The 228904-nt window shown below is 39.0% G+C and overlaps 1 protein-coding gene and 1 non-coding gene across 5 annotated transcripts; both read right to left on the bottom strand.

Moving 5' to 3' along the window:
• Positions 1-23942: 23942 nt before the first annotated feature.
• TMCC1 (transmembrane and coiled-coil domain family 1) lies at positions 23943-225547 on the bottom strand. Of its 4 annotated transcripts, none has more exons than XM_063113760.1 (4): positions 224889-225547; positions 41568-42502; positions 30393-30528; positions 23943-28184 (listed from the first exon to the last, which is right to left on the bottom strand). In XM_063113760.1, the coding sequence occupies exons 1-4, from the start codon at positions 225459-225461 to the stop codon at positions 27870-27872; spliced, it is 1959 nt and encodes a 652-aa protein (XP_062969830.1). In that variant the 5' UTR covers positions 225462-225547; the 3' UTR covers positions 23943-27869. The 4 variants fall into 4 exon arrangements, with proteins under 4 accessions (XP_062969830.1, XP_062969832.1, XP_062969833.1 ...); XM_063113762.1 differs by lacking the exon at positions 224889-225547 and adding an exon at positions 166113-166383; XM_063113763.1 differs by lacking the exon at positions 224889-225547 and adding an exon at positions 97772-97915.
• Positions 66092-66165, bottom strand: TRNAI-AAU (transfer RNA isoleucine (anticodon AAU)). Its single transcript has one exon. It is a non-coding gene; the product is annotated as a tRNA-Ile (tRNA).
• Positions 225548-228904: the final 3357 nt, after the last annotated feature.

The raw sequence follows: 228904 nt of genomic DNA on the forward strand, positions 1-228904 counted from the left end.
GGAGGACTCAGGGGCACTTTCGCCTCCTCGACTGGACCCGAGTTGCCCCTGCCCCTGCCCCTAAGCAGCAGGCACAGCTATAACAGCAGGGAAGTGTTGGCTGCTGCTAGGCGGACACTGGTCTCAGCGCCTCGCGCATGCTGGGGGACCCCGGGAACGACATACCCTGGTTAGTGTCCGTATCTGTGAGTTACCATCCGCAGTGCAAGGTTACTAACCAGACAGACGCGCATGTAGGTGTTAATCCAGGAGGTGACTCCCTCTGCCTCCTCTTCCCCATTCCAGCCCCTCTCCTCACCATTCCTCAAGGCCACTGAGGGGCCAGGGCCCTGGACCTCTGCACCACCCCATGCCCGGGCAGCACTGGGCCCCACATGACTGGGGAGGAGCCGAGAGGTTAAGTGAGGAGCCTCAGAAAAGACTCTTAAATGCAGCGACAGCGTGATTTACAGCAGGTTAGAGTCCCCCCTGCCCATAATTCACTTCCATTTGCATGACCCTGGGCCCCCACAGAGAGGAAGCTGGGAGAAGGCAGGAGGGGCATTCCTGCTATTTTTAGCACCAGTAGCTGAGTGGCGGGATATGATTTATAGGCCAGGGCTCTGCTCAGGCCTCCCTGGCCTGCACCCTCCCAACCAAGAGACCCCACCAACCCCAGCTCCAGCCCTTGCTAAGGTAGGGTGCCCCTAGGCCTTGGGCTGGGGCTGTTCCAGTTAGTTCTGCCAGGTGGTGCGGTTATCCCCATGTTACAGAGAAGGAAACTGAGGCTCAGAGAAGCGATCTCACTGCCAAGGTCACATAGAATCATCTGAGTCCAGCCCTTATGCTCTGTCCCATCGACACCCCCTCTGAGCCTGTGCCCTCCACCTAACCCGTGGCCTTCTCCCTAGCTGCCCCACCCCCTACCTCAGATCGAGGAGACAGTGAGGACTATGGACACCCTTTCCATGCTGGGCTCAGCTGGTGTCCACTGAGGGCCATCTTTAGGCCCAGTGCTGGGTGCAGTCTCATGCAGAGGAAAGGGCCATAAACCAATAAGGCCAGTGGAAGATGGAGTGTAGCTTTATGAGAGCAGGAAGATGTTGACACCAATTTAGCCTTCGTAGAGGGTGGTCAGGGAAGGCTTCCCAGAGGAAGTGATGTCTAATCTCAAAGAGGCACGGGAGCTGCCAGAGCGGGTGGGAATTCAGGTGGAGGAATAAGCACGTGCAGAGACCCGGAGGCAGCAAGGGACACATCTGGTCTTTCCCTACCGCCTGCCCTGCCTAGCCCACCCCACCCTCCCTGACCTCGGCCACCCACGCCCATCCTCTCCTTCCAGCTCCTCCAGCTCCTCTGCACAGACCGGAAGGCGAGGTGGGAGTCCAGCCCCACGGCTCTCAGATGAGGAGAAACTGCTCAGAAGGAAAAAAATAACATTAACTCATTGTCTCCGCGCCCAGATCCTGCCTGAAAAACAAAAACAAAATCAAACCGCAGCTGGGGAGGTTTTAGCTGGCAAAGCCTTCAGCTAGCGGGACTGAATGGGGGACGCCGGCCGGACCCGGGACGTGGCGGGGGGGGGGGGCGAGGCGGTCCCCTCGGCACCGGAGCGGGCACAGGCCCGGGTGACAGGGACGCAGTGTGCTGCTGCTCGTCCCTAACCACCTGTTAGTCTCCAACAGCCCCGAGACAGCGTCGCCTCCCCGTGCACCCTGCGGCGCTGGGGCCTGGCTGCGGTCCTCGCTGCTGCAGCAGAGCAGGGCTGTGACCCGCGGCGCTCAGAGCCACCGGCCTGCCCGGCCCGCGCCGCGGTGCACGGGGCTCCAGGAGCAGCTGGGAGGGGGGATCTCGGCAGGCCGGGCGGGTCCCCTCCAGCAGGTCCCACGACCTCTGCTCACACTTGCAGGGACGGGGCGCTCCCTCCCCGCAGCCAACCGACTTCACATACGAAGACTGAACTAAAAGACAACGTGAACGCTCCGTGAGCTTCTAGAAGACGCCCGGTCTCCACCACTGTTAGAAACGTCCCCTGCATTCCCACCCCCGGACGGGATCCGGCAGGACCGGGCGGTGTGGACGCGACACGCAGGCGACACCGCCGCCCCGCGACCCCCAGCGCCTTCCCACGACGCCCCCCGGCGCTGGCCAGGTTCGGGGTGGCCATCGCGAGCGTAACCCGCCGGTGTCCCCGGGTGTGCCCCCGCCCGTCCAGACCCGCACCCACGAAGGCGGCCCGGGTGCCGTGTGGGGACCGCAGGGGACCGTGAGGGCAGGGGGAGGGCGCGGGGCCCTCGGTCCCTCGGGGGTGCCCTGGGAGAGCCTGACCCCTCAAAGCCCCGCTCGGCCCCGGGCGCAGGGCCACCCTCCGGGGCGTTCCAGCTCCCCGCGGGCCTCTGCAGAGGGGACCCCGAGGCCGCGGGCGCCGCCTGCCGGCTCCTCCGAGCGTGACCTCGCAGCCCGGGCCGGGCTTTTCCCAGAGCCGAGGCCGGAAGGAAGCCGGGTCCCGGGTCCCGGGTGTTTGTTCAGGCCGGGCCGGCTCCGGGCAGGCGGGCGGAGGCGGCCGCGAGATGTTTGTGCAGCGGGGCGGGCTCCTGCCCCCGCGGACGAGGGTGACGCCGCGGCGCTCGGGGGATAAGGAGCGACGCTGGAAGCCATCACCTCTCTCAACGGGGGTCACGCCCCGACTCCAATCCCCCCGCAAACATAACAGAAGTCGACCCCTGTCCACACGCACCCACCACCCAGATCCCGCCATCAGCTTCCATCCAGCCTGTATCGCTGTCGCTTAATCCCTGGTCTCTCTGCCACCCGCACTCCCTGCAGCCTTTCCTTGTCCTGGCAGCCCCGAGGGACCTGTTAACACGCCCTCAGATCCAGGCCACCTCCCTAAGAGCAAAAGCAATCTGCTATGGCCTGAATCGTGTCCCACCCAATTAAATGCTGGAAGTCCTGACCCTCAGAATCGCAGAAGTGACTGTGTCTACAGATAGGGCCTTTCAAGAGGTCATTAAATTAAAATGAGGGGTTATGGGTGGGACTGAAGAAGAGATCTGCACACAGACATGTGAACAAACAGAGAGAAAACGGTGTGAGGACACAGTGAGCAGGTGGCCGTCTGCAAACCCAGGAGAGAGGCCTCGTAAGCCAACCCTGCCAACGCCTTGATCTTGGACTTCCAGCCCCTTGGAACTGAGGCAGGAAGTTTCCGCTGTTGGCTCCCCAGTCTGTGCTGCTGTGGGGTGGCAGCCCGAGCAGACTCGTGCACCATCTGGCCCTGTGACTTCCCAGCGTGGGCACCTCTATGCTCCACTGGGCTCTCTTGCTCTGAGCACGGTCCCTTCTCTGGGCCTTCACGTATGTTGTTCCCTCTGCCTGTTGTGCCCTTTCCCCAGCTCTCTCCAGGGCTGTTGCCTTCCCATCAGTCAGGGCTCTGTTCACTTGTCCCCCTTCAAAGACACCCTCCCTGACCAAAATGTTCATCTGGGTTATTGCCTATTTCTCCCACTGGATGGTGACCTTCACCATGGCAGAGGCTGTGTCCTCTGTGCCAGAACAGGGCCCAGCACACAGTGGATGCACAATATTTGTTGCAGGCAGGCAGGGCCCTCCTGGCACCACCTCCCTGTCTTCCAAAACTCAGGGTCCCAAAGGGCTCAGAGGCAGAACAGAGCCTCCATGTACCAAGTGGATTCAGGCGGTCCAGCCATGAGGCTCACCTGCCTGCCAGGTGCACAGGCCGCAGCCACCACACTCTCCACTTCCAAACACAGCACCTGTGCTCTCTCCCCTCGTCCCCATCTGTCTTGCGATGGTTCTTCCAGAGGCTTCTTGTTTGGGAAGGAGGCTGGATGGCTGAGCAGGTAGGACCTGTTGCAACCCAGCCTGGTCACTTCTGACTGGGGGACTCAATGGAATGCCTCCCCCTTGGGCTGGGCGTCTGGGGAGGACCCCCAGATAGGAAGGTTCACAGGAAGGTTCATGGATCTAAGTCCTAGGGCTGGCGGGTGGGCATTTGCGCTCCTTGGGTCTCCTGGAGGACTGGCCAGGCTGCCCAACTCAGTGTGGGCAGCAGGATGAGAAGGCCGGGAAACCACTGGGAGGGTGGGGTGGGGCTGGGAATGTTCTGTCTTGTTTGGAGAGTATAAACGTGTAAAAATTCATCAGACTTCATATCTGAGATCTGTTCATTTCCCCTCTGTGTGAATTATACCTCAGTGACAAAAAGGTTTTATTTTATTTTTTGGCACGGCTGGCCGGTGTGGGGATCCCAGCCCTTGACCTTGGTGTTATCAACACCACACTCTAAACAACTGAGCTAAGCGGCCCGCCCTGAAAAGTTTTTAAGACACAGCAGTCCCCTCACTAGTCAGCCTGTGCCAGACCTCGAGGTAGCAGCGCAGGGGACAGCGGGGGTGGGAGGCTCCAGGCTCTGTGCAGTGGCTCACTCTCCCCGGCCCCTCCTGTGCCGCCCACCAGCCTCTTGAGCAGGTGGAAACCAGCCGGGGCCATTGTCCATGCGGCCAACCCGAGGCCAGCCACACCCTGAGGTGGGAGACCCCCTGCCCAGCCAGGGTCCGGTGGGGTCGGGCCCACGTCCCCGGCTGGCTCCCAGTGGCCTGTGCGGGAGGGACTGGCCGGGGAGGGGGTGGAGTGGTGGGGGGGCCCTGGGGTGGCTTGGCCGAGGTCCCCCAGCCAGTACACATCCCTCCTGGCTTGGAAGGGGGAGGACAGCGCAGCAGGCCAAGCACAGGCTCTGAGCCCCGCTCACGTGGCCTGAGTCCTGGGCCTCGGCTTCCCCTGTTGTGAGGACACTACCAGCTCCCAGGTGGGGGATTCGGCCCAGTGCTCCTTTGTCGGGCTGTACATGACTCGTGCAGCACGCTGCCTCCAGAAGGCAGGGCCACCATTAGCCCCCCACTTCCCCACCCCCAATTCCCCCTTGGGAGGGGACACACCCTGATGGATGGTCACCTGGAAGCAAAGCTGGGAACTAAAGAAACCAGGCACAAGCATTCCCGCCCTTGCCAAAGCACCTGCTCTGTGCCAGCACTGGGGACACACAGGGAAACCAGATAGCCAGGGTCCTGTCTGCATGAGCCCCCACTCCAGTGGGGGAAGAGGGGTGGATAGCAACAAGTCAACGACAATAAATGTTCGATTGCACAGATGGGCGACTGCAGGGAGGGGGGTGGTCATGTCACTGGGTGGTCGTTGAAGGTTCTCTGTGGAGCTGATGCCCCGTAGAGTCCACAGGATGGAGAGGCAGCCCTATGGGGAGTCGGGCACAGCGACCCGGGTGGATGTGCGTGGTGGGTGTGAAGTTGGGGGGGTGGAGGGGCGTGGGGAGTGGGCGTGATGTCCGACAGCGCCTTCTGGGACCTGGTCGCCAGGAGAGTGGGAGTGGCCAGATAGAGAAGCAAATCCGAGAAGGAGACGGTGAGACTGGTACCAGCTGCTTACTGAGAAAAAAGGAAGTCAGGGAGGCTTTGGATCTAGTCATGCTCAGTCACTTCTGTCTCTGGGCCTCAGTTTCCCTAGTTGTATAAAGCATCAGGGTTGGAGGCTCTGAAATTCTGGCTCCTCTAAAATCAAGCTTCATATCACTTTGTGCATGAAATGGCCCCGCAGTGGCTCACAGAGGAAGACGGACATGAAGGGAATTACGGGGACACAGGCAGGGACGCCGGGCGCGGGGCGCTCGTCCTACAGGAGGCTGGACCGAGGGGCGTCGGGAGCAGCAACCGCCGGCGGGAAGTTTGAAGGTCTAGGACATGGAGGTGCGCTCCCCGAAGAAGCCGCCAGGGGGCGACAGAGACCAGACTTGCTTTTCGTTTTGTACTAATTTCAAAGTTACAGAAAAGTTGTGGCTATAGAGCCAAGAACTCCCGGATCCCTTCTTAACCCAGATTCACCGAGCTGTAAAATTTGCTTCCCACCCCTGAATATTCAAGCCGTCCTCCAAAAACTGGAGAGTGAGTTATACATCTGATGCCCCTTGAGCCCCACACCCTTCAGTTTATTTCTCAAGAGCAAGGACGTTCAACTACACGGCCACAACAGTTTTCAAAATCAGGCGACTCAGCCATAACACAGCACCATTATTTCATCTGCAAAACCTTACTCAAATATTGCCAATTGTCCCAAAGAGGGTTTTTATAGCATCTTCCTCCTCCCTGCTCCCCTCCGGGATCCACTCCAGGATCACATTTAGTTGTTCACCTTTCCTTTAATCGCAATTTTTTTCAGTAAGATTACTCGGGCTGAAGTAGTTTGAAAAACATGAATGTAAAGGTTCCTAATTGCATGACCCTGGGTAGGCCCCAGGCCCTCTCTGGTGAGAACTGCCAGGATCCCAGCAGGGCACATGGAAGAGGCTGGAGGGGCAGAGGATACACTTGAATTCTGAGACGGAGTTGTTCTTCCATCCTTCCTGGCCTGGCGCTTTCCCCAGGCCCTTGGCCAAGAGGTCCATCATAGTTTGCTCACCAGTCTTTGAATGGAGCCCCAAGGACTCCCCAAGGGCACCAATTCATCCAGAAAGCAGCTTCCTGCTTTGGGAAAGAGGGGCAGCACCCCACCCTGAGTCAGACCAAAGGCCAGTTGAGGGGGAAGGGCTCAAAGGGTTCCAAAGATTGGGAGATAAATCCTTTTGAGAGTCGGGTAATTTCCACTTTTTGCTTGCAACAAAATTGCAGGATGGCCCAATTAACTTATCAACTAATAGGGATTAAAAATAATTTCTTTAACTTTTACTATGGAAAATGTAAATATATGAAAAAGTGGCAGAACCAGGATTATAATGAACCCTCATTTACCCATATCCAGTTGCAACAAAAAACAATTCTTGATAATGGGTTACTACTGATGTTTAGCATAAAATGCAAAGGGAGCTAAAATAATTGAGTGTCATTGCTCTGATAGTCCTTCCTTCCTTTCCTGTGCTTGTTTATGTGACAAGACTTCTCAGTGCTCACAACTGTAAAAATGAGAGTAGCTAACCCTTGTCTCCTCATAGAAATAAGGAATATTTATCTACTGCACGCAAAATGGGGTGGGGTGAGACCCAATAGACTCATAAGAAATGCATTGTTAGTAAAATTTTAATAAGTATTTATCATCATTTGTAATAAATTTATATTGTTTTAAAGAATCGTATACTAATAATATTTGTAATGGTAATTTTCCAGAATAATTTTTTTAAACACTTCGTGACTATGGTCACAGGGAATTTAACATTTTTTGAAGTTCGGTTTACATCCACAGTTCACGATGGGGAAGTAGGATGGCACGATCAATGAGACTTTCAGGAATAAGACTGTACGAGAGCACTTCAAAAAGTTCGTGGAAAAGTTGAGTTAAAAGATAATACGGATCCTTCCATGAACTTTTTGAAGACCTCTGCTACTATATTAGGCTAAAACTTTGTGCTGACAGTGGAATCAAATACAAGTTTCTAAGAGAAACAAAATAAGGTAACACTTCAGTAATGAAGAAGAGTTCGTCCGTGCACGTCTTCTGTGGGTGCTGGTGGCCGTGCAGTCACTGTGGTCTCTGCCACCAGATGTATTACAAAAAGCAATGAAACTGTTAATTTTAAAATGTCAATATTTATAATATCCGTGAAAGTACACCCATTGCTTCTATTTAAATTTTACTACTGTGGATGTCGATTTTGAAATGTGTGAGAGGATACACAGTGTTTCCATATTCTTTGGGGGGCCCACTAGTGAAACAGCTTGTGTCGCCAGGTGGGTGGCACCTCGGAGCTGTGCACACTGGCCTCCCTCCAGACTCAACTTCCTCTGGGTACTTGTCCTATCACCAGGAGATTTCTAGCTCAATCATTGCTTCATGCTTGATATGTCCCCTCCAGAGCAGGAAGCATCCTGTCCCCACCTACCCATTTAGGACTGTGAGGTCCCTGAGGAGAGGAGCCCACCCTCCCTGACTTCCCTCACAGTGTGGCAGGGCGACAGACGTGTCAATGGACAGCCACAACTCACTGTGTGACTGTCACCTGGCTGGCACAGTAGGTGCTGGGGTGGGTGCACAGAGAGGGGAGTACGACTTCTCCTCGGGCCTGGCTGGTGCAGGGAGAAGGCGCGCTCTTCAAGGGAGGAATGGCGATTCCCTAAGCAGACAGAAAGACGGAGAGAGGGGCAGTGGGGATGGCACATGCGAAGGGATGGGGGTGGCAGTGATCACAGGGATGGCAACTTTCTGTCACGGCTGTAGCAAAGGACATGCGTGGGGGGTTGAAGTCACAGCAACACCAGTTTTCATTAACTGAGCACTTACTATGCGCCAGGTGAGGTTCTGGACCCTCTATCTGGGAAGCTCATGAGATCCTCACGGTAACTTCATGAGACCTACGTTATCTCCACTTTTCAGCGGAGTCCAAGAGGCGGCAGGAGGCAAGTGGGTCACCCAAGGGGCAGGTCTCCTGCCCTCTCCTCCATCGCCAGGTTCTGCGGGACAACCGGCCCTGTGGGAGCGACAGTGGGGGCCCTGGGCCGTGCAACAGCGCTGGGTGGGCGGGCTGGCCTGCCTCTCCCACGCGGAGCAGAGAGCAGGGACGGGGCTCCGCTTTGAGACCTTCCTCTGTCATCTCTTTTCTCCCATCCGCTCAGGCTGTCAAGAGAGCAAGGCTCACCCTCCCTGTCTTACCTTGGGCAAGACCCCATCTCTCTGGTTTCCTCAGCAAAAAATTTGCATGAGATTGGGCCACATGAAGTTGCTGTTTCTGTAGATCCCAAAACAGTTGAACACTGGAGAAGGCATAGGGTCCAGCCTGAGAGTGCCTGACAGGGACACTCGGGGTAAGTGCACCGTGAGTGACTTGGCACAGTCCCCCAAGCGCAAGTGCCTCCCAGAAAGCAGGGGCCACCTGGGTGCGCCTAAGGACACGGGAGCAACTTAAGAGAGGTTTGCGTCTTAAGGAGAGTGCAGTAGACACATGTATACACAGGTTGCAGAAACACAGCCCGAGTTAGATCAGGCCCTCAAGGGGCTTGGTTAGAGGTACACTGGCATCCCTTACACGGTCAAAAGACACAGCTCAGCCAAACCACGAGGAGGAGGTGTGTGCGGCCAGCCCTGGTGCTGTGGCCTGTGCTGCCTCTCACCTTCCCTGCCTGCCTAGGCCTTTCTTTGGTGACAGCTCTTCTGTGCCAGTGTCATAACACTCACTTGCTCCTAGGGCCCAAGAACTAGCAGGGGCTATCCGGTCCCAAGCTCCACAGCCCCAGACAGAATGTGGCGGCTCCCAGGCAGACAGTGTGGCTGAACTGAAGGAGGCCTGGTCCTGGAAGCAGGGCATTTTAGACAATACCTCAAGTATCCACCATGGCATGCGTCACCTGGCTGCAACTGACGAAACCCAACTCAAACTAGCTTCAGTCATAAAGGGAGTTGAGTGGCTCATGACAGCAGGAGGCTCAAGAGATGAAATGGCTTTGAGCACATCGGCCACCAGGAGCTGGACTGGGTGTGTCAGGAACCCGACTCTCTTCTCCTGTCCCAGCTTTGTGACTTCGTGCGTAGGCAGGCTGTGCTCCTGACAGCTCTGGGTACGTGGGGTCCTTGCAGGTAGTGAGTCAGGACTGATCTGATTGGCCTGACTTGGGTCACTTGCCCCCTCTTGAGCCAGGGGTCACATGCAATATGGGGAGTGAGAACAGGGGAGGGGATTACCAGAAGAAGGATCCTGCTATGGGTCAAATGTGTCCCCAAAAGTTCATGTATTAGAAACTTAATCCTCACTGTAACAGTGCTAAGAGGGTGGGAAATCCAGTCATAGTATTTTAAGAGGTGATTAGATTGTGAGGTCTGCGCCCTGGTGAATGGATTGACCCATTCATGGAGTAACGGACATGGTTCTGATGGCTTTGTAAGGAGGGCTAGTGAGGAGGTAGCTCTCTTGCTCAGCCCATTGCTCTTGCCATGTGCTGCCCTGGCCACCACAGGACTTTGTGTAGGGTTCTCACCAAGAAGAAGGCCCTCACCAGATGTGTTCCCTGGACCTGGGGCGTCGCAGTCTCCAAACTGTAAGAAATAAATTTCATTTCTTCAAAAATTACACATAAGGGCCGAGCCCGTGGCGCACTCGGTAGAGTGCTGCGCTGGGAGCACGGCGACGCTCCCACTGCGGGTTCGGATCCTATATAGGAATGACCGGTGCACTCACTGGCTGAATGCCGGTCACGGAAAAAAAAAAAAAAAAAAACGACAAAAAAAAAAAAAAAAAATTACACATAAACATCTGGTATTCTGTTGTAACAGAAGACAGACTAATACAGAAAACTGGTACCAAGAAGTGGGGTGCTGCTAATAACAAATACTTGAAAATGTGGAAGTGGCTTTGAAACTGGGTGATGGGCAGAGGCTGGAAGGATTTGCAGGAGCAGGCTAGAGAAAGCCTAGATTCTGGTGAGGGCTTAGAGGACAAGAAGACCAGGGAACATTTGGAAGGTCTTAGAGACTGGTTAAGTGGTGGTGACCAGAATGCTGATAGAAATATGGACAGTAAAGACCATTCTGAGGAGGTCTCAAATGGAAATGAGGAAGAGCTTTCAGAAACTGGAGCAGAAGACAGCCTTGTCATAGAGTTACAAGGAACTTGGCTATATTTTGTTCATACCCAAAAGTTTTAGGTACGGCAAGAAAAAAATTTTTATGGAATGTGAAACTTAAAAGTTCACATTGATGAACCAGGGCACATATATATATATAATTTTTTTTTTTTTTTTTTTTTAAAGATGACCAGTAAGGGGATCTTAACCCTTGACTTGGTGTTGGCAGCACCACGCTCTCCCAAGTGAGCTAACCGGCCATCCCTATATAGGGATCCGAACCCATGGCCTTGGTGTTATCAGCACCACACACTCCCAAGTGAGCCATGGGCCGGCCCAGGGCATATTTGATGGAAGAAATTTCTAAGCAGCAAATTATTCAGGTAGCTGTGTGGATACTTGCAACAGCTTACACTGAGTTATGGCAGAAAAGGCATGAAATAAAGCTGGAATTTATAATTAAAAGAGAAGCAGAGGGCAAATAACTGAAAAACTCTCAGCCTGGCCATGTAAAGAGTGAAAAAATGTGGATAGAAGAGAAAATTAAGGGTATAGTCCAGTGACCGTTTGCTAAGGAGGTCAGGACAGAAGGAGGGGATTATCACGAGAATGAAGACCCTGAGGCATTTCAGAGATTTTCCAGGTGTCCCCTCCCATCATAGGCCCAGAGGCTTAGGGAGACAGAATGGTCTTGGGGGAACAGGCCCAAAACTCCCTCCACAACTTGCTGCCCAGGGCCACCTCAGGATGCTGTTCCCCACACCCCGGCTGTTCCTGCTACTCCAGCTGTGGCTACATTGGCCCCAGGTGCTGCGGGGCCCACAGCCTTGGAAGACACAAGCCGGAAGCCTTGGTGTCCATGTGGTGTTAGGTCTGCAAGCTCACAGAATGTCAGAGTTGTGGAGGCACAGTAGCCCCCACCCTGATTTCAAAGGATGTATGGAAAAGGCTAGGGACCCAGGAAGAGATCTGTCACAGGGGCAGAGTCACTGCAGAGAGCCTTAACTAGAGCAATACCCAGCAGCAGTATGGGGTCGGAGGTGCAGCAGAGTATCCCCACAGGGCCATGCCTAGTGGAGCCGTGAGAGCAGGACTGCCATGGAGACCCAGAATCATAGAGCTACCAGTGAGTGTGCAGCACCAGCCTGGGAGAGCTAAGTAAGCATGGACTCAGCCCGGGAAAGCCACAGGGGCAGGGCTGCCCTAGGACTTGGAGGCCCAACCCCCGCACCAGTGTGCAGAGGACGTTGGACATGGATGCAAGGGAGGTTGTTCTCCAGCTCTGAGATCTGATGCCTGCCCTTCTGCGTATTGGACTTGTTGGGTACCTGTTACTCCTTCCTTTTGGCTCATTTCTCCATCCTGGAATAAAAATTTCTGTCTTACAGCCTGTCCCCTCATTGTATCTTGGCAGTAGATAACTTGTTTGATTTCACACATGAGATAAGATCATGTCATCTGCAAACAGAGACAGTATCACTTCCTTTCCAATTTGAATGCCTTTTATTTCTTTTTCTTGCCTAATTTCTCTGGCTAAGACTTCCAGTACTGTGTTGGACAGAAGTGGTAAGAAAGGGCATTCTTGTCTTGTTACTGATCTTAGAGGAAAAGCTTTCAGTTTTTAATCACTGAGTGTATTAGTCCGTTTTTGTTGCTTATAACAAAATATCTGAAACTGGGTAATTATTTATTTATTTATTTATTTATTTATTTATTTATTTTTTAAATTTTATTTTATTTTATTTTTTTCTTGTCTTTTTCGTGACCGGTACTCAGCCGGCCATTCCTAAATAGGATCCGAACCCGCGGCCGGAGCGTCGCCGCGCTCCCAGCGCTGCACTCTCCCGAGTGCGCCACGGGCTTGGCCCTGGGTAATTATTTATAAAGAAAAAATTTATTGCTTACAATTTCTGAGGCTGAGAAGTCCAAAGTCCATCTGGTGGTGGCAACAACGACACTGGGGTCTCACTGCAAGATGGTGGAAGCAGAGAGAAAGAGAGAGTGACAGACTCTCCCCTTCTTTTAAAGCCCTCAGAACCACACCCCTGACCACCATTTTTAATCCATTCACTACTGCATGGTCCTACAATCCAATCACCTCTTCAAGTCTCCACCTTTCAATTACCATTATAGGACTTCCCACCCTCTTAACAGTCACAGTGGGGACCAAGTTTCTAATACAGAAAACTTTGGGGGACACAATTCAAGCTTCAGGGAGTTTTGGGGGGACACAATTCAATCCACTACATTCTACCCCTGGCCCCCCAAAACTCATGTCTTTTCATATGCAAATACATTCGTTTCATCCCCAAAGTCTTAACTTATTTCAACTCAAGAGTCCAAAGTTAAATGTCCCATCTGTGAAATCAATACAAGTTTTCTACTTCCAAGATACAATGGTGGGACAAACATGGGGTACAAATTCCCATTCCAAAAGGGAGAAATAGGCCAAAAGAAAGGGGTAACGGGTCCCCAACAAGTCTGAAACCCAGCAGGACATGCACTGAATCTTAAAGCTGGTGAATCTTGTAACTTGACTCCATGTTCAACGTCCTCTGCACACTGGTGTGGGGGTTGGGTCCCCAAGTCATCAGGCAGCTCTGCTCCTATGGCTTTCCTGCTCTTGGCTGATGCTTTGCTCTCGCAGGCTAGCACTGCACCCTGGTAACTCCACAGGTCTGGGGTCTCCATGGCAGTCCTGCTCTCACAGCTCCACTAGACATGGCACTGATGGGGTTTCTCTGCAGTAACTCCAACCCCACATTTCCATTTGGCATTGCTCTAGTGAAGGCTGTCTGCGATGACTCCGCCTCTGTGACAGATCTCTTCTTGGGCCCCCAGATTTTTCCATACATCCTCTGAAATCAGGGTAGAGGCTCCCAAGTCTCCACAGCTCTGGCATTCTACAAGTCTGCAAACCTAACACCACATGAATGCCGCTAAGGTTTCCGTCTTGTATTTTTCAAAGCTGCGGGTCCAGCCACACCTGGGGTCAATTTAGCCACGGCTGGAGCAGCCAAAGCAGCTGGGGTGCTGGTACTGGAAACAGCTTCCTGAGGTGGTCAAGGGCAGTGAGCCCATAGAGGGCTCCTCAAGCCTGTTTCCCAAGACCATTCTGTCTCCCTAGGTCTTTGGGCCTGAAATCGAAGGATTGGCCCCAGTGGCTTCTGCAATGCCTTCCGGGCCTTTTTCTCTTTCTCTTGATAATCCCTTTCCTTTGTACTAATCTCCTTAGCACCACTGGATTTTTTTTTTTTTCTGAAAATGCTCTCTGCTTTTCTACCACATGGCCAGGCTTCAAATTTTCCAAGTCTTGATGCTCTGCTTCCCTTTTTTAATTCTGCCTTCGTTGTGCCTTTGCCACCATAACTCAGTGTAGGCTGTTACAAGTACCCATGCAGCTTCCTTAATGCTTTGCTGCCTAGAAATTTTTTTCCACCAAATACTCTGGTTCAGAACTCCTAAAGTCCAACTTCCACAAAGTCCTAGGGCATGGACAGAATGCAGCCAAATTCTTTACCAGTTCACAGCAAGGGTGGTCTGTGCCCCAGTTTCCAATAAACTCCTTATTTCTATCTGAGATCTCCTTAGAATGATCTTTACGGTCCATATTTCTATCAGCATTCTACTCACCACCATTTAACCAGTCTCTAAAAAGTTTCAAATCTTCCCTGGTTTTCTTGTCTTCTACACTTTTGCCAGCATCTAGGTTTTTTCTAGCCTGTTCCTCCAAATTCCTCCAGCCTCTCCTCAACACCCAGTTCCAAAGCTGCTTCCACATTTCCAAGTATCTGTTAAAAGCAACACCCCACTTCTCTGGTACCAATTTCCTGTATTAGTCCATTTTTGTTGCTTATAACAAAATACCTGAAACTGGGTAATTTATAAAGAAAAATGAAATTTATTGCTTACAGTTTCTGAGGCTGAGAAGTCCAAAGTCCATTTGGTGGTGGCGACAGTAGCCCAGGGGTCTCACACTGCAAGATGGTGAAAGGGGGGGAGGGAAGGGGGAAGGGAGGGTGGAAGAGGGAGAGGGAGAGACTCTCCTCTCCTTTTAAAGCCCTCAGAACCATGCCCTTAACCATCATTTTAATCCATTCACTACTGCACAGTCCTACAATCCAATCACCTCTTTAAGGCTCCACATTTCAATTACCATAATAGGATTTCCCACCCTCTTAACACTCACAGTTGGGGGACTAAGTTTCTAATACATAAAACTTGGGGGACACAATTCAAGCTTTGAGGAGTTTGCAGGGGACACAATTCAATCCACTACATTGAGTATGATGTTAGCTTCGGGCTTGTCATGTATGGCTTTTAGTGTATTGAGGTACATTCCTTCCATAGCTAATTTGCCATGAAAAGATGCTGAATTTTGTCAAATCCTTTTTCTGCATCTAATGAGATAATCATGTGACCTTTATTCTTCATTGTTATTGTGGCATATCATAATTATTGGTTTGGGGCCGGCCCGTGGCTCACTCGGGAGAGTGCGGTGCTGATAACACCAAGGCCCCGGGTTCGGATCCCATGTAGGGATGGCTGGTTGGCTCATTGCGTGAGCGTGGTGCTGACAACACAAAGTCAAGGGTTAAGATCCCCTTACCGGTCATCTTTAAAAAAAAAAAAATAATAATAATAATTATTATTGGTTTGCATATGTTGCACCATCTTTGCATCCCAGGGATAAATCCCACTTGATCATGGTGTATGATTTTTTAATGTGCTGTTGAACTTGATTTGCTAGTATTTTGTTAGGGATTTTTGCATCTGTGTTCATCACAGATATTGGCCAGTAATTTTCTTTTGTAGTGTACTTATCTGGCTTTGGCATCAGGGTAATGCTGAACTTATAAAATAAGTTTGAAAGTGTTCTCTTCCCTACAATTTTTTGGAAGAATTGGCATTGATTCTCCTTTAAATACTTGGTAGAATTCGCCCATGAAACCATCCGGTCCTACAGTTTTCTTTGTTGGGAGGTTTTTGATTACTGCTTCAGTCTCTTTACTCATTATTGGTCTGTTCAAATTTTCTGTTTCTTCATGATTTAGTCTTGGTATGTTTCTAATAATTTATCCATTTCTTCTAGATTTTCCAATTTGTTGATATATAGCTGTTCATAACAGTCTCTTTTGATCCCTTGTATTTCTGTGGTATCAGTTGTAATGTCTCCTCTTTCTTTTATAGCCTTATTTGAGTCCTCTCTCTTTTTTAACACACCCAACAAAAGCAAAAATAACCAAGTGGGACTATGTCAAATTAAAAAGCTTTTACACGGCAAAGGAAACGGTCAACACAGTGAAAGGACGACCTACACAGTGGGAGGAAACACTCGCAAACCATAAACCTGGGAAGGGGTTGTTATCCAAAATATGCAACTATATCGCACACAATAGCAAAAACCTGAATAATCTGATTTAAAAATGGGCAAAGAACCTGAGTATACATTTTTTTTTGCCAAAGAAGACATACAGATAGCAACAGGTATATGAAAAGGTGCTCAACATCACTAATCATCAGAGAAATGCAAATCAAAACCACAGTGAGATGTCACTTCAAACCTGTTAGAATGGCTGGTATCAAAAAGACAAGGGGGCAGTCCAGTGAGCTCAGCTGGGTAAAGCACAGTGTTATAAACACCAACATCAAGGGTTCGGATCCCCATACTGGCCAACTGCCAATAAGTAAGTAAGTAAGTAAGTAAGTAAGTAAGTAAGCAAGTAAATAAGTAAATAAATAAATAAATAAATCGCTCAGGCTGGCCAGTGAGCTTAGTTGGTTAGAGAGCAGCTTTATAACACCAAGGTCACAGGTTCGGATCCCCGCACCAGTCAACTGCCAAAAAATTAAAAAAATAAAAACGATAAGATAAATGTTAGTGAGGATGTAGAGAAAACGAAACCCTCCTACATTGTTGGTGGAAATATAAATTTGTACAACCATTATGGAAAACAGTACAGAGGTTCCTCAAAAAACTGAAAATAGAACTACCACATGATGCAGCAATCCCAATTTTAGATATATATGCAAAGGGACTGAAATCAGTTAAGGAGATGTCTGCCACCTCCATGTTCATTGCAGCACTATTCACAATAGCCTAAATATGGAAACAATCTAAGTGTCCATTGATGGATATATGGATAATAAAACGTGGTGTATGTGCGTGTGTGTGCATGTGTGTATTCCACACAATGGAATATTATTCAGCCACATAAAAGGAAATCCTGTAATTTGTGACAACATGACTGAACCTGGAGGACATTATGCTAAGTGAAATAAGCCAGACACAGAAAGACAAATACTGTCTAATCTCACTTATTTGTGGAATCTAAAAAAGTCAAACTCAATGAAGAAGAGAGTAGAGTGGTGATTGCTAGGCCTGGGGGGCTTTCAGTTAAAAGAGGAATAAGTTCTGGGGACTGATGTACAACGCAGTGACTACAGTTAACCGTGCTGTACTGATGCCTAAAACTTGCTGAGAGTAGATCTTCAGTGTTCTCACCACACACACATAAAAGTGTTAACTATATGAGGTCATGGATGTGTTGATTCACTTGACTGTGGTAACCATTTCACAACGTATATCAAAACATCACATTGTACAACTTAAATATATACAATCTTTATTCATCAATTATACCTCAGTGAAGATAGAGAAAAAGAAGAATGGACAGGAGTTTGCCAGGCAGACAGATGGGGGAGGGTGATGACAAGAAGAGGGAACAGCACACGGAGAGGTGCAGAAGAGCAAAGCCGTGCGAGGCATGACATGAGCAGAGGCGGGACACCTGCGTGAGGATGCCAGGCTGACCAGCAGAGCTGAAGACACTCGAAGATCATCTAGATCAAACCCGCCCCATCCGTGGAAATGGGGCCTCAGAGAAGTTGGGAAACCTTGTCCAAGGTCAGTCAGCTAGTGGGAGGCTGGGCTGGAGCCAGAGCCCAGGCCACACACCGGCTATGCCACACTGCACCGGTTCTTCTTTCCTTCTTTTTAAATACAAAATCTTGGATTTGAGCAGAAATCATCTCAAAGCTGCTACACAGGCTGTCACAAAATCCAAGTGCAGATCTTATTTATTTGTGGGGCTTCATTCAGAACCCATTTATTCTTACTTTGGACATAGTTCTGACAAGTTCAGTTATGTGGCATCTCAGCCCACAGTAGGTGAAAAGCAGTTCTTAGAGGAGAAATGAAGAACTTTTAGGCAGGCACATTGGCAATAATGAAATGTGACAGACATAGCCTGGGCTGGGAGGAAATAGGAAATCTTATGAAAAGAAGTATTAGAATAAAAAATACATAGTCATCAAGGAAATGCAAATCAAAACCACAATGAGATACCACTTCACACACACTAGGGCGAGTATAATTAAAAAGTCAGATGATACGGGCCAGCCCGTGGCTCATCAGGGAGAGCGTGGTGCTGACAACACCAAGTCAAGGTTAAGATCTCTTTACTGGTCATCTTAAAAAAAAAAAAAAAAAAGTCAGATGATAACAAGTGCTGGTAAGGATGTGGAGAAACTGAAACCCTCATACGGTGCTGGTGGAAATATTTTAACTGGTTCAACCACTTGAGAAACAGTCTGATAGTTTCTCAGAAGGTTATACAGAGTTACCATATGACCCAGCTATTCCACTTCTAGGTTTATACACAAGACAAACAACAACATATGTTTGTACAAAACCTTGTACATGAATGTTCACAGCAGCATTAATCATAACAGCTTAGAAGTGGGATCAACTCAAATGTCCTCCAGCTGAAAATGGATCAACAAAAAGTGTAATCTGTACCATGCAATATCATTCAGCAATAGAAAGGAATGAAGTACTGAGACATGCTACAACGTGGATGAACCTTGAGAACATTATATTCTATGAAAGAAGCCAGTCACCAAGGACCGTATATGATTCCATTTATATGAAATGTACAGAACAGGCAACTCTACAGAGACAGAAAGTAGACTGTGTTTGCTTGGGGCTAAGAGGAGATGCAGGGTTCCTTTTCGAGGTGGCGAAAATGTTCTGGAATGAGACACTGGTGATGGACGCATGACTCTGTGAATATACTAAAAACCCACAGAACACTTTAAATGGGTGAATTGTATGGTGTGTGACATATCTCAGTAAAGCTGCAGTGGTCTGGGTTGTCTAGTGTGGGGCAAACAGCATCACACTCCAATCATGAGTCAGCTGTCCTGTGCTGACAATCACAGTGACAGCCTCGTCAGGATGATTAAATGAATTTCAGCACAAAGTGGGCTATATATGTTTTGGAAGATTTCTATCGAAAATGACTAAAAGGAAAAATTGGTTCCAGGGCTTAAGGCGGTGAGGTTCAGGGTCTCGGTTAAAGGCGGCCCTGGAGGATGGCCCAGGCAGGCAGGATGGTGCTTCCCGGCCTCCGCCAGCAGCCCACAGTCCTAACACTTGTGAAGTCAAGTTTTTAACTTTCACAAACGACACACACTCTTTAGCTTAAACTAATTATCTAAGGAAAAAGTTCATTGAAAAACTCAAAATTTGTGTATAAATACTTTGGAAACCAAATTAATAAAGGGGTTTTAAAATTGTAGGGCATTTAAAATGGATAAAAACTTTGGGGCTTGATATTTAAAATTCTTACATGTTGTGCTTGAAAAAATGAACTATTAAAAATAATCCTTACATTTTGTTTATAAAGGACATGATTTGAGAGAAACTTTTAAGCTTTGCCACTATGTTCTTCTCTCAGATAACCCATTGTTTGGGCCTTTAATCATTACTGTAAATAAAAAACTAAACGGGACAGAACTGATACTATATTTTTCCTTTGAACATTAGTTTTTGAAGTACCGGAGATATCTTTTGTTTTGGTGGGGACGGGGATCCAAACATGAAGTACCAGAGATATCTTGATGTTCTTTGTAAGAATTCTAACTGGTTGACCGCAACTCACAGATTTCACAAAGAACGTAGATGGGAATTTGCCCAATTACTATTATTTTAATGCTCCCATTAATGTGCAAATAATGTCAATGTTATGATTCCTTATGTTTTGTTTTCTCTTTTACATCATGAAATATTTTATACAGTTAGAACAGAACCCCCTTACCCACTGTAATGCAGACATTTTGTTCATCTGCTTTGAATTCCTGTACACATAGTCCTATTATGGTCATGCCTAGATCTCAGCTACACGTTTCCACCTTGTCCTGTCCCCATGTTTAACCCTTTCAGTGGGGCCGGCCCGTGGCTCACTCGGGAGAGTGCGGTGCTGATAACACCAAGGCCCCGGGTTCGGATCCCATATATGGATGGCCGGTTCGCTCACTGGCTGAGCGTGGTGCTGCCAACACCAAGTCAAGGGTTAAGATCCCCTTACTGGTCATCTTTTAAAAAAAAAAAAAAAAAAAAAAGATAACCCTTTCAGTGGTCATAGCCTATGTCCCTAGGGAAATCGTGAACTGGGCACAGAAAAAGTAGGTGATTGGCCTTCTCAAGGTCACACACAGTCTGAAATCCACAAGCTTTGATTCCTTCCCCAGCAAAATGGAATAGCAGAAATAGCATGGGATTTAGAGTCAAACTCAGTCATGTTCAAAGCCTGACTTTGAGGGTCGCCCCGTGGCTCACTTGGTAGAGTGTGGTGCTAATAACACCAAGGCCACGGATTCAGATCCCTATATAGGGATGGCCGGTTAGCTCACTTAGGAGAGCGTGGTACTGACAACACCAAGTCAAGCGTTAAGATCCCCTTACTGGTCATCTCTGAGGAAAAAAAAAAAAAGCGTGACTTTGCTGTTTGCTAGGGAAACAACTTGTCCATAGGATAAAATCCAAACAACCTCCCCAAGTTTTTGTTTTCATCTGCAAAATGGAAATTATACCACATCCTCTTCAGAGCAGTTGTAAGAACTAGAAGTAAAACAAGCAGCATTGTGCCTGGCACAGAATAGGGATTCAATAAATAGAGATTTTTTAAGTTCTACCTTTTAATGAGCATCTATGAGGGTACTTCAAAGTTTGTGGAAAAACAGAATTAAAAGATAATATAAATCTTTCCCTGAAAGAAGTACCCTTGGATTATATGCCAGGAATCATTCCAAGTACTGAGGATATAGCCAAATATTACAGTGTCTCTGTCACTATGCTGGTTAAGCAATTACAAGTAAAATCTATTATAAGCCAATTATATGTGTATCCATTTGCAAGTTTTTGTTCTCTACAGCCCTGACGTTCTTTTGTTGTCTCTATTGCTAGGGCATTCTCTGACACATACTGACTTTTTGGTGTCCCAAACCAACTCTAGAGCCAGGGCTGGCCAGGACAGCCCAAATTCTAGCTACTGGGACCTTCGTTGGGTGCAAATGGGAGACAAGATATATTCTGAAGAGATTCAGGTGAGAGACACAGGTGCCAGTCCTCAAGGAATTCTCAGTCTATTAATAACGTTAATAATCAAGATCATTTGTAGCACTTACTCTTGCCAGGTGCTGAGCAAGGCACTGTACAATTATTTCATTTAATCCTCACAACCTTTTCTTTAAAGTACAGTGATTGTTATAATTCATTTTCAACACAGTTTGCCGCACCTTTTAATATGAGTCTCAATAGTTATTGAACTGAATTCTTCCAAAAGATAATTCTTATGCACAGTTCAAGCATTCAGTAAGGCACAAGCCTGAATAAATTTTGTCAAGTACTCTTGCTCTAGAATTTAAGGATTCTAATGCCAAAGGTAACCGATTTTTTTTTTAATTAAAGAATTGAACTGAGTTTCCTTCATACTCAGTTCCCAGTTATCAAAAAAGTTATGAAACTCCCCCACTTACAGGATCAGTAGACAAAAGACCAAATACCTTGGACAGCATTTCTCAATCACCCAACTGATTGGGATGACATGAAAATCAGGTTTCTGGTTCCCTTTGAAGGACTATAATTATCTTTGCACAGAAGACTGGATCACCTCTCAACACCTTTAGTCACCGGGTAACACTTTAGCATGGCATTCAAGATTTCTTGCAACTTGGCCCACCTAGGTTTTTGCCCTAGGTTCACACATTCTTCCAGGGGCCCAACCAGCCACTCGGGGTCCTATCCATTGCTGGAACCACCCACTTTGGCCTTTTTCACCTCTGCAGTTTCGTTAATACTGTGCCTCCTACTTGGAGCCCCTCCTCCCCTGCTTCTGCTCCTCACAAACCCACCTTCTCCCAGCCCAGACACCACTGCTGCCTCCACTGGGCTCTTCCCAGTTGCCCTGTCCAGACTGCTTCCTCCTCTTTGCTCCCGCACAGCTTCTGCCTCTATTGCATCATGTATCTAGTTCTACCAAGTTCCTTTTTCCTTGGCTTTTACCTCCACAGCCCAGTCTCATATAGATAGAGTGGCTCTCAAAGGCTGCTGCAGAAGGGCTGAACTAGACGGGCAGCCCAGCTGCTGTGATCACACCTCTGCACCTGCCCTTCCTCCTCAATCCTCCAGGCCTCTTGACCACCAAGCCAAGATTTCCAGGGCTAGAAGAAGGCTCAAGAGTTGCTCCAAACTTGGTCCAGAGCCATGGTCTAGCATAATCAGGTCTTAGGAACACTATCAATTCTTTTTTCACCTCTCCTCAATGGACATATTTTCTTTTTAAAAAGTTTAGATGTATTTAATTTAAAAAGTACACAATACATTCTCTTCAAAGGGATTCATATTTTACAGGAGCCAAACACGAAAGTCCTGCTTCACCACCATTCCTCCCTCTCCCCTTCCCAAAATAACTGCGATAGTTTAACGTGAAGTTTCTATACATCTCCATGCATATATTTACACAAATAAAAATATTTTCAACATGAATGGCAGACTACATTATTCACAACTGGCTTTTTTTCATTTAATGTGCTGATTTAAACAGCAGGCCAAACATTTTTCTGCAATGCTTCCTGGCTATTTGTTTCTTTTTCTGTGAACATCTGACTATTTTTCTGCTGAGCTGTCTTCTTACTGACTTGCATTCTTCCACTCACTTGTGGACAGCAATCTTTTGTCACATTTGTTTCACAGATCTATTTTCCATTGCATTAATTTACTAGTTCCTAATTAATTTGGGGCAACCCATTTAACCAAAGCTTCAGTTTCCTTTCCTAGATAACGAAGATGATACCTCCTGCATAAGACTGGGGGGAGAATTAATTGATGTAACTGCATGGTGCCAGGCACCAAGTACTCAATAAATGTTAGCTGCTCTTTACTGTGTAGACTTGGGGTTACAAGTTGGCTAGCTAGGTGTTTAGTTTGGACAAAAGAGTTTAAAAATAATATACTTGAATCCTTTAGGAGAGGCATGCATTTTCCAGTTGGACACACCCTCCCCTGCCTTCCCAATCTATTTTCTACACCACAGCTTCTCAGGTGTATATAACTAGCCTCTCATTCTCCAAAGTTCTTAATGGATGAAAATAAAACAGCCTTTTTCAAATTATATATCGCCCATTATCAGGGCTGCTCCATGCGCCCGTTATGCATGGCAGAACTCTAGGATGTGTTGTTCACAGTGTAACTCACTTATGAATCTCTTTGAGACTGGGCAATGAACCTGCACATACTGTACATGGCAGTCTGCCCCATATTTCAAGAAGCTTCATGGCACTCTCATGGCAACTTTTAAAGCTTTCACAAGAGACATCCCTTGCTCTCACAACACCCACTAGCAGAATCAAGTTGGGTGATGTGATATTGCTAATTTATAGATGGGGTAAGTGGCACAGAGCTAGTAAGCCACAAGTGGGGCCCAAATCTCTTGACATTCAGACTGGGGTGGTAAAGGACCAAGTCATCAGGTCCCTGCTTGGTACTCTGTCAAAGACAAGTTTAGAGCTTCTGGATTTCCAGAGGCCTCCCAGAGATCATGAGGAAAAAGTTCTAATGGAAATTACTACTTCTATAACAAAACCACAGATAGGATTAGGCTGGATAATAACTCTTTATGTAAGAGTATATATAGAATTTTAAATGTTAAATGTTTTACAAAGTATGTTTATACTCATCATAACGTTTATTTAGCAAAGCCTTGTATGGATGAACTGGGATTATTATGCCCATTTTGGGATCATTAGATACTGGATTTGGGGGATACTGCTTGTATACCCCTCCAAAGAACTAAAAGATGGTCTTATCCACCAGTTTAAAGGAACTTTAGGAAAATACCTATGTGAAATGATGTCTATAAAATTCAGGGAGATTATGACAGCTACCCAGCTGTCAGTTACAAGATACTGGCTAAATACACACACACACATTTTCTCAAAACAAACTAGTGGAAAGTTCTCATATTGACAGACTTGGCACTGGAAACTGAGTATGTAAAAATAAAGAGCAAAACAAATCTGAGTCTGACCACCAAGTTAATAGCTGAGGTCTTTATTTCAATTTGTATGTACAGTAAAAGTGCTGCTGAGAATCGGCAGCAACCAGACAGAACATAAATTTAATTCTCTCTCAATAATTAGCAGCTTAAGATCTATCAACTACAGTGTTAACGTTCACACGTTCACAAGTGTCATTTCTTTACTTTTCAATTCGTGCAAGTGAGTTTTTATTCTTACACACTTTGATAAAACACACAGTCTAGTAGTCAGTCCCTACTGAGGGTATCACCTAGCATACACAACACACAGACAGAAATGTTAACTCTCAGAGTCACATTCAAATTCCCAGGTTTCATTTGGTAGAGGAGGTGTGGGAACCATAATTCTGTGTGTTGGTTGATTATAACAATGTTTGGTTTTATTTTGGATGCATATTTTCCAAAGCTGGAAGGCAGCTCCTCATTGGACTCACTTGGAACTCAGCACTCAACTGACTGTACCTCAAAGGAATATGAAATCAGAAGCAAAACCAAATGCACTGAAGACCACATGAAAATATGCTTATTATTAGGAAATCACTGGCAAGGAAGGCTTGATCCAAGTGTTTTTCTTGGCATCAGATTTTTACTCCATTTGGAACAGGGGAGAGAGAAAATCCAGTTAGTGAAATATAAATAATTTACTTTTTTTGCGGCTGGCCCATATGGGGATCTGCATCCTAAGTATAAAGTTTAACCTACTTTCATTTCTTATGAATCCAGTGGAGTAGAAAGCCTTCCTTGCTAGGATGCATCGAGTATACCAAAGAATCAAAATTGGAGCCGACACAAGTGCCCTTCAATTAACATCAAAAATGTAAAATGATGGTCATTCTACTACCTGAACAGAGTCATCCAGGCCAACACACCCAGCCTCACTCAGCCAGGCGAGGCACCATCATGAACAAGTAACAGAGGAATGCTTCATTTCAAAGGGAATGCAGTCTTTTTTTTTTTTTTTTTAAAGAGCAGAAGCATTAAAGTGAGGCTAAGTTTCCACCCAGAACAATTGTTAAACCATTAGCGAGCAAGGTTACAGAAGAGCTTTGAACAGACAAGAGAACCCAAGAACAGCCACAATGCAAAGAAACTCAAAGGCAACAGGGATGGGCAGCAAAAAGTACAGGAAGGTGTGAAAACAGATCCAAGGTTACAAGTAGCGTTAAATGCAGACAACTGTTGGGCCTGATGAATAACCAAAGAGCTAGAAAGCCATTACTGTGCCTGATCTGGACTGAAGGTCCTTCCTAAGACAGTCTGAGAGAGGAAGATGCAAAGTCAGCATGGACCTGTTTGGCTGGAGTTCAGGGGGCTTTCCAGAGATGAAAACTTTCCCTTGAAGGAAACTGTCCCAAGGCAACTAGGAACAACTTCCATTCATCTACCACAGTGACTTCCAGTGCCCCCAAAATTTAGTAGCCTCCATGCAATTTAGGGAACTCAAAAATCCTACTTTAGAAAAACTGGTGGGTTGTGGCTAGAGCATCTTTTCAACAACTTTGTGGGCTTATCTTCTCTATTTTGAGCAATAAAGCCAAAGGAGAAACTGTGTTAGTTTGACAAGGTCATAGTGTCCTTTGGCATTCTTGCCTAAAGTCACTACAATCTTTTTTTTTTTTTTAAAGATGACCGGTAAGGGGATCTTAACCCTTGGCTTGGTGTTGTCAGCACCATGCTCAACCAGTGAGCTAACCAGTCATCCCTATATAGGATCCGAACCTGTGGCCTTGGTGTTATCAGCACCACACTCTCCCAAGTGAGCCACGGGCTGGACCTCACTACAATACTTTTTATGCAAAGTTAACATTAAGAGTATATAGGCTTGTGGACAATTTGTTTCTGGCATGAACATGAATTGTTTCTAATTATTTTCTTAAAAGAAAAATCACCCCTGTGGTCCTTGCTCTGGGTGTGAATTTTGAGGAGGCAACAGAGCTAACTGGTATACTGCAATAGTCTGGGTGAAGACTGGGGTACCTGAGTTAAAATGCCAAAGTGATTATGGAAACAACACACTGACTCTGAAAAGGCCAGCTTGCCAAAGCAAAAGGAGGCTGAGCTGTCATGTAAACCATCTTTTCAGACAGATAGGGCAATGCTAATCTAGTTCCAAAAGAATTTCCTGGTATGGGGAAAATAGGCAAAGCATACTTTGCTACTCTTTTTAGGGCATATTAAATGCCCCCACTCACCACTTAGATGCACAGAATGAGGCAAAGAGGGAACAGCATTTGTGACCCAAAACTACGAATAATATGTAAAGATTAACCAAGCTTTCTAGATAAGCTCTAAAAGTTCACGTTCCACCAGGATGATGGAACTGGCTATAGGATGGGGAAGAAGGCTCACACCATTTTTCTAAACTGTCTATAAAAGTCCACTGATCTGAGCCTAGTTAGGTTAATAAGTCATCTAGATTAATAAGAAGCTGGCAATATTGTACACCCAAAACATGGGCCCTTCTAACCTGACATTTCCTCTTCTGTTCTGTAGGAGAATCATTTTCAATTGATTCTCTTAGGCAGACAGAATAAAGCTTCGAAATTAAGGATGCTGGGGCCAAAATGCAGACAGAAGACTTCACATCACTTTGGTTTCAGTAATTACGGGGTATTAAAAAATAAATTAAGGAAACAAGGCATTATTTATGACTCTCATAACATAGTATCAATTTTTTCTAAAGACGACCCCAGCCCAAGGTCACTGGGTGAACATTTTCTTGGGGTAAAAAAAAGTCCTTCTCCTCCCACGCTGGTTTGTGGAAATAGCCTCCCCCTCTCCCTGCATACCCCTTTCCTCTCCAACCAAGCCAAGCCTGAAAGCAGTGGTGTGGGGGTGGCAGGACACCAGAAAGCAGCAGCAGCCAGAGAATGGAGTTTAAGCTGTATTTCAAAACAAGGGCGGCAGAGGGCAGCATTTATAGCAAGTCTTTCTTAAACTGTTTCAAGACAAGAGGGAGCAGCACACTTAAATATCCACACATTTCTTCATTTAAAAACATCACTTCTTTATTTCAAAGGAAAGATAAAAGACCCTCCCAACCCTTTCCAAAAAAACCCATAATAATAATAATAATAATAATAATAATAATAACAATAATAAAAAATCCTATTAGAAACCATAAGGAAGCACTGAGTTTGAGTATTACATTCTTCAAGTATGCTGTTCAGATTTTTTATTAAGTTGGTAACTATACACATATAAAAAAAAAAAACCTTAAAAGTGCGGCCAAGGGACTTTGCTTAAAATCACATATGTAGAGGGCTATGTCAAAATACTGTAATAGAACTGTGCAGTGATCCTGTGGGGCACGATGCTCTCACTTTTGTATCCTAGCAAGGTTAAGGGACCAGGCTCAAAAGTGACCATACTTCTAGGGTTAGTGTGAGTGGCCAGCTTGGGTGAGAAAGCCAGGGAGATCCATGTGTTCTTCCACGGACAAGGAAAATCCACCCTGAATCCAGAATTCAGACATGGAATGTGGTAGGATTTCACAGTAAAGTTATTCTGGGATGGGAAGAGGTGGTGAGCCCAGACAAGGCAAGGTGTTAGGTATAATTGGTTTGCCCTAATCAGGTTTTTTTTTTTATCTTTTTAGTGGGTTTTAGTGCAGTCCTTCAAGCCACAATTTAGAATGCCCTTCAGTGTGCTCCAGATTGTTGTTTCATGTTAAAGAACTGTTTAAGATTTGCATCCCGAGGAAAATCATGCTACATAAAAATGATCCAAGATTTTTGCCCAAAAAACTTCTTGGATAAAATCTAAAAAATACTATTGCAATTGCGTCTCTTGAAGAAAAAAACATTATCCTAAATGTAAACAGATTCACTCAACTCTTTTGTTGTTGTAGAAAACTTCAGAGTAGGTAAGTTGCTGTCTAACTCTCTGCTGCATGCACTCGCCAGAGGGGAGGGAGCACTGCATTCTTGTGCCAGCATCATCTGGGGGATGAAAAGAACCGTTCCACATAGCTGAAGAGGGCATCCCAGTGCTTCCAGAGAAAGGCAACGAAAACCACAAGGAATAAAGTGCTGAACGTCCTGTTGCGAGTCTTCATAAGGGGGACCACGCAGTTGGCTACTGTGGAGACAAAGACCAAAAGAACAGCCATGACAGCCAGGAGAATGTTGATGAGTTTGCCCAGAAGGTTCCGAGCGGTGGCATTCTCCAGCCCTTCCAGCTGCACCACTTGCTGCTGCTGCTGCTGCAGCTCCATCTTGGAGATGCGGGTCTGGCACGCCTCCAGGGCCTCCTGTGGGCCAGAACAGCGATAGTTAAGCTTTCTTAGTACTTCTATACGTCATGAATACTCTGAGTGGCTGACATGCCCCTTGGGCAAGCCAGATGCATCTTGAGCTATGCCAATGATTTTAAGTATGTTAGAGCTCTTTTGAGTGCAAAAGGCTAGACGTATAACTCACTATTCAAGTGACTATTATTTCCCTAAATTGCCCTCCATTGCATTCCTGTGGGATGGCTCACAGGAAGCAGTGGTCACACTTACATTTATTTGGTCTAGAAAATTTTAATGACAAGACCTCAAATATATGATGTTTCTTTTTTCATTTAAAAATGATTACTCTAAGTTGCACAGGACACACATACTTGTTCAACATAAAAATTTTCAAGGGCTGGCCCGTGGCTCACTTGGGACAGTGTGGTGCCGATAACACTAAGGCCACGGGTTCGGATCCCTATAAAGGGATGGCCGGTTAGCTCACTTGGGAGAGTGTGGTGCTAACAACACCAAGTCAAGGGTTAAGATCCCCTTTCCAGTCATCTTACAAAAAAAAAAAAATTTTTTTTTCAAATAGGACAGTGTCTCTCGACCTCTTCTTCTTCTTCTTTTTTTTTTTTTGTCTTTTTGTGACTGGCCGTACCACGCTCAGCCAGTGAGCGCACCGGCCATCCCTGTATAGGATCCGAACCCGCAGCAGGAGTACTGCGGCGCTCCCAGCGCCGCACTCTCCCAACTGCGCCACAGGGTCGGCTTGACCTCTTCTTTAATTCCAGTCCCTGTCCCTGAGGTGACAGGTTGGCGTGTGTCCACCCTTTTACCTGTGTTTAAGTGATGCATGTATATGCCTAGGGAAATGTATGAAATTATCATCTTTATTTCTTATCCCAACATGAACAGTGTACTATAAGAACTGTTCCACAACTCACTTTTTTCACTCGGCAATGGGTCTTGATGATCTCTCCATGTCAATATGTAGAGATCAATACGGTTTTTAGCAGCTACATAGCATTTTACAGTACGGTTATGTCACAGTTTATTCAGTCAGTTCCCTCTTGGAGATTTTTAGGTTGTTTCCAACTTGTCCACTATACCAATAATGCAGTGAATACCCTCTGAACATGTGCCCTTGTACATACTACCTGATATTTTCTAAATCAAGTCAATCCCCGACATCAGTGGAAAGGGATCTCTGACCCTGCTTCTTAAGAAGGACACACTCCCCTTTCAGGTGATCTCGGTAAAGAGGACACTATGCTCTCACACTAGACCAAACACTAAACGTGATCTGCTCCCCTCAAAGCCATGATCTTCACCCATGAGTTTACAAGAATTTCACCATAACATTCAGGGGACAGAACCTATTTCCCTAGCTATGGTCATACATCCTCCAAAGTTCAGCAGTGGTTGGAGCTCTGGATTTTTTGGGTCTTGGTTTCAACGGGTCCTGGTTTCCTGGGATTTGAGGTAAGGCTTGGGCAATTTCAGGCTGAAGTCAGCTAGAGAATGAACAGAAAATGAATGCTGCCTGGTTCAGAATGATCTTGGGAATAAAAAGACTAAAATATAAACAGAATTCCAGGGCCTAGAGAAGATGGCAGTTGGGCAAATGATCTAGACATCCCCTTGATTCCTTGAGGTTGCTGTAATACAAGTTTCCTGGACCACTTCCCTTCTCTGAGACTAGCTTCTTTCAAGACATTTTCATATGAAACCACCAGAAGCTGTTCCTTAGAAACGCCTCCCCATAGAAATAAGAAAAAATTAAATATTTGACTTCCCCATAGAATAAAATAGATGGACCATTAGTTTTAACATTATTGCCTCATGGGTTATTTTCACAAACTGCCTGGTAATGTGCCTGCATGAGATTTGAATTTGGAAGCTAGGACAAAAGCCTACTTCTCACAGCAGAAAAGACAGGCAAGATGGCTATAAGCCTTGTCAGAGCAGCATCTTGTAACCACCAGATGGAATGCATGTGGTTTTCTATATACTGATGCTACTGTGACCTTAAGAAACATTTCCCAAGAACCCAAGCATGTGTACCACCCTCAGTAGTATAGATTTTTGAGAAGCACACCTCAGTCATTTGAAAGTAGGTGAACTACAGCTGCTGTAAGTGTTTCCTGTTGTCCTACTCTCTCGTTTTTTTCCCTTTCTTTTCTTCTTTCTTTCTAGCCCTCTGGACTTTAGCTTCTACACCCTATCCTTCATGCTAACCTGGATGTCTCGGGCCCGTTCATAGGACTGATAGGCGATTTTCTCTTCCATGCTGGCCAATTCCTGCTTCAAGTTCAAGATTTCATTCTGGTGGAGCTCCGTTAGGTCATTTAGTTGTTCTTCTAATCGTTCACATCTAAGAAGGGGGGAAAGGTTAGAATTTTATGCATTATGTGAGCATTTTTCCTGGTATTACTTACATCTAATCCCCAAAACCCACTTTGCAAAGGAAGAAAATAAGAGCACAATGAAACTGAGTGGCCTGGGGTAACAGGGCATGCCAAGGGTACAGCTCTTAGTCCCTGGAAAGGACAGCTTGCCACAGGCCAAATCAAACAGCAACATGGCTTTTCTGCAGTCTTCTCAACAAACAGTATTTACAGCAAGGCCAGAAGCCCTGGCTAGATTTGAGCAATACCCATAATACTGAGGTAGTCCTTATTCTGCTCTGAGCAGCATATGGGAGAGGCAAAAACTACAGTACAAATAAGCGGACCTCATCAGAAGATAAATAGCACATAATAGGAAACTGACTTTCTATCAGTCACCAGTAGCTTATTCCAACACTGGACAGTCCACTCACCTGGATGTTCATAATTCAGAGCCCTCAAATGCCAGAGCCAGAGGGGAGTGACCACCACCCCCATGGCCATGCACAGTGTATGGGATGTTTCAGTCAACAAACATTTACCGAGAGCCTGCTGTGTGTAAGTCATGTTCAAAGTATTGGGAATACTGTGGTAAGCAAGACAAAGTTCTTGCCCTCAGGAGTTTACATTCTAAAGGCAGGGAAGGAGGGCAGAAAAACCAAGATGAATTCGGGTATAGATGAGTAATCAACAGGAGTAAATGGCAGAGTACCTAGAGGCTGGTGCAGCTGGAATGGTCAGGTAAGGCCTCTCCCTGTTCAACTCTCTTCAACAATGAGGGTTGAAACTTGAATGATACAAACAAAACCATGTGAAGATGGAGGTGGGGGGAGAACATCTTACGCAGAAGGAAGAGCAGGCATAAAGTTCTCAAGATGGGAACTAGCCTGGCATGTCTGAGGGACGGCAAGTAGGCCAGTGTGGCTGTAGCTGAGTAAAAACAGGAAGAATAGAGGGAGATAAGTTTCCTTAGGAGTAGGTATCTCTAACACTTAAGAACCATCAACAGAAGGTTTATTCTATATGAAGATGGAACCTGGGCAGGGCACTGAAGGACTGGCAGGATTAGAACAGTTTTAAAGGATGAGATCAGAGATTCCTGGTGGAAAGAGAACATGGGTAAAGGACTAGAGGTAGAAATGTATAGAAGAACTAGAATAGTGGATCTGTGTTGGAGAAAAAAGGGAAATCTAGCCTTAAAAGGTAGGCAGAGCATCTGGGATTCTGGAATGGACAGTAAATGGGCCCAGGAAGACTACTGAGTAGGGGAGTCACATGATGAACACAGTGTTTTAGGAAAATGAGTTATCTGGTAGTGGTAAAGAGGAATGACTGGGGTAGGTTGCTGTGGAGTCCCAGGAACCAACTAAAGAGCTAGGTAGGTAGAAGAAAGGTTGAAGACTACACATTAGAAAACACTAGAAACAGAAGGTAAAAGAAAGGGAAGAATAAACATGTCCGTAGCTTCTGGTAACTAGAATGGAAGCCTCTCTGTCAGACAGAGGGCAGCCAGGTGGGACTCATCCCAGACGGGAATATGCTATCACTTGGACAGCATACACAGGGGACTTCATATGAAAAAAATTAAAATGCCAGAACAAACTCACACATTTAAAACTAGCCCCCTATGGGCCGGCCCGTGGCTCACTCGGGAGAGTGCGGTGCTGATAACACCAAGGCCACGGGTTTGGATCCTATATAGGGATGGCCGGTTAGCTCACTGGCTGAGCATGGTGCTGACAACATCAAGCCAAGGGTTGAGATCCCCTTACCGGTCATCTTTTAAAAAAAATAAATAAATAAAATGAATGAATGAATGAATGAATGAATGAATGAATGAATGAATGAATGAATAAATAAATAAATAAATAAATAAATAAAATAAAATAAAAATAAAACTAGCCCCCTTTCATTCCTGTTGTTTTTAATCACATCAATAGTACACAAACTTTAAAGAAATTCAGAGAATTTCTGTTCAAGGTCCACAATGGACTGGTGATGAATATATATGAATCAGACAGTACTTGCAAAAGTCCTCGGCACTTGTTCCCAACATTCTAGAACCTTATTATAAGCCAGTGTTTATCATATAAAGGTCACTAATGTGTCAAAATTTCAAGAAGTCATTTTCAGACTGGATTTGGTTCACCCCATTTGCATCTAGAGGCGCTCCATCTTCACTCCTTCTAGTTTGCACCTACTTTGCACTTAGAAATGTTTTTATTATGCAGTTTATATAAGCTGATGTATCTGCTCAGTCCAGGTAATGGATTCAAATCCCAGCTCTGCAACTCATTAGCATGGGTGACCCTATTCATCGTAAAAAGGAACTCTACCTATTCCAAAGGGCAACTGTGAAGATTAGATTAGAAGACAGATGTCAAATGCCTTGCACAGAAGAGATATTCAATGAGATAGATATATCACAAGTACACATATCCTACCAGTTCTCCCGCAACAACCTCTACCAAGATAGTCAAAAAAGATTACTTGTCAACTGCCATGTGCTCTCATGTGCTCTGTGGCTCCAATGTTCACTGATCCCTATTTTTTTCTTTAAGCCTCCATTTCTTCCTCTCCACTTTCTCAATCTTATATATTTTGGAATTTTCTTTGCTTCCAGTATATTTATGGTGTTCTTCCTATGACATCAAATGGGTTTACTGGGCACATACTCTGTACTTCTCAACCCTAGGTGCAACAAGCCTCTCTTACTTCTTAGTTCATCAGGAGAATCAACACAAGCACACAGCACAACACAAAAATGGTTCCTGCCATTTCCCTGGCTCGAGATGTCCAGCTAATTCAACTAGTTCCATTCACTGGACTGCTCCAAACTTTACATTGATAAGACTGTCCTACCACCTTCTGTTCATGGCATGTTTTTTTGGATGTGTGTGAGGGAGGGTGTCTTAAGTACGTTTTATCTGATCTTTCAAAATCTCCAGAAATAGTTGAGTAGAAACTGCTAATCCTCACTATGCCCTTATAGAAAATAAAGTCCTTCCCGGCCTGTGGCTCACTCGGGAGAGTGTGGTGCTGATAACACCAAGACCATGGGTTCGGATCCCATATAGGGATGGCCGGTTCACTCACTGGCTGAGTGTGGTGCTGACAACACCAAGACAAGGGTTGCGATCCCCTTACCGGTCATCTTTAAAAAAAAAAAAAAAAAGAAAAAGAAAAGAAAGTCCTTCAGAGATTGAACAATTTACTCATAGTTATATAGGAAATTAACACGAAGATCTCCTCAAGCTGAGAATCTCCCCAAGTGAGAAAATATATCTTTTGTTCCCAGAGATACTACTTTATTAGCAGGTAGTTAAATAGCAAAGTAGTGGTTGGGTAAGTAGAATGAGTTCCATTTCCCAAGCAGATGAAACAGACAAACAGGTTAAAAGATTTGCCGAGGTGATACAGAGCTGCACAACTCAAGGGTGAAGCGAAACCCACAATTGGTCCAGTTGAAATGGCCCCATTAATCCATCAATTAATTACTAACAGCATTTGTTTCCCTTTTCAAGTCACAAGAATTACTTGGAGAATGACGACTTTCTGAAAGAATAGAAAAGTTGCAGCTATTATTGTGTAGCTGAAGTCCTATTATACTCATACAAACAGTGTGTTTGGGTTACCACAGTAAGCACCTCCAATCTGCAGGAAACATCAGGGAGGAAACCGAGAAAGCCATAAAACTTGAGGCTTTTGTAAAATCTGATGAACAAAGAAGTTGGCAAAATGCCCTTGGTGTCTGGAATGCAGATCTTCTGGGATGCCCTCAATATATTGAAAGAACTTCACAGGCATGTGATTATTAAAACACTTTCCCCTAATCTGTTCAGTCAGGCCCTGGAAGTTTGTTTCTCAATTCTTTTCACAACCTCACAACCCACAATATGAAAGCACAAATTTAATGATACTCGGTACTAACATTTTTTAAATGCCATCAGCCCTCAGTGTGACTTATATAACCTACATGTGAAATTTTGGCCTGAAAACAGGCTAACACAGAAAGCCCAGTAAAAATGACGTGGTGTTTTTTTGGGTGGAGGAGTGCATGTTGAGGAGGAATTTAGGGTTCAATCTAATCCACTTAATTATAAACATCAAAACACTAGCATCAATGATAACAAGAATAATGATAACTACCCCCCATGTCTGTTTATGCCTCCAAGGAACTCAGATTTATGAAGATATTTCTACATTCATCCTCATCTCCTTCCTCCCTAGGAGGTAGTTCAATTTTATAATTCAGAAATATGAAGCCCGGAAAGATGCAGTGACTCCCTGCTTAGTGAAGTGTACTAAGGATCTGAACCACCTGGTTCATGCCTCCTGTTTTTAGATTTGTTCTACTTATTTTTTTAACTTTTTTTTGTATTTTTAATAAAATGCAAAATATGAACAAAAGCAAGAAAACACCTATATTCTTTTTTTTTTTGTCCTTTTCGTGACCGGTACTCAGCCAGTGAGTGCACCAGCCATTCCTATATAGGATCCGAACCCGCGGCGGGAGCGTCGCCGCGCTCCCAGCGCCGCACTCTCCCGACTGCGCCACGGGCTCGGCCCGAAAACACCTATATTCTAACTCCTACTGACTTTCCATTACTAACACTGTTATCTCTGTTGCTTACTTTACTAGCTAGTGTTTACTTCCTATCTAAATTCTAAAGTGGAAAAACCAGGTACCTAGGAAATTCACAGAAAAAACGCTTCCATCTTCTCATTAAATATTAACACCAAACAAAAGAGTGGGGAGAAAAAAGGGAAGATAAATTGTGTACAGACTTTCATCTGTAATTTTTTTTTTTAAACCAAGAACTCCCATCTAAGGGATGTTTCCTCTTTACAGGATGCTAACTAGAGCTCTCTGGACACGAAGAGTGGGGTGGGTTCTTGACCTTACAAGTATGTGATTTTGGCTGGCACATGCTTTTCATGCAACTCCATCTGAAATACATCTGGAACAGCATGAGGTTAATGATCTCGTTTTGAGGATTTTTACTCAAGGGTCCTTCCTAAATCATTACAACCCAAAAGGAAGTTAGACACCTAAATATGGCTTGAGTTTGACTATTAGCAAACGGAAAGACTTAACACTGTAAGATTTTTTTTTTTTTAAAGGTTATACCAGATTTTGGCAGGTAAAATTCATCCCCCACTGGTAGTGAAACCTCCTCTATCCACAAAGTATCAAACACATCCAGGTTTTGTTGTAAGTGAACAATTCATAAGAATACTGATCTTGGAAAAGTGTTTCAGTCACTGGATTAGTCAACATAGTTACCTTCCTAGATCAGAGATAAGCCAGTGGCCCTTTTGAGTCAAATTCCTAATGAATGAGAGAAACTGTGTGAGTGCATAGGCTACAAATGCTGCAATCTGAAAGCATTACTCTTTGGGTGTGGCTCAAAAGTTTGACTCCATCTCTGACAGCCAATGGTGCTTCCTTAGTTGGGCAATAGGTCACTAGGGCAGGATGGCTAAAGAAACTTGTAGATCAGGTATTGAGAGCAACAGGAAGAACTAGGTCCCAGGTCTGACACTCATAGGCAACTACAGGAGCAGACTACTCTATTTCCCAAATGCATACCAAAGACCTGAGGTAGCTTCTGCCAGTGTTTAACCGGAATGGAGAGACATAGCTGGGGTAGGGAATATGACATGTGGTGGGAGTTTGAATAGATTCCTGGTTGAATTGGGAAGTGGATTTTTTTCTCCTTACCTTTTGTTAACTCATCTATGTTGAAGCCTGCAAACAGGGTAGGAATCACTGAACTAGCCTTTAGTTGAAAAGGCTTTGAAAAAGCACATCAGTCCCCCCAAAATTTCAAGGGTAGGCAGTGCATTATCTTAAAGACAAGAAAACAGCAGACACCTAAAGATGACAGGGAGTAAAGAAAACCTAGAGGGGCTTTCTGGGCAATTAGGAGTCTTGGTAATGCCATCTTTCTAACATCCTGGCACAACCCAGAAATGTATTCCTCTAGAAAAAGTGGGGAGGAAGGGAGGAGTTACCAAACTCCTACTCTAAGCCAAGTATCATACTAGGTGCTTCCATATATGCTATCACATTAAATAATCTCAACAACCCTGCACAATAAATATCATTACCACATTTTTATAGAGGGAAAAACTGAAGCTCAGATGAGTTATGTAATCTACTCAAAGCCACATAGCTTAAGTGGTGCCAGGACTGGCAAGCAAATTCAAGCTTGTCCAACCCCAGTGAATTAATGGGGATTAATTAATTTCTCCACCCTCCTTTCCTCCCCTACTCTTTAGTGGCTAAATTGGGAAGAGCTCTTCTGTAAATCTTTTTTGTGGAAGCTCTTACCCTTCATAAGAGCATTTCTTAATTGGGATTTTCTCTCATAAATAAAGGGCTGATTTCATCCAGTATTTGCAGTTTCTATTTCAAACTAGCAAACTACCTCCAAATCTAGCTTATATATATTCTGGAGACTCTGAGGTCAATTTTCAGCTTTCAGGTCTAACACCTGGAATAAAAGGACTAAAATAGCCACATCTGAACGTATCTATGGTCTTATGTTCGGTTACAGTAAAATAAAGTAAAACTATATTTAAACAAACCATTTGCTTAGTTAGAACTCCAACAGCCTGTGCCTAATTGGGTTAGACTAGTTACTAACCGTTCTACTGCATGTGATGATTGCCTCCTTCTGTATTTTTGCTCTTATGACTCAGTGCAACTTAAAATATCCCTGGGCTTAATACAAACATTCTCAGAAGCTGATTTCCAAAGGACAGTAATCCCCTTAAAATAGAAGCTTTCAAAATGGCATTAATGTGCATCAACACCAGGATGGTTTTTCACCTGCCCTACATGACACTGCTTTATACAAGTAGTAGCTGAGTAGGATTCCAGGCCAGGTCCCTTGAGGGAAAAACTACAAAAGGAACCAGTAAAACTCTCAATTAATGTTTTCCTAGCTCTTTCTTATTTTCAATGCATTTTGCCACAGCTGAACTTTCTCCTTTGGTAGCCCATCAATATATTACACCCACTATGGGAACAGGACTAGTATTCAGTTTTTAGCACCCAATTAAATATATGTGAAACCATTTTACTGTGTGACCTGGCAAAAGTCACTTTATCTTTCTGGGCTTTAGTCTACTTATCTGTAAATAAGATTAAACTATATATCTGTAGTAGATTGAATTATGTCCTCCCAAAACTCCCTGAAGCTTGATTTGTGTCTCCCAAGTTTTATGTATTAGAAACTTAGCCCGAGGGCCGGCCTGTGGCTCACTTGGGAGAGTGTGGTGCTGATAACACCAAGGCCACGGGTTTGGTGTTTCTCTTCTTTTAAAACCCTCAGAACAATGCCTGGCCACCATTTTTAATCCATTCACTACTGCACAGCCCTACAATCCAGTTACCTCTTCAAGGCTCCATCTTTCAATCACCATAATAGGATTTCCCACCCTCTTAAGAGTCAGTGGAGCTAAGTTTCTTTTTTTTTAAAAGATGACTAGCAAGGGGATCTTAACCCTTGACTTGATGTTGTCAGCACCACACTCTCCCAAATGAGCAAACCAGCCATCCCTATATAGGGATCCGAACCCATGGCCTTGGTGTTATCGGCACCACACTCTCCCAAGTGAGCCATGGACCAGCCCTACTCAAAAAAAAATTTCTAAACCTAATCACCTACCTCCCCTAAATATATATCTCACTTTTATCTGAGAGCCCAATACAAAGCTCAAAGACTAAACATCTAGTTACTAGTCAAAGATTGAGGTGGAGTAGTTCAGATCCAAACTCTGCTACAGTGGCTTCCTGGATTAAGTGCTCATGGGTGCTGAAGGAATACTGTGTCAGTCATGGCACAATTATGTGGGTGAAGAGAGAGAGACTATATTCCACAGGCTTCAGAATGCTTCTGATTATTTCAGAGTTAAGCAGATGGTCTTCGGCAGCTGTTTTGACCTGGCGCTACTCACTGGAAGCACATTAAGTGAGTGACATTATTGAGAAGGGACTCTGGAAAGGGGAAATAATGACTGGGGTGGGGTTTCCTTACGTACATTTCACCTATTACCTACACTATTGTACTAGCTTGGGAAAACTTTCCAGAGCTTACATATTCACAGAATTTTATCAAAATACATTAAAAACAGAGACTCAACTTTTAGTAAACACACACTTCTACATGAGAAAGGCCCAATACCCATTGCCAATGCAGTTCACGCTTCTTAGAGCTAGACCAGTCTTTCAACCATACAGATTTCAGGGTTGAGCTTGAAAAAAGCCAGTCCTGGTATGAAAAGAACACTGGATTTGAAGTCAGATAATACTGGGTTTGAATACTGGCTTTACTACTTACTAAGTGAGCTTTGGCGAAATTTAAAACCCCACTGTGCCTCAATTTCCTCATCTGTAAAATGGGGAAAATACATTACACCTGCAGGGCTAAAATGTGTATAAAGTATCTAGCATTATGCATATCATAGGAGTTTAGTAAATGCTTTTAGAAGTAGTGTATCATCATCACCTTCAAATAACAAGCAGCAACACTGCATGGCCTCCCTCTTGTCAACTCAGATATTAGTAAAATAAAGCACAGAAAAAAAAAAAAAAAATGCAACTAGAGCAGCCATGCACATATTAACGTGTTCTTGGTCACAGAAGAGTCCATGAGGTCCTTTCTTAGTCTACTTCCTTCCTAGACAAAAGCAAAGCCTACAACAGTAGAAATAGAATTAGTAAAGGACTGCTATAAGCAGCTCACTAACAGTGTTGAAGAGATATGGATACTCTCTTCCTCTCTCTCTCTTTTTTTTTTTGAGGCTGGTGAGTTTGGAGATCTGAACCCTTGACCTTGATGTTTGTTACAAGGCTGTGCTCTAACCAACTGAGCTAACCGCCAGCCCAGTTGAAGAGATATGGAAAGGAGAAAAAACAAATCATAGAAAAAGCAGACAAATGAATTTTTAAAAGCCTAGGACCATTTACTGTAGAAGCATGTAAATTTATAGTCTCACTAACCTGAAAGTAGCACTCTAAGCTAGAACACTCTCACTCTAAGCTATTTCCATTAAATTAGATTTGTTACTTTGTTAAAAAGAAGATAGAGAAATTCCTCCAAAACTCTTAAAATGTGAAAAGTTTTGGAGCTTAAAATAGGCTTCAAATTGTGGAAAAAATTCCACCTGTGTGAAATGTTCACATAACTAACAAAGTTAGATAAATATATTTATTGTTACATATGTAATGATGGGGAAATCTCTAATTGCTCTATACAGGGAATTATCAGTGCAAAAAAACTGGGTAAAACAGTTTTGACTTTTCCAATGTCTTTCTTGGGAAAAAAAAGGCTTTTCTTTCTTCAAGATAAGGCTGAAGTGGGATGAGAAAACAGGTCAGATTACACATTATATAATGTCTGTCCCCCTCTCCCCAAGTTTTACCTCTCTTTTTGAAAGTTCTAAAGTTTTATTTATTTCCTCCTCATTCCATAAAACTAGTCATTTACCTATTACAGAGAACCCAAAACGCAATGAAAAAAATGCACTGCTCATTCCCTCCTAAGTGGCTTGGACTTGATCCATCTGATGAGGTGATGATGAGTAGCTAAAGTCCTGTCCTCTTTCTGACTTATTTACTTTTTTTTTTTTTTTTTTTTTTTTTGGTGGCTGGCTGGGACAGGGCTCCAACCTTGGACCTTGGTGTTATCAGCACCATGCTCTAACCAACTGAGTTCACCAGCCAGCTCCTCTGACTTATTTTAAATGTATACAAAGGTGGGTTTGGGAGACCTGTTTTTTCTATCTGATTTTCTCACATTGGCCTACATCTGACTCAAAGATATAACAAGACTTATATGAATTTTAAGCTCTGGAGGAATTTAAAAACTGGAATATTTTGCTATCTACTCAAAATAAAGGAGTCCAACTAGGCAGTTTTGTTTGTTTTTTGAGCAATTAGCTGTGGACTGCCCAGGTCTTCACGTTCAGAGGGAGGTAACAGTTAACAGCAGCTGCTACCTAACATCAATCAAGCACTATGGGACGAGACACTGAGCTGTGTGCTTTACATAAAAATTATTTAAAGTAAATGTCACAATTCTGAGGATTTCCTCTAGTTAGTAACTGAGACAGGACCTGAACCCAGGTCCTTCAAGGCCTGACATAACCTGTGGCTCCCATAAGACTGGTTCTTAACCTGCATCATGAGGTGGCCTATCTATGGCTGACAAAGTTTGGATCTGAATGAGTACTCCATGGGGGATATTATTTCTCTCCGCATGTGAAGGAAACAAGGGGAAAGGACACACATTTGGAGAACTAACAGTGGTCTAATGTGAATATGTACTGTAATATGAAACACAAAAAAGAGACCAGCTTCTGCCTTTAGCACAGATTGACTCAAAGCATCTAACCCTTTGAGAATTTTCTAGCTACCGTAAAACCACTTCATGTTTAAGTCCACTCCCATTCAAATATCTGTCAATCCATAATAAAGGTAACAGACATGCTTATCTGGATTTATTTCCAGTCTAATCATTCTACATCAATTGCCAGCCAGATAAGTATGTTTAAGCCCAAATATCTATGAGGTTCATTCACTACATTTTGGCTGGGATACATCTTTGATTTCCACAGAGTTCTGAGAATTACAGATCTTTTGAATTCCATGTAGTACAGTTATAGGTTGCAATAATTTAGGGATTCCGTGATAATAAATAAATAGGTGAAATGCCTTAGAAAGCTTGGGCTTCATTTTAAAGTTCTAAACTGGAATGGAAGACTGGAGAGTCATAGTAATGGTTCATCCTGTAACTAAAATGCTTCATCACTGTGTGATCTTCGGAGTCATTTAACTCCTATCCCTCTATTTTGCTCTCTACGAAATAGGAATTTATATGGATGTCATATGACATATCTAAAGTGCTCTGGACACTCTAGAGAAAGACAAAGACCTTTTTAAGCCACTTCCCTATATCCAAAGGGAGGAGAACCTCAAACAAATAGTTTAGGATTTTAATTCCATATAACTTACCTATATCGCTCCTCCTGTAAGGTCTGCATTATTAAGGAATAGTCCCTTTGATAATGTTCCTTGAGGGTCTCAAAGGATTCCTCTAGTCTTGCCTGGGTTTCCCGAATCTCCTGGATCTCATGTAGTAATGCATCAAATCCTGAGCTCTGCATGTCCAGGGTGTTTGTTTTGGAGCTGGATGCTCCTATAGCGATACCCCCAGTGGTGCTGTTGGCTCCCACTGAGCCTGAAGTGGCACTAGAACAATCTTCCTCACTACCGTACTTTGGGCTTGACTGAAAGTTGGAAATCACCCCCAAAGCCTTCCCCCCATCATCCACTTGGCCTTCCTCTAAAGAGTCCTTCAGGTTAGGGATATTGTCTGCACTGCCAAATTTGTTCCGAATCAGTGAGGCAATCTCTCTGGGCTTTGAGACCACAGCCCCTGCTGCTGAATGGGTGGCTTGGGAGAAGCTGGAAAGTCCACCTTTGACACTATCCACCACACCTTCACTGAAGCCAGTCACCTTTGCTCCCACATCCTTCAGACCCTGGTGCATGTCCCTGAAGACATCTTTTGGCTGCCGGGGGATCCCATTCTGCTCCACCTCTCGGAGCTTCCTGTGGTAGTGCTCAAGCTTCTTTTGTAGCTGGAGGATGGTCTGGGCAGATTTCTGGTTCTTCTTCTCAAATACCTGCTTGATGCGGGCTGCCTGCTGCTTATCTGCACTGTTGGCAAGCTTCAAGTACTCAGCAACGTTGTCATCCCGGGCTGTCTGTGCAATCTTGATCTGTTCTGTGAGCTTCAGGATTTTCTGCTGCAGGTGAGCAATGGCAGCCTTTGTGCGCTGAGGGTCTGGTGTTCCATCCACGGAGTCTGTGTGGATGCTGCCATCAGTGCTGGAGGCCACTGCACTGGAAGTCTGGGCGAGGCTGCTTACTTCCAACCGCTCGATCTAACATAAAAAGCAAGAGGTGGATGTTAGAAAAAGCCAAGAGGACTACCTCTCTGGAGTCAAGGGGCCAAATGTATTGAAAATTTACCCACTCTCAAATCTCAGAACAGATAGCTGACCTATAATTCCTCCTGTTCTGTATAAGCCCTGTCTTCCTCTTGGATACTGTCCTCATACAAATATACTTTAAACAAAACAGATATATGAAAAGAGATTTGCAGAAGATGTAAACTGAGGGTATTTTTCCTTTGCTAAAGGATTTATCACAGTATTTCTTTAAATAACAAAGCTCCCTTAGTGGGTTAAAGCATGAATGAATTCATGTTCTTCACACACACTTTTGTTCAGAAAAACATCTATGTGCAACAAGGCACACCTGCATTTTAATTTAATTATAGGAAAACCATTTTGGTGTTGAGACATCACTATAGCTCTGATCCACACTTACAGATTATGGTCATCTAAAAATGTTGTCAAGAAAAGTTATGTTGTTTGCCAGATATAAAAATCTAATTTTTATCACAGTGTCTTTTTATCCAAATCATGCCATGCATGATGGGATGATTCTCTGTCTTTTTTTTTTTAAAAGATGACCGGTAAGGGGATCCTAACCCTTGACTTAGTGTTGTCAGCACCACGCTCACCCAGTGAGCTAACTGGCCATCCCTATATGGGATCCGAACCCGTGGCCTTGGTGTTATCAGCACCACACTCTCCCGAGTGAGCCACGGGCGGGCCCATGATTCTCTCTATTCTAATAAGGACAGTTAATAGGTAGCTGGAGACAGGTGGAGGTAAGAATGAGAAGGTACTGCTGAAAGTGGCAAGGGTGGGGCTGGCCCGTGGCTCACTCGGGAGAGTGTGGTGCTGATAACCAAGGCCCCGGGGTTCGAATCCCATATAGGGATGGCCGGTTTGCTCACTGGCTGAGCATGGTGCTGACAACACCAAGTCAAGAGTTAAGATCCCCTTACCGGTCATCTTTTAAAAAAAAAAAAAAAAAAAAATGAAAGTGGCAAGGGTGAATGTTATCAAATCACAAGTAACTGTGATTAACTTAAGCAAGATAAGGTGAACACTGAGGGACATGGATAGCAAGAGGTAAGTAATTAAACAAGTTAAGGACCAAGGTCAGGTCTTTTGAAGCCCAAATTTTGTGAGTTTTATCCAGTAAAAGGTTTTTGTTAGGCAAGGGACTCCAAATCATACACACTACCCTTTCGTATGACTGAGAACCATTCAAAGGAGTTGAAGAAAAAGACAAATTGCTCAGATTTGAAAATTTAAACTTTCATACTTGAAAGTAGTTAGCCAAAGCTAGACAGAGGTCAGGTTTCCCAAACTCAGGAGAAAGAAATCCTTCAAGAAGGAGCCACTGGGTTTGGCTTGTGATAGTGAATTAGAGTCGAGTCCAAAGAAAAATGCTTTAGAAACCGCTCTCTGTTGAGCAGTTAACAGAAAGGAATAATAAACCATTTTAGGCTAATAAAAATTCCCAGTATAAGTGTCAAATTGTAAATTAACCATCTTGGAGATTAAGATCATACCCCTTCTTCTTTGTTCCCAAGCCTAATCTGTCTCTAGCAGCAATCTGCTAGAAAAAATTATATATAGGTTATCCCCCTATATTTTCATAATAATAATACAACAAATCTGAAATATTCATGAAATGCCAATAATTTTAACTTGCCAGCCTAGAAATGCATCCTCTATTTCATTTTCAGCTGAAATGTACTGTCTCAGTTTGTCATCTGAGCAGCAAAGTATGCTAATCTCTGAGCTACAAAACACATTTAGTTCATTACTGGATTCAATATATTAATTACAATTGATATGAATAAAAACAATATTATTTTCTTTTTAGATGAATAAATGAGAAATATTGTGAATTTAAAAAAATACTGAAATTAATGACAAAATGACATTATGCTCTACTAGTTAATAAAAAAGAGTATCCAGAACAGTTAGAGACAAGCACAATAACTGTTTTGTGTCACTGCCTCCTTCTACTTGATTTATCTTGAGGTGTATGCATTGAATTGACCAGAGGCAGCAGAAGGGAAGAGGTGCCAGAGTTCCAGATAACCAAGCTGCCAAGAGCTGCAACAAGAGCTCCTGGAAACTCACTTTCTTCAGGGCCGAGCTTCTAAGTTGGACAAAATTCCCATTGTTTGGTTGTCTTTCTGAACGGGATTTTAGATCCTATAATTATAGTATATAATATGACCCTGATGAAGTACAAGTATTTACGTTTAATAATTGTAGTGGACTGAATTATGGCCCCCCAAAACTCACTGAAGCTTGAATTGTGTCCCCCAAGTTTTATGTATTAGAAACTTGGCCCCCACTGTGACTGCTAAGAGGGTGGGAAATCCTATTATGGTAATTGAAAGGTGTAGCCTTGAAGAGGTGATTGGATTGTAGAACCATGCAGTAGTGAATGCATTAAAAATGGTGGTCAGGGGTGTGGTTCTGAGGGCTTTAAAAGAAGAGGAGAGTCTGTCTCTCTTGTCTGTCTCTCTCTCTCTGCTTCCATCATCTTGCAATGTGAGACCCCTAAGTCACTGTCGCCACCACCAGATGGACTCTGGACTTCCTAGCCTCAGAAACTGTAAGCAATAAATTTTGTTTTCTTTATAAATCACCCAGTTCTGTGTATTCTGCTATAAGCAACATAAACGGACTAAAAGAATAATTAAGCTCAAAGTCTACCACAATATGAAGGAAAGCAAATACGATGAACACTACCAGATCTAAGACTCCAAGTCTACGCATGCTCTAGTTTTCTTTCCTAGGTTTTCTATTATTAATATGAATATCAACTTATATGCAATCTATTAACTAAAGAAGGATAGATATAAAAATCAAATTTAACTATTAATCTGGGAGGATCAATTTTTTTTTTTTTTTTTAAAGATGACCGGTAAGGGGATCTTAAACCTTGTCTTGGTGTTGTCAGCAACATGCTCAGCCAGGCGAACAGGCCATTCTTATACAGAATCCGAACCCATGGCCTTGGTGTTATCAGCACCGCACTCTCCCGAGTGAGCCACGGGCCGGCCCTTAGGAGGATCAAAATTGATAATACTAGTGAAAAGACAGCTTAGGGTCTAGAATCAACTTTGATTAAATCTCTTTATATAATTATTTACAAATGATCACATTTTAGAGGTGATTCTATTTCCCAGCATAATAACTAAGAAATAAACCAGACTGTCTTTAATCTGACTTCTGTCCTACCTGGGCTATTTGGAGCCACAGTGTGTCATCCCATGCATGGCTTCCACACAGAATCATCAACATGCCTGCAAGAGTACAGCTGACAGAACCCAAGGGCTTCAGCCTCCAAAGAAAACTAACCCGTACAGCTTTAGCAGGAAGGTAGTTTATTTAACACCTGAAACCATGAATCACTGGATTACTCTGTAACTCCTTCCAATTTTGGCAAGCACTATTCTTATAAAGGAGGGAGAAATTGGGAAATGAAGAGAGAGGAAGAGAGTAGAGAAAGGGAGAGAGGAAGGGAAGGAAGGAGAAGAGGAGAGGACTAAGAAGAGTAGGAAGGGAGAGGAGAAAAGAAAAGAAAAGAATCACAAGGTGGGTGGTGAACACTCCTGATATTTTTTGACCTATGACAAAGTCCTTGAAGGGTAAGTCAATGCTCCTAGGCATGAATACTCAGTACTGCAAAGGTCTGACTTGGCTGTGAGTTACAAATGCAACTGAAAAGTGGTTCTCTTTTTCCATAGCCTTCACTGGCATATTAGGCTGTCCACATATGACAACATAAATTTAGATTTCCTAACTCACTCCAAACAGACAACTAAATTCCAAATCTAAAAGGCAATAACTTAAAACCATTCAAAGACAGTATTGGAAAATAGAGAGGGATTTTCTTAAACAGAAAAAGGCACAAATCTGAAAAACAAGGTTATTGAATCTGGCTCCACTTAGTGTAGTAGTGAAGCATGAATTTCGATATAAACTGCTTGCGTTGAAATCTGGCTTTGCTACTAGCCATATGATCTTGGGCAAGTTAGTAACCTCTGTACCCATTTTGTCAACTATAAAAAGGGGATAATACTAATGCTCACTTTAGAAGACTGCTGTGAGGATGAAATGAGTCAATAAATATAAAAGTGCTACGAGCAGAACCCGGCACACAGGGAGCTGTAAGCACTGACTATTATTTGTGTACCATGTGAGTGATCCCTCTAAAAAATTCAAATGTTAAAAGAAAGTATGTTCTGGAATCTTTTAAGATCTTTCATATTTAGGCATAAACAAAGGATATGTAGAGAGTCTGAACCAAAGGAATATTGTAATTCAACACTATAGCAAAAGTAATATAGTCAGCAAAATGGTGCAGCCTCGATGGAAAATGGTATGGAGGTTCCTCAAACAATTTCAGATAGATCTGCCATATGACCCAGCTATCCCACTCCTGGGAATATACCCAGAGCAATGGAAATCATCAAGTCGAAGGTATACCTGTTCCCCAATGTTCACTGCAGCACTCTTTACAATAGCCAAGAGTTGGAACCAGCCCAAATGTCCATCATCGGATGAGTGGATACGGAAAATGTGGTACATCTACACAATGGAATACTACTCAGCTATAAAAACGAATGAAATACTGCCATTTGCAACAACATGGATGGACCTTGAGAGAATTATATGAAGTGAAACAAGTTAGGCACAGAAAGAGAAATACCACATGTTCTCACTTATTGGTGGGAGCTAAAAATAAATAAATAAATTCACACACACACACACACACACACACAAACGGGGGGGGGGGGGGAGAAGACATAACAACTACAATTCCTTGAAGTTGATACGACAAGCAAACAGAAAGGACATTGTAGGGAGGGAGGGGGGAGAGGGAGGAGGGAGGGAGGTATTGGTAATGGGCCACAATAATCAACCACATTGTATATCGATAAAATAAAAAAAAAACAAAAATAATATTTCCATTTCTTAAAAAAAAAAAAAAAAAAAAAAATGCTCTAAGCCCCATTTTCCTCATCTGTAAAACAGAGATAATAAAAATTTTTTCTTCCTTAAAAAAAAAAAAAAAAAGTTGGGCCGGCCCGTGGCTCACTCGGTAGAGTGCGGTGCTGATAACACCAAGGCCAGGGGTTCGGATCCTATATAGGGATGGCCGGTTTGCTCACTGGCTGAGCGTGGTGCTGACAACACCAAGCCAAGGGTTGAGATCCCCTTACCGGTCATCTTTTTTTAAAAAAAAAAAATAAATTAATTAAAAAAAAATTTTTTTTAAAGTAATATAGTCATCTTTCTAGATAGTTGGCCTTGTAGCTAGAAACCTGCCTAGCAAACTTTCCAATCCTCACAACACCCCTATAAAGTAGACACTGTTATCCCTAATTTACAAATGAACTGTCTCACACCACAAGTTATCACAAGGCACAATGACCAAGGCAGCAGTAATTCACCTACTCAATAGAGCATCTTTTCTGACCATACATATATATATCCTGAGGGGCTTTCATTTCTGGTCATGCTCTCCTGTGAGAGGCTACAGCATTACTGTAGCAAGTGCTGTCCACTCATGGCTGAGGTTAGAATTAATTTGTAATTAATCTGTATAGAAAAAGGCTAGGACCAAAAATCAGTTGGTCAGTTAAATATATTTTGATTACTAATTATGAGTGAGGCAATGTGCTGAAAAGCTAGGAATATGGTCAAAAGACACAGTTCTGATTTAACTTCTGCTGTAACAAGCTGACTATACTGCTTTGTCTGCACTTTTTCTCTTACTATTAAGAATTCATTTGCCACACTTAGATCATCTATTAACTGATCTGAATTAATTGATCAGAAAACAACTCAAGAGAAAATTTAAAGAGATACACTTCAAAACACATTAATCAGGGGCAGAATGGATCCATTTAGGGCAGAGTATTTGATAAAGCTTTGTAACTGTTTATACTTTTCATCTGCAAATATATTAAAGATCTCTGTACTTCCTCTAAATGGATGAAAGCGTCAGAACACAACAGCACCCGCCTTCGAAAACAATCACACGTGAAGGTAATATGGTAGAAACAGCACTGACAAGAGAAAAGGACCTGGATTCAAACCTGGCTTTGCCACCTTACTAACTGCGTGTCTTTGGGTGATCTACTTGTTCTCTTGGAGCTTAGCTAACTTTTCTCATCTTCTCATAAGATTTTTTAAAAAGATGTTAAATATGTGTTAAATCAGATGACTCCTGCTAAACATGGTAAGCACTTGAGAAGCTGCCTTCTTCTATCACTTCACCATGTCTATAGATTCATTATTCAAAATCCAAGTATATATTTGTACCTAGAAAAGATTAAGAAATTCCTAACTTGATATCACTGTCTTCAATGAAAGCCAACAGCCCTGTCCTTAGTGTGACAGAATCATCTTATCTATGCTTTATGGAGTATTGGCTCTCTTTCAGGAATCTCAAATTCTGCACACTAAATAATCCAATTCATTTTTGAGAAAATGAAGAAGACATTTCAGGGTAAAAGGAGGAGGTAGTAGAGAGTGGGGAAGTCTGTAATTAATCTGAAAACAAATAGATGCTTGATTATTTTGTTTTTCTGAAAGTGTTTCGTTTCCAAGGCTAATTTCATCGACTAGATTGTACAGTGGCCTGTGCAAACTGATGGAGGGCATCTGTAGACCAGGTTCCGTTGTTTTACCCAAATTTTCATCTCACAGATATATGAGCAGTGACCATTTTATCTCATAGTATATGTTTTCAAACTGAAATTGGAGTATGTGGTTCAATTCAAGTACACTTAAGCAGGGAGGACAATAGGACAGGAGACTGCTCCCCAAATCCAATCTACACATTGTAATCCCTAGAGATTCATAATCTCGGCTCCAAGAACCACACAAGAATCTATCATCCAATCAACAATAAACATACAGATATTTTGGTTGGTCTTACAAGCTGTTCTTTCTCTGCCATCAGATTGTGTTGAGGCAGTAAAACACAGAGGAGAGTCCTGCCTTAGAACTCAGACAACTCTGGTTTGAATTTTGTGGCATCATCTCTGATGGAGTTTGGATGCGTTTTCCCCTCCAATACTCGTGGAAATTTGATCTCCAATGTGGCAGTGTTGGAAACTGATGGAGTCATGGGGGCGGATCCCTCATGAATGGATTAATGCTCTCCCTGGGGGAGGGGGGATTAATGAGTGAGTTCTCACTCTATTAGTTCCCGCGAGAGCTTGTTGCTTAAAAAGACCCTGGCCCCTTCTCTCTCTCTCTTGCTTCTTCTCTCGCCATGTGATCTGCTTGTACCTGCCAGCTGCCTGCCACTTTTCCACCATGAGTAGAAACAGCCTGAGGCCCTTGTCAGATGCAGCTGTCCCAGAATCTTAAGCCAAATAAACCTCTCTTCTTTATAAATTACCCAGTTTCAGGTATTCTGTTATAGCAACACAAAACAGACTAAAACAATCTCCTCAAGGCTTGCCTTCACCAACAACTCCCCATACCTCATTCCTATCAGAGAAAGAAAGAAAGAAGGAACTCTAAGTCTAACAGACCTTTATGCAGAAAGTATATCTTCATCGTGACAATTCTTTCACCCATTTCCACTGACTGTAGAAATGGCACGTGCATATCGAACCACTGCACACATATCTCTGTTGAGCAGTTTCCTCATGTGCAATTCTGACTGGTGTTTAGTTTGTTGCACTGGCACTGCACTGTGGAATGGAGAGGTGATCTCAAGGGGATGGGCGATAGTAGAAAATAAAAATGAACTTCAATCCACTAGCCCACAGCCAGCAAACTTTTTCTCTACATATTTCATCTTTCTGTTTTGGAGCTAAAACGAAAATTCAGACTATAGTCCAAAAAGAGGTCCTTTTAGTTGTCACAATAATTTTCTCTCACTTGATAAATAATTCTTGTACAGTTGGAGTACTTCATAAAAATTCCAGGAATCACTTTTCCACATTTTTACACAGAACTCTGATTACACAAAACAGCCTTAGGTTGTATGAAGATGCGTCTGGACCACCACAGAGGGAAATAGTGGAGCCAAGAGAGCAGGGTTCCTGGAAACCCTACTTGCTTCTGTTTTCATCTATTTTACAAAGGTAGAGAAATTTTGCTTAGAAAAATAAAAGATAAACAAAGATGTTTTATTACTTAATTTTTGTGAAGTTTGAAAAATCATTGATACACAAATAATACTCATGACAATCCTGGTCACACTATAGTCTGTCTCAAACTTTCTTTATTTACTAAGAATCACTTAAGGCCCCTTTTTCTTTTCCACCACCAGTACTTTTTAGGTCCATCTTCCATAAAGAATAAAGTTTAAAATCATTTCGTGGGTGACACTACATATGTGAGGATGAGTAGAGGACATACTCCTTTAATGTGAATTCTGGGTAGGTTTGCTCACCAGCTATGTAGCTAACGATCCTACCAGGTGCCTCAGCAAGATGACAAAACAACTATATCATGGATCATTTGGGAAAAATGGAAACCTCAAATTTAAATCCATATAGGCTAAGGGTCACAGCTGCATGTGGTTCTTCTGACATGGCATGCTGTTTCTTTTTCTTTCTTTTTTTTTTTTTTAAAAGATGACCAGTAAGGGGATCTTAACCCTTGACTTGGTGTTGTCAGCACCACACTCAGCCAGTGAGTGAACCGGCCATCCGTATATGGGATCCGAACCCGGGGCCTTGGTGTTATCAGCACCGCACTCTACCGAGTGAGTCACAGGCCGGCCCATGGCATGCTGTTTCACACAGTTCCCTTGGCCAGGCCAGGGCATGCTGTCCTTTCTTTTTCTGGCTAACGCCTATTCAGACTTCAAGACTAAGTCCACGTGTAACCTCCTCTAGGAAATCTTTCCTGATAGCCTCCCTCTCTCAGCTGAATTAGTGCTTCTTCCCTTACAGCAGTATTCCCATATATCCTATACATGCTTCTCTATCACTATATCACATTACATTGAAATGATTGTTTGGGTGTCTTGCCTCCATTGACTTAAGTTCCTAAGGGCAGAGATCATGTAACATTCATCTTTGTACCCCAAGAAGCTAGCACAATGTCTTGTACAAAGAAGATAACTGGTAAATGTTTGTTTACTATTTGTTTGCTATAAATGCTCACCAGCATCTCCTTCACATGATCCTTCTGGGTCTCACATGTCATGCAGTGCTTGAGCCTATGTTACTACAAATAGAACAAACTCCAAAATTTTTGTAAAAATAGTTTCCAAAAATGTTACTCTTCTTTCCAAGGCTGCTGAGGAAAAACTACTGACTGGGTTTATATTATTATTTATATTATTACCATCAGTTTATATTATTACCATCCTATCCAGCTCACCCTGTTCCAATCCAACTACAAAATACTCAAAGGATCGAGGGTTACTGCTCCAAATTGTTTTGTCACAGGAGGACTGATTTCCCAGCTTATATGAAACAAACATCATCAAGAATTAGCACTGCCAGGTATACTTCAGGGTCTGATGTGTGGACTTCATGGATCCATATGAGCCTGGTTGGATGATATATTCTCATTATAAAAAAACTTTACAGAATACCCGCTATGTACAGGGCCTATGCTAGGCATCGGAGGTACAAAAAAATATGATGCTCCGAAGGAGCCTGCAATCCTAGTTGTGATAATATAAGTAGACAACAACATGCTGCTTTGTTATGGGTTTTATTTTTATAAGCACAGATTCTTTGAGCTAGGAAGAAACCTAAGAGGTCATCAAGTTAAAATTTATTTTATAGATGAGTAACAGATTTTAAGGGAAAGATCACTCCCTGACAACTAAAAGATAAATGACATATACTGAAGAAAAGGAGATACACTGTTCAACTTCACTGGGGGTTTTCAAATTATCAGTTCACATGTGCCAGTACAAGTATCCAAGCAGACTTCATACCTGCATGTTAAGAATGTCATAGGAGGACATGCTAACGAACAATTGGAACAGATGATCCAAGTTTCCTAACTGTTGAAAATTGTTTTCTATTCTCTGAGCATGTACTAATCAGGAGAAAGAGAAGGTGACACAGAAACATACTTTCACTGCTGAGAATTTTAAAACACATAAAATTTATGTGCAGATAAGCCAATTTGACTGTAAAACTGCCAGTAAGTTCCCCTTTATAAGTTAATTCCTGCTACAAATACTTTTATGACACAAGTCTCATTAAAACGAAAGATTTCTCAGCCTTAGCTTAATCCTATTTATTTCAAGCAATTTTGATAAAACAAAATTCTAAATAATAAAAAAATCTGAAAAGCTTAATGAGGGATGTGATAATCTGGCTGTCCCTGAACTGGTTATCATGACTTGTTAGGTAGCTTGTGAGAAGTAGAGGCTCCAAGGAGGGGCTGTCTTCTTGCTCTTAAAAATCATTTATTTGTCAATGAATTCTAAATGTATAGACCTCCAGCCCATACACCTGTTAATTCTAGACTCATATATTCAACTACCTACTCAGTATCCTACTTGGGTGTCTAAAACTTTCATATTTATCATGCTCCTGATATCCCCCAAACAGGCTTCTCCTGCAGTCTTCCCTATCTCAGTTCATGGTGAGTTTGTTGATCCACTTGCTCACATCCAGGGCTTGGGTGTCATCATGACTCCTTTTTCTCTCAAATATCCTAACCAATTAACAACAAAATTAATAATCATAGCTGCGAATACATATAGTATATTACTTACTATGTGCTAAGCACTATTCTAAATCTTTTGTATGTTTAGTAAATTGTTTAATTCTTATAACCACACGACAAGATGGGTATTACTACTTATCCTCTTATATTTTATTTTTTTGGTGGCTGACTGGTATAGGGATCTGAACCCTTGACCTTGTTATAACACCACACTATAACCAACTGAGTTAACTGGCCAGCCTTATCCCTATTTTATAGCTAAGAAAACCAAAGCATATAGAATTTAAGCTGTCCAAGATAACAAAGTAAAAAGTAGCAGAACCAGTGTTTGAACCCAGATAGCTCGGCTGCAAGGTCTGTGCTGTTACCCACTATGTATGTTACACTGCCCTAGAAAATGCTTCGGGATCTACTTGTGAAAGAGATGCAGATCTGAGATGCACTTCCCACTAAAATTCCGCTGCTGCTGCTCTGGTCTAAGCCACTATTAGCTGTGGCCTGGGTCATTTCAACAGTCTTCTAACTATTACTGAAGTGATACTTTTATAATCAATTCTATGGAGAGCATCCAGAGTGGTTCTTTCAAAACGCAAGTCAGACAGCAACACTCTTTTACACCTAAAACTTTCCAGTGGCTCCCTATTTCAGTCAAAATAAAAGCCAACATCCTTAAAATAGCTGGAACAGCCACAACCTCACACCTGTACCACATCCCATTACTTCGCTGACTTCACCTGCTACTATTCACCCTCTTATTCCACTGCTGCCAGCTACAGTGGCCTCCCAGCTGCTCATGGGATGCATGTGCCAGTGCACCTCCGTTCCAGGCCTTTTGCTCAGGGCTCCTTCTGCCCAGAATGCTCTTTCCTCGGACACCCTCATGGCTTGCTCATCATTTCCTTCAATCTTTGCTTCAGTGTCACCTTAGCAGTGAGGATTTCACTGACTGCCCAATTTAAAACTGCGAACTCCACTTCCATTATGAACCCCTGTTCCCTTTCCTGACTTCCCTTTTCTACACAGAACTTTTTACCTTCTGACATATTATGTAGTTTTATATTTATCATCAAAAGCCAGAATGTAAGGTCCACAAAAGTAGGGATTTTCATGTTTTGTCCACTTTTGTTTCTCTAACAACTAAAACTGTGCATGACACTCAATAGCTGTTCATATTTGCTGAACGAATGAAAATATTTCCTATTTGCTGACTTATTCAGAGTATATTTTGGGTGTGGCTATTTTCTACTCTTCCATTAAAACTTGAAATGGTTCTGTTTATTGTATTACCAAGGGATCTTAACAAGGTTATTTGTAACTTTTTATTTGTGTCATAACAGGATCTTATTAAATCACAGACTGACTTCTAAATCTTCCTGAAGTAACTTTTCTTCATACATCAAAAATACTTGCCTCCAAAATCAGATATTCCATTTTTTAAAAAAAGCCTAGCATTGGTTTATACTTTTGCATTAATTACACTAATATAAATTAGTCCCCCCTCTTGTTTTATTCAAAACAGGGGTTAAATGCCCAACATTATTCTTTTCCTATGTGAACTATAAGAATATTTCCAGGATTATCTCACTAGGCTTACTCCTACAGTAGACATCTTCTGAGAATATGAAAGCTCAGGGTTCCATCTGGTTTATAAGTAAATCTGATGATTATGATAGTAGCATAAGTAGTAGTAGCAGTAACTGAGTGCTTACTATGTACCTATGTTAAACAAGAGTACAGGAGGCCATTATTTTGGACAGAACTCCTGACCTAGTCCCAAGCAGATCAGACCAAACCAAAATGGAGTCACTTATGTTAAGTACCACATAATAAAACTAAAACTTTAAGAAAGCAGATCTCAAAACAGACCAGTTTTCTTTTTCTCCTGAAAACAAGAGATTCCAGCCTAATAATGAAGTCCCCTCTGCTCTAACACTTATGAAAAAGTAACGTGATGCTAATCAGTTTTTTTTCTATTGTTCTGTTTCCTTAATCCCACATTATCAAACCTACTATTCAGCTATATCCCAGTGGAATCTAACACCATATAAATCCATTTATAGTGGTAACATAGAGTGATGGTGTACCTATAAAGTTTTGGTCAATTTCTCAAAATTGAGAGGTTGACCAAAAGGGGAAATTGTTAAATTAAGTTTGGCCTAAAGCTTTCTTCAGACATGGTGAACTGTAACCTAACTTTATGTGCAAACAGACAGTGATCTACTCTTGTAATGAGTAACTCAGTCTCAGCCAATTACAGGCAGCCAACCATTCAAACTGTATTCAAGTAAGACAAACGCCCAGCCGTAACCAATCCAGCTGTTTCTGTACCTCACTTCTGTTTTCTGTATGGCACTTTCCTTTTCCTGTCTATAAATCTTAGCCAACCATACAGCAGCCTCAGAGTCACTCTGAACCTATTCTGGTTCTGGTGGCTGCCGATTCGCAAATTATTCTTTGCTCAATTAAACTCCATTAATTAATCTAAAGGTTTTCTTTTAACATCTGGTACAAATCTAAATGCTTTGCTTATAATGATTTAGCTAATCCTCAAACAACCCTAGGAGTAATCCCCATTTTACAGCTGAGGAAATTGAGTCAGGGGAAGTTAAGTGACTTTCTCAAGTTCACACAACCAGTGAGCAGCAGAGTTAGGATGTGCACCCAGAGTTGGACTTCAGAGTCTTTGCTCTTCATTACAATGCTTCTCATAATGGCCATGATCATCACCACTTGGAGGAACAGAAAAAAATGGCACTGATGATTTCTACAAAGTTAGACTGTGAAAGGGAATACCATATATAGGATTATATCCTTCTTTCTAAAGTTTATTAACTATACACATGCAAAGCATGAAGTGAGGTGCTATGGGAGACGTAACAGAGGTAGTGATATGGCACTGTCCAAGGGCAGCTTATATGATGGAAAGTGGGGAGGAAAGGTTGTGTTAGTTTATTTACTGTCACTTATAAAAGAATACCTGAAAATGGGTAATTTACAAAGAAATGGAACCTATTTCTTACAGTTTTGGAGCTGAGAAGTCCGAGGTCAAGGGATCATATCTGGTGATGCCCATCTTCCTGGTAGGAACTCTGCAGAGTCCCAAGGCAACGCAGGGCATCACATGGCAAGGGGGCAAGAGCGGGTTAACATGCTCACTTGCTCTCCTTATAAAGCTACCAGTGCCACTCCATGATAACCCATTTATCCATTAACACATTAATCTATGAGTGAGCTAATCCACTCATGAGGGGACAGCCCTCATGATCTGATCACCTCCCAAAGGATCCCATGTTCCAAACAGCGGAGTCGAATTTCCCACCCTCTTAACACTGTTACAATGGGACCAAGCTTCGATATGAGTTTTGGGGGAATATTCAAACTATAGCAAAGGTCAAATAATTTATTTTAATATGTAAAATACATATATTTTAAGATTTATGATAGTTTTGAAACATCTTTGGGGATTCAGAAAAGGGAAATCTGGTTTGAGATGGGAAGACTAAGACTTATAAAGTAGATGGCGTTTTTGCTGTGCCTCAAAATAGTAGGATTCTGACAGATTTATAGGGAGGGTCATTTTGGTAAAAATAAATGGCAAGAGGACAGAAAATTTCTAGATATTTTGTAAAACAGTAAATAATGTAGTTTGGTTGATATTTGGGGAAAGTATAGGAATACTCATGGCTTGGATTTATTTTCATTCAAATAATCTTTTTTACCACCTAACGTGCTAGGAGATAAAGATTGTCTGAAGACTGGTCAAAGTTTTTTCATTAATGGACTGACATTAACAGAGCTATGTACTTAGAATCTTTCTCTGATATCCATGAATAGATAAAATGGAGTATGGAGGGCCAGCCCGTGGCTCACTTGGGAGAGTGTGGTGATGATAACACCAAGGCCATGGGTTCGGATCCCTGTATAGGGATGGCCGGTTAGCTGCTCACTTGGGAGAGTGTGGTGCTGACAACACAAAGTCAAAGGTTAAGATCCCCTTACCGGTCATCTTGAAAAAAAAAGGAGTATGGAGAGGCTGGTGGTCAGGAGACCAGGTAGGAAGCTATAATAGTAATGATAATTCACTAGCACACAGTTTGAACAGAAACAAGAAAGAGGGAGGGATGAAAAGGCCCTACGCATTCCTACTATTGGAGCTTCTACCCACATATAAAACACATTAAATACACCCATATGCTAACCATACAAGATCTCTTACATTAATGTCAGAGTATTATCCCAACAGTATACTTTTTTCCAGTCTACCTTGTACACCACAGTTCGGTAAGTATCCCAAGGATAGATTTCTTATCTTTTTCTAACTTGGTTTCCCTGGGGTCTAATAGACAGATGTTAAATAAACATCTGCTGAATGAATAATTGGATTCACATTACATTTCCTCAAACACTGCTGTATTTTTCCAGTTCCATCTCTGCTTTTATGAGACTATCAATAACTTTCTAGTGCCTTTCATGTTAACATTCCATTATTTTCCTTAAAAGGCAAACTAAGAGATAATTTTAGGAAAATGACAACAGAGGTAAATGACAATATCAGCAGTAGTAATTTTAGAGAAGCAGGGCAATGGACTGGAAAGAGTGTGAATATTAGAGTCAAGCACAGCTGGAATCTGAAGCCATGTTACAAAACTGACTTACCTGGACTATTTAACTTCTGAGTCCATTTTCTCATTTTTTTTATAGGGAGAACAGCACCTCCCTTGCAGGATTAAATCAACAAAATACACATAAATTGCTTGATACCTTAAGATCCCCAAAGTAGATACTAACATCAAGTTGTAGAATACTGTTCAGGTTTTTCCATAAATACTTCCTCCAAAAATTTTTGTATTAGGTCATAGCTTTAAGAAAAGACCAAAACAAAGTTGCCTTAAGTATTCTGAGACATATTCTGAGACTTATGTGAACACCAAACCTCTACCTAGCAAAACAAAACAGGAAAAATAGGAAACATTCCCCAAAATTGGGAAAAATGACCAATGACTAGAACACTGTAATTAGCAACTCCAGTAGAAGAAAAAACAGTACTATCCTCGTCTTTGAGGATTTAAATTGCTTCCCAATGCTGAAGATGACATTTCCCCCCTAAATTACTTGTTATCTGTTGCTGAAAAAAGCACAAACTTAATTTGATTATAAAAAAAAAAAAAAAAAAAAAAAAAAGAATAGCAACCTTCCAGTTCTAGAAGATAGGTCAAATTCACAAAAATCCGGGCGATCCAAGCAGTTTCAAACGGCTTGGAAAAGGCCCCTCGGTTCTGACCCGGCAGAGAAGGTGTTGGTAGAATTCAGGTCTTTCCAGCGCTGAAGGTTTGGGGGACCAACACAATCGCCGACAGTGGAGGTTAAGCAGGCCTTGCTACTTTAAGAAGCAGTTTGGGACGTCCAGTCAAGATGGCGGAATAGACGGTCCCTAGCATCACTCTCTCCCACAAATCAACCGATTTAAACTATAAAAACATAACATCAAGTGCATATGGAATACGGGTAGACGTCCAGAAGAGAAGGCAGAAGCTCCACGGAGACCACATGCCCTGCGGGGCTGCCATCGCACCATCCGGCAGATAGGCTACGCCGCCGCCACCAGCTCCATTCCCAGCCAAACCCAGTGCGCACAGAGTGGAGAGACATCCGGCAGGGGAGGTGGAGGCGGAGGCTCCGCAGTAACCACACACCCTGTGGGGCCGCCACTGCATGATCCAGCAGGTAGGCTTCACCGCAGGCACCCGGCTCCACACCCAGGCTGGCCTAGTGCGCTCGAAGCAGGGAGATGTCTGGCAGGGGAGGCAAGAACTCCAAGGGGACCACACTGCTGCCGCGCGATCCAGCAGCCTGGCCCAATGGGTACGGAGCACAGAGACGTCCAGCAGGGGAGATAGAAACTCCATAGAGTCCACACACCCTGTGGGGGGGCCGCCGCAGCACAATCCAGCAGCAGGTAAGCTTCACCACCACCACCCGGCTCCATCCCAAGCCCAGCCTAGTGCGCACAGAGCAGGGAGACATCCTGCAGGGGAAGGGGAAGCTCTGCAGAGACCACACACTCTGCAGTGCCTTGGCACATCCTAGCAGCCTGGGCCAGAGCACACGGAACAGGAAGAAGTCTGGCACGGGAGGTGGAAGCTCAGGAGAGACCACAAACCCTGCGGTACCACCCGGTGATCCAGCAGCCCGGCAGAGTCCAACTTGACCAGAGAGGTGGCTCCCCGGAGAGGCCCAAGACCCGAGGCAACCACACACGCAAGGCACTAGTGGCTAACTGAGCAGTCAATGAGGTAGCCATACCAAACTGGCAACCACAGCAACATCTTAGTCAGTCAATAGTGTCAAACCTGTGGAATGTGAAACCTCCTGCCACAATGAATAAAAATCAAAGAAAAGATACCAGAAATACGAAAAATAAAGAAAAGTACACCACCGAAGGATAATAACTCAAGCTCCAGATCCTATAGAACAAGAAGTCCTTGAAATGACTGATAAGGAATTTCGAGTGATAATTCTAAGGAAATTGAATGAGATACAAGAAAACTCAGCTGGACATCATGATGAAACGAGGAAAAGTATACAGGACCTGAAAGAAGAAATGTACAAGGAAATCAATGCCCAGAAAAAAAATGTAGCAGAACTTGACAAACTAAAGAAGTTATTCAGCGAAATAAAAAACACAATGGAGAGTTTAACCAGCAGGCCTGCGGAAATTGAAGAGAGAACCTCTGAACTTGAAGATGGGTTGTTTGAAATAACACAAGCAGACAAAAAAAAGAAAAAGAAAAAGAAAAGAAAAGAAAAAAGAATCAAAGGCATTGAAGAAAATCTGAGAGAGATATCAGACAACATTAAGCGCTCAAATATCTGAGTCATGGGTATTCCAGAAGGGGAGGAAAAAGGAGATTGCATTGAAAACATATTCAACAAAATAGTGGCAGAAAACTTCCCAGGTATAGGAAAAATCACAGATCTTCAGATCCAGGAAGCTCAATGATCTCCAAACACATTCAACCCAAAAAGGTCTTCTCCAAGACATGTTATAGTCAAATTGGCAAAACTCAAAGACAAAGAGAGAATCTTAAAAGGTGCAAGAGAAAAGCGGCAAATCACCTATAAGGGAGCCCCAATCAGGCTAACATCAGACTTTTCAACACAAACCCTAAAAGCCAGAAAGGAATGGGATGATATATTCAAAATACTAAAAGACAGAGATTGCCAGCCAAGAATAGAATACTCTACCCTGGAAGGCTATCCTTCCGAAATGAAGGGCAAACAGTATATTTCTCAGACAAACAAAAACTGCGGGAGTTCACCACCACATGACCACCCTTACAAGAAATTCTCAAGGGAGTACTGGGTTTGGTTCCTGAAAAATAACTACCACTGCCAGAAAAACCCAAGAAAAATCTAAACCCACTAGTATAACAAAAATGGCATTCATGAAGAGAATACAAACAAACAAAAAGGCTATCTACAACCTAAGGAACCAACAAACACAGAAAACAAACAGTAAATCAGAAAGCAAGGAACAAAAGACACCTAAGAAAACCAAACAACAATCAACAAAATGCTAGGAATAAATCAATACTATTCAATAACAACTCTTAATGTAAAAGGCTTAAATTCCCCAATCAAAAGACACAGACTGGCTGACTGGATTAAAAAGGAGGACCCAACTATATGCTGCCTTCAAGAGACCCACCTCACCCATAAAGACTCACATAGACTAAGACTGAAAGGATGGAAAAAGATTTACCATGCAAACAGAAAAGAAAAACGAGCTGGAGTAGCTATTCTTATATCTGACAAAGTAGACTTTAAACTAAAAACGATAAAAAGAGACAATGAGGGACACTACGTAATGATAAAAGGACTGATCCATCAAGAAGACATAACAATCATAAATATGTACGCACCCAATGTTGGAACAGCCAGATTTATAAAACAAACTCTATTAGACCTAAAGAAGGAAATAGACACTAATACCATAATAGCAGGGGATCTGAACACCCCACTGTCAATATTGGACAGATCATCTAGGAGAAGAATCAGCAGAGAAACACAAGATCTAAACAATACTCTAAGCCCATTGGACTTGGCAGATATTTACAGAACATTCCATCCAACAACCTCAGAATATTCATTCTTCTCATCAGCACATGGATCATTCTCCAGGATAGATCACATATTAGGTCACAAATCAAGTCTCAACAAATTCAAAAAAATTGGAATTATCCCATGTATTTTCTCAGACCACATGGATTAAAATTAGAAATCAATAACAAACGAAATTCTGGAAACTATACAAACACTTGGAAATTAAACAGCATTCTACTTAATGACATATGGGTCCAAGAAGAAATCAAGCAGGAAATCCAAAAATTTATTGAAACTAATAGAAATAATGATACATCATACCAAAACCTATGGGATACTGCAAAGGCAGTATTAAGGGGGAAATTTGTTACATTAAATGCTCACCTCAGAAGAATGGAAACATGGCAAGTGAACAACCTAACACTTCACCTTAAAGATCTAGAAAAACAAGAACAATCCAAACATAAACTTAGCAGACGGAAAGAAATCATAAAGATCAGAGCAGAACTTAATGAAATTGAAACCCAAAAAACAATACAAAAGATCAATGAATCACAAAGTTGGTTTTTTGAAAAGATAAATAAAATTGACAAAACATTAGCATGGCTAACATAAAAAAGAAGAGAGAAGATTCAAACAACAAAAATTAGAAATGAAAAAGGCGATATTACAATTGATTCATCTGAAATACAAGGAATCATTTGAAACTACTATAAACAACTATACACCAACAAATTTGAAAATCTGGAGGAAATGGATAAATTTCTGGACACACACAAGCTCCCAAAACTGAACCGTGAAGACGTAGAAAATCTGAACAGACCAATAACAATAAAGGAGATTGAAGCTGTTATCAGAAGGCTCCCAACAAAGAAAAGCCCAGGACCAGACGGATTCACAGCAGAATTTTACCAAACATTCAAACAGGAATTGACACCGATTCTTTACAAACTATTCCAAAAGATTGAAACAGACGCAAATCTCCCGAACTCATTCTATGAAGCAAACATCATCCTGATACCAAAACCAGGTAAAGATATAATCAAAAAAGAAAACTACAGGCCGATATCCTTGATGAACATAGATGCAAAAATCCTCACTAAAATACTAGCAAACAGAATACAGCAACACACACGTAAAATTATTCACCACAATCAAGTGGGATTCATCCCAGGGATGCAAGGTTGGTTCAATATACGCAAATCAATAAATGTGATACACCATATTAATAAAGTCAAACACAAGGACCATATGATCATCTCTATAGATGCTGAAAAAGCATTTGATAAAATTCAACACTCATTCATGACAAAGACCCTCTATAAGTTAGGTATAGATGGAAAGTATCTCAACATAATTAAAGCCATATATGATAAACCCACTGCCAATATCATCCTGAATGGGGAAAAGCTGAAAGCTTTTCCTTTAAGAACAGGAACTAGACAGGATGTCCACTTTCACCATTCAACATAGTGTTGGAAGTACTAGCCAGAGCAATCAGAGAAGAGAAGGAAATAAAGGGCATCCAGATTGGAAAAGAGGAAGTCAAACTGTCCCTGTTTGCAGATGATCCTATATACCAAACAGCCTAAACCCTCTACAAAAAAACTGTTGGAATTGATAAATGATTTCAGCACAGTAGCAGGATACAAAATCAACACACAAAAATCAGTAGCATTTCTATTCTCCAGTAGTGAACATGCAGAAAGAGAAATCAAGAAAGCCTGCCCATTTACAATAGCCACCAAAAAAATAAAATACTTAGGAATTGAGTTAACCAAGGATGTGAAAAATCTCTATCATGAGAACTACAAACCACTGCTGAGAGAAATTAGAGAGGATACAAGAAGATGGAAAGATATCCCATGCTCTTGGATTGGAAGAATCAACATAATGAAAACATCCATACTACCCAAAGTGATATACAAATTCAATGCAATCCCCATCAAAATTCCAATGACATTTTTCTCAGAAATGGAAAGAACTATCCAGACATTTATATGGAATAACAAAAGACCACGCATAGCCAAAGCAACGCTGAGCAAAAAACATAAAGCTGGAGGCATAACACTACCTGACTTTAAACTATACCACAAAGCTATAATAACCAAAACAGTATGGTACTGGCATAAAAACAGACACAGTGATCAATGGAATAGAATAGAGAATCCAGAAATCAACCCACAGCCATCTGATCTTTGACAAAGGCACCAAGCCTATACACTGGGGAAGAGACTGCCTCTTTAGCAAATGGTGCTGGGAGAATTGGATATCAATATGCAGGAGAATGAAACTAGACCCATACCTTTCACCATACACTAAAGTCAACTCAAAGTGGATCAAAGAATTAAATATACACCCTGAAACAATAAAACTTCTTAAAGAAAACATAGGAGAGACACTTCAGGAAGTAGGACTGGACACAGACTTCATGAATACGACCCCAAAAGCACAGGCAACCAAAGGAAAAATAAACAAATGGGATTATATCAAACTAAAGAGCTTCTGCACAGCAAAAGAAACAATTAACAGAGTTAAAAGACAACCAACAGAGTGGGAGAAAATATTTGCAAAATATACATCTGACAAAGGATTAATATCCAGAATATATAAGGAACTCAAACAACTTTACAAGAAGAAAACAAGCAACCCAATTAAAAAATGGGCAAAAGAGCTAAGTAGGCATTTCTCTAAGGAAGATATACAAATGGCCAACAGACATATGAAAAAATGCTCAACATCACTCAGCATCCGGGAAATGCAAATCAAAACTACACTGAGATACCATCTCACCCCAGTGAGGATGGCTAAAATCAAAAGACTGAACGATAAATGCTGGCGAGGTTGCAGAGGAAAAGGAACTCTCATACATTGTTGGTGGGACTGCAAAATGGTGCAGCCCCTATGGAAAATGGTATGGAGGTTCCTCAAACAATTGCAGATAGATCTACAATATGACTCAGCTATCCCACTGCTGGGAATATACCCAGAGGAATGGAAATCATCAAGTCGAAGGTATACCTGTTCCCCAGTATTCATCGCAGCACTCTTTACAATAGCCAAGAGTTGGAACCAGCCCAAACGTCCATCATCGGATGAGTGGATACGAAAAATGTGGTACATCTACACAATGGAATACTACTCAGCTATAAAAAAGAATGAAATACTGCCATTTGCAACAACATGGATGGACCTCGAGAGAATTATATGAAGTGAAACAAGTCAGGCACAGAAAGAGAAATACCACATGTTCTCACTTATTGGTGGGAGCTAAAAATAAATCAATAAATTCACACATATGCCAAAAAAAACGGGGGGGGGGAGGGGGGCAGGGAGAAGAGATAAGAACTATAATTCCTTGATGTTGATATGACAAGGAAACAGAAAGGACATTGTTGCGTGGATGGGGGGAGAGGGAGGAGGGTGGGAGGTTTCAGTAATGGGCCACAACAATCAACCACATTGTATATAGACAAAATAAAATTAAAAAAAAAAAAAAAATCAAAAATCCATTAATCCCACTGAATTTAAGATTTTTTAAAGATGATGACCTTTCCTCTTTGGAAGGAAAGTAAATACATTAGATTGTCATTTATATGATTTGACCATGTGAGAATTCTTTTAAATGTCACTTTTTGGATGGATAATTATGGCAAATCTTGGTAGAATTCCTTACTGCTTTGCAAAAACAGGAAAAAACAAAATACCCTATGGCTAGCTTTGCCTCCCAACCCTGGAGAAGCAAACTTCTGTTAGTCTTCTCACCAGGAGTCATGTTACTGGTGTGCCCCACAAGTGGGCTCAATCCTTTGAATGTACGCTGCACTTCTCCCATCTCCCAGAAGACAAGACAAGATCAAGAGCTGCTGGTCATTGTGAGTTTGGTTCTTTCTTTCCCATCTCGTCTGCGTAAGAGATCAGCTGTTTGTCCAACCTGAAAATGACAACCTAAAGAATGGCCCCATGACTTGTGAGTCACCCACAGTGGAACAGAAAGGAACTAAGAGGCAAGGTGCATTTGCTATGTGCTTGGCACCTACACATTATCTCATTAATCCAGAGAGGCTGGCACTACTGTGCTCATTTTCTATGTGAAAAACCTGATGTCTCTATAATAAAGCCTTTAATTCCAGATCTTGAGCTTTCTATTCTATAGCACATCCATGCCTGATATTTTAGAACTGTAGTTCTAGCACGACTTGGTTACCTGCAACTGAATAATATTTTCGGAGAAATTTGTTTAAACAGAGGGGAAAGATCATTCTTGCACTCTTGATAAAATCTTCTAACATTAAGTTTCTGTCCATTAAAAAATATAAAACCTTTGGCAAGGGATACTCCAGGGTATTATCTTTCTTAGAATCTGTACTTAATTTTGAGAACATAATTGCTTTTTTGTACAACAGAATAAAGCAGATACTCCTATAAAGTTGGTGTAAATGCCTGCTGTGTATTCTGCCTCCAATACCTTGAGTCATCACTTTTTAAGGATCCTGGAAATGCTAAATTACCTTTTGCTTGTACCTTATTCTTCTGCAATATAATGTTCAGATTTGCTTAGATTTTTCTTAATCAAGATCTATAATGACAAAGTACAATATATAAACCAACTTTCTCAAATGGAACACAGAGTATATAATCTAGCTTATATTTTCAAGTTATAATGGGAAGATTTTAATTTATGACTAAAAAAAGGACTAAATAAAGCATACCTATGAAGAATTAGCATAAATATGTAAATGGTATGGACTTTAGAGAACAGCCTAATTGTTTCTCAGGTTTTTGTTTTCTTTTCTTTTTTTTTTTGGCATTTAGCCTGTACAGGAATTGAACCTTAGACCTTGGTGTTATTAGCACCATGCTCTAACCAACTGAGCTAACCGGCCAGCCTATTTCTTGTGTTTTTAAATAGAGATATCTATCCTTCGTAAAAGGGGTAAGAAATCACTAAAATTCAGACCCCTAAAAACTGGGAATCAATGCATACCAATGTTAACTGAGATAACAAGAAGGAAATTCAACAACTACTTTAAGATTTCTGAAAAGGCAAATTGAATGCTCAAGTCTCTGTAAAGGAATTAAATGGGAAGGACCAAACCTTCAAAACTTGTTTACATATTCTCTCCCTCCTTCCTTCCTTCCTGGGCTAGTCAACTGAAGCAGTGGGAGTGGAAAAGGAACAAAGAAATCTGTAACTGGTTGTGATCAATTATTTGTAAACGCCACTGCACTGGACCAGCCTGTTTTCTACATTTCTATACTCTGTCAGCATACGGCTAGAAGAGATGGGATAGACAGAGCAGTAACATCCCCCCAGGGGGGCATTAAGAAACACGTGGCGGCATTTTTCCTGCAATGCAGTCTTACCCGGTCTTAAATGCCAATAACGACCTCCCTGAAAAAATACTGCATGGACGGATGCTGGAATTACTCCAGAGAATGGGAATAGAGGAGACAGAGAACAAGACCAGTTGTAGATACTGGTCCTTTTCTGTCCTGGTCAGTTCTTTCACATGTGATGAGGAATGGCAAGATTTCAGTTTTTCTGATAAATTACAAATAAAGTAAAAGTAGGAAGGAATCTGAAGAAAGGAACAGATTCAAGGACTTTGCATACGAAAAGAAAAACATTTCTGACTATGTATGTATCTAGGTAGCTACACGGTAAAAAGATAGAACAGCCTAGAGAAAATTGTGAGTAGATACATGGGGGAAGCACCTTATGGTGCTATGACATGGATACCAGGCTGTAAAAAAAAGACTGAAGTTTCTACTATTTTGCAATTATCCTTTGTTTTCTTTGTAAAGCATTGAATAAAAGTGGAATCCCTACTCTCAAGGAATATACTTGATCTAGTTTAGTGAAACATGAAACTGAAATACGGGCCCAGTGAAGTAAATGACATAATAGATATGAAGGCAAAGTACTCCTTGAACACAGGAATGAGCCATGTATTCAAAAGGGAAAGGAATCAGAGGAGGCTTCTCGGAGGAGGACAAGTGAAATGAGCCTTGCAGGAAGAAGTTTTTGATAAAAAGAGGAGTAAGACGAGGCGTTTCAGGTTGATAGTCCAAAATGAGCAGAGGTCCAGAGAAGGAAATGTAATAGTACCTTCAAAAGATAACCGGTGGTTCATGAGGCTATAAAAGTATGGCATAGGGCTGTGGTGGAAGATCAGCTACCAAAATAGGTCTAAACAACTGTTCTAGACTTTATTCCACGACATCACTGAAGGTTTCCCAATGATAAAAGTTAGTGTAATCTCTTTTGGGACCTAGACTTATAGATTCAAAAGGCTACTTGACTATATCAAAATTTACATGTCCAAAACCAGATACCTCCTCCTAAACCTAGTATTCCATATCTCAGGAAAAGCATCATTATCCATCAAGTTACACAAGCCAAAACCAAATCAAACAAAATTGAAGCCAGGAAGCCATTCTTGATGTCCTGTCTTCTACAACACTAAGTCCTATCAATTTTACTTTCCAAATTTCCATCATCTATCTCTATCATCACCACCACCTTAGGACAGACCATCATTTCTCTCCTGGACCACTAATTCTGACTGATCTACTTACACTCACTTAGGTTAAATTCTTTTACTAGCTCCCTACAACTTTTAAAATAAAGAACATGGTTTATGAAGCCCTATATGGTTAGGCCCTGAATCTACTTCTCTAGAGCCTCATCTCATGGTACATTCCCTCTTCCTCCACTCTGTTCACACTGGCCTTTTTCAGCCCCTGGTGCTCATCCTGTTTCTTCTCACCACATTGCATATGCAATACTGCCTATTTATCCTTCAACTCTCAGTCAGCCACTTTGCTAGGTGCTGGGTATATACTTGTTTTAGTCTGTTTTGTGTTGCTATAACAGAATACCTGAAACTGGGTAATTTATAAAGAAGAAAGGTTTATTTGGCTTACGATTCTGGGACAGCTGCATCTGGCACGGGCCTCACGCTGTTTCTACTCATGATGGAAAGTGGCAGGCAGCCAGTCGGTACAAGGAGATCACATGGCGAGAGGAAGCAAGAGAGAGGAAGCAAAAGAGAGAGAAGGTGCCAGGGTCTTTTTAAGCAACGAGTTCTCGTGGGAACTAACAGAGCGAGAACTCACTCATTAATCCCCCCCACCCCAGGGAGAGCATTAATCCATTCATGAGGGATCCGCCCCCATGACTCAGTCAGTTTCCAACACTGCCACATTGGAGATCAAATTTCCACATGAGTTTTGGAGGGAACAACACATCCAAACTCCATCAATACTGATGAACAAAACAAAGTCTCTGCCTTCATAAGGCTTATGGCTGAGTGGGGGAAAGTGGTAGAGACAGAAAAGCTAGTAACTGAACAATGTAAATTGTGAAAAGTGCTATGAAGAGAAAGAACAGAGTACTGGCAGAGAAAGAATAATGTAGGGAGGGAAACCTGCTTTAGACTGGGAAGTCACAGAAAGCTTCCTTCCTCTGACAGACACATTTGAACTGAACCCTCAGAGATAGAAAAGGAAGTCGTTACTTTAAGCAGGCCATAAATGAGGAAAAGCATTATTACTTTAGGTTTCATGTGCCAGGAGAATAGAGAATTGTGAATTCTATCATAACCAAGATGAATATAGGGTTAAAGAATGCAGCAATTCAAAGAGAATAAGAAAAAGGATTTATTTATTCACTGCTTCTTAGAATTTACTTGGTGAAAGGTTAAGACTGTGTTACCGAAAAGGCTTAAGGAAGGAGCAGAAAGATCCTGAGAGGAAAAGGTCAGTAAATGGGGGCGTGGGGTGGGGGAAGAAACTGTCTAGTAACCTAATAGAGTATGTGGACGGCTGTATTTATAAGGCTTACATAACCAATGAGTCAGCAAAAAGTCAGGTGTCAATGGATGTCTTCTGTGCCCACTCTATGCAGCTGGGAAACTTGGCTCTCCCTACTGGTGAGAAGAGGGGCCCGAGAACCAGATCTGAGGTAGGCTAATAAAACACAGTCACACACCTTCCAGCAACACCTGCCTAAGTTAAAGAAAAGTAAACCTTCATGCTTAGAAAAACATAAGAAATAGGATCCAACTTAAAGCAGATTAGAGCAAGGTGATTCTGGTAGGATTTCACAGACCTAATGCGACCCATTTCTTTAATTTGTAATAAAACACATTAAAAATTCCAAAATCAAGACTCCAAAATCTGCTAAAAGCAAAATCTAGATTTTAAAGAGAAAATATTCTTGTCTTTCTTGGGGTCCATAAATATTTTAGGGCTATCTTCTATAACATCTTTTCTATAATAAAGGCTAATATGTATTAACGGTAACAGAAAAAGGCTTCAAAATGACAGAACTGGGTTGGGCAAGGAAAAATGCACAAAATAGAACATAAAGAAATTCAATCAAGGTAGAGGCAAAGAGATTTAACACTAACAACCACTTGATATCAAACAGCAATGGTAATGAACCCAAGACAAACACCCACCAACGCACGGTTATGGAAATAGCGGACTCTATATCCTGCTTTCCTCCACCTCCACACTTATGTTCTCAGCCTATTACTGTTCCAGTGGTAACAACTCAGTAAGAGGAGGAAGCCTTTATTTCTTCTCCACTTCAGGCCATAGGGAAAGCTGGGAAAAAAGGGTAATTATGACTACTCAAAGAAGGAAAAAAGATCTCATTGTTAGTCAGCATTCTTTGCTCTGGAAATTCCTGGCTTCTGCCTGTTCATGGACATCTGAGAAAACTTGATGATTATCTCTGTAGGTTACAACTGAATGACCAGAAATAACGTTTTCCTTTCTGGCTCCCTTGGTCATCCTTTTTCATCAAATGTGATTCTGCAAAATGTTTTAGTTACTACTAAGAGGCAATTCTATAGTAGCTGATATAGAAAAGCAAAAAAATAAGGAAAAAAAAAATTACAAGCAACACATGTATCTTACCAACACCCCCTGTCAGGCAGTCTGCTGATTTTGCTTGCCACAAAGCTCATCCTTCATTTGTGCACTGCCAGAGCAAGCTTGGATCGTGCAAACAAATCACAACCTCTCTTGGCTATAAGCTCTTTCCATTTGTTCCAGCTTCCAAACTGCAGAGGAGCTGTGGCATAGTCTGTCACTGCCGCACATACTTGGTTTCCGAGAATAATGCTGTAAATGAGGACAGCCACCACTGGGAATGCATTCCCCCACCAAAGAGCCAGCAGCTGCAATGAAGCTTCTGGTGTATCCTTGGGCTTCTCACCTTCACAGCCTCAGAAAAGTGCCTTTCACAGAACAGGCAAGTACAGATGCACCACATAAACACCACCGCATAGCCAGTCCTCCACAGTGCCCACCTCAGCCTACGTACAGTTTCGGTTCTGTCTCCTACATCAACTCTTGGAGCTTTCTACATCTGGGAGCCTGGGAGGACTGTGCTGAATAAACAGAAAGCTTCTGCCAAACAAGCATCCGTGTGTATGCGCGCGCACGCAGTTTGCTAGAGCTGCTAATGCAAATGAATAGTTTGACTCTGAGAATGGAGATCACACACAGTATCTGATTCTCTCCTCCAGCTGTGAGCATCTTTTATAAAACACAAGAATGTCAAACTGGCTGGATTTAAAGCTACAGGGCATTAATTCAACATTCATATTTGTCTTGTTTAAATCAAATAAAGTTGAGAGAATAGCTTACAGAAGATTGAAAAATTCTAAATAACACTGTTTAGGTAGCCTGGTTAGAATTAAATAGAAATAGCTTTGTTTCAGTAAAGGACCAGAAGATTGCCAGAACAGATTTCCATGCTTTCCTAATGTTTCTTCTCTTATTTCTCATTTTAGGTTAGTAAAATCGTTTACATGAAAATTGAACAAGAATAAGAAAACTGAATAAGAAAAATAAAATTAAGCATGAGACTTTAAAATCTCATTCATTATGGACAAAGGAAAAAATGCTTCTGAAGTAAAAGCACTGGAACTCTCTGAAATCTAAGGAACAGATTAAAAGCACCACAATCACAAACCCAGGCTCAGCCCCTGTATAATCACATACTATTTACTGAATGACCACAATACTGCATGAAAGAACTGAACATCTTAAAGGATTGTTCCAGCCCTAAAAAAAGTCACTTTGGGATTTAGGCAAGCTATCAGATTTGAATTTTATTTCTTCATTTGTAAAAGCAGTTGTGGGGAATGGACACAGGAGGAATTTTAGTGGTATAAAATATAGTGTATCATGTATAAGGTACAATATCTAATAATATTTCTTTTTTGTCTTTTTTGTGACCGGTCACACCACGCTCGGCCATCCCTACATAGGATCCGAACCCGCGGCGGGAGCGCTATTGTGCTCCCAGTGCCGCACTCTCCCAAGTGCGCCACGGGATCGGGCCTCTAATAATATTTCTGAAATTAATATGCAGAAAGGAATCAGACATAAAGACAATTTAATGCAGTACAGTACAGTCCTTTCTATGAGCCTGGAGCTGTGAAAATTTAAGAAAATGCTGGGTTGAAACCATGACTCTAGAAATACCTCTTGTATTTCTAGAGCACAGAACTCTGAATTTGACATTCCACAAATTAATTTTGCTTAAAAATTAGGTTGTAAGGTTTCAAATGAGTAAATATTTGTTTCTACAAAAACACCAACAAAAAACCCAATACAGTACTGCTAGCATCAATCAACGCTGCTGCTGTGTGCTTAATTCTGTTTATTAGCATTTTCAGTATCTTCTTTTAAGACAGTAATAATGTTCACTGCAGAAAACTTTGAAAGTGCAAGTGGGCATAAGAGAAAGCAAAAATTATTTGTAACCTCACTGCTCAAGAAGACCAAACAAACCACCGCTAGCTACCACTGTGATTTCTTCAGTTTTAAATATGCGTAAGTATCTTATGTTATTTAAAAATCAGCACTTCTTGTGATTTTAATATGAAGGATTCTATAAGAGAAGACATATTTTTTCCTTCCCTCTCTCAAAAATCGCTTAATGCATTCCTGTACTAAATAAATTTCATGTGGGCTTTTCAATATGTGCTGAGCTATTAGGTTGTTTTCAGTCTAACATAAAGTCTAGTGGGTTACTATTTTCTTCACAATTACACAGCTGAATGTTGGGGACTGTCTTCTTCCCTGGGCAGGCACAGTATTTAATCTTTTGTTGGACTGTTTGTTACAATTCTATAATTCTAAGTACAGATGGTCCAAGATTTACAGTGGCTTGACTTGCAATTTTTCGACTTTATGAGTGTGTGAAAGCAATATGCAGTCAGTAGGAACTGTGCTTTGAATTTTGACTCAAAATTCCTTATAATAACCTTATTATAAAACAGGCTTTGGCTAGATCATTCTGTGCAACTGTAGGCTAATGTAAGTACCTGAGCATGAGATCATTCTGCCCAACTGACGCCTAATGTAAATATCTGAGCATGTTTAAGGTAGGCTATGCTAAGCTATGATAAGGTTCGATAGGTTAGGTGTATTAAGTGCATTTTTCAACTTAACAATAGGGTTACTGAGACATAACCCCATCATAAGTTGAGGAGCACCTGTACAATTGCTAGCACTCACAGATATTCCAGTGCTTCTTCCCTTCCGGGACACATATGGATGACTATATCTCCCAGTCCCCTCTGCAGATAGACAGGGCCATGTGACTAGTGTTGACCAATGGGTTGTGAAAGAAAGGAAGTGAGTGTGTCATCTAGGTGTCAAAGAATTTAATTGCGAATGTGAAGCTCTTTTATCCTCTCTTTCCCTACCACTGAGATCACTGAAGCATTTGTTGAGACAAAGTGCCAGTGATCAAAACTGCCTTGACTGGATGAGCCACCATATAGAGGACAGTTGCCCTGGAGAGTTGCTTGGACCTAAAGCAGACCTTGTGTGTGAGACGCGCCAATGGATTTATCTGACAGAACTAAGTAAACTGAGTTGCCAGAGAAGTGCACCTTACTCGTTGCTTTATTGCCTGGGTGCATCTCTTCTTGGCTCCCAAAGTAAATCCTGAGTGGCAACAGTACTTCAGTTTTGCTGACTTCCTAGTTCTCTCAATTTTTTTTTCCTCTTGCTGATTTTGTTTGTTTCCAGTTCATGCACAGTCTGTAAATTACTCCTCATTGATGGCAACACTGACTGAGAATTTGGTTTTATGGTTTGACCATTTGGTGATCTCTGCAGAAGAGTGATAGATATCTATTTTCTGTTGGATGAGAAACCAAAAGGGAATCCAGGGGACTGGCCAGTTAGCTCAGCTGTGTAGAGCATGATGTTGGTAATACCAAGGTCAAGGGTTTGTATCCCCTTACTGGCCATCCACACACAAAAAACCAAAAAACAAAAACAAATGAAAGAGAATCCAGTTTGTTAGACTTCTTTTTGTCTATGTTGAGTGCAATTCAATTAAGAATTTTTATACTTATTGTGAAGGAGAACAGCTCTTTGAAATTTTGTGATTCTATATTTACTTTTGACCCATGGCTGAAAAGTTGTAGAACTGAAGACAGATCTCTGTGTGTCTGTGTCCGTAATTCAGAAAGATTTTCACCTTTCATTGTGAAAGTATGAAACGTTTTCCCACCTTTAGAGGGTATTAATAAATTAGACTATAATATCTCTTATATTAAAGGAGCTCTGTTCTCATTGGTTTTATAGAGCTAAGCAAGCACTTATTATCAAATATTTCTAAAATTCCAAGAAAATAAAAATGTGAACATCTAATACTTTAAATATAATAGACAAAGAAAAAGAAACACTTCTTACAGAAACTACTAGTTCAGAAATATTTTAAGAATCCATATATCATATACTACTGTAAATATTTGGCAAATCAAGACTAGTGTTGTCAGAGTTAAATATAATACTGCATACATTTTATTTTATTTGGGTTTGTTTTCTCACATAGAAAAAGTTAATCTAAACTTCCTAAACTCACTTATACAGGTTTACTAGACAAATAAATTAATATTACTCTTCCTACATAATGTTTAATACATTAAAAAATGAAATACATAATGTTTAAGATTTTTTAAAATGAAAGTTTATGTTCATCTAAATTGACTCACAATGCTGACAAACTTTTATATCAATAGCAATGATGTGTCAGCTTAAATATCTCCAAAATCTTATGGTAATTTAAAACCATAGATTAATGTTAAACAGAGATAATTGGTAAATAATCTTGGCTGCCCAGATAATTTCTAAGTAAAATAGAATATTAAAACATTGACTACTAAACATAGTTTCAAGTTTATATACTTTTGCTTCTTATTTGTGTATGTTGTTAGCAAAATTTATGACGAAAATGGCAAAAGATTTTAGGTGTCTTTTCAAGGGAATGCTGGTGTTATCTATTGGACCCTTTGGAATTACCTTATTGTATAAAGGTCTGCATCTTTGTCTTTGGCTCGGTTATTTTGCAACTCTGTAAATATGGAAATTACTTCATGGACAGTGCTCTGTGTTGCAATGTAAATGAATTTTGTCTGGGAGAGAATATAAATCTCCCGGAATATAATTCTCATTTGGACTGACTTTAATATCTTATCAGTTCCCTCATTAATAAGTAAGTTGAAGAAAACCTTTGACATGCACTCAATTTGTATGAGTCAATTTTATTTTTAAAAAATAACCTTTAACATTTAGATCCTTGCTTTTTATTTTTTAAAGCATCTAATTAAAAAGCAATTGTTTAGTTAGAGTAAGCAAGCTATAGCCTTGTGCCTGTTTTCGTAAGGCTCTTACAAAAATGCTAAAAACTATTTTTACATTTTTAAGAGCTTGTAAAAAAAACAACAAAAAAACCCGAAGAATATGTGATGAAGAGCATAGGAGACCTCAAAGCCTGAAATATCCATTATTCAGCCCTTCACCAAAAAAGTTGTTTGCCAATCCTTACTTTAGATCAAAGTTACAGTATCTCAATTGGCATGGGTATTTTGATATGAGTGATCAACTAGGCAATATAGAAGAGACCGAAGATTAAGCCAACATTTTAGCATCAAAGTCAAGTTAGGGCCCAGACTGAGAAAACTGTCTCCTTAACTAAAATACAATCCAGAGACATATCAGGGATCTTTTATTTGATGACACAAAAAATTTCCTTAAAAAAAATAAAAAAAACTTTTAAGTGTTACTTTATAAAGAAACTGTTCATTATTATTTTTTCAGAGTACTTTTCAGAGTTAAATATTCCAGTTTCACTGGAATCTAATTTATGAAATAAATTTGCACACTGCTGAACGAACACAACATAATCTGGGTAGCAATAAACAGACAAAAAATAACCTACTAAATTCAGAATGATCTCTGACAAGAAAATTTTTTTTCCTCAGTAACACAAATCTACTAATAGTCATCTTTATTGTGTTCAACACTGTTGAGTGTTGGGGGATGTTGAAAATTTCATAGGGGAATAGATTTTACCCTTCCAAAATTCCCAGGGAAAAGATGTCTTTTAAAAAGTCTCTTATGGGCCGGCCCGTGGCTCACTCGGGAGAGTGTGGTGCTGATAACACCAAGGCCACGGGTTCGGATCCCATATAGGGATGGCCGGTTGCTCACTGGGTGAGCGTGGTGCTGACAACACCAAGTCAAGGGTTAAGATCCCCTTACCGGTCATCTTTAAAAAAAAAAAAAAAAAAAAAAAAGTCTCTTATGCAACATTTCAAACATAAAAAAGTGAGGCAGGACTCGATAGGGACATGCCCCAGGGAGGCTGCTCATGAATATTCAGACCAGATTGGCATTAACCACCTCCTTGTTGTGCAGCTAATGAAGCCATAATGAGCTCAACAATTTGACTACTCTATTAATCAGCATGCTACACCTGGAACTTTGCAGTTTTTGAACAAAAACCTAAAACCAAAAAAACCACAGCGCCTGTGCATTAGAAGAAACATTCCACTGAGCATGTCCAAAAAACCTCAGAAGCTCAGGGATGCATGACAGGAAGATGAGGCAACCTTGTATCAGCCTGTTAGGCCTTAACTACCCTAGATCCTCCCCCATGGCTGAATATTCCTCCTCTTAGTTAGGATAGAACACCTCTGTCCCAGAACAACATATAAACCCTCCCCTGAAGAATCTGTGTTGTGTTCCTCACTTGCAAGGACTCCCATGCAACCTTCTGCATGTACTTTCACTTTGCAATAAAGCCCTATTGTCTGAATGTTTCCTTTGTCTTTTTCTCTTCCTTTCCTTTCGCTATACAGTTGCTCGCCACCAGGCAGGATCCTCTTGGTCCTGTGAAAGATTTTTCTTCACGGTTTGACCAAAGATTTTTCTTCTTGGTTTGCTGTCTGGTATCAAAAGCAGCTTCAATTATTAACTCATGGCCACACACACACACCCCCTTATTTGGAAGCAAACGCCAGATAAAATGTGTTCTTTATAAAAGCCAAGGCTAGCTCCAGAGGCTTTCCTGTACTATTAAAGCCTACCTCAGCTGTCAGAATTCATGAATACTACTTTATGTTTTGGGGAAAATGCCATATGTTCCTTCCTTCTCTTTCCACCTTTTACCATATTTTATTCATGAAGGATCCACTGGGGAAAACTGTCCAAAGGCCACAGAACTTGTTCAGTTCCCCTATACTGACTTTCTTGACATTGATGCCTGATAACTGACTGAATAGGTTTTTCCCAAAGTGGCAAAAGATGGGAAAAGAAAAGTTGAGTCAAGGAAAAAAGTAGTAAATCTAATAAATTCAATTACTATGTGTAGTCACAGACAGCAGAGAATAGATTTGCAAGGAAAGCATTAATGATGAAATGTGGCAGATAACTTGGCTGTGCATTACTCAAGGAGTCTCTTCTGCCCTCCCCCACCTGACAACCAGTTCAGCTAGAAAGTCCCTAATTGCATTATCCTCCCACTGGGCTTCAATAAGAAGTAGGTTTTGTTTGACTTCAGTAGCTCTCTTTATGCAAAATCAAACCCCCATAATCAGTGGGGGTGGGGGGACAGAAAAATGACAAAGCAAGGAACTGGAAAGGGGTTTAAAATCTGAGATTGCTATGGTCATACGAACATCTAAATAAGGCAGGTACTTTCTTTTACTGCTTAGAACCAATTAGTTCAGAAAGGAGGGCAACAGAGGCTTTTGCTTAGTGGAAGAATTATGAAGTTTCAGGAAAGAATACACTCACTGAACTTTAGACAGTAGCTAAATTATCTTTTGCTATCTGAGACACTTAACTGAAGAAGTACAATAAGCAATGAAGATTGCTTATTTAGGCTCTGCCTGCCTCAAAGGAATCATGTACCACAATGTCATCTACCACTTAAGGGACTCAAAGGTCCTGAAGGGAGCTGTTTCATATATGATTCAAGGCATCATATAGTCCTGATGGTAATACCACCCCCTTACTCAAGGATAGGCCAGGTGACTCCCAAGTACCACTTGCAAAGCAACTGCAGAGGCATACAAAATTTTAGTTCATAAAAAGAAATGGTATAATAAAATAGCATTTCTGGTGTCATGAGACATCGTATAGAATAGTGATCTCCAAATGTGAGGCACACAAAGGGTCAGTTGTTTTCAGGATTTCCAGAGATCCAATGGAAAGTGTATATTCACCCTTAATAAAGTTGTATGGCAGATTAAAATGATAAATATTTAATTTTGTCTGGAATTATAACTACTCCAAGTGGTATCACTGTACCAGTGCTGTTCAGAAATGCTGACTGGTTGTTAGTCCCTGTTTACCTTTTTTTAGAAGGGAAAATAATAAATGTTGTTGTAAACAAATGTCAAAATAGTAGGCTCATGAGGAAGAAAAAACAAAAAATCTTTGGTGGGACCAGGCTAAGTTTCATTTTCCAAGTGAGTCCACATGTTCAAGGTTAAAAAAGCAAAACACTCAGAAATTTCAAATGTATAAAAGAAAGTCATTAGAACATGCTCAAGCATCAGAATTCCGTGTTTGTGCTGCTCGAAAACTACCATCTGAAAGCAACATGTAGGTAAGTTATGTTGTTTTAAAAATGCTATTCACTAAAGTAAAAAGTTGTTTTCATGCTGTATTCCATGAATGTCAGAGGTACATTAACCATGTCTTGAGAATTCTTACTTGATAGCTATTTTATCATTTCCAAATCCCAGGTGAACAAAATACCAAGTATGTTGTCTCAGGTATGAAAAATAAACATTCTCTACATTCTCAGAAAATATGAAAATTACTAAAATAAAGAAAGATAGCATTTGATACCCATCAAATTCAAGTCCATGTGAGAACAAGGATTAATCTCAATTTGTTCTTTCCTAAATATTACTAGCCATAGATAGCCTGGGGGTGGGGAGCAGATACAAAACTATGACATTGTTTAAACAACTTGGCTTCATTATTCCCTGTTACTTAATTTTCCATTAAAGTACACAAAGCCCCAGTGGTTCCTAAAACTTGGTTCTGAGTATTAAGAATAGCCATTTGACTCAAAATAAAGAGATACAACCAAGAAAGAAGAGGAAATAAGGTGAAGACAGATACAATAGATATTAACTGGCTACTTATGAAAACATAAGTCTTTCCAAACCTTTTTAAAGTTTGTTATTAAAAAGCAACCAACTGGCCAATTTCTCATTTTTTCACCCTTTCTCTTGAGATACAATCACTTTACAGTATCTGTTGTTTGCCATCATTAAGCTTAGACAACAGGCCTTATATTATTAAGATGGGGTTGGAAAAGTGCTAGTCTACAAATGAAGCAGAACTGAGTCTTTGCTTGACCACTTAACTGTGGGATTTGTGTGATTTATGGGACTTAGAACGAATCAAGGTTTAGTACCTTTAGAAACAGGAGTGGGGCTTGCGAGGTTGAGGCTAGAGATAAAAAACTAGAGAAAGCATAAATAGGATACTTGAAGAGAAAAGAGGAATTGATAAAGGATAGTGAAAAGATAAGTATAATACTTAGGTATTATTACTAGAACAGAGCATATACTTAAAATATTGGGTTTTTTTGTTTTGTTTTTTTGGCTGGTAAGGGGATTGCAACCCTTGGCACAGTGTGGTCCGCACCACACACAGCCAGTGAGCGCACTGGCCATCCCTATATAGGATCCGAGCCCATGGCCTCGGTGCTACCAGTGCTGCACTCTCCCGAGTGAGCCATGGGGCCGGCCCTAAAATATTGTTTAATGAATGAATAAATGAGTAAGTGAATCTTTGGGATTACTTGAAGTTTAGGAGAAAAGATAAAGAAACGTTTTACTCCACTGCAGATTATATCGTATCAGCTTGCCTCTCATTTCAATCCTGAGACATTATGTTTTAAAGCATTCTGCCTTCTACTTTGGTAGTGTTAACCTGAGGCGTCAGAGGCTTGAAGACAGGTGAGACTAGAGGGAAGGTTACTAAAACATGACAGGGATGGAGCAGAGTAGTGGCAGAAGAAATACAAAAGAAAAGGCCTGGTGATTCCTCTGAAGGAGGAATGGTAGGATTTGTGGACTATACTTAGAGATGAAGAAGAAGAAGAAATGGAAGACAAGGCCCACATTTCAACCTAAGAGCATGTTGATACAATTCAAACAGGAAAGATGAAAAGCAGGGTTAGTTTTGGGAAAGAAAATTATTATTTCAAATTTAGATACTTTGAATTTCAGTAAGAGAAAAACAGTCACTCAGAAATGGTCAGAAAGAAAGTGAAGCTGAAATTTTGACCCAAAGAAAAGGATCTCCTAGAAATATTTCTATAACTAGTGTCAATAATGAATATGTCATCTAAAATGCAAAACCATATATTCACAAGCTCTTTGGCCCAGAATTTGTTTACATTAAATAGGAAGAATGTGTATAAGGGAACAACCCAGCTGAGGTCAAAGCAACTAACTTTTCTGAATCCCAAATTAGAGTTGCAAAGGACCATAAAAGATAGTGTACCCCATGATTAAGTGAAATTTATTAGAAATGTCTGAGGGAAAAAAAAAAATCGCTCAAAATTAAAATTAGGAGGCAAATTATTCACATAAGACTAAGAAAAGCAGTAAATGAGGAAGACCTCTGTTTTCAGGCCATTATTTAGAATATCAATATGGAATTGTCTCTAGCTTGTTCCTAACTTTGGCAGCCACTCAAGAAATAAATATTTTCCATCTTTCCATAAATATATTCCAATAAAATTACTTTTACCTCCTTATAATTTTATTGAATTTAATTTATAAAACATTTTAAAGTTAAAAGTGAGATGACTTGTTCAGGCTTTAGAGGGTACTACAAAATTTGTATATCACTAATCTAGAGAGTTAGAAAGGAAAAGTCCTAATTAAAATTCCTAGTAACTTGCTGTCTCGCACATTGAAAGGAAAACTTTAACAACACAAATTTGTCCACGATCAATAACAAATGTTCTTCTGTGTCTCTATCAGCAAAATTGAGATGGAGATTGGGGATATTGTTAGGAATTTCATTTATTCACTTCAATGATTAGGAACTTTGTTTCCTCTCAGGGTGTTTTATGTTGTTAATATATTAACAACAATGTTTCTGATATAATATTCTAAATATTAAGGTAATATTAATAACTCTTCCTTCCTCAAAATTTTTTCCCTCCTCCCAGCCCCCCCTTCCTTGAAATTTAACTTAAAAGAATAACTGTCTAGGACATCCTAATTCTTAAAATATATTGCAATGTAAGAGCTTTGTCTTATTTAGATGAATTAAGATTCCAATAGGCATAGACTCTCTTTTTATATCTAAATTAGAGATTTGCTAGTCAGTATACTTACTTTACTTCCTCTGTCTGCTTTCACTTTAACTGAAAATGGTGTTAAGAATAGTTGCCCTTTCCATAAATCGCATAAATGTAGTGCAGCTAAATCACATAATGTAATGACCTTTGCTTATCAGTTGAGAATACCACTGGTTTCCAATTCTGTTGATAAAAAAGAATTTTTTTTTTTTTGGCAGCTGGCCTATAATGGGAATCTGAACCCTTAACTGTGGTGTTATAACACCATCCTCTGACCAACTGAGCTAACCAGCCAGACCCTGCTGGCCAAAATTTTAATTATTATTTTCAGCTGCTTAACATCTTAAACTTTTATTAAGCATGTCATAGCCAAGGAATTAATGCAGAGGTTGAACAGGACCAGAAGGTATCCTGAAGCAAATCATCAGAGACCTTGATCCAGGATGACATTTATCCAAATTAGTCCTCTCTTCACTCATTCATTCACTCACTCAATTATGAATAATCAGTTATTATTTCCACCCATAATACCATGAAAGACAATTTTCATGATATTTAATGCACTTTCCTGATATTTCATGTACTGCTGAATTCAAGTTATCCTATGTTTTCAGAGTACCTCTGATTTACTAGTGTAGTAATTCTATGAAAAAAGAGTGAATTTAGTTTGGAATAACTGAAATCTGGAAAATCTGTTTAATACTCAAGTAATTAGAGCTTCCCTTATAAAATACTTATTTATGCACTCCTAACCTCTGGTCTGTAATGGTAATAATTAAGTGCTACGGAGATTGAAAATTTGTCTATTTTTCAAATAATTAACAGTACCTGGAAATTACCTTTGTACACCTAATTTTAACATTTATAAAACTGAATTTAAGCATTACAGTTTACTGTAAAACTCCTAGTGTTTAAGAAATTTTAGATCACCAAGGCTTTAATATCATTTATTTCTTCAGTTATTCCATGGTTCAGAGGCTCACATTTTTGCTTTGCTACACAACAAAAATTTATTTTATAACATAAATTTATACTATTCATGTAAAATAAAAAACCTAGAAATGAACATCTCTTTAGATTCCACTTGAAGTTTTCTAATATTGACCTTTATAAACTCTACTCAGAAATGTCAACAAATATGTACTGAGTTCCACTTATATTTTGGGGCTTCAGACCTTTTAACCTCAGAATACTGACACTCTTAAGTGGGAGGACAAAATAAAGTAACAACAGTAATGCATATTGCTAAGGACAGAGCAAGTCAAAGTTGAGGACAAAGTTCTATCTAGGGATAAGGTTTTCATATGGACTGTACTAATTATTAATGACTGAATGGGATTCTAGTAATGTGCCACTGTCTTTTGAGTTGTATATCCTTTTGATGTAAGGGATCCATGTTTGAAGACAAGTGAGTAGACTGTGATATTGTTCCCTGACACCCCCCAACCCCGACAGCTTTTCTGTTGAAACACAATTGATTATACATATTCGTGGGGCACAGATTTGAATATCAATACCTGTGTACAATATGTAGTGATCAAATCAGGATAATTAGTATACTTATGTTTATAAAACATAATCAAATCTCTGTGACCCTTAACCAATCTCTTGCTAACCCCTCGCCCCACCCTTTCCTACCTTTAATAACCAGTTCTCTTTTTTGTGAAAGTTCAACATATTATTGTGATTCTTTCTTTCTTTCCTTTCTATTTATTTACTTATTTGCTCCCACTTATGAGTGAGGACATGTGGTATTTCTTTTTCTACGCCTGGCTTATTTCACATATAATTTTCTCTAAGCTCTCCCATGTTGCTGCAAATGGCAGAATTTCATTCTTTTTTATGGCAGAGCAGTATTCCATTGAGTACATATACCACCTTTTCCTATTCCAGTCGTCTGATGGACATTTAAGTTGGTTCCAACTCTTGGCTATAGTAAATAGTGCTTCAATAAACACAGGAATGCAGGTATCCCTTCGACGTGATGATTTCCATTCCTTTGGGTATATACCCAGCAGTGGAATTGCTGGATTATATGGTAGGTCTATCTGTAGGTGTCTGAAGAACTTCCATACTGTTTTCCATAATGGCTGCACCAATTTACAGTCCCACCAACAGTGTAGGAGGGTTCTCCTTTCTCCATATCCTAGCCAGTGTTTGTTATTCTCTTTTTGATAATAGCCAGTCTAACTGTGGTGAGATAATATCTCAAGTTGGTTTTGATTTGCATTTCCTTGATGCTAACTGACGTTGAGCATTTTTTCATGCCTGTTGGTCGTTTGTATATCTTCCTTTTAGAAATGCCTATTCAGCTCCTTTGTCCATTTTTTAACCAGGTTACTTGTTTTCTTACTGTTAAGTGTTTGAGTTCTTTGTATATCCCGGATATTAATTACAAGTCAAATGCATAGTTTGCACATATTTTCTCCCATTGTGTAGGTTGCCTTTTTGCTCTGTTGCTTCTTTTGCTGTATAGAAGCTTTTTAGTTTGATATAATCCCATTTATTTTTTCTTTCTTCTTTTTTTTTTCTTCCTGTGCTTTGGGGTCTTATTCATAAAGTCTTTGCCCAGTCCTACATCCAGAAGTATTTCCCCTGTTTTCTTTCAGGAATTTAATAGTTTCAGGTCTTATATTTAAGACTTTACTCCATTTTGAGTTGATTTTGGTATATGGTGAGGTATGGATGGACTGTGATATTGTGAAAATATGTATTTGGTCTTCATCCCTGTCTCCTGATATACAACTCCTAAAATCCTTAGAATCTCTAAAGCGATAAGTCTTTTTGTATGCTAATGATGGCTGGTAGCCCCTAGGTAGCTTCAGGATGAGGGGTGGTCACAGGAAAGACCAAGGCAGGACTTTCAGTCCTACCCCCCAACCTACAGGGAGGGGAGAGGGGCTGAAGGTTAAGTTGATCACCAGTAGCTATGATTTAATCAATCATGTCTATGTAATGAAGCCTCCATAAAAGTTCAAGAGGCCTGGGTTCAGACAGCTTCTGGATAGCTGAACACGTGGAGATTCCTGGAGGGCGGAGTGGCCCTTCCCCCATACCCTGCCCGATACATCTCTTCATCTGTATTCTCTGTAATATTCTTTATAATAAACTAGCAAATGTTAAAATAATAATAATAATAAATTGCTTGAGTACTAAAAATATCTGCTTTCAGGTTAGAACCCTCTGCTTTTGGACTCTTGTGAGGTTTGCAAGGCAGCCATTGTATTCATGAGGAACCTGAAGCTCATGAGAAGTTGGAATTCTTTAAAGACTGAGGACTAGTAAGAAATTAAGGTAAATCTGGAGCTTAGATATTATAAACACAAGTCTACTGTTTTTATGACTGAATCATGTCTTCTCCCATGGGCAATCCTAAGTGGTTAGTCAACAACAACAAACACAACAAACTCTTATCCTGCTCACCCTAAATGCACAACACACAACTCTACTTGAAGGTAACAGGCTTTACATTACAGAGGTACCGATTACACATAGGTCAGCAATTACTGATAAAAGAAGATATTGAATCTAATGAGAAACTCTCTGTAAAGGACAGGATATTTGTAGCCCAAGTCTTTTTCATACTGATATTTCAAGAAATCTGTATTTTCAGTTGTCGAGCTCTTTCACCTGCCCGTAATCCTACCAACTGGGCCAATTGTCAAGCTCTTTTACCTACCCATAATCCTGCTGACTGGGCCAATTGTCAAGCTAGGGCTGGGTCTGGAGCTCACAGATCCCTCAAGCCCGTTGTCCAGACTGGGTCACAAACCCTTCACATGCCAGGCTGGGTCACCAGACCCCTCACACGCAGGTCTATGAGCTAGGTCCTTGGAAGCCGTAGGCTGGAGAGCATGGTGCGAGCAGCAGACGCTGGAGGCCGCCAGGTCACAGCGCTGCACATGTGCACTAACTCCACCCACACACAACTTATTTACAAATAATGCATCGCACCACCCCCAACCAGACCTAAGGCGAAGGGGCCTGATTAAATTATTCTATTTTCCCAACAATCCACCCCTTCGGGGTCCCTCGCTGTACAATCTACGCATGTTCAGAATCTTCTGCGATGTTCTCTTAGCAAGGATAAATGACTCTTACATTTACATAACATATTGTCTGTTCAGTATGCCTTAAGGCTTGTAGTTCTGTCCTTTTAACTATTAGCCACATATGTCCGGTTAGTAGTCACCATTGCTGTGATCGTCCAAGGGAATCCTGCAGTCATACTGATTGATGGGCAGTTCAACGCACGTTCAGTAGGCTAACACACCAATCACATGACTCTGGTGCAGTGCCTGCAGCCAGAACACTATGGGCAAAAATACAGAAGGGTTATTGGGACCAACAGATTATCTGAATTGCTTCTGGGATGATCCTTGTCTTACTCGACCAGACCACGCCCAGGAATTTGACTGACAGCCCAGATCATTGCACTTTGGCTGTGTTCATGGCCCACCCACATAGTTCCAAATGACTTAGCAGCATTGGAGCTGCCTGGTTAAATCTGCAAGAGAATCAGAGGTTAGTAACACATCATCAATGTAGTGAAACACTGTAATCGTGCTGGACCTAGTCCACTTGGCTAGGTCCCCAGCCACCAAACCATGACAGGTGATTGGGCTATGCAGATAATCTTGGGGCAATACTTGAAAGGTCCACTGCCTCCTTTCCCAGTTGAAGGCAAACTGATCTTGGCTATCAGCTGAGATTGGAATAGAGAAAAAAGCATTTGCAAGGTCCAATACATAATGCTAAATCGTCAGCTGATCCATCAAGTCATGAACTGAAGGCACAGCTGCATGCAAAGGAGGCACTATTTTGTTCAGTTCTCGATAATCTACAGTCATTCTCCAGGTACCATCAGGCTTTTTCACTGGCCATACCGGAGCATTAAATGGGCTATGAGCCAGACAAATAATGCCAACTTTCTCTAATTACAATATAGTGACACTTATCTCTGCAGGTCCTCCTGGTAGACGATATTGCTTTACATTAACTACACGTCTTGGCTTGGGTAACACCTGTGGGTCATGTTTAGCATATCCTCGTAACACAGGCTTTACTGTTCATATTCACAGCCGAAACTCTCTTAACTGTTGCTTGCATGTACAAACCATAAAGTACATCCATACCCAAGATGTATTCAGCTACAGGGGATATATATTCAGTATATACATGAGGCAGTAATCTTCCTATGTCCAATGGCAGTGACACAGCTTTGACCTCAATAGTATGTCCTCCATAGCCATTTATACGAACTGTGACCCCTGGAAATTTATCTGGATTGCCATATATCAGGCTACATTCTGCACCTGTATCCACCAATGCCAAAACACGCTGCTCATTTGTCCTCGACCAATATATTGCCAGTTCAACATGAGGCCTCCGGTCCTTGCCTGTCCCTAAAAGATGAGCACCTTGGCCTCCTCCCTAATCAAAATGAAACAGTTCACCTGCCTCCTCGGGAGCAACCAAAAAGTCCTTTAAATCTACTGAGCGTAGCTACCTGTTTCCAGATGTTTGGAAAACACTGTTCAGGACGCAATTGCTGCCACAAAGCAAACAAGACTGTGTTTGGCTGCCAGTCAATTTTCTTTTTATCAACCCCTGCTGCAAGCAAGTCAAGCCACATCTGCTTACGGCTAGTCTTGCTTGGTCCCCTCAGGATAAGATCCTGAGCATTTCTTGGGGGTTTGGTCTTAGCCACCTTTCAGACCCCTTTTGCTAGTCTGCTATCCTCTACTTCACCCAAGCTGGCTTCATGGTCATTACCTCATGTATAGGACGACCAATATATGGGGCCAGTATAGCCATCAGTGACCCAAAGGACGATGATGGGGCATTTTGCAGCACTAGGTCTCTCATGCTGCCTGTAAAATCTTCATTGTCCGGGCCATGGGTGTTCACATTAAACAAGGACTGCTGTATTCCCAGCTCCCAAATGATTTGGACCAACTCAGCACACATTTGCCATTTACTAACAATCTTGAGCAGTTCTCCAGCATTTGCTCACACAGTTCAGGCAGCTGCATTCACCCATTCCATCAAGGAGTGATTACCTCGCCCTTGTGCATTATCTGCTATTCTGCAGCCACTGCCTCAGGGACAGGTGTACAGTAATGGAGGCCAATTTCTCCACCTCCTCACCAGAGCACATCACACTATCCACCCCTAGGTCCCACAACCACAACAGCCAAGCAGTCAGGGTCTCCCCATGTTTCTGCCTGAACTGTCTTCCCAATTCAACCAGTTCAACCTGGGTATACAGGACATAGGTGGTGAACCGGGTCACCTGTGGATCGCTCGCTGGTTGTCTGTCCTGTCCCATAGGTTGCTCGTGTTTCAACTTCTCGTGCACAACAGGTCGTGCCTGGAGATGCACAGTCTCCCCCAACTCACCCCTGGGTTGTTCGTCTTCCCTGGTGTGAGAAGCAGCAGTGGCCAATTGCTGCACGTCATCCTCCAGGATAATCATCTTTGCTTCCAACAACTCTGCTTTCTGCTGCAAATTTCCATCAGTTTGCAGTATAGTTAACAGCAGCCAGGCTCCGGTCAGCAGAAAAGTGGCCACCGGGCACCACATGCTCAAGGATAGCCACATTTCCTCCCCTTCCCAAGGGGTTTTCCATTGTAATGCTTGGTCTATGCTGCCTTGCAGTACAGTGTGCAATGACCAGATCCCAGTCAACAGGAAGGTGGCCATAGGGCAGAGCATATTCAAAAGTAGCCAAATTTCCTCCTCCTTCCAAGGGCTTTTGGCTCCTGTACCTGCTCAGAATCCTGTGGCAGACTACAATTGTCAAGCTCTTTTGCCTGCCCATAATCCTGCTGCGACTGGGCCAACTGTTGAGCTCTTTTCCCTGTCTGTAATCCTGCTGACTGGGCCAATTGTCGAGCTAGGGCTGGGTCTGGAGCTCACAGACCCCTCAAGCCCGTTGTCCAGACTGGGTCACAAACCCTTCACACGCCAGGCTGGGTCACCAGACCCCTCACATGCAGGTCTATGAGCTAGGTAACTGGAAAACAGGTCCTTGGAAGCCGTAGGTTGGAGAGCATGGTTGTGCACGGCAGACGCCCAAGGCAGTCAATGCCAGCCTGGTCACAGTGCTGTGCATGCACACTAACTCCACCCACACACAACTTATTTACAAAGAATGTGCTGCACCACCCCCAACCAAACCAAAGGCGGGAGGGCCTGATTAAATTATTCTATTTTTCCAACATCGGTCATGTTCCATTTTATACCTATGCCTAGTTCCAGGCACAGAGACTGAAGCACTTAAGAATCACATGAAGGTCTACTCCCCCAACCCCAAGAAAAGAATCATATGAGGGTACCTCAAAAAGTTCATGAAAAAGTAGAATTACAAATATAAACCTTTCCACAAACTTTTTTAAGATCCCTTATGCTACTTATAATAACCATGCAGCCTATGTCCAAATTTTATTTAATTCTCACACATTTGTAAGAAATTAATCAATTTTGACAAATACAATGTACATGAACTTCATCATTTTAAAGTACACATATACATCTATGGTAACACCCATTTCACTGTATGTTTTTACTAATTTCAAATAACAATTTATTAATTGGTAGGACTAGAGATTAATCTCATATAATAAATGAAGATATGCTACTCCCACTTAAGAGAGTTCATGTTTCTGTAAAATAATATACAAATTAAAGATTTACATATGCTATAATATTTATTACATTGAACTTTAAAATGGCTATTTAAATGAATCCTAGGTTGAAGGCTTTTAAAAGCAAATAATCACCCTACCCCAATTTATAAGGCTTTTGTTTAAATCCAGATTTTCCTATACACTAGTTGTTCTCCTTTAAGTAAAATCTCTCATTTACCTTCTATAAGTAGTTTGTAACTCAATAATAATAATCAGATAAGAGATTACTTTTTAAATAAAAGACAGAGTATAAGCAAAGTTTGAGATCTAAATCTCTATTTAAGAGCCATAGGAAAACGTATTATTTTATATTAAAAACCAATCTATACATGTCTGTACATGTACAAGGGTACTTCAAAAAGTTCATGGAAAGATTTGTGTTATTTTAAATTCTACTCTTCCAGGAACTTTTTGAAGTACCCTTGTATATTCATATACACGACATCCATCTGAACATCCTAAAATCTAAAGATGTTGAGAGGTTATCTGGTGAAACAGCCTTACTTTACAAATGAGAAACAAAAGCATGTTAACTGAATTCCCCAAGTCACTATCTAGTTGTGGTAGGACTGGGACTAGAAGCCAGGTGGCTCGAGCCTCATCTCTGGCCAATATTACTCCTTATTTTAGAGACAACTTAGGTCCTAGTGACAATGCAATCCAGAGCTCTTGCCTCCAAGGTGAAAATGTTCATTCTGAACCACAACCCCCTGGGTCAGTGAAAACCAGTATTTTTGCCTTACTCTAATCCTGCTTTCATGCCTGAAACAAAGTAATTGAGTATATTTCTTTAGACTTTCTCATTGTTTGAGGTACCAACAGCTGTCACCTGGATGTCCTGTACTCTGTCTGTTTTATGCTCTCTTCCCTCATCCAGCTCCAAAACTCAGAGGTAATCTGGCATATAATTAATTCAGTGGAGAATAACAGTGAATCAAACGATGCAAGCAATTAATCACAGCGCGCACAAGGGAAACATAAGATAAACAGGCAAAAACTGGATTTTTTCATTAAATAATGTATGATACTTGATATGTATGATAAAATGTTTGCATGATAAATGCAAATGCAATGGTGTAAAATGTAAAGGCAGCATTAGTTTAGGAAATATGTAATAAAAGTTCTGTCTTCCTCTGCTTTCTCAAATTTTGTGACCTAGTTCTGTTTTTCAAAAATGAAAATGGAGCTTTTAGAAATTAACAGAATCATCTGAAGATGCAGTTATAGTGAAATTCCTCTAGACCACCTACTTCCCCATTTCATTCTCATATACTAATCCTTGAAGTCTTTACTTCTTAAAGATTTGTTGGTTTTTTTTTTTTTATTTGTCGTGACCGGCACTCAGCCAGTGAGTGCACCGGTCATTCCTATATAGGATCCGAACCCGCGGCGGGAGCGTTGCCGCGCTCCCAGCGCAGCACTCTACCGAGTGCGCCACGGGCTCGGCCCAAAGATTTGTTTTTTAATCAACAGCTTTCTACTATTGCCCATTCTCTTCCTAACAGCTCTTGTGTGAGAAGCATCTCAGAGCATTCCATCCTTCATACTGAACACCCCTATCTCCAATGACAGCTATTAATGGAATAAACAAAAAGCCTTTATTTCTAGGAAAAAATTTTTTAAAGGATTTCCTGTGAACCCACCTAATACTTGTAAAATAGAACAAAAAGGCACAGTTCCTCAATAACGGAGAAGGCAGAACCACCTTTGGGAGGAGAGGGATTTGGGAATGTCACACATGTTCGTCACTGAATTTCAACTGAGTATCAAAAGAAAATCTTCCCATTTAAAATTACAAACAATTCTATAATTTATTTGCATTTATCTTGGTGAACTTCTGTGAGTATATCGATAATGTAAATTCCTGGCAGTGTATCAGAGAGTATATACATTTTGCACTTTGATAAAGATTGTCAAGTTACTCCTCCAAAAGATTACAGCAATTTACACGACCAGCAATGTAGGGGCACAACTATGCCAGCTCTAGTTATCAAATGTTTTTGATAGTCTGAGTCTATTTTGATTAGCCTGATCATTAAAATGAGATCTTGTTCTCACTTGTCATGTGCATTCCTTTAATTATGGGTAAACTTGACCATCTTTGATATGTAATCCAACCATACCTATTTCCTTTTCTGTCAGCATCTTTTGACCCCCTGAAGTTGCAATCAGGACATAATTAAAAGGTGCCTAGATTTTTCAAACAGGTAATTTGCATGAGGAACTAAGGGTGGGGGTGTGTGTGTCAACTTTAATTAGGCTTCTATACTCCCCAGAAATGATTCCCTACAAAATTTTCCTCAGAAGTTTCTTTTCTTTTCTTTCTTTCTTTCTTTTTCTTTTTTTTAAAGATGACTGGTAAGTTATAGTCAAATTGGTAAAACTCAAAGACAAAGAGAGAATCTTAAAAGCTGCAAGAGAGAAGCGTCAAATCACCTATAAGGGAGCCCCAATCAGGCTAACATCAGACTTTTCAACACAAACCCTAAAAGCCAGAAAGGAATGGGATGATATATTCAAAATACTAAAAGACAGAGATTGCCAGCCAAGAATACTCTACCCTGGAAGGCTATCCTTCCGAAATGAAGGGCAAACAGTATATTTCTCAGACAAACAAAAACTGCGGGAGTTCACCACCACATGACCACCCTTACAAGAAATTCTCAAGGGAGTACTGGGTTTGGTTCCTGAAAAATAACTACCACTGCCAGAAAAACCCAAGAAAAATCTAAACCCACTAGTATAATAAAAATGGCATTCATGAAGAGAAAACAAACAAACAAAAACGCTATCTACAACCTAAGGAACCAACAAACACAGAAAACAAACAGTAAATCAGAAAGCAAGGAACAAAAGACACCTAAGAAAACCAAACAACAATCAACAAAATGCTAGGAATAAATCAATACTATTCAATAACAACTCTTAATGTAAACGGCTTAAATTCCCCAATCAAAAGACACAGACTGGCTGACTGGATTAAAAGGGAGGACCCAACTATATGCTGCCTTCAAGAGACCCACCTCACCCATAAAGACTCACATAGACTAAGACTGAAAGGATGGAAAAAGATTTACCATGCAAACAGAAAAGAAAAACGAGCTGGAGTAGCTATTCTTATATCTGACAAAGTAGACTTTAAACTAAAAACGATAAAAAGAGACAATGAGGGACACTACGTAATGATAAAAGGACTGATCCATCAAGAAGACATAACAATCATAAATATGTACGCACCCAATGTTGGAACAGCCAGATTTATAAAACAAACTCTATTAGACCTAAAGAAGGAAATAGACACTAATACCATAATAGCAGGGGATCTGAACACCACACTGTCAATATTGGACAGATCATCTAGTTCTCTATAATGAGAACTACAAACCACTGCTGAGAGAAATCAGAGAGGATACAAGAAGATGGAAAGATATCCCATGCTCTTGGATTGGAAGAATCAACATAGTGAAAATGTCCATACTACGCAAAGTGATATACAAATTTAATGCAATCCCCATCTAAATTCCAATGACATTTTTCTCAGAAATGGAAAGAACTATCCAGACATTTATATGGAATAACAAAAGACCACGCATAGCCAAAGCAACACTGAACAAAAAACATAAAGCTGGAGGCATAACACTACCTGACTTTAAACTATACTACAAAGTTATAATAACCAAAACAGTATGGTACTGGCATAAAAACAGACACACTGATCAATGGAATAGAATAGAGAACCCAGAAATCAACCCACACACCTACAGCCATCTGATCTTTGACAAAGGCACCAAGCCTATACACTGGGGAAGAGACTGCCTCTTTAGCAAATGGTGCTGGGAGAACTGGATATCCATATGCAGGAGAATGAAACTAGACCCATACCTTTCACCATACACTAAAGTCAACTCAAAGTGGATTAAAGAATTAAATATACACCCTGAAACAATAAAACTTCTTAAAGAAAACATAGGAGAGACACTTCAGGAAACAGGACTGGACACAGACTTCATGAATACGACCCCAAAAAGCACAGGCAACCAAAGGAAAAATAAACAAATGGGATTATATCAAACTAAAGAGCTTCTGCACAGCAAAAGAAACAATTAACAGAGTTAAAAGACAACCAACAGAGTGGGAGAAAATATTTGCAAAATATACATCTGACAAAGGATTAATATCCAGAATATACAAGGAACTCAAACAACTTTACAAGAAAAATACAAGCAACCCAATTAAAAAATGGGCAAAAGAGCTAAGTAGGCATTTCTCTAAGGAAGATATACAAATGGCCAACAGACATATGAAAAAATGCTCAACATCACTCAGCATCCGGGAAATGCAAATCAAAACCACACTGAGATACCATCTCACCCCAGTGAGGATGGCTAAAACCCAAAAGAGTCTGAACAATAAATGCTGGCGAGGTTGCAGAGAAAAAGGAACTCTCATACATTGTTGGTGGGACTGCAAAATGGTGCAGCCTCTATGGAAAATGGTATGGAGGTTCCTCAAACAATTGCAGATAGATCTACCATACGACCCAGCTATCCCACTGCTGGGAATATACCCAGAGGAATGGAAATCATCAAGTCGAAGGTATACCTGTTCCCCAATGTTCATCGCAGCACTCTTTACAATAGCCAAGAGTTGGAACCAGCCCAAATGTCCATCATCGGATGAGTGGATATGGAAAATGTGGTATATCTACACAATGGAATACTACTCAGCTATAAAAACGAATGAAATACTGCCATTTGCAACAACACGGATGGACCTTGAGAGAATTATATTAAGTGAAACAAGTCAGGCACAGAAAGAGAAATACCACATGTTCTCACTTATTGGTGGGAGCTAAAAATAAATAAATAAATTCACACACACACACACACACACACACACACACACAAAACCAGGGTGTGGGGGAAGAAGACATAACAACCACAATTACTTGAAGTTGATACGAGAAGCAAACAGAAAGGACATTGTCGGGAGGGAGGGGGGAGAGGGAGGAGGGAGGGAGGTATCGGTAATGGGCCACAATAATCAACCACATTGTATATCGATAAAATAAAATTAAGAAAAAATAAATTAATTAATTAAAAAACAATAAATGAAAAAGATTAGGGCAATAGATACCCAATCAGAAAATAAATAAATAAATAAATAAAAATAAAATAGAAATAAAAAATAAAGATGACCGGTATGGGGATCTTAACCCTTGACTTGGTGTTGTCAGCACCACGCTCTCCCAAGTGAGCTATCCGGCCATCCCTATATAGGGATCCAAACTTGTGGCCTTGGTGTTATCAGCACCACACACTCCCAAGTCAGCCACGGGCCGGCCCTCCCTCACAAGTTTCTACTGAACATAAAATATTTTCTTCCACCCAAGGATCGACCTAAGTAATCTCTGTTGTCTACTTATCCTCAGACTTCAACCAACCACTACACTTTTCATTAAGAGCAAATGAAAATTAAAGAACACATTTTAATCATATTTCCTGGGTTTATACAACTCAAATTGTCCTACTTATTTAACTGAAAATTAATACCAGATGGTTCAGCAAACCGATTTTAAAGTCAAAGTTAGGCTCCTAAGTATATCTGATCAAGAGAGGACTCACAGTACTCTTAAGTACTGAAGATTCACAAGCAGTTTACACATACACACCACCCATGTACTTCTTGCCCACTCTTTCTTCCTTCTTCCTCGCCCTCTCTCCTTCCCGCCAAATAGCTGACTCATAGACTTTTGAGCAAATAAACAGTTGTTTTAAGGCATTAAATTTTGGGATGGTTGGTTACAAGGCAATAGATAACTAAGAGGCTCTATTACATCTTTAACATCCCAATTCCTACCACTCTACCCTCCCTTATTCTTCATGTTCTAGTCATACTAAACACTTTCCTATTCCTTGTTCTAGCTGTATTCTCTGCTTCAAACGTTCATTCTTCAGCCAAATGGCTAACCTGCTCACTCTTCCAAATCTTTCTTCAAATGTCTTTTTTATTTTATGTTTTAAGTTTTAAAATTTTTTATTCTTTTGGCAACTGTCCAGTATGGGGATCTGAACCCTTGGTTTGGTGTTATCAACACTGCGCTTTAACCAACTGGCTAGCCCAAATGTCTCTTTTTAAATGAGGTTCACACTTACTTTCCTATTAAAACCGGCAGTCTACCCCTAACCCCCAGCACTTCCAATCCCCGTTACCCTGCTTTATTGCTTTTATAGCCCCCTCACTTTCTAACACACTCCATAAATACTTATTAGCTTTATATTTGTTGTCATCTTTCCCAACTAGAATGTAAGCTACAGGAAAGCAGAGGATTTGTCTGTTTTGTTCACCAATATATCCCAAGTCCATCCCAAACCTTAAACCCTGGCACATAGCACATACTCAGTAACTGTTGAATGAACAAATAATTGTTTTATAACACTCTCCATTTCAGATAGGAGAAGTTCTACACAGAACTGACATATAATAATTTCTCATATGGATTAAAACAATCTATGACAAATGTTTTTAAGTCAGAGTTCCTGACCTTTTTTCCCCTCCAGCAGTCTTAAGGGACATAATACATTCTCATCAGCTCACTTATTTTATTTTATTTTATTATTATTATTTTTTAAAAGACAACCGGTAAGGGGATCTTAACCCTTGACTTGGTGTTGTCAGCACCACGCCCTCCCAAGTGAGCCACGGGCCAGCCCTAGTTCACTAATTTTAAACAGGAGAAGGAAGGCATTTTGACCACTGAGAATAGAGAAACACTGCAACTTTAAACAGTCCCCTCCTCTCCCAGTTTTGTATACTTTCCATCCACCATTCAAATCACTACTCTAGCGATTTCTTTTGAGCAGTATTCAATTAAAAAGAAATTCTACTGTTACAAAATAATGTGGGCAGATCACTCACTGCCTTGTTCTTATGGGATCTGATCTTTATGTGGCACTAAGAGACCTATGGAAAGATGAGATTTCGGTCAAGTAGCAGTTTGAAAGTTTAGATGTGAGGGGAGTTTTATTATATCTTTCAAAAGTTTACTGTTAATACAGTGACGGTGCAATGTAGACAATGCCCATTTAAAAGACACAGCACCCATATACGACCATGGAATTCCACATAAATGTTCTAATTTGCCACTGTAAATTCTGGGCATTTATATAGAAAACCCAGGCAATATCAACATTGTCAAGGAACTGTCTGGAATGTTTACATTACAAGAATGACTTTAACAAAAACATACAGACGTGTGGCATTGCAGGGTTACTGAGAAAGAAAATGGGAAATTATTCATCTTTAGAACTAGTCAACACCTGGAAATATTATCATTTTATATATTAAAATATAGATATGAATTCAACAAATGTAGAGTAGGTTCTTTAGTGTCCCACTTTTCTAAAGCTTTCCATTTATTTCCTAGAGTCAGCTACATCTTCCTCTCTCGAGTCTTCCTTCAAAAGGTAATTCTGTAAGTTAGAATGAACTCTTCATAAAGCACGCTGCCATCTCATGCAAAGAGGTCATATATGAACCCCAATCTATAGCAGTTTAATGTACCCAGACAGTGATGTTAAAAATTTCAGATGCTGTGGTCAAGTACATCATTTCTGAACATTTTAATCATGGTTTCAATGAGACTATTTTAGTTTACCAGAGTCAATGAAGAGTTCAAATAAGAGAGAGAACATGAGTAGGTAAGCAAAGAAACAGTTTAATCTACAATCATTCATTCAGGTACTTTTTTTTTTTTTAAAGCAAATTTTCTTTACTGTTATGAGTTAATGCAATCACTGGGTAAAATTAAGTTGACTAAAGATGTTTATATTTTATGTTTCCCTTTCCCTTCCCCCCCACCTGACAGTCAATAATGGAGAAAAAGGAGTTAACTTTGGTTTCACTATTAGTCTTTGCTCCCTACCCTTTTAGGGATCTCCTAGTGAATTCTTTCCGTCTGACCACCCAATTTACTCTGGGCTAGCATCCTTAATAAAACATAGATTATTAAACTGACCTTTTATAACCTCAGAACAAACAGAGATGTGGCAAGGTTTTTAAATCCAAGATACAGAACAAACAACAGGAAAAGAAGGTACAGACTAGAGGCACAAATCTGTTAACAAAGCTGGCATTTAAATTATCAACTATACAGCATAAGAGTAATTCAATATCAAATTTCAGAGTGAAAAATCTGTTTGGATCTTATAAATCCACCTGCTCAACAGCAAACAATATTAATGCACACTAATTTTAGAATCAGGCAAAAGTATAAAGAATCATCTTTCCTTTAGCACGTATCTCTTAGAAAATATTTATGTATTATTTATAAAACCAAACTCAAAAAAATCATGGTTCAAATCAAGCTATAGGCTAAGTTTTCTACTCAAGACTATGGATGAAATGTGAAAATGGTGGTTGTGTTGCATAAAGCTGGATCATCTTCCCATCCAGTTGTATTTCAGGGATTTGTTCTGCTGATCTGGAGACACAAATTAGCACTGAGATGTGTGTGTACTCCTTTACAATTCAGAACATCATCAAGTCCCTGGGAAAAATACTTTGAAAACACATAGCTGAGTAATAAGCTTTTTTTCTTAATGTGAGAAATATTTCAAATGGCTCTAACCCAAATTCCTATTTGTTATAAATGCCTGGCATCTTCAAATTTAACCCAAGCTTTTCCCAAGCTGCCAAAGGCAAACAAACATTGTTGTTCACTAAAAGAAACGTTTATTTTCCGGTAACCATTTAGCCTGTGAAAGTGAGGATGACATTACTCTGTGCTGAAGCAGCCCATCACACAGGGGGTCGGGACACTCCAGGATGGTCTGAGCATGCCTACACAGCCACCAGAGTACTCTCTGCATTCTGCCCAAATAGCTATAAGTAAAATGAACAACTAGGAAACACATTAACATGCTTCTCCATTATTGCAACCTCACGTGAGTCAATCCTAAAATAGAAAATGTCCCTGGCTGAGATCTATTACTGAAAAATGCTAAGTTTCAGCAGCTCAGGCCATTTCCTGTGTCTGTCTATTCAACCAGCCCCCACTTAAAGCTGTAGAACTATACAGGATTGAGGAGAAGATTTTTAAAAAGACAGATACACACACATATACAACATACGGTTTCCGAGGAGAGTGAGGGTTCCATGCTTGTGAGGGAGGAGGAGGAGGAATATGCCGAATAACCCTCAGGTTTCTCCCAGATTTGAACATGCTGTACTGTGGCATGAGGTCAGCGGAGACTGACTCCAGCCCTGTGAGGCTGAATTCTACCCTGACAAAGCAGTATCACTGTAATATGAAGCAAGAGGATTCAGGGCATGTTGGCAGCTGTACAGAATGGCTGTTCTAGAAAGTAATGACAATTCCAAAACAAGAGATCTATGCTGTCACATGAGATAATCTTCAGCCCAGTTAAGCAATGAGAACCAAAAATACTCTGAATCCCAAACACAGGCAGCTCAAAATATTAAAAGGTAGGAAAGAAATTTTCTCCTTGAACTTATTTTGTGTCTGAAAAAAATGAACAGGAAGTGGGAAATTTGAAGAACCACTGATTAATTTGATTTGTATCACAAATAATATACTGATTTTGATCTGAGATGAGGTAGTCTTCTGCTCCAGAACACTGTGACCTAGCTGAGAAACTCCAAGCCCTCTCTGTCACTTTACCTTTACTATGGAGCAGGGAGAATATTCTAAAAATATTTCTTTTTGGTAATGGATATATGCCAGAACTGAAGGTATGAAAGTATGGTAAATAATCTCATTTTTTCACACGTACCCAAAAGGCAAACCTAGTGTATATCATTTCTTTTTAGTTCACCAAGAATACATACAAGTGTACCCTTAGAAATTCTTCCCTCAAATAGAAGGAACATTAAAAAAGGTGTTAAATAGGAAAGGGAGCCAGAATATTGAATTTCTATTAAAAGAAACAGGGCAGTATAGATATTCCTTTACATTTTACAGTCTCTTTCACATTATGAAAATTCTTTTCTAGAGCAAAGGTGGCCCAGTAGCTTTTTAACAAAGATCTAGCCGGAAAACAGGAGTAAAGACAGGACAATGAAGATGAAACAAAAACTGCACGACAGCACCAACAAGAAGGTAAATCTGTAAGAACTTCCTCCAAAGTTCAGTATTAGCAAAGATTGGATGACATTATAATTTCAAATAAATCGAAGATTTATCCTATGTCATGCTGTTTGAAAACAAAAGTCTTCAGAAGTTTTCTTGTCACATACAAAAATTCCAAACACCCAAATATGTCCCACGAGGATCTTGATGCCAGGTCCCTGCCTACTTTTCCCATTTTTCCATCTCCTCTACATGAACACGAGGATCTTGATGCCAGGTCCCTGCCTACTTTTCCCATTTTTCCATCTCCTCTACATGAACACCGTGTTTCAGTCACTGAACCACCCAATATTACCATCCAGGCAGGGAAATGGAATAACAGAGGTTACTAACTTGCCCAGAGTCAACTGGCTGAGTGGCAGGGCTGGGATTTAAAGCCACATGGTAAAGTTTTGACTTCACACTCTTACCTACTACATAGTTAGACTTATGGTAAGAACTCTGTCTTTAAGGAATCACTGGAGACAACACAAGTGCCTCTGACAGAGGTCAGAAAAAGAGGAATTTGTATCACTATGGGTTGGCAGGAAAGCTTCAAGAGAAGAGGTAGAACTTGAGCTGAGCTGTTCATTCAAATATTTGAGGCACTCTTCTGGGCTCTGGAACAGCAGAGAACAAATAAAATGCCTACATTCTAGCTGGGGAAGACAGCCAATAAATATTATATATATAAAATATACCCATTGGTGATAAATGCTATGAAGAAAAATAAAGCAGAATAAAGGGGACAGAGAATGGTGTGCCTCTCTGCTAAAATAACATCTGACTGAAACCTGAATGAAAGGATCAAGCAAACCATGTGGGTATCTGGAGGAGGTGCTCCCGGGAAAGAGATCAAGTACAAGGGCTCTGAGACAAGAACGGGTTTGGTGTTTATGAGGAACACCAAGGAAGTTGAGTGAGCAAGGGAGGGAAAGAAAAAATAAAGACAGAGAGGCTTAGCAGAGGAAAGCAGGGTCAGATTATACAGAGCATTGAAGGCGACTGTGAGGAAGTCACTGGAAGTTTTGAGCAGAGTAGAGATAGGATCTGATTTAGGGTTTTGTTTTGTTCTGTTCTTTTGGTTGCAAAAAATGCTTTACTTCCATTTTGTCCAAGGCTTGGGAGAGGCCTCCAGGGTGGTTAAAAAGCTGCCTAGTGGCTGGAGGGTGAGGCTCAGGCAGAAGCCCTGATTCCAGATGCAGAGGGGCCCATCAAAGACCTCTGGAGGCTCCTACTCATACTTGAGGGTGAGCCCTTTAAAGACATACTCACCCAGCATGGCCTGGGGGTCAATCAGCCTGCAGGGGTTAGTCAGGTAGTCGCCACCTTCTTGATAAGTTTCACCTCCTCATCTAGAAGTGGCTCTTCAGGAAGTCACAGTTGGGGGTCTGTGCAGGCAGAACCCAGGGCATGAAGATCCAAAAGGGCCCAGGTTCAGTTCTTCTCCAGGGCCATGGCAGCTTCCCTGGCCTCCAGGACTCACCCACTCATACTAGCAGGGAGCTGTGGCGGTGCTGGTTTTCCACTTGAGGAGATGCTCAGCACCTTCACACTTCTCCTCAGCCAGCTCACAGAGAGGTGGCCCGCGCCCTCCAGAGCCATATCCTTGCAGTCAAAATAGAAGCCCAGAGAGAGGCAAGTGTAGGAGGCCTGCAGATGCAAATCCACCAGGGTTGTTGATGGTGGCCTCCAACTCAGTGGAATAATTTTTTTTTTTTTTTTTTTTTTTAAAAGATGACCAGTAAGGGGATCTTAACCCTTGACTTGGTGTTGTCAGCACCACGCTCAGCCAGTGAGCGAACCGGCCATCCGTATATGGGATCCGAACCCGGGGCCTTGGTGTTATCAGCACCGCACTCTCCCGAGTGAGCCACGGGCCGGCCCCTCAGTGGAATAATTTTGATGAATCTGGGAGCTCATGGTTGGTCGGCAATGAGGAGCTAACTACAAAACGATGCTGGCTGGCTCCTGAAGCAGGAGGTAGCTGAGAAGATGGTCCCAGAGGCTGTGACTGGAGAGGAGGTTGGAGGGTGGTCGGTGGTCGGAGGTTGGGAGAGAGGAAGTCCCTCGGTTTCTTTTGTCCAAACACTGCTGAAGCAAGAGACAGATCCACGGGGCTGCTGGGCATAATGCTGATTTAGGTTTTAGCAGGATCACTCTGAGTAAAGAACAGACTACACTGTGATGAAGTGAGGAACAGGGTAGATATATGAACAGTGGTTAGGAGGTTATCCTAGTAGTCCATGTAAGACAGCTGTAGACAAGTGCCTAGTACACGTTATCTGATATATGGAGGGACCAAAAAACAGGTCTGTTAATACATAATGGAAGTGGGATGGGGAAGGGAAAGAAAGAAAAGAGAGAAGGGAAGGGGAAGGAAGGGAAGGGAGAAAGAAAAAAATAAAAGAAAGACTTCCTTTACAACATACACTAGCTTTCCTTTTATAAATATTAGTTTACCAATATTGGGTTTTAAAAGGAGATATACATCATTTGATTATTTACGGATTTCCAAATTTCTGATCAAGTTTTTTGGGAATCCGCATTTGTACCCAAATACCTCATACATAATCTTACAATTTCTCTAATACAATTTCCCCACTCTTTAATAATCTATCAATAAAGACATAATATATCATCGTATTATTTCTTTTTATGTCTGAGAAAAATATCACCAAGTAAAAAAATTGATACTAAGTAGTTTCAAAACAGGTAATTTTGAAATACTGGATATGCAGTTACCCATATGAATACATTTTGCTTTAGGTCATTTTATAGGGACCTGTGAAAAAGTAATCTACTTTAAACATAAATTTTTGCATTACATCTAGACTATCAAAGGAAATTTTGATTCTTCAAAATTTAAGGATACATGGGAAACAGTGCCCAGAGAGGGGGTAAATTATCAATTAAAAAGGAACAACTGTATTATATTTCTGAGTTCTGGGCTTCTTTCCTAGTAACATCTTAACACAAAGCCAACAGAAGATAAGTCTGTGAAGACAGTAAAACATTTCCTTGGTGTATGGGTTTTAGCTCACTGCCAGAGGTAGGAAACATGAACTAATGTTTTTGTTTCCTTCTATGAAAAGAGGTGCATCTAATAAATTATATAAATATGTGCAGGTAGATAAGGTAAGCACTATATAGCTACAGACTTTAGGCCAAAAGTGAACAGGCATTAATAAGGGGAAAAAAGTGAGTCATACCTCATCTGCAGAGTAAAGGTATGACTAACAAAGGGATGAAACTTTTACAGCTCTAAATTACTTTCCTGAAAGTTCAGGACAAAATTTTCTAAGTGAAGGAGCCCTTTATTAATTTAGTCAATAAGTATTACTATGCATGAGGCACTGCTGTGGGCATTTACAGTTACAAAAATGATTAAGATAAACAGGTTTCTTACTCTCCACTGACTTTACAGATTATCTGCATTCTCAGACCACTATTCCTCAACATTTTCGTAGTCCACGTATTCTCACCAGTCTGGAATATTTTATTGTGCTTTACTTTCTGTAGTTTGTATTTTGAAAACATGAATTATACTGACTTTACTTTTTCAAATTATTCATCTCTATCAGAGATTCTGATACCTAGAGTGTCCTAGAGATGATAAGAACCATCATTCAAACCAAATATCTAACTTTGTAGTGTAAAACCCAAGGCAAGGAAAGAAGAAGTGAAGGGTGCAGCTGTGGCCCCATCAGATCTAGAATCCATGTTTACTGAATCTCCACTTGTCTTCTTTCTACTACACCATGCTGTCGCCTCCTACAATCTTGTTCCTACTTCATGCATTTGACCGTGTCATACCAATCTGGTTTCTTACGTTGTTATTGCTGAGGAATGAACGAAAACAAGGAACAAAGAAATTAACGAAAACCAAAAACTCCTCAATTTCTGCAATGTACTCACTTTGCAGGTATGTTTCTGGTTTGGTATTCTTGCCTTACAGCTTCATCGTATAAATTCTCTGTGGAGGATTTTTTTGGACAAATGGCTCTTTGGATGCTGTTTGACTGCATGATTAATAAGGTTCCTTTCCTGCCCCAGAATTAATTCTGAGACTGTCTGCAGTGCTATGTGACCTCTTTTGGAACCCCTTTCCCTGTACTGAGGATCAATAAATGGTAGAAGGAATTACGGGGGAAACTGATCAGGTACACAAAGAACGAATTCAGTGGGGGTTTCATTTTTCAAAATACAGATTTTAAATCTTTATAAATATGTGGGTCTGTAATCATCACGCTTACAGTAAAAGAATACATCTTCAACAGTTAAAATAATCACGTTTACATATTTTTAAATAACAGCCAATCTTCTTCAAATACTCCCTCTTAGATACTGGAGTCTCTTAACGTTTTTGCTGAAGGAATACAGATAGTCCTGAAAGATCTGAAGTAAAGTTATGTTACAAAAATAAATAAGTAATAAATAAAACAAAAGCACTCACCATCTATGATAGACAGTAATTTGGAGGAGTGAGCCAACACTCCTGGTATTTTTGCCCTGTGGAGTCATCTGCCCACACTGGCTCTGGGGCTTGGTCATGTGACAAGCTATTGCAAATGGGGCATTATCAAGAATGATGCAAACAGAGACTTGGTAAGTGCTTTAAAATTGGGGATTGTTCTTTTTTTTTTTTTTTTTTTTTAAAAGATGACCGGTAACGGGATCTTAACCCTTGACTTGGTGTTGTCAGCACCACACTCTCCGAAGTGAGCTAACCGGCCATCCCTATATGGGATCCGAACCCATGGCCTCGATGTTATCAGCACCACACTCTCCCGAGTGAGCCACGAGCTGGCCTTTTTTTTTTTTTTTTTTTTTAAAACACACCTTGGAACACAGTTGTCATGTGGCAAAAAAGGCCCAACTAGCCGTGTAGAGAATACTAAGAGTAGGAGGACTGAGGTCCCAGGTCAAGAGCCACAGCTGAACTCTGAGTCAGCAGCTAATATAAAAGACGAGCATGTGAGTGAGACCACACTTGGACCTTCTGGTCATTCTAATATCCCAGCCAACATGATGTAAGCCAGGAGAAGAACCTGGTTAACCCATAGAATTAAGACAAATAATAAATTTTACTTTAAGCAACTAAGTTTTTGAAAAATTTCTGAAATTAAAACCACGAAACTGATGTTCCTCAATTTACAATGGGTTTACCTCCTGATAAGCTCACTGATAAGTTGAACATACTAAGTTGAAAATGCATTTAAGGGCTGGCCTTCGGCTCACTTGGGAGAGAGTGGTGCTGATAACACCAAGGCCACAGGTTCGGATCTCTATATAGGGATGGGAAAAAAATGCATTTAATACACCTAATGTACCGAACATCATAGCTTCATCTAGTTTACCTTAAATGTGCTCAGAACACTCACATTACACTACAATTGGGCAAAATCATCTAACACAAAGCCTATTTTATAACCGAGTCTTCGATATCTCATGTAATTTACTGAATACTGCACTGAAAGTAAAAAAAAAAAAAAATGGTTGCACGGGTATTGAAAGTATGGTTTTTATTGAATGCAATCATTTTTGCACCATTGTAAAGTCTAAAACTCGTAAGTTGGGGACCATCTGTATTCTTAATATAACTCCTATGTCAGATGTGTAATTTGCATATTTTTCTCCTGAACTGTTGCACGCCTTTGCATTCTCTTAATAGCTTGTTTCATTGACACAGATTTTCCATGTGTTGTTATACATGTTTCTTAGCTTTATGTTTTACAAATAGGTTTATGATTTACTTTGTGTTGTTTCTATATAAGGTGTGAGAGGTTCACTTTTTTTGTATATGGATTCCCAACTTTTCCAACCCTCTTTTTTTGAAAACACTGTCCTTTCTCCATTGAACTACCTTTGTACTTTCATCAAACAGGAGTTGGCAATATTTATGAGGGTCTATTTCTGGACTTTCTATTCTCTTCCATTAATCTATGTACCTGTTCTTTTGCCAAGATAATGCCCTCTTGATTACTGTAGATCTACAGTAAATCTGAAAACTGGGTAGAATAATTCACTTTTTGTTTTTCTTTTCCAGTATTGGTTTGGCTATTCTAGTTCCTTGGCCTTCTATATACTTTTGAGTTAATAAGCTTGTCTTCAGCTGCGAAAAATCTTGCTGAGATTTCTGACTGGCATTAAATTGGTGTTAAATCTATGGATCAGTTGGGGAGAAATGACATCTTTACTATGCTGAGTCTTCCAGTCCCTGAATACAATATATCACTCAACTTGTTTAGGTCTTCTTTAATTTCTCTCATCAGTGTTCTACAGTTTTCAGCACACAGAACCTGCACATGATTTTTAGATTTACACCTAAGTATTTTTCTCTTGCTGCTTTTATAAATTATACTTTTCTTGAGGATGGGGAGATTCTAATTGTGCACTGCAAGTACAGAATATAGAAACTTAATCGATTTGTGTGGGTTGTATTGTACCTTGAAACCTTGATAAACTCACTTATCAGTTCTAGGAATTTTTTTTGTGGATTCCTTGGTTTTCTACACAGACAGTCACGTAGCCTGTGAATGGGGCAGTTTTATTTCTTCCTTTCTAATCTGTACGTCTTTTATTTTTCTTGCTTTACTGGCAAGGTCTTTTACTGGTGATGTTAAATAGCAGTGGTCAGGTAGGAAATCCTCACCTTATTCCCAATCTTAGAATGAAAAGATTCGGTCCTATGCCATTAAGCATAAAGTTAGCTGCAGCTTAAAAATGTTTTCTTAAATGCCCTTTAACGAGTTGAGGAAGTTCCCTTCTATTCTAGTTTGTTCAGAGTTTTTAATAATAAACACACATTGAATTTTTTCAAATGCTTTTTCTATATCAATTGATACAGAAAATCATATGATTTTGCTTCTTTGGACTGTTAATATTGTCATTTACATTACTTGATTTTTGAATACTGAACTGGCATTGCAATTTTGATATAAACCCCACTTGGACATGTCATATTATTCTTTTGGCGGGGGCAGCTGGCTGGCACGGGCATCTGAACCATTGACCTTGGTGTTATTAGCACCGTGCTCTAACCAACTGAGCTAACTGGCCAGTCCCCTATTCTTTATACACACAGCTAGGTCTGGTCTGCTAGTATGAGGGATATTGGTCTTGTGTTGCTTTTTTGTACAGCTCTTGTATGGGTTCAATATCAGGGTAATACTGGCTTCTTAAAATGAGTTCCCTCTCTTCTGTTTTCTGGAAATACATGGTAGAATTTGCCAGTGAAACCATGCGGATATTTCTTTTTCAGAATATCTTTAACAACAAATTTCCCTTCTTTAATAGTTATAGAACTATTGAGGTTATCTATTTCATCTCAGGTGAGTCTGGAAGTTTGTTGTTAGAGAATTCAGTCCACTTCATTGAAGCTGTTGATTTATGTGCACAGAGTTTTTCGTGGTAGTTCCTTATCCTTCTGATGTCTATGGGGTCTGTGGTGATATCCTCTCTTTCATTCTGGATATTAGTAATTTGTGTCTTCTCTCTTTGTTATCATTTTAATCTTTGCCCATTTTAATCTTTTTTAAGAACCAGCTTTTGTTTTCATTGATTTTTCAAAAAATTTCATCAACTTCTGCTTGTTATTTCCTCCCTTCTGTTTGCTTTGGGTTTGTTTTTTTCTAGTTTGTTAAGGTTGATGCTTAGATTACTGATTTTAGACACTTCTAATATAAGCACTTAATGTTATAAATTTCCCTCCAAGTACTACTTTAGCTGTATCCCACAAATTTTTCAGCTCAGAATATTTTCTAATTTCCTTTGAGACTTTCTCATTAACTCATGGATTATATATGTAAGTATGTTGTTTAATTTCTAAATGTTGGGACATTTTCCTGTTGTCTATATATTATTATTTCCTAGTATAACTTTCCTGGGTCAGAGAATATTCTTCAGATGATTGAAATTCTTTTATATTTATTTCAAGTTAGTTTTATGATATGTGATATGGTCTATCTTTATGAATGTTTCCTAGACACTTGAAAAAATATCTATTCTGCTGTTATTTAAAGTATTTCATAATCCAGTTGGTGGAAGGTGTTACTTAGTTCTTCTACATCCTTGATGATTTTCTGCCTACTGGGTTCTACAAATCAATGAGGAGTGTTAAAAGTCTCCAACTGTAATTGTGAATTTATTTCTCTTTTCACTTCTGTCAGTTTTTCTTCAAGTGTTCTGAAGCTCTGTTCTTAGGAGAGCCTTTAGTGGTATATGTGAATACAGTTTTAGAACTTTTAAGTGTTCTTGGTGAATTGGCCCCTTCGCCCTTATGTAATATCTTTATCCCTGGTAATTTTCTTTGCTCTGAAATCTACTTTATCTGATTTTAATAGAAGACATTCCAGTATTCCTTTGATTAGTGTTTTCATGGTATATCTTTTTCCATCCTTTTACTTGTAACATATTTATATCATTATAGCTGTAGTGAGTTTTTTTCATACAAGAATATAATCAGATTTTTTTAAAAAATCCAGTCTGACAATGTCATTTAATTGTGTCATTTAATTTATATTTAATGGAAATTATTTATCTGTTTGGATTAAAGTCTCCCATCTTATTGTTTTCTGTTTTTCATTCCATTATTTTCTCCTTTCCTGTTGACTTTTTTGTTACTTGAACATTTTTTAGTATTTCACTTTATCTATTGTATTTTGAGTAAAATTTTTATAAAGTTTTTTTTAAGTGGTTGCTCTAGGTATCACAATATACACGTGTAACTTCTCACAGTCTATTTAAAAACAATATTTTACCACTTCAAGTGTATAAATTTTACCACCACGATTCTTTTATCGTCCCCCTTTATGTATTACATCTATCATCATACAATGTTATAATTTTTTGAGGGAAGAACTCTAGAGGAATATTAAAAATTTACCCAGATATTAACTATTTCTGTTGCTCTCCCTTGAGGAGATGCTCCAAGTTTCATTCTGTCCTAAGAACTTCCTGTTAGTTTTCCTTCATCTGAGAATGGCTACTTCAACTCATTGCTGAAGGGTATTTTTCCTGGATAAAAAATCCTGAGTTGACAGTTTTTTCTCCCAGTACATTATGCATGTAATTCCACTTCCTTCTGGCCTCCAAGATTTATACAAGAAATCTACAGTCATTTGAATAGTTGTTCCTCTATAAGTACTGCATCATTTTTCTCTGACTGCTTTCAAATTTTTTCTTTGACTTAATGTTATGATAGTTTTAGTTATGATGTGTCTGGATGTGGGTTTGTCTTTATCCTGTTTAGGGTTTTCCTGAGCTTCTTGAACCTATAGGTTTATATCTTTTTGCCAAATATTGGAAGTTTCTAGGCATTATTTCTTCAAATCAATTTTCTATACCACTCCTTCTCCTCTCCTTCTGGAACTCTGATGACATGAATATTAGAGCTTTGGCCAGTGTCCAACAATTAGACCTTCCATCACTGTCCACAAGTTTCTCTTCATTTTGTTTTTTTCCAGTTGGGATAATTTTTACTTATCTCTCCTCATGTTCACTGATTCTTTTCTCTGTCACCTTCATTCTATTGATTCCATTCAGTGAATTCTTTTTCAGTTATTGTATTTTTCAGTTCTTTTTTTCCCTAAATAGTGAAATAAAACATATTTCTTATAGTTTTGGAGGCTGGAAAGTCCAAAGTCTAGGGAAGACATCTGGGGAGGGCCTTCTTCAATGCAGGGTGTCACATGACGAGAATGGGTAGCTTCTGGGCAGTTCCTTTCTTCAGTCGGCTGCAAATGCTTGCTCCTTTGGCAGTCACAGGGAAGTCCTGCCAGTGGTCTTTATGGACTGTGGGCTGGTATGGTGTACTCCAAAGCCTTCCTCTCTCCTGCAGACTCCAAGCAGGTTTATGCAAAGGGTGCCACTAAGGCTTCGATCCACGTACAGTAACCACTCCCTGCCCCCTACCAAGGTGGCTCAGAAGTGAACAGAGTAGCTCAGAAGTAGCCAGAGATCAGAACAGGCACCTCCCTACACTCTCTTGCACCTTCACGAACTCTGTGGCTCTCTCCTCCTGTTCCCCCAGTTCCAGAGGTCCCAGGTTGGCAGTTAGTTTGTTTGTTTGTTTGTTTATTATTTATTTATTTATTTATTTATTTGGCTATCAACACCACACTCTAACCAACTGAGATAAGTCTTTGCTTTTTAATAGCTGTAAATTGGTTACTTGTGGGGAGAAGCAATGCTGGGCAATTGTCTATTCTGCCATTTTGATGAATGTATTTTTCAGACCTAAAATTCCCATTTGGTTCTTCTTTAGATCTTTTATTTCCCCCCTGAGACCTTCTATTTTTCTGTTCATTTCAAGAGTTTTTGCTCTTGCTTGCTGGAACATTTTTATAACAGCTACTCCAGTGTCTCTGTCAGATAATGCTGTCTATCTTGCCACCTGCATCTTTCGGCTGACTTTTTTCATGTGATTGAGTTTTCTGTTTTCATATGCCAAATAATTTTTTTACTGTATCCTGAACATTTTTTTTTTTTTGGACGGGTAAGGGGAGCGCAACCCTTGGCTTAGTGTCGCCCGCACCGCGCTCAGCCAGTGAGTGCACTGGTCATCCCTGTATAGGATCCGAACCCACAGCAGGGGCGCCGCTGCACTCCCAGCGCCGCACTCTCCCGAGTGAGCCACGGGGCCGGCCCGTATCCTGAACATTTTGAACATTATTATGAGATTCTAGGTCATCTTAATTCCTATGGAGAATGCTGATATTTTTCTCAGTACAAAAGCAGCCCAGTGGCCCTTAGGCCATAATTTCTGACGAGCCTTCTGTGGATTGTGGTTCCAATGTCAGTTAAGTTTTCAAAGTCTTTGCAGTGCTACTTGTATCTGTCCCATGTGTGCATCACCCTGTTGCCAGTCTGGGACCTGGTAATAGTCTAACCCATACTTCATTTCTCAAAGTCTAGGTATGCTATTTGTGGTCAAATTTCTATATGCACAGCACATGGGTAAGCCCAGGAGTTCATAATAAAATTTAAAGAGTTTATTTCCCAAACCTCTCTCTCACCATCTTCCCAGTACTTTCTAAGTCAATGGGGTTCCCATTTTCCCATTATCTAGTCAGAAAGCTAAGACTTTATGTTGCTCTGCCATACAATTTCCATAATAGTGCTAATATCTGTGTATCTTGCCACTGGGATCCTTTGACTGTTTTCGTGTGAGTTGATTCTCCAGTTTTTTTTTATATACCAAGTAGTTTTTTAAAACTATATCTTGGAGTCAGGCACAGAAAGAGAAATACCACATGTTCTCACTTATTGGTGGGAGCTAAAAATTAATATATAAATTCACACACACAAAAAAAAAAACTGGGGGGGGGAGAAGATATAACAACCACAATTAAGTGAAATTGATACGACAAGCAAACAGAGGGGACATTGGTGGCGGGGAGGGAGGAGAGGGAGGAGGGAGGGAGGTTTTGGTGATGGGCAACAATAATCAGCCACAATGTATATCAACAAAATAAAATTTTTTAAAAAATAAAAAAGAAAAAAAGAAAACTATATCTTGGACATTTTGAACACTGTTATATTTAGAGGTAAGCAGCTGACAGAGAGAGGAAAAAAAGCAATCAGGGTTCATTCCACACTCCTGGGACAGCTCCACTCCTGCCCTTAGAGTTTTAGGCTCCTTCTAGACCCAAATCTGCTGTCACCACAGGATTGCTTGAAGTTTATCATGCAAGAGAACAGAAAAAAGAAAAACTAAAAAGAAACATAAAGACAACCAATATGTTTCTGTACTTTCTTTTTCTTAAAAGATGACCGGTAAGAGTATCTTAACCTTTGACTTGGTGTTGTTAGCACCACACTCACCCAGTGAGCTAGCTGGTCATCTCTATATGGGATCTGAACCCGTGGCCTTGGTGTTAACAGCACCACACTCTTCCGAGTGAGCCACGGGCCGTCCCAATGTTTCTGTACTTTCACTGAGTATTATTATAATATTCCTTTCCTGTTCTTTGAACCAGAACTGAGGGCTTCTCTTAAGAGTTCTCTCTATCCATGTTAATTCCCACTTCTATGGGTTTTAGACTGTGTAGGGTTTAGGCCCAGAGTGGGGGAAATGATAAATTCAGCCCTGTTTCAGTAGTATTTCAAAATCTGTTATTCTTTTCCAATCCCCTTTTACAATGTACCTTTCAGAGTCCTCAAATACCTGCTCCATGCCTGGTGTCATAGATGAATTCAGTGGGAGAAACAGGGTTAAGTGTGTGTGTTCCCATAACCAGAATCTTAAGCCACTAAATTCTGAGGTTGTTTGTTACAGAGTAATAGATAACTGGAATATAATACAACTCAAGAAGCAATCACTTAAGAACAGTATACATGAAATAACACATCCTTTATACCTTTTCTCTAGAAAGGTCACCAGATAACTATTACGTAGCTGCTACTGGTTCAGTGGTAGACTATTCTCTGCTTTCTTACCTTGGCTCCTAAGAAAGACTCAGTTTCATTATTGCAGTAATGAAAATGATAGCAATGAAAACTATGGAAGCCTCTTACTTTAGTAAGTGTGTGTTTATTCTGCTGTCAAACATAATTTGTCAGTAAGAGTTCTGACATCTCATTTTTTCATGCCCTGACTGATCATCAGTCAGAAGAGCTAAGAAAATCATGGGAGGACATTGGAATGACAAGGATAAATTTGGAAACTGAAAATGCCTTACGGGAAAAAATTCTCCCCCGTTATTCTTGTATAGAATTCCTAAAGAAGGTTTTCTAAATGCTGTTGAAAACAGAATATTTCACCAAAAAACAGCATTTCATTCAGAATAGCCTACCAACCTGTTGGCATAATTAAGCTCTGATTTTTCCTGAGGGAAAAATCTAGGATGTCAATCAGTTCCACTGGCTTTCAAAAGCTTTGCCCAGCATAAGTAAATCGCTATGTAGAAGGAGACTATGTTGATATCATTTCACACCTACAGACGGGCAAAAATTTGAAGTGCTTGTAAAGATGTGGGTCAATGGGAACTTTCAGACACTACTGACGGGAGTTTAAATTGGTACAATCACTCTGAATAATAATGAAGATGAATATACCATATAATTCAGTAACTCCATTCTTAGGTATACTAGAGAAATTCTCATATATTTGCAAAAGGAGACATGTTCAAAAGTATTCATTGTAGCACTGTTTATGAAACAATGAAATACTGGAAACAATCTATATATCCATTAATAGGAAAACCAATCTACAAATTGTGGTATATTCATAAAACAGAATATTGCATAGCAATTAAAATAAATAGATCAGAACTATGTGTATCAATATGAATAAGTTTCAAAAGCATGAGCTGAGTGAAAAAAGTTAAAGAAATTTTCTGTATACTAGTGGTCTTCAAAAAGTTCATGGGAAGGTTTGTATTATATATATTTTTTTCTTTTTTTTTTAAAAGATGACCGGTAAGGGGATCTTAACCCTTAACTTGGTGTTGTCAGCACCATGCTCACCCAGTGAACTAACCGGCCATCCCTATATGGGATCCGAACCCGTGGCCTTGGTGTTATCAGCACCACACTCTCCTGAGTGAGCCACGGGCTGGCCCAGTGTATTATATTTTAATTTTACTTTTTCCACAAACTTTATGAAGCACCCGTGTGTTTGTGTGTGTGTGTGTGTTTAGAGAGAGGGAGAAAGAATTACATAAAATGTAAAAGAGTCACTTAGCACCATGTAAAATAATACTGTATTTATAGATACACGTATATGCAACACAAATATATGAACATACTCGTATATGATAATGAAAAACACTAAATTCAGGATAGTAGCTGTCTCTGGAGAAGAGTACACAAAAAATAAACTACCTGAAGCAAATACAGCAAAATACTAAGTTTAAAAAAGCTTGATAATGGTCCTTGGGTGTTTGTTATGTTTGAGATATTTTTCAATTTAAGAAAAAAATTGAAAAATCCTATTTTTCTGTTTGAGATATTTTATAACACAAATCAAAAAGAAAAAATTATGAGTACATATGAGGGTACTTCAAAAAGTTGAGCCTGAGGGGCCAGCCGTGGCTCACTTGGGAGAGTGTGGTGCTGATAACACCAAGGCCATGGGTTCAGATCCCTATGTAGGGATGGCCGGTTGGCTCACTTGGGAGAGAATGGTGCTGGCAACACCAAGTTAAGGGTTAGGATCCCCTTACTGGTCACTTAAAAAAAAAAAAAAAAAAAAAAGTTGAGGCTATGGATCTCTTGCAGGCAACTGTAAGCAGGTGACATGCTCCAGAATCACCATGTTCAGCTGGGATCTACTCGCACAAATGCCAAACTATCAATTCTACTGACTTCTCTGTATCTACAGGACATGTCTATATCCCCTACGGAGCCTGCCAGAACGCTATACTTTCGAGTCATTCAGGATCATGAAGACTGTAGCAGTAATTTTATCACACAATTTTCTAATACTTTAGTTACTTAACCTTTTATGCTAGTAGTATAACGTTAGGCAAAAAACATGTCTAGTCAGTTCAATCATTATAATGAAATCTCTTCTCCACTAAAAAATGAAGGTTGGACTAGCAGTGATAACTATTCTTTTCAAGTATGAGCACCTCATCTCTCTCTTTTTTACTTTTTATTATAAAAATTTTCAAATATACAGAAGAAATGGGGAAAAATGTTACAATGAACACTCATTTACCTACCACCTAGGTTCAATAACTGATAACCTTCTGCCATATTGCTTCACCTTCACACACACACACACACACACACACACACACACACACACACACACACACACACACACAGCTAAACCACTTAAAGTAAATTAAAGTACACATGATACTGCACACTGCTATGGTCTGTATGTTGGTGTCCCCCCAAAATTCATATGCTGTAACCTAATACCCAGTGAGATAGTATTAGAAGGTGTGGCCTCTGGGAAGTGGTTAAGTCACCAGGGCTCACCTTCATGAATGGGATTAGTGTCCTTATATAAAAGGCTTGAGGGAGTTTCTCTTGTGCCTTCCACCATGTGAGAGCACAGTAAGAAGGTACCATCAACAAGAAATGGGCCCTCACCAGATACAGAATCTGAATTCCCAGCCTCCAGAACTGTGAGAAATAAATTTCTGTTGTTTATAGATTACCACATAAGGTATTTCATTATAGTAGCCCTATGAACTAAGATACACACCAAAATACTTCAGCACATATCTCCAAAATTTAAAGTCATTCTCCCAAATAACTACAATACCATTGTCACACCTACTAAATTTACCATAATTTCCTAATATCATCTAATATCCAGTGACATTGAAAGTTTAAATATATACAAACTTACAGATGATAGAGATTATAGTTTTAATAAACACTGACTGAAAAATACTTGTGGGACATATGGACTTAGTTCCACTGTCCCCAAAGGCTACTTGTCTATGATTTATATGTTTTAGAACAGGAAAAGCTACATAAACTCCAGAATGGTATTTTGTTCTTAAAAGAAAGAGAGCTTTCATTTTTCACATTTTGTTCCTCAGCTCTAATGCTGTACATTTCAGAAGGCACATCTCTGCTCAGGTGTTACATTAATTAGGAATATTGAGGCTTGGAATGGATCTTCATATATTATTACACAATTCTATTGCAATACCAATTACTAATTCATAATCTACCTTATTTCCAAAAAGAAATTTGAGATAACTTGTAAAGTTTAGATGTAAATTTCTATGTCAATAAAGGCTGCAATTAAAGAACAAAAGCTATATTGGGGGATAGGAAGACAGAGAATTAAGCTAGTAACATAGACTAAGGCTAGTTACTGCAAATGAACACTTTTAAGTTTTCTGTCAACCAATGCAAAAATGGAGATATAATAGTTTCACTGTATTTTTTCATTAGCTGTTCATAAAAAGTGCTTAAGAATTTATCAGCACACTTAAGTGGAGGAGAATTCTGCATGTGGACTTTTATATAAGAAAAATTGACTAACAATTAAAATCTTTAACAATGATTTTATAAAATATGGAAAAACATCCTTTGCAGATGATTCTTATATCCATCTATAACAGAAACTAAGGGCTTATTATAAAATCATAGTTCGGTGAGTGAATTTCTACATGAGCTAAAGGAACATAGTTTAGGTCTGCAGATTTCTGGTAACATGACTTGATACTGAAAGAGGAAGTCTAAGCAAAAGATAGGTAGCACGTTCCACAGCTTAATATTGCTAAATATCAGAGATCTAATCTGGGTTTTTTGACAAAGGTTGATCAGCACATAATACAAGGTTGAGCTCATTGGTGCGTGGTCTGACAATCAGTTTACAACCTCCACGTAGTAACAGCCTAAGAATTTTTTTCCCCAATTTTACTTTCCCTTCACATCAAACAGGTTCAATGTCCTGTTGCATAAGGTAATGAAAGCAGGAAAGATTCTGGAAACATAGGTGGTCTAATTTCAGATTCACTGATCTTAAACACTACATAGGGGTAAAGTAGATTTAAGAATCAAACTTTTAGTTCTACTCCCCATCATTTATTAAGTGCACATGCAAAATGAGCACATTGCATTAGGTTTCTTTCAAATAATGTTTCTCTACTCAACCATTCTTTCTTCTGAATCCCAGTCCTTTCATTTCTGAGAAGCAGAGCAGTGTAAATGAAAACAGCTCAGGACTTTGTGATTGCTGAGACTTTTTTTTTTTTTTTTAACTTCATCTTCAAGTGCTTCAGACTGCCTTGCACAGAGGGGATACACACACACACACACACACACACAAGTTACCTTTCCTATTCCATACTTCCATCTCATACTATTCTAGACACCAATCACCACAGATTTCTATGCAGAAATAGAAAGTCGGCCAATCAGAATTAGAATTCAAAGTTCTTTGCTTCCCATGTGCCAGCTGACGACATCTCCAACAGCCAAACTTCCATCTGAGAGAAGCATGCCCACTGCTTGACAACTTAGCAGCAGCAGTTGCAGCAGCAGGATAACAAGTAAAGCTTGCACTTTGTATTTGTCTAAAAGTCAATGGCACAGGATAAATCAACGAATAAATTGTTCTGTTCTTTTCTTGTACTTTTTTTTTTTTTTTTTGGTATGACTATTAGGCTTATATTCCCAAATAATGTTTCCTAACTCGTGGGAGTTCTTAACACAATAATGGGAAGGATAAGAAGTATGCAAGGGGCCCAGAAACCAGAGCTATGAAGCATTTAAGAGATGCTTAGTTCCATGTATATTTGTATATTAACCACAGGCCTTTTATTGGTGGGTGAGAAGAGTCTTCAAAGACTATGAATATGAGAATTAATTCTAAGAAATTACCTCCTCATAGTTCAAAGCAAATTCTACCCATTTCCATAAGCTACAGTCTATTTTGGCCCCTTGTACTTCTGCTCCCCACTGTGGTTTCATTACCTCACTGGTCTTCTGTCTTTCCTTTGACTCCTGAACAAAAATCTCAGAGATCCCAGCACACACAGATAAACTATTACATGGCCGTGCTTCATAATATCCAGCTCTTCTAGGACTTATAAGTTAATCAAATGAGATATATCTTTGATCTTATTAACATACGGCACTGTTCCACCACACCTCTGAATCTCAGGACTCATCACCCCTTAGGACTTACATCTTAAGCTTTCATATGTCTAATCATTTTAATCTCATTGCTAATACCCTGTTCCCTCTCCGTCTCCCATCCACCTGGATCTACTATCTTTCAAGCCAAAGCCATGATGGTATAAAGAAATCAGGCAGAACTGGTTTAGAATCACAGCTCTATTGATTACTGACTGCACAACTTTGATAACCACTGAACATGGGTTTCTTCTTCATCAAAACAAGGATATAGCATCCCTTGCAGAACTGTTTTGAGTAGAGACACAGTAGGTCAGCCGCTATACTACTTCTACTCTGAATAATTTCCAAATTTCAAACATAATAATCCCTTCTATCCAGGACCATACTTGGAGCCCCGCAGGGGTGGTGAGGTAGGAGGACATGGATTGATGCTGGGTAGACGGAATGACAGACAGGCAGCAGCTGTGCCAGTGACCCAGGTGGGCGAAGTTCTGTATAGAGCTAAACCAGCCAATCCTGCCCAACATGTGCAAATGGAAGTGGCCCCGGGGATGCTGGAAGACCCTTGTTGCTGAGAAGCCCTCTAGTCAGCTCCAGAAGGGGGCCGGGTACTCGGGATTCTTGTGGGATGCAGTAGCCAGCATGAGCTGAGAGACACTGCCTCGCAGGAGAGCTTGCCCAGCAACGGGCATGAGAAGCCCACAGGCCCCAGCTCGCATCTCGGAAAGCTCAAGGTGGGAAGTAATGACTTCACCCTTGTCAACAATTACCTGGCAGCCCTGACCCTCCCAGGGGGCGAGAATCCAAGCAAGAATTACAGCGATGGCCACTGGATGGCGAGCTTTGCCCAGACCCTGAAGGAAACCCTGAAAGCCATTGTTTCTGAAGCATACTCACATCAAGGAAAAAAGATTTGCTGGTGTCTTGGATGCATTATGATTTCACATATAAACTGCTTTCCTTAAAGCCTCCCTTGCACGGTGTGATAGAAATGCTGCTCTCTGTGGTAACATGGATTCCCTGAAGTGAACTTGTGACAAGGAGGGTCAGGCACAGGCCGTGGGAATCCTATGGAGCCTAGCTGGGGCCCATTGTTCTTTCAGAACTTCTCCTCACTTTGGAAAATACTTACTTCATAACTATCCCACTTTCCCTAGGGCAAACAGACTGTGGGAGAAAAGTCAAGAGAAAACCTTTCACTTTGACCCTGAATTTACTCTGTGGTTCTTACTTACACACACAAATAGTTCACTTCTGCTGGTGTCTCTCTGGCAGCCTCTTGTTAATCTGGCTCAGGAAACCTGAAGGGAACTGAGCTACATGTGAGGTGGCCCATGCCAGGCACTTAAGGTACTGCCTCTAATCCTGACAACACCCAGGAGGAAACAATCTGTTCTCACCTAGAAGTCTTGCCCACGTCACTGAGCTGGGAAGGGGCAAAGCTCGAATTTTTTGCTCAAAGTCACCCAGCTGTTTTCCTTTAGAAGTATGTCCAAGAACCACTGTTTTCAAACATTCTGCTTTGTAGGGTTTTGTGTTGTTTGTGGTAAATCCCTGTGACTACTCTTCCTCCCAGTTAAAAAGAATTGGGGGAAAAGGAGACAAAATTATCACTGCCTTTAGAGAATATGACTGTCAGTTTGTTACACTTAAAGTCAAAAGAAAAAAAAAATTACTCCCAGTAAGAGAATTAAGAAAACCGGCTAGTTACAAAATAAAAATACAAGTATTAGCACCTTTTGATATACATAGCCAGTTTGAAAATATAATGGGAGAAAACTAAAAGATCCCATTCATAATAAAAATCAAAAATATGAAATACTTAGAAATTTGGTAGTAAAACGAAGAAGACTATAAAACTTTACTGAAGAACATAAAGAAAAAAAGACGTGAATAAACGGATAAACACAGTATATTGTTCTTGGGGGAGAAGACTCAACAGTTCAGGGTACTGTTGAGTCTTCCCACGTCCCATCCTTCCCACGTCCATGTGTAGGTTTGCTACACATGGTCTCAGCTGAGCTTTTTAACACCCTGCGTGTGGTTCCCAAGCCCATCTGCCCCCAAGAGCTTTAGGAAATGCTGAGGATCAGACCACCAGGCACACTAAATCAGAATCTTTGAGTGGAACCCCAACTTCTGGGAGTGAGGTTCAAGCATTAATATTTTTGAAGCCCTCGTTAACCCAAGCGATTTTTAGAGTAGAGTGCCCCCCTCTTACTTCAATCAGATCAGCTCTACTCTTACCCATTCTACTTTTGAGGCTTCTTATCAGATTTCATTTATGAAAAGGAATCCCTCATTTGAAAAAGAAAAGATGTTTGAAGATTGCTGATTTGAAGCAGATTCATCTCTAGTATATTGATAAGTAAAAAAAATAATAAGGTAGGAACTCATAGGTAAAGTTGCTATCATCTGTGTGAAAATAAATATACCTGTCTGCTCATATATGTGTAATATCCAGGAGACCCAAGGAACAGGGAATGGCCTCCTCTGGCCAGCCAAGGATGGGAATGTTAAATAAAATTAATGTTATTTTATTTATTTATTTTTAAAAATCCCTTCTATGTGTCTGGCTCTTTACAAAAGTTTCCAAAATAACTGATTTGACATTGTCTCCATTTTACAAAACAGGAGGTTGAAGCTTACACAATGTAAAGGTTAATTCTAGATGTCAACTTGGTTAGATGAAGGAATGCTGGGAAACCTGGTAAAGCAATCTTTTCAGGTGTGTCCATGAGGGTGTTTCCAGCAGAGATTAGTATGAGAGTCTGAGTGGCCTGGCTGTGAAAGACCCACCCTCAATGTGGGTGGGAACCATCCAATCCACTGGGGGTCCAGAGAGAACAAAAGACAGAGGAAAGAGGTGAAGCTCTCTCTCGATCCGCTGGAGCTGGGATACACTCTTCTCTCCTGTCCGTGGACATCAGAGCTCAAGACTCTTCAGCTTTTGGGTTCCAGAACTTACACCAAGGACACCATCATCTTCTCTGGTTTTGGGCCTTTGGACTCGGACTGAGCCACGCTACTGGCATCCAGTTTATAGATGGCCTATCGTGGGACTTTTCTTCATAGTCATGTGAACTAATTCCCCTAATAAATCCCTCTCATAAAATTATAACATATCCTGTTGATTCTGTCTCTTTGGAACTTCTTCTCTGGAGAACCCTGACTAATACACACGAGGTCCTACATATGAAGGCCTCAGTAAATGTCAGCTACCATTCTGAAGGTTAAGTCAAGGTCATATATCTAACGTATATTAAAATTAAAACAAAGGCCTTCTGAATCTTTATTAACATTCTTTCTACTACTTTGCCATTCAGTTAATTACTTTTAATTTTGTGCTTCTGTGTTAATTTGGAGGAAATAAAATTATAAATTATATTCCTTTTGCTCTGTCTTTGCCTTAACCACTTTTATTTTTTTCTATATTAGCTTTCCTTATCTTATAAATTTAGAGCAGCTCTCACATACTTAAACTTCTCTCAAAGTTCCTCTACACACTCATCCTAATAACTGAAGATTCCATAACTGGGTTCAACAGAAGTTGGGACCATCAGTCATTTCTTGACAGTCTTCTACCACTACAACTTCACTCTAATTCCATATTTTAACTCTTCCTCAGCAGATGCCTCCTGTATTACTTATAGTTTCCAGCCATCAGCCACAGGCAAATGGCTCTACTTCTAAATATCTTATCTTGACCTCACTTTCTTCACATAATTTACCTATAAGCCAGACCAGAATGATCTCATTTGTGCTATTTACATCTCTTCTTTGAAAACAATGCTTAAGAATCAGTTTCTCTGTCAAGACAACTCATGAGGAAAAGAATTACAGTCTTTTCAACAAAAGATGCTTGAACAACTGACTAGCAATACGCAAAAGAGTGAAGTTGTGGTTATTCTGTCTAACCACAAAAATTTCTTGAACTATTTAAGTCAAGTGAACAGATATGATGGGGAGGTGGGGGGTGGAGAGGAACAGGTAAAGGGGCATGAAAATCAACTACAATGTACATTGAGAAGTAAAATTTTTAAAAAAAGAAAAAAAAGTGAAGTTGGACCTCTCCTCACAACACATACAAAAATTAACTCAAAGTGGATCAAAGATCTAAATGTAAGAGCTAAAACTCTAAGGAGAAAATATAAATGTAAATCTTTGTGACCTTAGGCAATTGTTTCTTAGATATGACACCAAAGCTGAAAGCAAAAGAAAAAATAAAGTGGACATGATCAAAATTTTTAAATGTTGTGCTTCAAAGGACATCCTTAAGAAAGCAAAAAGGAAACCAACAGAATGGGGAAAAACCTTGCAAATCATGTCTGATAAGGGATTTGTATACAGAATATGTAAAGAATTTAATTCAATATTAAAAAGACAACCCAATTTAAAAAGGGACAAAATGCTATGAATAACGTTTCTCCAAAGAAGATACAAAAATGGCCAATAAGCACATGAAAAGATGCTCAACATCACTAGCCATCGAGGAAATGTAAATCAAAATCACAATGTGATACTATTTCACACCCACTAGCATGGCTATAAATAAAAAAAGGTAATAATAAGAGTTGGTGAGAATGTGGAGAAATCAGAACCCTCATACACTGCTGGTGGGAATGTAAAATGGTGCAGACTTTTTAGAAAATAGTCTGGCAGGTTCTCAAGTGATTAAACAAGAGTTACTACATAACCCAGCAATTCTACTCCTACATGTATAACCAAGAGAAATGAAAACATGTGCCCACACAAAAACTTGTATAGATATTCAAAGCAGCATTATTCATAAGATCCAAAAAGTAGAAACAACTTAAATGTCCACCAACTAGTAAATGGATAAAATGTGATATATTCATACAATGAAATATGATTTGGCAATAAGAACGAAAGAAATATACTATAACATGGATGAATCTTGAAAACAGTGTGCTAAATGAAAGAAGCCAGTCACAAAGGACCACATATTATACGACTCCATGTACATAAAATGTCCACACCAGGCAAATCTAGAGAAACAGAAACTAGATTAGTAGTTGCCTAGGGCTGGGGGGATTGGGGAGACTGAGCACTGATGGCTGAGGGGTGTTGGGTTTCTTTTTGGGATAATAAAAGCATTCTAAAATTGATCGTGGTGATGGTTGTACAACTCTGTGAGTATACTAAAAGTCACGAATTGTACACTTACGATGCGTTAATTGTATGGAATGTGAATTATAGTTCAAAAAGCTGTTAAAATAAAAAAGTCACTCCTCCATTTCCTAACAGGACATGTTCTCTCTTCAGCCACCCCAACTCTTAAGATCAATACAGGTTTAATGCATAACTGTACTCATTTAGGGGTAGAATAGCATAATTTAAAAAAAGAGTCCTAGGCTAGGAGAGAAGAAAATAGATCGCATACCAGTTCTGGCACCAATGACCTGTGTAGACAAGTCTCACTAAGCCCCAGTTTCCTCATCTTTGAAGCTTCTTATGAAAAAAATTCTCGGCTGAACGAAGTTTCTTAGAAAGATCTTCTTGTGATTAGTACAAATTTGAACTTAATGATCAGTTGAGAATTCTAGCAGGACTCTGATAAGGGAATTAAGGGATTGGGAAGACAATTAAACACTCTTATGATAGACTAATATAGAAAAGTATCATCTGTACTCGATGGTATCTGTTACGGTAAATCAGTAGAATAAGCAGATACTCCTGTATATGTCTATGTAAAGTATTCAGAGCAAAAAAGTTAAATCATAAAGTGAGAAGATACAGTTGTAATCACAATACACAAATGGCACTGTGGAGTATGGGCGGTTGATACCAGAATCACAGTGCACCATGCATGAATTCTTTTGGATAAAGAAGGCTCTCTTCTCCCTAAAAAATTTATTTATATTTTCAATACAATAAGTAGCATCAAAACTACTGAAAGAAAGTGACCATTTATGTGCCAGGCTCTTCACACACTTCATTTACTTCCCCAAATACTATACAACCTAGTTATTTTTGGCTTCATTTTTACAGATGAGAAAATTAAGGCTCAGAAAAGGCAAGTCACTTGCTCACCTTTTTAACATGCTATTCAACTGATCTTTGATGTTCTCATAGTTTGGCCTACCTCAAATAACAAACCAAATCTCAAGGGAGATGATTCATTTTATTCTACATATCCTAAAGGAAGGTAGGTACCTTGCTAGTTTCAGTTTTGTTCCAATGTCTTTAGAACCAATTGCGAAAACAGCTCAACACAAGTGGATGGTTTGTAAACCACTGTAGAACATTTACATGGTACCAACTCTGGGGCTTGGCTCCCATAGCTCTCCCACCCTGTAATTCACTTCTACCTCTCTCTATACATCCAAGACCACCCGGACCTTGTAGGCCCAATTGCCACTGACTCTGGGAAGCTTTCTCTTGGTTTCCTTTGTGAAAATTCTCCTCTTCCCAACTCCCATAGCATTTCATGAGTAAATAATGAAAGACGTACTCTGAGCCAGACACTCTAATGGACACTGTGTTATTTGTGAAGATTTACTCTTTCACTATATGTTGCAGACCGAGGAGATTAATTGTATGCATGTTCCAGTCAGTGTATGAAAACTGGAAAATGGGCAAACCTGTCTGCAAAATGCCCTTCCCAGCTAAAGAAAAAAATCTTAACTCATAGCTTCAATAATGAAATTAACTGAGAGGCATTCTTGAGTACAGTTTATAAACTCTAAGAAAAACTTAAAATTCATAACCTGCTTGCTACTTATTTAGTTTATTTTCCAAATCAGGTTTTAAAAAATACCTTCATTGTTTCATAAAATCCAGTTCAAAGCTTTTCTGTGCATTTTGGTAGCTTTCATTTGCCAAACTGCACTTGTTTTAAAGAACAATTACAGTCATAATAGTATCTAATGAAGCTGTCCACAGTGAAAAAAGCCTCTTTATTTCCACTGACACCAAAGAATATGATTTTTTTTTTTTTTTTTTTTTTTAAAGATGACCGGTAAGGGGATCTTAACCCTTGACTTGGTGTTGTCAGCACCACACTCACCCAATGAGCAACCGGCCATCCCTATGTGGGATCCGAACCCGTGGTCTTGGTGTTATCAGCACCACACTCTCCCGAGTGAGCCACAGGCTGGCCCCAAAGAATATGATTTTAAAAGTTCCTTTGAAACTGATTTTCTACAATAGTAAATTTTGACTGATACTGTGTTCCATATACCAAGTTAGATGCAAAAATGGTTGCTTCCATTACTGATAAAATAGTTGAACCTTACAATTCACCTTGTAACTTTAACACTGGTACTAAGTAGGTGTCTAATGGTTAAAAAGCTCTGATAGCAAATTCAGGGGATAAATACAGATCCTTCCTTATCACCATTAAGGTTTCCAATCACACATATTTAACATATAATCTTAGTATAATACTATATATAAAGAGTTTTACATATATTAGATATAATCCTCATAACAGTCCTATGAGGTAATTATTACTACCACCCTCAACTCAAAGATGGAACAGAGGATAAAAAACTTGTTCAAGGTAACAGAGCTGATAGGTATTAAAGAAAGTGTTTGAACCTAGGTTTTTCAGTCTATAAAGCCTATCTGTACTTTTAGCTACTGCAATAATTTTTGTTAATCATTTTATATGCATCATGAATGTTCATTATTACTCTACAGAAGGGAAAATTCACAGCTCAGAAAGTTCAAGAGACTTCTCCATTTTCACACAATAATGAGAGAATAAAGTTTCTTAGAAAACATGCAGCACTGTCATGTGCTAAATGAAATTAAACTAGATTTCAAGGTACTAGTTACTGTTGCTGGAGGCACACAATCTAGTAGGAAGATTCTTTTATTTAGGAGTACAAAAAACAAAGAGAAAAAAATCTCCCTATGGTTTTAATAATGCATTCACACTTTTTGAAACTCACCCTTCTCTTAGGCTTGTATGATGAGATTATAAAACATTTTGTTGTAATGTCCTGCACAAAATCTACACCTTCTCTTGTGAGCTCACAGTCAAAATAACACAAACAGGTTCTCAGACACAGAGTTAAAGCTGAGCACTTCATTCAGCAGCTCAACCTCTGCCAAGAGCAGTTTCACATTTCTCCAAGCCTAGTTGTTTCCACAAGAATCCTCTCCTTCAGAGCAAATGCCCTGATAGGAAATGCTGTATGTCTACAGTTGGGATGTATAGCCTCTAGGGCAACGCTGGTAAACATTCTGGATCCTAAGGGTTTTAGCTTCTCTCTTTTTCTCCATTTCAGCAGTAAAAAGTGTGTCCTTGCTACCAAAGGAGAGAGGCAAAAATTTTTAAGTAAGCACGGCTGAAACTTTTCATGTATTTTTTTTAAATCCCTAAAAGGGAGGAAAAGAAATTAAGTATACTTAGAGAAGACTTAATAAACACAAACACAGCTTTAAAAATTGTTTTAATTTTTAAAAACAGGCAGACTGATGACTACTGTGTAATATCAAGCATTGCAAACCCTTGTTCGAAATTTGATCCTGCTAGTGGATTCAATGATGATGAGCCAAATCATATTTACACTCTGCCTCAGTTATGCATTTGTACAATGTGTTTTTCTATAAGCATATTGGGAGGCTTATGGAAATCCAATAAAGCACTGCTAGCATTCTTTAAAAAAAGGGACCCATATAAGGAATATCTAAAATAATTACATACTCCATAATTTCAAAATTAGAGGAAGTCATACTAGTTTCATAATTCTTTACACTTGATTCCCTCACCTTTTCAAGGTAGCGGGCAACATTCCGTTGTGTTCAATATTACATTACCAGCACGCCATGCAATGCCCAGAACACAGCAAGCACTCTGTTGGAGATAAGTGTATGGAAGAGCAGAAAAAAACCTGCTTCCTTACCTGGCCTGTTGTTAGCACTGTAACTTTGGGCAAGCTTTTTAATCTGAGTCTCAGTTTCCTCATTACTACAACAGGAATAGTATTTACTGTGGATCACTGTTATGAGAATGAAATAAATCAATCTATGAGGGCATCTTCTCTTCTAGGCATATAAAAGGCATTCAATAAAATGTTAATTCCCCACATATATCCGAAGATAATCTAAAACCTATATTTAATTCTGCAACACATGCCTCATTAATGTAGACTGCGGAGGGATTCCTAAAAATGAGAGTTCCCTCAGTTTTTTAAAAATATAATGGTTCACAGCTCAGTTGGTTAGAGCACTGCTTTATAACACTAAGGTCAAGGGTTTGGATCCCTATACCAGCCAGCTGCCCCCAAAATAAAAAATATAACGGTTCAAACATTTTTTGGATCACATACCCCTCTGAGAATTTGATGAAAATTATACATTTTTTCTCCAGAAAAAAAATGCACACACACACAAATTTACATATAATCCTAGGAAATCCATGGACCCAAGGTTAAAAGTGTCATTATATAACTTTTTGCTTGGATACCAAAAAGCTCAACGCCATCAAACCAAAGCCAGATTCCAGGCATCCTGACTCTCAAAACTGTAACTGAAATAAATGGTCTCATGCAGCTTCTCTGGTGTTCTAATGTTTAGTTCTTGCCATTGACACAGGTAAATACATGAGATGTACTTTTAAAAAAAAAAAGTGCCAATGAGGAAGTAAATTAACTTTTAGGTACAATTTCATACAATGTTTCATAAATCATTATAGCAGCTACCGCTTACTGAATATCTACTTGTGTACCCAAGATCTTGTGCTTGGTATACTTATTTAATTTGTATTTCCACAACAACCAATGAGTTCTTTGTCAACAAGAAAAATACTTATCAAAAATTACACTTTAAAAAAAACCCAAAACAAAAAACTTACCCTGGCTTTTCAAAACATACCAGTAAGAAATCTGGGTAATAAGAAAATCCTACAAATCTAGCAAACCGTTGGAGAATAAAAGACCTATGGGATGAGGTTCTCAAATACCAATTATGAATAATTTAAGCTCTGGTGCTATATAAAAAACTCCCAAAGAACCACTCCACTACTTATAGTTAATGGTGTTAATAAGATGAGAATAACGGAGTGCAGTCACACATATATATTAAACATACATATTAAACGTATTAAACTTACATTATCCTTATAACCAAATATGAAAAGAGGAAGCGTAACAGAAAGAAGATATTTGAGATTCTGGGCAGCTTAAGATAGGTGTGAGGTGTTTAACCTTGTTTTGATATCTTAAAAGAAAAAAAAAAAAATCCAAGGGTTCTTCATTGTTTCAGAAAAGCAAGATAAAGATGTCTTAATATGAAAGGTAAGCTAATTTGATTTTGGGGTTTTTTTTTTTTTTTGGTGGCTGGCTGGCTGGCTGTTACAGGGATCCGAACTATTGACCTTGGTGTTATAACAGCACACTCTAACCAACTGAACTAACTGGCTGGCCCTTGATTTGTTTTTGATCTCAGCTCATAAAGAATTTAGATTAACCCTGAATTTGGTTTGCCAAGACTAAGTCTGAACTAAGAGTTCTATTCTGGAGTGATAAAACAGAATAATATGGAAAAAGAAATATTTAATATATTGCATGAACTAGGTAATTTTTTAATACATAGCACAAATACTTTATCTTGTGGTAAATGAATGTTCTAGAAACACACACACACACACACACACACACACACACACACACACACACACACACACACACACACACACACAGAAATCCAAGTGTGGGGACAGGAATTGTCTCAGTTTTCTAATGTGATGATTCCATGATTCAATATTCTGAGTACCTATGGGGTTCCTGTTTTGAATCTTGTAGACCTCTAAATGTTAGGTTTCTCTCTGTCAACTTAATCCTTCAGCAGGACACACATATGTAATTATGATGAACTTTTTTAGAATATACACTCTATTCCAAGTTAGTTTCTTTGCTGTAATAGGTATAGTTTCCTGGATATGTCATCAATGACAAAGAAGATTGTTATCGCTTGGTTAAAAGGACATTTCACTTGCCTCAAAATATTTATAAATATTCATATTCTTTGAATCAGAATGTCCATGCCATAGAAATACATCTAAATATTTTTAAATGCTATCTAAAAATTATTTTTAAAACTCCAAAACATTGTAATATTTTTTCTACCACCAACATTCATGTGGGATTCTCTGTAGGACTTCAAACTGTCTGTCTTCTCTTCACACCTAGGATGGTGAAGCCTTAGCATCCCTTGTTCCTGGAACCTAATTGTTTTTATGTTTGAGACGGGTTAGAAGATATTTATTTAATTTACGCATAATCTAAAAATTTGCACAAATTTAGATAGAAGTGAATGCTTACACCATGAAAGGACCACCTAAATCCTGACTTCTCAACAAAGCAATCCTCTATTACCCAACTGTCAGTAGTAAATCTATGCCAGTTCTCTAGGTACCATTCCGGAAACAGAAATGATCACAATCAGCAGAAAGCTTTCTGACATTCTCTGAGTGAGCTATGTGACCCTATCTCTTCCTCTCATACTTGGATCTAGGTTAAACCCATCACTCATGATATTAATATCCCTATATTTACTGGCACAGAATTGTTGGTGATTCATTACATATATCCCTACACAGAATTTTTAAAAACTTAAAAAACCAGTCATTCTTTACCAGAATCAGCATCAGAACTGTGACCTCTTTGGGAGGTCATTCTTTAAAGCTTCCATTCTGTATTAAATGTATCCTAATTCCTCAGCCTCTTGAAAATAATTAGCAAATGACTAAAAGGTACATTAAAGAAGCTAATTTAACCTATTAAAATAGTAAGTCCCAAATGTCTAAATGTGAAAAAAATCCATTTAAAAGAATAAAGCCCGGGCCGGCCCATGGCTCACTCGGGAGAGTGTGGTGTTGATAACACCAAGGCCAAGGGTTCAGATCCCATATAGGGATGGCTGGTTGGTTGCTCACTGGGTGAGCGTGGTGCTGACAACACCAAGTCAAGGGTTAAGATCCCCTTACTGGTCATCTTTAAAAAAAAAAAGAATAAAGCCCCTAAAACATACATATACATAAGTAGCTAAATACTACCTCTTAAATGAGAGGATAGTCTCACTTTTTTCCAAATGATTACCTAAACACAATAAAGGTCATATGTGACAAACCCACAGTGAACACAATGGGGAAAAGTTGAAAGCTTTTTCTCTAAGAACAGGAACAAAACAAGATGCCCACTTTCACCACTCTTACTCAACACAGTACTGGAAGTCCTAGCCAGAGCAATTAGGAAAGAGAAAGAAATAATTGGAAAAGGGAAAGTCAAATTGTCTCTGTTTGCAGATGACATGATCTTATATAGAGAATAAACCTAAAGATTCCACCAAAAAATTCTTAAAACTGACAAATGAATTGAGTACAGTTGCAGAATACAAAATCAACATACAAAAATCAGTAGTATTTTTATACATCAACAATGAACCAGCTGAAAAAGAAATCAAGAAAGCAATCCCATTTACAATAGCTACAAAAAACAAAACAAAACTGGAAATAAAATTAACCAAGGAGATAAAAGATTTCTACAATGAAAACTACAAAACACTGATAAAAGAAATTGAACAGGACACAAAAAAATGGAAAGACATCTCATGTTCATGAATTGGAAGAATTAGTATCGTAAAACTGACCATATTACCAAACATGATCTACAGATTCAATGCAAACCCTATCAAAATACCAATGACATTATTCACAGAAATAAAAAAACACAATCCTAAAACTCATCTGAAACCACAAAAGACCCTGAATAGCCAAAGCAATCCTGAGCAAAAAACAAAGCTGGAGGCATCACACTAGCTAACTTCAAAATGTACTACAAAGTTATAATAACCAAAACAGCACAGTGCTGGCATAAAAACAGACACATGGATCAATGGAACAGAGTAAGGAACACAGTATGATACTATCTACAGCCAAATGATTTTTAACAAATGCTCCAAGAACATAAAGTGGGGAAAGGACAGTCTCTTCCACAAATGGTGCTGGGTAAACTGGTTATCCATAACCAGAAGGATGAAACTAGACCACTATCTTTCACCATATACAAAAATCAACTCAAAGTGAATAAAAGACTTAAATGTAAGACCTGAAACTATAAAACTACTAGAAGAAAACATAGGAGAAATGCTTCAAAATATTGTTCTGGGCAAAAATTCTATGGAGAAGACTTCTAAAGCACAGACAACAAAAGCAAAAATCGACAAATGGGACTACATCAAACTAAAAAGCTTCTGCAGAGCAATGGAAACAACAGAGTGAAGAGGCAACCTGCAAAATGGGAGAAAATATTTGCAAACTATGCATTTGACAAGAGATTAATATCCAAAATATACAAGGAACTCAAACACCTCAATAGCAAAAAAACCCAATCTGATAAAAAAATCAGCAAATGAGCTGAACAGACATTTCTGAAAAGAAGACATACAAATGGCTAACAGGTATATGAAAACAAGCTCAACATCATGCAGATCAAAACCACAATGAGATATCATCTCATTCCAGTTAGAAAAACAGACAAAAACCAACAAACGCTGTTGACGGTACAGAGAAAAGAGAACTTATATACTGTTTTTGGGAATGGGAATTAGTACATACCACTATGGAGGTTCCTCAAAAAACTAAAAACAGAACTACCATGTGATCCAGCAATCCCACTACTGGGTATTTTATCCAAAGGAAAGGAAATCAGTATACCAAGAGATACCTCTACCCCCACATTTATTGCAGCACTAGTTACAACAGTCAGATATGGAATCAACCTAAGTTTCAAAAAACTTATCAACCTAAGTATCTATCAACAGACGAAAAGATAAAGGAAATGTGGTATACAGATATACAATAGAATACTACTCAGCCATACAAAAGAATGAAATCATGTCACTCACGGAAACATGGATGAGCCCAGAAGACATTATGTTAAGTGAAATAAGTCAGGCACAGAAAGATAAATACCACATGTTCTCACTCATACATGGGAGCTAAAAAAAAGTGAGCTCATAGAAGTAGAGAGTAGGGCCGGCCCGTGGCTCACTTGGGAGAGTGTGGTGCTGATAACACCAAGGCCACGGGTTCGGATCCCTACATAGGAATGGCTGGTTAGCTCACGTGGAGAGTGTGGTGCTGACAACACCAAGTCAAGGGTTAAGATCCCCTTACCGGTTATCTTAAAAAAGAAGAAGAAGAAGAAGAAGAAGTAGAGAGTAGAATTGAGGTTACTAAAGCCTGGTAAGAGTAGGGGAAGAGGGTTAGGGAGAGGTAAGTTAATGGATACAGAATTACAGCTAGATAGGAAGAATAAGTTCTAGTATTCTATAGTAATGTTAGGTGTCCATAAATAACAATAATTTACTGTATATTTTCAAATGGCTAGAAGAGAGGAGTTCAAATGTCCTCATCACAAAGAAATAGTAAATGTGTGCAGCGATGGATATGTTAATTAGCCTGATTTGATCATCACATGGTATATACACGTATCAAAATATGAAGGTAAGTCAGGCCGGCCCCATGGTTCACTCAGGAGAGTGCAGTGCTGATAACACCAAGGTCACGGGTTCAGATCCTATAGAGGGATGGCTGGTTGGCTCACTGGTTGAGCGTGATGGTGACAACACCAAGCCAAGGGTTGTGATCCCCTTACAGATCAAAAAAAAAAAAAAAAATATGAAGGTAAGTCAAAAGTTTGCAGAAAAATAGAATTAAAAGATAAGATAAATCTTTTCATGAGCTTTTTGAAGTATCCTCCTATTATTCTATATCTCATAAATATATATAATTATCACATCAATTAAAAAATAAAATTTAAAAAAATGATTACCTAAAAATGCACAATTTTCCAAATGACTCAGATTTTTATCTGAAGTCCTAACTACTTATAACCAATCTTCCAAATTATAAAATGTGGCGTAAAAAGTGAATTTTAGGAAGGCAATAACAAGAAATCAAGATTTCTGGGGCAGATGTTTTTCATAATCACATCGAAATGAGATATTTTGCAAGTCAATTTTTACTTTTTTTTTTCAATTCCTGTTTTTAAAAAGCAGCACATAATGCAAAAAGTCCTTAGCAAATCAAACCTAGCAATATATTAAAAAGATAATTAATACATTATAACCAAGTGAGATTCAACCCAGGAATGTTAGGCTAGTTCAAGATGTGAAAATCGATGAATACATTTCATGATATCAAAAGGCTAAATAAGAAAACCCAGATGTTATATCAATAGATGCAGAAAAAGGTTTTGTTGGAATTAAACATCATTCATGATAAAAATTCTCTGCAAACTAAGAATAGAAAGGAACTTTCTTAAACCAATAAAAGGTATCTATGAAAAACCTATAGATGACATCATACTTAATGGTAAGAGAATGAATGCTCTCTCTACCTTAAGATCTGGAACAAAGTAAGGATGTCTTTTTTCGTAACACCTACTTAATAGTGTGAAGTCCTTAACTAGAAAGTACTAGCTAGTGCAGTTGGGCATGAAAAAGAAACAAAAGGCATGCAGGTTGCAAAGGAAGAAATAAAACTCTCTATTCATAAGTAATATGACTGTGTATTTAGAAAATCCCAAAGAATGTACAAAACAAACAAAAACCCACAAACAAAAAAAACCCCACAACCTTCTTGAACTAAAAAGTTAGTTTAGTAAGTTCACGAAATACATGGTCAATATGCAAAAATCAGTTATATTTCTATGCACCAGCAATGAGCAATTGGAATCCCCAATTAAAAAACAGTACCATTTTCAACAGCACCAAAGGAAGAACTTAAGTGTAAATCGAACAAAATGTGTACAGAATTGTAAATACTGTTTTTTTCTATACATACATAGATAGCTATGATAAAGTTAAATTTATAAATTAGGCAAGTAAGAGATTAACAACAATAACCAATAATAAAATAGAACAATTATAACAAGATAGTGTAATAAAAGTTATGTGAACGTGGTCTCTCTCTCTCAAAATCTTATCACACTGTATTCACCCTCCTTCCTTGTGATTTGTTGATCTGGTAACCGAGACAGCTAAGTGTCTTAACAGGTGGGTAGCATATACAAGTGTGGATTTGATGGACCAAGATATAAATCACATCCAGGGCAGGATGCGGCAGGACAGCGGGAGATTTCATCACACTACTCAGAATGATGTGCAACTTAAAATTTATGAATTGTTTATTTCCAGAATTTTTCATTTAATGTTTTTGGACCATGGTTAATCTCAGGTAACCGAAACTACAGAAAGCAAAACTATGGATGAGGAGGACTACACTATTGTAGTTGCTGTCCCGGCATCCATCTTTAGCCCTAAGTTAAGTTGTTTGAAACCCAGTGGTTCTCTGTCACCTATAGCATAGTTAACACTTCCCCTCCCTGTGTGGCAGTTTGCCATATTGCCTGCTTGTTCCTCACTTCACTGAGCCAAAACCCAGCACATCTCACAACTAATGATCACAATAAAACCTAACAGTCAACACCAGAGTCATACAAGTAAGTTCCCCCTGCTTTGCTTATGTTCTCTCTTTCTTTCTTTTTAAAGAAAATGAAATTTTATTAATATTATTTTTTACACTCTAGGATGTTGTTGGAGAGCAGTTGGGAGGGAGGGGAAGGGAGAAAGGGGAAGGAAATGGGATGGAATAAGGAGGGGGAGGAGGAGTAGGATTGAGGCCTGTGGGACCCCCCCCCTCATTCTCATAGGGGAGCTGCCAGTGGTGGCTTGGTTATTGCTGGGCTGGGTGCAGATATCATGGGAATGTGGAAAAGCCCTCACCACCCACCATCCCAGCTCGGGAACCTGGAGCCCTTCCTGCTGCACGGTGGTTGTCGCTGGGCTGGTTGCATGTGTCATGTTTTCTTTAAACTAGGCAATCCACAGCTCTCTAGAGAAAGTCTAAGGGATAATGCCCATAAGACTTAATAAGGGCATAGTCCCCCAGGTCCTCTCTCTCTCTCCTGCCCCCACCCCCACCTGCTAGTTGAGCTCCCTGCCATCTCCAGACTTCCCGTCAGCCCCCTTAACCTTTCTGGTATCTAGAAGTAAATAAATTTCTTTTGTCTCATGCATTTTAGCTTCATCTCCTCATTGTGTTTCACCTGACTGACACACCTGAACCTACCCGCCACCCCACCCCCCACCCTGCCCCAACCACCAGGGTAATGGCTATCTTGGCTAATGGCCACTCTCAAGAGAGAGACCAAGACCAAGTTAAAACAAACAAAACCATAACAATAAAAATTACAACACAACTCTGCATTCATCTGTCAAAAGCCACAGAACTGTACGTCGCAAAGAGTAAACCTTAATATATATATAAACTTAAGAAAAGGAAAAAGAAAAAAACAATCAACCAGGCTATGGGGATCTCAGAATGGAATAAAGATTGTGAAGAATGAATCAAACTTTATTACAGATATATGACATAACCTCACTGAAGGGGGTGAGGAGGAGAAAGAAAAAAAAAAAAGCCAACCAAAGTAACACTGGAAAGGAGTGTTTTGGCTAGAAACTTGTAAGGCTGAAGACAGAAGGAGCTATACATAAATACTGTACTCTAGTTGGTAAATTTGTTTCTCCCGGAGTCACAATTTAGAAACTACTTTACATGTATACCATGAATAAACAAAAAGTAATTGAATGGTGGATGGCTGGAATCAGATGCCTTACTGTGGGTGGGAGAAGTTACAGATAAGAAAAAAGGAAAGGCAAGAATGAACCCTGTGGTCCTGGATTAGAGTTGGAGACATCTAATGGATGTATAATAGAATTCAAGTTTGCTTACTAATTGTACAGATGGATACAGAAATAATTATAGATATGTGTGTACATGGGTTAATATACATACAAATATTTTCTAGCTCTGTTAGCTGAAAGACGCAATGACACTCCAGCAGCAATGAACACACCTAGCATCCCAATCTTAATTGGTAAATCCAATAAAAGGAACCAGGACTTCGAGAAATGGCTGATTTCAGGGCTGGGGCAGGGAAAATACAAGATGAACCTGGAGTATCTTTCTTATGGTATAAGGAAGTAAGGAAGTCCTCAAAAAAACAAAAGGATGTGAGGCATGTCAAAAGGACACAAGCCAATTTGAAAGCGCTCTCAATGGTCAAATCTGGAACTATCTGAACAACAAAATAAATAATGATAGTACCGGATTATAAACCGAAGTATAAAATGAATATACATAAATAAATGACTGAATAAACAAGGGAGAAGAGACAAATATTTCTTATAGAAAAATCCCAAATAATATATGTAGGTAGTCCCCCTCCAGCAGATATAGCTGAAACTCACTTCTTCCAAGTGGACTAGACTTGGTGACTCACTTTCAAAGTGAAAATAGTAACTTTATAACAGAGAAGCCTGACAAACCCTACCTTAATTAAGTAATCAAGGCTTAAGATCACCAGTGATATCACGTACCCTCTGATACAACCTTCACCTCTGTGGTATTTTTTCTAAAAACCCATCCACCATAGTCTGACAACCATGAGAAAAACAGACAAACTCAAAATGAGGGACATTCTATAAAACACCTTATGAGCACTCCACAAAACAGTCATAGTTATGAAAAACAAGGAAAGACTGAGAAACTGTCATAGACCAGAAGAGGCTAAGGAGATAACATAACTAAATGCAATGTGGTATCCTGAATTGGACCCTGGGGGAAAAAACAGGACATTTATGGAAAAACTGATGAAATCTGACTAAAGTCTGGGCTTTAGATAATAGTAATATATTATTGTAAGTTTCTTAGTTCTGAAAATGTACCACAGAAACATAAGATAATAATGTTAGGGGAAACTTAAGCAGGAAGAGGGAAATATGAGAACTCTGTACTATTTTTGCAGTTTTTTTGTAAATCTAAAATTATTCCAAAATTAAAAGTTTATCTTTAAAAAAGGCAAACTCTTAAGTCTGACATAAAACATTTCTGTGACACAAATCAAAGGCCCAAATTGCAGGCAACTGTAGAAGTTAATGCCTTCTAATATCCACGATGTCAGCTTAGTCAGTCATTCATTCACTCAATAAACACTCACTGCTAACTACATGACAGGCTCTGTGACAGGTAGTTGGGATAGAAAAATGAAAACTATGTCTGAGTGTAGAAGTGGTAGGATTAATAGGGCACTTTTTACTGAGAAAGACACTAATGGCAAGGATCCTCTCAGATTAGCAAGGCCTTAACAAATCAGAGGACGAAGTATGGATATTATAAGTTATGATAAATGCAAGGATGAAGACAATACTACTTTAACCAAGGCACTTAACCTCTTTCCTTCAGTTGTCTCATATATAAAATGAAATTAGCAAGAGCTAATTCCCAGACCTAGATACCATGTCATATCATGCTCATTTAGGTTTTTGAGCAACTCTGATGGCCCCTCAAAGTGTACAATATTGATATTTCTTGTACGTATCTCAAATCTAATATTTTGTTTCTGTTTCTAAAGTCACCATTTTAGAGCTACCAAGACAACTGTAACAGCTTCCTAACTGGTCTCTCTGCTTCCAGTTCCTTTCTTCCTGTAATCCATCCTGTGCACAGCCACTAAAAATGATCTTTCTAGAGCATATATCATTCTATTGCTCAAAAACCTAAATGAGCTTAATATGACCTGGTATCTAGGTCTGGGTCCCAGACCTACTTAACTAGTTATGTGATGATGGACAATCACTTAACATCTCTGAGCTTTAGGTTCCTGAACTGTAAAGAAGGGGTGTTTTCTTTCTTTTCTTTTCTTTTTTTTTTTTTAAGATGACCGGTAAGGGGATCTCAACCCTTGGCTTGGTGTTGTCAGCACCATGCTCTCCCAAGTGAGCTAACCGGCCATCCCTATATAGGATCCAAACCCGGGGCCTTGGTGTTCTCAGCACCACACTCTCCCGACTGAGCCATGGATGGGCCGGCCCAGGGATGTTTTCCTCACACGGTTCTGAGTCTCCAACAGGGTAATGAAAATAATAGTATTCTGTAAATGTTAGTTGATAATTATTTTTAATCTCTCAGGCCTACCAAATCAAACCTTAATATTTTATCCCAGTATTTAAACATTACTTAGCTGCACCTCACTTATTTATATATGTCTCTCACTCCTCACCATCCAAGTATGTATAACTAACTCCTTCTCTCCATCTAAATCCTATCCATCTTTCAAGAACCATTGCAAAAGATTTCCCCAGATTGCTCCAGCTCGTGGTGTTCTCTCGTATGAATTCTATCTCTCTAATTCTTCCTTCTTACTGACCCCTAGTAAACTTCCTCAAACATTATTTTCATAATTCACCCTCCCCTAAAAACCTACAATAGTTTCCTAGCACCTTCAGCATAGAATTATAGCTGTAAATTAGATTGGCTAAAAATATGATGGCTTTGTTTGGTTATTTTAGTGAACCTCTTTTAAATGTAATTAAAGAAGTAGTTTTACAGTTTATTCCATTGTTTTTCCTTTTAAATTTAACTGAGTTTTCAAATGATTTCACTTTATCCCTTCCCAAATGAACAGGTTTGCGTGGGGGGTTTTTCAGTTCTTTTTAATTGTGGTAAAAAACACTTAACATAAAATTTACTCTTTTAACCATTTCTATGTATACAGTTCAGTAGTGTCAAATATATTCACACCGTTGTGGAACACAGCTCCAGAATTTTTTCATCTTGCAAAACTGAAACTTTATACCCATTAAACAACTCCCCACTTCCCTCTCTTCCCAGACCCTGGTAACCATCATTTTACTTTCTGTGTCTATGAATTTGACTATTCATATAAGTAGAATCATATACCATTTGTCTTTTTTGACTGGCTACCTCACTTGGCATAATGTCCTCAAGGTCCATCCATGTGGTAGCATGTGTCAGTATTTCCTTCCTTTTTAATGCTGAATTAATACAGTCCGTTGTATGTATATACCACACTTTATTTATCCATTCATCTATCCATGGACATCTGATTTGCTTCTACCTTTTGGCTACTGTGAATAGTGTTGGTGTGAACATGGAAGGTTTGTGTGTTTTAAGTGGTTCAAAGAAGAAAAATAATTAAATAAATGTACTTCTCCAAAATACTGGGTACCTCAATGCTTGCTGCCCCATTATTCTTCCAGAACTTCCTCTAAGCTCCAAGTGACTTGACACATCAACCACTAAAATCACCACCTTAATTCTTTCATTTGTGTAATTTATGACCACTTTTGAGATTTGTTTCTTTAATTAGTATATTTTCCCAACAATCACAGATGTCATAACTTCTCACCTTTAGGGTCAGCCCTAATGTATCTTGAAGATTTCAGAGATAACGTTCCTGTGCCTCCTACTTAATTTCATTACTTGATTCTAAGGTGAATAAGACACTCCAAGAACAGGCAAGACTACTGGTAGAACGAGATTAGATTCTTAAACTTGACCTGGAAAAGTATTTGGTTTCCTATTTTATCAGAACTTTTCAATTGTTAAAATACCACGTACAGCTCAAAAAACTAAGTGAAAAACAGAGAAAACACATTATTCGGGCAATCTGATCCCCACAATACTTTGAATAAACTATGATGGCCTCCTGCTCTTTGCCCAGGGCTTTATATTTATAAGGATTATCTCATTCAACAACCCAATGAAGTAAATTCTATCATTAACTCCATAATAAAGGTAAGCAAAATAAAATTTAAAGATACTAACGAATTCCCCCAAATCACAGTCACTAAGTGAAAAGAGCTAAAATTTTAACTTAGAGATTAACTCCAGATCTTCCCTTCTTAACCATTATCCACAACACACAGCCTCTCCATCTGCCTATTTTGTTCACTCATCTTCTACCCCTGTCTTCTCTATAATCTCCAGATTAGTGCTGGTAGTACAGTAGCTCAAAGAAGGTACGTTAAAGTCTTTCGGCTAATGAGGGTTTGGGGAGGAGAGGGAAATGCCAAAGTCTAAGAAAAAAAGCATTTGGATTTGTTTTTTTGTTTGTGTTTTTAAAGGTTGGAAGGAACTTCACTAAACTTAAGAGCAGGTTAAGGCTATGAGATATCTTTCATTTTAGGGAGCTTTGAATTCCTAAATTAATCTGAACTAAAACATTTTGTAGTTTAGCCAAAGAATATAGATGTTTATTCTTTTTAATACAAATCCAGTACTTGTCTAGTCTATAGACAAACATTTTTATGCTACTGCCAAGCCCATGAATTCTGTAGCTGACCAGACAGATAGCTTTTTGTTACTCTCACCCCTCCTCTCACTTTTTCTCTGACAGTAAATATCTAGAATTTCTAAATACCAAGAAATATAAAAAATATTTTGTTAAAGAGCATAATATCCATGTTCTGAGTGGTTTCAAGTGCCCCACCATAAAACACTGACAAACATGTTTACAAAAATGCCATTACGCTTATCTTGATTATTTAATAATGTTTAATAAATTATATTCAGAACAGAATATAAGCCAGACACTGTGGTACGTACTAGTCACACATTTAATTTACTCTTCATAACCATCCCTGGAGTTAGTCCATTTTAGAGTTGGCTATCTCTACATAATGTATTATTCTCTTCATTCATGTATACCTGGGTCAAACTTTTTCTGTAAAGGCCAGGCAATAAATATTTCAGCTTTGTGAGCCATATAATCTCTGTTCCAACTATCCAACTCTGTCTACTCAATGCTATGGGAATGCAGCCATAGGCAGTACATACAGGAATAGGCATGAAAGCAGCTCCACACATAAAAGGTAAAGGAATGGCCATGGCTGTGTTCCAATAAAATAGGCAATGGGCCATCCACAGGACACTGACCCCTGAACTTTAGAATTTTGAGCTCTACAATTCAGAGATACAACCACATTGACTCATTTAGTTTAGTTGTCCTGTCCCTCTGTCATCAGCAGCAGCTTCAGAGAATGTGCTCAAGATTCAGAGTACTGAAAATGACTATGAAACATTCACACTTTAAAACAGCTACTAAGCATCTCTACAATATGAAGGGCACTATGCCAGGAAAAAAGCACCATCCTTGGCCTCAAAGAGTTTATAGTTTAATAGCAGAGACAGACATTACAATATAAAGTCTGATTCAGATAAACACAAATGCTACAGGATTACAGAGGAGGGAAAACACAGTTGAGATAAGAAAGGAGAGGTGAGTCAAAGAAGGCAGTCTCCAGAAGCAGGAAAGCAAACAGAAATATTAAGTCCAGTGAAGTTTTAAAATTATAAACCACTAATGGGTGTAACAACTAAGCTAATCAGCCATTGATATTTTAGACTGACTAAAATATACAGAGATTTGCTTAGGAGTCAATTTACACCTTATAAAGATCTTAATAAAACACTAGCCTTGTTTATTACTTAATTTTATCCAGCCTACTTCTAAAAAAAATTTTTTTAATTAAAAAAAAGAAAAAAAAAAGATGACCAGTAAGTGGATCTTAACCCTTGATTTGGTGTTGTCAGCACCATGCTCTCCCAAGTGAGCTAATTGGCCATCCCTATGTAGGGATGCGAACCTGTGGCCTTGGTGTTATCAGCACCACACTCTCCCAAGTGAGCCACGGGCTGGCCCTAAAAATATTTTTAAAAGATGGTTTACAGTAAGACAAAAACAAGACCATGAAAACAAGGATAAGAAATTATGTACCACAGTAAAATTAAGTAGAGAAACAGTTTATAAACTTAGACTACAGATATTATAGTACTTACTAAAATTAGACCTAAAGTTCCAGTCAAAATCTTCCTGGCAGACAAAACTAAAAGTGAAATATGATGAGCTACTTGTCTCATCTCACAAATAAAAACTAATATGAATTATCTTAAAGCTGGAATGCTTTGTTTTCTTCTGTAATATTTACCATCTCTGCTGTGTTGCCATACCTAGAAGGTTAGTATCATTACTTAGCTTCCACTGCTGACGAGTAGAAAGCAAGAAGACTTAATGATCTGCTAGGCCTCAGAATAAAAATTACAAAACAGGCTCTCTTCAGACTTTAAACATGACCAACTGTCATAGTAAATTAAATGGAACCAAAGTTTCCCTTTATACACTCACTAACATTCCATACAAAGACAACAATTTCCCCACTGCTATCATACAGTTAAGTGCTTCCTTTCAGTTTGGTTATGATAACAATGGCAGAACTTCTCACTTCCCAATAATAATAATAATAAAATAATAATAATAATTACTTTAGACAGTGTAAGGAAAGGAGGCAAATACAGTTTCTGTCAAGCAGAATTGTAATTGATATGGTGGGGGTGAAAACTTTTTTATTTCCAATGAAATTATAAAGTAGCAATCCATCAACAAAGAAAATCACTCTTTTCAGATACTCTCTATAGAGGATTGAATTATGTCCCTCCCAAACTCCCTGAAGCTTGAATAGTGTTCCTCAAGTTTTATGTATTAGAAACTTAGCCTCCACTGTGACTGTTAAGAGGATGGGAAATCCTATTATGGTAATCAAAAAGTGGAGCCTTGAAGAGGTGATTAGATTGTAGGACCATGCAGTAGTGAATGGATTAAAAATGGTGGTCAGAGGCGTGGTTCTCAGGGCTTTAAAAGAAGAGGAGAGTCTGTCTGTCTGTCTGTCTCTCTCTCTGCTTCCACCATCTTGCAATGTGAGACCCCTGGGTTGCTGTCGCCACCACCACCAAGACCCTCACCAAATGTGTTCCCTGGACTTTGAACTTCCCAGCCTCAGAAACTGTAAGCAATAAATTTCATTTTCATTATAAATCACCCAGTTCAGTGTATTCTGTTACAGCAACACAAAACGCATTAAAACAATCTCAAATGTTAAATTATCTCTGGTTGGCTTTGTCCATTTTAAGTGAAAGGTGGATTTAATAAGATGCAGTCTGCAATATTGTATTATTGATTCTATTCCTAAGTTTCAAATACTCAAAAAACAAAAAACCTAAAACACCCTGCACCTCTACTTTAAAATGAAGGAATTTTAAGAGGAAAAATAATATATATAATATTGAGGATTATTAAAATTAAGGATTCCATTAATTAGTAATGAGAAATCGGGCACAAATCTTGTAACAGGTGAGGAAATGGCTATGAGCCTGTTATAAAAAATAGCTATGTCTTTAAAACCCTAAGAAATGGAGGAAAGGAAAAGAATGGGTAAAAAAATGCTTTTAATATATATTTTTCAGCATAAGAGCCATTATTTATCGGCAAATAACTTATACTCATAAAAAATAATAATCAGGGAGAGAGAGCAGTTTTATAGTCATAGGCATAGTTTCCAAGATTTTTAGAATTCTAGAAAAGGAAGTTTATTCGATTCTAATCCCTTTTATAAATCACATTTAAAAGACTGACAAGTTTCGATTAACTATGAGTGATCAACAGGACTGTAATTTCTTATAATTCAGTAATTAGTAATGGAGAAGTGAGAGAGGCGTCTTCCAGCTGATCCAGAATTAGAAGGAAAATAAATGGTCTCAATGGTAGAGGAATCTCTACCACAGGCCTAGAGGTCACAGGATTCCAGGGGGCTCTGGTTTGTAGAGCTGAACTATATTCTTCATGACTTTAGTCAGCATCCAGCCAATTATCTTAATTCAATTGTCTAAGAAGAAATTAAACCTTCACTGAGTTTGAAGATCTCTTATTTCCAGGAAGGAAGCAAGGGACGGAGGGAGGGAAGGAGAAAGGGTGGGTCATCTATGTAGATTTGGGGAGGAATTTTCTTCGACTCTGAGTCAGGCATACTGAAAGCCAAATTTGTTTGGGTTAGTGTGTTCTCTTTCGAAGATCTACAGAAAGATTTAACAGCCACTACCAAGAGTAAATGTAAAGATTGAAAGCTAAAGATGGATTGTGCTGAAATAAGGAGCAAAGGAAAAGGGGGCAGTGCATAATGTCCTACTCTTTCCATGCTTCTGTGGAAAAGGCAAAACCAAGTCAGAATAATTCTTCCACTGATCGCTGTATGAGGTAGACTTGCTTAGTCTTCTGAGAGTAGACTGATAAAAAGATAAGGAAACAGCAAAGCTCTGATGTTGGGATGCCATGCTAGGATGTCTGTTTCAGAGCACTGAATTCATTCATTCTTGTATTTATATACAGTCATTCATTCAAATATTTTGACTTTACTGCCTTTGTAAAGTTGTGTTCCTTACATGCATAGAGAATACAAAGATGACTGCATTCCTGAAAAGTTATATGTAAACTACACTCTAATGTAAGAAAATGCAAGCTTTAAAATATTGAGAACAATGCCTGGCAAATAATAAGCAATTAACAACTGTTAGCTATTATTAAAAATTAAATGGTTACTTAGATAATGCAGATTGAATGCCCCTCCGTAAAGTCATTAAAGCTTAATCCCCATTATAACTGTCGAAGGTGGGAAATCCTATTATGGTAACTGAAACGTGGGGCCTTGAAGCGGTGGTTAGATTCTGAGGACCATGCCATAATGAATGGATTAATAATGATGGTTGTGGGCATAGTTCCAAAGGCTTTAAAAGGAGAGTGTGTCAGAGTCTCTCTCTTTGCTTCTGCCATCTCACAATGTGATACCCTGTGTCACTGAAGCCACCACCAAGGAAGACCTTCACTGGATGTGTTCCCTGGACTTTGGACTTATCCCAGCCTCAGAAACTGTAAGCAATAAATTTTGCTTTCCTATAAATTATCCAGTTCCGGGTATTTTGTTATAAGCAACAGAAACAGACTGATACAGATAGTATAACAATATTCACTATTTAAACAAATCTTATGATAAATGTTTTTATTTAAACAGCTCTATTAAGATATAATTCACACACCACACAATTCATCCACTTAAAGTGCATAACTCAATGGTTTTCAGCATATTCACAGAAGTGTGTGACCATCATCCCAGTCTTTTATTCCCTAAAAAGAAACTGTCTAACCCTTAGCTATCACTTTATTATGCCCCCAGGACTCCTGGCCTGAAACAGTAACTAATCTACTTTCTGTCTCTATAGATTCGCTTATTCTGGATATTTCATAAAAATGGAAACATACCACATGTGACCTTCTGTGCCTGGTTTCCTTCACTTAACATGCTTGTAAGGTTTATCCTTGTTATAGCATGTATCAACACTTCACTTGAATGCTTTATTAAAGTGAAGCATTCTTTTGTAAAGCAAATAATCACTGTGACGTAAAAATAAAATTTAAAAAGTACCCCAATCCAAATAACTTCTGGAAATCATTTTTTAAAATGTTGACATATTTAGAAATAAAGACCTTAATGTATCCATAAGTTTATTATACAACTAAAACAAGTTTAGTGAGAAGTGCCTAGTGAGAAATATGTAAGCATCTAGATCCAGATATTTTGTTTTCATTTATTGTAAATCCCGAATTAGATCTGTTTCCTTTTCCTATTTTCCTCCGCCCTGAGAAACTTAAACCATCCATTCTTTTTCTAATTCAAGAATACGGTTTTTAGGGCTAAATTGCAAAGAAAAACATGGATGTGGTTTTAGACTGTACAGCATGGTCCCCAATGAAATTAATATATTCCACAAGAGAAAGTAAGGATCAAATATAACATTGCTATTTATTTAGTTCAAAGTATTTCTATTTTCATGTTTAGAAGAGCCAGTCATCTGTAAAATACAGGGCTGGATCACATAATTTTTAAGGTCTCGTCTATCTCCACGAGACTATGATTTTCTCTGCAATCCTTTTGAAAACAGGCATAAAGAGTTGTAGTATGACTTGACTGCGGCTAAATAGAAGCTTGTCGGCATGGCTAGTACTAGACTCCTGATTCATTCTTGCATTCACTGGAGACAGAAGTACACATCCCTGAATTCACTGGAGATACACAGGTGAGTCAGCCCTAGCTCTGACTATGCAGAGCTTGCAATCTAGTAGGGGAGGAAAGTTAAGTGAGGGGTAAAAGACACGACAGAGTGTTTTGGACACACAGCTAGGAGAAGATAAGGGAGTAAGGGTTAGGAACATTGTACTTTCTTCTTTCAAGCTTTCACATATCTCTGCCAAATCTGATCATACAAAGCAATTCAACTTAGACCTCATCCACTTATGTTCTTACACTAATACCTGGAAATCACGTAAAACTTTACTGTTTTACATTTCTACTCGTGGCCAGGGATAAAAATGAACCAGGAATAATTAAACCACACTTTTCTTCTTATGACACATAAGCTATACTGCTTTAAAGAGAGGGAAAAAAAGACAAAAATATTTTTTAGATGATCTTTATTATTAATCACAAGCCCTTCCTGGATCAAAAGCAATGAACAGTATTTTGTCTACCTTTTCCTTTAACAATTTAAGATGTTTTTATAAAATGATAATTATCAAAGGAATGTTTCAGTCAACGTACTCTTAACATTCTCATTTTATCATGTCTTAAATTCAAATGGCCTACCTTGCACTGAATTTTTGGTGCAAAATGGAACTTTTATTTCCCTTACATTATTAAAGGGGAACATACTGTTGTCTGAGGTTGATAACTATTTGGGGCTCTAAGGGATTCTGTAATTATGTCAGGTCCAATTAAATACAAGAACAAAAAATTCAAATTGTAGATGTATTTATTGAGGCATGATGGAGTTTGGATGTATTGTCCTCCCAGAACTCATATGGAAATTTGATCCCCAGTGTGGCAGTTTGAGTTATGGGGGCAGATGCCTCATGAATGGATTAATGCTCTCCCTGGGGGAGAGGGGCCTGAGTGAGATCTCGCTCTGTTAGTTCCCAGAAGAGCTGGTTGTTTAAAAGACCCTGGCACCTCCCCTCTCTGCTCTCTCTGCTTCTACCATCTTGCAATGTGAGACCCTTGGGTCACTGTCACCACCACCGGATGGACTTTCGACTTCCCAGCCTCAGAAACTGTAAGGCATAAATTTTGCTTTTCTTTATAAATCATCCAGTTTCAGGCATTCTGTTATAAGCAACATAAACAGACTAATACAAGGCATTAAGAAAAGAGGTTTGATATAATACTTGAAACACTATCAAAACACTCCTAAGCTACAGATTTTAATTCTAAAACCTCATCCACTTAGAGAATCTGGAGAAAGTAAAAATTTCCTCACTCCCATAGGAGGCACAATCTGAATTTGGGTCCAGAGACACTGCACAGCCTTGAATTTAATTTGTACTCTTGAAGAAAAAGACTGAGTACACTTAGTTTTAAACTAAAATTTCTGATCTCCTAAATAGTCATAATTATCAATTTAATAAAAATTGAAGAGTTGTGGACATCAAAAATATCACTGGCACTGCCCTTGGCAGATTAGTCGAATCAATTAAGAAAATGTCTGTGCTATTACTTAAATTTTCTGTCAATATGATACTACCAGAATGCAATTAAGTGTCAAAATCTCTGGTCACCTCTTCAATATTTCCTCACTTCTAATGGTCTACAACTAGAATACTAGCTCAGAAATCAACATTACTCTAGACAGAACTGTGGGAATAGTAGAGGAGAGGTATTACAAGAGGTTAGCATCTGACCTTGGCTTAAAGAAAGGGTAAAGTTTGGATAAGGAGATTGGGGGGGTGTTAAAAAGGAAAAAGGAGGATAAAGTGATCCAGCCCAAGAGAAAAATAAAGTGAATGAATAGGGAGCACTAGGAAATAATGAACAATTTGGTTTGGCTGAATATTAGGCTCACAGATGAAAAATACCATGGCACAGTTGGGCTAACTGGTGCTAAATTATGAAGGGGCTTGAACAATAAGCTGATGAATATGATTTCAATGTTAGTATGGAGGGAGCCACTGAAGGCTGTATGATGGGAGAAAGACTATCAGAGACATAGATTGGAAAGATTTATGTGGCACATGGGCAAAACAGATTTGAGAAAAGCAAAATTGGAAATGGGAGGCACTAGTTGAAAAGCTACTGTATGTACCAGCCATTTGTCCCCTCCCCCTCAAAAAAAGCTACTGTCTTTTTAATTGTCTTGTAAGAAGTGATGCTGGCCTAAAACTAGGTTGGTGGCAATAGGAACAGGTAACAAAGTACAGATACACAAGACATTTTAGTTACAGAAGTAAAGTAACTCCTCAAGGGTGGAGGACAAGGAAGACAAAAAAAAGAGATGCAAAAAATAATTGCAATTTACTCACAAGAGAAAAGGTTACTGTCCTTTCCATATAAAGGAAAAGATCCATAACTTTGCAGAAAGTCAAACAACTGATTCACAGAAAAAGAAATATGAAAGGCCTTTGAACACATGAAAAGATATTCAATATTACAATAAAACAGATATGAATTAAAATTATACCAAGATACCATCAGACTATCTCACCCATCAGACTGACAAAAACTGGAAAGTTACAATCCATTCTGTTGGTGAGACAGTAAGAAAACAGGCACCCTCAGAAACTGTTGGTGGAAATGCAAACTAGTTCAACCCCTTTGGATAGAAATATCACAGAATACAGCAAAGTCACTCTCACTTTCAGCAACTGAACCAAAGACACACTGGCAAAGAATATGAAAAGATACAAACAAGCAGGTTGGCCTGTTAGCTCAGTTGGTTAGAGTATGACATTGATAACACCAAAGTCAAGAGTTTGGATTTCCATACTGGCCAGCCACAAAACAAACAAACAAACAAACAAACAAAAAACAAGTTTATTCACTGCAGCACTATTTGACCTTGGTGTTATCAGCACCATGCTCTCCCAAGGGAGCCACTGGTCAGCCCTACAGCAATAGCCTGGAAACAACTCAAATGTCCAAAAAAGAGAGGTCTAGTTGAATAAACTATGATCCAATCCCACTGGACTACCATGCAGCTTTAAAAGGAAATGAGGGTTACTTTTTTATATTTCTATAGTGAGAGCTCTAGAATATATTGTTTAAAAAGAAAGAAGTATACTAGAACAGTATGGTGCTATTTTTCTCTAAGGAATGTGGGGGGGTGTTTGTATGGGAAGGCAAGGGGGAAGAGAGGATAAATATATTTACACAATTTCTTTATACTTCTAAAATAATGAAAGCAAAGCCAGAAAAAAGAGAAGAGATAAGTGGAAGGGACAAAGAAAGAAGCCAGACTTCTGTGAATGTATCCTGTTTTGTAGATTTGACTTTAGAATCATGTAAATGGTTCTGTGTAATTATAAAGCCAAATTGAATAATAATAATTTTAAAAATCCTAAATGGAAAAAGTAAAATGAAACAAATAAGCCCAACAATACCAAGTTGGTAAATTAACAACACAGTATTTCAAGTAACTTTAAAAAATATTTTTACTATATACATTGTAACTTAAGGACAAAAAGAAGGATAAAAAAAATTAAACGCTTTTCAGTTGTCATGTTGGCACAAGACAGTAGCAATAAGCATACTTAGTACTCTAAATATTATTTCCCACTAAAAGGAACCAGGGCTCCTTGGAGGAACACAGCTCATTCAAAGTCTGGAGAAGGAAAAATATAGCTGAAACATCTTAGTTTCTTTACTTTAGCAATTACATAAACACTGCTGGGGTCACGTAGAAAACATTTATGGGTCATTTCCGAGAATAACATTATTTAGAGCACTGACCAGTTTATTATTTAGTGCAGAGGTATCAGTTTATTTATGAACTATACATATTGAATATTCTTTCTATAAAATGTCAGTATGCTGATAAATCATATCTAAAAATGGTATTAATGTTCTATTAATATACTACCTTTCTTCCCACAGATCATGCTCAACAAATGTATATTAAGAATCTAGATGTTGAAACTACAATGGTGAATACAGTAGATACTGTCCCTGTCCTCATGAAGCTTTCAGTCTAGTGGAAAACAGGCAATTCAAAATAATGAAACAGTGCCATGTAGGAGGTAATACAGGGTGCTAAGGGAACACAAAAGGGCAACTAACCTAGAGCTGGAGGGTCAGAAAATTTCTGGAAAAATGACACCCAAGCTGAGACCAAAAGCACATTAGGAGTTTTTGTATGTTTGCTTATTTCTTGGGAATGGAAGGTGAGAATGGGGCAGTATCAAGGAGACTAGGCAAAGGGAACAAGTGCAAAACAGAGCATGACTCACCGAAGAAAACATTAATTTTGTGTGGCTGGTGGGTAGCAAGGGTAGCAAGGGTAGCAAGGATGGGAAGGGTGAAAGATGAGGCAGAAGCCAGGTCATAAAGAATCACTACAGATCATCTCAGGCAGTGTCAACTTTATACTGAGGGAGCCAATTAAGAATTTTCAGCAGGGAAATACCATAATTAAATCTGTCTGCAGCATCCAGAATGAATTAGATAGGGAGAATGATATAGGAGACCAGGTAGAAGACTGCTGTAGGAATCCAAGGTGCAACACTGGGGATAGAAACATGTGTATTCACTTAAGCAGTACTACCTATTTGAGAGAAATTTATACTTTTAAAGAATCAATGACTTTTATTGGTTGTGGGGAGTATGCAGGGGATAAGATAAGAAATTGAAGATAATGGTTAAGCTTCTGTCTTAAGCAACTAGGTACACATAGTGGTGTGTTAGTTTTCTGTTGCATATAAAAGAATACTTGAAACTGGGTGATTTATAAAGAAAAGAAATTTATTTATTACAGTTTTGGATGCTGGGAAGTCCAAGGTCAAGGGAGCACATCTGGTAGGGGCTTTCTTCTTGGTGGGAACTCTCTACAGAGTCTCAAGGTGGGCAGGGTATCACATAGTGAGGAGAGCTGAGCACGTTGAAGTGCTCACTTGCTCTCCTTATAAAGCCACCAGTGCCATTCCCATGATAACCCACTTATCCATTAACCTGTTCATCGATAAATGGATGAGTCTATTCATGAGGGCAGAGCCCTCACGATCCAATCACCTCCCAAGGGCCCCTCTTCTCAATACTGCCACATTAGGGATTAAGTTTCAATATGAGTTTTAGGGGACATTCAAACTATAGCAGTGAGTAACAATAAGAAAAGAAAAACTGGAAAAGAAGCGGGTTTGGGAAAAGAAAGAGGAGGGGAAGATGAAGTTTTGACCAATGTAAACACTGAGCAATAGTAAAATATCTCAGAAGAGATGTCAAGTAAGCTACTGGTTCTTTCCTCATTTCCCACATTCAATCCATTACTAAATCCTGTCAAGTCTGCCTCCAAAATATAGCACAATCTCTCCACCTCTCTTCTTCTCTACTGTTACCACCCTATTGCAAAGCATCATTATCTCCCTCCATGGTCTCCATAATGTAGCCAGAACGGTCTTTTAAAAATATAAATCAAGGGCCGACCCCATGGCGCACTCGGGAGGGTGCGGCGCTGGGAGCACAGCAGCGCTCCCGCAGCGGGCTCGGATCCTATATAGGGATGGCCGGTGCACTCACTGGCTGAGCGCGGTGCGGCCGGTCAAAAAAAAAAAAAAAATATATATATATATATAAATCAAATCATGTTACTCCCTATTTAAACCTTTAAAAGCCTTCCTATTGAATTGTAGAATGAAATCAAACTCTTACCATAAGCCCAAAAAACCCCTACATGATAGGTCCCCTTCTTCATCGCTGTGATCGCTCTCACTTATTAAGCCTCATCTACATTAGTCAAGTTCTCCCTGCTTTGGAGGCCTTTGCACTAGAGAATTCGCCCACTTCCCTTTACCACCCCTCTCCCCTAAAACACATAGTCTTGCTCTTTGCCTTCAGATCTCATCCCAAATATCCCCTCATTAAAGTCCTTCTCTAATCACTTTCTATCACATTACCTTGATTTACTATTTTTGCAGCACTTACCAATCTGTAATCTTATTCATTTGTTTATTCCCTATAATATAAGCTCCATGAGAATAGAGACCTTGTTTATCTTTTTTACTGCTACACTTGTGAAGATGGTATGGAGTTGACCTTCAACAAATGTTTGCTGAATGAATTAAATAAATATATGAATAAAATATATAAAACTGAAGCTCAGCTCAGAAAGAAGATCCTGGCTGGAGTTACTGATGTGGGCATCTTCCACATGTGAATAACAAATGATGCCAAGGAAAATAAATATTACCCATGGGAAATAGAGAGAGAGAGAATAAAAGATGGCCTAAAACAGAGCCCTGAGGAACGTGAACGCTTAAAGAATGAGCAGAAGAAGGGCACCCAAAAAAGAAGGGTCAAAGAAAAAGGAGGAAAACCAAAAAACTTCTCCGAAGTGCTGGAAGCTGTAGAAAAGTATTCCTTATTAGAAAGGCAGCTTGGCATTAAGAAAAAGTATGTACAGCAGTTAACAGAGTCAGATATAGGGCCAGCCCGTGGCTCACTCGGGAGAGTGTGGTGCTGATAACACCAAGGCCGCGGGTTCAGATCCTATATAGGGATGGCTGGTTAGCTCACTGGCTGATTGTGGTGCTGACAACGCCAAGTCAAGGGTTAAGATCCCCTTACCGGTCATCTTTTAAGAAAAAAAAAAAAAAAAAACAGAGTCAGATATATATTCAACAAACATATTTATTAAGTGACTGCCATGTGCCAGGAACTATGCTAGGAGTTGGGATATAAAATTAAACAAGAAAATGGGCCATAGACTTTATCATGACTGTTCAAAGACTGGTACAATCTTCTCTCAGTACAACTTGGAGCAAGTCTCAATCTGAATCTTAATTATCATAACTGCTGGGAAGATTAAACCAGATCTTATTCATAAAGTTCTGAGTATAATATCTGCAACACAACAAGCACCCAATAAATCACAACTACTACCATAAAAGCAACCTTCCTTTCACTTATGAAAAAAAGTACAAAAAATGCCAACATATTAGAGCAATTTACAGTAATATTCCTAGGGGAATAATCTGATTTGAAAATCCGTGTCTACTCTGAGAATACTAAAATAAAGGGATGAGATTCTTTATGGGGAAACTGCTAAGAAGTACCATCTCAAGTGCTCTTCTAAGATTCCAGTTTGGTTTCAGAAAAGTCACAAAAGCAGTTAAGTGACTTAAAAATAGGTCACCAGACTAACTTCAGAACAAGGCAATTTAGCTCTCGACCCCCAGGCATGGCTCAGAGGAAGACCACACACCTGCCTTTCCCTTCGAAATACAAGATCCTTGGGCTTATCTTATTCTAAAACAAGATCTCTTGACTTTTCTAAAACTAGACGGGTTAGAAGGAAAAGTACAGTATCAGCCCAATCAGCTCTCATTTTTTTGTGTTTTTATTTTGTTAGATTATATCTTTTAGTTATCCCCATCAGATTCAAGAGGTTTGCCTATTTTTAAATAAAGAACAAAAGCAAACTGAAATGAAAAAATATAGATTCCTCAAAGATACTAAATAAGAGAAAAATGCCAGAATATTTCTCACTTAAATTCCAATTGGGAACATGAGGGTGAAATATCACTGACCAATGAGAACCCTTATCTTGCATGCCATGCAATCCATCCCCCAACTAAAATGCCTTCTTCCTACCACACACTACTTTCTATTGATTTCCCTCTGCTTTGGTTGTTGTGTGAATGCTAGTGATCAAGGCTCCAGTGATATCTTGAGGCCAAAGGAAAATTATTTTCCCTGCTTCTCTTTTGTTCCTCTCTAACAGACTGCTAGTTCTTCTGTTCAGACCACGTGGGCAGCAGGGTTAAAGGCCTTCTCCCAGTCATACATGCTTAGTAAGCAAAAAGTAAACAAGACACATTCTTCTAAGTTGAAATGTTCTAAAAGCAAACTACATAATTTAGGATTCTGAATATGTCTCAGGTAGTCTATTTACTACAGTATATTAATGGACTGGGGTCTGTAATAAAAACTAACCAATTCAACAGAGAGCAAAATCATTAAGGCCAAATGAGCATAAAATTGGAAGGAAGGAGACAAGGATCTTAATTATGATTTTATCACTATACAACTGTGCTTGTGCCTCCTCATTGATGAAGTAAAGATAATGATATTTTTCCCTTTTCTGCCTTTAGTATAGATTGAATTTCATAATTTCTGTAGTACAGTGTAACAGCAAGAAGCATACTATTTTTCAAGGTTATATACCCCCTTCAAAGAAATTATTAAAACAGCTTAACTCAGTCAATACGGTTTTTACTTTGGAGTTTGTTTTTTGTGGGTGTTTTTTCCTTCTGAGCATCTGGCATCAAACAACTGTTATCTTAATTTGGCAATTCACTCAGAAGTCAGTGACTTACAGTACTAGCACAACATTCTTCATCATAATATACAGACAGTTCCTAGCAGCAGCAAATCAACTAAGAGTAGGTATGTGCTCTCAGAAATGAGCTGGTGGCAGAAACTGAACACAAAGATGTAATTTCTAGCTTAAATACCCTTGGTAAATTTTACTTCTAAGACATCTAGATATTATTGCAAAATTAAAAGATTTCTTACATGTTAACAGTTAATTTTCCACACAGGTTAAAGATGAGGTAATCTCTTAGGATTAATTTTTCTAATAAAATATATAAAACAATCTTGTGGGTCCTTAACAATCTTAAATTCTCTTTCTCCAGGTTGCATTCTTATCACCTGTATTCACTGTGTCACTCAAAGTTCTCTTTCCAATATGATATATTTAAAGATGTAAAATAAGTATCATTTGTGGTACATTTAACTTACATGGTAGTTGGTCCTTTAATATCATGGTAAATATCCTCAAAATGGTAATTAGGTTAATAAAAGTTATAAAAAGAACATACTCAAAGTCTTCATTGTAAAGATATGCCTCTTTGAATTCTTTTTAGACCTTAGCAGAGCAAGTGGCCTAAAGAACAGAAAGTTTTACGAAGTCATATCTTTCCAAGTAGAATGCCAATCATACCAACGATCTACACCTTAAACTAAAACAGAACAAAGCGCAGTAAAGCACTCCTCTTTTTCTGTATACACACAATCTGGTTTGGCCAATAAATAGTTTCAGTAGAACTAAAGACTAATTCTGGCTTCGCTTTTGATATATGCTACAATCTTGAGTCAATCTTCCTAGGTAGCAGTAAGAGGCAGATAACACAACCTTGTCACTTTTATATCTTGTTGCCATGCCAGAAAAGTTTATTCAATGATATTTCTGGTAGTGAAAAACACTGATTGGATTTTACTGCCTCTTCTCATCGCAGTCCATTTCAATACCCTTTTTTTCATTGCCAGACTTCTCAAAGAAACTGCCAGCACTTACTAATCCATTTCCCCACCCCATATATCACGATTCTTATCACTGTTACCTAGTGACCACCCTACTGTACTGAAATCATATTTCTCACTATGACTTTATTGCTTTGCCACTATAATGGAAAAAGCAGCAAGTTGAAGGCGTCAGCAAAGAATTTAGGTGCAAGCCCTCAATTTGACCATTATAAGATGTGTATATTCAAGCATTATTTCACATCTTTGGGAATCACTTTCCTCATTTATAAAATGAACAAACTAGATCATGATCTCTAGGGTCTCTTTCTCTACTGAACCTATAGCTGTATGACTAAATTCAATAAGTTTTCATTTCTAATATCTCTTTGGCATTTGACATTAATCATCACCTTCACCCCTTTATTATTTGCTCAAAGCCCTTCCATTCATGAGCTCGACTATTATCTCTAAGCTAATATCACCATTACCTAACCCCAAATTGTCTATTTCCAAATACAAAATCTCTCTACTTAGCCATTCTACCTTCACAAAAGTCATAATACACCCAAACTTGAAATTACACCCAAACCAACTAATCACCCCTCAGCTTGCCTGCATCTCCTGTTTCCTTAACAATTAGATTCCTCATTACCCAGAGGCTTGTCTTAAAATACAAATCTTCTTGGGCCGAGCCCGTGGCGCACTCGGGAGAGTGCGGCGCTGGGAGCGCGGCGATGCTCCCGCCGCGGGTTCGGATCCTATATAGGAATGGCCGGTGCACTCACTGGCTGAGTGCAGGTCACGAAAAAGACAAAAAAAAAAAAAAAAAATACAAATCTTCTTTGAGTCTTCCTTCTTTCCTACATTTTACTTTCATTAAGTTCTGCTGACATTTCCTTCTAAATAACTGATATCTTCTCTTTTTAAATTGCATCATTCATGAATGGATTACTCTAAAAGCATACTACTACTACTTGTTCTCTCAACCCTAGTCTGTTCACTCGCCAAAACATCCAATATTCTCTAGCACAATATGCTAGCCACTAACTACAGGTGGCTATTTAATTTTTACTTAAAATTAAAATTAAAAATTCAGTTCTTCTGTCACACTAGCTGCATTTCAAGTGCTCAATAGTCGCACACAGGCTAGTGGCTACTGCACTGGGCAGCACAGACACAGATACATTCTCATCCTCACAGCAAGTTCTACTGGAAGGCTCTACAATTTTAGACAAAAACTATTAGCACACTACTTACACCATAGGTTTTCTTCTACTCAAGAACATGGGCAGGTTTTTTAATACTTCTCTAAACCAATGAGAAATCTTTACCTTGGCATCCAAACTCTCCAGATTTGGCTCCACCAAACATCTTCATCCATTTTCTTTGCCAACACATACTCTGTTGGTCAAGCTGTCTTCACTGATGACTAAGTAAGGCACTATGCTTTCATTACTACACTAATTCATTCATTCAATAAATAAACTATGTAGGAGACACTTCAAGATTCTAGGGATACTGCAGAGAATAAAACAGACAATAACGTTTGGACTGATAAAGTTTTAATTTTTTGTTTCCTCTCCTATCACTGGTCTTTGCCCATCTACCTTTTAACACCTGCCTCCTTCAAGTTCTAGCTTACCTTCCCCTCTTTGACCTCTCAGAGCACTTTGTATATATCCCACATTTGAACACAATTAAATAGAACTTAATTTTGTCTTCTTTCATGGTTTGTCTTCCCAACTAGAATTTAAGCTACTTAAGGAATTTGGCAAGGAACAGCAAGCAGCCAGGGGAAAAATAGAGTAAGATGTCAGAGAGTTAATGGAAAGACAGACTGTGTAGGACCTTAAAGACCATGTAAGAGTGAGTGAGAAAGGAAGACACTGGAGGGTTATGATCACAGGAATAACATCATTTGGCTTAAGTTTTTTTCGTATCACTCTGGCTCCTGTGTTAAGGATAAACTATACTGGGGCAAGAATGGATGCTGGGAGACTATTTAGGAGGTTAGTGCAATTACAAGTGAAAGAAAATGGTAGCAGGAACTAGATCACAGGAGTGAAGGTGGTTAAGAAATAGCCAAATTTTAGACGTATTTAAAAGTGGAGCCAAGAGGATTTGCTGGTGTACTGGAAATAAGAAAGAAACATCATACATGACTCAAAGATTTTGGGCCTGAAGGACATAGGTGCCATTAACTGAGAGGAATGAGGAAGACCAAGAGAACTAGGGAGAACACAGGATATCTGAAGCTTAGTTTTGCACATGTGAAGTTTATAATGTCTATTAGACATTCTAATAGAGATGTCAAATAGGCACCTGAACATACAAGTCTAGAGTTCAAGGGAATGATCAAAGCTGAAAACATATATTTGAAAATTGTCAACAATTTGTATTTAACGTGTATTTACGGTGTATTTAACACCATAAGACTGGATGCAATTACTAAGAACGTAGTAAGCTGGACTGAGCCTAAGTTATAACAATATTAATTAAAAGGCCAGGATGATGATGAGGAACCATAAAGGAGACTGAGAAAGTGACTAGTGAGTTGTGGGGAAAAACAGGAGTATAGTATCCTGAAAGCCAAGAGAAGGCATGTTTCATTGAGGAGGGAGTGATCAATCTGTCAAATGTGGCTGAAAATTAAGATGAGGACTAAAAATTGATCATTGGATTTAGAAACACTGAAATATCATAGATCTTGGCAAAAGCATATTTGGGGGAATGGCACAGGTGAAATTACCAACAAAAACAAAGCCAAAGTAATGTGGTACTTTATAAATATGATAGTCTCCCTCACTGCTTACTCCTCTTGTGACTCCTATGGGAAACTATTTTTACTGGAGTAGAAGAGCTGGAGGAAAGGGGGAGAGAATGTGTGCCATCATCTTTTCTATGACTTTTCAGGTGGTTGCTGAGTACCATTTGATTATCATATAAGCTGTGTTATGATATTTCCTTTTTTGTTTTATTTGGGGATAGACACAGGAAATATTTGAAAGCTAGAGGTAGAAAGATCTTCCATTCATCAGCAAAAGTATTATTCTTGACAAGTTTAATGGTAGAAGATGAAAAGTTGTTTAAACACTCAGTTATTTTAAAACCAGAACGGGGACTTCCATGTAGACTGCACCCTTTAAGATAAGCTATTTTATAGGAGCCTTTTGCCTTAATTTGAAAAACAAGCACAGTGGCTCTTGAAGCTGCTAAATATAAATTCAGAACTTTACAGAGGTAAACACAGATGTGTTTCTGTTATTAACATAACAGCTGGGTAAGGTCTGTCAGACCCAATAACACTCAAGAATTGTGTCACTACCGTCTTCAGACGAATGAAGTATGATTCCTTTTTCCTGATTTAGCTAAATTCAAAGACGTCAAATCCCTATTAGTCTCTATATTATCTAAATATCTAAGTGTACTTTCCTCACTGCAAAGCAGAAAAAGTACATTTCATTAGGATGTTTCTAAATAGTGATATTTATGAAGGAGCCTAAATGACAAAAATCCACAGATACAATTTCCTAAATCTCAAGGTCTAAGAGAAAAATCCAGTCACAGCACACAAAACTTTCCAATAGTGAGAACAGCTCTAGTGTTTACTTCATAATCAGTTTTTGCACAATTTTTCCCTTATTAAAGGTGGTAGATTATCACCCATGACATAGAGCTTTATTCATAAAGTGGGAGAGCTCTATTTTCCAACAAGCACCGAAACAAAAAGGACTGAAAGTTGCTTTAAGTGACCTGTTTAAAAGTATTTGATAGTTACAAAATGTGGTCTGAAATATTACTTTATATTTAAGAGTTTTAAATATCATTCCAACCATATTCACATCCACGGTTTCATTTGCTTCCATGAGGTAGTAAGTGTAAATATCATTTTAAGATCCAGAGACTGAAGCACAGAAAAATTAAGGATTTGTCTAACGTAGAATAGAAGAACTCTGGACTTCTACTTTGGGGTGCTTTCATCACATCAAAAAGATGAGTTTAGAAATGCAGATACCTATTATTCAAGGTCCAGGTTGATAACTTATTGCCACTTCTGATACTCAGACTTGTGTGATATCTGGGAAAGAAAATAGTATTAGCAGAGACTATGGTATTTGCATTTCACGAAGATTCAACAAATATTTACTTGGGGTTTACAATGTGTTGAGCTATCAGACATGATATCACTCAGCAGCAGAATGAAAGCTGGATTAGAAGTAGCCTGAGGTAGAGATGGTAGTGGTAGTACGAGAAGAGATGGGAGAAAGAAGACAAAAGGATTAGCCACTTTTTGATAACTCTTTATGTTCAAATTCATTCATAAAACAAATATTTTTTTAGCACCTACCAGGTACCAGACACTATTCTGTGTTTGTGGATGTTTAAGTGAATAAAATAGACAAAAGTCCTCATCATAATGTTTACACTGGGGGAGGGAGAGGGGTGCAGACAAATAAGAAAAATATGTAGTATGTCAGATAATGATAAACACATCCCAGGGCGATGATGGGAGAGGTTTTGCTTTTTTTTCTTTTTTTTAAACCATTCTTTATGTATTTATTCACATATTTGATTAAAAAGTCAGGAGTGAAATTCTTACAATGACCTAATAAGTAACTGTACAGTCCCCAAGTGCAGAATCAAAGTTGTGTATTTTAAAGAGAACAGTCAGTCAAATTCTCTGGAAAAGATGACATTTGAGCTGAGACCTCAAGGAAGTAGGAGAGCAATCCACGCAGAAATTTGGAGCAGAAGCTTTCCAGGTGGAGGAAAGAACAAGCACAAAGGACCTGAGGCAGAAGTGTGGTACATCTGAAAAACAGCAAGGAATGGAGTGTAGCTAGAGTGGTAAGAGTAAAGAAGAGTAGCAAAACCAAAGTAAATGCACATATGAGTGTACTTCAAAAAGTTTACAGAAAATTGAATTAAAAGATAATACGAATCTTTCCATGAGCTTCTTGAAGACCCCTCATATATAACTCACTACCCCCAATTACCACATTTCAAGTTCTCTCCAAGTTAGGATGCGCACAGAATTTATATCATGTGCTTTCAAATTTCTTGAGGTCCCAATGTTTGAGTGTTATCTAAATATGGTGGTCAATAACCACTGTATTATTAGTCAACACCAATAATCATTTCATAAGACTCAAACTCAACCTTTCACCACCGGATACTGAATGGACTGGGTCAGATTTCCAACTGTGTCCAAAGAGAATTTGTTAATTGAGACCAACCTTTGTCTACACACACACACACACAACAGAGTACCAAAAAGAGAATGGGTAGTTATACTCAGGTGTTGTTTGAACTATTTCAAAGTATGATTGTCAAATAATTACAAGACAGGGACAGAACGTTACACAACTATATCAAGGCTTTCCGATTACAGTTCCATATACTTAGTAGTAATATTAAGTGACCTACATATTACCTAGGAGTTTTCTAGATTTACCTCTCCGTTCTCTCCACAGAAGTTAAGACATTGAGGCTGGCAACACCATCACCTTAAATATCCCATAGGACATATAAACTTGCTCTTATAAAGATTAGATTTTGAAAGAATGCTCATGTTAGAACTTCTTAAAAAGAACAAATTAACATCACATGCCTCTCTCTCTCAACAAAATCATATCTGGTGATCTTGCCACCTTCCTGGAATATATCCCTCCTGTTCTTCCTCTTTATCACTGTTTGGCAAGGGAAGAGATTCCTTTAGGAGTATGCATCAGACCAGTGAGAGGCTTTTTGAAAAACCTCCCAAATGACCACTCTTGAGCCTAAATCACATTATGAGGTATGCTGGGGTGACAAGGGAAGGGAAAGTTGAGAATCACTGACCCAAATCTTCTAGGTCCACCTTTTCAATCCAACCTCAGGTCCAAAGGAAGAGCTCATTCCCTCCTCCAAATGTATATTATTTATCATTAATTTCACAAAAATAAAGAGCTTCTTTGTTATCTCTCCAGTTATCATGAACTTTTCTTTAAGAATCAAAGCAGCATGCTTTGTCTAAGAAAAGGTATTGAGTTCCAGTTTACCATCATATAAAGAAAAATCTGTTTTGCATGAGATAAATTTCCATTGCAAGAAATGTCTGTTTTCATAAGGAATTTTCTAATTTCATCTGTATAAAATTAGATTTCTCCTGTTATAAAACTGGGTGTTTTCCTGGGTGTTTGTTATCAAAGGTCATCTTTCTTAGGAATATAGCCTGGCTAGCATACAACAGATCATCACATAATTTTACATTACTAAGTGATCCTAGATAATACTTTTCAAATGAGAAGAAACATTCAGAGAGGTCAAATGACTTGTCGAAAGTCACATAGCCAGCCATGATTTACTTAATTTCAGTGACAAAAACCTTTGGGATAAATTTTACTAAGTAAAAAGGAAAGCTATGAAATGCTTTCTATACATGCTACCTTTGGATTTCATACACTGCTGGCTTTGAGATGAATTCTTCTCAAACATTAAATTTCTAGTAAAGAAAGGCAAGCAAAATGATCTGTTTCTTATAAGACATATGATAGAACAGACTGAAATTTAATGGAGATTTCCTGTGCTACCACAAGGCAAGTCCCATTGCATTGTTTTCTTCTTATGCAACATGTTTTGCAGTAGGATTCTATTACAGTTCCTTGTGTAACACAGAGGTTAAGTCCTAACTGACTGCAACGTGGCCAAGACAGCAAATCTTTTCATTTTCTCATGTAAGTCAAAATGATTAAGGGAAGAAAATCAGAATATTTCATACTATTAAGTATTACATTCTGCTTCTGTATACAGATATAAGTAAAATATGTTCTTGCCTTTATCCACCATTCCCATAATGTGCTTTTAGAATAGTACAGTTAATTTACTCAAAAAAGATCCATTTAAACAAATTTTTAAAAATTATTAGAGATTAGAGTTAGTAATTCTATACTACAAACTTATGTGTTGCACACAAAAGTTATCTTCAATCTGTGATTAACATGGATGGTTGGGAGAAAGTTCCATGCCCAGAAGGGTATCATCTTTCAACCATTACCTTTAAGTAAACTACTGGCAATGGTTTTCACTGAAGAATGAGTCTGAAATTTAAGTCTACATTTTGAACTTCTAATGCATTTGACCAGGGCCATTACTTAAGGAAATGCATGTACCTGGTAAAAAGTTTTAAAAGGCAAATCTCCCTCCCACCCTTGACCCAAGTCTCTCAGGTCTTCTCCACAGAGACAATCACTATTACCTATCCAAATATAAAAAAACACAGAAAGACAAGAAAAACAGGGAAGGAAGGAAGGGAGGGAGGGAGGGAGGGAGGGAGGAAGGGAGGTATGCATGTGTGTTCTAAAGTAGTTTTTAAAAACTCACATCTTTTTATTCTTAAATAAATATACTCCTTATTAGTTTTCAAAGTACTTTCAAGTATGTCAGCTCACTGACCTTCAAAACTAACAATCCTTGGTAAATATATTCCAACTTCAAAAAAATCATCTAATAATGGAATCATTTAACATACCCATCTCTCCCAGGAAAATAACACTCAAACCAACCCAAATTATAATTGTGTACTCAAAAAACAAAAAACTAGCACACTTCCAGGAGATCTAACTATCTTCTCCAGGTAGCATATTCTCCTCTCTCAGATCTACATGGTCAATAATTATTATTGTTATTCTTTTAGAAATTTAAACTGGCATCACTATCACAAAGCATTTCAGAGTTATAATAAACACATGTCTATTTAACTATCTTCTCCAGGTAGCATATTCTCCTCTCTCAGATCTACATGGTCAATAATTATTATTGTTATTCTTTTAGAAATTTAAACTGGCATCACTATCACAAAGCATTTCAGAGTTATAATAAACACATGTCTATTTAGTTTCTCTACTGTAGCCTGTTATTTCCCAGTGTATTTGGAGAGGAAGGCCATTCTCTATTCCTCACCTATCCCAACCATATCTATAATATATGGAATTGATTTTATTTTATTCTTCTGTTCATGTCATGTAACAGAAGAACACCATCAGTCTTCCTATTTTTGATTAATAATATAGCGAATGATCCTATAACGCTGATGACACTTGAATATTCAAGTTCTAAAAAGCAGATTGACATATGCATAGTAGCCAATTAGAACACTACCTGATTTAAGCCTCCTAAAAGAGGGTTAATGATTAACACAGAGATGTATCGTTTAACTGTTAATAAAATATAAATGCAAAACATTACATATTTCCAAGTATGAAGCTAGTTAATGTCTAGAGTAACTTAGAGAAAATTAAATAAAAAGAGCATAAAAAGAGATACTATATGATTTTTTGTAATTTAAAAGCATCCATCCAATATCAACTCCTACCTATGTATTTGGGGTTGTTAATCACAAATAATACTATACTTCTTCACTGTATCCATTTAGTGCTTATCATTAAGAGGACACATTAGACTTTTTTTATAATTGTGGTGAAACACACATAACATAAAATTTACCATTTTATCCATCAAAATACTTTTCAAACAACCGTAATTAATCTACTCAAGATGGAAATTAGATCCCTATTTCCTTTTTACTGATAAAAATACAGTCGAAGAAAGATTAAGTCAGTCATGTATATTATCACAGGTCATAAACCCAAAAGAAATGAGGTAGAAACTCAAAAGAAACTGCTTTTGAAAAAATAATAGATTTTATTAAAATTCAAATTATTTCTCTAATTCTTATTTCTTTTGCTGATACCAAACTGATACCAAATAACAGAACTATTAAATGCAGAAAAGGCAAGGATAACATTTTTAGACTAAAATATTTTTAAGTGCTTTACAAGTCTAGACTAAATGATTTCAACAAGTCAGTAACAGAACTGGGAAATGATCCCACAAGGCCTACTTCTTAGCCATTAATCTTTTCACAAGCCAACACAGTATATATTGGTATGATTTTTATCTTCTATGTTTTTTCACCACAAGAAAATTTTAAATACAGTAAAAGAAGGCTCTCAAATGGAATGAGAAGAAATGTGGTAGAACTGAAAACGAATCAAGTCATCACTGATTTGCTGTTATTTTAATAATCTTTGATATAGAAAGTGGACTCTGTGAAGCTATATCTACCATAAAGAAAGACTGACATGAAAACATGAAAGTAAATGTGAACCACAAAAGTGAGCTAACTATTCAGATCCATATCTGAAAAATTAAAGTTCAAGCTATTATCTTACAACAGACTGTATAGCATTTACCTTTCATGTTAGAAAGATCAGAAAGTAGATGGTCACATTTGCTTACGAATGCATAAACAGTGGAAGGATAAGTAAGAAACTAGATATCTATGGAGGCAGGAGTGTGAACAATATGAAAAGACATGGCTGAAAGCAACATTTCGGTGTTACGTAATTTAAAATTTTTTACTATGGAAATAATTACCATTTGAAAGTAAAATAAAAGGGTACAAAATTTTACTAAAATAATCAATTTTTTAAAGTTTTGTCAAAGCCTCCTCTACTTTATGATACCTTCTAAGAAATTGAAGTTCCTGGAAAAGAAGAAAAAACCTGTTTTACTATTACCCATAAAACATTTGGGGAGAAAATTTCCTTTGATGAGAAAGAGCCAGGGTAAGTTAGGAAGGACTTTCTGAATGTCTAATCCATTGTATTTTATCCCTTAAACATTATTATAAAAATTCAAGAATAAGTTTTCCTCCTTAATAGATGGTTCATTAAAGGGCAGTATAGTATAGTATAAAGTTTCATATAAGTGCAGGCAGTTAAGCTTCAACTTACACTTAATTACTTCACATTTAATATACTTTTATTAAATCAACTATCTTACTCTTCTCTGGCCAAAGAAAACAACTTTAATTATGGGAAACACTTTATCAGATCAAGTTTGACTGGTAAGTTCAAACCCTGTGGGATACTTATATCAGCTCTATAGGAAAGGGCTGTTCTAAGGAAGTTCCCCAAGTCATCATACAGTTTTCTATAAGCTTGGATAAATAGACCATGACAGTGAGAATGATTAGTACACCAGAAATTTAGGGAGGCAGCTGGTGTAGGGAAACAAGAATGGGTTTGGAGTTAGACCTAAGTTTGAACCTGACTCTACCTCCTGTTGATCTTGGCAAATGACTTAACTTCTCTGGAAGTTTTTAATGATAAAATGATGCTGATACACCTAACTTAAAGACCATTAAAAGAATCAAATGAAATGTCCACACTGGCAGGTTCCAGACTATTTTGGCTGGCTCATGCAGGAGACATGCAGCCAGAATAAAAAAAACTTTCGGTACTGAATATTTTTGAAGTCACGTGAGAAAACTACTATAATGGAAAAAAATAATCAAAAATGGCAAGGCAAACAAAAACTTTTCTGTGAGTCAGGTAATTGGGATATAGTCAAAGAGAAGAGGTGAGCATCTTTATTAAAAATTGAAGATTTTTACTTCATCTATATGTTACTTTACTTACTTTTTTCTTAGTTCAGATCTGAACATCCATTAGCCTGGGGAAATCACTTGAATATTCTAGGAAAAACGTCCAGTGTAAGTAAGCACGGCTATCAAACTTTAAAAGAATCTAAAGTGGATACTAGGTTTAAAATCACTAGAAACTTCTATAAATATTTTCATTCAGAAAATTTCCAACAGAATTTGAAGATGATCACATCAGTACTTCTTATAAAAAAGAAAAAAAGAAATTGCTTTTAAAACTCTGAGATCATCTTAAGACAACTCTATTCTTGTGGAAGATTATTTCTTATTAGCAAAAATACTTAAGAAAGAGGCAGCCATCTGAAATTGCAGCTATTCAACTGTTTTTAACTTATGAAAAAACAATTTCATTTTGAGTGTTTAATGTGTGCCAGAAATATCATCCACTGGGGTATGGCAGGTCCTCTGCTTTCAGGTAACCTAGAAGTCTGGCTGAAAAGACAGAATAGAGACACAGTGCATTTGCTGAGATTTAAGGAAAAACACTAATAAACAATTCGTTGACATACTATTCAGTTTCTCCTTCATTTTTAAGTGCCTTACAGACTGAAACAATAAAAAATATGTTTTCAGTTCATTACTGAACATACACTATGTCAAGGGCACATGATAAAAAACAAATTTCCTTTGATTTGGTCCTGACCATTCATTATAAAGCCCATACACAACATTAAAATGGAGGAGAGGGTTGTTAGAAAAAGGAATTAAAAGAGGTTACTTCTTTGAGTGTTTTTATATAATGTACCTTTATTTCCTCATATTAGAGAGAGGATATGCTCTTATTCCCCTAAAGGTGTCCTTTTTGTAAATCACAGTCAAACATATAGCACAGAGTGAAAGGAGTAAAGTTCAAAAAATAATTGGGAGAGGTATCAGTAGCAAAAGACGTAGAATGCAGTTATTTTCTAATTAGAAAACCTGGCTCTCAACCATCAGACACTCTTATACAGGAAGTTAACTTTCCTGAGTATCTACATATCTTCTGCTTTTTAAATGTACTACGTATTTGAAAACACATGTATTAGTCATTGAAAGAGCAACAAAAATGATTTAAATGATTCTTTTTATTGTTTAGGAGAAATTTGGGGACTTCCTAGCCACTTCCCCCCCCCACACACACACACCTGGAGTAGGGGGGAAGGGAAGCAAGGGGAATATATTTTGATACTCCTAAAAATCCCTGTTAGGCTTGGAGTCCAAGAAAAGACATGCAATTTGACACAGGGATGGAGGCAAGCGCTTTGCTCATTTCTGCTCCAATGCACACAATCTATACTGGGGTTACCTGTGAGGAAATGGAGGTTTTTCCCTTAAGATCAAAACACATTTCGGGATTCAACAATTCTGACTAACAGCCAAGGAAGTGAAGAATGCCTACTGATCTACTATTTGTTGAGGCTTCTTTCTACAAAGAATGAACTGTGACACAATTTAGCCACCAACTGCTACATTTTTTAAATGGAGCTTTTAGAGAACACAACTGGTTTTGAAATAAAGCTCAACTGTTACCACACCTCATTCCACACTAGTTTCTGCACTAGCTAACAAGAGAGCTCAAGAACTGGATCAAGGCGTGCCGGCAAGGGCCAGAGCTGATTCAGAAAATCACATACCCTTATACAGGTGCTTTGCCTTTTTATTTTTTTAAGTTCGGATTTTCTTACATTAGAAAGAACTTTTCCCCAAAAGCTGCACACATGGAAGCTGCTTTTCAATCAGAATTCTAAACACTGCTCGTGAGCCTCGTGCTTTTTCACACGCTTCTTCATTCAGTGTAGGAGCTTCTTAACACAGCACTCATTTTAACATGTTTCACGCGGGTCTTGCTCACTGAACCGTCTTATGGTAGTTTCCCCAATCTAGCAGTGAAATTTGTACGAAAGCACGGATTCCACAGACCAGCGGGGATTTCTCCCCTGGACCACAGCTGCTAGGTTAACTGCTAATCAAATACAAAATACACGATTCTCTCTCCCCGACACACCCTCCGGAATCCCATGAGGATCAAACCACAGCTCGGCCCACGTTCGCTGACGAGGCTGAGCTCTCGGGACCCATGTCTGGGAACCCACCGCGCAGTCAGCCGCAGCTCCGAGTCCGCCCGGCCAGGAGAGAGAACAAAGGCAGCGCCCGCCCTCCTGGGTGCTGAGGCGGCGGCCCGGAGAAGGAGGAGGAGGACGAGGACGAGGACGAGGAGAATGAGGAGGAGGGCGAGGGGGACGAGGGGGAAGAAGCCAAAACCGCCGGCCGGCGCGCTCGCCCGTGGACCCAGCCAGCCCCGACCCACCTTGGACAGCTGCCTCCTGAGGCTGAAGCGCTGAACCATGGCCGGCCGCCCCGGGCTCTTCAGACAAAGCGATCACCGAAGGAGGGATGGGCTTTTAAAACACGGCTTCTTGGGAAAGTCGGTGGCAGGACATTTTTGGAGGCTGTCACACTCGGAAGCGCTCCACGGCCGTGCGGGAGGCGCCGCCAGCCAGCACCGGCGAGCGCGAGCGAGCGCCGGGGCCGAGCCTCCCCCACTTCCTGTGAGTCAGCCGCGAGGGTCCGGCCCAGGACCACCCCTTCCCTTTCCAGCAGACCACGAGGCGACGCCGCTACGGTGGTGCCGCCTGAGACTCCAGGGGCCAGACCTGGTGAGCCGGTCTGCGTGGGAGGAGGGGTGGCGCCGGGCTCAAGCAGAGGCCCCAGCGACGCCCGCCCCCGCCCTGCCCCCAGGTGGCTCGCCAGGAGCAGCCCGGAGAGGAGGAGGTGCGCGGCTCTGTCTGACCAAACTGGCCATACCTTCCCTCTTACTCACGGGGAGGGGTCCTGCTTCCCCTCCCCGGGAAGGAATGTCAGGTGCGGAGAGACACACTCCGATGGTGACTTCGGATTCGTGCCCAAGTTAAACAGGAACGTGGCCTCCTCAGGTGAGTGCCCTCTCTTGTTGGAACAAAGTAATTTTTAAAAGTCCACACACAAAACAAACAAAAGGAACAGCTCGGAGTGAATCAGTGCAGGTAAAGACGTATCAACGACGACAATCGTGAGGGCAGATCCAAAGATACAAAATACTTTGCCATCGGTTGCCACTCTTCCTCTATTTGAGTCTGCTTCCAGACAACCCACTGCAAGGAGAAAGTTTCATCTTATGAAACTTTCCAGTCTACCTGCTCCTCTCCCAACAGCTCATAACCTAATAAGTTAGGGCAGAATTTGTTGGCATGTGTTATTTTTTCCCTTCTCCAGTGCCTCTCAATTTCCTGAGCACAATTATATCTTATGCTACATTTATGGCCTTTGTTGGAATGAACCTACTATATGCAGTCATCACTGCATTAGGCATTTCACATCTATTATACCATTGATTTCTCAAAATAACCTTGTGAAATTCTTCAAATAAGTAAAGCAGTAACCCTCTCTCTAAAACCTCAATATTATTGAGGAAACCATAAAGTGTATTAATGCCTTTCTTCAGGCAAGAAAATTGAAAAATAAATTTGAAAAGAAGAGATAGGTCTGTGCAATGGTTATTCTCAACTATATCCATATTACATACTACCAATTTCCAATCATCAAACATGATGTATAATTTTTTAAAATTCACACATATTTCATAATATCTTAGGATGAGCAGAGAAGATGCACCAAATTCAAACAAATAACAGGATGCCAAGGCTCCAAAAAATTACTCTAAACAAAATGTATATATAAAACTCCTACTCTAAAAACTTTAAACAGAAAAGGATTGAACATATTTAAACTGTACCTTTTGTAACCTTCCAAAGCTGAAAAACTTTTAGATCAACAACTGTGACTGAAAGTAAAGACTCCTTCATATCTAAGGTTCAGAGTATGCAATGTAACCTAATATTTAAACTAACTGATTGAAATTTAAGGCCAAGTGGAAAGTAGGTTGACAGAGAACCTGGTTTTTTGTTTGTTTGTTTGTTTTTTGTTTTGGGTGGTTTGTTTTTATGGTGAGAGCACCAGTACCTCCATTTTTCTCCCACAGAGAATGAAAGAGAGTACTCTGAAATCTTCTCCTGGGAATGCATGAAGGATTAATGAGATGCTGATTTGCAAATAATAAAGAGCCTTACAGAAAGACATATTGTCTCAAACACAAGGTATTTCTGATAAAAGCGACTAGAATCCCAGATCACTGCTATAAGATTCTATCACAAAAAAAAGAAAAAAGGCATTAGAATAACACGTCAAAACGACTGACTATAGGTCCAGATATATATCAAATATCAGTCATGAACTGAAAGGGATATAAATCCTTAAAGTTCCAGATACACAGAAAGGACTTATGGATTAAAAGTATGGTGTCTCCATTCTAATAGGAACTTACTCATTTTGTGCCTATTAAGATAAACACAAAAAGTCTAAGTGTTTAAGATACAAGAAATCCTGTTAAAAGTTATTTGAGTGCATGACTGAAATCTAGTCTTTGATAAAAAGATGAAAAACTGAAAACAGAGAAGTTTCTCAATAAATAGGACTATTAGGAAGAAGATTAGAATTTCTAAATTTGGTTTATTTTGCAGACTGTGGCAGCTTTGGGGATGAACAAAGTAGACTAAGAGCAAAGGTTACAAAATAATAGCAGGAAAGATAGAAATGTATAACCTAAAGAAAAGTCAACAGCTCTGCCATCATTCTCTTCACTACTTGAGGACCAAAATAATGTCATTTTTAATAGTCTGTAACTGAAAATCCATATGATCTGATACTCTGTGTGGAAGTAGACAAAACTGTCTATGGAGTTCTTAGTCTTTTTTGGATCATACAGCCTCTGTGAATAAATTAAAAGCTATGGACTCAATACCCGGAGTACACACATGCAATGCATAAATGAATAGTACACACACATTTTGGATACAATTCCAAATGGTTCATAGATCCCCTACAGCTTGTCCATACACTCCAGGTTAAGAACTTTTGTTCAGGCCATTATTAAAGAAGAGCTGAACATCAATCATTTAATGGCCTTGTCTTCCACTTTCCACCATAGATAACAGTTCTTAGTAAAACCGAGAACAGGAGTTTGTCTTTGACATTTTGCCCCATCCCCAATACGTTTCCCTTATTTGTTTGTCAAATAATAATCTACTTCCAAAGTGGCAAGTGATCTTTATGTATATTTTGAATTTGTTTTAAAAATCTTCTAGGTTTTTCTTTATTATCATTGTAGGAAAAAAATAGTATTTTATCCTCCTTATTTTAACCATTATATATAACCCCACATTAGAGATAACATTAATATTTATCTTCCTAGATGTTTTTCTACACATGTATAAATGTATACTTTTTTAAAAAACAAAACTAAGACTATACTGTTTTGTAATTTGCTTTTTCACTAAAATATGTATATTTTAAATATATCTATCTTATAGCTATATTCATTAAAATCTATATTTAATATATGATATATATTTATATACATAATGAATACTTTGGATGAATATTTATGAAGTTCAAATAATCATTCCAATTTAGCTGATTTCTATATTAAAAACACTTGTCTCTCCCTTTGCAACAGCTTCATTCTTAAAATCCTGTATACATACTTTTTAAATAAATCAAAGTTTTATACTATTGAAATATCAAGTAATATAAACTACACTTTTACAGAGAAGGAAACTAAAGTTCAAACAGATTTTCAAACTTGTCCCAAATAACAAGAATTGGTACTACCGTTGGGACTAGAACTCAAAATAGTTAATTTTCACTACAGTGCTTTTTCCCATTACATCATACTTCCTCCTATTGTTAATAATTTTAGATTCATTAAGAAAGAACACTACTTAAGACATTCATGTAGTAAACTTTTTTTGTAAATTGAATAATTATTCCAAATAATTATTCCATCTTTAAAACTTGAACTTTTATACTTTAAGTTATGAGTGAGTTTACCTAAAGCCCAGCACACCTGAAATTCCTTCACTTATTTTTCTGGTATCCAATTTGACAACAAAGTTACATTAAATAAATCTTGTTGTTCAAACATCACTGTGGGTTTTAACCAGCTTCCTGTGTTAACTTAGTAGAAATAACTGCACAGTGCCAGCTACCAGTCAGTCAATAAAACTATAAGGTTTTTATTATGCAACAGGACATCATTTCAGAAAGCCCCCTTTCATTCATACAGTCAACAAGCAATTATGACACCAAACACTGGCAGGTATGGAATGAAACATTCTCTTTCCTTAAGAAGGTCACAATCTAGTAAGGGAATAGAAAACCTAAGACACAATTGTCACACAATGTGGTAAGTTGCAGCAATAAATAGGGGCAGTGGTGGCATAAAGGATGCAGTGATAAACTTTGATTGTGTAGAAATGGAAAAGTCTTACAGTTGGAGTGTTTAAGGTTGGGTAGGAATTTTGCAAATGGACAAAAAAGGGAAGGGCATTCCATAAATGGAAAGAACACAATTAAGGACAGGTGTGAAACAAGCAGTAAGTAAAACTTAGTTTTTCCATGATGACAAGGCAACGTGTTATTAACCTGGAGGGTTCAGAATGTTTTTTGCTTATAGAATAGGAATGTAAATAGTAACAAAATTCAGTTATTTCTCCTTTCTAAATTATACACATTTGACAACTATTTTTCTAACTGCCCAAATGGAAACAGCACATCATTAACAAATAATAATGTGCTGGAGTCTCTCAGAAATTATGATTCTTTTAGTTACTCCTTAGAGCAAGGAGGGAGGAAATCTATTTTCAAAAAGCTTAGTCAATAATGCTGCCAGTTTTGGGGTTCCCTGTGGCAATTCAGGCCCCTTAAATGACATATCTGTTTTCATAAAAACTGATTTATTTTGGCAATCTCACAATAGACAACATTACAGAAACTACATCTTAGCTAACTGAAGAACAGATTAAGTAACTTATGCAGTTATTTACAGAAGTCCAAGCAACTATCAATATAAATAACCCTGAAAGTAGTGCAATTTATTTAGAAGAAGCTAAAAGATATTGATGATCAAAAAACTTGAGTACCTAACCATGTACCATTCCATAACTAACTAATTGTGATGAGTGATTTAAAGAGCGGCCAACCTTGTTTTTTTTTTTTTTAAAGATGACCAATAAGGGGATCTTAACCCTTGACTTAGTGTTGACCATGCTCTCCCAAGTGAGCCATGGGCAAGCCCCTCAACCTTGTTAAATAAGGTCTTTATCTTGGTGACCTAGACATGGCTCTTTCAAATGTGCTAAATTAAGTCTGCTTCCTTTTATATAAGCAATGTTTTGGGCTCTGTATTTATTTCTCTGAAAAAACTCATGCCATGCATCACCTGCAGTAAATGCGTGAAAAGAAGACAGGCAGGGGTGGAGGGAAGGTTAGAAGGTAATTTCAGGAGGCTATTTGGCCCACTTCCTTGTATCCAGACAACCAGCCCATCAAACAGGGTTGCGTAAGCTATAATGGTAATATTCAGAGATGGCATTTCTACATCCTCCTCTATCATCTCTAATGGAGTGGTCAAGATAGCACTTTTCCTAAATAGGTCTTCACTTTAAGCCCATTTTCTCTTATTGGATTCTCTTTGAAGGTGGCTTCTTGGAATTACTGAAGCACAAATGTTAAGTGGACAGCAATGAATTTACGTGTTTGTGTGTGTGTATACATATGTAGATACTCACAAATTCATTGCTCACACATACACACAGCCATACATATAAACATATGAAGACACAGAAGATGTGTCCATATCAAGATATAGACTATTTCCAGCCCCAGGAGATTCCTAATCTCCTCACTGTTTTCCCCTCCCCCAGAATTAACCATAACTCTGACTTCTATCACCATAAATTAACTTTGCCTGTTCTTGAATTTCATATAAAAGGAATCTTTTGTGTCTGGCTTCTTTCACTAATCATATCTTTGCAATTCATCCATGTAGTTGTGTGTGTTCTTTTGTATTGCTCTATCATATTCCATTGTATGAATATGCCACAATTTATCCATTCTACTTATGGATATGGGCTATATCTAATTTTACTTATTACAAATCTGCTATAAAATTCTCACACATTCTTTTGCCCTTCATACATTCACATTTCTCTTGGGTATATATAACCTAGAAATGGAAATCCTGAAGCACACAGGGTATGAATTATTTAAGCTTTAACAGAGATTACTAAACAGTTTTCACCGTGGTTGTACCAATTTACACTCTTACAGTAACATATGGAAGTTCCAGTTGCTGTACATCCTTGCCAACCCTTGGGGGTTTTTATTGTCTTTTAAATCTTGCCATTCTGGTGGGCGTTTCAGGGCATCTCATTGTGGTCTTGTAAATCTTTTAAAGAAGCTACTTAGAACTTTAGTTTTTCATCTTTAGATAAAGCTATTTTTACAATCTATTTAAATTACTTCTGTTGCCTTTCTCGTTTTCTCTATATCCCTCTGTGAGTATTTATCTAACGCTATTCTCTTTGACGATTAACATTGTTTTCCAAGTAGACTTCATACATTGCTAACCTTTCACCATTACTAACTATACTGCCATTCATTCCATTAGTGTTTCTTATATGCCCACCAAGTGCCACACAACTAACATGATTATTATTCACTATGTTGCAAAAAATGCCCAGCAAGATTATATAAAGGAAATAATTAACCCCTATAAAATCAAATCCTTAAAATAGTTTACAAGGTGTGTCATATGCTAGTGCCTGCTTTATCTCTCTAGACTCCTTACTTTCCTTATTCCCTACTTCGACTACTTCAAATCTCAACTTCAGATCTCAGCTTAGAATTCTGTTTCTTCAGGAAAGCATTCTCTTATCAACCCTCACCAACCCCTTCCCCACCTTAGCAATTGATTACTCCTTACTACACTGTATCATAATTTGCTTGCCTGCATTTCTCTCATCAAAACATAAGTTCCTTAGGGGCAGGGTTCCCATCATGTTCATAGTAGTATTTGTTAAGTGAATGGCATAAAAATATAAGGCAGTGCTTGATGGCTCTATAAAACTTTAAAATTTCTATGACGCCCTGGATTTCTTTCTCTCTCCCTCATCCATCTCTCCTATCCTCAAACTCCCTGATCTCTCCACCTAATTAAATTCTACCCATTTTTCTTTTCTTTTTAGTGAGAATTTTATTAGCTATTTCTTATCTTCCATTTATAAATGGCCCTTTATGATTTAACATTTTCCAATAAAATACATTCCCTGTAAAAATTTAGAAAACCAAGCAAATATAATGAATAAGATAAAAATTTATTCATAATGTCACCATGCAGAAATAAGCACTACTAGTGTTTTGCTAAATTTCCATCTGGGCTTTAACTATATAAGTACCTTATGAATGCTTAATTGTTATAAAACACTGTTATCGGTATATCCATCCTTTACTATGATTTACGTGCTATGTAAAAAAGCATACAGCATTATCTGTAGGTTACTTAGGGGTTTTTTTTGTTTTTGGGGTTTTTTTAGTGGCTGGCCAGTAAAGGGATCTGAACCCATGACCTTGGTGGGATAAGGCTGTGTTCTAACTGGCCAGCCCTGAGGGGTTTTTTTAATCCAACTAATATACTATGCACATTATCTGCAACCTCCTTCCTTTTTTTTTTTTTTTTTTTTTGTTTGTTTGTTTGTTTGTTTGTTTGTCGTTTTTTCGTGACCGGCACCCAGCCAGTAAGTGAACCGGTCAGTCCTATATAGGATCCGAACCCGCGGCGGGAGCGTCGCCGCGCTCCCAGCGCAGCACTCTACCAAGTGCGCCACGGGCTCGGCCCCTCCTTCCTTTTTAATTCAACTATTTACTCGGAAATTTTTGTCAGAACATATGGTCTACACTATTTGTTTTAAATGCAGCACAGTATTCCACATTATGTACAGGACAACTTATTTAGCCATTCCCTTCATGACCATTTAGATTATTTCCACATTTCTCCTAGTACAAACAAAAACAGGCATGAATATGCACTACTGTATGTGTGAATTTTTCTCCAGGGTATATACTAACACATGATCCTACACTCAAGGTGTAGCCCAAATTCATTTTCTCTAGAAGTAAGCCCTGCCCACTTCACTTCACTGTCATTTCTGCTGCTTCTTAACTCACAGCAGTCTCTGGACAACTGATCATGTGCAGTGATAGTTCTTGTAGTTTAATATTTGCTACTTAACTCCTGTACCATTATTTAGTTTTACATGTATTAAGGCTTTCATCCAATCAAAAATGAGCAGTTTGAAGGACTGCATCTTATACTTTCTGCATCTCAGCAGTTGCACACTGCCTTACACACAGTAGCATCTGTGGATGCTGAGAAAACTGTGAAAGGATATATAGTCTTGTCTGATGGGATTAATATGTAACCGTTCTGTTACTTTATTTCTGAAGTCCAATATAAAAGATTACATAAACTCTTAAATTGGGATATCAATGCTTAGATTTTGTTTTGTTTGTACGCCTGAACCTCACAAAGGAAAAAACCAAATGCTTTACTCAAGTCCAAAATATTACATCTATGATTCTCTTTTACTTACACATCTTATAAACAGAAATAAACTATCTAGCAAAATTTATACTCCAAAAAATAACACTAGAGAGAGTGACAGCAAAATGGTAGACTAAGAAGCTACAGGCTCTGCTTCCCCCACAGAGATACTGAGTTTAAAATAATATACAAACTACACTACCACTGTAATAGAGACCAGTTGATAAGCTACAGCACCCAGGCCATTGTAAAAATAAAACAGTATTCCAGTGAAAAAGGTAGAAAAATTTGTGGCATTTGGCACATCTGTTCATGTCCCTCCCCCTACAAGGAACAGCATGAACCAACCAGAAGGAAACTCCCTAATGGGATTCAGGACACACTACCCTAAAATATGTCACCTCAGTGTATAAGAAAACAGAAGCAGGAAGGTCTCTCTAACCTGTCTTAATCTGTTTTCTGTTGCTTTAACAGATTATCATAAACTTGGTAATTTATAAAGAAAAGAAATTAATTTCTTATACTTCTGGAGGCTGGGAAGTCCAAGGTCAAGAGGTTTGTATCTGGTCAGGGCTTTCTTGCTTCATCCCACAGATGAAGGCAGAAGGGCAAAAGGGCGTGCACACACGAGAGAAAGGGGACTGAACTAATTCTTTTATCAGAAACCCACTCCCACAATAACACCATAAATCACCTCTTAAAGGTCCCACCTCTCAACACTAGGGGTTAAGCTTCCAACACATTAACTTTCAAACCATAGCACCTTTTCTCACCCTTCTCCTCTGAAATAGGTCATAAAACCTAGGGAAGATTTTCTGACCTTCCCCTGAAGCAGGTTATAAGATGCTCAAGTGACAGGTGCCTTCCCTTCCTTATCTTTGAAGATAAAGGGTCACACATCTGAACAAACAGGCCTTGCTAAATTTACCTAAGTTTATTACCATCAGATCATATTCTTTGTCTAATCCAATTTCTCTACAATTATCCACTTCTTCATCAACCTAGCATAAAAATATACAAGTATAAACATTTCTTCTGGCCTTCATTTCCTTATGAAGGCTCTTGTGTCACATAAAACTTATATTAAATAAATTTATATGCTTTTCTCTTGTGTTGTTATAGGGGCCTCAGCCATGAGCCAAGCATAGTCAGTAAAAAAACGACATTTTTCCTCCCCTCTATCCTTGGGATGCAAACAAAAGAGTGGACCATGTGTCCAGCATTCTGGCTTGTCTGGGGGCTGCATGAGGGACTGGTTTCGGTCTCACCTGGCTCAGACCACTGACAGGATAGACACCTGAGATTGGAAGCAACTGAAAAAAAAGGCAAGCACAACAGGTTAGAGCTGCAGTTCTGGACGCAGACACCAGGGGGAGCAAGAGGTCAGAAAAGGTTTGACGATCCTAGAGCCTCCAGCTAGGCTGATGGGTGAAGGTCATCCACTGCACAAAGAGACAGTATGCAGACTGGGAGAGGTGGTTGGTTTTTTCAAATGCCTAAATCCCAGCAAACAAACAAACAAAGTAAATAAATAAACAAAGAAGGCATACAAAGAAACAGGGAAACATGACCAAATTAAAGGAACAAATCAAAACACCAGAAACCAACCCAAAAGAAGTGCAAATCTATGAACTGCCTGACAAAAACGTAAAAACTGTCAAAAAGAAATGCTCAATGAACTCTTGCTGAGGCCACTTTCTTGCCATGTGATACCCTGGTCACCATGGGACCCTTTAAAGAGTTCCCACCCAGAAGAAGGCCCTCACCAGATGCACCCCCTGGACCATGGACTTCCTAACCTCTAAAGCAGCAGGGAAACATTCTCCCTATGTGGAAAAGGAAAGTGAGAGGACCCCAGCAGCCCTCATCACATCAGTCCTTGGAAACCTACTGTCCTCATCACTGGGATCCCTAGCAGTCCTCACAGTTGTTCCCCATCCTCTGTGGCTTGTGTGGCTACTGAGCCATCTTGGAACTGGAACTGCTGCTGGAGGATGTCTTACTCTAGGAGTGGGTGATACCCTTTCATCTCAGAGACTAAGCCACCCAAAGCCAAGTTGAGAGCAGCTCTTATACCCTACCCTGAGTGGTGGTGGAACTGCTCCACCCATCCTTCCCACTTGCAACAGTGTCCCTCCAATGGCATCTTTACCCCTCAAAATCATGGCTGTGCCCCACCCCCCAGGACTGAGCTGAAGAGACACACCACCCCATGGGGAAACGCTGTTTTGGCTGAGAAGCTGTTTGGCCAGGCTGAGCAGCTGTGTATCCCAGGGCTGAGCCACCACAGTACCTCACATCCCAGGGAAACAGAACAGTGGCTGAGCTGAAAAATCCTGCCCTAGGAGCTAAACAACTCTACTACTCTGCTTCCCTTGAACTGGACTATTCCTCTAGAGATTGAGCTGCTGAGACACTCCTTCCCCCAGGCAGTGAAGTCAGCACTGTGCTGCTCCCTGCCACCGAAGGCCCAAACAATGGCTGCACCCTGCCATTCTGGGTTCTTGCTGCTGCTACACCTGGCCTCACAGAAACTGAGACACTTCTCAGTCCCACCTCTCCAGGGGCTAGAGGCCCAATACAAAGTAACTAACCCCCTGGGAATTGAGTGACAACTGAGCCCCATTTGCTCTGGGTTCCCAAATTACAGCCATACTGTGCTCCCCAGGCCCAAACTCCAGAGCACCCTTTCTCCACCAGAATTGGGCCAGTGCTGTACTCAGCCCCCCAAAGTTAGAGTCACAGCTATAACTCAGTCCCTAGAGCCCAAACTGCCAGAGGCCTTAGAGCCACAGACCCTGGTACTGTGGGCAATCAACATCCACCCCTGCCACAGTGAGTGAATCTGCACCCCAAGACCTAGGTGCCATAACAGGTTAATGAGATACTGAGCCTGGGATCCCAGTTCCACAGCCACTCCAAGTACCTGCACCTGGAATGCAGCACCACTGCAGACCCAATGCCAAGAGGAATCACCTTGACAAACATGCCCCAATATGGAGAAAATGAGAATAGGATGACCACAAAAGCCCTTGCTACCAAATACCTTAACAACCTTTGCCACTACCGCTGCAACAAACTTCTACAGCCTAGAGCACTGAGACACCACCAGTTAGTGGCAACAGTGACTGAAGCTGTAGAATCTGCCCAGAGATTAAACTACTGCATCTACATGGAAACAGAACCACCACACCCTTTTCAATTGATACACTAAGACCCAACTGTGGGTGAAGAAGCCTATGAAATCCACTCTGCAAAGTTTGGAAGAAGCAATTGTTTCACCACTACAGAGACACAAGAAACATGAAAAAGCAAGGAAATATGACACTACCAACATGCCAATGACAGACCCCAAAGAAAAAGAAATCAATGAACTGCCAGAAAAGGAATTTAAAATAATGATATTAAGAAGACTCAATGAAAAAAGAATACATATAGATAATTCAATGAAATCAGGGAAAAGTTCATCATATGATACAAGAAAATTGACAAAAAAATAGACATCATAAAAAAGAACCAAACAGAAACCCTGCAGATTAAGATGTCAATGAATAAACAAATACAACAGGAAAGTTCAACATCGGACTAGAGCAAGGAGAAGAAAGAAGCTCTGAACTCAAAGACAGGTCATCTGATATTACCCAACCAGATTTTTTTAAAAGAAGTAGGAATTTTTACAAATGAAGAAAGCCTACAGGAACTATGGGAACCGTTAGGTGAACAAATATTCAAATTATGGGTGTTCAGAAGAAGAAGAGAAGGGAAAAGGCATCCAAAATCTATTTACTGAAACAGTAACTGAAAATTTTCCAGTGCTTGGGAGAGATATGGACATATATTCAGGAACCTCAGAGTTTCCCAAATAGACTCAATCCCAAAAGGTCCTCTCCAAGGAACATTATAGTCAAAATGTCAAAAGTCAAAAACAAAGAGAATTCTAAAAACAGCAAAAGAATAGTGTCAAGTTACATATAAGGGAATCCCAATTAGACTAACAGCTGATTTCTTAGCAGAAATCCTACAGGCCAGGAGACAATGGGATGATATATTCAAGGTGCTGGAAAAAAAAAACCCTGCCAGCCAAGAACAGTATATCCAGCAAAGCTATTGCAGTTAATTGAATGTCCCTCCAAACTCCATGAAGCTTAATCCCCACTGAAACTACTGAGAGTGGGAAAACTTATTAGGGTAAATGAAAGGTGGGGCTTTGAGGAGTTGAACAGATTGTGAGGACCACGCCCAAGTAAATGGATTAATCCACTGATGGTTTAATGGTGGTCACAGGCATGGTACTGAGGGCTTTAAAAGGAGAAGGAGTGAGGAGTTAGCCCTCTCTCTTGCTCCAGTCTTTCTCACAATGTGACACCCTGCATCACTGAAGTCACTACCAAAGAAGACCCTCACCCGATGTGTTCCCTGGACTTTTTTGACTTTCCAGCCTCTGAAACTGTAAGCAATAAATACTGTTTCTTTACAGATTACCAAGTTTCAGATATTTCTGCTACAAGCAACAGAAATGAACTAACAGAGGAATGAAGGAGTAATAAAGTCTTTCACAGATAAGCAAAAACAGGAAATTCATCACCACTAGACCTGCCTTCCAAGAAATGCTCAAAGGAGTCTTTCATTTGGAAGCAAAAGATATAACCACCATTGAAAAAACATGTGGAAGGATAAAATTCACTGGTAGAGCAGGTACTCAAATGGGAAAGGGAAAGGAATTAAACCTTATCACTACAGGAAAATAATCAAATTGCAATGATAAACAATAAGAGAGGAAGAAAGGAACAAAAACTATACAAAAACAACCAGAAAACTATCAACAAAATAGTAGAAGTCCTCATCTATCAATAGTAACCTTGAATGTAAATGGACTAAATTCCCTGATTAAAAGATACAAACTGGCTGAATGGATAAAAAAAGATCCAACTCTATGATGCCTTCAAGAAACTCACTTCTTTAAAGACATACACAGACTGAAAGGGAAGGGATGGAAAAACATTTTCCATGTGAACAGAAACCAAAAGCAAGCAGGAGTAGCTGTACTTACATCAGATAGAACACATTAAGTCAAAAGCTGTAAAATGAGACAAAGAAAGTCATTATATAATCTTAAAGGGGTCAATCAGCAAGAGGATATAACAACTGTTAATATTTATGCAACTGTTAATATCTATGCTCCAAACTTGGAGCACGAAGATATATAAAGCATATTATTATTAGATCTAAAGGGAGAGAGAGATAGACCCCAATACAATAATAGTTGGGGACTTCAACACCACACTCCCAGCACTGGACAGATCACCTAGACAGAAAGTCAACACAGAAATATTAGATTTAACTGCACTATAGGCCTAAAATGAACCCTAAATGAACCCTAAAATATTTACAGAACATTTCATCCAACAGTTGCAGAAAACACATTCTTCTCATCACCACACAGAATGTTCTCCAGGACTGACCATAAGTTAGGCCACAAAACAAGTCTCAACAAATTTTAAAAACGTGAAATCATATCAAGTATCTTCTCTGACCACAATGGAATAAGACTAGAATTCAACAGCAAGAGAAACTCTTGAAACTATACAAATACATATAGACTAGACAACATGCTCCTGAATGACCAATGGGTCAAAGAAGAAATTAAGAAGGAAATTAAAAAATTTCTTGAAACAAATGAAAACAGAAACACAACATACCAAAACCTAGGGGATACAGACAAAGCTGTATGAGGAAGGGACAATTTCTTCAAGAAATGGTGCTGGGAAAACTGGATATCCATATGCAGAAGATTGAAACTAGATCCCCATCTCTCACCATACACAAAAATAAACTCAAAGTGGATTAAAGAACTAAATTTAAGAGCTGAAACTAAAAAAGTACTAGAAGAAAACACAGGGAAAATGCTACATGAAATGGGAGTGGGCAGTGCTTTTTTGAACAAGACTACAAAGGCACAGACAACTATAGCAAAAATAGGGAAATGGGACTACAGCAAATTAAAAAGCTTATGCACAGCAAAGGACACATTCAATAAATTGAAAAGACAACCTACAGAATGGGAGAAAGTGTTTGCAAATTACACATCTGACAAGGGGCTAATATCCAGAATATATAAGGAACTCAAACAACTCAACAGCAAAACAAACAATACACAAATAACCAAATTAAAAAATGGGAAAAGGAACTGCACAGACATTTCTCAAAAGGAGACATATAAATGGCCAACAAGCACATGAAAAAATGCTCAACATCACTTATCATCAGGGAAATGCATATTAAAACCATAATGAGATAACGCCTTACTCCAGTTAGAATGGCCAAATATCAAAAAGAGAAAAAATAACAAATGCTGGTAGGGATGCAGAGAAGAGGGAATCTTCTACACTGCTGGTGGGAATGTAAATTGGCACAGCCATTGTGGAAAACGGTATGGTGGTTCTTCAGAGAACTAAAAATTAAACTACCATGTGACCCAGCAATCCCACTACTGGCTATATACCCAAAGAAAGTGAAGTCAATATACTGAAGAGACACCTGCACTACCATGTTCATTGCAATACTATTTACAATAGCCAAGAGATGGAATCAACCTAAATGCCCATCAATAGATGAACAGGTAATGAAAAAAAAAAAAAAAAACTGTGGTATATATACACAGTGGAATACTATTCAGCTATTAAAAATAAATTGAAATACTGTCATTTGCAGCAACATGGATGGAACTGGAGACCATCACGTTAACTGAAGTAAGCCAGGCACAGAGAGACAAATACCCATGATCTCATCCATATGTGGAAGCTTAAAGAAACAAACAAAAAAGTGGTTCTCATAGACGTAGGGAGAACAATAATGGTTACCACAGGTTGGCGGTGGGGGAAGTGGTGGATTAACAGGTACAAAGCTATGCTATTTACCCTAAATGAATCAATGTACAGAATATGCACATATTGAAACAATACACTGTACCCCACAAATATGTACAAATAAATACTAAAACTTTTAAAAGGCAAAAAGTAAAATAAAATAAATGCTCAACGAGCTAAAAGAGAACACAGACAACTAAACAAAACCAGGAAAATGCATGAACATAATGAGAATATCAACAAAAAGACAGAAAATACTTTAAAAAGAAAAATTCTGGACCTGAAAAATATATAACTGAACTAAAAAAATTCATTGAAAGAGTTCAACAGCAGACTATATCAGGCAGAAGAAAGAATCAGTGAACTTGAACACAGGTCACTTGAAATCAAGTTAGAGGAGGCAAGGGAAAAAAGAATGAAGAACTATGAAGACAGCCAAAGGGACTTATGAGATCACATCAAGCAGACCAATATGTGCATTACAGAAATTAAAGAAGAGAGAGAAAGGGACAGAGACCTTATGTGAAGAAATAATGGATGAAAACTTTCAAAATCTGAGCAAAGAAATGGACATACACGTTTAATAAGCTAAAAGCACTCTGATTATGATAAATCCAAAGAGAAGTATACTGAGACACATTATAATCAAAGTGACTAAAAGCCAAAGACTATGAGAAAATCTTGAAAGCAGAAAGAGAAAAGCTATTTGTCATATGCAGGGGAGCTTCCATAAGATTATCAGTAAATTTTTCAGCAGAAACTTTACAAGCCAGAAAGGAGTAGGGTGATATATTCAATGTGCCAAAAGAAAAAAACCTGTCAGTCAAAAATACTTTACCCAGCAAAAGTATCCTTAAGAAATGAAGGAGAAATTAAGACTTTTCCAAATAAATGAAAGTTAAGGAGGAGAGGGGTTTCATTATTACTAGACCTGCTCTACAAGAAATGCTAAAGGAAGTCCTTAAAGTTGAAATGAAAGAACAGTAGACAAAAAGATGAAGATGTATTAAATACAAGGTTCTCCAGTAAAGATAAAGGACAAATATAGTAACCAAAAAAATATGTAAAAGAAAAAAGAAAAAGGGAATAGTAAGTGTTGGAGCAGATATTGAGAAACTAGAACCCTTATGTGCTGTTGGTGGAACTGTAAAACGGTGTGACTGCTATGAAAATAGGATGGAGGTTCCTCAAAAAATTAAAGGTAGAATTTGATCGAGAAATCCCCCTTCTGGGTGTATATCTAAAAGAACTGAAAGTAAGGTCTCAGATATTTGGACACCCATGTTCATAGCAGCAATATTCAGAAGAGCTAAGGGCTGGCCCTGTGGCTCACTCAGGAGAGTGCAGTGCTGGTAGTGCCAAGGCCGCAGGTTTGGATCCTATATAGGGATGGCCGGTGCACTCACTGGCTGAGCGTGGTGCAGACCACACCATGCCGAGGGTTGTGATCCCCTTACCGGTCAAAAAAAAAAAAAAAAGAAGAGCTAAGAGGTAGATGTAATCCAAATGTCCATTGACAGATGAACAGATAAACAAAATCTGGTGTGTATACAAATGTATATGTGTGTGTGTATTTATACAACTGAATATCATTCAGCTTTAAAAAGAAAGTTCTGTCACATGCTACAACATCAATGAACCCTGAAGACATTATGCTAAGTGAAATAAACCAATTACAAGAAAATACTACTGTATGATTCCACTCATGCAAGGTTTCTAAAATAGTCAAATTCATAGAAATATAAAGTAGAATGGTGGTTACCAGGGTCTGGGGCTCCCCATGGGAAAAAGGGAGCTACTGTTTAATCGGTTTAGAGTTTCAGAATAGCAAGATGAAAAAGTTCCAGAGATCTGTTTCACAACAATGTGAATACACTTAACACTACAGCACTGTACACTTAAATATGGTTAAGATGGTAAATTTTATGTTACATGTTTTTTATCACAATTTTTAAAAAGTGATACTAATTGCACTTCTGCCTATTTCCAGGTCTGCCTCTCGATTTGGCACTTTTAATTTTGTTTCCTTAAACTTCTCTTTCCTTTTCTTGCAGTTGGGCATGGAGTTCAACAATGGATGTCTTTTTCCAGAAAAAGTGAGATCTTCTCCCAGTAAAAGGACATTCTCTCCACATAGAAGAGTTTTGACAATGACACATCCATGCAGAGTTTTAAAAACTCAGAAACAAACAAAAAGACTTATTCCCAAGAATCCTTATAAACAAACAAACATCTACTCCTTTCTGATTTGTTCTTTATAACACCATATTACTTATAATCACACAATGTTAAAAAATAATTCTTTAAAAAATAATTCACTTATTAGTCCTCACCTAAATTCCATTTCTCATACTTGATATTTGAAAAAGGACAATAATTACTTAAAAATATCTGTAACATTAAAATAAACAATTATATGTCTGAAGTTCTGTTCTCTCAAATGGTACCCCCTGTAATTCTTTGCAAAACCCAAAGCATGTTAAACATGAGCATTACCATAGTCAGAGACACAATTCTTCCCTCACTGACTACAGAAACATCTCTAGCAGTGAAAAATGAGAACACTGGCCAAAAGAAAAGCCCCAAAGACCACATATGAATGGTTAGCAAACCAAGCAACAAGGGAGAATTGTTTAGAACTGTTACGTCTTCCTATTGAAAAAAATTTTAGTATTATAAAATGTCACTCTTTAGTAATGCTCCTTGACTAATCTGATATTCACATAGCTATATCATCTTTCCTTTGGTTAGTGTTTGCATGGTATTATATTTTCCCATCTTTTTACTTCCATTTTGCTATTAGTTCTATATTTGAATCATCTGTTCTTTACTCCTTTATTCTTTTCTATTAAGTAGTTTTTATTATTCCATTTTATCTCCTCTATTAGTCTGTTAGACATTTTTGTGTTATTCTTTGAGCGTTACCCTGCAAATTATAATATACATTCTTAATTTACAATTTACCATAACCACCTCCTAAACAATACAAGACATTTAAAACAATTTAACTCCATCAACCTTCCTCTCACCCTTTTTTGCTATTGTTTTATATTTTATTTCCACAATGTTTTAAATCTCACAAGTCATATTACCGTTTTAAAGCTCAAGTACTAACCTAAGGAAACACACATGAAAAATGTATACAAAGTAACCAAAATAAAGTAATACTACTGGGGCTGAATTGATATTTGCTAAAATTCTATATAGGTCCCTAGCTTGGCAGCTAGGAGTGTGTGGTAGTGTCCAAATTTATCAGCATTGTGTATCTAACGGGCACCCCAAGGAATTTATAGCCTCCAGCATCAGTACTGTGGAGGGAGTGGAGCATCATTAGGACTTAGTGGTTCTACTCAATGGGGACCTCAACTCTACCCCTTACTTAGCATGAAGAATCCCAATTTGATCTCATCCTTTCCCCTTACCAGAATGTTTCCAAGAGTGCTAGAGAATGAATTCCTATATTGGACAGAAGACTCTGTTACCTAAGCCATTAAGGTGCTTTAATTCTATTATGTTGAATCATATAAAATTACAATTTTTATAAGTCAAAACTGCTCATATATTGGCAATTTCATATGGTTCAAAGTAATACTTAAATATAAGACCTACTAAAAACCAGGCCTTAGTTATACAATTAATGCAGACTTCCTTCACCCAAATTAAGATTTGGAAGACTAAGTCTTAATATCTAAAATCAAATTTTAAACAATTATTCCATCTATGACACTCCAAGCCAAGCAAAAGAGAAAGAAGCTCATATTTATTCAGTAAAGAGAATTTGAGACAGAAGGTAACTACGAAAGTGATTTTGCTATAGAAACATTTTTCTTTTAGTTGTTACAGGAAGAAATAAATGTATTCTAGTCTTTGTCTTCTCTATTTCACAATAGTGGCTCCTTATTAAATCAGAATAAATGAAATTTTCTGTGAGTATTTACTTTGGATACAAAATTCTATTATGTTAAAAGCCTCCTTAGAGGGGAAGTAATGGATTAAACGTGGAGATTGAACAGACTTATTTTGGCTCTCTACTAAAACTGAATAATAAGAGGCATAAGCCCACAAAGGCAAAGAGAACTAGAGAGTGGGCAGCAGTAACTAAGAGATATCAATAAAATATTGAAAGGTGAAAAACAGATGGCCTAGTAATAAATGACTTAGCTTTCAAGGGGCCTGGATAGCTCAGTCAGTAGAGCATCACACTTTTAATAAATTTCTTAGCTTTCAGCTTTTCTCCTGCCAGTTAAGTGCTTGACAGGGTAGCAGGTGTTGTAGAAAATTAATAAAATACACACCAGTTTATACCAATACTACAGAATGGTCAGGACTTAGATATATCAGGGGCTATCTAAAATCAAAGGCCTAGGGTGGGCTTGAAAATAGGAGGGTTGATTAAAAGTGTTTATAATGAGCAGTTAGATCAGCAGGTCATCCTTCTAACACACATTAAGGTGAGCAGTCCAAAGGTTTTACTATCTGATGAGACTGAAACAATGAACCAGAAGGATTCTAGACTGAGAGACTCTACACATAGCTGAGGGCTGGACTGAGGTATCATTTTGAGGACAGAAAGATTAAACCAAGAGATGAGAATTTCAGTCCTTTTCCCCCTAGTCTTCCAGAACACGCTCAGCCAGGCTTATTACTACCACCATCATCCATCCACCTCTAAAGGCAAAGATTATAAAAATTTCTCTGTAAATACTGACTGAAGAAAAGACCTATAGATACAACTGGGGGGCAGGGGGCAGATAGGAGGGAATGGGGCTGCAGTAAACTGGGTCTCTGCCCGATTACTCTACAGTAGAACCTATCAACTTACAAGTTTTCACAAAGAGAGTTTCCCACACCATTTTAATGCCTCTCTCAAATACAAGGAGAAAGCCCTAGCTGACTAGACACTTAAGAAAAACAATGAAGACAGCAACTATAACACCCAAGGGAGAAACTCAGAAGAAACAGCCACATTATAGGAAGTAATAGAAAATATCCCCAGAGACAAGAAAAAAACAAGTCTATAATATATAAAAAAGAAGCCTTCATAGATATAGAAAAAGCACTCAGAAATTAAAAATATGATAAGAGAAGTAAAACATTTGGTAGAAGAATTGGAAAATAAATTGTAAGGAAATCTTCCAGAAATTAGAACAAAACACATACAGACAGAAAATAAGAAAGAAAAAGAAAAGGAAAAGAAAACAAAACACTAAAGGTTAAGTCAGAGGGTCTAACCTCTGACTAACAAAAAGAGAACAGAAATATAGATGGGGAGGAAATTAAACCAATAATGCAAAGAACTACAGCTATATACAATACCGTGGGTCAATCTGAGAAATGTATTTTTACATAAAAACCAAGTCCTAGAAGACAACATAAGCTATGGTACCATTTTATAAAGACCCTAAACAGGCACTAAATAATAGTTTGCTTACTGTCATAAACATATGTAATTAACTATTTTTGAAAAAGTCAAGGGAATGAAATATAAAATTTAGGAAAGTGGGAGAATTGCAAATTCAGTAGGTACAAAAGCATGGCGATGGTAACGTTCCCATTCTTAATCTGTGTGGTAGGTTCAAAGGTAGTTTAATACTGTGTGTCATAGCTTATACATAAATTTACTTTTACAGGAATAAAATTTTACATAATAAAAATTTTAAGTACGGAAAATAAAACCAATATTATAAGGAAGTTTTTTAAAACTAATGTTTCCAAATCCAGTCTTTCAGTTTACCAGACTGAAGGACTCAGAAATATCCACCAATACCCACCCAACAAATGCCAAGACAACCCACACCAAGGCACATCACTATAAAACTTCAGCACAAAAGAGAGAACTTACTTTTTAAAATTCCAAAGAGAAAAATAGGTGAATACCCAGAGGATCAAGAATCAGAATGCCATCAGATTTTTTAACAGTAATACTAGAAGCTAGAAGATAACAACACAAGTGTTCTACACAATCCAAGGGGAGATTATTTCCAACCTAAAATTTAACACCAAGCCAAACTACCAATGAAGCACTAGGGTAAGACAAAGAAATTTTGAAATGGGCATAATTTCTGAAAAATTATCTCCTGTGTACCCTTTTTCCATAAGGCTCCTGGAGAATGTTTCATGAAAAGAAAGGAATAAACCAATAGAGAGGATATGAAATCAAGGAAACAAAGAATCTGCTATTTATTAACAGATTAAGGAGTCCCAAGACAAAAGGTGTACAACAGTCTTGGAGAGCAATCTATTCAGACTAGAAGAGAAGTGAGAGCTTCTAGAAATAAATCTCCAAGATGAAACTGAGAGGAGTATCTATGTTTTGAAAATATTGAGAGATTTACAGTTCTTTCAGAATTTGAAAATAACCCAATGATAGTTACAAACAACAAAAATTAAAACAATTAACTCAAGACTACAAAAATTGTACAAAAAGGAAAATGTAGTCATACTACAGTGTACTATAAGGCTCCAGTTGTAAATATATTTACACCAGCATGAGGTAAATAGTGTACTGAAATATAACTAAGATTTTAGTAAGATATGGACAGTAGCGAGAGCAAAAAATAAGGGTTAAATCATCTTCACTGTAGGAAATCAAAAGATACTACGTAAAAAAGAAAAAAATAGCAGCATAAGCATGTTATTTAGAAAATATTTATATAAAATCCAGAACAAAAAGTTAAAAGATCAAAAAGTAGGGCTGGCCGGTTAGCTCAGTTGGTTAGAGTGCGGTGTTAAAGCACCAAGGTCAAGGGTTTGGATCCCCTTACCTGCCAGCCACCAAAGGGAAAAAAAAAAAAAAAAAAAATCAAGAAGTGGTTGCCTGAGGAAAGCAGGAAATCGGATAGAGAATTCCTGTTTTTAGAACCTTGTGGTGCCTTTTTTATATATGTTAATTTTTAAAATGTTTAGCACATAGTATAAAACATTAAAACACTATAAAGTATGTGATAAACTAAAAAATTAAAATAAATTTACTTGTGTTAGATATGCTGAGAAAAATATTTATTTGTGAGAGCTCTGTAAACCTGAAGATTGTAGTATACAAGTCTAAGGAAACTCCTTCACAAAAAATAAAATTTAGAACAGTAGATGCACATGAACTAGAATGTTTTATACTGCCAGTGTTGGAAAGCAAAAGGATGACATTTAAATTCTTAGTTTCATAATGATGGATATGCTAATTAACCTGATCTGATCATAATACATTGTATACATGTACTGATATTTAACTCTGTAACCCACAAATATGTATAATCAATATGTTTTAATAAAAAAAAAAGAAACATTAGTTAAAAGACAAATTTTTTTTACTAAAAAGAAATTCCTAGTTTCAAAAAGAGCATATCTGAAATAATATTAATTTCTTAACTTCATGTGTTCCTGTAGCTTATTGTTGGCCTAAGGTCACAATTTAGTATTTCTTTGTCAGAATGCTTTTCAGAGCTTCCAGCTGTGATTTCAAAAATGGTACTAGGACAATACAGAATTGTGAAGCCAGAGACAGTAAATGATTAGAGATACAAACTGACAGGAAAGGAAAAAAAATCACCAGGGTACAAATCTTTAAGGTCAGAGAGAGAGAAAGACAGTATTTATAGAAAACTATATACATAAGACATTCAAATTATACAAAAAGAATGTCTTTTGATATCTTCTACACTGAGGAGAAAGACAGTATTTATAGAAAAATATATACTTAAGACATTCAAATTATACAAAAAGAATGTCTTTTGATATCTTCCACACCGAACATCAACATGTTTTGCAAAGACTTTTGCCAGTTTTAATGCTAGCTAATTCTTTTTACCTCATTTTTAGGCAAATTCCACTAAAATAGTAAAAATTAACTCCACCCAGTAAAGTTAGTCAAGATGTGACAAAGTGAGTTACTCATCTAAATGAGAAAACTGATTTTGTTTTATTGATTTTAGAACACTAGAGCTATAAATCCTCATAATGATAAATACAAGACATAAAAGTTAAACTTCACTTGGATTTCTGTACCAATCTACAAATCTCTGCACCTTCACGCAACAAAAGATACTGACATAGAACTAAAAGCTAAAAACAAAAGACACATATCACAACTAGTACATATTCTTTATACTATGGCCTAAATTCTCCTGAGCTATCGGATCATAAAACCTTAATTCCCATTCTCACAAGCTAAACTTCTGACAACAGAAAACAGCCTGCATTCCATCTTTATGTGAAGAAACTTAAGCAAGTTCAAGGTATGCTTTAGGGCCCTCTGGATGAACATTCCTAAGAATATATTAATCTCACAAGTATTTATCTGCTTAAACTGAAATTGATTCTACATTTGGTAAAACTCATCACAAACTATATAAAGACAATATGACACCAAAGGAATGTGGGAAATGGAAGGAAGTTTATCAAAGAAACATTTCAAGTCATAAACTATTACATTTACAATAACAAAATTGGGAAAATTGTTTTCTTCAGCTTTTTTGCATCCTTATAGAAGACAACAGTTCCAAGGAGAAGAAAACCTGGATACTATTCTTTGGCCTAGAAGAATGTATAGTTGTATCCTGAACATCCATAATTATTGAAAACAAGTTTAATGTTGAAAAGCCTCTGGTGAGCTTAAGGGAGAAAACATGTTTAAGGTATTCCAGTCCTACAATATGGTAAGGTGGTTATTTAAATGTGCATTTGCGGGCCAAGCCCGTGGCGCACTTGGTAGAGTGCTGCGCTGGGAGCGCGGCAACACTCCCGCCGCGGGTTCGGATCCCATATAGGAATGGCCAGTGCGCTCACTGGCTGAGTACTGATCACGAAAAAGACAAAAAAAATAAATAAATAAATAAATAAATAAATAAAATTGTTTAAAAAAAAAAAAAAATAAATGTGCATTTGCACAGCTGCTTATCACAAGATTTTTATTAATAAACCAAGAGTATGCTCCCTAAGACTGTATATGTTCTAACAAGCTTCCATTTCACTAAAGTTCTAGAAAACATTTTCCTCAGAGCAGCCATATGGGGGAGGTTATTACTCTGATACACTACTCCATTGTTAAGCTTATAAGGAAATGCTTAGAAACCGATCAGAATCAGGACACTTCTTTCACTCTTATGTCCATTCATTTTGCATACTATAATGTTTAAAAGAAAAGTGCTGCTGAGATAGAAATCTTAATGAATCTTTTTCAATAAATGTGGGACTATCCACTGAAAAAAAATCTCTTATTTTGCTGATTCCTAGTATTCAATACTCTTAGAGTCATTGGTGCAGAAGGGCTTTTGCCTCTGTGTTAACAATGAGAAAGAACAGGTTATTACTTAAACAAAGAAAGAAGAAAATCACCACCACAACAGAGAGACTTAAGCTGGTACTCTGTAGCACACTGCAATCACATCCACAGTACTCAAATCAATTCTCTTACAGTGCTGGGATTTTTCTTCTAATAACCCCATTTCAAGATATTTACACAGAAGAAGCTATAATTTTATTGCTGGTTTATCTTGGATTGCTGGACTGGATTTCACAAAATGACCAACACCACCACTCCCCCCCCCAAAAAAGGAAGGGGGGGTGCTAAGGTTTTTCGTTTGTTTGTTTGTTTTTAAATGGTGATCCAAATTTGAGCTTAAAAAGATGAAGCTGTTCAATTTCTACTGCAGATTCTTTTTTTTTGGGGGGGGGGGGGTCACTGACCAGTAAGGGGATTCAAACCTGTGACCTTTTGTTATAAGGCTGCACTCTAACCAACTAAGCTAACCGGCCAGCCCTTCAAAATAGATTATTCTTAATGAAATAGTACTTACATATGTTACAGGGAATTTAACAAACTGAATATGTATTTACTAATCATCTGTGATACTAAAATATTTAATATCTGTGATATTTAAAATAATTGTTCATCCATTCTAAACTTGCTTTTAAGTTCTCTTTCTTTTGGGAATTAATTATTATTTATATATTTACTCTCCCAAAAGAGTTGGGCTATAGGCTTGCAAGAGGCCTTAAAGCTTTTTCCTATAGCAGACAGCAGGAGGGGTTCTGAGCACGAGGCTGAGAATGAAGAAGCTGAACAATTTGCCAGTGTACTTCTGAGCCAGATCATCACTCACAGTCTAACTTTCCAGCCGTGTTTTAATTTTAAGTACTCATCCTGTGAATTCCTATCTGTAGTCACAGAATCTCAGAAGGAATCAGAGGTTGTTCAATCCAGCTATCTATTGGAATTGTGGATATTCCCTACAAGCATGTTGAGTGGTTCTCCAGCCTTTGTCTCGTGATCTCCAGGGTAGGAAATCAACCCAAGGCAGCCTAACTCAAAGCTAGACAGTTTTGTTGTAAAATTTATTCTTGTATTGTGATAGTGTCACATCTTAAGTCAAATATAAATGATTTTCATATCTTCCAAAAATTCCTTAAGGGGGAATTATTCTAACTTTTAATCTTGGTCTAAATATAGGGTAATGCACCCCAGTGTGTATGCAAGACAATCCAATGTCTTGTGGAAAGAAAACATTATTACAACTTTCATTTATATTTTTTATTTCATCCTTTTTATTTCTATTTTTGTATTATATGATGTACATAACATATAGAAACAATTATACATGTGTAATTTATAACTAAACATAAAAATATTAGAGACATGCTTAAAGATATGGGTGAGCAAAATAACTTGTAGGCCACTAATCTAGATAGTTAACGCCTTTTCCTTTATTTTTTTTTAACTTTAGGCCATAGGGATCTATCTATATGATTATGGATCTTCAACAGATATTAAATGCACTTGGCTCTCCATATCCATGGATTCTACATCTATAAATTCAACAAACTGCAGATGAAAAATATTCAGGGAAAAAATGCATCTGTACTGAACATGTAGTACAGAGTTCTTTTTCTTACCATTTTCCCCTAAATTATACAGTTAACAACTGTTTAGAAAGCATTTACATTATAGTAAGTATTGTAAGTAATTTAAAGATGATGTGAAGTATATGGTAGGATATACATAAGTTATATGCAAATTCATCACCATTTTATATCAGGGACTTGAATATCCGTGGATTTTGGCATCCACAGGAGTTCTTGAAACCAATCCCCATGGAGGGATGACTGTATTCATAATCATCAGTGTACCACCAACCATGTATAAATAAATGCTTAACATGAGAACTTAACACCCAAGTAATCTTTCAAAATACCAAAATAATAAATAAAGCTATTTTCTTGGTAAAAGAGTTTAGAGCTAGTTACAAAGAAATGGATTATCGTCCTCTCTCTCAAGCTTACACAATGCATGAGGCTTTTAGTAATGCACAATCATGTGCACACAAACACATCCAGAGGGGGCTAAAAACTTATGAGGAGACTATTCATTACTTCTCCAGCCTAAACTGAAAAACTAAACCTGATTTGACTGAGTTTATCACATTTAAAGGTCTAAGCTGGATTCCTCAGAATATTAACACTGGAAATGACCCCAAGAAGAGAGAGTCCATTTCAATTAATATTTTTAAAAATATATATATATATAATATTCTTGCTGTCCAGTGGGCTCAGTTGGTTAGAGCGCAGCCTTGTAACACCAAGGCCAGTGGTTCGGATCCCCGTACTGGCCAGCCACCACTAAATATATATATAATATTCTTACTCTGAAATTAGCTTCCAAGTATATTACTGTTTAAAGCATACTAAAACTTCTATCAAAATGTATTAACATAGTCAGATATAGGAAATTCTTTAAGTTTTTTAAGAAGGTGTACATGTTATCATAAGTAATATTCTACAAATAAGGGAAGAGAATGAAGAAAAAGGCTTTGGAAAGAAAGCTGCCATATCTAGGATCTTTTAAAAGGCAAACACATTTAAATCAGGTCTCCAAGGCACCCTGTCAACTTTCTGTTATTTACAAGTGAAACAACCTTATTGACCAAAGTAAAATCCTCAAGTTACTTACTAACTGTTAGAGTCTCCCCAAAGTTCAGAATTTAGGTCAACATTTGTTAAGAACTGTTTGCACCAGCCGTCTGCCAGAAAATAAAAAACTTAGAATTGGTTCCATATCTTGGCTGGTAATTAAAAATAAGACTCTGGAATTGTATTAGGATTAACCAAGAAAGTTGCTCTGAAAAATACACTGTGGGCAAAAAGAATCGTTAATACAATGCATAACAATCAGTGATTTCATCAAAGAACACTGACAGCAGTACCAAAAGGTATCTGCAGAGAGCCTCTAGAAGTCATGGTTACCACAGTTTCCTAATAACTTCTTTCGCAAGTAAGCCAGGGAATTAATTAACTCCCTGGCACTGATATTCGCTAAAAAGGAGGTTTAAGTTCAAATTAAACTGTCAACATCTAATTAAGACTCTAGCTCAAAAATCAAATATGGGTATTTCTCTATAACAAAAAAATTCACTCCCAAAACAAAAAACCAATATTCAAATGTCAAATAATGCTTTTGAGATTACAACTTTGTACTATAGAATCAAATTTTTCTAACTCTTCAAAGGAAGTGCCAGCTCTTCTAAATATTATTTTAAAAATCTGTGTAAACTTTAAGATCATGAAATCACCAGCTCAAAATATTATGGAGAGCAACATTTACTATCTTACTATCCTAAAGGAAATAAGTTGCTAATAAGAATTTCTTCCTCCTAGGCCCCTAGAGACCATCCCATATCATCACATTCTGGTTTTCTGAGAGGCTGAACTTTCTAAGACTAGGAATCACTACCTTGGAGAAGGCACTATTCAGGAGAGACACACTGTGAAGGCAAGTCATGCCTGCAGATGCATTACATATTCTGATTGGTCCTAACTGAAGAAACACAGGGAATCAGATTCAGCTTACTATGTTATATTTGTCTAACCAAGGCACAAGTAAATTGGACTGCTTTGGGAGATTGAAAGGCCAGAGAAAGTGACAGAGCTGAATGAGATGACTATAGAAATCCCTCCCAATCTAAGACTGCGTTAATGAAAGGCTCAAAAGGAGAAGTGGAACTTTCTCAGGACAATGCTCCAGCACTCTTGTCTTACCCTTCCAGATGATTATACTGGTTGAATCCTTTATCTCAAATGCTTGGGACCAGAAGGATTTCGGACTTCGGATTTTTTCAGATTTTGGAATATTTGCGGAATACATACCAGTTGAGTATCCCTCATCCTCAAATCCGAAATACTACAATGAGCATTTCCTTTGAGCATCACGTCAATGTTCAAAAAGTTTCAGATTTCGGAACATTTTGGATTTTCAGATTAGGAATGCTAAACCTGTGGCAACTTTGCAGAATAAAATAAAAAACAATTAAAAATAATCACTGCAACTAACTACCAGATTACACAACAGTAAGATTATGTGGAAGCAAAGTCAGCAAATTACCTCACTTCTGACTTTTAAGCACTGTTTGGAGGTAAGACAGGGGTGACTTCTACCAATTTCACTGTGGACTTTTGACAGTAGATAGGAAAAGCAATGGTAAATTTAGTTTTTTCCTTTTATCTAAGTATCTACTTTGAGTTAATTATCAGGCCCCAAATCTTGTTTTGATTAATTAAGAACAATTGTTTAAATTTTTTTTTGTATATGTTTTATAAAAATTAGTTGTGAGGTTACCAAATTTTTGGCAATTCAGTTCCTTCTAAGACATTACCCACTCTTCGCCTAAGTACATGATAAAAACAATGTGGAGGCATCTGTGCTGTAGAAGAATGAGCAAAAGACTTAGATTTGGCCATGTTTCAGCTCTCTAGTCTTATGCAAGTTTAAAATTTCCCCTAAGCCCTAATTACATCATTTTTTTAAAAAAGGATATCAGACCTGCCTCAAAAAGCTGACATGCAAACTAAATTACATAATACATATAAAAGAGCTCATATATGTTACTCACTCAAATATTTGTTAACTATGGTCCCATATAACAATATACTAATAAATTCACTTCAGCAAAACTTTCTTGCAAAGAATATTACAAACTACATGGAAAAGATTCCTAATTCTTAAATGGTTCATTAAAATTCAGTATTCTCAGGGCAGGTTTCTTGGTGTCTTAAGGCAATAAGAGAACTGCAGGATGATTCTCACTTCCATCACCATTTCTTAACTATAATTCTACAACATTACACATGGTTAATGTGAGACTTTAATTATTGGCTCTCTTTTCCACCCCACCCTCAACCTCACAATGCAGAAATATCTCCATGAAGACTGTTTATTTAACTGGCCATCTCACTAAATATGAGACCTTATTTCTTAGGCATTCTAAATAATTAATAACTTTTTCATTATTATTTTGTTTAGACATCTGAGAATCCAGAATGCCATTGGCCATATTTTAACGATGAACAGTGTTAAAATAACTGTAGGGAATAGTCACAGTATTTTATTTCCATTGCTTCTGTATTAGTCCGTTTTGTGTTGCTATAACAAAATACTTGGAACTGGGTGATTTATTAAGAAAATGAAATTTATTTGCTTACAGTTTCTGAGGCTGGGGAGTCCAAAGTCCATCTGGGGGTGGTGACAGTGACCCAGGGGTTTCACATGGCAAGATGGTGGAAGCAGAGAGAGCAGAGAGAGCAAGACAGACTCTCCCCTTCTTTTAAAGCCCTCAGAACCACGCCCCTGAACACCATTTTGAATCCATTCATTACTGCATAGTCCCTACAACCAATCACCTCTTCAAGGCCTCATCTTACAATTACTGTAACAGGAGTTCCCGCCCTGTTAACAATCACAGTGGGGCTAAGTTTCTAATACATAAAACTTGTGGTATACAATTCAAGCTTCATAGAGTTTTGGGGGGACATAGTTCAATCCATTACAGCTACCCATTTGAAAAAGATGACAGGAGCTGTTTAAAAGTAACAACATAAGAAACCACACAGGGGCAGTGATGAAATCAGTCTTTCTCACTGCTCTTAGATTTCTGCCTTCATTCAAACAAGCTGATCTAGCAACCAATATTTGAAAGAGGAAAAACTTTCTTTATTCCTTCTCTTGTCCCTTGCTTGACACAACTGGTGTTCAATTCTCTGACACAGTCAACAGGGTAAAGAGGCAAAAATGCTGAACACAGAGTCAGAGGGAACCCAGGGATCTGGTCCTGGCATCACTCATAATTAGCTATATAATATTGGGCAGGTTTTAACATCTCTAAACCTGTAAAATGAGGAGCTTGATTACAATTATCTCTAAGGGTCGGTTGGTCCTGGAGCGGTGCAGCCGGAGCGGGGCCGTAAGGAGAATAAAGGCAGCTCCGCTGATGACTGAAAATGACAAAGCATCCACCTAACAGACGAGGAATCAGCTTTGAAGTGGGAGCCCAGTTGGAAGCCCGGGACCATTTAAAAAACTGGTTTTTTGCCCACTTTTAAATTGGGTTGTTCGCTGGATCCTAAGAAGTCAGTGGCTGCGGCGGTTGGCGCAGAGTAGCTGAGGTGGAAAAGGCGGCCACTGGGCCTTAGGCAGCCGGGAAACTTGTGGACCTTCCTCTCGCCGTCTCTTAAGGGAGGACCGCTGCTGGTGGCCGGTCGTGGGGGCTGACCGCCACTTTGCCCTTGGCAGGAGAGGCTGCCTCGTTTACAGGCAACAGCTTTGAAGTATGGAGCAGGAAAAGAACTGTTTCTTAGCTGCAAAAGCGAGTCTCTCAACAGGGAACACGGCGCCGGGGCTGCTGTTGATGCAGCCAGGATCCCGGTGGCCGGGGCCGCGCTGAAGGTGGCCAGCTGCCCTATTCAGGATTCGAGGTTTCAGGCCGGCATAAAAGAAGATTCCTGGGAGCGCGGCACCGCGGGACCGACTGAGCAGCCCGAGGCAGTGGCGGCCGAGAACGGGGACTGCGACAAAGCAGAGGCAGAGAGGGAGCCGCCCGACCCGGCACAGCCCTGTGAGTGAACCCCGGCTCGGCCCTGCTCGGAGGGCAGATGCCCGCCCGGCTTCCGCCTGCCCCACGGGGCCACTCACCACCCCCGGGGCTGCCTCCATTTACTAAAGTGGTGGCAGCTCCGGCCTGGCTCGGCCAAGCCTGTCCTCCTCGCCCGGCTCGGCTCTTCACTGAGCCTTCCCACTTGCTTGCCCGGCGCGGAGCTTCCGGGGGCCTGCGGGCCGGCCTCCCATCCCACTCCCTCCGTGGTTCTCTGGCAGGGCTGGTGGCGTGGGGCGTCCCCGGCCAGCGTCGGGAGGGCAAGGAAGTACGGGCTGGGCCGACTGTCACTCCACCGCACCCTGGGCTCCGGCCCCCGGTTAACTTCCTGTTACTGGGAGGCAGATACCATCTCTGTGGCCACCAGTTCGGAAAAATGCCTAACTGATTTCTGGTTAGGAATAGTGTGGCTGGAGAGTTCCCAAGTTCACTTGAACCTGCCGGAGAGCTGACTACGGGCGGGCACCGGACTCGATCCGCGCCGGGGGGATACAAAGATAAACCGTGTGCTGTGGGCTCCTCCCCCAAGGAACTCACGCTCTGGTGTGGGAGATAAGACAAGTGCACAAATAACCGCGATACCAGGAGGAAGGGGATAAGTCCCGAGAAAGATCTACAGAGTGCTACAAAGGTACCCAGAGCGACCGGTCATCTGTGCCTAGCAGAAACCTGGCAGACTTCCTGGGCGAGGCGGTGCCAAGCAGGGTCTTGAAGGCCCAGTGGATAGACGAGGGTTGCAGAGGACACGTCCCAGCCCAGCCCAGTGCACACAGAGCGGGGAGACGTCCGGCTAGGGAGGAGGAGACTCGACAGAAACCACACACCCTGTGGGGTTGCCACTGCACGATCCAACAGCCCGGGTCAGAGCGTGCGGAACAGGGAGAAGTCCTGCACGGGAAGTGAAAGCTCAGCAGAGATCACACACCCTGCGGTTCCGCCCCGTGATCCTGCAGCCCAGCAGAGTCCAAGCTGACCAGAGAGGTGGCTCCCTGGAGAGGCCCAAGACCCGAGGCAAACATACACACAAGGCACTAGAGGCCAACTGAGCAGTCACGGAGGTAGCCATACCAAATTGGCAACCACAGCAACATCTTAGTTAGTCAAGAGTCTCAAACCGGTGGACTGTGAAACACCCTGCCACAATGAATAAACATCAAATAAAAATACAAAAAATCAAGAAAGTACACCACCAAAAGTTAATAAATCTCAAACTCTAGATCCTATAGAACAAGAAGCCCTTGAAATGACTGACAAGGAATTTCGAGTGATAATTCTAAGGAAACTGAATGAGATACAAGAAAACTCAGCTAGACATCATGATGAAATGAGGAAAGGTATACAGGACCTGAAAGAGGAAATATACAAGGAAATCAATGTCCTGAAAAAAATGTACCAGAACTTGCTGAACTGAAGAAGTTATTCAGCGAAATAAAAAACACAACAGAGAGTATAACCAGCAGGCTTGTCGAAGTTCACGAGAGAACCTCTGAACTTGAAGATGGGCTGTTTCAAATAACACAAGCAGGCAAAAAGAAAGAAAAAAGAATCAAACACATTGAAGAAAATCTGAGAGAGATATCAGACAACCTTAGGCGCTCAAATATCCGAGTCATGGGTATTCCAGAAGGGGAGGAAAACGGAGATTGCGTTGAAAACATATTCAACAAAATAGTGGCAGAAAACTTCCCAGGTATAGGAAAAATCACAGATCTTCAGATCCAGGAAGCTCAACGAACTCCAAACGTATTCAACCCAAAAAGGCCTTCTCCAAGACATGTTATAGTCAAATTGGCAAAACTCAGAGACAAAGAGAGAATCTTAAAAGCTGCAAGAGAGAAGCATCAAATCACCTATAAAGGAACCCCAATCAGGCTAACATCAGGCTTTTCATCAGAAACCCTAAAGCTATAAAAGAATGGGATGATATATTCAAAATACTAAAAGACAAAGATTGCCAGCCAAGAATACTCCACCCTGCAAGGCTATCCTTCCAAAATGAAGGGCAAATAGTATATTTCTCAGACAAACAAAAACTGCGGGAGTTCACTACCACACAACCACCCTTACAAGAAATCCTCAAGGGAGTACTGGGTTTGGTTCCTGAAAAATAACTACCACTGCCAGAAAAACCCAAGAAAAATCTAAACCCACTAGTATAATAAAAATGGCATTCATGAAAAGAAAACAAACAAACAAAAACACTATCTACAACCTAAGGAACCAACAACCACAGAAAACAAACAGTAAATCAGAAAGCAAGGAACAAAAGACACCTAAGACAACCAAACAACCAATAAAAGCCTAGGAATAAATCAACACCTTTCAATAACAACTCTTAATGTAAAAGGCTTAAATTCCCCAATCAAAAGACACAGACTGGCTGACTGGATTAAAAAGGAGGACCCAACTATATGCTGCCTTCAAGAGACCCACCTCACCCATAAAGATTCACATAGACTAAGAGTGAAAGGATGGAAAAAGATTTACCATGCAAACAGAAAAGGAAAACAAGCTGGAGTAGCTATTCTTATATCTGACAAGATAGACTTTAAACTAAAAACCATAAAAAGAGACAATGAGGGACACTACGTAATGATAAAAGGACTGATCCATCAAGAAGACATAACAATCACAAATTTGTATGCACCCAATGTTGGAGCAGCCAGATTTATAAAACAAACTCTATTAGACCTAAAGAAGGAAATAGACACTAATACCATAATAGCAGGGGACCTGAACACCCCACTGTCAATATTAGACAGATCATCTAGGCAAAGAATCAGTAGAGAAACACAAGATCTAAACAATACTCTGGACCAATTGGAATTGGCAGATATCTACAGAAAATTCCATCCAACAACCTAAGAATATTCATTCTTCTCATCAGCACATGGATCATTCTCCAGGATAGATCACATATTAGGTCACAAATCAAGTTACAACAAATTCAAAACAATTGGAATTATCCCATGTATTTTCTCAGACCACAATGGATTAAAACTAGAAATTAATAACAAACGAAACTCTGGAAACTATACAAACACATGGAAATTAAACAGCATTCAACTTAATGACATATGGGTCCAAGAAGAAATCAAGCAGGAAATCAAAAAATTTATCGAAACTAATGGAAATAATGATACATCATACCAAAACCTGTGGGATACTGCAAAAGCAGTATTAAAGGGGAAATTTGTTGCATTAAATGCTCACCTCAGATGAATGGAAAGATGGCAAGTGAACACCTAACACTTCACCTTAAAGAACTAGAAAAACAAGAACAATCGAAACCTAAAGTTAGCAGACAGAAAGAAATCATTAAGATCTGAGCAGAACTGAATGAAATTGAAACCCAAAAAACAATACAAAAGATCAATGAATCAAAAAGTTGGTTTTCTGAAAAGATAAATACAAATTGACAAACCATTAGCATGGCTAAGAAAAAAAAAGAAGAAAGAAGATTCAAATAACAAAAATTAGAAATGAAAAAGGTGATATTACAACTGATTCATCTGAAATACAAGGAATCATTCGAGACTACTATAAACAACTATACGCCAACAAGTCTGAAAATCTGGAGGAAATGGATAAATTTCTGGACTCACATAAGCTCCCAAAACTGAACCATGAAGACGTAGAAAATTTGAACAGACCAATAACAATAAAGGAGATTGAAGCTGTTATCAGAAGGCTCCCAACAAAGAAAAGCCCAGGACCAGATGGATTCACAGCAGAATTTTACCAAACATTCAAACAGGAATTGACACCGATTCTTTACAAACTATTCCAAAAGATTGAAACGGACGCAAATCTCCCAAACTCATTCTATGAAGCAAACATCATCCTGATTCCAAAACCAGGTAAAGGTATAACCAAAAAAGAAAACTACAGGCCGATATCCTTGATGAATATAGATGCAAAAATCCTCACTAAAATACTAGCAAACAGAATACAGCAACACATACGTAAAATTATTCACCACGATCAAGTGGGATTCATCCCAGGGATGCAAGGTTGGTTCAATATACACAAATCAATAAATGTGATACACCATATTAATAAACTCAAACACAAGGACCATATGATCATCTCTATAGATGCTGAAAAAGCATTTGATAAAGTTCAGCACTCATTCATGACAAAGACCCTCTATAAGTTAGGTATAGACGGAAAGTATCTCAACATAATTGGAGCCACACATGACAAACCCACTGCCAATATCATCCTGAATGGGGAAAAGCTGAAAGCTTTTCCTTTAAGAACAGGAACTAGACAAGGATGCCCACTCTCACCCCTCCTATTCAACATAGTGTTGGAAGTACTAGCCAGAGCAATCAGAGAAGAGAAGGAAATAAAGGGCATCCAGATTGGAAAAGAGGAAGTCAAACTGTCCCTGTTTGCAGATGACATGATCCTATATATCGAACAGCCTAAAACCTCTACAAAAAAACTCTTGGAGTTGATAAATGATTTCAGCACAGTAGCAGGATACAAAATCAACACACAAAAATCAGTAGCATTTCTTTTCTCCAATAGTGAACATGCAGAACGAGAAATCAAGAAAGCCTGCCCATTTACAATAGCCACCAAAAAAATAAAATACTTAGGAATTGAGTTAACCAAGGATATGAAAAATCTCTTTAATGAGAACTACAAGCCACTGCTGAGAGAAATTAGAGACGATACAAGAAGATGGAAAGATATCCCATGCTCTTGGATTGGAAGAATCAACATAGTGAAAATGTCCATACTACCCAAAGTGATATACAAATTCAATGCAATCCCCATCAAAACTCCAATGACATTTTTCTCAGAAATGGAAAGAACTATCCAGACATTTATATGGAATAACAAAAGACCATGCATAGCCAAAGCAACGCTGAGCAAAAAAAATAAATAAAGCTGGAGGCATAACACTACCTGACTTTAAGCTATACTACAAAGCTACAATAACCAAAACAGTATGATACTGGCATAAAAACAGATACACTGATCAATGGAATAGAATAGAGAATCCAGAAATCAACCCACACACTTACTGCCATCTGATCTTTGACAAAGGCACCAAGCCTATTCACTGGGGAAGGGACTGCCTCTTCAGCAAATGGTGCTGGGAGAACTGGATATCCATATGCAGGAGAATGAAACTAGATCCATACCTCTCCCCATATACTGAAATCAACTCAAAATGGATTAAGGATTTAAATATACACCCTGAAACAATAAAACTTCTTAAAGAAAACATAGGAGAAACACTTCAGGAAATAGGACTGGACACAGACTTCATGAATACGACCCCGAAAGCATGGGCAACCAAAGGAAAAATAATCAAATGGGATTATATCAAACTAAAAAGCTTCTGCACAGCAAAAGAAACAATTAACAGAGTTAAAAGACAACCAACAGAGTGGGAGAAAATATTTGCAAAATATACATCTGACAAAGGATTAATATCCAGAATATATAAGGAACTCAAACAACTTTACAAGAAAAATACAAGCAACCCAATTTAAAAAATGGGCAAAAGAGCTAAGTAGGCATTTCTCTAAGGAAGATATACAAATGGCCAACAGACATATGAAAAAATGCTCAACATCACTCAGCATCCGGGAAATGCAAATCAAAACCACACTGAGATACCATCTCACCCCAGTGAGGATGGCTAAAATCCAAAAGACCCTGAACGATAAATGCTGGCAAGGTTGCGGAGAAAAAGGAACTCTCATACATTGCTGGTGGGACTGCAAAATGGTGCAGCCTCTATGGAAAATGGTATGGAGGTTCCTCAAACAATTGCAGATAGATCTACCATATGACCCAGCTATCCCACTGCTGGGAATATACCCAGAGGAATGGAAATCATCAAGTCGAAGGTATACCTGTTCCCCAATGTTCATCGCAGCACTCTTTACAATAGCCAAGAGTTGGAACCAGCCCAAATGTCCATCATCAGATGAGTGGATATGGAAAATGTGGTATATCTACACAATGGAATACTACTCAGCTATAAAAACGAATGAAATACTGCCATTTGCAACAACATGGATGGACCTCGAGAGAATTATATGAAGTGAAACAAGTCAGGCACAGAAAGAGAAATATCACATGTTCTCACTTATTGGTGGGAGCTAAAAATTAATATATAAATTCACACACACACACACGCACACGCGCACACACACACACACACAAACCGGGGGGGGGAGAAGATATAACAACCACAATTACTTGAAGTTGATACGACAAGCAAACAGAGGGGACATTGGTCGGGGGGGAAGGAGGAGGGAGGGTGGTTTTGGTGATGGGCAACAATAATCAGCCACAATGTATATCGACAAAATAAAATTTAAAAATAAATAAATAAATAAATAATAAAGAATGCTTAGTGAATCAGACCAAGAAACACATTTTGGCAAATACTAACTTAAGGAAAAAGCAAGCTCGAAATAAATCACATGTTTTATAAATATGCAACAAACAAACAAAAAAAATTGGGTTGTTCATTTAAAAAAAAAAAAAAGAATTATCTCTTAGGCTTAACAATCTGCTAGTCACTTGGCAATAGCCAGTGATCTATTAGCTAAAAATCATGTGTTGCAAGGGACTCATTTTGCAACTCAAGGTTTTTGAGTTCTTAACTTCCTCATTATTATAATTTTAAAATCAGAGTCAGGGCTTCTTATCTCAGCAATATGTTACCATGATAAAACGAAATATTATCAGTCAATTCTTAAAAAATATTTGACTTGATCTTTGGGTGGAATATGAATATTTTATAGTATATAAGCCAATAAATCCTTGCTAACTCTTTTCACGGATTTCCCATGAGATTAACTTTTAAAATCAAATGTATTTTATTTTAAATGATTCTATTTAGTACAAAGATATTTTCAAAGTCTATCTATCTACAAATGAGAGACACAAAGTAATATATCATATATATTAATTATGACCCTGAAGTGTGAAAGTTCAAAAGTGAAATCTAGTCTGCTCACATTGACCAACAGGATCACAGGTCATGATGATATAACATCAAAATAAGTCAATTTTTAACAAATGCTAAGTTCAACATTGTGCTAGCTTGTCAAAGTTGCCTATCTTTCTTGATAAAAAAAATGCTGTACTGTGATCCCTGAGGAAAAACTAATCAGTTCTACCAACTACACTATATAATACGTGGTCGTGGTCGTGGTCTGTCTATCTATCTGAGTCTTTGGAATCAAGACCTTGTATCAGTGTTTTGGATAAACAAAAGAGTAGTGGCCTTTGAATGTCAAAATTCTCCTCTTCCACAACCAAGATTCAAAACTACTGATAAAGTACCCAAATCTCTTGTAAATAAAAGGGGAAAGCAGAATTTAGGCCTCATACTATATTCCTTTAGAGGTCTGAGTACTCTAAAGCCCGTCATTACTTTGTAGTGTAAAAGAAAAGGATGTTAAATTTAATTTAAAGGGCTAACCCGTGGCTCACTCGGGAGAGTGTGGTGTTGATAACACCAAGGCCATGGGTTCGAATCCCTGTATAGGGATGGTCAACCAGTAAGGGGATTTTAACCCTTGACCTGGTGTTGTCACCACGCTCTCCGAAGTGAGCCAAATGGCCATCCCTATACAGGGATTCAAACCCGTGGCCTTGGTATTATCAGCACCACACTCCCCCGAGTGAGCCACGGGCCGACCCATCCGGTCATTTCTTTTAATTTAAAGAGTGAACTCTACTTTTTATTATGTCCAGTCTTCATCATAAAAGCTGCTTCTGAATAGAAGTAATGTAACTCAGATTTAAAAATAAAAATAAAAACTTAAAGACGCATCCCTAATGATGTTAAAGTTTGCATAACAAGTTTACCGAAGTTAAGAACACCTTATCTAACACTTTCATTCTTAGAACAACCATGTTCAATGTCAACATAAGTTTATCAGGGCTAATGAAAATATCTTTGGAGCCACTACATACACATTTACACTATATTAAAGGAAACTGGGCAGGAGGGAGAGGATGTAGCCATACACATTCTGTCCCTCAGAGCTCGGTCAATAAACGTAAAAGCTACTTGCTTTGGCGATCAAGTTTTGCTTTGCAAAGTACCATTAATGGAAAACAACTAACTTTTCCAATCCTGCATTATTAATAGCCTATAAGACATTCCCTTGACAATGTTGGTCACCCAACTGACACTAACTAGATGGAAAACAGAGATCTCTATAGGTTTTCCTCAAAAAATACAATTTTTCAACTGTTTAGTGGGCAAATGAACACTATTTTCTTGCTGGTTCCCACGAGCAAATCTTTGCATTTAAAATTTTTTTACCTTTAATTTTTTTATTCTAACATTGTCATCAAATCCTAACTACACTTCTATTATCTATTCCATTTCCATAATTATCAATTCAATTCAATATTTACAACAGCACCAATTATTACTACTTCATAGTCACGGTACTCAACCCAGTCCATATGCTAATGACCTCCAGTACTAGTTACTTCTCATATTATCATCCTCGACTGATTACTATCCTACGAGTAGGAGAGTCATCCCCTCACTTCCACCTATGGATCCTGGCCTAGGGCACCACCTGGTGGTCAGCAACAGGAATTATCCTTTCCCCTGCTTCATTTCTTCCTCCTCGGGAGAAGAGCATATCTGGCTTACTGTTTTTGCTCATAGCTCAACTAATTCAATCCTAGAAATCTTTTTATTTGAACACATACATCTCCCTCAAACCCCTTCCTCTCTTACCTGTCTTCCAGTTATATCCAGGTATTTAAAAAATTATCTTTATCTGTGCCCATACTGTAAGTGATCCAAAAAACTTCCCTAATTGCAGCCTAATAAAAATGTACTGCTTTTCCTAAATTTGCCTTTAAACAGGAAAATGATACAGTAATTTGAAGTAATATTAGCTTTAATAGAGAACCAGAATCAGTTCACTGTTTTATAAAGTAAGTTATTTAAATAGCATTGATTTTATTTCACTAATAGTGTGCGATATTTCAACTAGATATTGGAGAAATGGACATTTTGGGCTAGACTGGGAATCTACAAACCATTTCTGACAACCAAATTCAAAATGACTTCTCCCACAGATAGAAACAATTGAATGTTGTTTTACAAGTTGGTGGATGCCTCTACTACATGACAGTAACTTAACTGTGTTACCTGATACCTTGCAGAGGGCCGGGGGGGGGGGGGGGGGGTATTTTCCTATTTTATTCAAGTTTGAACATAACTACTCAAAAAAATCTAAAACAATATTTCCAACATGTAATCTCCTATTTCAAAAATCTAAGGGGCTCCCTATTTCCAATCATATCAACAAAATTATTCAGTTTCACATTCATATTGTTAAATCAAAGACCTTTCCCCTAAACCGAAATTTTAAAAATCAGCTCTATATGATCATACACTTTTCCAATCTTACTACTTCCCATAAAGCTCTTCCTAGCCTTCATACTAGTTAGAACCTAAGGTTCTATGTGGGATATAAAAATATCTAACTAAGGGCCGAGCCCGTGGCGCACTTGGTAGAGTGCTGCGCTGGGAGCGCGGCGACGCTCCCGCCGCGGGTTCGGATCCTATATAGGACTGACCGGTGCACTCACTGGCTGAGTGCTGGTCACGAAAAAACGACAAAAAAAAAAAAAAAAAAAAAATCTAACTAAAATGCATGGTCCTAGCCCTCCAGAGTCTCACAAGTGGGGATTTTTTTCTCCTTTTTTTAAAGCACATCTCAACTATTCTGAAACCTGATCTTCTGCATAGATTATGTTGTCTTATGATGAAAAAGATCTATATTGTCTGGGCCTCATACTCCTAAATCAGACATCCTGCAAGGAGCATATTCTCTATAAAGCCCTTGTAACTTGACCCCATAGTTAGCTCTTCCTTCTCTGAACTTCTACTGCCCATACTTTCAATAATATCTGATTATATTTTGTTCTCTATCAAAGTTTTTTAACTGCTGAGTATGGATTATAAGTCTGCTGTACACATCGATCACCTCAACCCTCCAGATGGTCTGGCAGGGCCTACGGTGACTAGATCAACTGCCTCAGCTGTGAACAACTCATTAGTTTACCCTGCTGTGCTGTATAGATGTTTCAGTTTTGTGTGCCATGAAAAAGACTAGGAAACCCAGCAAGTTTAATTTATGGCATTTTGATTAGAAGTAATGTTAAATATTATTCAATACAATGACCTCATCTTGAAATTGAAGGAAATGAAACCTAGAGAGCTTGATCTGTTTAAGGTCATACTGATATTTAGTCACAAAAACAAAACTAGAATTTAAAACCACAGGCTCCTGATTTCTGCGCTTGGTTATATTACATCATACTGTTTTCTGAATTGCTACTTATGTAAATCTTATTTCTCCATCAAGACTGTAAGGTCTTTGAGAATAAGGCTGTAACATGACGTGTATCTTTTATAACTCTCAAAGTGTTAATCGCCAACTTAGGGGTAATTAAAGAGATAGTTATTTGGTGGAATAAAAAGTCTTTGTTATGAAGAAATGACCCATTTAATGAAAGACAATTCAAATTTACATATTTTAGAAATCTGTCTGAATAGTATAAATATTTATATGTATTCATATGTGCACACAGAATGTAAGAAAGAGAACAAATACACTTTGGGAGGGAGGGTGACTTGAAACTACAACTCACAATAGATAGCAACATGACTATTTTAAAAGCTACAGATAAGCATATGAGGTAAAAACTATTAACACTTAAGCCATGAAACAGAAGTTCAAATGATACCTATAGATCAAATTCTCATTAGTAAGAACTGTTCCCAGTGTTGCTCCTCATCCATCTGGCACACATGAACAAAAGGCTATGACTTATGCCCTCGATGTGCATCATCACCCTCTCCCCTTAATGCTAAGAAAAAACAATTTCAGCAAAATTTCTCCATAGTACAGGCCTTTGGGACATGTCCATTTGCTCTTCCTTCTGCCTGGCATGCTCCTTCCCCATATATCTGAGTGGTTTGGTTTGCTCCCTCACATTCTTCCAGTCTTTTCTATCACACTGTCAATGAGGTCTTTCCTGACTACTTCAAACTTCCTGCCCCAGAACTCTGTATCTTTCTTTGCAACTGTTATATATATTACTTATATGTTTGTTTATCTCTCCTTACTACCTAGTAAACTACATGACGGCAAAGATTTTTATCTGGTTTATTCACTCATATATGCTTAGCACCTAAAACAGGGGTGGGTCCAGCTAGTACCCACCACTGCCAAACCCAGGCATGCCCATTCATTTACATACTATTGATGGCTGCTTTCATGCTACAATACAGAGTGGAGTAGTTGCAAAGAGATACCATATGGCCTGCAAAACTGGAAATATTTACTATTACTGTTTACGGAAAAAGTCTGCAGGAGCTCGGAGGTTGCGCGTGGCTGAGGAGGAACTGAAGCAACGGGCCCCAGTGCTCCTCCACACCCAGGTTGAGCTTTGAGAAAGAAAAATGAGAAGGCGACAAACCAGAGGCAGAGAGTGAGCGCCCGGCCGGGCACAGCCCTCTGAATGACCTCTGGCCCAGCCCTGCTGGGGGGGGGGGGATATGACGTCCACCCACCTTCCGCCTGCATCACAGGGTCACTCACCGCCCCGGGGCTGCCTCCATTTTCCCAGGCGCTGGCAGCTCCAGCCCGGCTCCGCTTGGCTCCTCACTGAGCCTTCCCACTTGCTTGCCCCGGCGCGGGGCTTCCCGGGGCCTGTGGGCCAGCCTCCCCTCCCACTCCCTCTGAGGTTCTCTGGCAGGGCTGGTGGCGTGGGGCGTCCCCGGCCAGTGTTGGGAGGGCAAGGAAGTACGGGCGGGGCGACTGTCACTCTACCACACCCTGTACTCCGGCCCCGGTAAACTTCCTGTTACTGGGAGGCAGATACCATCTCTGCGGCCACCATACGGAAAAACACCTAACCAATTTCTGGTTGGGAATAGTGTGGTAGGAGAGTTCCCAAGTCCGCTTGAACCTACTGGAGAGCTGGCTGCAGGCGGGTGCTAGACTCGGTCCATGCCGGGGGGGATACAAAGGTGAACAAGTCCCGAGAAAGATCTACACAGTGCTACAAAGGCACCCAGTGTGACCGGTCGTCTGTGCCTACCAGAAACCTGGTAGACTTCCTGGGCGAGGCGGTGCCGAGCAGGGTCTTGAAGGCCCAGCTGGTAGACGAGGGTTGCAGAAGACACGTCCCAGCCCAGCACAGTGCACACAGACTGGGGAGACATGTGGCCAGGGAGGCGGAGACTCGACAGAAACCACACACCCTGTGGGGTCGCCACTGCACGATCCAACAGCCTGGGCCAGAGAACACGGAACAGGGACAAGTCCTGCACGGGAAGTGAAAGCTCAGCAGAGATCACACACCCTGTGGTACGTGATCCACCAGGCCAGCAGAGTCCAAGCTGACCAGAAAGGTGGCTCCCCGGAGTGGTCCAAGACCCGAGGCAACCATACACACAAGGCACTAGAGGCCAACTGAGCAGTCACGGAGGTAGCCATACCAAATTGGCAACCACAGCAACATGTTAGTCAATAGTCTCAAACCAGTGGACTGTGAAACCCCCTGCCACAATGAATAAACATCAAAAAAAAGATACCAGAAATACAAAAAATCAAGAAAGTACACCACCAAAAGTTAATAAATCTCAAACTCTAGATCCTATAGAACAAGAAGCCCTTGAAATGACTGACAAGGAATTTCGAGTGATAATTCTAAGGAAACTGAATGAGATACAAGAAAACTCAGCTAGACATCATGATGAAATGAGGAAAAGTATACAGGACCTGCAAGAGGAAATATACAAGAAATCAATGTCCTGAAAAAAAATGTAGCAGAACTTGCTGAACTGAAGAAGTTATTCAGCGAAATAAAAAACACAACAGAGAGTTTAACCAGCAGGCTTGTCAAAGTTGGACAGAGAACCTCTGAACTTAAAGATGGGCTGTTTCAAATAACACAAGCAGGCAAAAAGAAAGAAAAAAGAATCAAACACATTGAAGAAAATCTGAGAGAGATATCAGACAACCTTAAGCACTCAAATATCCGAGTCATGGGTATTCCAGAAGGGGAGGAAAACAGAGATTGCGTTGAAAACATATTCAACAAAATAGTGGCAGAAAACTTCCCAGGTATAGGAAAAATCACAGATCTTCAGATCCAGGAAGCTCAACGAACTCCAAACGTATTCAACCCAAAAAGGCCTTCTCCAAGACATGTTATAGTCAAATTGGCAAAACTCAGAGACAAAGAGAGAATCTTAAAAGCTGCAGGAGAGAAGTGTCAAATCCCCTATAAGGGATCCCCAATCAGGCTAACATCAGACTTTTCATCACAAACCCTAAAAGCTAGAAAAGAATGGGATGATATATTCAAAATACTAAACGACAAAGATTGCCAGCCAAGAATGCTCTACCCTGGAAGGCTATCCTTCCAAAATGAAGGGCAAATAGCATATTTCTCAGACAAACAAAAACTGCGGGAGTTCACTACCACACAACCACCCTTACAAGAAATCCTCAAGGGAGTACTGGGTTTGGTTCCTGAAAAATAACTACCACTGCCAGAAAAACCCAAGAAAAATCTAAACCCACTAGTATAATAAAAATGGCATTCATGAAGAGAAAACAAACAAACAAAAAGGCTATCTACAACCTAAGGAACCAACAAACACAGAAAACAAACAGTAAATCAGAAAGCAAGGAACAAAAGACACCTAAGACAACCAAACAACCAATAAAAGCCTAGGAATAAATCAACACCTTTTGATAACAACTCTTAATGTAAAAGGCTTAAATTCCCCAATCAAAAGACACAGACTGGCTGACTGGATCAAAAAGAAGGACCCAACTATATGCTGCCTACAAGAGACCCACCTCACCCATAAAGATTCACATAGACTAAGAGTGAAAGGATGGAAAAAGATTTACCATGCAAACAGAAAAGAAAAACGAGCTTGAGTAGCTATTCTTATATTTGACAAAATAGACTTTAAACTAAAAACCATAAAAAGAGACAATGAGGGACACTACGTAATGATAAAAGGACTGATCCATCAAGAAGACATAACAATCATAAATATGTACGCACCCAATGTTGGAGCAGCCAGATTTATAAAACAAACTCTATTAGACCTAAAGAAGGAAATAGACACTAATACCATAATAGCAGGGGACCTGAACACCCCACTGTCAATATTAGACAGATCATCTAGGCAAAGAATCAGTAGAGAAACACAAGATCTAAACAATACTCTGGACCAATTGGAATTGGCAGATATCTACAGAACATTCCATCCAACAACCTCAGAATATTCATTCTTCTCATCAGCACATGGATCATTCTCCAGGATAGATCACATATTAGGTCACAAATCAAGTCTCAACAAATTCAAAACAATTGGAATTATCCCATGTATTTTCTCAGACCACAATGGATTAAAACTAGAAATCAATAACAAACGAAACTCTGGAAACTATACAAATACATGGAAATTAAACAGCATTCTACTTAATGACATATGGGTCCAAGAAGAAATCAAGCAGGAAATCAAAAAATTTATTGAAACTATTGAAAACAATGATACATCATACCAAAACCTGTGGGATACTGCAAAAGCAGTATTAAGGGGGAAGTTTATTGCATTAAATGCTCACTTCAGAAGAATGGAAAGATGGCAAGTGAACAACCTAACACTTTACCTTAAAGAACTAGAAAAACAAGAACAATCCAAACCTAAAGTAAGCAGACGGAAAGAAATCATTAAGATCAGAGCAGAACTTAATGAAATTGAAAACCAAAAAACAATACAAAAGACCAATGAATCAAAAGGTTGGTTTTTTGAAAAGATAAATAAAATTGACAAACCATTAGCATGGCTAACACTAAAAAGAAGAGAGAAGACTCAAATAACAAAAATTAGAAATGAAAAAGGCGATATTACAACTGATTCATCTGAAATACAAGGAATCATTCGAGACTACTATAAACAACTATACACCAACAAATTTGAAAATCTGGAGGAAATGGATAAATTTCTGGAAACACACAAGCTCCCAAAACTGAACCATGAAGACGTAGAAAATTTGAACAGACCAATAACAATAAAGGAGATTGAAGCTGTTATCAGAAGGCTCCCAACAAAGAAAAGCCCAGGACCAGATGGATTCACAGCAGAATTTTACCAAACATTCAAACAGGAATTGACACCGATTCTTTACAAACTATTCCAAAAGATTGAAACGGACGCAAATCTCCCAAACTCATTCTATGAAGCAAACATCATCCTGATTCCAAAACCAGGTAAAGGTATAACCAAAAAAGAAAACTACAGGCCGATATCCTTGATGAATATAGATGCAAAAATCCTCACTAAAATACTAGCAAACAGAATACAGCAACACATACGTAAAATTATTCACCACGATCAAGTGGGATTCATCCCAGGGATGCAAGGTTGGTTCAACGTACGCAAATCAATAAATGTGATACACCATATTAATAAACTCCAACACAAGGATCATCTCTATAGATGCTGAAAAAGCATTTGATAAAGTTCAGCACTCATTCATGACAAAGACCCTCTATAAGTTAGGTATAGAGGGAAAGTATCTCAACATAATTAAAGCCATATATGATAAACCCACTGCCAATATCATCCTGAATGGGGAAAAGCTGAAAGCTTTTCCTTTAAGAACAGGAACTAGACAAGGATGCCCACTCTCACCACTCCTATTCAACATAGTGTTGGAAGTACTAGCCAGAGCAATCAGAGAAGAGAAGGAAATAAAGGGCATCCAGATTGGAAAAGAGGAAGTCAAACTGTTCCTGTTTGCAGATGACATGATCCTATATATCGAACAGCCTAAAACCTCTACAAAAAAACTCTTGGAGTTGATAAATGATTTCAGCACAGTAGCAGGATACAAAATCAAAAATCAGTAGCATTTCTTTTCTCCAATAGTGAACATGCAGAACGAAAAATCAAGAAAGCCTGCCCATTTACAATAGCCACCAAAAAAATAAAATGCTTACGAATTGAGTTAACCAAGGAGGTGAAAAATCTCTATAATGAGAACTACAAACCACTGCTGAGAGAAATTAGAGAGAATACAAGAAGATGGAAAGATATCCCATGCTCTTGGATTGGAAGAATCAACATAGTGAAAATGTCCATACTACCCAAAGTGATATACAAATTCAATGCAATCCCCATCAAAATTCCAAAGACATTTTTCTCAGAAATGGAAAAAACTATCCAGACATTTATATGGAACAATAAAAGACCACACATAGCCAAAGCAATGCTGAGCAAAAAAAATAAAGCTGGAGGCATAACACTACCTGACTTTAAGCTATACTACAAAGCTATAATAACCAAAACAGTATGGTACTGGCATAAAAACAGACGCACTGACCAATGGAATAGAATAGTGAATCCAGAAATCAACCCACACACTTAAGTTCCATCTGATCTTTGACAAAGGCACCAAGCCTATTCACTGGGGAAGGGACTGCCTCTTCAGCAAATGGTGCTGGGAGAACTGGATATCCATATGCAGGAGAATGAAACTAGATCCATACCTCTCATCGTATATTAAAATCAACTCAAAATGGATTAAGGATTTAAATATACACCCTGAAACAATAAAACTTCTTAAAGAAAACATAGGAGAAACACTTCAGGAAATAGGATTGGACACAGACTTCATGAATACGACCCCCAAAGCACGGGCAACCAAAGGAAGAATAATCAAATGGGATTATATCAAACTACAGAGCTTCTGCACAGCAAAAGAAACAATTAACAGAGTTAAAAGACAACCAACAGAGTGGGAGAAAATATTTGCAAAATATACATCTGACAAAGGATTAATATCCAGAATATATAAGGAACTCAAACAACTTTACAAGAAGAAAACAAGCAACCCAATTAAAAAATGGGCAAAAGAGCTAAGTAGGCATTTCTCTAAGGAAGATATACAAATGGCCAACAGACATATGAAAAAATGCTCAACATCACTCAGCATCCGGGAAATGCAAATCAAAACCACACTGAGATACCATCTCACCCCAGTGAGGGTGGCTAAAATCCAAAAGACCCTGAATGATAAATGCTGGCAAGGTTGTGGAGAAAAAGGAACTCTCATACATTGTTGGTGGGACTGCAAAATGGTGCAGCCTCTATGGAAAATGGTATGGAGGTTCCTCAAACAATTACATATAGATCTACCATACGACCCAGCTATCCCACTGTTGGGAATATACCCAGAGGAATGGAAATCATCAAGTCGAAGGTATACCTGTTCCCCAATGTTCATCGCAGCACTCTTTACAATAGCCAAGAGTTGGAACCAGCCCAAATGTCCATCATCGGATGAGTGGATACGGAAAATGTGGTACATCTACACAATGGAATACTACTCAGCTATAAAAACGAATGAAATACTACCATTTGCAACAACATGGATGGACCTTGAGAGAATTATATTAAGTGAAACAAGTCAGGTACAGAAAGAGAAATACCACATGTTCTCACTTATTGGTGGGAGCTAAAAATTAATATATAAATTCACACACACACACACACCAAAAAAAAAATGGGGGGGGGGGAGAAGAAGATATAACAACCACAATTAGTTGAAGTTGATACGACAAGCAAACAGAAAGGACATTGTTGGGGGGGAGGGGGGAGGGAGGAGGGAGGGAGGTTTTGGTGATGGGGAGCAATAATCAGCCACAATGCATATCGACAAAATAAAATTTAAAAAAAAAAAGAAAGAAAGAAAAATGAAATAGTGAAAAGTTAAAAAAAAAAAAAAAAAAAGAAAAAGTCTGCAGACCCTTGACCCAAACACTTAATGACTATTTAAGGTCACAAGAATGTATGAACAAACAAACACACACTGGGGGAAAACATTTTTTATTCCACTGTGTTTAATAAAAGATATAACAGAAGAACATGTAAAATGAGATATCACAATGAAAGCTTTCAGATTCCACTGTTAACAATACATCACAAAAACAAAGAACAAAGTTGGGAGGAGCACTAAAAATCAAATGGTTAAGTGACTTGCCTAAAGTCATTCAGCTAGTAAATGGCAAATCCAGGATAGAAGCCTATTTTTTAAAAACTATTTTCCATTACAATAAAGCAAGTTTTAATGAAACACAATTATCTTTCATTCCTCTATTTGAGGATGAGGAATAAAATCTAACCTTACGATTTTACATATAATAATGAGTGTTTAAAGGTTTGACTCACCATAAATGCCTATAATATGTAAAATTTTGAGGAAACCTAACCAGCCAAACTCTGAATTTGCAGGCCTCCTTTCTCCTCTAATACCACTGTCCATTTCTCCCCTTATTATTTCTTTATTTTTAAACATTAACACTATCTTAATGGTCTGGCATATTTATACACTACATTGAAATTTGAAAGCATTTACTCTTAATCTCAGTTTGTACCATGAAATGTACACTTGACTTCTGGAGGACTACGAATCTTACCACTGCTTTGAAACATGACCACTCTCTAACCTACAGTCATGAGAACACATATTCAGCAGCCACCTCAAGTTTTCATCCTTTCATTGGACCTCCTGTTGCAATAATTCAGTAGTTTTTCTAAGATGTTTTATGCTGTTGCATAAAGTCTACATCAAGGCTCATTATTCTTTTCTTCATAGAGAACCCCTTTCTTGGTGTAATACACTGCTAATGAATGCCACTGGACTTCTAGGGAAATCCTATTCAGAACCTTCAGAATCTTTCAACCTATCGTTATTTCTCTGGCTTTGATCTCTGGGACTGCTCTGTTTAACACCCTGTTTCAGCCATCAGCATTTCTTGCCCAGATTCTACAACAGACTACTAACAATCTCCCAGCTTACACTTGTGACCTACTACAGACTATTTACACAGTAGCCAGAGTGATCCTTTTAAAAATTAAGTCAGATAACATCACTCCTATGCTCAAAACCCTCTAATGTCTCCCCACCTCACTGTGTACAGCCAAAGTCCTTACAATGTCTACAAAATCCTACCTGATCTGTGACTTCTTTGGGTTAATCTCTTATGACTGTCCCCTTGCTCACTCTGCTTTATCACACTGGCCTCCTTGCTATTCCTTTAACATGTCAGGCAGGCTCCCATCCTGGAGTTAATTCATCTGTCTGGAGTACACATCCTCCAAATAGCCACATGGCTAACTCCTCCATATCCTCAGGTCTTCACTCAGATGTCAGCTTCTCAATGAGGCCTACCCTTATCTTCTTTTACACTGCAACTTACCCCCTCCCTCCAAACACACACTCCTGATCTCTCTTATCCTGCTCTAATTTTTCTCTTTTTTCCGTATCATTTATCACCTTCCAACATAACACATAAAACTATATCTACTGCATGCTCTCTCCTTCAATACAAAGTGAGCTCCACAAGGGCAGAAATCTTTGTTTTGTTCTCTCATGTATCCTAACTACCTAAAACACTGTCCTGTACATAGTAGGTATTTAATAAATACTAATGAATGATTGAAAGAAAGCTTATTCTATTTCAAAAATGTATCCATGTACATTCTCAAACTCACTAAACAGATATCCTTTCATACTCCCCTATGTCTATTTACTACTAACTCACTGGACAAACCAACGGCAGGAGTATTAGCCATGGGGAGTTCAAATATGAGTAAGACATAACACCTGCCCTCTCTTCTCTCCACCTCCACCATCACTTCCTTGATCCAAACTACTGTGTTGGTATTGGACTGTAACAACAGCCTTCTGGCTCATCTATCTGCATTCAACTTGAACCTATTTCAACCCATTCTCCATGCTATAAGCATAATGATATTTTCTAATCACAAAGTTGATGTTGCCCCTTGCTTAAAATCCAGAGAAGCTACTCATTCCTCCTGGGATGGAGAAAATCTCCTTAACATTGTCTGCAAGCCTCTGTATGACCTGGATCCTATTTATCTCTTCAACTTTAACCAGCCACCCCCTATCCCCATCCCATCCCTCACACTCAGCAATATTCTTCCCAACTTTGCACCTGCAGTTTCCTCTCCATCACCTAATTACCTCAGCTTACCCTTTAGATCTCTTCCTCAGGGAAGTCTACCCTAACTTCCTTAATTAGGTCAAATCCTCCCTATAATAGGGTCTTGTAGTACTTGTCACAGTTGAAAATTTAGATGTGTTAAAACGATTATTTGTTTAATGTGTCCCCACCTGATTATAAACTTCATGAGGGTAAAGACCATGCCTGGTTTTGTTCATCATGGTATTCACAGTGCCTAACATGCATCAGGTAGTCGATATATATTTGTTGAACGAGTGACTAAATGAAAGTATAAACTAAGACATGAAAATATGAAACACTTTAGAGGAAAAATAAAAAGTGTAGAAAGGAGTGCTAGTTGCTGCATGAGATAAAGAAAGGCAGGAGGTAAAGCTCAAGAAATCCACATAGGCTAAATCATGAAAGGTCTTGCATGTCACATTAAGGAACTTTCTTTACCCCTCAGGAACGTGGAGCCAGTGAAGGGTTTTTAAGTAGGGGAAATGACATGATTTGTTTCGCATTTTAGGTAACGCACAGGCTACCTACAGTATGGAAAAGGGATTTAAAAGGGCAATGAGATGGATTAAGATCCAAACTAGGGCAGTGATTTAAAAATGGAGAAAAGAGTCAACCTTAGGGATCATGTGATTAAAGACTGGAAGGGGTCAAAATAACTCTACGGTATTATTTGGCAGTTCCGGAAAGTCAGATCTAGTAATTTTCAAACTCATGGGCTCACTGCACCAGAATCATTTGAGGCCTTGCTTAAAACACAGATTTCCAGGTTCTACACCAAACTGCCTAAATCAGAAATTCTGGGAGTGGGACATGGAAATCATATCTTCAGCTAGTGTCCTAAAGGATTTCTATTGTATTCACTCAAGTTTGAAAACAAATGAGACAGAAAATATATGGAAGACAAAAAGCTTTATGAAAGATAACGAATTCAAATTTGGAAATGAACTTTAATTGCCTATGTAGATTACCAACAAAAAGTTGGATAGCCAGTTCTGAAGATCACAAGACTGGTTAGGTTGGAGATCAAAATTTGGTGGTAGCTGAAAGTGTAAGAGTTTAAGGGCCGGTCTGTGGCTCACTTGGGAGAGTGCGGTGCTGATAACACCAAGGCCACGGGTTTGGACCCCTATATAGAGATGGCCAGTTAGCTCACTTGGGAGAGCATGGTGCTGTCAACACCAAGTCAAGGGTTAAGATCCCCTTACTTGTCATCTTTAAAAAAAAAAAAAGTGTAGGGCCGAGCCCGTGGCGCACTCGGAAGAGTGCGGCGCTGGGAGCACAGCGACGCTCCCACCGCGGGTTCGGATCCTATATAGGAATGGCCGGTGCGCTCACTGGCTGAGTGCCGGTCACGAAAAAGACAAAAAAAAAAAAAAAAAAAAAAGTGTAAGAGTTTAAGTTCCCAAAGGAGTGAGAAGAGTAGTATGAGCTATATTCAGAACTCCAGAGAACACCAACACTTAAGATGCAGACAGAGAAAAGGATTTATGCATTACTCAATAAATACCCTAAAATACTATTTTTACATGAGGTATTTGTGTGAAAATACTGTCCTGCTAGGTGTTGGGTGGGATATAAGGCTAAGAAGACATGACGCATGTCTTGCAAGCTCCATGGACAGTTCTGGATCTTCTCTCAACTCATCATCCAAATGTCACAGGCCTTATCATTCAAGTCTATAATATACCTAGAAAAAGTATAAGTTTACTAAGAAAACAATGATATGATTAGTTTTATTCCCCAAAGTCTTTAACTCAGAGGATATCCTTATCGCATGTTACCTACATCAACATCCTGAAGCGCATCCTTCAAAGCCCAGCTCTCCCAGAGCTTTCCTAGATTCCCCTATACAGAATTATTCCTTCCTTAAACATTCACATGTTTTCATATTTCACTCTATTTTGTATTATATTTATGTAGACATCATGGTGGTGTAAAAAGAGAAAAGGCCTTAGAAATCAAAAGCTTTACCCCTTACTTATAAGTTGTGTAGCCCTGAGCAAGTCACCTTGGTTTCCTAGTCTATGAAATAATGACAATAATACCTTCATTACCATCTCATGGAATTATTAAGGTCAGCTGAGATAATTCATGTTAAAGTGCTTTATTAAAAATTACAAGTTACTTTCTCCTCTATGTACACATCTTATCTTTCCTGATAGTTTAAACAATCTTAACAGCCAGGATCAAGTATTATGCATCTAAATACCCACCACAGCATTTTTCAGAATGCCTTGTATATAACAGGCACTTATAAATTTAATCAAATATATTGAATGACTATGAGATAAAATGAAAGGAAAAAAAGGTGATAGCTTACCTCATTCTAAACAGGACCTGAGGCGGCTGACAATGTGTGTGTCTTTGGTCGCTTTAATCAACTGACTATACCGCCAATAAGTTTTATTTTCCTTGCTCATATCATTCCCCTATCTAAAATAACCCCTTCTCCTACCCCTGCAAGCTCACATATCTATCTAAATCCTATTTCTCCTACAAGATCCAAACCAAAGCACATACCTCCTCTTCCAGTAAGCTTTTTATTCACTTCAACCCAAAATATTTTTTCTCTTCTCAACTTGTCTGTACCATTTATCATATAGATAATGCCTTATATTGTTTGCTGTTATGTCCAACTAGACTAAAAGTTCACTGAGTTTAGGATCACAAAGTTTTCAGAGATACCCTGGAGAACTTGAAACATGCACAGTAGGTATAATAGAAACAATATTACATGTAGCCATTTTTTTAATCTGACAGAAGGATCTGAAATAAGACCATCTGGGGTTTTTTTATTTTTTGTTTTTTTGGCAGCTGGCTGGTAAATGCATCCAGACCCTTAGTATTATAACACCATGCTCTAATCAACTGAGCTAACTGGCCAGCCCCCAAGACCATGTTGCATATGAAATGCTAACTCTAAATTTTCATAAATTAAATGCCATTAGCTGATTGTTTCTAACATACTATACATACAAAGTTGTTAACATTTTAAAGCGTACAAAGAAAAACATGGGTTGTTCCTGTACCTTCTTTGTATCTCCCAAGTACTTAGACCAATGTCCACAAATAAAAATGGAGCGACAGTATGGTACCAAGGTAAAAGCAATCTTTGAAGTCAGATGGTGCCTAGGACACAGTAGTTAGTAAAACATATCTAATCCAAAGATAAATGTCCTAGATTTATTATTTCAGTTCTGAAACATTCTAGTCGTGAAACCACAGGCACACTTAATTAACTTCTCTATGTCTCTGCTGTCTCATCAGTAAAAAGAGAAAATACATATATTCTACCATACCAAAATATAGGGCTGTTTTATAAATAAAGGGAAAATTATATAATGTATTTAAACACACTACCTGCCACATAATTAGCAAACAATAAATGGTAGCTATCATTATTATCAATACCATCAAATACCAACTAGGTACTACTACCTCTTAATATTTCAAGTATTGTTTTCAGTAAAGGAAATTACACTGGAAATTTAAATACTTTCATCTTCTCCAACTTCATATATAAAAATGATTAACACAAATTATGGGATTACAATAAAATATGTTGTAATACTCTATAATCAGTAAAAATCTATAGTAAAAGAATATTTATGGATATGGAAAAAAGCTCAAGATAGAGTTTTAGTCAAAAAGAATACAAAATTGTGCATTAAATAAGATTGTTTGTATTTAAAATGTTAGTTTTAATAAAAATTAAGTAAAAATAAATTTAAATTTTCTTCTATGTATGTTTTCATATGTAAGTAATATACTGAGAAAACACACCAAAAAATCAACAATAGTTATATTTTTTCTTCCTTTACTTTTCTGCATTTTCAGTTTTCTACATTGAGCATGTTTCTTTCCAATACAAAGCATTTAACTTTTTAAACTTTCACATCACAAAGCTCTTTTGAGAAAAAACTGCTTATGACTATATCAATCTACCTCTGTAAATTCAAAGATAACCCTTTAATTGATATAATGACCAAATTTATATGGCGTACATTTACTAAGTACATATATAGAGGTGGAAATACTGATCTTCAAGTACTACAGCAGACTGGATATGTTAATAAAATTTTTCTATGGGAAAAAGTCAGTAAACATAAAAAGAAAGGGAAGACAGAACCTTCATGTTCAACATGTCCTGACTGTTCCAACTAAGTACCATCTTCATCATTCGGACAAAGCCATGCTTTGCACATATTAGGCACAAATAAATACGTGCCAGATCTGAATTTTTAAAAAAAGAATCTAGCTTAAAGGCTAAGAATCTACTTTTTAAAGTTACTTTAAAAATGGAACTGGTGGCTTTCAAACACAATATTTACAGCAGAAAACCAAATGAACATGTCTTAGGGTTGTGTGTGTATGTGCACCCACATGCACATGCAAGTCTATAAGAATGCTGTTAACTCACACTGACAGAAAATCAATGAACTTAAATGTTCATCACCAGTGTTAAAACGTATTCATCCTCAGACCTTTGAAGTAAGGAAGAAAAAAAAAGAAGATACAAAAATAGAGGAATACCAATATTTAGAATTTGAAGCAATCAATTACACACAATAAAATACAGCAGAATGGAAGTTAATCTCCAGACTAATCTCCACTTAACCAACTTATCATCTTATTATTACTATCTCCATTTTCCCCAAAAGACATGCAGACTTCACGCCCACAGCACAATCAATGTTCATGGCTAGTATTTCCATACACATCTTGCTCCAACACGTTTGTTATAGTTATACTCATTACAATTAATTTAAATAAATACTACATAAACCAAATTGTGAGTATAAAAAGGGCCATTGTTTCTATGAAAACTAAGTACATTGGAAAGATTCAATAAAGACAAGTTGCTTTTTAAAAAATTAACTTAAGATAGGTAAGATTTCAAGAGATTATTAAAATCTGCTCCAGACTGCTTCACAAATGTCATTGGGTTATCACTCCAATTTATAAAAATTAAAACCAGAAATTGTAGTCTATGCAACAGAAGTACAATTTCTGCAAGAAAGGCAAAGAAGTCCAATCAGTAGATTCATATTTATATTTTGAAAAAATGGTAAAGCTTTGGTTTTAAGTTAAAATAAAATATTCAAAGTATATGCATATCATTTTTAATGATCCACTTTAACCGACTTTTTGATAACTAAAAAACTATTTGGTCCCAATTATGTTGGCTAAAAAGGTAAGTACAGTACTTAGCTTCTTGCAACGTGTTGTTCATAAAGAGAATATAACCTAGACTTCTAAGAAGCAAATCAAAACCTAGTGCCTTTTATTCCTAGACAAGTCAAACTCTATACATCAGAACCGATGTTACTGCACCCTGATTTTACACATGAACAACATGAGCTTTCTACCAGATGTGTTTATAAATATAAAACTATTAAGAAAAAGTCAGTTCCTCAGCAGGTGTAATTCAACAGCAAATTTTGTTTGAGCAAATAACTATTCTGCTAATACTGACGAGTTCGACCACATCACGTAAATGTCTAGGAAAAATTCATAATTTTCTCATTTGAAAATTTCTATCCAATCTTTCTAAATTACATTAAAAAAAATCTTTTCATATCATTAGGGAAATGCAAATTAAATATCTTAATGAGATACCACTACACACACACCAGAATAACTAAATTAAAAAATAATGACAGCACCAAATATGGACAAGGATGTGAAGAAAGTGTAATTTTCACACACTGCTAATAGGAATGCAAAACAATAAAGCCACTTTATAAGTTAAACATACACTTAACCAGATAATTCAGAGAAATGAAAACATGTATTCACACGAAGATCTATATAAAGAAGTTCATAGCAATTTAATTCATAATAGCCAGAAAATGAAAACAACCCACCTGTCTACTAACTGGTGAATGGATAAACAAATGGAATACTACTCAGCAATAAAAAGGAACAAACTATTGATAAATGCAACAATATAGCTGAATCTCAAAAGCCTTATGCTAAATGAAAGAGGTAAACATAAAAGACTACATTCTGTACACTCTCCATTTTAGGAAATTCTAGAAAAGGCAAAACTACAGTGATAAAAAGCAGATCAGTGCTTTCCAGAAGCCAGGGGTTGGGTAAGAAGGGACTGAATGCAGCAAAGGGCATGAGAAATCATTGTGGGGTGATAGAAATGTTCTATATCATGACTGTGTTATTACATGACTGCACATTTTTCAAAACTAATCAAATTGTACACTTAAAATTGATGAATTTAATTGTAAGCATAGGTCAATAAAGTTGACAAGGAACATTAAAGAAATAATTTTATTAAAAAAAAGTTCTCACTTTGCTCTTTCTATAGAAGTTTTTCAATACAACATGCTTTGCTTATACTTTTTAATGTAAAAGCCTATAATCCCTGAATCACTAGTAATAAATTTCTTAAAGTTCTCTGGTAAAGACTGAACAGATTAAGACAAGTGATATAGCTGCACTGTCAGTCTTTATTGCCAACTAGATTGGGTAATCAACGACCAAACGTCCTTTTTATTTCAGAGATTATTATACGCCTAAATATATGCTACTTTTCCTCATCTAAACTTTTAAAATTTCAATTCACATCATTATTCTGACAGGTTTAACTTCATAATTAAAGTGATTTATTATCCACTATCTGTTTATTTTTAATATCACATTTAGATAGAAGAGGTTTAAAGGTATTAGATTCAATATTTAGATTTCCAGGTGATTTAATAAAATAAACTTAACTGTGCCAGAAGCAGACACTGAGGTGAAAGTGATCAACTGTCATAAAAGCTTTAGGGAATGCATAAAAGTAATACTAAAAGAGAGGCAGTGGTAACTCACAGGGGCAGACCTGACCCACAAATGCATTGTTTGGCCTGCATATGTGTTAAAAATCAAGAGATCTCTCATCTAGATTCCAGTTTCTCTTGAAAAATGAGAAGCTCTGACAAGACTGGGCCCACAGTCCTAAATTACAACCATCAGCTCAAGAGCAGAAAAGACTGGACTCTTTGGTTTGTCCAGTCTCCAAGACACTTAAGCTCACTCACTATCACTAGCTGCAATGGCCACATGGATCCGAATCTTCAAAACCTAGTCAGGATCATTTCTTCTATGTGCCTCGACTAACCATAACTGAGAGTCATATAAAAAGAGTTTCCCCTAGATCTGTTATGTTTAGTACTTCCATCCAGGTAAACCCAGATAGTAAATTATAATAATGCATATGCTTACTGTGGAAAGCAAAATGTATAATGAATGCTGACAATGTAGTACAGTGTGCACGAAAATTATAAGCAATTTAGTATGTTTCCATGCTAAGCACAGAAAAATCCAGAATCTAAAATTTTATTCGCTCCATTCATTAATGTAAGAAAGCCATTTCTATGTGCAAAATCAAAACAACAAGAAACAAACCGTCTTTGTTCCTCTACCACAAAACTGACTCTTTTAATACACATAAAGAGTACATGAAGTATACTGCAAGGTTTTAGCAAAGGGGTAAAATAAACAAAATATAGCAATACATTAGGAAGTAAATAGTAATATAATTCTAAGCATTTATTCATTAGCTAGAATTATTATTTAGCCCATTTAATGAAAAGGAAATTACCTTTTAACATACTTTGAGGTACTTGCTGAGATATCTCTTTGGAATTACCAAAGAAAAGTCTGAAGAATCCTAGATAGAAAGAACAATAAGCTAACAGATAAAGGAAATATAACAGACTTACCCGTTCTGCAGTTGCTTCCTCTCCTGGTAGACTTGCAGCAGCAGCAGCAGCAGCACAAGCTATTTCCATCATAGCAGAGCTGGTAGGAGCATCAGTTGTGGATGAAGACCTGGGTCGGCCTGACTGCATAACAACTGCCATCTCCTGACCAGATTTCCTGTTGATTTGGGGACTTCCCTTTGGGGCCTCTGGCTTGCCCCGCCTACTATGCAAGCTCGTCCCTCTCTTCATCTTGGGTGGCACTCTGATCTGCTGCAGGACACGATTCAAAGCTGTAGGGTGGGTGGGGACACCATCAATCTCAGCACATGCATTCTGGCTTTCCAGATCCATTTCAGGTTCTGGATCTGTCTGAATTTGCTGCACATCATGTGGAGACACTGATGACCTCCTGCGCTGGTGCTGAAAGAGATGCTTCAAGCCTTGGCCAATCACATTAATGTTCTCCAAAGCATTGTGGGTCATTTTAGACAACTTTTGTTCTGATTCTGTCTGCTTTCTGGCCTCTGCATCTTGGGATTTGCCTCCAGGATCAGGGTCCTCATATAATTGTTCACTGCCCGAAGGCTCCATCAGTAGACTTAATGTGCTTATTTGCAAACTCAAAAATTTTTAAGCACACCAAGACTGTCAAATTAGGTAGGCATCTGCTTCAACAGCGACTACACATGCAGCTGTGAGACGGAGGCTTCATGCCTATCTAATGTTTTAAAAAAAAAAAAAAAGAAAGAAAGAAAAACCTTATATTATAAATCCATGCAGAAAATCCAGTGCTAAAACAAAGAAAAGCATGCTCTAGCCAAACAAATAGGAACTATCATTAAGCAATCTTTAATCAAAAGATTAAAAGATAGTTTTCTAGATAGTGGGTGATAATTATTTTCTAGAAAAGGAGGAAAAGCCCAGAAGAAATACACAGGAAATAAAAACAGCAACATTTAAAAAAAATCCTTACAAGTTTCAGCACATGAAGAATTGGATACTAGCGGAGCCATCTTGGAATAGACATAGTAATAGCTGTTGGCAGAACAGCCACTGCTTAAGAAATCAATAGAGCAGACCATCCAATATGTTCAGTCTAGGTGAGGCAATTTAATTCCTCTCATTCATAACCACAGTCAATTATCCATATGCTGAAACTGAGTACAGTAAATTCAAAGAGTAATACTGAGAAGTGGATACACTGATCTAACTGTATGTGAATTTTAATGGAAAACAAAATTTCTTGTTACCATTTATATACATTAAGCTTATTGGTAAGACAGGTTTTCTCTTTTGAGAACACAATGGAAATAAAAATCTTGTAAACCGAATTCTCTGCTGAAGCACGGATGAGCTCTCTGGCACCATATGAGTGAATGGTCCAGACAGAATCAGTCTTCAGAGACACTAGGGCTTCACTCGGTACCAACTATGAAGAAAGGAGATTCTCCATTCTCTACAGTGTCATCCCTGACAGAAGCTTCCCATATATCCACACAAACTTAAAAACAAAGAACCAACATAATAACTGAGTATGATGGAAGAGTAGAGAAAAAGAAAGGTCAAATAGCAACCATACAAAAGTATTAAATGCAGGAAATTAAGAGGAAGCTGAAACTAAAAGATGGAAAGTCAGAATAATTGCCACGGTTACTGATGTCAAATGCAAAAAATAAAAGAAAAGGTTCGGGAATGAGATTTTTCCTAATAGAAAGCATTTTTTTTTTTGCATTGTTTGTGCAAATACGTGAAACAAAATTGTTATAAAAGCACAGAAGCTGCTAGACAGGACAAAATATGATGTAGGAGGCTCTTTATTTCCATACTTTTCAACTTTTTATTTAAAGAACTTTAAAACTCCCTACACTATAAAGTTCTTTAAATAATGTAAGTTATTACCAGTGAAACACTATGGTACTCATGTTCTGAGAATATGAGGACTCCTTGACAGCAAGTGGCAATCTGCAAGCCACAAATTAGCTGAATGTAAGAGTTCACTGTGAATTCAAGGCTACTAGAGTTCAGAGAAACAGGAATGCAAATCCACTGGTTTTCTTCCTGATGACTACTCTCTTACCATACTATATGGACACTCATTGTGGCTCTATTGTCCATATTCTTTCATGCCTATTTCCCCATCTCCTGACCTCTTAATCACAAAAGCATAAACAGGATGACAAGGAAAGACATTTATCTCTCACCCGTACCTTTCTACTTTCTAAATACAACAAAATTCTTTGTTCCTAAATTAGGCAAATGAATAGCAATCATGAGGATGAGAAATTTCACTACCTTTCATCTAAATTCTTTGTAGCCACATACTGAAATCTTGCTATCCCACTGTGCTCTTACCCTTTTCCTGACGATGCACTGCTTTTGCCTGTTTCTTTCCCTTTGGGAGAGCCAAGAAAGAAAGAAACCACTAACCCTTATTAGATTAATGACGGTCTTAGCCTCAAGTGCAGTTTTCTGGGGGTGCTTGTGGGCAAAAAAATTGCCAATAATGTATGTATGTAATTATCCTCACCTTTGCTCATGAGTTTGTCTGGCAGACTAACAGTTATTAAATTATTTCTAATCTGCCATGCAATGGGTTCCTCAGAGAGAAAGGGCTATGTAAGCAAGATAATCCAGTAACAGTGTACATCAACTAATCTCTTCTTGTGCTGGGCTATTTAGACTCTATAAAGATGAGAGGACATGAAAGAGCAGCAGACTGATAGTGAGGAAGTAGTTTACTTTTTTCCCTATTTGCACTCCAACCACAAAAAATACAACTGATTTTTGGTTGTTGTTGGAAATAAAATGTATAAAATGAGTTTATCCCATGAGATTAAAAGATGCCATGAATAAAGGTATGGTGTCAAAGTTAGTTGAGAAACCAAATGACCTACTTGTCTCATTTACGAGGGTATTTCAAAAAGTTATCTTTCCATGAAGTTTTCAAAGTATCCTCACACAAAGGTATTAGGAACTTAATACTGTTATTCAGCAAACCTATTTCTTTGGGCACTGTTATAAACTAATCAAGTGGCTCTCTGTTTGCCTCCTATTTAAAAGATGGAGAACACGGTACCTTTCAAATGTCAGTAACTTCATTTGAGATTTCACTAGCATTTGTACAACACTTTCTTATTTTCAAATAATTTGAAATGATGATCGATTACGTGAAAATGCTAGCATTCCCTAGGAAAATCTAGAAACAGGTGTCAGTTTCCAAGCCAAGGCATGCAAACCAAGGCTGTCTTCACAGCTGCAAAGATTAAGCAATAGAATAGTAATAAATTCTGGGATTTCTGAAAGCAAAACTTACCTTAATCATACTAACTAGCACAGGTACACCTAGCATGGAGCCCTAAAGAAACATAAGCTGAGCTTTTAAACATCAAGTTGTAAGATAAGAATTTTGAAAAACAATCTGTTGCATTGATTATAAAATGTAATCTGATACTTACACTCTAGCTATCATCTGCATAACTGCTGTGATATTAGCACCAACAAGAAACATGGTCAAAGTTTTGAAGGCTGCTAACATTTTCTGTAGGCCAAAAGAAAATCTTTAAGGCCACCTTTCAATATATGCCAAATATTAAGGAAGGACAAATGCTGTGGCAAAAATACTAAAGATGGCAATGCTGTAATAATTAACTCTATAAAATTGCTGGCAGTGAAAGCAAGCACTAAAAGAATTCAATAATCTCAAAGTTTTCCGACTCTATTTTCTTCTGCAATATTCAAATCAGTAATAACTGTTGCTCAGTTAACAAAATTTCCCAATTAACTATATTTAAATCCTTGATTCAACACAAACGAGTTCAACTGCAAAGCCAACTGTGCTTTGGTTAAGAAGAAAATGTTGGCTTCTCTCTTATTCACTTAGCTTCATTGAAAAGTAAAGTTCTTATAAATAAATCAGAGGAAGTGGGGAAAGAGATAAGGGTGCAAGAGGACACGGGAGAAAGGGGAGAAGTGGAAGGAGTGAAAGGTGGGGAGAAGAGGAGGAAAAAGCAGCCACAGACAGACCAGACATTTCA

Source organism: Cynocephalus volans, chromosome 11, assembly GCF_027409185.1.
Source record: "Cynocephalus volans isolate mCynVol1 chromosome 11, mCynVol1.pri, whole genome shotgun sequence".
NCBI classification, from domain to species: domain Eukaryota; kingdom Metazoa; phylum Chordata; class Mammalia; order Dermoptera; family Cynocephalidae; genus Cynocephalus; species Cynocephalus volans.

Excerpts from the sequence above, each read along its gene's own strand:
- TMCC1 (XM_063113760.1), bottom strand. The coding sequence starts at position 225,461 with ATGGAGCCTTCGGGCAGTGAACAATTATATGAGGACCCTGATCCTGGA. Across the intron at positions 42,503-224,888 it reads AGGAAGCAACTGCAGAACGG|ATCGAGCGGTTGGAAGTAAG; the intron begins GTAAGTCTGTTA and ends TTTTTATGTTAG. Across the intron at positions 28,185-30,392 it reads AACGGGCCCGAGACATCCAG|GAGGCCCTGGAGGCGTGCCA; the intron begins GTTAGCATGAAG and ends TCTGGCCCACAG.